The sequence below is a fragment of the Phyllobates terribilis genome, unplaced genomic scaffold (genome assembly GCF_046119375.1).
Source record: "Phyllobates terribilis strain yellow unplaced genomic scaffold, ASM4611937v1 Scaffold_9__5_contigs__length_417890890, whole genome shotgun sequence".
Lineage (NCBI taxonomy): Eukaryota > Metazoa > Chordata > Amphibia > Anura > Dendrobatidae > Phyllobates > Phyllobates terribilis.
The window spans coordinates 376,373,588-376,661,945 of NW_027362769.1; the positions used below are offsets into that span (position 1 = coordinate 376,373,588).

General features: G+C 43.8%; 2 protein-coding genes across 2 annotated transcripts; one reads left to right on the plus strand and one right to left on the minus strand.

Moving 5' to 3' along the window:
* Window positions 1–14,341: 14,341 nt before the first annotated feature.
* LMF1 (lipase maturation factor 1) lies at window positions 14,342–228,430 on the minus strand. The gene is made up of 11 exons (XM_073648433.1): window positions 228,134–228,430; window positions 219,820–220,129; window positions 203,123–203,133; window positions 186,523–186,671; window positions 139,051–139,116; window positions 62,849–63,016; window positions 36,726–36,909; window positions 30,647–30,800; window positions 25,284–25,467; window positions 18,907–19,019; window positions 14,342–15,574 (listed from the first exon to the last, which is right to left on the minus strand). Exons 1-11 carry the CDS (start codon window positions 228,327–228,329, stop codon window positions 15,388–15,390), a joined length of 1,722 nt encoding a protein of 573 aa, XP_073504534.1. The 5' UTR covers window positions 228,330–228,430; the 3' UTR covers window positions 14,342–15,387.
* Window positions 228,431–276,733: 48,303 nt separating this feature from the next.
* On the plus strand, window positions 276,734–285,785 carry SOX8 (SRY-box transcription factor 8). The gene is made up of 3 exons (XM_073648434.1): window positions 276,734–277,512; window positions 282,666–282,895; window positions 283,610–285,785. The coding sequence occupies exons 1-3, from the start codon at window positions 277,100–277,102 to the stop codon at window positions 284,335–284,337; spliced, it is 1,371 nt and encodes a 456-aa protein (XP_073504535.1). The 5' UTR covers window positions 276,734–277,099; the 3' UTR covers window positions 284,338–285,785.
* The last annotated feature ends 2,573 nt before the right edge of the window (window positions 285,786–288,358 follow it).

Below are 288,358 nucleotides of genomic sequence, written 5' to 3' on the forward strand. Positions count from 1 at the left end.
GCAACTACCTTCCCTTAAAGGGGGTGTGTCAGTAGGTCAAAAGTGGCCAGTTTTTGCTCTTATTTTATTCCCACCTCTCCCCTGAGTAATTCGTTTTTTTCTTTTTTTAAATCCGCCATGCGATTCCAGAGATACGGGCATTTTTATTTAGTGCGCATAATAAGCAGATTAAAGACACGCCCCTAGAGAATCCTGTAAGCCACGCCCACTGGATAAAGACCATAAGACTAAGCATATTCTGTGCACTAAATAAAAAGGACTATATCTCTGAAAGCGTTTGGCGGATTTAAAAAAAGAAAAAAATGGAACACTCAGGGGAGAGGAGCAAATAAAATATAAGCAAAAATGTAACACTTTTGACCTGGTGACAGATCCCCTTTAAGGAAAGATAGTTGTACTGAATTAGGCTTCATTGTCCTGAATTTTGGATACAAGCCTCTCCATTAATTTTCCATTGGACAGTTCTCCTAACTATCCCTTATCTACTATACTTCTTTAAAGGAGCTTTCAACTTAGAACCAATTAGGTTGTTTCACTGATGCTTAGCTTGAAGGGGTCACTGCACTTGATTTTGCAATAGCTGAAAGCGAGTGGCCACATACTGTAAAATATTAGATGTTAAGGGGTATAAATCAATCTATTCTGGCTGGGTGATTGAAATAGAGAAGCCAACTGGATAATGTCTGAGGGCCCAGTAATAAGCATATGTTGACCCTTGCAGGGTCACACGGTAGTCTCTAATGGAAGATCCATCCTTGTACCATTTTTTATGACTTCTTATTGGGCAGCACTTGTACAAATCAAGCAAAGGGGTTGTGTCAGGATAGACAATGTTGGAATCCATTACAAATATACCCCAAAATGGGCATCTCTGCCGGGTCATGGATTGGAGATTAGAATGTTTCATAATTGGGGACTCCAGTGTTGTTGCCATCTAGTACTTCTGACATTGGACACAGCAGCTGGTATTATAGGACTGAGGCAAATTTTTGTTCAAGGTCTGACTATTGTGACCCCTGCAAAGCACTAAAACAAATCGTCAGTGGGGCTCAGAAAGTGCCATGTTTGTCGTTGGCTCAGTTGGATATTTTTTGGGTTATTATAGTCAATGGTCCATCTTGTAGCTCTCAACACCACAAGGAAATTCAAGTGACATGGCGCTCATCCTAGTACAGCTGCCATTTCTACTGGTCACAGCGATTGAACCATCACCGCCTGGACATTCGTGGCATGTTCCACTAATGTCTATCCTAAGTTGACCTCTTTAAACTATGTAGCAAGAAGGAATAATCCCACCAATAACTGTTAGCCAAAAGCCAGAAACAGTAGACGCACCACCATATTGCTACCGATAGCCCTCAACATCTCCGCTAATTATCTCAGATCCCGTCTACTTTGTGATGGGATTATCATGAAGAATGTTAATCTATGAGGGCAGAAGCGATTTCAGATGTGAAGTCATCATCAGGGATAAGGAGGATTTCACAAACTCATGAAAAACAGACGTAAAGCAAAATCAGCCTCTTAAAAAAGGAAATCGTAGTAACTATGAAACAAAGCAGAATGTGTCGGGCCCGCAGTCGGTGTCAGTTTCGTGGCCTGGCTGCTATCCAGAGCTGGCACAGGCCGGTGTAATTAATACCCCGCAGCCATCATATGGGAGGATTGTGATTAATAGCAGGTACGAGCAGCCCACGTCACATGAGATTGTGGGTGACAGGTTAAGCCCGTCTTGTCCTCACCATTTTGTGTAACAAGTTCAGCTTCCAACTGGGCCAGGATTGTCCACACTCTGATGTTATCTACGGTTCTTTATGGATATGAAAGAAGCTGGAGAAAATGAGTACGGATAAAGCTCAGGATTCGAGAAAACTGTTATCATCATAAACCAGAAGTTCATTGACGAAATGAGACTGAATCTTGAACTGGAAGGACTGATGGCCCATCTTAAGTTGAATGAGATGTAGAAGAAGGACTGGTGGGCCATTTCCAGTTGAAAAAGATGTGGAAAGAAAACTGATGGCTTATCCTTTGTTGAAAGAGATGTAAAGGACGACTGGTGGAACATCTCCAGATGGAAAATTTGAAGAAGAAGAACTGGTGGCCCATCTCCAGATGAAAAAGATGTAGAAGAAGAACTGGTGGCCTATCCTCAGTTGGATGAGATGTAAAGGAGGGCTGGTGGCCCATCTTCAGATGGAAAATTTGTAGAAGAACTGGTGGCCCTTCTCCAGACTAAAGAGCGGTAGAAGTACTGGTGGTCCATATTCAGTTTGAAGAGGTGTAAAAAGGTGGACCATCAACAGTTGGGTAAGATAAAGAAGAACTGTTAGCCCTTTTCCATTTCAAAGAGATGTAAAAGGAGGACTGGTGGCCCATCTCTGGTTGCGTAAGATAAAGAAGGACTGGTGTCCCTTCTCCAGTTTAAAGATGTAGAAGAACTGGTGGCTGATCTCTATTTGGCTAAGATGTTGAAAAAGGACAAGAGGTGCCTTCACCAGCTGGGCAAGAAAAAGAAGAAATGGTAACCCAACTTCAAAAGAGAGAATTGTAATAGGCGGAATGTTGGACGATTTCTAGAGGAAAGAGTTGAAGAAGAACAATTAGTGGTTTATCTACGGTTGAAAGAGATGTAGAAGGAGCTCTATTGGTCCATATCCAGTACAGACATGTAGATGTAAGACTGGCAGTTCAATAACATGGAGAATAAGGACTTGTGGCCTATCTTCAGTTAAAAGAGATGTAGAATGATCGGTGGCCCATTTCCAGTTTTTGTGATGACGAATGACTGGTGGTCCATCTCCAGTTGGACGAAATCTAAAACCAAAAAATAGGGTGTACATAATGAGGATGAGGTCCTATGAAATAATCAAATTGACTTTCATCTCCTAATAATAGTTCATATCACTTCACAACTATTCCTGAACAAAAAAAAAAGTGTTTATCGTCTATTCCCCTAATTCTTGACATGACCCTTAAAACAATTTCTTCCTCCCGGATTTGCTAGCTTGCGTAGCTCATGAGGAAGGGAAGTTTGGAACAGGTACTGAGGAGTTCAACTAAGGCTGATGTAGAAAGAAAGAGATGTAGAAGAAGTACTGGTGGTCCATCTTCAGTTGGAAGAGGTGTAAAAGGACTTGTGGCCAATGTCCAGTTGAAAGAGATGGAGACGAAGTACTGGTGGTCCATCTTCAGTTGGAAAAGGTGTAAAAGCACTGGTGGACCATCTCCAGTTGAAAGAGGTGTAGAAGAAGGTTCCACCATATACTACTGTATTATCCAAAGTGGAGAAGTGGATCCTTGAAGCAAAATTAGTTAGTTGCTGGCTAATATGAGAGCAGAGTTGAGGGAATCTCCCTCTTCTTAATTCACCACTTTCAAGGGTCTAAGGGTAGCGTTTCAATTTGCACTTTCAAGAGTAAATTTTACCTGTATGTGATAACACAACCAGAACTTATGGTGTTCTCATTTATGAAATGGGGTTCCATAATCCCAAATATGTTTCCAGGGTGCAGTCATTAAATGTGGGTCATTGTAGTACACATGTCCTAGACTCGGTGCCCGGCGACTGCTTTACTACAACATCCAGGCATTGAATATGTTAATGAATGACACAAACAAAGACCCATTCTTCTCCCCCAAAGTCAAGACGCCTCCAGCTTAGACATCTGGTGATTACCCCTCAAAATGTTGAGTTACCAGGCTGGTAGTGCCAGGCTCAGGCAGATCCGGGCAGACGCTGCGCTCGCCCCATGACCAGGCGCAGGTGTCAGCCTAGAGATCATTCCTTCACAGTCGTACAGACTGTAAAGTATCTATCTATCATCCATGAGAAAGATAAGAGTTGGCTCTTTGTTCCCTCTTCCTAGAACCTCACAGAGCGGACACCTAGTGGGATGAGGGGGTGCAAAGGAAAGCTAAAGGGGGGGACCACAGAATTATCCGAGAACCCCCACCACCACCACGGGCTTGTGCTACAGATGCTGCACCCATTGTGGGATGGGGGTTACGCCACACGATCCATCCAGATGGAGAGGTGTAGGCAGAAGACAGACCCAAGATTACAGCGGAGGTTAAGGGTGTGTGGGAACAAATGCTCGCCGAGGCTGTGAATCTTTAACCCCTTCGCTGCTGGAGATCCCGGACCATGAAACATATTACTCAGAAGTGGTTTCAGCTGTAGCTGATCTACCCCCCTAATGACCCCGCTCCGAACACTGTAAGATCTGCAGCTGATAATACTGCAAAGAGGCGAAACGTACCGACGGTATGCTGCTAAAAAGGGACACGGGCAATGTTGTAGGGTGATTGGATTCATGACATTATATGCAGTATTAATGCCATAGACCACGTCTGCCATTATCTGATCATTCATCAGAAGGTAATAAGCAAGTGACAGCCCGATCATGTTGTCACTAGATAATGATCACTTGGACGTTATTTACAGGGTTTCTTTTTTTTGTGCATCAGGCACCTGTGTAACATCTATGTTTGTGGGTCCAGGGATGAGTTATATAGGTCAAGTGCAAAAATCTCATGAGTTCCCTGAGTGCCCCTCCACCTACCCTGAACATTGACGTAGCCTACAATGTCTGAAAATGGAAAAGAGGTATGACCACCCCCAGCTCACCACAGTGCCAACTACATGTGCTGCCATTAGGTGTCTCTGCCCCAGATGGAGCGCATGCCATAGAAAAGCTCCCATACAGCACCTGCAACAGAGATCCCCCAAGTGTGCCAACTAGTGATGCCCTCATTGAGTGCCTGCCACAGAGATGCCCCAAGTGTGCCAACTAGTGATGCCCTCATTGAGTGCCTGCCACAGTGATGACCCAAGTGTGCCAACTAGTGATGCCATCAGACAATGCCCGCCACAGTAATGCCCTCATAGGGCCAACTAGTGATGCCATCATACAATGCCTGCCACAGAGATGCCCCCAGTGTGCCAACTAGTGACGCCATAATACAGTGCCTGCCACAGTGATGACCCAAGTGTGCCAACAAGTGATCCCATCATACAGTGCCTGCCACAGAGATGCCCCCAGTGTGCCAACTAGTGATGCCATCAGACAGTGTCTGCCACAGAGATGCCCCCATAATGCTAACTTCATGTGCTGCCATAGTGTCTCAGCCTCAGATGGAGTGCCTGCCATAGAACATCTGCCACAGAGATGCCCCTATACAAAAGCTGCCAAAGAGCGTCTGCCATAGAGATACCCCCAGTGTTCCAGTTGCTGATGTTGCCGTACAGAATATAAGATTGAATGCCTGGCACAGAGATGCCCCGTTGTGCTAACCACAGATTTATGCCAAACAGATGCCCCCAGAGTGGGAACAAAAGATACCTCCCCATTTCTGTCCCAGATGCCTACAGTGTATTGTCCTCAGGTGCCCCCCTACAGTGTATTGTTCTCAGGTGCCCCCCTACAGTGCATCGTCCTCAGATGCCCCCCAACAGTGAATCGTCCTCAGATGCCCCCCAACAGTGAATCGTCTTCAGATGCCCCTCCAACAGTGTATCATCCTCAGATGCCCCCCCCAGTGTACCGTCCTCAGATGCACCCCAATGCATCAATTACCGTTGCCCCCAATTTAGTGTCTGAGCCTTAGATACCCCCTAGGGTGCCCTATTGTTAAAGCAATGTTGGAGGATCAGCGGAAGGGAGCCCAAGAGGTCTTTTGGCCAATGAGAAGACCACTATCATTGCTAATGAAGACCCCTGATAGCTGGGGGTTCTGCAGATTTGGCATTGGGGTGCTACTGGTTCTGCCATACAAAAACGCTGAAATTCCCCTTTAAATTGTTAATAATGGCAGTAAAATACGGAGAGGGCGGGGGTGGGGGGCGCCAATACTTTAACGCCAAGCTGTGCACAGTGTGAATCTGCGACCGGACCCCGCTACATCAAGTGTGAAGGGCTATAATGGACGTTGAGGGGGCAATTCAGGCACCGGCCCTGTGATGTTTCCCCCCAGATTTATGTGTTCACATAATTCACGGTGATGGTGCCATCACTTTGGTAAAGCAGCAGCGCAGCGCCTGAGGGAGCCGTCTTCTCCCCCGCGCTCAGTGCCGCTCTCCTGCCTCACCAGCGCCTCCACAGGTTTTTTTTTTTTCTTTTATAATTAAGATTTGATTTGTGACCTCGAAGTTAATGAGGTGACAGAAGTCTGAAGGATTTCTGGACTACTTCCAGCACTTTCTGGCACCAGGACCCCTCGCTTTAAACCGCCCCAAATGCTCATTTGTTCTTTACCGCACCCCAGGGAACCACACCAACCCCCCTCCCGTATAAACAGGAGGAACATGGTGGCTGGTACAACTCATCGGGCCGCTGTTTACTTAATATTAGCGCCATACGGTTGGCAACATTTCAGGGATGGGACAACGGCTGGTGGTTTATGGCTGTGCCAGGGAATGAGCCGGCTATACTGTCCGGCATGCTGGGAGTTGTAGTTGTACAACGGCTGGAAAAGCACAGGTTGAAGACTAATGCAGTAGAGGAACCAATTCCATAAAAACCTCTAAAAATGTAGCAATCTGCATTTGGTCAGTAATTAAAAAAAAAAAAAAAGTGAAAAATATTTTTCACGATATTTTAATATCGATATATATGGGAAAGGCTCATGGGTTCAGGAAACTTACCAGACATATTCCATCGATGTAAGTCCCTAAGAAGAGCTGTGTCACCTCTTTTACTCTTGCAACGTTCATGTAACATTTTTTTTGCTGATGAGAGTTGTAGTTTCACAATCACTGGGAAGCCACAAGTTTTGGAAACACTGTGGTAGAGATGTTAATCCTATTTAGACTGAAGTCCATTTAAAAAAAAAAAAAAAAATATATATATATATATATATATATATATATAATATGCATTTGAATTTAAAAAAAAGTGAAAAATATTTTTCACGATATTTTAATATCTTTACACATGGGCAAGGCTGATGGGTTTAGGAAACTTACCAAATATATTCCATCAATGTAAGTCCCTAAGAAGAGGCAAGAGGTCTCTTACTCTTGTGATGTTCATGCAGCTTTTCTTTTGCTGTGAGTTGTAGATTCGCTGGGAAGCCACAAGTACTGGAAGCACTGTGGTAGAGACGGTAATCCCATTTAGACTGATTTAAATTGGTCTGAAGGCCATTTATAATAAAAAAAAATATACCGTACATATTGGTTTGCATTTGGTCAGTAAAGAATTAAAAAAAAATGTGAAAAATATTTTTCACGATAATTTACATTTTTTTCTAAAAATGTGTGGGGGGAAAAAGGGTGCATCAATTATCAAATATATTCTATTAAATAAAGTTCTTGAGACCTTATGTTAAATCAGAAGAGGTGCGTGGTCTTTACACTATGCGATTTTGGGACCTTTTTTTTTGCCACAGGGCATGCTGGGAATTTTAGTTTCATAACTACTGATGAGCCAAAAGTTTGGGATCCCTGTGATAGAGAATTCAATCCAATATACACTTGATAGAGTCAGGACTTGACCAACAAATGATTAAAATATATATATATAATTTTTTTTTTTTTCATGATACTTGACTTTTTAAAAAAAAAAAAAAGCGGAGGGGAAAAAGAGTTGCAGGAAGCTTACCAAATATATTCCAGTTCCTGAGCCCTTCCGGTCAATAAAAAGAAGTGAGTGGTCTCACATATAGGTGCATCTCACAAAATTAGAATATCATCAAAAAGTTAATTTATTTCAGTTCTTCAATACAAAACGTGAAACTCCTATATTATATAGAGTCATTACACACAGAGGGGTCTATTATATAGAGTCATTACACACAGAGGGATCTATGATATAGAGTCATTACACACAGAGGGATCTATTATATAGAGTCATTACACACAGAGGGATCTATTATATAGAGTCATTACACACAGAGGGATCTATAATATAGAGTCATTACACACAGAGGGATCTATTATATAGAGTCATTACACACAGTGGGATCTATTATATAGAGTCATTACACACAGAGTGATCTATTATATAGAGTCATTACACACAGTGGGATCTATTATATAGAGTCATTACACACAGAGTGATCTATTATATAGAGTCATTACACACAGTGGGATCTATTATATAGAGTCATTACACACAGAGGGATCTATAATATAGAGTCATTACACACAGAGGGATCTATTATATAGAGTCATTACACACAGAGGGATCTATAATATAGAGTCATTACACACAGAGGGATCTATTATATAGAGTCATTACACACAGAGGGATCTATAATATAGAGTCATTACACACAGAGGGATCTATAATATAGAGTCATTACACACAGAGGGATCTATAATATAGAGTCATTACACACAGAGGGATCTATTATATAGAGTCATTACACACAGTGGGATCTATTATATAGAGTCATTACACACAGAGTGATCTATTTCACGTGTTATTTCTGTTAATGTTGATGATTATGGCTTACAGCCAATGAAGACACAGAAGTCATTATCTCAGTAAATTAGAATACTTTATAACAACAGCTTGAAAAATGTTTTTAAAATCCGAAATGTTGTCCTACTGAAATATATGTTCAGTAAATGCCCTCAATACTTGGTCGGGCTTCTTCTGCATCAATTACTGCATCAATGCGGCAATGTGGCATGGAGGGATCAGCCTGTGGCACTGCTGAGGGGTTATGGAAGCCCAGGTGGCTTTGATAGCCGCCTTCAGCTCGTCTGCATTGTTGGGTCTGCTGTCCCTCATCTTCCTCTTGACAATACCCCATAGATTCTCTATAATAGATTCTCTATGGGGTTAAGGTCAGGCGAGTTTGCTGCCAATCAAGCACAGTGATACTGTTGTGTGTAAACCAGGTATTGGTACTTTTGGCAGTGTGGACAGGGGCCAAGTCCTGCTGGAGAATGACATTTCCATCTCCAAAAAGCTTGTCGGCAGAGGGAAGCATGAAGTGCTGGAAAATGTCCTGGTAGACGGCGGCGCTGACTTTGGTCTTGATAAAACACAGTGGACCTCCACCAGCAGATGACATGGCTCCCCAAACCATCACTGATTGTGGAGACTTCACACTAGACCTCCAGCAGCTTGGATTGTGGCCTCTCCACTCTTCCTCCAGACTCTGGGACCTTGTGGAGTGCGTCAGTGACTGCCTTCTGGACATCTGTCACGTCAGCAGTCTTCCCCATGATTGTGGAGCCTACTGAAACAGACTAAGGGACCTTTTTAAATGCTTCGGAAGCCTTTGCAGGTGTTTTTTGTTAATTATTTTAATTTACTGAGATAATGACTTTTGTGTTTTCATTGGCTGTAAGCCATAATCAACATTAAAAAAAAAACGTTTTTCACAATAATTTATATTTCACTAAGAATGTGGGAAAAAAGGGGGTGAGGGAAACTTTCCGAATATATTCCATTCTGGAAAGTCCTGAGCCTTTATGGGCTATCAATAGAGGTGAGTGGTCTCATGTGCCACCTCTTTTACACAATGCGAATTTGGCAACTTTATTTTTTTTTTGGGGGGTAGGGTATGCTAGGAGTTTTAGTTTTATAACTGCTGGACAGCCACGATTGGGGACCACTGTAGTAGAGGAATTAATCCTATATAGACTGAGTTAAATTATCTGCACTTGGCCAATGATTTAAATATATATATATATATATATATATATATATATATATATATATATATATATATACAGTACAGACCAAAAGTTTGGACACACCTTCTCATTTAAAGATTTTTCTGTATTTTCATGACTATGAAAATTGTACATTCACACTGAAGGCATCAAAACTATGAATTAACACATGTGGAATTATATACTTAACAAAAAAGTGTGAAACAACTGAAAATATGTCTTATATTCTAGGTTCTTCAAAGTAGCCACCTTTTGCTTTGATGACTGCTTTGCACACTCTTGGCATTCTCTTGATGAGCTTCAAGAGGTAGTCACCGGAAATGGTTTTCACTTCACAGGTGTGCCCTGTCAGGTTTAATAAGTGGGATTTCTTGCCTTATAAATGGGGTTGGGACCATCAGTTGTGTTGTGCAGAAGTCTGGTGGCTACACAGCTGATAGTCCTACTGAATAGACTGTTAGAATTTGTATTATGGCAAGAAAAAAGCAGCTAAGTAAAGAAAAACGAGTGGCCATCATTACTTTAAGAAATGAAGGTCAGTCAGTCCAAAAAATTGGGCAAACTTTGAAAGTGTCCCCAAGTGCAGTTGTATAAACCATCAAGCGCTACAAAGAAACTGGCTCACATGAGGACGGCCCCAGGAAAGGAAGACCAAGAGTCACCTCTGCTTCTGAGGATAAGTTTATCAGAGTCACCAGCCTCAGAAATCGCAGGTTAACAGCAGCTCAGATTAGAGACCAGGTCAATGCCACACAGAGTTCTAGCAGCAGACACATCTCTACAACAACTGTTAAGAGGAGACTTTGTGCAGCAGGCCTTCATGGTAAAATAGCTGCCAGGAAACCACTGCTAAGGACAGGCAACAAGCAGAAGAGACTTGTTTGGGCTAAAGAACACAAGGAATGGACATTAGACCAGAGGAAATCTGTGCTTTGGTCTGATGAGTCCAAATTTGAGATCTTTGGTTCCAACCATCGTGTCTTTGTGCGACGCAGAAAAGGTGAACGGATGGACTCTACATGCCTGGTTCCCACCGTGAAGCATGGAGGAGGAGGTGTGATGGTGTGGGGGTGCTTTGCTGGTGACACTGTTGGGGATTTATTCAAAATTGAAGGCATACTGAACCAGCATGGCTATCCCAGCATCTTACAGCGGTATGCTATTCCATCTGGTTTGCGTTTAGTTGGACCATCATTTATTTTTCAACAGGACAATGACCCCAAACACACCTCCTGGCTGTGTAAGGGCTATTTGACCAAGAAGGAGAGTGATGGGGTGCTATGCCAGATGACCTGGCCTCCACAGTCACCAGACCTGAACCCAATCGAGATGGTTTGGGGTGAGCTGGAGCGCAGAGTGAAGGCAAAAGGGCCAACAAGTGCTAAGCATCTCTGGGAACTCCTTCAAGATTGTTGGAAGACCATTTCCGGTGACTACCTCTCGAAGCTCATCAAGAGAATGCCAAGAGTGTGCAAAGCAGTCATCAAAGCAAAAGGTGGCTACTTTGAAGAACCTAGAATATAAGACATATTTTCAGTTGTTTCACACTTTTTTGTTAAGTATATAATTCCACATGTATTAATTCATAGTTTTGATGCCTTCAGTGTGAATGTACAATTTTCATAGTCATGAAAATACAGAAAAATCTTTAAATGAGAAGGTGTGTCCAAACTCTTGGTCTGTACTGTATATATATATATATATATATATATATATATATATATATATATATATATATATATATATATATATATATATGTATGAAAAACATTTTTCACGATAATTTATATTTTACTAAGAATGTGGGGAAAAAATGGGGGTCAGGAAACTTTCCAAATACACTACCGTTCATAAGTTTGGGGTCACCCAGACAATTTTGTGTTTTTCATGAAAACTCATACTTTTATTTATCAAATGAGTTGCAAAATGATTTGAAAATATAGTCCAGACAAGGTTAGAAATAATTATTTTTATTTGAAAAAATAATTTTCTCCTTCAAAATTTGCTTTGGTCACAGAATGCTCCTTTGCAGCAATTCCAGCATTGCAGACTGTTGTCATTATAGCTGATAATTTGCTGAGGTCATCTTGAGAAATTTCCCCCCATGCTTCCTGAAGCCCCTCCCACAAGTTGGATTGGCTTGATGGGCACTTTTTGCGCACCATACGGTCAACCTGGTCCCACAACAGCTCAATGGGGTTGAGATCTGGTGACTGTGCTGGCCACTCCATTACAGATAGAATACCAGCTGCCGGCTTCTTCCCTAAATAGTTCATGCATAATTTGGAGGTGTGCTTTGGGTCATTGTCCTGTTGCAGGATGAAATTGGCTCCAATCAAGCGCTGTCCACAGGGTATGGCATGGCGTTGCAAAATGGAGTGATAGCCTTCCTTATTCAAAATGCCATTTACCTTGTACAAATCTCCCACTTTACCAGCACCAAAGCAACCCCAGACCATCACATTACCTCCACCATGCTTGACAGATGGCGTCAGGCACTCTTCCAGCATCTTTTCAGTTGTTCTGCGTCTCACAAATGTTCTTCTGTGTGATCCAAACACCACAAACTTTGATTCGTCTGTCCATAAAACTTTTTTCCAATCTTCCTCTGTCCAATGTCTGTGTTCTTTTGCCCCTATTAATCTTTTCCTTTTATTAGTCTCAGATATGGCTTTTTCTTTGCCACTTTGCCCTGAAGGCCAGCATCCCGGAGTCACCTCTTCACTGTAGAAGTTGACATTGGTGTTTTGCGTGTACTATTTGTAGCATCGGCGTCTCTGCCCCCAGCCAGGCAGAGAAGCCGTCCCTCTCACCTCCTCGCTCCCCGCGCTCCCTGCTCGGCGTCCTCCAGCGCTCCTCTTCCTGCTGCTGCCGGCACGCGCAGCTTCCCGGGCACTGGGCTTAGGGCGCGCGCCGTCCTAAGGAGTCCCAGGCCAATTGCCGGAGGACCTCCCATATATAAGGCACCTCCTCCAAAATGGAGGTGCCCGAGCAACAGTTGTCACACAGTATACTTACCTATGCTTCAGCCCTCAGGTCCCACTGCTAGCCTGACTAGTCCTGCCTGTTACCTGCCGTGCCTGCCAGCCCGCTTACCTGGAAGCACCTGCCTGTTACCTGCCGTGCCTGCCAGCCCGCTTACCTGGAAGCATCTGCCTGTTACCTGCCAGCCCGCTTACCTGTAAGCACCCGCCGTCACTTGCCGTGACCACCTGCCAGCCTACCCGGAGGCTCCTGCCGTCACTTGCCGTGACCACCTGCCAGCCTACCTAGAGACTCCTGCCGTCACTTGCCGTGTCTACCTGATTGCCTACCTGGAGGCTTCTGCTCGCCAGCCTGCCTGCTGTGCCCATCTGCAATTCCGGTCAGTCCCTGCCATCTGTACTGTGGGAGTCACCTGCTCCCTTACAAGGTCGTCCCCAGAGTAGCACCTGGTCCCTCTGCTCGGTCCCTCCCTGGTCACGGAGTCGTTAGCCGCCGTAAGACCAGGGTCAGTCCGAGTTGACACTTAGTTACGCCCCTCTGGGTCCCTCCTTGCACCGCAGCACAGAGGTTCCACCTCCTGGACCCATAACACTATTTAATGAAGCTGCCAGTTGAGGAGCTGTGAGGCGTCGATTTCTCAGACTAGAGCCTCTAATGTGCTTGTCTTGTTGCTCAGTTGTGCATCAGGGTCTCCCACTTCTCTTTCTACTCTGGTTAGTGCCTGTTTGTGCTCTCCTCTGAAGGGAGTAGTACACACCGTTGTAGGAAATCTTCAGTTTCTTGGCAATTTCTCACATGGAATAGCCTTCATTTCTAAGAACAAGAATAGATAGTCGAGTTTCACATGAAAGTTCTCTTTTTCTGGCCATTTTGAGAGTTTCATAGAACAAACAAATGTAATGCTCCAGATTCTCAACTAGCTCAAAGGAAGGTCAATTTTATAGCTTCTCAAATCAGCCAAAAAGTTCTCAGCTGGGCTAACATACTTGTGCAAGGGTTTTCTAAACATCCATTAGCCTTCTTACACAGCTAGCAAACACAATGTACCATTAAAACACTGGAGTTGGAAATGGGCCTCTATACACCTATGTAGATATTGCAATAAAAACAAGACGTTTGCAGCTAGAATAGTCATTTACCACATTAACAATGTATAGAGTGGATTTCTGATTCATTTAATGTTAGCTTCATTGAAAAAAAATGTGATTTTCTAGTAGTGTATATTCTATTAAGAAATATCCTGAGCCCTTTTGGGCAATAAGAAAAGGTGAGTGGTCTCACCTCTTTTACACTATGCTATTTGGCAACCTTTTTTTTGTTTGCATGCTGGGTGTTTTAGTTTCTGGAGAGCCACAAGTTGGGACCAGTATGATAGAGGAATGAATCCTATATAGACTGAGTTAAATTATCTGCACTTGGGCAATGGATTTAAAAAAAATATATGAAAAACGTTTTTCACGATGGTAAAATATAAATTATCGTGAAAAACGTTTTTCATGATAATTTATATTTTACTAAGAATTTGGGGAAAAAAGGGAGATGCAAGACAGACGGTAAGTCCTACGCATTTATGGGCCATCAGAAGAGGCGAGTGGACTCATGTCACCACTATTTGGCTTTGATAAAAGCTGATGCAAAATTAAAGGGGTATTTATTATAAAGAATCTATATGTGACCCAATTCGCACTGTGCAATTAAATCGCTCGCAATAATGAAAAATACTTCAAAGTTATCAAAATTTATTAATTTTGGTCAATTCTGCAAAAAATAAAAAATATAAAAGCAAATATTTCTGATTTTTTTTTACCAAGTCTGTGAGTTTGTAGAAAGTTGCATGGATCATTAAACCCCCGATAGATAAGAATGCGGCTAATGGACGGAATTCCAGGCCCGGAGGGTTTAGGGTTTTATGGTTTGCACAGAACAGAACAGCTGGGACGTGTTTTGTAGGGAATTCCCGCACATAGTACAATACCGCCAACGTTACTGAAAGCAGCAGGTTGCATTGGACTCTGTATGTGTGCGATGGCCGGGATCCAGACGTGGCTGTGCCGCAGCCGCTCCACTTCTGCATAGATACAGGAGAGACTGTGTATTTCACATACTTTAGAAAAAAAGTTAATATTAAAGGGGTTGTCCAGAATTAGTAAAAACATGGCTGCTTTCTTCCAAAGGTACGCCATCCCCATCTATCTGCTAATGCTTTTCAGATCCATAGGTCTAAAATGCAATACCACACCCAACCTGTGCACAGGTGAGGTGCTCATTTTAGAATTTTTTTTTCTGATTCTGGACAAATCCTTTATAACAAAAAAATAAAAATATTAATTTAAAGGATATTTTCATAGATGCACTATTATTTACGAGTCCAAAGAACATTTATGTATAAGTATAAATTTAGCGTCATTTTTCAAATAAATCACGAGAACTACATTTTTTTTTTAATGATAGTTTGTCCCTTTCAACCTTCCCTAAGCATGGGCGGAGCTTCCTTCTAATTGTATCTTTTAAAATTCACATGCAATACCATTTCTCACCAGTGTGTTGGTAAAGTCATCCTTTTCTATAGGCACCAATGCAACAGCGCCCCCAGCGTTAAGCTCCAAGTGAGATCAAACATTGCTCTGATTGTATATAGTGATTTCCTGAAATAAAAAGCATGTGTGCTTGTGTATAGGATTGGTCCTGTGCTATATAGCCCTTGTTGAGCAGCATTCATAAGACCTCTTATGAAGGGCCTTGCACGGCACTATAATAGGTATATACTCTTATTTTTGCTTGCTTGTTGTTGAAGGCAGAGGCCAAGATCGAGACTGGAAATATTTTTTGAGTCCTTGAAGATTGACAGGTGGGAAGTACGGGGCAATCCTCTTCCTTATCCACCACTTGCCCTCGGAGGCGTGTGTACCCCAGATGCGGGTGAATTTGTATCGGAAGTGCTCTCCTCTGATCCACCTGCAGGGGGCAGAAGAGAGAGAAATATGAACCCAGGTTGATTGCAGGACATGGTGTAAAACATGGGTGGGAGGGGTTATGGAAGACGACTACTGGGTACCACACTAATGCTAGGAAGGTTGTTTCCTCCTATCTTCTGTATGGCAGGGAAGGGTTTACCTCTGAAACCTAAGATTTATATTGTTCCAATGTATAAGAAATGAAGCTTTAATTAAAAATCAAATATTTTATGTCTGCAGCTCCTCCAATGCAGATCTATATGTTTCTATGGTAACAGACTACAAACAAACCTTTTGTAGTCTGATCCCAAGCCATACCCCTTTGCATCAGTTTCTAACTTTCTGCTAATCAATGATTGGAGAAGTTTACAAAGTTGTTTAATTTTTTTTATTTTAGATGAATTGTAGCAAAATTGGTTTCGAATGAGCCTCAATATTCATATGACCAACAGTCCTTAATTTGCTGGGACTGTTGAGAATTCTCAGAAACAATCTTGGCAAATTTGGGTCGGAAAAAAGTAGTGGCTTATATAAACCCCAACCAAAAATGGGTGTTTCTGTCTAATTTTGCCCATTCTTGAGGTAGTCCGGAAGGCGGGACTTAAATGTCCCTATTTTATCAATGGAGAGCAAGGAATCAGAAGTGGGGCAGTTGTAATGGCTTTCAAAAAGTATCTAGTCTAGAAAGCTGGGTCGCAATAAAGTGATGCTGAGTTACTCCCGAAGTGGCCAAAACTCAGTTTTAAAAAGGAAAATCCCTTTAAGGGAGACTTAACAGATCAAAAGTGGCCAGTTTTCCTCTAATATTATTCCTGCTCCTCCCCATAGAATTTAGTTTTTTATTTTTCTTAAATCCACCATACGGTTCCAGAGATATAGGCCTTTTTATCTAGTTCTAGCCTCACAGGGTCCTCGGGGGCGTGTCTTTTAGGCTGTTAAGCATAATTATCTTGTAAGCCACGCCTTCTTAGTAAAGACCACAAACCGTAGGACTGAAAAAAAAGGCCCATATCTCCAGATCCGTATCTCGGATTTAAAAAAAACAAAAACCGGAATACTCAGGGGAGCAGCGGGAATAAAACAAGAGCAAAAAAATGGACACTTTTGATCTGGTGACCGCTCCTCTTTAAAGTGAATTTGACGTTTTCAGCTCCGAAACAGTTAACGCGACGTACTCCATGTCGCCCAGTAGCAGCTGCGAGAGGGGAGGAGGGGGCTTTCATGGTCGTATCACATGAGTGGCCTGGTGTTATGAAATCTTCCAACTGTACGCGTTAAAAATTAGAAGCAATATTCGAGATTTCGGGAGGAGGAGGGGGGTAAATCTCACAGACAGCTGTAATTAGTTCCAGAGGGCAACAGCTGTCCCCCCGGCCGAACAGCTGAGAGGTTTTTGGAGGGAAAAACAGGAACTGTGTTTTCTGTCAAAATTAACGACCTGACAAAGGCGGCGAGGGTGGGGAATAAGCCGAAACATGAGTTTTATTATTCCATCCGTGCCTTTAATATACGTGATTTGCTGTTTTTTTGTTTTTTTATCTGGAGACTTCTTTGCAGGGTTTCCCTCCTAATTGTAAATCAAAGCGAGGACTTCGGCAGAGAGACATAAATTCATTAAAAGCCATAAAAGCCCTCTCACGGTTTTCAGCTCGGACCTGTTAGCCGCGGACATAAAGTCATCCCAGTGTGTAAAGTCTCCGGCAATTAATAGGCGGACTTTTTTTTAAGATTGGATCTCGCGTTTCACCGTAATTCCTCTGCGGCCGAGGTGAGATGTTTCGGCAATAGGAGCGCGTGTGCATATATCACCGGCGCTAATAAACCGTGTCAGGTCATAGGGACTGGGTAATTGGCGCATTAAATGGGGGGACACTGTGGGAGTTGGGATAAAGGAAAAAAAAGTTCTATATAATGCCGCTTTATAGTGAATTTTCCCCTTTAAATTGGTCCTTAAAGGGGATTTCTATTTTTCTTTAAATAATAAAAAAAGGGTCCGATTCATTAATTGCATTTGTTTATTTTTTGGGCATTTTTCATTTCCACCTTACCCTATTAATTAGTGCCTTTTTTGGAGTCTATTTTTTATGTGTTCACCTAATATTTATTTATTTTTTATGTTCGTCGTTTTGGGGCTTCTAGATGTTTGCGGCCGATTCATCAATTGCGACTTTTTTAAAAAGTTGCAAAACTTTTGCGCAAGTGTCATGGAGTGATTTTATGGACATCTGGAATTTTTGTGACACTTTAGCGTAACGTACGAGTATGAATAGTTTAAAAAAAAAAGGGTAAAAAGACAAAAAATAAAGAGCATTTTAAATTTTTGAGCAAAAATTCACGAACCGCTTGAGCCACTTTTCAGAATTAGGCGCACAAAAAAGTCAACGGATATCACAAGAGAAAAAAAAAGAAAACATCTAAAAAAAAAAAAGGAGGTGAACATATAAAATAAGAATAAGGAGTAAATAAAAAACGAGCAAGCAAATAAAAAAATCTAGAAAAAAAAGGTGCAAACGCAATAATGAATCGGACCATAAATTTTTTTGTGCCGAAAACCTGTCTTTCATGAATTGCATCATAATTATTATAAGATATCCAAAAAGAGGGCGTGATTTTTTTTAAAAAAGGGGTGTGGTCTGCTTTAAATGGGCGTGGTTTAGTGAGAAGGAGGCATGACCTAACAAGTACTAAAAAATGTCAAAATTGTGGCACAAAGTAAACCAACTAATAGGCGTTGTAAACTTACACTACACAGTATAAAAGGGCGTCAGAATTATCAAACAGCATGAACCACTTTGATAAATCTGTCCCATAAACACCCCTTTAAATAATGTTTTGCTCTGAGTCACCACTAGGGGGAGCTCACTGCCTAGGAGTAGCTTTAATGATGGGGCTGAATAAGTACCCACTACTGTAACCAGGACGTGCAGACTTTTCTGAGGTTGTCGGTGTTGGGAGTCTCAGCAGAGGAAGTCAGTAAGCTGGCTTTAAAAATTCTGCTAATTAAAGGCAGTTTTATTGCATTCTTTGCTTTGTGAACATTTTTCAAAAATCTTGAGCATCCCCTTTAATTTTTGATATGATTTTATTTTTTCTTCTAATTTTTACCTGCAATACCGCTTTTTACCACTGTGAGCAGCATATTCTTTTCAAACACTCCGCAACAGTTACATTACAGCAAAAGTTACATTTAGTGCTGCTGTCACTTTAAATTCAGAGTGGTGCTGCTATTGGGCACCACAGTCTGTAATGACAATAAGGACTTCCTATAAGGCGGGGTGACCCTTTATGATATAACATATTCAGAAAATGTTACCCTGCTGATAAGTAGGTTACCTGGGTGGTCCTTTTTCCTGGAAAGGGTTGAAAGCCAGGAGGGAGGTTGCTGTGGGGTCATTTGCTAGTAGCTTCCCTGCGAGATGTATTACCCATTCATTCTGTTCATAGGTCTGACATGAAAGAAACATGAGAGATACAGCAACGCCAAAAACACAAACAGCAAAAATACTGAAAAAAAACACCTGAAATATACATTTTTCCTAAATTAACTATATTGAGATTAAGACCGCATTCACACATTGTGTTTTTTTGTTTTTGTTGAGGCAAAAAAAAGTAACATGATCAAAACATGTGAAAGGAGCCTAATTTCCTGTAGTAAAGTGCAATACCAACCAATAGCCAGCAGGGTGCGCATTTACCAGCATTCACAGATTGATATGGTGGGAAGGCTGCAGAGAGTCACTGACATGATATGTTGAATATTGGTGGAAAGGCTGCAAAGAGTCACTGACACGATGTGTCGAATATTGGTGGAAATGCTGCAGAGAGTCACAGACACGATGTGTCGAATATTGGTGGAAATGCTGCAGAGAGTCACTGACATGATGTGTCGAATATTGGTGGAAAGGCTGCAGAGAGTCACTGACATGATGTGTCGAATATTGGTGGAAAGGCTGCAGAGAGTCACTGACACGATGTGTCGAATATTGGTGGAAAGGCTGCAGAGAGTCACTGACAGATGTGTCGAATATTGGTGGAAAGGCTGCAGAGAGTCACTGACACGATGTGTCGAATATTGGTGGAAAGGCTGCAGAGAGTCACTGACACGATGTGTCGAATATTGGTGGAAAGGCTGCAGAGAGTCACTGACACGATGTGTCGAATATTGGTGGAAATGCTGCAGAAAGCCACTGACACGATGTGTCGAATATTGGTGGAAATGCTGCAGAGAGTCACAGACACGATGTGTCGAATATTGGTGGAAATGCTGCAGAGAGTCACTGACATGATGTGTCGAATATTGGTGGAAAGGCTGCAGAGAGTCACTGACATGATGTGTTGAATATTGGTGGAAAGGCTGCAGAGAGTCACTGACATGATGTGTCGAATATTGGTGGAAAGGCTGCAGAGAGTCACTGACACTGTATATCTTATTCCAGAAAACTGCTGAAACACCTTGGAAAAAAAACAGTTGATGCATTATTTATGCCAAAGTTAATTAATTTTGGGCATCTACTATCAGGTTTCTTTATTTATTTCATCTACAGGTTGAGAATTTTTACTAGTATCCATGACGGGAAGGTTAGCCCTGCTATAGTTCACATGCCGCGATGGCTCGGTAGGATGTACAGCGTTCTGGCGGTGCAATTCGAGGGATACGAGGCACAGGCTGAAAACAGCAGATTATGGAGTGTGTGGAGTATAGGGAAACACCCGGATGGCACCATTACTATATTGCATTTCACGCCTATTTCCTCTCGTTTTCTCCTGCCATCTTATCCGGCTCTTTACATCATTCTCAGTTCTTTTTTTGCCCAGAGAATGAGACGTACAGGCCCCCGGGAGCCGTGGAAGGACTGGCAGGGTTTCCTCCCGCACTCGGGGTGAGTGACTCAGTGCCGCCATTCTGAGCCCGCTCCCAGTGGGCACGGGGAAGTGAGAGCCAGGTCTGCGGACCAGGAGACGTGTTTATAGCAGGAGTGGGTTCCCTTGCTGATTCATGGAGACACAGCCATGGACTGGATCTCGGTGCGGGACATGTGTCAGGGCGATGCCCACCGAGCCGCCGTTTGCTCCTCGGGTAGTTTACGACGTGACTCCAGCTTCTTGCTTTCCACACCAGTACTATGGGCAACGCCGCCTCGGACGGGCACTGCCAACTTCTACCCATGGATGCTGGCAGGGCAGCGCAATGAAATATTATTTCTGCCGCAAGATCGAGTCCCGGCACATTTAGTCGCTGACTACAAGCGTTAACCCCTTCCCCACCTGTACGTGCAGGAGGATTTGAGTTAAAGATGTTTAACGAACCGGTCAGTCCAAAATGCAAAAGTAACCAATACTGCAATTTTCAATATCATTTAAGGTCCTAACTTGCAGCCAAAATTGACTAAATACAAGTAAATGGGGGAAGACCTGCAGTACCGTTCACAGCCACTACATTTTGCGTGGCGCTGTGCCACTTCCTAGTGAGCTACTGGGGTCCCTTCAATCAGCCGATCAGTGATGGTGCAGGGGGTAAAAGTCTCAGCAATCTAAGATATTCGGGTAATAAAAATTTAATTGAAATGTAATTTTTATATAGATTTTATTTTTTAGATTCAGGTAACACAAAAATAAAAAGTGCTGGAAAAAACCCTTTAAGGGATGTACAATTTGGGGAGTAACTGTGGATCTTAATAAAATGTTGACCGACTGACGTAAAACGGGACCAAAAATTTCATTTAAAAAAAGAAAATTCTTTCTGGGGATCTAATTTTTGACTATTTTCAAGATCTTTGCTTGCTGTTAATGAACGAAAATATCAATATTTACAACCAGAACCTGATGATTTAGGCAAGTCCTTGTGCCCACCGCTGACTGGAGGACCCACCAACCTGGCTCCAGTTTCCATCGTCATCATCTGCTGCACATGTATGGTGGATGTGTTATACAGCTGTCCCCTGAGCTGGCTCTGATCACGGCAGTCAATGGTGACAGTGGCATTTAAGAGGTTGTAAATGGGGGATGACCCATCCAAGTGGCCTATGGCACTGTGCTGGTCCTACTGAAGTCCCCTATGTCTGCGACTGGGCTTCATAGAAGGTTGGTAATATTACAGTACACTGCAATACTACAGTATTACAGAGTATTGTACAAGTGAACGCAGGTTCAAGTCCCCTCAAGGGGACTCCTCAAAAAAAAAAATGTAAAAAACAAAATCATAAATATAATAAAAAAATATAAAACTAATAAAATGAACAGATTTAATATCGCCGTGCGCATTAATGACCAGTAAAAGTGGTGTCTTCACCATCCCAAAAAATTGAATAAAAAGAGATCAGAAAGTTGTAGGCATCACAAAAGGATAACAATAAAAACGACAGCTCGTCCCGAAGAAAACAAGTCCTCATACAACTCTATGGAGCCCAAAAAAAGGAAAGTTATGGCCCCTGGAAGGGCTAAAGGGCCCACATATACCCGGAGCCGGCTCTGACCCATCCAAATCTGACACTATTCACACCCGAGGACGTGCTTGTTACAACTGTGTCCAACGCAGACTATAATCGGCCTGTCTGGACTGAGACATCTGCACTATTACACTGGACTGACACACTGTAACAAACCCTTACTCTATGAATTTTGCAATTGAATTGCAGCAAGCAGAGATCTTAAAAATATAAAGATAAAAAGAATAAGAAAAAAGTTTTCTCCTATGTAGGCGCTAAGTTTACTTTCTAGGTCCGGCAGACGGACTCCATCATTGATGAGGATGTGTGTAAATCCCCACGCGATCGGTGCAGGATCCCTCCTCAGCGCCGGGGTGGTGCGGGCGCAGTCGGATCCTGCTGGCTTGTGTCAGGATGTGAGGTGTGAATTAGGATGGCAGAAGGCGAGACGGGGAACAAGACGGGGAACACTGCTGCATTGTTCAGAGCGCACGTTCCTGACTGGCAGCGGCAATCCCTGCCCCGTGCGCGACCGTCAGGCCTGGATCTGCAGCAGCAGGCGGCGGCACTCGACCTCTGGGGGGCCATCGCTCCCGAATCTGGTGGGGGAAACTTACCTCCATGATGTCTGCAATCTATGTCCATACAAGCCGCACTTTCTTAAAGGGGGTGTCCAAATACGCACAGTGTTGGCAGCATCGCTGTGACGGTGCCAACCAGTGACACATGCGGCCGCTGCATAAACGAGTAGCTTTGGCTAAATATTTTTCTTCCACACGCCCGGCCGTACCCGCCGCCATTAATCTAATACCCCTCTCACCCCCCCAGTATGTCTGCCTCCCTGGGGTGCCAGCTGCTCGCTGACTTTTCCACTGTAAACTCGAAACGCGCTGTTATTACTGGACCCTGCCCTGCATAGTAAACAGGAGCGACTCGCACTCGGCTGAGGGCGGCCTTTTAGAAAGTTTTATTTAACCCTTTCTCCAAATATTTCTACACTCGTCTAAAAATGTTATAAAGAGCATTTCCCCTTTAAATATGCTAATTATCTGCCCCTGGGAAACAATAATATGGCTGCCGATACAGCAATCAATGAGACACCATCCAAAATTTCCCTAGATACGTAGCGAGTCTAAGAAACCCCTTGACAACCCATATGGCAGATAAAATGGCATCTATTTTTAGTTGTCACCAAGCTTTATGCAAAAAAGACCCCCCCTCATATTAGAAGACTTGACTACAAGGACGGCCCATTAATTTAAATAATCACCATGTAATACTCCCCGCCGCCTGTGGTGGTGCTGTAGGAAAACTTCACACCTGCTGCCAGGTTCCATCACAGATCAAAGTGGATCCTTGAGAATCCAAATGTCAATGCACCTTGTGATCAGTGCGTTTTGTCAAAAGGGGACCAACCCTTAAAAATTAAAGAGGTTTTCCTACAATAGGCAGTAATGGTGCATTTTAAGCAGCCATGTTTTTTTTAAATTTTGGACATCCCCTTTAAAGAAGTATTGTGGATTTGCGTTTGCAGGAGTGTCGCCATTTTAAAGGTTAAATCCTTACCGATCTTAGAAAAAAAAAATTATTTCGGCACGCCCCTTTAAATATGTCTGTTTGTATCTGTGCATTGTCACCAGGGAATATACAGTGACTGAGGGTCTCTATATTATCCAGGGGCAGCACATCATCATCATCATCATATTAAAGGGGTATTCCCACCTCACAAACTAAGGGCATATTGTTTGGATGCACTAGCACATTTTGATTGGCGGAGATCCGACCTCAAGAGGGGGACATACATGCTGTGCCGCTGGACCATACCGGGGAAACCCCACAAGACCTGCCATATCCTGGGGACACCCCACAAGACCTGCCATATACAAGGGACACCCCACAAGACCTTCCGTATACAGGGAACACCCCACAAGACCTGCCATATACCGGGGACACCCCACAAGACCTGTCGTATACAGGGATCACCCCACAAGGCCTGCCGTATACCGTGGACACCCCACAAGACCTGCCATATACAGGGAACACCCCACAAGACCTGCCGTATACAGGGATCACCTCACAAGACCTGCCATATCCTGGGGACACCCCACAAGACCTGCCATATACTGGGGACACCTCACAAGACCTGTCGTATACAGGGATCACCGCACAAGACCTGCCGTATACCGGGGACACCCCACAAGACCTGCCATATCCTGGGGACACCCCACAAGACCTGCCATATACCGGGGACACCCCACAAGACCTTCCGTATACAGGGAACACCCCACAAGACCTGCCATATACCGGGGACACCCCACAAGACCTGTCGTATACAGGGAACACCCCACAAGACCTGCCATATACTGGGATCACCCCACAAGACCTGCCATATACAGGGAACACCCCACAAGACCTGCCATATACAGGGAACACCCCACAAGACCTGCCATATACCGGGGACACCCCACAAGACCTGTCGTATACAGGGAACACCCCACAAGACCTGCCATATACTGGGATCACCCCACAAGACCTGCCATATACAGGGAACACCCCACAAGACCTGCCATATACAGGGAACACCCCACAAGACCTGCCATATACTGGGATCACCCCACAAGACCTGCCGTATATCGGGAACACGCCACAAGACCTGCTGTATACCGGGAACACCCCACAAGACCTGTCGTATACCGGGAACACCCCACAAGACCTGTCGTATACCGGGAACACCCCACAAGACCTGTCGTATACCGGGAACACCCCACAAGACCTGCCGTATACAGGGAGCACCCCACAAGACCTGCTATATACAGGAAACACCCCACAAGACCTGCTATATACAGGAAACACCCCACAAGACCTGCTGTATACAGGAAACACCCCACAAGACCTGCCGTATACAGGGAACACCCCACAAGACCTGCCGTATACAGGGAACACCCCACAAGACCTGCTGTATACCGGGAACACCCCACAAGACCTGCCGTATACCGGGAACACCCCTCAAGACCTGCCGCATACCGGGAACACCCCACAAGACCTGTCGTATACAGGGAACAACCCACAAGACCTGTCGTATACCGGGAACACCCCACAAGACCTGCCGTATACCGAGAACACCCCACAAGACCAGCCGTATACCGAGAACACCCCACAAGACCCCACGGTTTTGAGATGCTCAGACCCCGTCGTCCAGCCATCACAATTCGTCCTTTGTCACAGTTGGTCACATTGTTGCTCATTCTTCCGCAGTGACAGGAGGAACAGTAGGAGGCATCTTACCTGGAAAGCAGCAAACCACATGAGCCAGTCCAGGCGGTAGTGATAGGGGGATATGACGCAGGGGCGGCGGGTTAAATTTCCCGGCTTGCAGTTAAACTCGTATTCCTCCCATACAGCTTTGGGGTCGTTGGGATCCAGACTGGACGTCCCCTGGATGATCACCTCCGTCCGCTCCTTGGTGACACTGAGAGAACGATATAACAAGAAAATATAATCGATGTCTCCTTTAAGTATAGGACTTATATCTTATGTTCATCATGAGCTTCCTGGTTCACCAGTACAGATCTACAAGGACGTAAGGTGGCTGAACAGCTTCCATCGAGGCTGCACGCGACTGATATCACCTGGTGGCTCGTCGTAAAATATGCAGTACTGATCAGGAGGCGATTAATATCACTGTTCATCCTGAGCATCCTTGTTCATGAGTGCAGCTCTACAACAAGGGCTTACACTTTTATAAGCCAATGAGGCTCCAGGTGGCTTCCATCACCATGTAGATCTCTGATATAGAGCCCCTCTACTGTCAGAATAAGAGAGAGACATTTGCTCATCCTGTACCTCCTGGTTCATGAGCACAAATACCTTTATAGGCACAATGTCTTTCACCAAAGACTCCAGGCAAGTGACATAGGCCTCATTTTAATGCCTATAAAAACACTCTCCACTATCAGGAAAAGACATAAAAGCTGTGTAGATGTGTACTCATGAATCAGGAGGTACAGGATGAGCAAAAGTATTATAGGCCTCATTTTATCAAAAGTGTCTGGCTTTGGTACCCATAGCAACCAATCACAGCACAGCTTTCATTTTACCAGCTCAGTTTTTGAAATGAAAGCTGTGCTGCGGTTGGTTGCTATGGGCAACAAAGCCTGACACTTGATAAAATGAGGCCTATAATACTTTTACTCATCCTGCGCCTCTTGGTTCATGAGTAAACATTTACAAAGCTTCTGCCTTTAAGTCAGAGCCCTAACTTATGTTACATGACATATGCAAAGGCAATCTTAAAGAGATTGACATTAATTCATCCTGAACTTCCTGGTTCACGAGCACGCACTTAATGACAGTATATACATACAGCAGGTGGAAAAAGGAGGCAAGTTTTAGGTCACCTGCTGGTAATACTCTGTGCTGATGTCACATCATTTTATATATATATATATATATATATATATATATATATATGTATATACACATTTATATATATTTTATACCCTTCGAGATAATTCGTCTGCTCCTAGGTGGTCCTTAAGAAGCGCAAACCTAAAAAATTATGCCAAAAAAGGCCATGGCAGGAAGGGTTAACGCTGGCACAGCCGTGGCACGGGGTCCCCGGGGCCCGTCTCCATTAAGGAATGGAACATTATTCGGGCGCCCTCCCCTTCCCCGGTTTATTAGATTGTGGGGGCCGCACGCTTCATATGTAGCAGTGCCGGGTGAGTTATGGCCGTGGCTGGCAGCCCAGCGGTAACAAACACTTTGTAAATCAGGGACACCAAATTAGTCATAAAAGTCGGTTCCTACTGTGCGACTTCAGGGCTGTCAGGTCCCACATACTCCTGGATTCATTACCGGCTGAAGGGCTTTCTTATTTTTTTTCCTTTATTGGTTTACACAGGCTGGAATTACCAGGGGTCTCGGGGCCGGCGTCGCCCTCGCGCCTGAAACCAGAAGCGAGCACCGGAGAGCGGAAGACAGGCCGTCCACGGAGGGTCCCGGGAGCCGCGGGGCGCCCAGACTTGGCAGCCGTACCCCATCTACAGCACTTAACCAATTCTGCAGAGAGGTCGCTCCATACGAGCAGCCGACTGACAACCTGCCATTGTTATAAAACACGGCTGCTTTTTTCAAAAAATACAGTCCCTCCCTGTCTTCAGTTAGCTGCAATATCGCATGCAACCTGTGGGCAGCTGTGGCGCTATTTTTGGAAGAAGGCGTCCATTTTTTTCTTCCTAATTTTGAGCAACTGTTAATTTTAAGACACCTGCTTTCAGTCAGTGAACGCAAACACTCTTCTATATATATATATATATAATACAAAAAAAAAATTTTTTGGGGTTTGTTTTTTTACTTTAAATTTTTTTATCTATATATATAATCGTCTTATCCCGTCTGTCTGTCTGTCTGTCTGTCCTGGAAATCCCGCGTCGCTCATTGGTCCGGCAGCGGCCAAAAAGATGGCGGCCGTTAGCGGCTCTTCTGCGGGACGGAGCTCAGCGGCGATGCAGCCAGGAGATGACCGGCGCGAGGCGCTTATCTCCTGACTGCTGGCGACGCTGACCTCCATGCGGCTAGGGTGTCAAGGGAGGACCGGGGAGCGGCGCTGCGGGTCGGGATACTTCTGCTGCGAGCAGCCGCTCATGTCCCGGGTTCTCGAAGCGGAAGTAGCCGCACAGGCAGCGGCACTAACATCCATGCGGAAGGGAGGACCGGGGAGCGGCGCTGCGGGTCGGGATACTTCTGCTGCGAACGCCCGCTCATGTCCCGGGTTCTCGCAGCGGAAGTAGCCGCACAGGCAGCGGCGCTCCCCGGTCCTCATCAATACGATTCCGCTCCCCGGTTCTCACAAATACGATTCGATGATTGGTCGCGATCTCTCGCCGTGACCAATCACTGATCATGGCCCAAAAGTTAAACACCGCTGTGCTGATTGGTCGCAGGCAGTGGCCGCGACCAATCACCGATTTGGGCGCCACATTTAAACACTGCTGTGATGATTGGTCGCGGACGCTGCCCGCGACCAATCACCGATTCGGGCGCCACATTTAAATAGCGCCCACGACCAATCACCGATCTTGCAGACACATTTAAACACCGCTGTGCTGATTGGTCGCGGACGCTATTTAAATGTGGCGCCCAAATCGGTAATTGGTCGCGGACAGCGTCGGCGACCAATCAGCACAGCGGTGTTTAAATGTCTCTGCAAGATCGGTGATTGGTCGCGGCCGCTATTTAAATGTGGCACACAAATCGGTGATTGGTCGCGATCTTCGCCTGCGACCAATCACTGATCTTGCCGCAAAAGTTAAACACCGCTGTGCTGATTGGTCGCGGACGCTATTTAAATGTGGCGCCCAAATCGGTGATTGGTCGCGGGCAGCGTCCGCGACCAATCAGCACAGTGGTGTTTAAATGTTGCGCCAAGATCGGTGATTGGTCGCGACAGCTATTTAAATGTGGCGCTCAAATCGGTGATTGGTCGCGGGCAGCGTCCGCGACCAATCAGCACAGCGGTGTTTAAATGTGGCGCCAAGATCGGTGATTGGTCACGGCCGATATTTAAATGTGGCGCCCAAATCGGTGATTGGTCGCGGGCAGCGCCCGCGACCAATCAGCGATTTTGAACACAAATGTCCGAACCTTAGTAACACCATGCGGCTACTGTCGGGAGATCAGCGGCTAGGGTATCAAGGGAGGACCGGGGAGCGGCGCAGCGGGTCGGGATACTTCTGCTGCGAGCGGCCGCTCATCTCCCAGCTGCTCGCAGCGGAAGTAGCCGTACAGGCATCGGCGCTGACATCCATGCAGAAGGGAAGACCGGGGAGCGGCGCTGCGGGTCGGGATACTTCTGCTGCGAGCAGTCGCTCATCTCCCGGCTTCTCGCAGCGGAAGTAGCCGCACAGGCAGCGGCGCTCCCCGGTCCTCACCAATACGATTCCGCTCCCCGGTCCTCACCAATACGATTCACTGATTGGTCGCAGTCTCCGCACCCGACCAATCAGTGATCTTGGCGCAAAATTTAAACACCGCTGTGCTGATTGGTCGCGGCCGCTGTCCGCGACCAATCACCGATTTGGGCGCCTCGTTTAAATAGCAGCCGCGACCAATTAGCGAGCTTGGCGCCAAATTTAAACAACGCTCTGCTGATTGGTCGCGGTCGGCCGCATACATATTCTAGAATACCCGATGCGTTAGAATCGGGCCACCATCTAGTATACTCATATATATATGAATATATGAGTACATAAAAAAATAAAGTAAAAAAATCTAAAAAAAATTATATTTTTTTACTTTCATTTTTCATATATTACAAAAATGAAAATAAATATATATAATTTTTTTAGTTATATTTTACTTACATTTTTTAATATACTCATATGTATATATGTGTGTGTCTGTGTGAATATATATATATATATATATATATATATATATATACACATATGAGTATATAAAAAAAATGTAAGTAAAAAATAACTAAAAATAAAATTATATGAGTATATAAAAATGAAAGTAAAAAAGCTAAAGAAAAATCCAATATTGCCACGTTCATAAAATTCCTAATAATAATTAATTTTATATTAATTTTAATTAATGATAATTAATTTTAAAACCTTTATAATAAACTCTGTATAAAAAAAGGAAATGTAAAAATTGCAGTTTTCGGGTCACTGCATTTCCCTAAACAATGGCATTAAAAAGCAATAAAAAAACGTTTTATCTACCCCAAAATGGTATCTTTAGTAACGTCCGCGGAAAAAAACAAGCTCCATGTAAAAAATAAAAAATGACGGATCTCAAAAAAGGCGACACATACCAATTTTTGGCAGAGGGACTTAGGGGCGAGGAGGGACGACATCTCCATTTATGGGGGGCCGGTCTTCTATACGTACCTGTAGGTTTTTGCGGCAGTGCTCGGCCGCCCCCTCCGCCGCGGGTATTAGCTACTTTCGACTGGAGATGATTTTATGGAGACGGATTTTGCCAGGAGCTGTTTGTCTTGGCCTCGCTCTCGCTCTGGACAAGCTCCGTCCTCTGGGCCCCGTACAAGACTCGGCCTCCGCCGTCCAAAAAAAAAATCCCCCGACATGTGTTTACCTTCCACTGCGGCCAGGAACACGAAATCCAGAATCAGATGAAAAAAGGAAAATACTGGGAAAAAAGTCTAGATTTTCCATCGTTTTCTAAAACGACGGAGGCCAAAATATCCTGAAGGGAGATGGGGAAAAAGTAATGTATGTATTGACAGTCCTTCACCCCCCCCCCTAAAATATTTGTGCAGCTCCCTTCATGTTTGACTATTATTGAAAATACAGCGCCACCCCTGATCACAGGCTGTGTGCAGTATTACAGCCCATTCATGTCATTACCAGACACCACCTGTTTTTGGAATCCCGGGCTTCCCTACATATGAATAGGTGGAGTGTAATACCTGGTTTCACCTGTAGTGGTCACTGCAGGAGAAGAGTGATCGCTGCAGGTGGGGCCATTACATCTCCCTTCCCAGAAGTGGTCACCCAGCTTTTCTAAGGTCCTGAATGGTTAATCAGTCCTGATACTGAACTGTTTGGGGGTCTGGAAAAGCAGGGTGGCAGCCCCCCTGGCTTGGATATCTGTGAGTGGGGGGGGGGGGGCGCTGGTACCTGCCGAAGGCTCCGTATGTGTTGACGATCCGCAGGGGGTTGAAGGAGGCGTTCATGACTTGCCGGGAGTTCACGAGGTTCAGGACCACCGGGACGCTCAGGTAGGCGATGAGGATGCCCAGAGAGATGTGAAGCACCTGGCGGATGTAGGACCCTGCGGAGGAGGTCATCACCATGAGACATTACACCTGCACCAACACACTGTAACAAACCACCAGCACAGGAGAGCGATCTGGGCAGCTGATGTGATGCTGATACACTGTAACAAACCCTCTGCTGTGAGAAGTTTCAGGTTTATATAATTTGCAGGGACGATCGGGTGCATCAGCCGCCCCTGCAGAAGGGGACATCACCCCACACCCGAGACCTTGTATACAATAGGACCTGTGTGATACGACACTAGTATTAGATGACCATGTATGGGGCGGTGAAGGAGCAGTATGTACTATTTTCATATGATATTTCCATTGTATGGCAGTGACAGCACAGTTTGGCGGTATTCTTTTTTTTCAATTATATTTGCAGTATATCGTGGTGACAGCACTGCATGGCGGTATTATTTTTCTATATTATGTTACGGTGACTGCACTGCATGGCGGTATTTTTTTCTATATATTTGCACTGCATGGCGGTATTTTTTTTTCTATATTATATTGCGTTGACAGCACTGCATGGCGGAATTTTTTTTTATATTGGCAGTATATCGCGGTGACAGCACTGCATGGCAGTTTTTTTAGATTATTTTTGCACTGTATGAGGATAATCGCACTGTATGGCAGTATTTCTTTTTTACATATTTGCACTGTTTTCCAGTCATCACACTATGGCGGTATTTTCTTATTTGCAGTGTATGCACAGTGCGGCAGTATATTTTTTATATTATGCTTGTAGTGTATAGCAGTGATGGCACTATATGGCGGTTTTTCTTTTCATATGATTGCAGTGTATGACAATATCCACATGTATTATATTCGGAGTATATAGCATTTACAGCACTGTAGGGCAGTATTTTTTTATGTAAGGCAGTCATGGGATACACCTGATAATCTGCCCCAGGGGGGCCGTAATGGTGGCCATTTTGGTCATTACATCATCACCCAAGTGTCTTTCCATTCCTGCTCGTGTCTATTTCTCAGGATGATACGAAACCGAGAAATGTCGACCACACATTTTACAGAACTATAACATGGATGTCTTGTTTTTTAATTCTGGGGAATCTGTGGTCATGGGAATGACCTATCCTAAAGACGGGATAATATTATAGTCCTGCATGGAGGGGGACACCTGTTCTATGGAACTTATTCCATGCCAGCAATCGCCAATAGAGGGAGATTTGTGAATTATTATTGAGTTCTATGGGAGCTGTATAAATCTGGATGCAGGGAGCTCCCCCTAGTGGTGGGTGCATAAATCTGTATGTAATGATCTCCCCCTAGTGGTGGGTGTATAAATCTGTATGTAATGAGCTCCCCCTAGTGGTGGGTGTATAAATCTGTATGTAATGAGCTCCCCACAGTGGTGGCTGTATAAATCTGGATGCAGGGAGCCCCCCCTAGTGGTGGCTGTATAAATCTGGATGCAAGGAGCCCCCCCTAGTGGTGGCTGTATAAATCTGGATGCAGTGAACTCCCCCTAGTGGTGGCTGTATAAATCTGGATGCAGGGAGCTCCCCCTAGTGGTGGCTGTATAAATCTGGATGCAGGGAGCTCTCCCTAGTGGTGGCTGTATAAATCTGGATGCAAGGAGCCCCCCCTAGTGGTGGCTGTATAAATCTGGATGCAAGGAGCCCCCCCTAGTGGTGGCTGTATAAATCTGGATGCAGGGAGCTCCCCCTAGTGGTGGCTGTATAAATCTGGATGCAGGGAGCTCCCCCTAGTGGTGGCTGTATAAATCTGGATGCAGGGAGCTCCCCCTAGTGGTGGCTGTATAAATCTGGATGCAGGGAGCTCCTCCTAGTGGTTTCTGTATAAATCTGGATGCAGGGAGCTCCCCCTAGTGGTTTCTGTATAAATCTGGATGCAGGGAGCTCCCCCTAGTGGTTTCTGTATAAATCTGGATGCAGGGAGCTCCCCCTAGTGGTTTCTGTATAAATCTGAATGCAGGGAGCTCCCCCTAGTGGTTTCTGTATAAATCTGAATGCAGGGAGCTCCCCCTAGTGGTGGCTGTATAAATCTGTATGTAGGGAGTTCCCCCTAGTGGTGGCTGTATAAATCTGGATGCAGGGAGCCCCCCCTAGTGGTGGCTGTATAATTCTGGATGCAAGGAGCCCCCCCTAGTGGTGGCTGTATAAATCTGGATGCAGAAAGCTCTCCCTAGTAGTCTGTATATACTGTAAATCTGGATGCAGGGAGCTCCCCCTAGTGGTGGCTGTATAAATCTGGATGCAGTGAACTCCCCCTAGTGGTGGCTGTATAAATCTGGATGCAGGGAGCTCTCCCTAGTGATGGCTGTATAAATCTGGATGCAAGGAGCCCCCCCTAGTGGTGGCTGTATAAATCTGGATGCAGGGAGCTCCCCCTAGTGGTGGCTGTATAAATCTGGATGCAGGGAGCCCCCCCTAGTGGTGGCTGTATAATTCTGGATGCAAGGAGCCCCCCCTAGTGGTGGCTGTATAAATCTGGATGCAGAAAGCTCTCCCTAGTAGTCTGTATATACTGTAAATCTGGATGCAGGGAGCTCCCCCTAGTGGTGGCTGTATAAATCTGGATGCAGTGAACTCCCCCTAGTGGTGGCTGTATAAATCTGGATGCAGGGAGCTCCCCCTAGTGGTGGCTGTATAAATATGGATGCAGGGAGCTCCTCCTAGTGGTTTCTGTATAAATCTGGATGCAGGGAGCTCCCCCTAGTGGTTTCTGTATAAATCTGAATGCAGGGAGCTCCCCCTAGTGGTTTCTGTATAAATCTGGATGCAGGGAGCTCCTCCTTAGTGGTGGCTGTATAAATCTGGATGCAGGGAGCTCCTCCTAGTGGTTTCTGTATAAATCTGGATGCAGGGAGCTCCCCCTAGTGGTGGCTGTATAAATCTGGATGCAAGGAGCCCCCCCTAGTGGTGGCTGTATAAATCTGGATGCAGGGAGCTCCCCCTATTGGTGGCTGTATAACTCTGGATGCAGGGAGCTCCCCCGAGTGGTGGCTGTATAAATCTGGATGCAGGGAGCTCCCCCTAGTGGTGGCTGTATAAATATGGATGCAGGGAGCTCACCCTAGTAGTGGCTGTATAAATCTGGATGCAGGGAGCTCCCCCTAGTGGTGGCTATATAAATATGGATGCAGGGAGCTCCTCCTAGTGGTTTCTGTATAAATCTGGATGCAGGGAGCTCCTCCTAGTGGTTTCTGTATAAATCTGAATGCAGGGAGCTCCCCCTAGTGGTTTCTGTATAAATCTGGATGCAGGGAGCTCCTCCTAGTGGTTTCTGTATAAATCTGAATGCAGGGAGCTCCCCCTAGTGGTTTCTGTATAAATCTGGATGCAGGGAGCTCCTCCTAGTGGTGGCTGTATAAATCTGGATGCAGGGAGCTCCTCCTAGTGGTTTCTGTATAAATCTGGATGCAGGGAGCTCCTCCTAGTGGTTTCTGTATAAATCTGGATGCAGGGAGCTCCTCCTAGTGGTTTCTGTATAAATCTGGATGCAGGGAGCTCCCCCTAGTGGTTTCTGTATAAATCTGGATGCAGGGAGCTCCCCCTAGTGGTTTCTGTATAAATCTGGATGCAGGGAGCTCCTCCTAGTGGTTTCTGTATAAATCTGAATGCAGGGAGCTCCCCCTAGTGGTTTCTGTATAAATCTGAATGCAGGGAGCTCCCCCTAGTGGTGGCTGTATAAATCTGTATGTAGGGAGTTCCCCCTAGTGGTGGCTGTATAAATCTGGATGCAGGGAGCCCCCCCTAGTGGTGGCTGTATAATTCTGGATGCAAGGAGCCCCCCCTAGTGGTGGCTGTATAAATCTGGATGCAGAAAGCTCTCCCTAGTAGTCTGTATATACTGTAAATCTGGATGCAGGGAGCTCCCCCTAGTGGTGGCTGTATAAATCTGGATGCAGTGAACTCCCCCTAGTGGTGGCTGTATAAATCTGGATGCAGGGAGCTCTCCCTAGTGGTGGCTGTATAAATCTGGATGCAAGGAGCCCCCCCTAGTGGTGGCTGTATAAATCTGGATGCAGGGAGCTCCCCCTAGTGGTGGCTGTATAAATCTGGATGCAGGGAGCTCCCCCTAGTGGTGGCTGTATAACTCTGGATGCAGGGAGCTCCCCCGAGTGGTGGCTGTATAAATCTGGATGCAGGGAGCTCCCCCTAGTGGTGGCTGTATAAATATGGATGCAGGGAGCTCACCCTAGTAGTGGCTGTATAAATCTGGATGCAGGGAGTTCCCCCTAGTGGTGGCTGTATAAATCTGGATGCAGGGAGCTCCCCCTAGTGGTGGCTGTATAAATATGGATGCAGGGAGCTCACCCTAGTAGTGGCTGTATAAATCTGGATGCAGGGAGTTCCCCCTAGTGGTGGCTGTATAAATCTGGATGCAGGGAGCTCCCCCTAGTGGTGGCTGTATAAATATGGATGCAGGGAGCTCCCCCTAGTGGTGGCTGTATAAATATGGATGCAGGGAGTTCCCCCTAGTGGTTTCTGTATAAATCTGGATGCAGGGAGCTCCTCCTAGTGGTTTCTGTATAAATCTGGATGCAGGGAGCTCCTCCTAGTGGTTTCTGTATAAATCTGGATGCAGGGAGCTCCTCCTAGTGGTTTCTGTATAAATCTGAATGCAGGGAGCTCCCCCTAGTGGTTTCTGTATAAATCTGGATGCAGGGAGCTCCTCCTAGTGGTGGCTGTATAAATCTGGATGCAGGGAGCTCCTCCTAGTGGTTTCTGTATAAATCTGGATGCAGGGAGCTCCCCCTAGTGGTGGCTGTATAAATCTGGATGCAGGGAGCTCCCCCTAGTGGTGGCTGTATAAATCTGGATGCAGGGAGCTCCCCCTAGTGGTGGCTGTATAAATCTGGATGCAGGGAGCTCCCCCTAGTGGTGGCTGTATAAATCTGGATGCAGGGAGCTCCCCCGAGTGGTGGCTGTATAAATATGGATGCAGGGAGCTCACCCTAGTGGTGGCTGTATAAATCTGGATGCAGGGAGCTCCCCCTAGTGGTGGCTGTATAAATCTGGATGCAGGGAGCTCCCCCGAGTGGTGGCTGTATAAATATGGATGCAGGGAGCTCCCCCTAGTGGTGGCTGTATAAATCTGGATGCAGGGAGCTCCCCCTAGTGGTGGCTGTATAAATCTGTATACAGTGAGCTCCCCCGAGTGGTGGCTGTATAAATATGGATGCAGGGAGCTCACCCTAGTAGTGGCTGTATAAATCTGGATGCAGGGAGCTCCCCCTAGTGGTGGCTGTATAAATCTGGATGCAGGGAGCTCCCCCTTGTGGTTTCTGTATAAATCTGGATGCAGGGAGCTCCTCCTAGTGGTGGCTGTATAAATCTGAATGCAGGGAGCTCCCCCTTGTGGTTTCTGTATAAATCTGGATGCAGGGAGCTCCTCCTAGTGGTGGCTGTATAAATCTGGATGCAGGGAGCTCCTCCTAGTGGTTTCTGTATAAATCTGGATGCAGGGAGCTCCTCCTAGTGGTTTCTGTATAAATCTGGATGCAGGGAGCTCCTCCTAGTGGTTTCTGTATAAATCTGGATGCAGGGAGCTCCTCCTAGTGGTGGCTGTATAAATCTGGATGCAGGGAGCTCCTCCTAGTGGTTTCTGTATAAATCTGAATGCAGGGAGCTCCCCCTAGTGGTTTCTGTATAAATCTGGATGCAGGGAGCTCCCCCTAGTGTTGACTGCAGGGAAATGTGAAGGGAATAAAGGTTACGCTATATCAGAAGAAATAAATCTAAAAATAAAGCTGTAGAACCCCTTTTAGATTCAGATATTACAATCTGGGTGAGGGTGGATGAGACCTTGGATTTTTTTATATATTTGTTTTTCACTGTCATCATTGGAGGCACCAACAGATATTATTGGATGGTTTCGATAACAAGAGGGTCCCCCCCCCCCCCCATAAGACCATTATTAGTGCACTGGTCCATTGCATGACTTACCGTAGCTCCTGGTTGGCCACTCTCCAGCTGACGTCTGACTCTGGATTTTGGACACTTGGTGTTTTGCTGAACCATCCTTGGCGCTGAACAGGAAGCGGAGGCTGGCATCATCAAAACAGGCAATACTTGGCACGATGGTCAGCCAGTTTAGGAAGCTGAGGTTACCACTGAGGATCAGTAGCACCTAGTAAAAGAGAGAAGAGAGCGGAGAGGTCTGTAGGCATGAAGAACGGAAAACCACTTGTTAAAGGGACTCGGCGGCATGCCTTCCATCCACGTAAGGGAAGACCAGGCAAGGAATGGCCGACCTCCACGCCATGGGACAAGATTAAAGGGTCGATGGGAAATACCATCTTCTTGCTTGTCTTTTAGGCTCCTATGTCTGAAGCCTTGAGGTCCCCTGTATTGAGGGACGCTAAGTGTTGGGTATATATCAGCCAAAGGAACATTGCGCGTCAAAGATGGTGAACTCAAGATGGTCATTGTGCACCCGGAGGAAGATGAAGAATTCTTCGAGACATGGGTCAACCTTACTATTTGAACGATGTGGGGCTCTAAAGTTTTTTTTTCCCCGAGCTGGCCGATCTCCACCACAGGATTCTTCCAGGGTGTTGGGAAAAATGGTGGATGAAGGACTCAAAGAAAATGTGGAAGAGAAAGATGAAATGTTGGGGAAAACAATGGATGGGCCATTTCTCCCGAACTCCCCATACATATGGACACTCTTTTTGGAAGAGTGTGCATATGTTTTGAATTGGAAAAGGAGAATAAGCTGCTGCCAGACTCCTCTGGCAGAAGCTTAGAATTCAATTTGTCTGATCCTTTTTAACATGCCTGAGCCTTTGATTCTCCGGCATAAGGGTTGAATAAAGATAGGTCAGGTGGTCCCGCCAAATTCGGCTGATGTTTTTCTATTGTGTATGGCCACCTTAAAGGGGTTGTCCCTTGAGAGATGGGAGGCGAGGCCAATGTGAAGTCTGACGTCTGAGTTAAGAGGCGCTGGATAACCCCCTTGAAGGCAGAGGAAACACGGGTCACGGTTCTGTCCAAAAAGGGAAAAAAAATTCCTTTATAGGGAGATATTAAGTGTTTGCAGCTGCCTACCTTGACATGGGGGGGCCTCACAACTCTTCTGCGCACCCTGGGTGCAACAAGTCAATGTCAATGTTCCTGATCCAATGATACTAGAAAGTTGCCGATGCGTTACCGTAAGGTACCGCCATTTTAAGTCGCCAATCAGCGCTGGAAAATACTTTTCCACTACATTTTCCATTGGATATGTTCACCGAAGCACCATCCCCCAGTAATGACGGGGTTAACACTAAAAGTGTTGACTGTTAAATCGGGTAATAAATAAAAGTGAGAAGAGGAAAAAAAAATAGTTTCTTGCTCATAAGATTAATCTTATTCCATCATTTGGGGCCAAAACAGAAAAATTCTTTGCAGAATGCCAGGGGCACTTGTGGGGCTTTCTTTTTTTGTTTTTTTTTTAATGGAGGGCTTTCCTGGCTGGGATATGTCAAAGTCACAGCCATTAATTTGACACGATGCTAGCTCTGGGCTGGGCAACGCACTTTTGGAATATCGGCTCCGGGGTCTGCTCCACGGCCAACAGAAGGGGGCTCAGCGGCTGATTCACGGGCTCCCACCCTACGAGTGGGTGGTGAGTTCTCTCAGCAGACACCTCGTAATTGCACCACAGTCCTTAACCCTTCTTGGGCAAAAAGTCACATATATAGGTATAAATTCATCTTTTTCACCTGCTCCTGGAGACATTGCTTATCTCGAGTACTCCATAAAAAAATCCCCCATTGTTCCAAAGTTAACCCCTATCCATAGGATTCGAAATAACTTACTGATTGCTGCGGTTCCGACCCCTCGAGAAAGGGACTTTGGATTCCAAAAAATCTGGGCTCCAAAGAGCCCCTTTTTTGAGTGGAGGTGCTGCTGGAAAAAGCAGAGTCCAACTTCAGGTGATCGCCGGAAATGTAGTCACAGCCGCACAGGCCAAGAACTTGAGGGTGGGAATGGGAAGCGAATCGATGTGCATTTCCCATTGATTGGCCGCGCATTCGCAGCTCCGCTCCATTGAAGACGGGACCCCCAGCAATCAGTAAGTTGTCCCTTACCCTATTGATTGGGGATAGCTTTTACCTCCTCTGAGACCTCTACCAATGCTGAGAATGAAGGACCCCCAGCCCTAGTGTAATGCTGTGCCCTCTTTTTTGGTTTTCCATGCACAGCCACGCTGCAGCTGTGCTGGGGCCCCAACTGCTGGGCCCCCCCAGAGATCCTAAATGTAAAAGTGACCTCAGGTCTGTGGACTCTTCATTCTCCGGAACCAGTGAAGACCCCACTCATCATAAAGTGGTGGTATATACTATCAATAAGACTATATGATGAGAAAACCCCTTTAAGAACTGGCTAATTAGTATAAATACTGCCTGGAAAAATCAATTAGCATAAGCGCAGAAATATGGCATTGAGGACGAATTTTATGGTCAAAGATGAAGATTGAAGAGCCTCCAAAAAAAGAATCAAGTTGAAAATCTTCTACCGTTTTGTGTCTACAGCTTCTACTGTATGCAGATTGATGTGTCTCCATGGTAACAGACTACAAACAAACCATTCGTGTAGTCTGATCCTGTAGTCGTCTTACAGCACCTAGTACCAGATTGGGAGGAGTTTGGATACTACCTTATTACAGTAGATATATGTTTCGCACACGTCGAGGAAGGTAGAGAAGGAAAAAGAACAGAAGTACCGTTGCTATATGTATTTATTTAAAGGAACATTCCCCCTAAAATTGATGCTAGGCCTAGAGAATGCCCTTAAGAGGGGTGGGGAGTATGAATTTGTGTGTCATTCTCTGTCTTCTCATGGCTGAATGATGGCTGACCTCCTTGTTCTGGACATACATGACCTGCCAGTGTTATACATGCGAAACGCGTTGATCTCGTACCCAAGCAATATGCGAAGCATAAGTATAATGACTTGTAAAGGGGGCCATCCACAAACAATGGAAACACTCACACTAGCAGGAGAGATTGTAAGGAGAGCTGCGTGCCGATTACAGAGAGTTTTGATAAATTATGTAACTGTTGTTATGTGATTTCTCTATTCTCTCCCGCTGAGGAAGAATGTAAAGCGACTCTGCCCATGAAAAAAAACAAACACTGATATATCCTTAGTATGGAGACTTTCCACAAAATCAGAAAAAAAAACAACCCAGTTGAATAGGAAGACTGTCACAAAAGTCACCCGGGATGAAGCATAACAAAGGGTGAAACCTCCTGTGCTCATGGTGACAAGTGATCGGTTTCCCTGCAGCACTCTCGCAGGAGATATGAGGTATTGCAGATCTCCTATTGAAATTAAAGGGTTGCCTAGAATATTTAGTTAAAAAAAAAAAAGCTAAAAGCAGACACGTAGTAAAACATTTTTTTTTAAAAATTAATCTTTTTGATGGGGATTAAAAAACTCCACTGGTCATTGCTTACTTCCGTGCAGTGATAACGTCACATACATGCCAGAACTTCCGCCGAGGGCAGCGGTCAGGAGATGTCATCGCTGTAAACACGCACCGATGGGGACCAGCAATAGAGTTGTGAGGCATTAAAGAAGCAGGTATTAGTTATTTTTACTTTTTCACCCGTTAGACATGTTTTTATTTAGCTATTTATTATTTAATTCCCCTTTAAATTCAAAGGGAGATGCAGATGTAATTCCTCACTCCTCCTGCGGGAGTGCTGTTGAGAAATTACACACTTGCTGCCAGGTTCCCCAATAGATTATAGGTGATGTACACTTATACAGAACTTTTCTTGCTGGCATATGCTCTAGCTTTTGCAGAAATTAAGACTTTCTTAATAGATTTTTGGAAAATAGGTTTTCTAATGTAAACAACCTCTTAGAAAATTCCCCACTATAAAAAAAAAAAAAACCCCAAACCCTTGACTCGGGCCCATATTGAGAGGTGAAGCCCTCCTTGCTAATGCCTTCGCCCTCCCCCCTCATAACACGGCATTTAATCATACACACTATAATGAATCGCTCGGACTCGTTAACGAGTGGTCCCCGTGCGGTGATTCCCGTCTCCAGACGATCGGCGATGGTGGAATATTGCTGACCAATTACCCCCATCATATTACAAGCACTTGCCCCTTCCAGGGGGGTAATGTCAGCTGAAATAGCAAGGGGAAAAATTCAATATGTTTCTCCATAAAAGCAAACAGAAGCCATAAAGCGGCCGCGGCGTACGAGCTGCTGAAACAATAACGCCCCTGATGGAAGACGTGCCGCTTCATTTCCAGACTGAGACCCCATAACGAGCATTTCCTCTCTCTGCTCATAGTCTAAACTGCTGCCATTAATGGGCCGGGGTAACATGGCGGGGTGCGAGCAATCAGCCGGGCAAGAGCTTGACATTTAATGCAACCTGACAATTATACAGGAGCAATATATCGGTATGGTTCTCATATGCATCATAAAAACTGGTGGCGGCACTGGTCACGGAGGACGCCTGGGCACTGGCGATATGGCCATGCTGTTATGGCTCATCCATAAAGAGATAGTACACATAAAGGTCAACTTATTGCAACTGGTAAGTGACCTATTTGCCTATTATAGGCAACACGGGGGCACCGAACCAGAGGGGCCATATACCGGCCGCCCCGAACCAGAGGGGCCATATACCAGGAATATCCAACAAAACCTGCCGTATACCGGAAACGGCCCACGAGACCTGCCGTATACCGGAAACGGCCCACGAGACCTGCCGTATACCGGAAACGGCCCACGAGACCTGCCGTATACCGGAAACGGCCCACGAGACCTGCCGTATACCGGAAACGGCCCACGAGACCTGCCGTATACCGGAAACGGCCCACGAGACCTGCCGTATACCGGAAACGGCCCACGAGACCTGCCGTATACCGGAAACGGCCCACGAGACCTGCCGTATACCGGAATTATCCACTACTAGTCAATGGTTTTGAAAAGGTGTTACCTAAAATGATAAAACATGGCCGCTTCCTTCTCACAGCGGCACAGGTTGTGGTATTGCAGCTCAGCCCCATTCACTTCAGTGGAGCCCCCTACAGTCTCTATTCCTTGCTAATGATGAGCGATACTTGGAGGCCCCCCCCCACCGTTCGACTGTCTTCCATCTTGAAACCTGGACTTGATTTCTATATCTGTTCCACAGACCATGGAGCGGTGTCGCCATAAATCCTGGTTGTGGGCAGAGGATGATGATAAATGACGTGACCGGTGAGACATCTTCAGAGAACGTCTCGGAGCCTCTTCTATGAGGTGAGATACGGGAGTCGTTGACGAGCTTTGATCTTGTAATTAGATACTGATCATCGAGCCCCGGACTGGACATTGTTCTACCGTCACGCTGCCGGCGCACATATCATTGATGTCGCCATCTTAAGGTGAGCCCAGATTTATGTTGGATCTCAGGAATGTGAAGAGTCAGACTTTAGCAGATATTTCTTATTTCTAAGCTATGTCTTCATCTTATAGGGGTTCTTCCCTTTGGACCATCCATAAACGTAAGAGGGGTCTCAAAAATGTGTCCCTCAGGGATTGGTTGTAATCTGGTGTAATGTGTTCAATCTCCCTGCACTGCCCCCAGAGGAGAAATAAAGTATTACACCATGTCCATTTAAATCAATGGGTTGTCTGAGTAATGCAGGTCCTTCAGAAGAAGAGACGCTCTTCGTAAGCCACTCTCCATACTGGCCAAAAAATGAGGATCCCCTCCAATTAAAGGGATTGTCCTCTACTCATGACTTATCCGTAGGATAGGTCATCGATATCACATCGGTGGGGGTCCTATATTTGTAACTCCCACCGATAAAGTGTTGGCTCCATTATGGATGGTCTTGATGATGTCCATGGTCAATCTGCGTCCATTTTCTGGTTACATCTTCTCCAGCTGCAAACTGGTAAATACTCCATGGGGATCTGAGCTCAGCGGCTCTGCCTGGGGTCCGACTCCTATGTGAATGGAGCACTACTACTCAGCATGTGCAACCACTTCCAGCTCTGCCTATAGGAGTGGTGGTCGCACATGCTCAGTACAGCCGCATTCACTTTGGACACTTTGAACCCCGTGTTTGGGGGTCTCTTCAGTTGGACACTATGATTATACACTCCGGTCGTAGGTGATAAATGTTTATGGGACACTATGGCATTAATGATATAACATGGAATATCCAGGGTCCCGAGGACTCAACGGTTCCTCAGCCCGAGGACTCGAGGGGTCTAGAGTGGGTGAAGGGTCTGCACCCAAGACGTGAAGGTGCTGGTACCCGCCCGGCTGTATTTATTAGGCGCAGCATTAATCGAAGTAATTGTGTAGGTGCTGCGAGGTTATAAAACCACGGCATGTCTAATGAGGGAGCACCTTACAGAGGAGAGCCGGGGTTTTAATCTAATAATGTCACTTTTATGGATTATGACTGGAGTTTTATGGAGTGTGCTATGAAATGCTGGGGATTCATTGCTCTCGGTGGATTAATTTGGAAAAAGCAGTTTTTCCTGGTTTTAGGCCCGAAAACAATTATTTTTCTGTGTATGTCCCTCTCAGTCACTGTACACAGGTCCCTCCACCGGGAAACAACAAATGACTGAATGTCGGCATCTTCATGTGTCCTCGGGAGGAGAAGGCAAAGACGTGATGAGAGGAGAACGGACGGCTGCTGGTCTGTGTGAGGAGGCTGGGGGTCAGACAAGAAGATGTCCTGGGAGGAGAAGACCCGACTGTCACCGGACATCTCCATCATCTACTGATGTACTGTGTATGTGGCATCTACAGACAGCAGAACATGGCAATGTGGTCTACATAGCACGGCCTATGTGGTGTATGGCATGGCAGGCAATGACCTGTACCGCGCGGCGGGCACGGACCTTACCTGTACCGCGCGGCGGGCACGGACCTTACCTGTACCGCGCGGCGGGCACGGACCTTACCTGTACCGCGCGGCGGGCACGGACCTTACCTGTACCGCGCGGCGGGCACGGACCTTACCTGTACCGCACATACTGACCTGTCCTGAGCAGACGGTACAGATCAGCTAGGGTCTAAACACATTTACGGCTGCAAGATCAGACCTGAGTAATTTCTTGAATAAATAGTCCTCCCAGCAGGTACACACCGTACACACCGCACCATCAGCTCCTGGATTGGATATAGTGATGTCATCACTCCTGGTGCAATGATGTCACTTAAAGGAATTGTCTCGAGGACACACGTTGTCCATACGCTCTTTATTAAAGTGCAACTTTTTGTACTTGGCAACGATTGCAAAAATCTTCTATTGTTTCCCGTCTGTGGCTGTGCTTAGTCCTTCCTGCGGCCACAGTGACTACAGCAAAGCTTGTGTAGACTGATTCTGCGGTCAGGACCCCCCATTTTCCACCTACGTCTTGCAGCCATATGATATTGGGGCAGATGGGGAGAGAATGACTGCAAGGTCAGACTACATAGCGTTTGTTTGTAGTCTGTTACCATGGAGATACAAAGGTTTGTAAATGAGCTGTTTGCAAAAAAATCTATCACTTTTTAAGTAATTATATTTTAAAATCATTTGAACAATAAAAAAAGGCTTTAACTTAAAGGGAGGTGTCTAGCATTGCCGGTTACCTTTTTAAAGGTGTATTTTTAGTAGAATGATAATATTTTTCCCATTGTAGTGGACGGTGTCCGGCACCATGGGAGCCATAACTCAATTACCGCCAGCATGGGTCCGGTTCCCTTCTGGGGGCACACTGATCAGTCCGGGGACTTCAGGGCTTTGCTTTGATACAGATGAAAGCCGGACCGATGCACACAGATACGTTTCAAAGTAAACTCGACACCCGCAGGTGCTCAGACACACAACCACAACCAGCTTATTCCTGAGTATTCATTTAGGTCCTGAACTTTTCTCGGCCGGGGGTGACAGATGTAACAGGTTTTTCTTAGCTCTTTAAACTCGCCCCCCATCCTGCAGCTAAGGCTAAAGGGATGTAACAATATAGGGGAAATCGGCGATGTACGGTATAGAACAATTTGGCAATAGGGGAAGCAATCAGCTGGCCAATTACAGTGTCTGTAACGTGTAAATGAGGAGAGGTTGTAGTGACAACTATTGGCCCATAACATAAATGTCCAATCTCTCCATTAAGGTAATGGAGGGAGAGCGACTGCAGGAAACTAGGGAGAGCGACTGCGGGGAACTAGGGAGAGCAACTGCAGAAAACTAGGGAGAGCGACTGCGGGGAGCCACTGTGGGGAGCTGGGGAGAGCGACTGCAGGGAGCTGGGGAGAGCCACTGCAGAGAAATAAGGAGACAAGCTGCAGGGAACTGGGAGAGCGACTGCAGGGATCTGGGAGAGCGACTGCAGGGATCTGGGAGAGCGACTGCAGGGATCTGGGAGAGCGACTGCAGGGAACTGGGAGAGCGACTGCAGGGAACTGGGAGAGCGACTGCAGGGAACTGGGAGAGCGACTGCAGGGAACTGGGAGAGCGACTGCAGGGAACTGGGAGAGCGACTGCAGGGAACTGGGAGAGCGACTGCAGGGAACTGGGAGAGCAGCTAGAGATATAGGGAGAAGAGCTGCAGGGAACCGGGGAGGGCAACTGCAGGGAACAATAGATGATGTCCCATAGAAATAATGTAGCCCACTTTATGTACTTTACACAATATTTTATGCTTAGAATCCTTTTTGCTGTCAATATGTCTGCTTGCTGTAAATTAAAAAGAGGAATTTTTGTTCACATCCTGAGGTTGAAAAGCAATACATAACTAATTACTCTCACAGCTGACAGCTTATACCCACTGCAGACAATCCTCTGTGAGCTAAATGCATAGGAAGCACAAGCCTGATAGTGCAACGTAGGCAGCACGGTGGCTCAGTGGTTAGCACTGTTCGGTGGCTCAGTGGTTAGCACTGCGGCCTTGCAGCGCTGGGGTCCTGGGTTCAAATCCCACCAAGGACAACATCTGCAAGGAGTTTGTATGTTCTCCCTGTGTTTGGGTGGGTTTCCTCCGGGTTCTCTGGTTTCCTCCCACACTCCAAAGACATACTGATAGGAATCTAGATTGTGAGCCCCTATGGGGACAGCCATGATAATGTCTGTAAATTGTCTGAATTGTAAAGCACTGCGGAAAATGTTGGCACTATATAAATAAAAATATTATTAAATAAAAAGATTATTATCAGCCAGGAGACATATTATACAATCGTATTGCGGGATACTGTTAGGCTCATTGGAAAGTCTGATGACGCTTGTACAGAAAGTCATTAGAGTTTGCCCTTCGTTTTATTTATGACCTACATGCAGGGACTGGCTGTACTGACGCGTTTCACTCTCGCTCCTCATATTTGTGTTTTTATTTGTAAAGCCAAACTTTATTCTTCCATTAGAGACCTGGATATTAGTTTAATCCGTACCCACATAGACGAACCCAAGAATAGCCCCCGGAACATTTCACACCTGCTCCACCAAGTGCGGCTCCAAGTAGAAAATATTTAACTTTTTCGTTTACAATTCAAGAAGAATTCTGTCCTGTCTAATAATTTCCAAGAAACCTCAGTCCCAGATCTTCTTTACAGAAATGTTACATTTAAAGGGAAAATCTTACACCAGGCCTAATATCGCTTCATGTATAAGATGGGGCTGTGTACATACATTACATTACTTATCCTGTATTATACCCCAGAGCTGCACTCACTATTCTGCTGGTGCAGTCTCTGTGTACATACATTACATTACTGATCCTGAGTTACATCCTGTATTATACTCGAGAGCTGCACTCACTATTTTGCTGGTGCAGTCACTGTGTACATACATTACAATACTGATCCTGAGTTACATCCAGTATTATACTCCAGAGCTGCACTCACTATTCTGCTGGTGCAGTCACTGTGTACACACATTACATTACTGATCCTGAGTTACATCCAGTATTATACTCCAGAGCTGCACTCACTATTCTGCTGGTGCAGTCACTGTGTACATACATTACAGTACTGATCCTGAGTTACATCGTGTATTCTACTCCAGAGCTGCACTCACTATTCTGCTGGTGCAGTCACTCTGTACATACATTACATTACTGATCCTGAGTTGCACTCACTATTCTGCTGGTGCAGTCACTGTGTACATAAATTACATTACTGATCCTGTACTGATCCTGAGTTACATCCTGTATTATACTCCAGAGCTGAACTCACTATTCTGCTGGTGCAGTCACTGTGTACATACATTACTGATCCTGTACTGATCCTAAGTTACATCCTGTATCATACTCCAGAGCTGCGCTCACTATTCTGCTGGTGCAGTCACTGTGTACATACATTACATTACTGATCTTGAGTTACAACCTGTCTTATACTCCAGAGCTGCACTCACTATTCTGCTGGTGCAGTCACTGTGTACATACATTACATTACTGATCCTCTACTGATCCTGAGTTACATCCTGTATTATATTCCAGAGCTGCATTCAGATTAAACCATGAGGGACTGAAGGGAGATTTCAGCTCTGAATCCCCTGAGTGCATCATACAGATGTTGTGGTGCAGCCTTATTACCCCGCTGTCTGGGGCAGACATAATACAAAATCCGCTGTGAATGATGAGGAGGAGACTGTCGTCTGATCCGAGCTGGAAACGAGCGCTGCTCTGCAGGGGAGGGTGACACAAAGGCCAGGAACCTCTCCTGTTTACTTCCCCTCCATCCATTACTGTCAGGCCCATCCCAGGCTCTATCCGCAGGTCAATATTATCCTTCCCACACGCTGATCTGTGAATTCAGCTCTGGCATTATGAGAACTACTACTCCCATCATGTGACTTCAGATGCCACAATTGTCTTTTACAGTTAACTTCAAAGATAACAGTAGCGTGCTGCTGTCAGGACATGTTGGGAGTTGTAGTAATGAATCCGGTGGAGAGCGATGTTTTATGCCTCTGGAAGCTTCTTATATACGTTCTAGTCTACTGAAGTGCAGAACTACAACTCCCAGAATGTGACCTGACATGTTCTGTGTTGACTATCCCTTTGTCAAGGATGTCAAACCTGTGTCTCTCCAGTGCCACAGCCTACATCTGTCATGGCATCCTCGTGTTTTATTAAAGGAGATGCTGAGAGTTGTAGCTTTGAAACAACTGGAAAGTCACAGGTTAGTCATGCTTAGAGGGAGCTACACATCTGCAAAGACTTATAGGGAGCTGTCCATGTGCGGTGACTTAAAGGGAGCTGCAGATCAACGATGACTTAGAGGGCTCTGCACATGCTCGGTGACTGAAAGGGAGCTGCACATACGTGGTAACTTTGAGGAAGCTCCGCATATGTGGAGACTAAAAGTTAGTTGCCCATGCACGGTGACTTAGTGGGGACTGGGCATGTGTGATATCTTAGAGGGAGCTGCACATGTGCAGAGACTTAGATGGATCTGCACATGCTCGGCGACTCAGAGGGAGCTGCACATGCTCGGTGACTGAAAGGGAGCTGCACATACGTGGTAACTTTGAGGAAGCTCCGCATGTGCGGTGACTAAAAGAGAATTGCCCATGCACGGTGACTTAGTGGGGACTGGGCATGTGTGGCATCTTAGAGGGAGCTGCACATATGCAGAGACTTAGAGGGAGCTGCACATGCGCAGTGACTAAAAGAAGCTGCACAATAACTCAGAGGGAGCTACACATGTTCAGAGGCTGAGGGAGTTGCCTATGTGCAGTGACTGAAAGGGAACTGCACATAGGCAGTAACTTCAAGGAAGCTGCGCATGTGTGGTGACTTAGTGGGAACTGGGCATGTGTGGCATCTTGGAGCTGCACATGTGCAGAGACTTAGATAGAGCTGAACATGCTCGGTGACTTAGAGGGAGCTGCACATGTGCAGTAACTTAAGGAGCTGCGCATGCACTGTGACTTAGAGGGAGCTGCGCATGCTCGGTCACTTAGAGGGAGCTGCACATACTCTGTGACTAAAAGGACCTGCACATGGACGGTAACTTAGTGAGCTGGGCATGAGCGGTGACTGGAGGGAGCTGCACATGCGCAGTGACTAAGAAGAAGCTGCACATGAGAGGTGACTGAGAGGGAGCTGCAAATGCGTGGTGACATCTCCATTGACAGGTGAAACTCGCATCTATTAGCCATTTGTCCTGTGGATATGCCATGATGCCATATGCCAAGGTGGGGCAGCTCCTTGTATACTTCCACTATACTATGTATATGCCCCAATGGTGGATACAGGAGGGGGGCGGCCATACCTGAACAATTACAGTGACTGTCAGTAAATAGAAATATCGCTGTGAGCGCCGAGGTCCTAGAAATGCTGCTGGACTGATAGAAAGTCCATTAAAAAGTTGCAGAGTTCTGGGAGCCGCGTTCCATCATTAGCGGACGTTGCCGCTGTGGGCCACTCGCTGCCAGCTGTCACTCGCTGTCAGCCAGGCCGGTGACAGGCCGCTGCCGAGGGTTAAGGAGCTCTGGAGTTAATGTAGACAGAGGTTAGTGGCCCCGGGGGACGGCCAGGACCAGATGTTGCGGGGTTGATGTTACTTGATCTCTAGAAGGAAGAGGATGTGTGTCCTCCAAGCCTCCTCCCCCGATGTGCAGTAATTGAGTGCAGCCGCTACATGTGGAACCGGCAGGTGCGGCCTCACCAGTGGACGTTACCTCCACAGTCCTGGGCAACCTCCCCAAGACACCGGGCCTCCTCCTCAGCTGCTTCATTGTAGTGGCTCCTAGTAATCAGATTAGCTTCTAATTACACATACTGAGATACAGGACGGGGGCTGGAAAAATAGCCTCTAGGACACCGTGGAGGTCAACGAGCCTCTGAGCACCATGGAGGCATCTCAGGCTCCGGCTGTCAGGATGAGACGCTTCCTCGGTGGGTTTCGCCCGACTGACAGAGGAAACAGGGATGGGACGGCACTGTGGAGAGTTCTGATAAAAGAAGCTCCAACGTGAACTACAACAAACGCATCAGGACAGCTCACCAGTCCCTATTAATCCCGTGACGACTGTCTTCTGAGGGTCCTCAGCACGCAGCGACGCGACGTCTTATAGCGCCACTATAGCAGAGGGGTGGGCAGTGCATCACTGGGACCCCCATGGAAACGGAGCTTAGCGCACTACTTCAAACTCAATTGGAGTGACACTTATCTGAGTTCGGACACCACTGGAGGGAGCACAGGAGCTTACTGTATGCAGTGAGCTCCCCCTGGTGGTGGCTGCAGGCAGTTCTCATTTTATAATTTCATTTATGTCTTTATATATGTATGAACACAGAAGGGTGAAACAGATAAACGTTTATATGAGCTATTGACTGCAAAGAAAGTGACTCCCTATCCTAAAACATAAGACTTACTTTATATATATATATATATATATATACACACACATATACACACACACATATACAAAGACATAAATTAAATGCTAAAATTAGAATTGCCTACAGCCACCACTAGGGGGAGCTCACTGCATACTGTATACAGGAAGCTCCTGTGCTCCCTCTAGTGGTGACTTCTGAAATGTAGATTCTCGCCTTTTATCTATAGGATGGGTGATGGGTGCCTTATGTCAATCGGTAGTAATGTTTAAGGATAGGGATTCACTTTCTTTGCGGTCAGTATCTCATATAAACTTTATCTGTTTCATCATATTGTGTTCATACATATATAAAGACAAAAATGAAATGCTAAAATCAGAACTGTCTACAGCCACCACCAGGGGGAACTCACGGCATACAGTAGTATACAGTATGCAGTGAGCTCCTCCTGGTGGTGGCTGTAGGCAGGCAGAGTTTTATCATTTATTATCTGTCAGCGTATACACACTCACATATATATACACAAACACACACACTGGTATGTGTATGTGTGTGTGTGTATATATATATATATATATATATATATATATATATATATATATTACAGTACAGACCAAAAGTTTGGACACACTTTCTCATTTAAAGATTTTTCTGTATTTTCATGACTATGAAAATTGTGTATTCACACTGAAGGCATCAAAACTATGAATTACCACATGTGGAATTATATACTTAACAAAAAAGTGTGAAACACCTGAAAATATGTCTTATATTCTAGGTTCTTCAAAGTAGCCACCTTTTGCTTTGATGACTGCTTTGCACACTCTTGGCATTCTCTTGATGAGCTTCAAGAGGTAGTCACCGGAAATGGTTTTCACTTCACAGGTGGGCCCTGTCAGGTTTAATAAGTGGGATTTCTTGCCTTATAAATGGGGTTGGGACCATCAGTTGTGTTGTGCAGAAGTCAGGTGGATACACAGCTGATAGTCCTACTGAATAGACTGTTAGCTGCTTTTTTTCTTGCCATAATACAAATTCTAAGTAAAGAAAAAAGAGTGGCCATCATTACTTTAAGAAATGAAGGTCAGTCAGTCCGAAAAATTGGGAAAACTTTGAAGGTGTCCCCAAGTGCAGTTACAAAAACCATCAAGCACTACAAAGAAACTGTCTCACATGAGGACCGCCCCAGGAAAGGAAGACCAAGAGTCACCTCTGCTTCTGAGGATAAGTTTATCCAAGTCACCAGCCTCAGAAATCGCAGGTTAACAGCAGCTCAGATTAGAGACCAGGTCAATGCCACACAGAGTTCTAGCAGCAGACACATCTCTACAACAACTGTTAAGAGGAGACTTTGTGCAGCAGGCCTTCATGGTAAAAGAGCTGCTAGGAAACCACTGCTAAGGACAGGCAACAAGCAGAAGAGACTTGTTTGGGCTAAAGAACACAAGGAATGGACATTAGACCAGTGGAAATCTGTGCTTTGGTCTGATGAGTCCAAATTTGAGATCTTTGGTTCCAACCACCGTGTCTTTGTGCGACGCAGAAAAGGTGAACGGATGGACTCTACATGCCTGGTTCCCACCGTGAAGCATGGAGGAGGAGGTGTGATGGTGTGGGGGGGCTTTGCTGGTGACACTGTTGGGGATTTATTCAAAATTGAAGGCATACTGAACCAGCATGGCTACCACAGCATCTTGCAGCAGCATGCTATTCCATCCGGTTTGCGTTTAGTTGGACCATCATTTATTTTTCAACAGGACAATGACCCCAAACACACCTCCAGGCTGTGTAAGGGCTATTTGACCAAGAAGGAGAGTGATGGGGTGCTACGCCAGATGACCTGGCCTCCACAGTCACCAGACCTGAACCCAATCGAGATGGTTTGGGGTGAGCTGGACTGCAGAGTGAAGGCAAAAGGGCCAACAAGTGCTAAGCATCTCTGGGAACTCCTTCAAGATTGTCGGAAGACCATTTCCGGTGACTACCTCTTGAAGCTCATCAAGAGAATGCCAAGAGTGTGCAAAGCAGTCATCAAAGCAAAAGGTGGCTACTTTCTAGAACCTAGAATATAAGACATATTTTCAGTTGTTTCACACTTTTTTGTTAAGCATATAATTCCACATGTGTTCATTCATAGTTTTGATGCCATAGTCATGAAAATACAGAAAAATCTTTAAATGAGAAGGTGTGTCCAAACTTTTGGTCTGTACTGTATATACTAAAGACATAAATTAAATGCTAAAATTAGAACTGCCTACAGCCACCACCAGGGGGAGCTCACTGCATAATGTATACAGTAGGCTCCTGTGCTCCCTCTAATGGTGACTTGTGAAATGCAGATTCTTGCCTTTTATCTACAGGATGGGTGATGGGTGCCTTATATTAATCAGCAGTAACTTTTATGTTTTAGGATTCACTTTCTTTACAACCAATATCGGTTTCACCCTACTGAACCCCCTTTAAGCACCTAGTGGTTCTGCGCTCAGGTAGTAAAAATCCCAGACTTGTATATTTTGTAGGATTATTCCCCCGCCTGAGCGATCATTAGGATCTATAATCTTCTCCATAAATTGCAGGCCATAACCGTTGTTACGAGCCGTGGGGCTGCGCTCCGCTCTGGGGGATGAATACTATTTTTTATGCATTTTTCACAGTAGCTGAGACTTTACAATTCTGCATGTTGACATGGGGGCTGCCTTAATTAGGTGGAGGGGGTGCAGGTTACACCCCTATATGGGGCGTGTGTCGTTAAATCCCGTGCCTGCCTGGCTGCGAGCAGTAGACTGTATGGGGGGCTTTGCCCTCGTATTCCCACAAGGGTTTCCCCTCCGAGGCCCCTCTCTCTCTCTCTCTCTCTCTCGCCGGCTGCTGTTTCTCAAACCTTGATGGGGGCTGCGGAGCGGACAGCCGCTAATGAAAAACAAATTGTTATATTACCTAGCAAAATAATTTGCAGGAAACGTGAATTAGCTGTGATGGCGGAAAAAAAAATTGTAGGAAGCGAGCGAGTTGTGGTGTGATTGGAGGAAGAGGCAGCTTTGGTAGTGAGCGGAGAAGACTTCTTGTATAGGGACCGTTCCTCTGCAACCCTGTTTTTAATGCTCCAATGAATCTACAAAAAAAAAAAAGTTGCAATTTTGACTAAAAAACCTTCTACCGTTTTGTGTCTACAGCTCTTAGGCAGATCTAGGTGTCTCCATGGCAACAGACTACAAACACTCCTGTGTAGTCTGATCTTGCATTTGTAGCCCTCCGCTGCTTCATGAGTGCACAGAAAGCTTAGAAATCTGTCCAAGCTCCTCATCAATATAAGAATAGTCAGGGTACGCCGAGCCGATCGATTCCTCATATAGATAGTGTGAAAATGGATTTCCCCTTTAAGGATCATTTCTTAAAGGGACAGTTTGTGTAACACCGATACACTGCCTTATGTCTAGAGTAGGGTCGGGAAGGGACGAAGCAAGACACAACAATGTATCAGACTACACAAGGCTTTGGAGTCTGTAGCCATGGATACACATAGCTCTGCATAGGAGCTGTATACATAAAATGGAATGACATTTCTACATCATATGAACTAAACCCTACAGCCATGTATAGTGAGTGGTGGGGTGATGCAGTGTGATGGTTACTGGGATGTAATAAATGCAGCGGACAGATCCCGGACTGAATTTTCACCCCGCTTTGGCGCACAAGTATTTATGGGCGCACATGCACACTTGGCTTACAGATATACACACATAAAGCGAGCTGCTCTGGCATCGCCCCCCGCCCCCCGGTGCCAAGTGCTTAAACCCTATTACCCCAGAGTCGGCACCTGGTCCCTTGGCAGCAGCGGCGGCAGCTGCGCGGACTGGAGACGACTCCGACTCTGTCACAGGGATAAAAGCCTAATGGGAGCCGGCTGGACCGACTTAACCATTTCACCGACTCGTCCCGGACCCCCGGCCTCCCACCTCCATCCTACTTATTGGCCTTTGCTTATATTTAAAGGGAGGATCCATTTTTACCTAATCTGACAATAGCCCCCAAATTTCTTAAAGGAATGAAAATTGATACATTGTATTAATTCTATTGCAGGGACCTTAGGGGTTGGAATATGATTGACCAATAAGAAAACCCCTGTGTCAAGCCCCGCCCACGCAGATCCACAGGTCTGATCCGGAGTGCTCCTTTAATAAAGTTCTCTATTTTATATACTTATATTCCGACCGTCCAATAATCCAGAATATTTCACCGCTGCGTTCCTTCCCAATTGCCCCATTTTTTTTATTTTTTTTTTAAGGGATCGTCCAACAAAATGGGTCACACTGTGGGAGGGTTCAAAAAAGTGAAAAGTGGGCGTTCCCAGGATATTTTGTGGGTGTTTTCTATCAGACCCGAGGGGGGGGGTTTAAAATATGTAAAACTGATTCTTACAGCTTATGTGCAAAATATTGCATCGTGCCGAATCATTGGACTGTCCAGTCCAATAATCCGGAATGATGTTGGTTTTACCTATTAAAAATCTCAAAATTTGCATCCAACAAACTTTTAACTCTGCTACACCTGCATATATTTTTCATACTGAGGGCAAAAATTAATTTTTGGGGTCAGTCTTTGGCCGGTGGAACATTTCGCTTCCAGAACGGTAGAATTTCCGGATTATTATAATATTCATATACAGATGTAGCAGAGCCGAGTTAGCAATTTCTCTTTTTTTGCTCCCGAGGAGTCAAAAGGACCTGCGCTATCACCGTACGGTGTGCTAACTGACAATCTCAGCTCTGCTATGCCAGACAAACTCCACTCTGCTACATCTGACAAACTCAACTCTGCTACACCTGCGTTTAGAGGGGTTGCAAATTATGAAATGTTCCTCCTGATTTTAATATATATATATATATAAAAAAATAAAAGGAGGAGGGTATATATAAAAAAAAATAAATCCCACAGTCGGACCCGCCACCGCGACTCCAATAACAATTATAAAAAGCGCCATAAAACGTGCATGAAATGTCAATGGAGATCTTCAAGCGTGCGTATTAAATGGCATATCAGCATTAAAGTTTACAGCTTCCTCTGCAGAACAGGAGTCTGTCCATAAAGCCCCGGCTGAATGTGGAGACTGTGTGTGAGAAAGAAGCAGGGTTTTGTTTGAGTGCCAGATCCCCCCTGCTTTACACTGCGCGCTCCTCGTGCGGACTCCTCGCCCCTCTGCTGGAATAAATAAGTCCGTAATTGTGAACCGTCAATAAAATAGCAATTAACTCGTGGTCGGAGCTGCGTAATTACAAGGTTTTATAGGAGCTTTCTAAATCCTTATGGCTCCTTGCACACTGACACTGTGCAGGTAACGTGCAGTGCACACAGTTGTCCACTAGAGGCCGCCATTCAATTCTGGAGGCGCTCTTTAAAGGGAAACAATCAGGTGGTGAGTGATCATAAAACGCCAACAATCCAGCCTATGGTACTCTTACAATAAAAACAAACAACGGGGCGGCACAGATTCATCCACCGTACACCCTTTTCCGCCAAACTCGGGTAGACTAACTCGCGTGTCCCCAAGACCTTTCCGCCTTTAAGGATTCTGTCTCCAGATAGGACTTCCATATAATAGTGGCAGAGAGTAGTTGGGCAACTCAAGGATTTGTACCAATGATGTTGCAGTGCCGAAAATGCGGTATAAAAGCACTGGATAGGAGAGTAGTCAGGCAATTTTAGGTTAGGTGATTGTGATGCAGAAGAGTCGAGTTTGCGTTTCAAAAGAGGTGGTCCAAAGTGTAGTCAGGAAATCCAAGATTTATTAACGGTGATGTAGCAGAGGTGAGTTTGTGGTAAGGAAGAGGTGGTCCGGCGTGTGGTCAGGAAATTCATCTTTTGGTAACGGTTATATAGCAGAATCGAGCTTGCGGTTCAGAAGTGGTGCTCTGAAGAGTAGTCAGGAAATCAAAGATTTAGTAACGGTGATGTAGCAGAGGTGAGTTTGCAGTAAGGAAGGGGTGGTCGAAAGTGTAGTCAGGAAATTCATGGTTTGGTAGCAGGGATATAGCATATTCGAGTTTGAGATGGACAGCACAGCATTCAGGCAATTTAAGGCTTGGTATTGGAGTTGGTGCAGACGTAAATCTGTGATACAAATGCGGTGGTCGGTAGTGCAGTCAGACCCTCCGGGACCCAGTAACGGTGATGTAGCAGAGCTGAGATGGTGGTATTGAGGCGGTGGTCAGGAAAATAGGCAATTAAAGTTTCGGGGACAAAGACCTAGAAGAGTCGAGTTTGCGTTACAAGAGAGGTGATTCAAAGTGTAATTAGGAAACTCACGGTTTTGTAACGGTGATGTAGCAGAGTCAAGTCTACGGTGTAAAAGCGGTGGTTCGGAGTGTAGTCAGGCGATTCAAGGTTTTGTAACAGTGATATACCAATGTCAAATATGTGATACAAAAGAGGTGATCAGGAGAGTAATCAGGCAATCCAGGGGTTTGTAACGGTGATGTAGCAGGGTTTGATTTGCGGTACGAAAGAGGCGACAAGGAGTCTAGTCAGCAAACTCATGGTTTGGTAGTAGTGATGTAGCAGAATCGAGTTTGCTATACAGAAGTGGTGGGCAGGAGAGTATTCTTGAAATTCATGGTTTGGTAACGGTGATGTAGCCGAACCGAGCTTGCGGTTCAGAAGTGGTGCTCAGAAGTGTAGTCAGGAAATCCAAGATTTAGTAACGGTGATGTAGCAGAGGTGAGTTTGTAGTAAGGAAGAGGTGGTCCGGAGTGTAGTTAGGAAATTCACGGTTTGGTAACGGTGATGTAGCAGAATCAAACCTGGGGTTCAGAAGTGTAGTCGGGCAATCCAAGATTAAGCAACGGTGATGTAGCAGAGGTGAGTTTGTAGTAAGGAAGAGGTGGTCCGCAGTGTAGTCAGGAAATTCACGGTTTGGTAACGGTGATGTAGCAGAACCGAGCTTGCGGTTCAGAAGTGGTGCTCAGAAGTGTAGTCAGGAAATCCAAGATTTAGTAACGGTGATGTAGCAGAGGTGAGTTTGTAGTAAGGAAGAGGTGGTCCGGAGTGTAGTTAGGAAATTCACGGTTTGGTAACGGTGATGTAGCAGAATCAAACCTGGGGTTCAGAAGTGTAGTCGGGCAATCCAAGATTAAGCAACGGTGATGTAGCAGAGGTGAGTTTGTAGTAAGGAAGAGGTGGTCCGCAGTGTAGTCAGGAAATTCACGGTTTGGTAACGGTGATGTAGCAGAACCGAGCTTGCGGTTCAGAAGTGGTGCTCAGAAGTGTAGTCAGGAAATCCAAGATTTAGTAACGGTGATGTAGCAGAGGTGAGTTTGTAGTAAGGAAGAGGTGGTCCGGAGTGTAGTCAGGAAATTCACGGTTTGGTAACGGTGATATAGCAGAACCGAGCTTGCGGTTCAGAAGTGGTGCTCAGAAGTGTAGTCAGGAAATCCAAGATTTAGTAACGGTGATGTAGCAGAGGTGAGTTTGTAGTAAGGAACAGGTGGTCCGGAGTGTAGTCACGAAATTCACGGTTTGGTAGCAGTGATATAGCCGAGTCGCGTTTGCGATGGACATCATAGTATTCAGGCAATTTAAGGCTCGGTTTTGGAGTTGGTGTAGACGTAAGTCTGTGATACAAATGGGGTGGTCGGTAGTGCAGTCAGACACTCCGGGACCCAGTAACGGTGATGTAGCAGAGCTGAGATGGTGGTATTGAGGTGGTGGTCAGGAAAATAGGCAATTCAAGGTTCGAGCATGGTGGTCCAGCAGAGACGAGTTTGCGATACAAGAGAGGTGAAGAAAAGTGTAGTCGGGAAACTCACGGTTTGGTAACGGTGATGTATGTAGCAGAGTCGAGTCTACGGTGTTAAAGCGGTGGTTGGGAGAGTAGTCAGGAGATTCAAGGTTTTGTAACAGTGATATACCAAAGTCAAGCATGTGATACAGAAGCGGTGATCAGGAGAATAATCAGGCAATCCAGGGGTTTGTAACGGTGATGTAGCAGAGTTTAATTTGCAGTACGAAAGAGGCGACAAGGAGTCTAGTCAGGAAACTCATGGTTTGGTAGTAGTGATGCAGCAGAGTCAAGTTTGCTATACAGAAGTAGTGGGCAGGAGAGTATTCAGGCAATTTAATGCTAGGTATTGGTGATTTTATGGTACAAAAGCTGTGGTCGAGAGGGTTGTCAGACAATCCAGGACTCTGTTATGATGACGTAACAGAGTTGAGTTGGTGGTCAGAAACGGTGGTGAGGAGCATTGATGGGTAATCCAGGATATGGTAACAGTGATGTAGCAGAGTTAAGTTTGTGGTACTGAGGTGGTGGTCAGGAGATTAGTCAGACAATTCATAGTTCGGTAAGAGTGATATAGCACAGTCGAGTTGGTGGTCAGACGAGTAGTAAGAAAATTAAATTTTTGGTAGCAGAGTTTAGTTTGTGGAAAAGAAGTAGTGATCAGGAGTGTTGTTGGGTAATCCAGGATTCGGTAACGGTGATGTAGCAGATTCGAGTTTGTGTAATATCTAAGTGGTGGTAAAAAGTGTAGGCAGACAATTAAAGTTTTGGTAAAAGTGTTGTAGCAGAGTTGAGTCTGCATTATAAAAGTGCTGGTCAGAAGAAAAATAGGGCAATCAGTAACCGTGATGTAGCAGAATCGAGTTGGTGGTCAGACGAGTAGACAATTTTTGGTAGCAGAGTTTAGTTTGTGGCAAAGAAGTGGTGGTCAGGAGTGTTGTTGGATAATCCAGGATACGGTAACAGTGATGTAGCAATGTTGGGTTTTTCGGTATAGAAGCGGTTATCAGGAGTGTAGTCAAGCAATCGGAGTTTTATTAAAAGTGAAGTAGCAGAGTTGAGTGTGTGGTACTTAAGCAAATGTCAGGAGAGTAATCAGGCAATCCAGGATTTGGTAAGGGTGATGTTGCAGATTCGAGTTTGTGTTACAAAGGGGTGGTAACACCTAGGAAGTTCAAGGTTTGGTTACAGTGATTACAAAAGGAGGAGCTCAAGAGCAAAAAAGATGATCTATAGGTCATTTGTAATATATAAATTTATAAATCTTTATTTAAGCAGGATCATTGAAGAGAGGTGAAAAAACAGACGTGTACATTTAAAAACAACACCAAATCGCGTGCCACGTGTGTATGGACCACATTATATAAATCAGGTTCTCGCATGAATAAAGAGCAGGGTAACTGGCACACCAAAGAAAGAGGAATCAGTGTTACCAATTCCACGGTATATATCAGTATATAAGCACATAATGTCTTACCAAATCAAGAAGGTGGCCTCAATAAGGTTCTGCACATGGGCATCCCGACGCGCGTTTCGGTGCTAGCCTTTTTCAAGGGATGCCGAAATGCGCGTCGGGACGCCCATGAGCAAGACCCTATTGGGGCCACCTTCTAGATTTGGTAAGACATTATGTGCTTATATACTGATATATACCGTAGAATTGGTAACACTGATTCCTCTTTCTTTAACAGTTACCCTGTTATTTATTCATGTGAGAACCTGATTTATATGATATGGGGTCCATACACACGTGGCACGCAATTTGGTGTTGTTTTTAAATGTACACGTCTGTTTTTTCACCTCTCTTCAATTATCCTGCTTAAATAAAGATTTATAATTTTATATATTACAAATGACCTATAGATCGTCGTTTTTGCTCTTGAGCTCCTCCTTTTGTAGTTATATAGTGATGACTGGTCTATATGTATAAGTCCAGGGCTGAACAATATGATGGATCTTGGTAATTTCAGCTATATGCTTCTTATATGGGTTACCATCATATGTGGCTGTAATATTGTGCCCTTATCTAACAGATATTCTTTGGTTACAGTGATGTAGCAGAGCTGTGTGTGCGGTATATGAGGTAATACTGGAGAATTGTCAGTGACAGTAATGGCTCACCCCCGATACTGCTGTCATATATAATCACAGCCCGGGTGGATCGGACCGTCAGCACGATTCTGGTCCGTCCACCGTACCGCCATATTGTAAATGTGAAGATGAGCCGGCGGTGTCCGGAGATTACACAGCAGCGGATTCTGACGCTCCATCACATTCCTGCCCGGACCCCAGAGACGAGGATATTTATGTTCCCACTTGGTAAACATAACTGAGGCTTTCCCTAATGAGTGGAGGCGGCTGCTGTGGTCAGTGGGGATGAAGGGAGCCAGTGTCAGGCCGGTGCTGGGAGGGCCGAAGCCCACCGGCCACCGCACAGGACAGGATGTCAGATTCCTTACTGTGAGCTATTTATAAAGAGCCGCACACAAGAGACTCCTTGTAGGGAGCCCAAATGTGGACCCCGCTAATGTATTGTCTCCCCCAAGGGGAAACCTGCCACTTATAGAGTAAACTGCGATATGGGAACACAGATAACGGTCAGGATTAAGAGTAGCAAGGGCCCCCCCCCTGGGCAGTTTAGAAAGCGCGGGCCGCCCCACACACACATGTCACATGATCCCCTGTGATAGATCATGTGATAGTTCACGTGAAATTAATTACACACAATATTAATAAATTAATTATAATATTTTTTTTTACATTAATTGTATGACTTAATATTGAGCACAATTAAGTATGCTGACAACCCCTATATACAGTATGAGACCCTACACACAATATGAGCATACACAGCGGGAGGCCGCACGTAGCCATCTATACACAGCGAGAGGTCGCACGTAGCCATCTATACACAGGGGGAGGCTGCACGTAGCCATCTATACACAGGGGGAGGCCGCACATAGCCATCTATACACAGCGGGAGGCCGCACGTAGCCATCTATACACAGCGGGAGGCCGCACGTAGCCATCTATACACAGCGGGAGGCCGCACGTAGCCATCTATACACAGCGGGAGGCCGCACGTAGCCATCTATACACAGCGGGAGGCCGCACGGTGCCATCTATACACAGCGGGAGGCCGCACGGTGCCATCTATACACAGCGGGAGGCCGCACGGTGCCATCTATACACAGCGGGAGGCCGCACGGTGCCATCTATACACAGCGGGAGGCCGCACATAGCCATCTATACACAGCGGGAGGCCGCATGGCGCCATCTATACACAGCGGGAGGCCGTACAGCGCCATCTATACACAGCAGGATATACACAGCAGGAGGCCGCACGTAGCCATATATACACAGCAGGAGGCCACATGGCGCCCCCCAGAGACAGCAGGAGGCCGCACGCAGTCACGCACACACAAACATATACAGACAAATACATACACGCATAAACACATTTGAAACACAAAAATACATATAAACAGACATCACACAATGATATCTGCACACACACACTCACTCACTGTCCCCCGTCGTCCAGCTCCTCTCTGGTGGTAAGTAGCAGTGCAGCGCGCACTGCGTGACGTCACCCTAGCAGACATGGCTGCGCACAGGGCCGTGTCTCCTAGCAGTGAAGCGGTCGGGCCAGCACAGGGAAGTTAACAGGTGCAGTGCTGGCCCGGCCGAAGAAGAAGCAGCGGCCGTGCGCCGCTGCTGGGGGAGCAGAACGGGGGCCCCCCGCCTCTGACTGCCGGTATGTGCCGCGGCGCTGCACATATTATAATGAGGGCAATCTGGCCATGGACCCCCCGGAGCCTCGGGCCCCCCGAAGCCCCAGGCGGTAGCCCAGATTGCCCTCATTTTGCCCTCATTATAATCCGCTTATGGGAACACCGACCGGAGAGCAGAGTCCATTCAGACAGCTGCCCCAAGAATATAACTAATATAATACTGCCCCCTATGTACAAGAATATAACTACTATAATACTGCTCCTATGTACAAGAATATAACTACTATAATACTGCCCCTATGTACAAGAATATAACTACTATAATACTGCCCCCTATGTACAGAATATAACTACTATAATACTGCCCCCTATGTACAAGAATATAACTACTATAATACTGCCCCATATGTACAAGAATATAACTACTATAATACTGCCCCTTAAGTACAAGAATATAACTACTATAATACTGCTCCTATGTACAAGAATATAACTACTATAATACCGCCCCCTATGTACAAGAATATAACTACTATAATACCGCCCCCTATGTACAGGAATATAACTACTATAATACCGCCCCCTATGTACAGGAATATAACTACTATAATACTGCCCCCTATGTAGAAGAATATAGCTACTATAACACTGCTCCCTATGTACAAGAATATAACTACTATAATACTGCCCCCTATGTACAAGAATATAACCACTATAATACTGCCCCCTATGTACAAGAATATAACTACTATAATACTGCCCCCTATGTACAGAATATAACTACTATAATACTGCCCCCTATGTACAAGAATATAACTACTATAATACTGCCCCCTATGTACAAGAATATAACTACTATAATACTGCCCCTATGTACAAGAATATAACTACTATAATACTGCCCCTATGTACAAGAATATAACTACTATAATACTGCCCCTATGTACAAGAATATAACTACTATAATACTGCTCCTATGTACAAGAATATAACTACTATAATACTGCCCCCTGTGTACAAGAATATAACTACTATAATACTGCCCCCTGTGTACAAGAATATAACTACTATAATACTGCCCCCTATGTACAAGAATATAACTACTATAATACTGCTCCCTATGTACAAGAATATAACTACTATAATACTGCTCCCTATGTACAAGAATATAACTACTATAATACTGCCCTCCTATGTACAAGAATATAACTACTATAATACTGCCCCCTATGTACAAGAATATAACTACTATAATACGGGTGTGACCTCACCTGGAAGAGGATTTGCAGGCCTCCATTGATAATACACAGGCGTCTTCCCATGAATATAAAAAACGGCACGACTAGTTCGATGAAATGATTGACTGAGGTTTCAAACTGGTGGAACCACACTGGGTTGCGGTGCATGAAATATGCCAACGGGTTTGGCACCGGCTGCGTCTGCAATGAGAGAAGACAAGGCATTAAATGAGAGTTGGCCGCCATGGCTGCCGCAGAGGTGATACGGGAGGTCGGCACACTGCGCTGGCGCTCGCTGCAGCCACTTCCATCTGTTTCAAGGACGGCACAATCTAGACCGGAGCTGCTGGGAAAGGGGTTACGTAAGGATGTGGGATTTACGGAGCTTCCCGGCTGAGAAGGCCTCGTGTAATTGAAGGAGACAAAACATCTTTAAATTATTTGTAGCTGAATTGTGGAAGGGTAAAGCAGGCGGGGGAGAAGCGTGTAGAGGGGCAGACCAGGCGCAGCGCAGAACGCGCAGCGCAGAACACTCAGCGGATCGGCTGCCATTTGCTCCTCTCTTCTTTTTCTCTAGAAATCAATCATTTTTTCATGAAAAAAAAAAAGTTCAGGTTTTTGTCAGAATCAGGAAACTTCAGGTATGATCACTAGACCACCAGGGACAACACAACGCTATGGAGAGAGCAGGGAGAAGACATCATTAAGGGGAAGGTGTAAAAAATGGGGCCCGCTGCTGTCTGGCTGCAGAGTTATGGCAAGCGGGCAGCGGGATCCTGACTGATCGCTGAGCATGGCCGATACTACCATACTGGATGACCTGGGATTACACAATGCCACTAGATGACCAGGGATGATACAATGCCACTAGATGACCAGGGATGATACAATGCCACTAGATGACCAGGGATGATACAGTGCCACTAGATGACCAGGGATGATACAATGCCACTAGATGACCAGGGATAATACAATGCCACTAGATGACCAGGGATGATACAGTGCCACTAGATGACCAGGGATGATACAATGCCACTAGATGACCAGGGATAATACAGTGCCACTAGATGACCAGGGATGATACAATGCCACTAGATGACCAGGGATGAAACAATGCCACTAGATGACCAGGGATGAAACAATGCCACTAGATGATCAGGCATAATACAATGCCACTAGATGACCAGGGATGATACAATGCCACTAGATGACCAGGGATTACACAATGCCACTAGATGACCAGGGATGATACGATGCCACTAGATGACCAGGGATGATACGATGCCACTAGATGACCAGGGATGATACGATGCAATTAGATGACGAGGGATGATACGATGCAACTAGATGACGAGGGATGATACGATGCCACTAGATGACCAGGGATGACACAATGCCACTAGATGACCAGGGATAATACAGTGCCACTAGATGACCAGGGATGAAACAATGCCACTAGATGATCAGGCATAATACAATGCCACTAGATGACCAGGGATGATACAATGCCACTAGATGACCAGGGATTACACAATGCCACTAGATGACCAGGGATGATACGATGCCACTAGATGACCAGGGATGATACGATGCCACTAGATGACCAGGGATGATACGATGCAACTAGATGACGAGGGATGATACGATGCAATTAGATGACGAGGGATGATACGATGCCATTAGATGACGAGGGATGATACGATGCCACTAGATGACCAGGGATTACACGATGCCACTAGATGACCAGGGATTACACGATGCCACTAGATGACCAGGGATGATACAATGCCACTAAATGACCAGGGATGATACAATGCCACTAGATGACCAGGGATTACACAATGCCACTAGATGACCAGGGATGATACAATGCCACTAGATGACCAGGGATGATACAATGCCACTAGATGATCATGAATTACATAATGCCACTATGTGACCAGGGTTTACAAAACAACCACTAAATGACCAGGGACAATTCACTGTCACTCAATGACAAGGAACTATACAAAGTCACAGGACGGTACAATGCTATTAGGTGACCAGGAATTACACAATGATATTGTATAACCATGGATTATACTATCCACCGGATAATCAGGGATAACACAATGCCACTGGATCACCAGGGTCTACACAACACCAGTGGATGACTGAGGACTCGGTCCTGCTATGACCCCCAGCTGCTTTAGGCCATACAGTGTATGCAGAATACATATAAAACCGAACCCACTGCGATCACTGCCCGGGCGATATAGCGAGTTATCAGACCAGTTCTGTCCGATCTTACAGAACATATCGCCTGTTGTTTGCTGGTCTCTTCAGAAACAAGCGACAATTAGCTTCTTACTAATCAAATGTAACCTCTGGGCCACCAGGGAAGATCATTTAGACACCAGTTCACCAGGACAGTATGGATACGACCGCTCAGGGATTACACGGACTAAATGGTGGGTATGAAAATTGGAGTTGTGAGCCCCCCACATCACGGATAAATGAAGATATAGAGCAGAGGCTGCTTATGAAGCATTGCTGGGAAGCCCCCTCCATGCCAGGGCACATACTGCTGGCGCTCCACACTGTGCATGGAGGGGGCTGCCCCGCTCCTCATCTCAATGCCAAATCTGCTATTGTTATTATTTTATGAGAAGAGCTGGAAAGCATCAGCTTCTCCGCAGATACACGGGGGGATAGATCCACACTCCCACCCTCCTCGCCCCGTGGAGTGGACGCTGCATCCCTCTATCCTTCCTCTGTCAGGAGAGAGGAGGATGGGTGTTAGAGGGGGCGCCAAGCTGGTGCCGGGTGGGAGAGAGAGGACACAGGGAGAGGCTGCGGTTTTGATATTTTTCCGGTTCAGCACAGTGCCTTCTCAGGGGAGAAGAAATGTTCCTTCTTTTTAACACTTGCATTACCATCACTGCCCCCCCACCCCCAAAAAAAGCCTATTACGCAGAACAACGCAGAACTGCTGGACAAGGAGGGGTTAACTGCGCCGCGTAATTTACTAGTAAATATTGTTTTCGAAAATGGAGAAGAAAGATCTCTGGCGTGTAAGGTCTTCATTAAAGTAGGGGGGTCCGAAGATCAAAATACAACCCCAAAGAAAACAGAGCCGGGGGGCGATCGCCGCTAATTCAGACCTACAAGAAGTGTAAATGCCGGGGTGATAGCGCTGGCACAACTCTGGCTTCATACACCCATAATTACCACCGGGGGTCTTGGGGGTCCATAGCCTGGGCCAAAAACACACATAATGTTAATATTTTGCTTTGCACACACCTATAATGTTTTACATCCAGGACCCCCGCCCCATATCAACGTCATAAAAGGGGGATCTCAAACTAAAGACCATTAGGTGGGGAATTGTATAACCAGTTGGAACTTCCTCTAAGCAGATTAATGGGGGTTTCAAAAGCTGGACCCCTCACAAACAGCTGATAAAAGTTGGGTTATCTACACAACAACTGAATTGTATTTAAAGGGTTTTTTTCTCGTCTTTATAAATGGATATTATCGGATAAACCTTGTAAAAACAAGCAATTTTGCAATTTACTGCTTCTTAAAATTTTCAACCGTTCTTGAGATATTAACACTTTTCTTTTGCTTACAGCTGGTTGCCTTGGAGACCCGACCGCCGCTGCTAGACAACAGAACACGCACATTACTTACAAACTATTTTCTATTGAGTTTTTAAGCTTTGTTTTGAACCTGGAGTGCTCCGTTACCTCCTAATCCCGGCCAGCTTCATCACAGAGGTTATAAGCTAGACCGCAGCGGTAGTCGGTTTCCTAGGCAACGAGAGATCAACAAAAGAAAAGTGTTAATATCTCAAGAACGGCTGCAAATTTTAATAAGCAGTAAATTGCAAAAGTGATTGTATTTACAAACTCAATCTTAAAATATCCATTTCTAAAGATGGGAATAATCCCTTTAAAGGGACAGTTCTATAGGTAACGTTTATCTCCAAGCCACGGGAGAGATGATACATGTATGACTGATGGGATCTGGCTGCTGTGACTGTCATCAATCCCAAAAATGTGGTTTCTAAAGTCTACTGTGTGAATGGAGCCATAGTGAGCATGTGCGACCACTGCTCTGTAGGAATGATGGTCGCACATGCTCAGTTCTGCTCAAAGGACTTTGATCCTTCTTGCTCTGGAAATCGATAGGAGTCTGAGCAGCCAAACCCACAGCAGCCTCATATTTAGCATCTATCCTGAGGATAATGGATAAATGTGGGTTTTATTGGACTAGTCACGTGGTATAAAGGAATCCTGCTCATGACATTGGAAAAGAAGGAGCTGATTTATCATTGCTTTTGCACTTTTTAGTAAAAATGTTTTTTTAATAGCGACTTTAATCTTTTATTTGCGCCCTATTCATTATTTATTTTGTGCCTTTTTAATGTTAATTTTATTTGGTGTCCTCTGTTTTATTTATTTGTTTGTTTGCTTTTCTGTTTTCAAAATATTGCAAAACTTTTGCTCAATTGTACTCCACTACATTAGTGTCTTCATTCTTTAGAATTTGAAGATTAATGTGCAACATTATAAAGCTTATTCAAAAGGATAGAGCGATTTTAATCCCTAAAAAGGCGAAGAAAAAAAAAGGCCAAATTTTGAGCAAATTCCTATTTTCTTTTCTGCCAGTTTCACACTACTTTTGCATAAAAAAAGTATAATACTTTATAAATAAATAGAAAAAGTAAGTATAAAAATTACCCAAGGGGTAATTATAAATTTGCAACCTGGGGTATTTTTTTTTTTTATTGTATTTTTTTTATTATTCATTTGCAACTTGTAAATAAAAATAAAGAAAAATAAAATAAATAAAATTGCTAATGATGAATTATTATGAAACATTTGATGACCACGCCCACATTGATAAATTTGTATCCGTTTTTTTTATATCTATTTTTTTATTATTATTTGTTTGCAACTTGTAAAGAAAAAAAAACTAAAAATTTAAAAAAAAAAAAAATCCTGTTAAATTAGTTGCAAATGATGAATTGATATGAAACATTTGATCACGAACAAAAAAGTAAAGAAGTAAAAAAAAGTGCAAAAAATAACGAATTAGGCAAAAATTAAAAAATTTAAAAAAATTGAAAAAATAAAAAAAGTGCTAAAACAATAAAAAGGCATAAATTCAATGATAAATTTGCCCCAAATGCATTTTGGAATTTATGTAAATTTTTTAAGGACTTTTCGACCAATTGGAAGAATTTGGCGCAAAAATCACCAGCGCACCAGGGGTCCCAGACTTGTTGAGCTCTATACTGCCACCTAGTGGAAATAAATGATTCGCCTGAAATTTACCCCATTTTCCTGGTATATCATTATTGGTATTATTATATTTTTGTAGATTTCTGATGCCGCTAAACTGGAGCTGCCGAACAGCGACGGATTCGCCATTTATGATCCTATAGGGCTTTATTGTACCGCTGCGGACATTGAGGGGTTAAGTGTTTATTGCAGAGGTTAATAGGGGAAGTAGTGCTCCAGAACAACATGTGTATCAGAGGTAGGAAGCCTGTAGAGCGGAGTGTAAGGAGGCTGAGGGCGCTCGCTGTGTGTGTGTTCCCAGCACAATGCCTTCCATATGTGCGGACAACCCCAGAAAAGGTGGACAACCCTATTCCCAGGTGAGAACCCCATAATGTCTCTCCCCGAGCTTTGGGATTACAGCCTGACCCGCAGGCCTCATGACTAAGTCCCACCTGCCTCCTGCACATGGAATATCAGCGGGGTTATGTTGACTCACATCATCATTAATGTTATCATTCTGCACATCACAATATTAACGAGCCGGGAGGCTGACCACACACTTCACATGAGCTAACCCCATAGTCATTACCGCTCTGCAGATTAGCACCGCTTATCTCACCCCCTGCCTAAATACAGCAGCCTCCCACAGAACAGGAGACCCTCAGCAGCAGAGGACGGGACCACGAATGCTGAGATAACGCCCAATACCCAGATATTTAATCTCAATTATGTACAGAGGAGACATTCGGCAAATCTGAACTGTGTTCTATCAAGCCTGACCCTGTACATGACTGCTATAATACTGCCCCTATGTACAGGAATATCTACTATATAATTGTCTTATCCCGTCTGACTGTCTGTTTCTTTCTGTCTGTCCTGGAAATCCCGCGTCGCTCATTGGTCCGGCAGCGGCCAATCAGCGCCGCGGGATTTCTGAGAAAAGATGACGGCCATTAGCGGCTCATCTGCGGGACGGAGCTCAGCGGCGATGCAGCCGGGAGATGAGCACCGCGAGGCGCTCATCTCTCGGCCGGTACCAGCAGAAGGACCCCGACCGCCGGACCCATCTGCGGGACGGAGATGCAGCCGGGAGATGACCGGCGCGAGGCGCTCATCTCCCGGCCTGTAGCAGCAGAAGGACCGCCGGCGTCGCTGACCTCCATGCGGAAGGGAGGACCAGGGAGCAGCGCTGCCAGTCGGGATACTTCTGCTGTGAGCGCCCGCTCATGTCCCGGGTTCTCGCTGCGGAAGTAGCCGCACAGGCAGCGCCGCTCCCCGGTCCTCACCAAGACGATTCGATGATTGGTCGCGGTCTTCGGACCCGACCAATCACTGATCTTACCGCAAAAGTTAAACACTACTGTGCTGATTGATCGCGGACCCTGCCCGCGACCAATCACCGATTTGGGCGCCAAATTTAAATATCGGCCGCGACCAATCACTGATCTTGGCTCCACATTTAAACACCGCTGTACTGATTGGCACAGCGGTGTTTAAATGTGGAGCCAAGATCGGTGATTGGTTGCGGCCGATATTTAAATTTAGCGCCCAAATTGGTGATTGGTCGCGGGCAGCGCCAGCGACCAATCAGCGATTTTTAACACAAATGTCCGGACCTTTGTAACACCATGTGGATACTGTGGGGACATCAGCGGCTAGGGAGTCAAGGGAGGACCGGGGAGCGGCGCTGCGGGTCGGGATACTTCTGCTGCGAGCGCCTTCTCATGTCCCGGGTTCTCGCAGCGGAAGTATCCGTACAGGCAGCGCCGCTGACCTCCATGCGGCTAGGGTGTGAAAGGAGGACCGGGGAGCGGCGCTGACATCCAATTGGTCGCGGACGCTATTTAAATGTGCCGCACAAATCGGTGACTGGTCGCGGTCTTGGCCCGCGACCAATCACTGATCTTGCCGCAAAGGTTAAACACTACTGTGCTGATTGGTCGCGGACCCTGCCCGCGACCAATCACCGATTTGGGCGGCAAATTTAAATATCGGCCGCGACCAATCACCGATCTTGGCTCCACATTTAAACACCGCTGTGCTGATTGGTCGCGGACGCTATTTAAATGTGGCGACAAAATCGGTGATTGGTCGCGCCCGGTGTCGGCGACCAATCAGCACAGCAGTGTTTAAATGTGGAGCCAAGATCGGTGATTGGTCGCGGCCGATATTTAAATTTGCTGCCCAAATCGGTGATTGGTCGCAGGCAGGGTCCGCGACCAATCAGCACAGTAGTGTGTTTAACTTTTGCGGTAAGATCAGTGATTGGTCGGGTCCGAAGACCGCGACCAATCATCGAATCGTCTTGGTGAGGACCGGGGAGCGGCGCTGCCTGTGCGGCTACTTCCGCAGCGAGAACCCGGGACATGAGCGGTCGCTCGCAGCAGAAGTATCCCGACCCGCAGCGCCGCTCCCCGGTCCTCCCTTCCGCATGGAGGTCAGCGACGCCGGCGGTCCTTCTGCTGCTACCGGCAGGGAGATGAGCGCCTCGCGCCGGTCATCTCCCGGCTGCATCTCCGTCCCGCAGATGGGTCCGGCGGTCGAGGTCCTTCTGCTGTTATCGGCCGGGAGATGAGCGCCTCGCGGCGCTCATCTCCCGGCTGCATCGCCGCTGAGCTCCGTCCCGCAGATGAGCCGCTAACGGCCGCCATCTTTTCTCAGAAATCCCGCGGCGCTGATTGGCCGCTGCCGGACCAATGAGCGACGCGGGATTTCCAGGACAGACAGACAGACAGACAGACAGACGGGATAAGACAATTATATAGTAGATAATACTACCCCCTATGTACAAGAATATAGCTACTATAATACTGCTCCCATGTACAAGAATATAGCTACTATAATACTGCTCCTATGTACAAGAATATAACTACTATAATACTACCCCCTATGTAAAAGAATATAACTACTATAATACTGCCCCCTATGTTCAAGAATATAACTACAATAATACTGCCCCCTATGTATAAGAATACACCTACTATAATACTGCCCCCTATGTTCAAGAATATAACTACTATGATACTGCCCCCTATGTACAAGAATACACCTACTATATTACAGCCCCCTATGTACAAGAATATAACTACTATAATACTACCCCCTATGTTCAAGAATATAACTACTATAATACTGCCCCCTATGAACAAGAATACACCTACTATAATACTGCCCCCTATGTACAAGAATATAACTACTATAATACTGCCCCTAATGTACAAGAATATAACTACTATAATACTGCCCCTATGTACAAGAATATAACTACTATAATACTGCCCCTATGTACAAGAATATAACTACTATAATACTGCCCCCTATGTACAAGAATATAACTACTATAATACTGCCCCCTATGTACAAGAATATAACTACTATAATACTACTCCTATGTACAAGAATATAACTACTGTAATACTTCCCCCTATGTACAAGAATATAACTACTATAATACTGCCCCTATGTACAAGAATATAATTACTATAATACTGCCCCTATGTACAAGAATATAACTACTATAATACTGCCCCCTATGTACAAGAATATAACTACTATAATACTGCCCCTATGCACAAGAATATAACTACTATAATACTGCCCCCTATGTACAAGAATATAACTACTATAATACTGCCCCTATGTATAAGAATATAATTACTATAATACTGCCTTCGATGTACAACAATATAACTAATGTAATACTGGCCCCTATGTACAGAATATAGCTACTATAATACTGCCCCCTGTGTACAAGAGTATAACTACTATAATACTGCTCCTATGTACAAGAATATAACTACTATTATACTGCCCCCTATGTACAAGAATACACCTACTATAATACTGCCCCCTATGTACAAGAATATAACTACTATAATACTGTTCCTATGTTCAAGAATATAACTACTATAATACTGCCCCCTATGTACAAGAATACACCTACTATAATACTGCCCCCTATGTACAAGAATATAACTACTATAATACTGCTCCTATGTACAAGAATATAACTACTATAATACTGCCCCTATGTACAAGAATATAACTACTATAATACTGCCCCCTATGTACAAGAATATAACTACTATAATACTGCCCCCTATGTACAAGAATATAATTACTATAATACTGCTCCTATGTACAAGAATATAACTACTATAATACTGCTCCTATGTACAAGAATATAACTACTATAATACTGCCCCCTATGTACAAGAATATATCTACTATAATACTGCCCCTATGTACAAGAATATAACTACTATAATACTACTCCTATGTACAAGAATATAACTACTGTAATACTTCCCCCTATGTACAAAAAAATAACTACTATAATACTGCCCCTATGTACAAGAATATAACTACTATAATACTGCCCCCTATGTACAAGAATATAACTACTATAATACTGCTCCTATGTACTAGAATATAGCTACTATAATACTGTCCCTTATGTACAGAATATAACTACTATAATACTGCTCCTATGTACAAGGATATAACTACTATAATACTGCCCCCTATGTACAGAATATAACTATTATAATACTGCCCCCTATGTACAAGAATATAACTACTATAATACTGCCCCCTATGTACAGAATATAACTACTATAATACTGCTCCTATGTACTAGAATATAGCTACTATAATACTGCCCCTTATGTACAGAATATAACTACTATAATACTGCTCCTATGTACAAGGATATAACTACTGTAATACTGCCCCCTATGTACAAGAATATAACTACTATAATACTGCCCCCTATGTACAAGAATATAACTACTATAATACTGCCCCCTATGTACAAGAATATAACTACTATAATACTGCCCCCTATGTACAGAATATAGCTACTATAATACTGCCCCCTATGTACAGAATATAACTACTATAATACTGCCCTCTATGTACAAGGATATAACTACTGTAATACTGCCCCCTATGTACAACAATATAACTACTATAATACTGTCTCCATGTACAAGAATATAACTACTATAATACTGTCTCCATGTACAAGAATATAACTACTTTAATACTGCCCCATGTACAAGAATATAACTACTATAATACTGCCCCTATGTACAAGAATATAACTACTATAATACTGCCCCTATGTACAAGAATATAACTACTATAATACTGCCCCTATGTACAAGAATATAAATACTATAATACTGCCCCTATGTACAAGAATATAACTACTATAATACTGCCCCTATGTACAAGAATATAACTACTATAATACTGCCCCTATGTACAAGAATATAACTACTATAATACTGCCCCTATGTACAAGAATATAACTACTATAATACTGCCCCTATGTACAAGAATATAACTACTATAATACTGCCTCCTATGTACAAGAATATAACTACTATAATACTGCTCCCTATGTACAAGAATATAACTACTATAATACTGCTCCCTATGTACAAGAATATAACTACTATAATACTACCCCCTATGTACAAGAATATAACTACTATAATACTGCCCCCTATGTACAAGAATATAACTACTATAATACTGCCCCTATGTACAAGAATATAACTACTATAATACTGCCTCCTATGTACAAGAATATAACTACTATAATACTGCCCCCTATGTACAAGAATATAACTACTATAACACTGTCCCCTATGTACAAGAATGTAACTACTATAATACTGCCCCTATGTTCAAGAATATAACTACTATAATGCTGCTCCTATGTACAAGAATATAACTACTATAATGCTGCTCCTATGTACAAGAATATAACTACTATAATGCTGCCCCTATGTACAAGAATATAACTACTATAATACTGCCCCTATGTACAAGAATAGAACTACTATAATACTACCCCCTATTTACAAGAATATAACTACTATAATACTACCACGCTCAGCAGACAGAGATCTTGAAATTGATGAGAAATTGAAATAATATGTATATTAGAAAGATGCAGAACTTTTCATTATAAGATGATTGCGCTTTTGTTCTATGTGTGGACAAGCCCTTTAAATCCCATCTTTTCAGTGTATAACCACATGTGCACCATTGTGCTGTATATGTGGTTGCGGCTCCCTGGAATACATATTGTAGGTTGCCCCTATGTCATGTCGGCCACTTTCGGAGCGGATTCCTTTTTCTTACATGTTCAGGAATGTCCTGGATCAGATACAAGGAGGAGACTCTCCTGACTCCGGATCGCAGGCGATGAGTGAGACCCGACATCTTCATTCTCATCAGACACAAACGTCTTCTGAGACGCGTTTGATTGGGGGCCAACAAAACCATAGACTGCTGGCAGATCACCGGTCACCACCGGCCCCCCGGCTAAATCCATATCAGATGGGGAAACTCTGATGCTCGTTACATACATCAAACAAGACCGTCAGAACAGGGAATGTGAGAGGCTGTCATATGGAACTTCCTTATAAAATAGTCTGACGTGTCAGTTTTTACTGTAATTCTGGAATTATATTCATGGATGAAAAGAATGGACAGATAAAATGACAGGTGGCCTCCTACAACAACGACTAAGATCAGAGATAACTCTGATCTTGTGTAGCATGTGGCTCCGCATTAGGAGAGGATAATATAGACTAATGTCTCAGTTTTTGCCGCAATTCTGGAATTATATTCATGGAAGGATGAAAACAATGGACAGACAGACTGAAAGTTGACCTCAAGCAGCAACATCCGAGATCAGAGATAACTCAGATCTTGGCTGATAACTCAGATCTCGGTTGTTAGATGCATCTGCATTGTTACGGGATAATATAAACTGATATGTCAGTTTTTACTGCAGTTCTGGAATTATATTCATGGAATGGTGAAAAGACTGGACAGTGCAATAAAAAATAGGGATTGACAGCCAGCCTTCTACATCAATGGCCGAGATCAGAGATAACTCAGATCTTCTTTGGCATGTGGATCCGCATTATGAAAGGATGATATAGACGGCAGTGTCAGTTTTTACTGCATTTCAGGAATTATATTCATGGAAGGATGAAAAGCATGAACAGATCGACTCACAGTCACAATCCTAAAACAACAGCTCAGATCAGAGATAACTCAGATCTTGGTTGTCAGATGCATATTCACAGGATAATATAGACGTGCGTGTCAGATTTTACTGCAATTCTGGAATTATATTCAAAGAAGGATTATAAGAATGGACAGATCGAATGACAGCCGGTCGCCTATAACAGACACAGAGATCAGAGATAACTCAGATCCTGTTTGATAACTCAAAATATTGGTTTCCATATGGATTTGCATTGTAATGATATAATGTAGATTGACGTGTCAGTTTTTACTGCAGTTCTGGAATTATATTCATGAAATGGTTATAAGACTGGACAGTGCAATAAAAAATAAAGATTGACAGCCGCCTCCTACAACAACAGCCGAGATCAGAGATAACTCAGATCTTGTGTAGCATGTGGATCTGGATTATCAGACGATAATATAGACTGTGTCAGTTTTTACCGCAATTCTGGAATTATATTCATGGAAGGATGAAAAGACAGAACAGATCTACTAACAGAATCCTACAACAACGACTGAGATCAGAGATAACTCAGATATTGGTTGTCATATGTAGACAGGTTAATATAGACTTGCATGTCAGATTTTACTGCAATTCTGGAATTATATTCATGGAAGGATGAAAAGGAATGGACAGATAGAATGACAGCCGACCTTCTAAAACAACGGCTGAGATCACTGTCATATGGATCTGCATTGTGACGGGATAATGTAGATTAGCGTGTCAGTTTTTACCGCAATTCTGAAATTATATTCATGGAAGGATGAACAAAGGCAGAGATCAGAGATGACTTTTCTATATATTTTCCGAGGTTGGAGACTGATATAATCCAGAATTGTTTTTAGGGGGGGGGGGGGTTCTGAATTGGTCGGACTTGGTTACACCCCATAAAACGCACGAAGCGCCAAAGTGTGGGGGCTTTGAAATCTCCCAGGCGGATGAGGCGGGATGTCTCCATGTTTTATAGCCTGGCTGCATCCGTCCTAATGAAGATCCTGGAGTAACGAAAAACAGAAATCCCACTATTTTTTGGATGATCCCCATCCTCCATCTGCAGATACCAGCTGTGCCGCAACCGCCAGGATTCACGTTACCCCAGCTCCGGCAAGGAAGATGTTAAAATAAAGTGTCTTATTGTATAGGGGGATATAGAAGTAAAGGTGCTGCAAGAGAGATTTGGGGGGGTGGGAGAAGGGGGTCTGGTACCCCACCCCAGCGCCCGTTCTGCTGTACGACTGGCACCAGTCTGAACCACAAGTGACCATTAAAATAAACATCCTCGGGCCGCGCTGACAGCCAGTCTGCAGGAGAAGTGATGGAGGAAGGGGGTAACGCCAAACCGTTGGCTATTAACCTGACTACTTGTAAGGAATCCTCCTCCAGCACCTCCTCGCCGGCCTCAATGAGGCCAGTGTCTGGTGTGAAGGCGTAGACTGACCCCCCCCCCCACCGAGGGTTGTGGCCTGTTTACCCCTCATCCATCCAACCGAGAGCCGTCAGCAGGTCAGAGTATGCAAATAGCACTATTAAAGGGAAGAGGGCGCTTTAAGAGCGTTAGAATTTTTTGATTCCTCCAAATATCTGCATATCTTCATGGCCCGAGACGATTTGGAGGTGTGATTCCATATAGCTTTGCGGCCCTTTAAATTTTACAATCTGAAGGCCCCTATGATGCTGTGATAAATTTATTGAAACATTGTTTCAATTTTTATTTAATAAATACTACGAGTGAAAATAATAAACTTTGTAATATATCTTATCAGAGAAATCGTCTTCTTTCTTGTCCTGAATTGATCTTTCACTTTTAATTAATGAGTATAGTCTGTATTCAATGAAGACATCTTCCCATTACTTAGGTAAGGAATGACAGTTGGTGCTTTTAAAATTCTACAGAAAAAGGAGGAGCTAATGGCAGGCATAGATATTCTACTGCAAGTTCTCCTAAAATGACCGTTACAAAGGGAGGAGCTAGAGGCAGACACAGAGATTCTGCTGCAAGTTCTCTTGAAAGGACAGTTACAGAGGGAGGAGCTAGAGGCAGACACAGACATTCTACTGCAAGTTCTCCTGAAATGACAGTTACAGAGGGAGGAGCTAGAGGTAGACACAGACATTCTACTGCAAGTTCTCCTGAAAGGACAGTTACAGAGGGAGGAGCTAGAGGCAGACACAGACATTCTGCTGCAAGTTCTCCTGAAATGACAGTTACAGAGAGCTGAGCTAGAGGTAGACACAGACATTCTACTGCAAGTTCTCTTAAAACAGTTACAGAGGGAGTATCTAGAGGCAGACACAGAGATTCTACTGCAAGTTCTCCTAAAATGACCGTTACAGAGGGAGGAGCTAGAGGCAGACACAGACATTCTACTGCAAGTTCTCCTGAAATGACAGTTACAGAGGGAGGAGCTAGAGGTAGACACAGACATTCTACTGCAAGTTCTCCTGAAAGGACAGTTACAGAGGGAGGAGCTAGAGGTAGACACAGACATTCTACTGCAAGTTCTCTTAAAACAGTTACAGAGGGAGTATCTAGAGGCAGACACAGAGATTCTACTGCAAGTTCTCCTAAAATGACCGTTACAGAGGGAGGAGCTAGAGGCAGACACAGACATTCTACTGCAAGTTCTCCTGAAATGACAGTTACAGAGGGAGGAGCTAGAGGTAGACACAGACATTCTACTGCAAGTTCTCCTGAAAGGACAGTTACAGAGGGAGGAGCTAGAGGCAGACACAGACATTCTGCTGCAAGTTCTCCTGAAATGACAGTTACAGAGAGCTGAGCTAGAGGTAGACACAGACATTCTACTGCAAGTTCTCTTAAAACAGTTACAGAGGGAGTATCTAGAGGCAGACACAGAGATTCTACTGCAAGTTCTCCTGAAATGACAGTTACAGAGGGAGGAGCTAGAGGCAGACACAGACATTCTACTGCAAGTTCTCCTGAAATGACAGTTATAGAGGGAGGAGCTAGAGGCAGACACAGAGATTCTACTGCAAGTGCTCCTGAAATGACAGTTACAGAGGGAGGAGCTAGAGGCAGACACAGACATTCTACTGCAAGTTCTCCTGAAATGAGTTACATTTTAAACTGTAACTGTCATTTCAGGAGAACTTGCAGTAAAATCTCTGCGTCTGCCTTTAGCTCCTCCCTCTGTAAGTGTTAGTTCAGAGGAACTTGTAGAATATATATGTCCCTTTGTAACTGTCATTTCTGGAGAACTTGCAGTAGAATGTCTGTCTGCCTCAAGTGTCCCCTCCCCTTTCCATAGAGTATTTAAAGCACCAACTGTAATCTCCTAGCTCGTTAATTGGACAATCTGTACTCACTGAAAACACATTTTACCCTTAAATTGAAAAATTTTGAAAGTGAAAGATCAGTCCTGTCGGAGAAAGAAGCGGATTTCTCTGATCTGAGCTGCAGTACCTGAGAACGGCCAATACGCGGTGTACGGAGCTGTGCTGTTTAAAGCTGATCGGTGGGAGTGCCAGGTGACAGAGCATCCTTATGGACAACCCCTTTAAGGTGCCTGCGACAAATTGCTTTTTTGACCACCAGGTGACCAAGAGCCCTGCCAGCAAGAAGAGTCCTGGCAATGATCCTGTTAACCCCTCCTGTGCTTCAGCGGACCAGCTTCACTGAACGCCTTGTCTATGTCAGATCTGGAATAAGTCCAGGAGAAAGGAGCGGTGGGTTTGGAGGGGCCGGGGTAGGGAAGGGGGGGGGGGGGTAGATATTCGGCATACAGTATATTTACAGTATATTTCCTTTAGAAATTCCATGTCAGAAATGTAACCTAACAAGTCCCAGACTGCAGGTTCAATAAATCACCCGGATCGGGTAACAGTAGGCAATGTCTGTGCGGCCGCAGGTAAAGCCGCACACAACAAAGTGCTTGTTCTCTATGGACGGGAACGGGGAGTTTATGGAGCTGGAACAGCACAGCGCCGTACATTATGTAGTGGCCGTTCTCGGGTATTGCAGCTCAGCTCTTATTAAAGTGAATGTGATCTGAGCTGCAGTACCTGAGAACGGCCACCACACGGTGTATGGAGCTGTTATTACACTCTCGCTGCCACCAGGCCAGAAAACAGATGATCGATGGGGTGCAGGGTGTCGGACCCCCACCAATCTGGTATAGATGACCTATCCTGAGGACCTGTGGTGGTCCCGAAGCCCTTGGTCAGGATGAGCAGCTGTTAAGCCACATGGACAGACGGCGATGGTGAAGCAGGAAGGTGACAGGTGTATCAGGGGAGTGGGCATCCTCAGCAGCTGAATTGCACTTGAGCTAATCCAGCGATATGGCTGAGTTGGGTCAGTGAGGTAGTAGAGCTGGGTTTGCAACAGAGTCCACAATATTGTGGAAATAACCCAGTGATATAGCACAGTTGGGTGTGCAGCAAATTCTTTGATTGCATGGCTGGCCCAGCAGTGTGACAAGAGTTGTCCTGCCAATGTTGAAGAGCTGGGTTTGAAGCAGAATCCACAATTGCATAGCTGACATGACATACAGAAGAGATAACCCAGCAATACAGGAGAGCTAGGTTTGCAACAGAGTCCTCTACTGCAGAGCAGGCACAGAAGTTTTGCAGAGTTGTCCCAGCAATGTAGCAGAGCTTGGTTTGAAATAGAGTCCACAATTGCAGTGCTAGTACAGCATAAAGCAGAGATGACCCAGCAATACAGTGGAGCTGGGTGTGCACTACAGTCCTATACTGAAGAGCTTGCACAGCTGTTTTGCAAAGTTGTCCCAGCAATGTAGCAAAGCTGGGTTTGAAACAGAATCCACAATTGCAGACCTGGTATGGCATACAGCAGAAATGACCCAGCAATACAGTAGAGCTGGGTGTGCCATAGAGCCCTCTACTGCAGAGCTGGCACAGCAGTTTTGTAGAGGTGATCCAAGCATATAGCAGAGCTGGGTTTGCAGCAGAATCCACAATTGAAGAACTGGCTTAACCAAGCAATACAGTAGAGCTAGGTTTGCAGCTGAGTTCTTTACTGTAAAGCTGGCACAGAAGTTTTACAGAATTGTCCCAGCAATGTAGCAGAGCTGCATTTGCAGCAGAATCCACAACTGGAGAACTGGCACAGAATCCAACAGTTAACCTGGCAATACAGCAGAGCTGGGTTTGCAGTTGAGTCCTCTAGTGCACAGCTGGCACAGCAGTTTTGTACAGGTGATCCAGGAATATAGCAGAGCTGGGTTTGCGCAGAAATCACTAATGCAGAGGTGGCACAGCAATTTTTCAGAGATGACTCAGCTATATAGCAGAGCTAGGTTTGCAGCTGAGTAAATCTAATAACGAAACCGGGATAAAGCTGCAAACGCCAACTACCCAACTTCTTAAACTTGGCACTGTGGACCCAGGAGAAGTAAGTAACATCATCTTTTCACAAACGTTTATACCCTCCATGAACCAGGAGGCTCTGTATGGACAGACAATGATAGAAAAGTGCTGAATTTCGGGTGATCTGTGACTGTATCTGCCTCCGGGAAATGCTTTTTTGAAGGTAATAATCAAGTTTTATGCAAATAGTACTAAAAAGTTCTACAATTTCTCCACATGCTTTGTGTTTCCTTTCCATTTCCATGGAGGCGATCGTCTGTATACTGCGACAAGCGACGACGTTGTCATGCCCCCTCCTCATTCTTCAACAGCAGGATGCCCGGGGATCTTGGACAGTGAGGGGTTAATAATCCTCATCATCATCGCCATTTAGCGAATGCCATAACAAACGTAAGAGAACCATATAAATGCGCCCCTGCCGCCCAGATGTTTTCCGCCTGTTTCCTACGTAGCGTAATGTATAGGTAGAGTTCTGCAATCTTCCTACAGAGGGCAGTGTTATGCAGCGCCCATCACTGCTGGCAGAGTATATGGACCAGTCATTATGTGAGTCCTGCAGCATCAGAGGATCCCCCCCATCATCCCCTGCCACCGTCCCTTTAATTACTCCTTGTGTTATTCCTGGAGATGTGCGTCACACCTTGGGGTGATGGAATATTACATCTACGGAAAGATGACGGATTCCGCCTTTGAGGGGTCTCCAATGACGCGAGACCCTCGCAGACAATAGTGGAGAGGGAGATCCCCGCAATGGTCGGGGTCAGAGGTCAAGACAAATTACCTGGAATCCCTGTCAGTTCCCTATATAGGAAAAAGTGTGTAGGGGGGGGGGATCATGAAATTATTCTTAAAGGGACAGTGACCATAAAAATATAAGACTTTCCAAGTTACATGGGACTATGAAAACCTGGCGGCTCCGGTCACATGACGCCGTTTCCATCAGATCATTAATGGCGCTGTCCGGATTACATTACTCGGGGAGACTAATGGGGGAGGGGGCGCTGGTCTTTAGAGAAGCCCCTCGTCCTCTCTGATTTTGGGGTGACGCTAACCCCTTCTATTATCGCAGCTTCTGCCTTGGAGACTTACTGGCAATGCACCATGGGAAGAAAGTATGCAAATTAGCTCGCCCCAAGAAAGAAGACAACTGTCCCAGTATACCCCAGCAATGTATCTAAGCCTAAGCTGTATCGCAGTGTATCTAAGCCTGTCATGTGTGATACTGTCTCAGTGTATCTAAACCAGTCATGTGTGATGCTGTCTTAGTGTATCTAAGCCTAAAATATATGATACTGTCTTAGTGTATCTAAGCCTGTAAAATGTGATACTTTCTCAGTGTATCTAAGCCTGTCATGTGTGATACTGTCTCAGTGTATCTAAGCCTAAAATATGTGATACTGTCTTAGTGTATCTAAGCCTGTAAAATGTGATACTTTCTCAGTGTATCTAAGCCTGTCATGTGTGATACTGTCTCAGTGTATCTAAGCCTAAAATATGTGATACTGTCTTAGTGTATCTAAGCCTATAAAATGTGATACTTTCTCAGTGTATCTAAGCCTGTAATGTGTGATACTGTATCAGTGTATCTAAGCCTGCAATGCGTGATACTGTCTCAGTGTATCTAAGCCTGTAATGTGCAATACTGTCTTAGTGTAGCTAAGCCTATCATATGTGATACTGTCTCAGTGTATCTAAGCTTATAATATGTGATACTGTCCTGTTGTATCTAAGCTTGTTATGTGTGATACTGTCTTAGTGTATCTAAGCCTGGCATATGTGATACTGTCTCAGTGTATCTAAGGCTGTAATGTGTGATACTGTCTCAGTGTATCTAAGCCTATCATATGTGATAATGTCTCAGTGTATCTAAGCCTATGTGATACTGTCTTGTATCTAAGCCTGTCATGTGTGATACTGTCTCAGTGTATCTAAGCCTATCATATGTGATAATGTCTCAGTGTATCTAAGCCTATGTGATACTGTCTTGTATCTAAGCCTGTAATGTGTGATACTGTCTGTGTATCTAAGTTTGCAATATGTGATTCTGTCTCATTGTATCTAAGCCTGTTGTGTGATACGGTCTCAATGTATCTAAGCCTTTTTCTGAAACAGTGTCACACATTTGAGGTTTAGATACAATGAGACAGTGCCACACATGATAAACTTAGATACAGCCCCAACAAACAGTATCCCAGGGCTCAGCAGCACCTGGTGGAGAATGCAGTAATTTCCTGGTTATTTGTATCACCTGTGATGGGTTTAGATAGAGACATCATAGGCTTAGATACATAGGATACCTAGACATCACACACTGGCTTACTACATGGTATCGCACATATTAGGTTTAGAAAGCAGTTTCACACGTCAGCTGAGATACATGGGCTGACTAGTCGGTATCACACATTAGCATCACACTTTGCAGGATTAGATACAGCAGCAAGCAGCAGTATCACACACGGTATTGACTTCCAGGGGTCTATGAGCCGGTCACTAATGGGTTAATCTGGATGGGGCTCTGCGATCCCTGGTGTCTGCTCCCAGATATTCTGCCACTCGGAGCCATCAGTATTAGTATTGGGGGGCTGCAGTCTGCGCCCCGCGTCCTCCTGCTGGGATACAGGACCTCAGCGCCCGTAAGGAGCGCGGCGCAGACTGGACGGAGTCTGAACAAGCCGGGGAGGGAGGACTGGGGAGAGGGGATGGAAAATGGAGAGCAAAGGAGGAAAAAATAAAGGGATGAAGCAGAGCTGAGACAGTCAGATGTAGCAGAGCTGAGACAGTCAGATGTAGCAGAGCTGAGAAGGTCAGATGTAGCAGGGCTGAGACGGTCAGACGTAGCAGAGCTGAGACGGTCAGATGTAGCAGAGCTGAGACGGTCAAAAGTAGCAGAGCTGAGACTGTCAAAAGTAGCAGAGCTGAGAAGGTCAGACGTAGCAGAACTGAAAAGGTCAGATGTAGCAGAGCTGAGACGGTCAAAAGTAGCAGAGCTGAGACGGTCAGACGTAGCAGAGCTGTGAGGATCACAGGTAGCAGAGCTGTGAGGATCACAGGTAGCAGAGCTGAGAAGGTCAGACGTAGCAGAGCTGAGAAGGTCAGACGTAGCAGAGCTGAGACGGTCAGACGTAGCAGAGCTGAGAAGGTCAGACGTAGCAGAGCTGAGACGGTCAGACGTAGCAGAGCTGAGACGGTCAGGCGTAGCAGAGCTGAGACGGTCGGACGTAGCAGAGCTGAGACGGTCGGACGTAGCAGAGCTGAGACGGTCGGACGTAGCAGAGCTGAGACGGACGTAGCAGAGCTGAGACGGTCAGACGTAGCAGAGCTGAGACGGTCAGACGTAGCAGAGCTTAGAAGGTCAGACGTAGCAGAGCTTAGAAGGTCAGACGTAGCAGAGCTTAGAAGGTCAGACGTAGCAGAGCTGAGAAGGTCAGACGTAGCAGGGCTGAGACGGTCAGACATAGCAGAGCTGAGAAGGTCAGATGTAGCAGAGCTGAGACGGTCAGACGTAGCAGAGCTGAGACGGTCATATGTAGCAGAGCTCAGACGGTCAGACGTAGCAGAGCTGTGAAGATCACAGGTAGCAGAGCTGAGACGGTCAGACGTAGCAGAGCTGAGACGGTCAGACGTAGCAGAGCTGAGACGGTCAGACGTAGCAGAGCTGAGACGGTCAGACGTAGCAGAGCTGAGACGGTCAGACGTAGCAGAGCTGAGACGGTCAGACGTAGCAGAGCTGAGACGGTCAGACGTAGCAGAGCTGAGACGGTCAGACGTAGCAGAGCTGAGACGGTCAGACGTAGCAGAGCTGAGACGGTCAGACGTAGCAGAGCTGAGACGGTCAGACGTAGCAGAGCTGAGACGGTCAGACGTAGCAGAGCTGAGACGGTCAGACGTAGCAGAGCTGAGACGGTCAGACGTAGCAGAGCTGAGACGGTCAGACGTAGCAGAGCTGAGACGGTCAGACGTAGCAGAGCTGAGACTGTCAGACGTAGCAGAGCTGAGACGGTCAGACGTAGCAGAACTGAAAAGGTCAGATGTAGCAGAGCTGAGACGGTCAAAAGTAGCAGAGCTGAGACGGTCAGACGTAGCAGAGCTGTGAGGATCACAGGTAGCAGAGCTGAGAAGGTCAGACGTAGCAGAGCTGAGACGGTCAGACGTAGCAGGGCTGAGACGGTCAGACGTAGCAGAGCTGAGACTGTCAGACGTAGCAGAGCTGAGACTGTCAGACGTAGCAGAGCTGAGACTGTCAGACGTAGCAGAGCTGAGACTGTCAGACGTAGCAGAGCTGAGACGGTCAGACGTAGCAGAGCTGAGACGGTCAGACGTAGCAGAGCTGAGAAGGTCAAACGTAGCAGGGCTGAGACGGTCAGACGTAGCAGAGCTGAGACGGTCAGACGTAGCAGAGCTGAGACGGTCAGACGTAGCAGAGCTGAGAAGGTCAGACGTAGCAGAGCTTAGAAGGTCAGACGTAGCAGAGCTGAGAAGGTCAGACGTAGCAGAGCTGAGAAGGTCAGACGTAGCAGAGCTGAGAAGGTCAGACGTAGCAGAGCTGAGACGGTCAGACGTAGCAGAGCTGAGACGGTCAGACGTAGCAGAGCTGAGACGGTCAGACGTAGCAGGGCTGAGACGGTCAGACGTAGCAGAGCTGAGACGGTCAGACGTAGCAGAGCTGAGAAGGTCAAACGTAGCAGGGCTGAGACGGTCAGACGTAGCAGGGCTGAGACGGTCAGACGTAGCAGAGCTTAGAAGGTCAGACGTAGCAGAGCTTAGAAGGTCAGACGTAGCAGAGCTTAGAAGGTCAGACGTAGCAGAGCTTAGAAGGTCAGACGTAGCAGAGCTTAGAAGGTCAGACGTAGCAGAGCCGAGACGGTCAGACGTAGCAGAGCCGAGACGGTCAGACGTAGCAGAGCTGAGACGGTCAACGGAGCAGAGCTGAGACGGTCAGACGTAGCAGAGCTGAGACGGTCAGACGTAGCAGAGCTGAGACGGTCAGACGTAGCAGAGCTGAGACGGTCAGACGTAGCAGAGCTGAGACGGTCAGACGTAGCAGAGCTTAGAAGGTCAGACGTAGCAGGGCTGAGACGGTCAGACGTAGCAGGGCTGAGACGGTCAGACGTAGCAGAGCTGAGACGGTCAGACGTAGCAGAGCTGAGACGGTCAGACGTAGCAGAGCTGAGACGGTCAGACGTAGCAGAGCTGAGAAGGTCAGACGTAGCAGAGCTGTGAAGGTCAGACGTAGCAGAGCTGAGAAGGTCAGACGTAGCAGAGCTGAGACGGTCAGACGTAGCAGAGCTGAGACGGTCAGACGTAGCAGAGCTTAGAAGATCAGACGTAGCAGAGATGAGATGGTCAGACGTAGCAGAGCTGTGAAGATCACAGGTAGTAGAGCTGAGAAGGTCAGACGTAGCAGAGCTGAGACGGTCAGACGTAGCAGAGCTGAGACGGTCAGACGTAGCAGAGCTGAGACTGTCAGACGTAGCAGAGCTGAGACTGTCAGACGTAGCAGAGCTGAGACTGTCAGACGTAGCAGAGCTGAGACTGTCAGACGTAGCAGAGCTGAGACTGTCAGACGTAGCAGAGCTGAGACTGTCAGACGTAGCAGAGCTGAGACGGTCAGACGTAGCAGAGCTGAGACGGTCAGACGTAGCAGAGCTGAGACGGTCAGACGTAGCAGAGCTGAGACGGTCAGACGTAGCAGAGCTGAGACGGTCAGACGTAGCAGAGCTGAGACGGTCAGACGTAGCAGAGCTGAGACGGTCAGACGTAGCAGAGCTGAGACGGTCAGACGTAGCAGAGCTGAGAAGGTCAAACGTAGCAGGGCTGAGACGGTCAGACGTAGCAGGGCTGAGACGGTCAGACGTAGCAGAGCTTAGAAGGTCAGACGTAGCAGAGCTTAGAAGGTCAGACGTAGCAGAGCTTAGAAGGTCAGACGTAGCAGAGCTTAGAAGGTCAGACGTAGCAGAGCTTAGAAGGTCAGACGTAGCAGAGCCGAGACGGTCAGACGTAGCAGAGCCGAGACGGTCAGACGTAGCAGAGCTGAGACGGTCAACGGAGCAGAGCTGAGACGGTCAGACGTAGCAGAGCTGAGACGGTCAGACGTAGCAGAGCTGAGACGGTCAGACGTAGCAGAGCTGAGACGGTCAGACGTAGCAGAGCTGAGACGGTCAGACGTAGCAGAGCTTAGAAGGTCAGACGTAGCAGGGCTGAGACGGTCAGACGTAGCAGGGCTGAGACGGTCAGACGTAGCAGAGCTGAGACGGTCAGACGTAGCAGAGCTGAGACGGTCAGACGTAGCAGAGCTGAGACGGTCAGACGTAGCAGAGCTGAGAAGGTCAGACGTAGCAGAGCTGAGAAGGTCAGACGTAGCAGAGCTGTGAAGGTCAGACGTAGCAGAGCTGAGAAGGTCAGACGTAGCAGAGCTGAGACGGTCAGACGTAGCAGAGCTGAGACGGTCAGACGTAGCAGAGCTTAGAAGATCAGACGTAGCAGAGATGAGATGGTCAGACGTAGCAGAGCTGTGAAGATCACAGGTAGTAGAGCTGAGAAGGTCAGACGTAGCAGAGCTGAGACGGTCAGACGTAGCAGAGCTGAGACGGTCAGACGTAGCAGAGCTGAGACTGTCAGACGTAGCAGAGCTGAGACTGTCAGACGTAGCAGAGCTGAGACTGTCAGACGTAGCAGAGCTGAGACTGTCAGACGTAGCAGAGCTGAGACTGTCAGACGTAGCAGAGCTGAGACTGTCAGACGTAGCAGAGCTGAGACGGTCAGACGTAGCAGAGCTGAGACGGTCAGACGTAGCAGAGCTGAGACGGTCAGACGTAGCAGAGCTGAGACGGTCAGACGTAGCAGAGCTGAGACGGTCAGACGTAGCAGAGCTGAGACGGTCAGACGTAGCAGAGCTGAGACGGTCAGACGTAGCAGAGCTGAGACGGTCAGACGTAGCAGAGCTGAGACGGTCAGACGTAGCAGGGCTGAGACGGTCAGACGTAGCAGGGCTGAGACGGTCAGACGTAGCAGGGCTGAGACGGTCAGACGTAGCAGAGCTCAGACGGTCAGACGTAGCAGAGCTCAGACGGTCATACGTAGCAGAGCTCAGACGGTCAGATGTAGCAGAGCTGAGACGGTCAACGGAGCAGAGCTGAGACGGTCAGACGTAGCAGAGCTGTGAAGATCACAGGTAGAGCTGAGAAGGTCAGATGTAGCAGAGCTGAGAAGGTCAGATGTAGCAGAGCTGAGACGGTCAGACGTAGCAGAGCTGAGACGGTCAGACGTAGCAGAGCTTAGAAGGTCAGACGTAGCAGAGCTGAGACGGTCAGACGTAGCAGAGCTGAGACGGTCAGACGTAGCAGAGCTGAGACGGTCAGACGTAGCAGAGCTGAGACGGTCAGACGTAGCAGAGCTGAGACGGTCAGATAGATGAGAAGGTCAGATCTAGCAGAACTGAGACGGTAAGATGTAGCAGAGCTCAGAAGATCAGATGTAGAAGAGATGAGATGGTCAGACGTAGCAGAGCTGAGAAGGTCAGACGTAGCAGAGCTGTGAAGATCACAGGTAGTAGAGCTGAGAAGGTCAGATGTAGCAGAGCTGAGAAAGGTCAGATGTAGCAGAGCTGAGACGGTCAGAGGTAGCAGGGCAGAGACGGTCAAATCAAATCTGTTAGATCAAATGTGATCTACCCAATTGCAAATGGACGAGCATGTGGATGTGAGGGGTCTGCCAATGTGACTGGACAGGACTATAATAACATAGGGGCAGCACGGTGGCTCCGTGGTTACTACTGCAGCCTTGCAGCGCTGGGGTCCTGGGTTCGAATCCCACCAAGGACAACATCTGCAAGGAGTTTGTATCTTCTCCCCGTGTTTCGTGGGTTTTTCCCTCCGGGTTCTCCGGTTTCCTCCCGCACTCCAAAGACTGATAGGGAATGTACATTGTGAGCCCCAATGGGGACAGCGATGATAATGTATGTAAAGCGCTGCGGAATATGTTGCCGCTATATAAAAATAAAGATTATTATTATTATTAATAACGCCCCGAGATGCTCAGGGAGTGCAGCGACCTCTACTGGCCACTCTGTCAGTCAGGGGCAATCAGCGCAGCGGCCGGCTGTGATAGTCGCACCTGCTTCTAACAAGTTCTACTTTCCTCATTGATAATAATAACATTTCTCTTCTCGGCTGAAGCTCAGTATATATATATATATATATTTATTAACGACCGTTCCCTGAGCTTCGGCCCGTGAGCGCACAGGAGGACAACGCATGGGTTATGGATGGCCTGATCCCCCGATATAGTGGCATATACCCCAATGATGATGTGCGATCCATCCTAGAAGTGTCCGTCCCGTCCAGCCGGTCTGGTAAATGAGATGAGGCAGTGAGGAGTGACCCCGGGCACAGCCATGTATCAGCCCATGTCTGAGGGTCAGCGCTGCGGGCTGTGGCGGGCATGTGAGGGGCGATCTGCAGGACACACAGCGCTCAGTGACGCCCTGCGGAGATATTGTATGAGCCTCACAGATGTAATTCCCACCTCCCCGGCGCAGCCTGCAGATACAAATTAGTGCCGACCTTCCCGGCTGGAGATGACCCCTCGTAGTAATCATTAAGCTGGGTTATAGGGTCCTGGGGGCGATCCTACAGACTAATGGGCACAGTGTCTCCTGCACAAGCCATGAACGACAAGATGTCAGTAATAATCTCAAGGTATGGCGACACAGTAAGGCTGGGGACGTATGGCGGCACAATATATATACTCGATGTAGTGGAGGAAAATTGTCACCATCGCCCCCATAACCGCGCCACTATAGGTTTCTCCGTCGCATGAATTCGTCACTCTGCCATGAGAAGGATTCGCCGCCATCTCCTACATCCGCAGGGTGATGTTATATTAGAATTACAAAGTCAACTTTCGCTGCCACAACCCCAAAAAAAAAAAACGCACTGCACTGCCCCTTATACTCTGCCCGGCCGGGACCCTCACTACCAGGACAATACTGCTGATATAATGGACCATGCTAACAGCAAGATAATACAAGACATGGGCGAGGAATCTGACGGTATAATGTACAGCCGAGACACCAAGAGATCGGATTCAAGAGGGTCACATGAACTAAGGAGAGTCAAGGCTGTCCAAACCAAAACACTGCATGAGAGTACTGCTCCTATGTACAAGAAAATAACTACTATAATACTGCTCCTATGTACAATAATATAACTACTATAATACTGCTCCTATGTACAAGAATATAACTACTATAATACTGCCCCCATGTACAAGAATATAACTACTATAATACTGCCTCCTATGTACAAGAATATAACTACTATAATACTGCCCCCTATGTACAAGAATATAACTACTATAATACTGCCCCCTATGTACAAGAATATAACTACTATAATACTGCCCCCATGTACAAGAATATAACTACTATAATACTGCTCCCTATGTACAAGAATATAACTACTATAATACTGCTCCTATGTACAAGAATATAACTACTATAATACTGCCCCCATGTACAAGAATATAACTACTATAATACTGCCCCCTATGTACAAGAATATAACTACTATAATACTGCACCCTATGTACAAGAATATAACTACTATAATACTGCCCCCATGTACAAGAATATAACTACTATAATACTGCCCCCATGTACAAGAATATAACTACTATAATACTGCCCCCTATGTACAAGAATATAACTACTATAATACTGCCCCTATGTACAAGAATATAACTACTATAATACTGCCCCTATGTACAAGAATATAACTACTATAATACTGCCCCCATGTACAAGAATATAACTACTATAATACTGCCCCCATGTACAAGAATATAACTACTATAATACTGCCCCCATGTACAAGAATATAACTACTATAATACTGCCCCTATGTACAAGAATATAACTACTATAATACTGCCCCCTATGTACAAGAATATAACTACTCCTATGTACAAGAATATAACTACTATAATACTGCCCCCTATGTACAAGAATATAACTACTATAAAACTGCTCCTATGTACAAGAATATAACTACTATAATACTGCCCCCATGTACAAGAATATAACTACTATAATACTGCCCCCATGTACAAGAATATAACTACTATAATACTGCCCCTATGTACAAGAATATAACTACTATAATACTGCCCCCATGTACAAGAATATAACTACTATAATACTGCCCCCTATGTACAAGAATATAACTACTATAATACTGCCCCCTATGTACAAGAATATAACTACTATAATACTGCCCCCTATGTACAAGAATATAAGGAGAGTCAAGGCTGTCCAAACCAAAACACTGCATGAGAGTACTGCTCCTATGTAAAAGAATATAACTACTATAATACTGCCCCCTATGTACAAGAATATAACTACTATAATACTGCCCCCTATGTACAAGAATATAACTACTATAATACTGCCCCTATGTACAAGAATATAACTACTATAATACTGCCCCTATGTACAAGAATATAACTACTATAATACTGCCCCTATGTACAAGAATATACCTACTATAATACTGCCCCCTATGTACAAGAATATAACTACTATAATACTGCCCCTATGTACAAGAATATAACTACTATAATACTGCTCCTATGTACAAGAATATAACTACCATAATACTGCCCCTATGTACAAGAATATAACTACTATAATACTGCTCCTATGTACAAGAATATAACTACTATAATATTGCTCCTATGAACAAGAATATAACTACTATAATACTGCCCCCTATGTACAAGAATATAACTACTATAATACTGCCCCTATGTACAAGAATATAACTACTATAATACTGCCCCCTATGTATAAGAATATAACAACTATAATACTGCTCCTATGTACAAGAATATAACTACTATAATACTGCCCCCTATGTACAAGAATATAACTACTATAATACTGCCCCTATGTACAAGAATATAGCTACTATAATACTGCCCCATATGTACAAGAATATAACTACTATAATACTGCTCCTATGTACAAGAATATAACTACTATAATACTGCCCCCTATGTACAAGAATATAACTACTATAATACTGCTCCTATGTACAAGAATATAACTAATATAATACTACTCCTATGTACAAGAATATAACTACTATAATACTGCCCCCTATGTACAAGAATATAACTACTATAATACTGCCCCTATGTACAAGAATATAGCTACTATAATACTGCCCCCTATGTACAAGAATATAACTACTATAATAATGCCCCTATGTACAAGAATATAACTACTATAATACTGCCCCTATGTACAAGACTATAACTACTATAATACTGCTCCTATGTACAAGAATATAAAAACTATAATACTGCCTCTATGTACAAGAATATAACTACTATAATACTGCCCCTATGTACAAGAATATAACTACTATAATACTGCTCCTATGTACAAGAATATAACTACTATAATACTGCCCCCTATGTACAAGAATATAACTACTATAATACTGCTCCTATGTACAAGAATATAACTACTATAATACTGCTCCTATGTACAAGAATATAACTACCATAATACTGCCCCTATGTACAAGAATATAACTACCATAATACTGCCCCCTATGTACAAGAATATAACTACTATAATACTGCCCCCATGTACAAGAATATAACTACTATAATACTGCCCCCATGTACAAGAATATAACTACTATAATACTGCCCCCATGTACAAGAATATAACTACTATAATACTGCCCCTATGTACAAGAATATAACTACTATAATACTGCCCCCTATGTACAAGAATATAACTACTCCTATGTACAAGAATATAACTACTATAATACTGCCCCCTATGTACAAGAATATAACTACTATAAAACTGCTCCTATGTACAAGAATATAACTACTATAATACTGCCCCCATGTACAAGAATATAACTACTATAATACTGCCCCTATGTACAAGAATATAACTACTATAATACTGCCCCTATGTACAAGAATATAACTACTATAATACTGCCCCCATGTACAAGAATATAACTACTATAATACTGCCCCCTATGTACAAGAATATAACTACTATAATACTGCCCCCTATGTACAAGAATATAACTACTATAATACTGCCCCCTATGTACAAGAATATAACTACTATAATACTGCTCCCTATGTACAAGAATATAACTACTATAATACTCCCCCCTATGTACAAGAATATAAGGAGAGTCAAGGCTGTCCAAACCAAAACACTGCATGAGAGTACTGCTCCTATGTACAAGAATATAACTACTATAATACTGCTCCCTATGTACAAGAATATAACTAATATAATACTGCCCCTATGTACAAGAATATAACTACTATAATACTGCCCCCTATGTACAAGAATATAACTACTATAATACTGCCCCCTATGTACAAGAATATAACTACTATAATACTGCCCCTATGTACAAGAATATAACTACTATAATACTGCCCCTATGTACAAGAATATAACTACTATAATACTGCCCCTATGTACAAGAATATACCTACTATAATACTGCCCCCTATGTACAAGAATACAACTACTATAATACTGCCCCTATGTACAAGAATATAACTACTATAATACTGCTCCTATGTACAAGAATATAACTACCATAATACTGCCCCTATGTACAAGAATATAACTACTATAATACTGCTCCTATGTACAAGAATATAACTACTAGAATACTGCTCCTATGACCAAGAATATAACTACTATAATACTGCCCCCTATGTACAAGAATATAACTACTATAATACTGCCCCTATGTACAAGAATATAACTACTATAATACTGCCCCCTATGTATAAGAATATAACAACTATAATACTGCTCCTATGTACAAGAATATAACTACTATAATACTGCCCCCTATGTACAAGAATATAACTACTATAATACTGCCCCTATGTACAAGAATATAGCTACTATAATACTGCCCCATATGTACAAGAATATAACTACTATAATACTGCTCCTATGTACAAGAATATAACTACTATAATACTGCCCCCTATGTACAAGAATATAACTACTATAATACTGCTCCTATGTACAAGAATATAACTAATATAATACTGCTCCTATGTACAAGAATATAACTACTATAATACTGCCCCCTATGTACAAGAATATAACTACTATAATACTGCCCCTATGTACAAGAATATAGCTACTATAATACTGCCCCCTATGTACAAGAATATAACTACTATAATAATGCCCCTATGTACAAGAATATAACTACTATAATACTGCCCCTATGTACAAGAATATAACTACTATAATACTGCTCCTATGTACAAGAATATAACTACTATAATACTGCCTCTATGTACAAGAATATAACTACTATAATACTGCCCCTATGTACAAGAATATAACTACTATAATACTGCCCCTATGTACAAGAATATAACTACTATAATACTGCCCCCTATGTACAAGAATATAACTACTATAATACTGCTCCTATGTACAAGAATATAACTACTATAATACTGCCCCTATGTACAAGAATATAACTACTATAATAATGCCCCTATGTACACGAATATAACTACTATAATACTGCCCCTATGTACAAGAATATAACTACTATAATACTGCTCCTATGTACAAGAATATAACTACTATAATACTGCCTCTATGTACAAGAATATAACTACTATAATACTGCCCCCTATAGTACAAGAATATAACTACTATAATAATGCCCCCTATGTACAGGAATATAACTACTATAATACTGCCCCCTATAGTACAAGAATATAACTACTATAATACTGCCCCTATGTACAAGAATATAACTACTATAATACTGCTCCTATGTACAAGAATATAACTGCTATAATACTGCCTCTATGTACAAGAATATAACTACTATAATACTGCCCCCTATAGTACAAGAATATAACTACTATAATACTGCCTCCTATGTACAAGAATATAACTACTATAATACTGCCCCTATGTACAAGAATATAACTACTATAATACTGCCCCTATGTACAAGAATATAGCTACTATAATACTGCCCCTATGTACAAGAATATAACTACTATAATACTGCCCCCTATGTACAAGAATATAACTACTATAATAATGCCCCTATGTACAAGAATATAACTACTATAATACTGCTCCTATGTACAAGAATATAACTACTATAATACTGCCCCTATGTACAAGAATATAACTACTATAATACTGCCCCCTATATACAAGAATATAACTACTATAATACTGCCCCCTATGTACAAGAATATAACTACTATAATACTGCTCCTATGTACAAGAATATAACTACTATAATACTGCCCCTATGTACAAGAATATAACTACTATAATACTGCCCTCTATGTACAAGAATATAACTACTATAATACTGCCCCCTATGTACAAGAATATAACTACTATAATACTAGCCCTATGTACAAGAATATAACTACTATAATACTGCCCCCTATGTACAAGAATATAACTACTATAATACTGCCCCTATGTACAAGAATATAGCTACTATAATACTGCCCCTATGTACAAGAATATAACTAATATAATACTGCTCCTATGTACAAGAATATAACTACTATAATACTGCCCCCTATGTACAAGAATATAACTACTATAATACTGCCCCTATGTACAAGAATATAGCTACTATAATACTGCCCCCTATGTACAAGAATATAACTACTATAATAATGCCCCTATGTACAAGAATATAACTACTATAATACTGCCCCTATGTACAAGAATATAACTACTATAATACTGCTCCTATGTACAAGAATATAACTACTATAATACTGCCTCTATGTACAAGAATATAACTACTATAATACTGCCCCTATGTACAAGAATATAACTACTATAATACTGCCCCTATGTACAAGAATATAACTACTATAATACTGCCCCCTATGTACAAGAATATAACTACTATAATACTGCTCCTATGTACAAGAATATAACTACTATAATACTGCCCCTATGTACAAGAATATAACTACTATAATAATGCCCCTATGTACAAGAATATAACTACTATAATACTGCCCCTATGTACAAGAATATAACTACTATAATACTGCTCCTATGTACAAGAATATAACTACTATAATACTGCCTCTATGTACAAGAATATAACTACTATAATACTGCCCCCTATAGTACAAGAATATAACTACTATAATAATGCCCCCTATGTACAGGAATATAACTACTATAATACTGCCCCCTATAGTACAAGAATATAACTACTATAATACTGCCCCTATGTACAAGAATATAACTACTATAATACTGCTCCTATGTACAAGAATATAACTGCTATAATACTGCCTCTATGTACAAGAATATAACTACTATAATACTGCCCCCTATAGTACAAGAATATAACTACTATAATACTGCCTCCTATGTACAAGAATATAACTACTATAATACTGCCCCTATGTACAAGAATATAACTACTATAATACTGCCCCTATGTACAAGAATATAGCTACTATAATACTGCCCCTATGTACAAGAATATAACTACTATAATACTGCCCCCTATGTACAAGAATATAACTACTATAATAATGCCCCTATGTACAAGAATATAACTACTATAATACTGCTCCTATGTACAAGAATATAACTACTATAATACTGCCCCTATGTACAAGAATATAACTACTATAATACTGCCCCCTATATACAAGAATATAACTACTATAATACTGCCCCCTATGTACAAGAATATAACTACTATAATACTGCTCCTATGTACAAGAATATAACTACTATAATACTGCCCCTATGTACAAGAATATAACTACTATAATACTGCCCTCTATGTACAAGAATATAACTACTATAATACTGCCCCCTATGTACAAGAATATAACTACTATAATACTAGCCCTATGTACAAGAATATAACTACTATAATACTGCCCCCTATGTACAAGAATATAACTACTATAATACTGCCCCTATGTACAAGAATATAGCTACTATAATACTGCCCCTATGTACAAGAATATAACTAATATAATACTGCTCCTATGTACAAGAATATAACTACTATAATACTGCCCCCTATGTACAAGAATATAACTACTATAATACTGCCCCTATGTACAAGAATATAGCTACTATAATACTGCCCCCTATGTACAAGAATATAACTACTATAATAATGCCCCTATGTACAAGAATATAACTACTATAATACTGCCCCTATGTACAAGAATATAACTACTATAATACTGCTCCTATGTACAAGAATATAACTACTATAATACTGCCTCTATGTACAAGAATATAACTACTATAATACTGCCCCTATGTACAAGAATATAACTACTATAATACTGCTCCTATGTACAAGAATATAACTACTATAATACTGCCCCCTATGTACAAGAATATAACTACTATAATACTGCTCCTATGTACAAGAATATAACTACTATAATACTGCCCCTATGTACAAGAATATAAATACTATAATAATGCCCCTATGTACAAGAATATAACTACTATAATAATGCCCCTATGTACAAGAATATAACTACTATAATACTGCCCCTATGTACAAGAATATAACTACTATAATACTGCTCCTATGTACAAGAATATAACTACTATAATACTGCCTCTATGTACAAGAATATAACTACTATAATACTGCCCCTATGTACAAGAATATAACTACTATAATACTGCTCCTATGTACAAGAATATAACTACTATAATACTGCCCCCTATGTACAAGAATATAACTACTATAATACTGCTCCTATGTACAAGAATATAACTACTATAATACTGCCCCCTATGTACAAGAATATAACTACTATAATACTGCCCCTATGTACAAGAATATAGCTACTATAATACTGCCCCATATGTACAAGAATATAACTACTATAATACTGCTCCTATGTACAAGAATATAACTACTATAATACTGCCCCCTATGTACAAGAATATAACTACTATAATACTGCTCCTATGTACAAGAATATAACTAATATAATACTGCTCCTATGTACAAGAATATAACTACTATAATACTGCCCCCTATGTACAAGAATATAACTACTATAATACTGCCCCAATGTACAAGAATATAGCTACTATAATACTGCCCCCTATGTACAAGAATATAACTACTATAATAATGCCCCTATGACAAGAATATAACTACTATAATACTGCCCCTATGTACAAGAATATAACTACTATAATACTGCTCCTATGTACAAGAATATAACTACTATAATACTGCCTCTATGTACAAGAATATAACTACTATAATACTGCCCCTATGTACAAGAATATAACTACTATAATACTGCTCCTATGTACAAGAATATAACTACTATAATACTGCCCCCTATGTACAAGAATATAACTACTATAATACTGCTCCTATGTACAAGAATATAACTACTATAATACTGCCCCTATGTACAAGAATATAACTACTATAATAATGCCCCTATGTACAAGAATATAACTACTATAATACTGCTCCTATGTACAAGAATATAACTACTATAATACTGCCTCTATGTACAAGAATATAACTACTATAATACTGCTCCTATGTACAAGAATATAACTACTATAATACTGCCTCTATGTACAAGAATATAACTACTATAATACTGCCCCCTATAGTACAAGAATATAACTACTATAATACTGCCCCTATGTACAAGAATATAACTACTATAATACTGCTCCTATGTACAAGAATATAACTACTATAATACTGCCTCTATGTACAAGAATATAACTACTATAATACTGCCCCCTATAGTACAAGAATATAACTACTATAATACTGCCCCTATGTACAAGAATATAACTACTATAATACTGCTCCTATGTACAAGAATATAACTACTATAATACTGCCTCTATGTACAAGAATATAACTACTATAATACTGCTCCTATGTACAAGAATATAACTACTATAATACTGCCTCTATGTACAAGAATATAACTACTATAATACTGCCCCCTATAGTACAAGAATATAACTACTATAATAATGCCCCTATGTACAAGAATATAACTACTATAATACTGCTCCTATGTACAAGAATATAACTACTATAATACTGCCTCTATGTACAAGAATATAACTACTATAATACTGCTCCTATGTACAAGAATATAACTACTATAATACTGCCTCTATGTACAAGAATATAACTACTATAATACTGCCCCCTATAGTACAAGAATATAACTACTATAATACTGCCCCTATGTACAAGAATATAACTACTATAATACTGCTCCTATGTACAAGAATATAACTACTATAATACTGCCTCTATGTACAAGAATATAACTACTATAATACTGCCCCCTATAGTACAAGAATATAACTACTATAATACTGCCTCCTATGTACAAGAATATAACTACTATAATACTGCCCCTATGTACAAGAATATAACTACTATAATACTGCCTCTATGTACAAGAATATAACTACTATAATACTGCCCCCTATAGTACAAGAATATAACTACTATAATACTGCCTCCTATGTACAAGAATATAACTACTATAATACTGCCCCTATGTACAAGAATATAACTACTATAATACTGCCCCCTATGTAGAAGAATATAACTACTATAATAATGCCCCTATGTACAAGAATATAACTACTATAATACTGCCCCCTATGTACAAGAATATAACTACTACAATACTACCCCCTATGTACAAGAATATAACTACTATAATACTGCTCCTATGTACAAGAATATAACTACTATAATACTGCCCCTATGTACAAGAATATAACTACTATAATACTGCCCCCTATATACAAGAATATAACTACTATAATACTGCCCCCTATGTACAAGAATATAGCTACTATAATACTGCCCCCTATGTACAAGAATATAACTAATATAATACTGCTCCTATGTACAAGAATATAACTACTATAATACTGCCCCCTATGTACAAGAATATAACTACTATAATACTGCCCCTATGTACAAGAATATAGCTACTATAATACTGCCCCCTATGTACAAGAATATAACTACTATAATAATGCCCCTATGTACAAGAATATAACTACTATAATACTGCCCCCTATGTACAAGAATATAACTACTATAATACTGCTCCTATGTACAAGAATATAACTACTATAATACTGCTCCTATGTACAAGAATATAACTACTATAATACTGCCTCTATGTACAAGAATATAACTACTATAATACTGCCCCTATGTACAAGAATATAACTACTATAATACTGCTCCTATGTACAAGAATATAACTACTATAATACTGCCCCCTATGTACAAGAATATAACTACTATAATACTGCTCCTATGTACAAGAATATAACTACTATAATACTGCCCCTATGTACAAGAATATAACTACTATAATAATGCCCCTATGTACAAGAATATAACTACTATAATACTGCCCCTATGTACAAGAATATAACTACTATAATACTGCTCCTATGTACAAGAATATAACTACTATAATACTGCCTCTATGTACAAGAATATAACTACTATAATACTGCCCCTATGTACAAGAATATAACTACTATAATACTGCTCCTATGTACAAGAATATAACTACTATAATACTGCCCCCTATGTACAAGAATATAACTACTATAATACTGCTCCTATGTACAAGAATATAACTACTATAATACTGCCCCCTATGTACAAGAATATAACTACTATAATACTGCCCCTATGTACAAGAATATAGCTACTATAATACTGCCCCATATGTACAAGAATATAACTACTATAATACTGCTCCTATGTACAAGAATATAACTACTATAATACTGCCTCTATGTACAAGAATATAACTACTATAATACTGCCCCTATGTACAAGAATATAACTACTATAATACTGCTCCTATGTACAAGAATATAACTACTATAATACTGCCCCCTATGTACAAGAATATAACTACTATAATACTGCTCCTATGTACAAGAATATAACTACTATAATACTGCCCCTATGTACAAGAATATAACTACTATAATAATGCCCCTATGTACAAGAATATAACTACTATAATACTGCCCCTATGTACAAGAATATAACTACTATAATACTGCTCCTATGTACAAGAATATAACTACTATAATACTGCCTCTATGTACAAGAATATAACTACTATAATACTGCCCCTATGTACAAGAATATAACTACTATAATACTGCTCCTATGTACAAGAATATAACTACTATAATACTGCTCCTATGTACAAGAATATAACTACTATAATACTGCCCCCTATGTACAAGAATATAACTACTATAATACTGCCCCTATGTACAAGAATATAGCTACTATAATACTGCCCCATATGTACAAGAATATAACTACTATAATACTGCTCCTATGTACAAGAATATAACTACTATAATACTGCCCCCTATGTACAAGAATATAACTACTATAATACTGCTCCTATGTACAAGAATATAACTAATATAATACTGCTCCTATGTACAAGAATATAACTACTATAATACTGCCCCCTATGTACAAGAATATAACTACTATAATACTGCCCCAATGTACAAGAATATAGCTACTATAATACTGCCCCCTATGTACAAGAATATAACTACTATAATAATGCCCCTATGTACAAGAATATAACTACTATAATACTGCCCCTATGTACAAGAATATAACTACTATAATACTGCTCCTATGTACAAGAATATAACTACTATAATACTGCCTCTATGTACAAGAATATAACTACTATAATACTGCCCCTATGTACAAGAATATAACTACTATAATACTGCTCCTATGTACAAGAATATAACTACTATAATACTGCCCCCTATGTACAAGAATATAACTACTATAATACTGCTCCTATGTACAAGAATATAACTACTATAATACTGCCCCTATGTACAAGAATATAACTACTATAATAATGCCCCTATGTACAAGAATATAACTACTATAATACTGCCCCTATGTACAAGAATATAACTACTATAATACTGCTCCTATGTACAAGAATATAACTACTATAATACTGCCTCTATGTACAAGAATATAACTACTATAATACTGCCCCCTATAGTACAAGAATATAACTACTATAATAATGCCCCCTATGTACAGGAATATAACTACTATAATACTGCCCCCTATAGTACAAGAATATAACTACTATAATACTGCCCCTATGTACAAGAATATAACTACTATAATACTGCTCCTATGTACAAGAATATAACTACTATAATACTGCCTCTATGTACAAGAATATAACTACTATAATACTGCCCCCTATAGTACAAGAATATAACTACTATAATACTGCGTCCTATGTACAAGAATATAACTACTATAATACTGCCCCTATGCACAAGAATATAACTACTATAATACTGCCCCTATGTACAAGAATATAACTACTATAATAATGCCCCTATGTACAAGAATATAACTACTATAATACTGCCTCTATGTACAAGAATATAACTACTATAATACTGCCCCCTATAGTACAAGAATATAACTACTATAATACTGCCTCCTATGTACAAGAATATAACTACTATAATACTGCCCCTATGTACAAGAATATAACTACTATAATACTGCCCCCTATGTAGAAGAATATAACTACTATAATAATGCCCCTATGTACAAGAATATAACTACTATAATACTGCCCCCTATGTACAAGAATATAACTACTACAATACTACCCCCTATGTACAAGAATATAACTACTATAATACTGCTCCTATGTACAAGAATATAACTACTATAATACTGCCCCTATGTACAAGAATATAACTACTATAATACTGCCCCCTATATACAAGAATATAACTACTATAATACTGCCCCCTATGTACAAGAATATAACTACTATAATACTGCTCCTATGTACAAGAATATAACTACTATAATACTGCCCCCTATGTACAAGAATATAACTACTATAATACTGCCCTCTATGTACAAGAATATAACTACTATAATACTGCCCCCTATGTACAAGAATATAACTACTATAATACTTCTCCTATGTACAAGAATATAACTACTATAATACTGCCCCCTATGTACAAGAATATAACTACTGTAATACTGCCCCTTTGTATAAGGATATAATGATATATTTTGGGATTGGGTGACACAGATGTGGTGTACACAGATTTCCGCCATCCTGTCCCCGCTATCTGGCTCTTCCTTAGTGACAGATCCTGTTGTTGGCTCCCCTATCAGGACACGGCTGACCTGTGGATGCAGTGAAGCAGTTAATGTCCCATGTAGGTTACTAGGTTCGGTGCCAGTTTTGGAGGGGAGCGTATAATATGTCAGCTTTTGTTTGCTACTGCTCAGAAAGTCCGAGCTATAAATTAAATTAGTGGGAGACAAAGGAGCCATTGTGCCTGCAGAGCTTTACGGTTCTCCGTATAATGGGGCTGCCAGGTGATTTCTTGGCTCAGATGAGGGGTCAGCCCCATGCACACGACTCTGCTGCACATGGACATATAGATAACTTTGCGTTTAACATTTTTTGGTGCCAGTAATACCACAAGAGGATGCAAATCAATGGTGCCAACTTCTTGTATGGCAGCAGTTGGACTCGCCTTCCCTCCGGGCACACAGCAGCACAATGGTCGACCCCACAACCAAATTACCAAGAAAAGTTTTGAACAATTTCTGGTTCTCATTTGGTTAATAATGGGTTCTCCCAACTTAGCAAGATATCATCGATCCACACGACAGGTGATAACTTGCTGGTCACTGGGGTCCACAAATGATCCTGAGAGCAGGGTCTGTCTAAAGGGAGCAGAGGTCCGGTATGTGCACCATGGCTCCGCATTGTCTCCAGTACTGTGACATCACTGTGTATATTACCCCTGTACTGTGACATCACTGTGTGTATTATCCCTGTACTGTGACATCACTGTGTATATTACCCCTGTACTGTGACATCACTGTGTGTATTATCTCTGTACTGTGACATCACTGTGTGTATTACCCCTGTACTGTGACATCACTATGTGTATTACCTCTTTACTGTGACATCACTGTGTGTGTTATCTCTGTACTGTGACATCACTGTGTGTATTATCCCTGTACTGTGACATCACTGTGTGTATTACCCCTGTACTGTGACATCACTGTGTGTATTATCTCTGTACTGTGACATCACTGTGTGTATTATCCCTGTACTGTGACATCACTGTGTGTATTACCTCTTTACTGTGACATCACTGTGTGTGTTATCTCTGTACTGTGACATCACTGTGTGTATTATCCCTGTACTGTGACATCACTGTGTGTATTATCCCTTTACTGTGACATCACTGTGTATATTATCTCTGTACTGTGACATTACTGTGTGTATTATCTCTGTACTGTGACATCACTGTGTGTATTATCCCTGTACTGTGACATCACTGTGTGTATTATCCCTGTACTGTGACATCACTGTGTATATTATCTCTGTACTGTGACATCACTGTGTGCATTATCCCTGTACTGTGACATCACTGTGTGTATTATCCCTGTACTGTGACATCACTGTGTGTATTATCCCTGTAATGTGACATCACTGTGTCTATTATCTCTGTACTGTGACATCACTGTGTGTATTATCCCTGTACTGTGACATCACAGTGTATTATCTCTGTACTGTGACATCACGGTGTGTATTACCCCTGTACTGTGACATCACAGTGTATTATCTCTGTACTGTGACATCACTGTGTGTATTATCCCTGTACTGTGACATCACTGAGTGTATTATCTCTATACTGTGACATCACTGTGTGTATTATCCCTGTACTGTGACATCCCTGTGTGTATTATCTCTGTACTGTGACATCACTGTGTGTAATATCTCTGTTCTGTGACATCACTGTGTTTATTATCCCTGTACTGAGACATCACTGTGTGTATTATCCATGTACTGTGACATCACTGTGTGTATTATCTCTGTACTGTGACATCACTGTTTATTATCCCTGTATTGTGACATCACTGTGTGTATTATCTCTGTACTGTGACATCACTGTGTGTTTTATCCCTGTACTGTGACATCACTGAGTGTATTATCTCTATACTGTGACATCACTGTGTGTATTATCCCTGTACTGTGACATCACGGTGTGTATTATCCCTTTACTGTGACATCACGGTGTGTATTATCCCTGTACTGTGACATCAAGGTTTGTATTATCCCTGTACTGTGACATCACGGTGTGTATTATCCCTTTACTGTGACATCACGGTGTGTATTATCCCTGTACTGTGACATCACTGCGTGTATTATCCCTGTACTGTGACATCACGGTGTGTATTATCCCTTTACTGTGACATCACTGTGTGTATTATCCCTGTACTGTAACATCACTGTGTGTATTATCCCTGTACTGTGACATCACTGTGTTTTATCCCTTTACTGTGAAATCACTGTGTGTATTATCCCTGTACTGTGACATCACTGTGTGCATTATCCCTGTACTGTGACATCACTGTGTGTATTATCTCTGTACTGTGACATCACTGTGTTTTATCCCTTTACTGTGACATCACGGTGTGTATTATCCCTGTACTGTGACATCACTGTGTATTGTCTCTGTACTGTGACATCACTGTGTGTTTTATCCCTTTACTGTGACATCACTGTGTATTATCTCTATACTGTGACATCACTGTGTGTATTATCTCTGTACTGTGACATCACTGTGTGTATTATCCCTGTACTGTGACATCACTGTGTGTATTATTCCTGTACTGTGACATCACTGTGTATTCTACCTGCACTGTGACATCACTGTGTGTATTATCCCTGTACTGTGACATCACTGTGTGTATTATCCCTGTACTGTGACATCACTGTGTGTATTATCCCTGTACTGTGACATCCCTGTGTGTATTATCCCTTTACTGTGACATCACTGTGTGTATTATCTCTGTCCTGTGACATCACTGTGTGTTTTATCCCTGTACTGTGACATCACTGAGTGTATTATCTCTATACTGTGACATCACTGTGTGTATTATCCCTGTACTGTTACATCACGGTGTGTATCATCCCTTTATTGTGACATCACTGTGTGTATCATCCCTGTACTGTGACATCACTGTGTGTATCATCCCTGTACTGTGACATCACGGTGTGTATTATTCCTGTACTGTGACATCACTGTGTATTATCTCTGTACTGTGACATCACTGTGTGTTTTATCCCTTTACTGAGGCATCACTGTGTATTATCCCTGTACTGTGACATCACTGTGTATTATCTCTGTACTGTGACATCACTGTGTGTTTTATCCCTTTACTGAGGCATCACTGTGTATTATCCCTGTACTGTGACATCACTGTGTGTATTATCCCTGTACTGTGACATCACTGTGTGTATTCTACCTGCACTGTGACATCACTGTGTGTATTAACCCTGTACTGTGACATCATTCTGTGTATTATCCCTGTACTGTGACATCACTGTGTGTATTATCCCTGTACTGTGACATCGCTGTGTGTATTATCCCTGTACTATGACATCGCTGTGTGTATTATCCCTGTACTGTGACATCACTGTGGTTATGCTCTCTGTACTGTGACATCACTGTGTGTATTATTCCTGTACTGTGACATCGCTGTGTGTATTATCCCTGTACTGTGACATCGCTGTGTGTATTATCCCTGTACTGTGACATCGCTGTGTGTATTATCCCTGTACTGTGACATCGCTTTGTGTATTATCCCTGTACTGTGTCATCGCTGTGTGTATTATCCCTGTACTGTGACATCGCTGTGTGTATTATCTCTGTACTGTGACAACACTGTGTGTATTATCTCTGTACTGTGACATCACTGTGTGTATGATCCCTGTACTGTGACATCACTGTGTGTATTATCCCTGTACTGTGACATCACTGTGTGTATTATCCCTGTACTGTGACATCACTGTGTGTATAATCCCTGTACTGTGACATCACTGTGTGTATTATCCCTGTACTGTGACATCACTGTGTGTATTATCCCTGTACTGTGACATCACTGTATTATCCCTATACTGTGACATCACTGTGTGTATTATCTCTGTACTGTGACATCACTGTGTATTATCTCTGCACTGTGACATCACTGTGTGTATTATTCCTGTACTGTGACATCACTGTGTATTATCTCTGTACTGTGACATCACTGTGTGTTTTATCCCTTTACTGAGGCATCACTGTGTATTATCCCTGTACTGTGACATCACTGTGTATTATCTCTGTACTGTGACATCACTGTGTGTTTTATCCCTTTACTGAGGCATCACTGTGTATTATCCCTGTACTGTGACATCACTGTGTCTATTATCTCTGTACTGTGACATCACTGTGTGTATTATCCCTGTACTGTGACATCACTGTATTATCCCTATACTGTGACATCACTGTGTGTATTATCTCTGTACTGTGACATCACTGTGTATTATCTCTGCACTGTGACATCACTGTGTGTATTATCACTGTACTGTGACATCACTGTGTGTATTATCTCTGTACTGTGACATCACTGTGTGTATTATCCCGCTACTGTGACATCACTGTGTGTATTATCTCTGTACTGTGACATCACTGTGTGTATTATCCCTGTACTGTGACATCACTGTGTATATTATCCCTGTACTGTGACATCACTGTGTATATTATACCTGTACTGTGACATCACTGTGTATATTATCCCTGTACTGTGACATCACTGTGTGTATTATCCCTGTACTGTGACATCACGGTGTGTATTATCCCTGTACTGTGACATCACTGTGTGTATTATCCCTGTACTGTGACATCACTGTGTGTATTATCCCTGTACTGTGACATCACTGTGTGTATTATCCCTGTACTGTGACATCACTGTGTGTATCATCTCTGTACTGTGACATCACTGTGTGCATCATCCCTGTACTGTGACATCACTGTGGTTATTCTCTCTTTACCGTGACATCGCTGTGTGTATTATCTCTGTACTGTGACATCACTGTGTGCATTATCCCTGTACTGTGACATCAGTGTGGTTATTCTCCCTGTACTGTGACTTCACTGTGTGTATTATTCCTGTACTGTGACATTGCTGTGTGTATTATCTCTGTACCGTGACATCGCTGTGTGTATTATCCCTGTACTGTGACATCACTGTGTGTATTATCCCTGTACTGTGACATCACTGTGGTTATTCTCTCTGTACTGTGACATCACTGTGTGTATTTTTCCTGTACTGTGACATCGCTGTGTGTATTATCCCTGTACTGTGACATAGCTGTGTGTATTATCCGTGTACTGTGACATCGCTGTGTGTATTATCCCTGTACTGTGACATCACTGTGTGTATTATCCCTGTACTGTGACATCACTGTGTGTATTATCCCTGTACTGTGACATCACTGTGGTTATGCTCTCTGTACTGTGACATCACTGTGTGTATTATTCCTGTACTGTGACATCGCTGTGTGTATTATCCCTGTACTGTGACATCGCTGTGTGTATTATCCCTGTACTGTGACATCACTGTGTGTATTATCCCTGTACTGTGACATCACTGTGTGTATTATCCCTGTACTGTGACATCACTGTGGTTATGCTCTCTGTACTGTCACATCACTGTGTGTATTATCCCTGTACTGTGACATCACTGTGTGTATTATCCCTGTACTGTGACATCACTGTGGTTATGCTCTCTGTACTGTGACATCACTGTGTGTATTATTCCTGTACTGTGACATCGCTGTGTGTATTATCCCTGTACTGTGACATCGCTGTGTGTATTATCCCTGTACTGTGACATCACTGTGTGTATTATCCCTGTACTGTGACATCACTGTGTGTATTATCCCTGTACTGTGACATCACTGTGGTTATGCTCTCTGTACTGTCACATCACTGTGTGTATTATTCCTGTACTGTGACATCGCTGTGTGTATTATCCCTGTACTGTGACATCGCTGTGTGTATTATCCCTGTACTGTGACATCGCTGTGTGTATTATCCCTGTACTGTGACATCGCTGTGTGTATTATCCCTGTACTGTGTCATCGCTGTGTGTATTATCCCTGTACTGTGACATCACTGTGTGTATTATCTCTGTACTGTGACAACACTGTGTGTATTATCTCTGTACAGTGACATCACTGTGTGTATTATCCCTGTCCTGTGACATCACTGTGTGTATGATCCCTGTACTGTGACATCACTGTGTGTATTATCCCTGTACTGTGACATCACTGTGTGTATTATCCCTGTACTGTGACATCACTGTGTGTATTATCCCTGTACTGTGACATCACTGTATTATCCCTATACTGTGACATCACTGTGTGTATTATCTCTGTACTGTGACATCACTGTGTATTATCTCTGCACTGTGACATCACTGTGTGTATTATCCCTGTACTGTGACATCACTGTGTGTATTATCTCTGTACTGTGACATCACTGTGTGTATTATCCCGGTACTGTGACATCACTGTGTGTATTATCTCTGTACTGTGACATCACTGTGTGTATTATCCCTGTACTGTGACATCACTGTGTATATTATCCCTGTACTGTGACATCACTGTGTATATTATACCTGTACTGTGACATCACTGTGTGTATTATCCCTGTACTGTGACATCACTGTGTGTATTATCCCTGTACTGTGACATCACGGTGTGTATTATCCCTATACTGTGACATCACTGTGTGTATTATCCCTGTACTGTGACATCACTGTGTGTATTATCCCTGTACTGTGACATCACTGTGTGTATAATCCCTGTACTGTGACATCACTGTGTGTATTATCCCTGTACTGTGACATCACTGTGTGTATTATCCCTGTACTGTGATATCACTGTATTATCCCTATACTGTGACATCACTGTGTGTATTATCTCTGTACTGTGACATCACTGTGTATTATCTCTGCACTGTGACATCACTGTGTGTATTATCCCTGTACTGTGACATCACTGTGTGTATTATCTCTGTACTGTGACATCACTGTGTGTATTATCCCGGTACTGTGACATCACTGTGTGTATTATCTCTGTACTGTGACATCACTGTGTGTATTATCCCTGTACTGTGACATCACTGTGTATATTATCCCTGTACTGTGACATCACTGTGTATATTATACCTGTACTGTGACATCACTGTGTATATTATCCCTGTACTGTGACATCACTGTGTGTATTATCCCTGTACTGTGACATCACGGTGTGTATTATCCCTATACTGTGACATCACTGTGTGTATTATCCCTGTACTGTGACATCACTGTGTGTATCATCTCTGTACTGTGACATCACTGTGTGCATCATCCCTGTACTGTGACATCACTGTGGTTATTCTCTCTTTACTGTGACATCGCTGTGTGTATTATCTCTGTACTGTGACATCACTGTGTGCATTATCCCTGTACTGTGACATCAGTGTGGTTATTCTCCCTGTACTGTGACTTCACTGTGTGTATTATTCCTGTACTGTGACATCGCTGTGTGTATTATCCCTGTACTGTGACATCACTGTGTGTATTATCCCTGTACTGTGACATCACTGTGTGTATTTTTCCTGTACTGTGACATCGCTGTGTGTATTATCCCTGTACTGTGACATCGCTGTGTGTATTATCCCTGTACTGTGACATCGCTGTGTGTATTATCCCTGTACTGTGACATCACTGTGTGTATTATCCCTGTACTGTGACATCACTGTGTGTATTATCCCTGTACTGTGACATCACTGTGTGTATTATCTCTGTACTGTGACATCGCTGTGTGTATTATCTCTGTACTGTGACAACACTGTGTGTATTATCTCTGTACTGTGACATCACTGTGTGTATTATCCCTGTACTGTGACATCACTGTGTGTATGATCCCTGTACTGTGACATCACTGTGTGTATTATCCCTGTACTGTGACATCACTGTGTGTATTATCCCTGTACTGTGACATCACTGTGTGTATAATCCCTGTACTGTGACATCACTGTGTGTATTATCCCTGTACTGTGACATCACTGTGTGTATTATCCCTGTACTGTGACATCACTGTGTGTATTATCTCTGTACTGTGACATCACTGTGTATTATCTCTGCACTGTGACATCACTGTGTGTATTATCCCTGTACTGTGACATCACTGTGTGTATTATCTCTGTACTGTGACATCACTGTGTGTATTATCCCGGTACTGTGACATCACTGTGTGTATTATCTCTGTACTGTGACATCACTGTGTGTATTATCCCTGTACTGTGACATCACTGTGTATATTATCCCTGTACTGTGACATCACTGTGTATATTATACCTGTACTGTGACATCACTGTGTGTATTATCCCTGTACTGTGACATCACTGTGTGTATTATCCCTGTACTGTGACATCACGGTGTGTATTATCCCTATACTGTGACATCACTGTGTGTATTATCCCTGTACTGTGACATCACTGTGTGTATTATCCCTGTACTGTGACATCACTGTGTGTATAATCCCTGTACTGTGACATCACTGTGTGTATTATCCCTGTACTGTGACATCACTGTGTGTATTATCCCTGTACTGTGACATCACTGTATTATCCCTATACTGTGACATCACTGTGTGTATTATCTCTGTACTGTGACATCACTGTGTATTATCTCTGCACTGTGACATCACTGTGTGTATTATCCCTGTACTGTGACATCACTGTGTGTATTATCTCTGTACTGTGACATCACTGTGTGTATTATCCCGGTACTGTGACATCACTGTGTGTATTATCTCTGTACTGTGACATCACTGTGTGTATTATCCCTGTACTGTGACATCACTGTGTATATTATCCCTGTACTGTGACATCACTGTGTATATTATACCTGTACTGTGACATCACTGTGTATATTATCCCTGTACTGTGACATCACTGTGTGTATTATCCCTGTACTGTGACATCACGGTGTGTATTATCCCTATACTGTGACATCACTGTGTGTATTATCCCTGTACTGTGACATCACTGTGTGTATCATCTCTGTACTGTGACATCACTGTGTGCATCATCCCTGTACTGTGACATCACTGTGGTTATTCTCTCTTTACTGTGACATCGCTGTGTGTATTATCTCTGTACTGTGACATCACTGTGTGCATTATCCCTGTACTGTGACATCAGTGTGGTTATTCTCCCTGTACTGTGACTTCACTGTGTGTATTATTCCTGTACTGTGACATTGCTGTGTGTATTATCTCTGTACTGTGACATCGCTGTGTGTATTATCCCTGTACTGTGACATCGCTGTGTGTATTATCCCTGTACTGTGACATCACTGTGGTTATTCTCTCTGTACTGTGACATCACTGTGTGTATTTTTCTTGTACTGTGACATCGCTGTGTGTATTATCCCTGTACTGTGACATCGCTGTGTGTATTATCCCTGTAATGTGACATCGCTGTGTGTATTATCCCTGTACTGTGACATCACTGTGTGTATTATCCCTGTACTGTGACATCACTGTGTGTATTATCCCTGTACTGTGACATCACTGTGGTTATGCTCTCTGTACTGTGACATCACTGTGTGTATTATTCCTGTACTGTGACATCGCTGTGTGTATTATCCCTGTACTGTGACATCGCTGTGTGTATTATCTCTGTACTGTGACATCACTGTGTGTATAATCCCTGTACTGTGACATCACTGTGTATATTATCCCTGTACTGTGACATCACTGTGTGTATTATCCCTGTACTGTGACATCACTGGGAGTATTATCCCTTTACTGTGACATCACTGTGTGTATTATCCCTGTACTGTGACATCACTGTGTATTATCTCTGCACTGTGACATCACTGTGTGTATTATCCCTGTACTGTGACATCACTGTGTATATTATACCTGTACTTTGACATCACTGTGTGTATTATCCCTGTACTGTGACATCACTGTGTGTATTATCTCTGTACTGTGACATCACTGTGTGTATTATTCCTGTACTGTGACATCGCTGTGTGTATTATCCCTGTACTGTGACATCACTGTGTGTATTATCCCTGTACTGTGACATCACTGTGTGTATTATCCCTGTACTGTGACATCACTGTGTGTATAATCCCTGTACTGTGACATCACTGTGTGTATTATCCCTGTACTGTGACATCACTGTGTGTATTATCCCTGTACTGTGACATCACTGTATTATCCCTATACTGTGACATCACTGTGTGTATTATCTCTGTACTGTGACATCACTGTGTATTATCTCTGCACTGTGACATCACTGTGTGTATTATCCCTGCACTGTGACATCACTGTGTGTATTATCTCTGTACTGTGACATCACTGTGTGTATTATCCCGGTACTGTGACATCACTGTGTGTATTATCTCTGTACTGTGACATCACTGTGTGTATTATCCCTGTACTGTGACATCACTGTGTATATTATCCCTGTACTGTGACATCACTGTGTATATTATACCTGTACTGTGACATCACTGTGTATATTAACCCTGTACTGTGACATCACTGTGTGTATTATCCCTGTACTGTGACATCACGGTGTGTATTATCCCTATACTGTGACATCACTGTGTGTATTATCCCTGTACTGTGACATCACTGTGTGTATTATCCCTGTACTGTGACATCACTGTGTGTATAATCCCTGTACTGTGACATCACTGTGTGTATTATCCCTGTACTGTGACATCACTGTGTGTATTATCCCTGTACTGTGACATCACTGTATTATCCCTATACTGTGACATCACTGTGTGTATTATCTCTGTACTGTGACATCACTGTGTATTATCTCTGTACTGTGACATCACTGTGTGTATTATCCCTGTACTGTGACATCACTGTGTATATTATCCCTGTACTGTGACATCACTGTGTATATTATCCCTGTACTGTGACATCACTGTGTGTATTATCCCTGTACTGTGACATCACGGTGTGTATTATCCCTATACTGTGACATCACTGTGTGTATTATCCCTGTACTGTGACATCACTGTGTGTATCATCTCTGTACTGTGACATCACTGTGTGCATCATCCCTGTACTGTGACATCACTGTGGTTATTCTCTCTTTACTGTGACATCGCTGTGTGGATTATCTCTGTACTGTGACATCACTGTGTGCATTATCCCTGTACTGTGACATCAGTGTGGTTATTCTCCCTGTACTGTGACTTCACTGTGTGTATTATTCCTGTACTGTGACATTGCTGTGTGTATTATCTCTGTACTGTGACATCGCTGTGTGTTTTATCCCTGTACTGTGACATCACTGTGTGTATTATCCCTGTACTGTGACATCACTGTGGTTATGCTCTCTGTACTGTGACATCACTGTGTGTATTATTCCTGTACTGTGACATCGCTGTGTGTATTATCCCTGTACTGTGACATCGCTGTGTGTATTATCTCTGTACTGTGACATCACTGTGTGTATTATCCCTGTACTGTGACATCACTGTGTGTATTATCCCTGTACTGTGACATCACTGTGTGTATTATCCCTGTACTGTCTCATCACTGTGTGTATAATCCCTGTACTGTGACATCACTGTGTATATTATACCTGTACTGTGACATCACTGTGTGTATTATCCCTGTACTGTGACATCACTGGGAGTATTATCCCTTTACTGTGACATCACTGTGTGTATTATCCCTGTACTGTGACCTCACTGTGTGTATTATCCCTGTACTGTGACATCACTGTGTATATTATACCTGTACTGTGACATCACTGTGTATATTATCCCTGTACTGTGACATCACTGTGTGTATTATCCCTGTACTGTGACATCACGGTGTGTATTATCCCTATACTGTGACATCACTGTGTGTATTATCCCTGTACTGTGACATCACTGTGTGTATCATCTCTGTACTGTGACATCACTGTGTGCATCATCCCTGTACTGTGACATCACTGTGGTTATTCTCTCTTTACTGTGACATCGCTGTGTGTATTATCTCTGTACTGTGACATCACTGTGTGCATTATCCCTGTACTGTGACATCAGTGTGGTTATTCTCCCTGTACTGTGACTTCACTGTGTGTATTATTCCTGTACTGTGACATTGCTGTGTGTATTATCTCTGTACTGTGACATCACTGTGTGTATTATCCCTGTACTGTGACATCACTGTGTGTATCATCTCTGTACTGTGACATCACTGTGTGCATCATCCCTGTACTGTGACATCACTGTGGTTATTCTCTCTTTACTGTGACATCGCTGTGTGTATTATCTCTGTACTGTGACATCACTGTGTGCATTATCCCTGTACTGTGACATCAGTGTGGTTATTCTCCCTGTACTGTGACTTCACTGTGTGTATTATTCCTGTACTGTGACATTGCTGTGTGTATTATCTCTGTACTGTGACATCGCTGTGTGTATTATCCCTGTACTGTGACATCACTGTGTGTATTATCCCTGTACTGTGACATCACTGTGGTTATTCTCTCTTTACTGTGACATCGCTGTGTGTATTATCCCTGTACTGTGACATCACTGTGTGTATTATCCCTGTACTGTGACATCACTGTGGTTATTCTCTCTGTACTGTGACATCACTGTGTGTATTTTTCCTGTACTGTGACATCGCTGTGTGTATTATCCCTGTACTGTGACATCGCTGTGTGTATTATCCCTGTACTGTGACATCGCTGTGTGTATTATCCCTGTACTGTGACATCACTGTGTGTATTATCCCTGTACTGTGACATCACTGTGTGTATTATCCCTGTACTGTGACATCACTGTGGTTATGCTCTCTGTACTGTGACATCACTGTGTGTATTATTCCTGTACTGTGACATCGCTGTGTGTATTATCCCTGTACTGTGACATCGCTGTGTGTATTATCTCTGTACTGTGACATCACTGTGTGTATTATCCCTGTACTGTGACATCACTGTGTGTATTATCCCTGTACTGTGACATCACTGTGTGTATTATCCCTGTACTGTCTCATCACTGTGTGTATAATCCCTGTACTGTGACATCACTGTGTATATTATACCTGTACTGTGACATCACTGTGTGTATTATCCCTGTACTGTGACATCACTGGGAGTATTATCCCTTTACTGTGACATCACTGTGTGTATTATCCCTGTACTGTGACCTCACTGTGTGTATTATCCCTGTACTGTGACATCACTGTGTATATTATACCTGTACTTTGACATCACTGTGTGTATTATCCCTGTACTGTGACATCACTGTGTGTATTATCTCTGTACTGTGACATCACTGTGTGTATTATTCCTGTACTGTGACATCGCTGTGTGTATTATCCCTGTACTGTGACATTACTGTGTGTATTATCTCTGTACTGTGACATCACTGTGTGTATTATTCCTGTACTGTGACATCGCTGTGTGTATTATCTCTGTACTGTGACATCACTGTGTGTATTATCTCTGTACTGTGACATCACTGTGTGTATTATTCCTGTACTGTGACATTGCTGTGTGTATTATCTCTGTACTGTGACATCGCTGTGTGTATTATCCCTGTACTGTGACATCCCTGTGTGTATTATCTCTGTACTGTGACATCACTGTGTATTATCCCTGTACTGTGACATCACTGTGTGTATTATTCCTGTACTGTGACATCGCTGTGTGTATTATCTCCGTACTGGGACATCACGGAGCATATTACACCTGGCCTGTGGGGGAATTTTAGCGCTCAGCCATTGCTCGGTGGATAGTTTATCACTTGTCTGGTTGGCACAACCTCTATAAATCAGGGTATAATAGACCAGTGTAATAAACGAATGCAGAAAAAAGGGAAAAGCTTTCTGTTTGTCTCTCGGGGAGACTTATTTGGCAAATAGAAGAACACAGGATGCAGATACACATAAGATAAAAGTTGGCCGAAGTGAAAAAGTCCTGGAAGATCTTCTGAACGAGTGATCCACCAGGTTGGAGAATTGAGGCTGACTAAAACTACTTCTGTTTGGCATCATCTGCCCAGTTTGGACCATCACTTGCCACTTTGCACAGTCACACCTTGAGAACTGATTTGATATGTATCAAATAATCGAGAAAAGGAAATCTGCAGCGAGGGTCTCCAGCCTTCGGAGTCGGATTCCGGGCCTGGAACTGGAGAAGGCGACTGTATCCTCACGGCTTAACCAGACTCTCAATGAGATAAAAACCAATTAGAAGCAGCGGGTGAAGAGCTGATTAAGTGGCTGCGAAGTGGGACTAGAAGGATTAACCCGATTAGTGGGAGAAATCCACAACACTGTGACATCGGCTACAGGCCGCGAGGAGTCGTCACAGCGTAAAGGACTAAGTGGTGACCACTAGGTGAGCGATGGCCGGGAAAATCCTGTAAGGGAGGACATTGTAACAAGGGAACTATATGGTGGGTCTATAATAAGGGCACTAAATGGTGAGCTCTGTAGCATGAGCACTATATGGTGGGCTCTGTAATAGGGGCACTATATGGTGGGCTCTGTAATAGGGGCACTATATGGTGGGTCTACAACAAGGGCACTAAATGGTGGGCTCTGTAGCATGAGCACTATATGGTGAGCTCCGTAATAGAGAACTATATGGTGGGCTCTGTAATAGAGGCACTATATGGTGGGCTCTGTAATAGGGCACTATATGGTCAGATCTGTAATAGGGCACTATATGGTGGGTCTACAAGGGCAGTAAATGGTGGGCTCTGTAGCATGAGCACTATATGCTGAGCTCTGTAATAGAGAACTATATGGTGGGCTCTGTAATAGGGCACTATATGGTCAGCTCTGTAATAGGGCACTATATGGTGGACTCTAACATGGGTACTACATGGTAGGTCTGTAATGGGGGCACTATATGGCGGGCTCTGTAATGGGGGTACTATATGGTGGGCTCTGTAATAGGGGCACTATATGGTGGGCTCTGTAATAGGGGCACTGTATGGTGAGCTCTGTAATAGGGCACTATATGGTGGGCTCTGTAATAGGGCACTATATGGTGGGCTCTGTATTAGGGGCACTAAATGGTGAGCTCTGTAATAGGGGCACTGTATGGTGGGTTCTGTAATAGGGGCACTGTATGGTGGGCTCTGTAATAAGGGCACTATATGGTGGGCTCTGTATTAGGGGCACTATATGGTAGGTTCTGTATTAGGGGCACTATATGGTGGGCTCTGTATTAGGGACACTATATGGTGAGCTCTGTAATGGGGGCACTATATGGTGGGCTCTGTAATGGGGGCTCTATATGGTGGGCTCTGTAACAGGGCACTATATGGTGAACTATGTAATGAAGGTACTATATGGTAGGCTCTGTATTAGGAGTATTATAAGGTGGGCTCTGTAACATGGGCACTGTATGGTGGGCTCTGTAATAGGGCACTATATGGTGAACTCTGTAATAGGGGCATTATATGGTGGGCTCTGTAATAGGGCACTATATGGTGAGCTCTGTAATGGAGGTACTATATGGTGGGCTCTGTATTAGGGGCACTATATGGTTGGCTCTGTAATAGGGCACTATATGGTGAGCTCTGTAATGGAGGTACCATATGGTGATCTCTGCATTAGGGGCACTATATGGTGGGCTTTGTAATAGGGGCACTGTATGGTGGGCTCTGTAATAGGGCACTATATGGTGAGCTCTGTAATGGAGGTACTATATGGTGGGCTCTGTATTAGGGGCACTATATGGTGGGCTCTGTAATAGGGCACTATATGGTGAGCTCTGTAATGGAGGTACCATATGGTGAGCTCTGCATTAGGGGCACTATATGGTGGGCTCTGTAATAGGGGCACTGTATGGTGGGCTCTATAATAGGGCAGTATATGGTGAGTTCTATAATGGAGGTACTATATGGTGGGCTCTGTATTAGGGGCACTATATGGTGGGCTCTGTAACATGGGCACTGTATTGTGAGATCTGTAATAGGGCACCATATGGTGAACTCTGCAATAGGGGCATTATATGGTGGGCTCTGTAATAGGGCACTATATGGTGGGCTCTGTAATAGGGGCACTGTATGGTGGGCTCTGTAATAGGGCACTATATGGTGAGTTCTGTAATGGAGGTACTATATGGTGGGCTCGTTAATGGAGGTAACTATATGGTGAGCTCTGTATTTGGGGCACTGTATGGTGGGCTCAGTAACATGGGCACTGTATGGTGGGCTCTGTAATGGAGGAATGGAGAATGGAGGTACTATATGGTGAGCTCCGTAATAGGGGCGCTATATGGTGCAATATGTAATGGAGGTACTATATGGTAGGCTCTGTTTTAGGGGCACTATATGGTAGGCTCTGTAATAGGGCACTATATGGTGAGCTCTGTAATGGAGGTACCATATGGTGAGCTCTGTATTAGGGGCACTATATGGTGGGCTCTGTAATAGGGGCACTGTATGGTGGGCTCTGTAATAGGGCACTATATGGTGGGCTCTGTAATGGAGGTAACTATATAGTGAGCTCTGTATTTGGGGCACTGTATGGTGGGCTCAGTAACATGGGCACTGTATGGTGGGCTCTGTAATGGAGGAATGGAGGTACTATATGGTGAGCTCTGTAATAGGGGCACTATATGGTGGGCTCTGTAATGAGGGCACTATATGGTGGGCTCTGTAATAGGACACTATATGGTGAGCTCTGTAATAGGGGCACTATATGGTGCGATATGTAATGGAGGTACTATATGGTGAGCTCTGTTTTAGGGGTACTATATGGTAGGCTCTGTAACATGGGCACTGTAAGGTGGGCTCTAATAGGGCACTATATGGTGAGCTCTGTAATGGGGGCACTATATGGCTGGCTCTGTAACATGGGCACTGTATGGTGGGCTCTATAAAATGGGCACTGTATAGTGTCTCTGTAACAGGGGCACTATATGGCTGCCTCTCTAAAGGGGGCACTATACGGCTGGCTCAGTAACGGGGGCACTATACGGCTGGCTCTGTAATGGGGGCTCTATATGGCAGGCTCTGTAATGGGGGACACTATATGGCAGGCTCTGTAACATGGACATTATAAGTCCAGCTCTGACACTCGCTGAACCTTTTTTTTTCTTCCATACACAGTGCCGCTCTTGTCTATGGCCGTTTCTGGTACTGCAGCTCATCCTTATTCTAGTGAACACCAGACCCAGTGAAGGATGGATGCCATTATCGATATATCACTCAGCCAGTGGGAACGTTGCTCATCTGATTACATAGGAGCAGGCAGCGGGGTCAGTGATGTTAATGGCAGCATGATGTTGTGAGCGCTGACATGTGAGCACATGTGGGGGATAAGTAACCCCCGGATGCCTTTACCCAATTAGTACTAGATAAGTGTGTACGGGGCGGACTGTGCACAATCATAGTGTAAAGTATTCCCGCCTGTCATTATAAAACTAAAAAAGTGTATGGGACTAAGCTGCAATACCACACACAACCTGTGATCAAGAGTGGCGCTGTTTCTTTTGAGAGAGCAGAGCTTTTTTTTTTTTTTTCTAACTCTGGAAAACCTTTTAATTTTAGTGATTTATGGTTGGGGATGATAAGAAAAAAAAAAAAAAGAACTTAGGGCAATTTTTTTAAATCCATTATTAAAAAATCAATGTAAGGACGCTTGTGATACGCGGCGCCCGGAACGGCAGACGGCAGCTCACGAGCGGCGACTGCCAGCGTAGGAAGATGGCCGGGCTGGTAGAAGCAGCTCCGTAAGCCTCACAGAGGGGAATGCAAGCTGCTAGGGGGCTGCAGATGGGAGCACAGCGGGGGGCGGACAGAAAATTAGTGGCAACAAAAGATCCCAAATCTTGTGGAATTTGCACTGACGTAATTAAAAAATAAAGCCCCCCCCGGGCGTCTGTTGTGTCAATTAACTGCTCGACAAGGCGCTGTCTCCGCACATCAGCGAGGGCCCTAATATCTCTTCCACCATGACAGTCCGAGGCTCCTGGCCATGGCTGCCGAATCCCTCCTGGAAGACCTAATTATGACCAAGGATGAAGTGGTCAACATATAGGAGATGATGATGACCCCATAATGAGGTTCACTTACTTACTCATTGATGACGTATAGACCGTAGAAGCCATCAGTATCCGATCGGTGACCGGTCACTCATACGACTCACTGGGCATCTGTGATTATAAATCAGAAGTGTGAGTGCTCAGCTCTTTCCTATATTTTTTGGGACTGATGACCACACTGATTTTTATATAGGATCTATAGGTCATAAAGACGTAACAGAATATAAGTGAGAGGCGTCGATGCTCGACCATCTCATCCGGTCAGGGGGTTCAACTGGTGACATCTTGCACCTTAAACTAGAGAGGGTTGAACCAAGATCACAACTTATTACCCATCCGCTCATAGTATGCAATCGCTGGGGGTCTGGCGAATAGGACTCCCATCTAAGGAAAATGCGGTAGAGCATGTGCCCATCGCTAAAGTCTTCACTTTCCAATCTGTCCTGAAGCAGCCAGGCACAGGTTTCGATCTAGCAGCTACAACGATACCTCCAACCTGTGCCAGTCATTGCACAGGTTACCCATCCGCCATACAATACAATGTAAACTTATCACGCTCCCATACAAAGCTGTCCACTGTGCAGCACTGCCCTATATCTTCTCCCTCAATCACGGTACACCACCCTACCCAAGCTTTCCACTCTGCTAATAATGTAAAGTCCCCCCCACCACACACTCTTGCCTAACTCTCCCCTCTCTCTGCCGAACATTCCTGTGTTCTCTATAATAGAGCCACTACTGGACATCACTTTTGGGGGCTTAGAAAAGGAACGTCAGTCCGAAATCGGACATGCCGGATCCTCATCTCCCCTCTAACAATCATCCATTGGGACCCCCGTACACATGAGACTGTAGACTGACGATATCCGTGGATTTGGCTGATGTTAGTCTAATGTGTATGGGGACCTTAAGACTAACATCCTCCACAATCCAAAACTCCCACTCTTTTCTCCATAACTTCTCTTGTGCTGCACCACTTCTTTGGAATTTGCTACCCCAGTCAATCAGGATTATTTCCAACTACCACAGTTTAGGTGTACCCAAATCACATCTTTTAGGCAGGCCTATCCTGACTTTTTTATTGCTGTTATTATCAGTATCCCCACAGTTCTTGTACCATAAAACATTTCCATATTGTTGCATACACAAATAATTGGTCCCGGGACATAATCCCTGCAGATTTGGTCCTAGTTTAGTTTGAGTTGGGGGTTCATGAGCTTTGTCTACATCAACAGTCAGTGCCAAGGGCGTACGTGGAAATCTGGAGACACCTGGCTGGAACTAAACAAACAACTGGGATCCCACAATCACAATGCAGAGACCTAATCAGGGTGACAGCGGGACTAACCGCTTAGATGCCGTGGTCGCTGTTCACTGTGGCATTTGAAGGAGTTATACTGATGCAAACAGAGGTGGCTCCAATCAAAGTCGTTAGTGGTGAGTGGTATGGAGCAAGCGCCTGCTGCATAGAAATCCCTATTTTTTCCAAAATCAGAGGCCTAATCAGAGTGACAGAGGGACTAACCGCTTAGAAGCCATGGTCGCTGTTCACTCTGGCATCTAAAGGAGTTAAACTGATGCAAGCGCTAATCAAAGACATTACCGGTGAGTGGCTTGAAGTAAGCGCCTGCTGCAATAGAAATCCTCCTTACTTTTTCTAAAATCATAGGCGTAATAAGGGTGACAGAGGGACTAACCGCTTAGATGCCGTGGTCGCTGTTCACTGTGGCATCTTAAGGAGTTAAACTGATGCAAACAGAGAGGGCTCCAATCAAATACATTACTGGTGAGTGGTATGGAGCAAGCGCCTGCTGCATAGAAATCCTCCTTATTTTTGCCCTGTATATTCGACGAAAATTTCAAGAAGGAAGATCATCTCACCGGCTCCATAGTACCCGAGTGGCCCAAGAATTCTGCTAGGTTTCTGTTACCAGATAGCAGTGCATTGTGGGAGCCGAGTTACAAAATCACATGTGAGAAAGAAGGGTGGAGCTAAATAATTGATTAGAAGCTGAGCAGAATTTTGAATGCAGCTCTGGCTGTGACAAAAAAAAAACCCTAAATCAGAGTGGTTCTATATGGACTAAATGCACAAGTTACATAACCACAATGCGCCATTTAGTAAATTTCGCCCGGCAAATTTTTAGTCGCCGCGTCTCCAATCAGCAAACAGTTGTGCGCTGGCTGCACCTGGGATCCATTAAGGATTCAGCGGACCATTATAAAGTTCTATAAAGCCGAGCATTGAATACAAACTCCAGACTCCGGGTAATAAGGTTTTGATGGCATGTTGACATTTATCTGCCAGCGTTCCTGCCTGCGCGCCCGTCCTGCACGGGAAGCCGCTTGTTAATTGCTTACATGCAGGTCTGAGGTTTTACTGCTTCGGGATTGTCTGACGAAAAAAAAAGAAAAAACTCCTTCCAGAAATCCGGATCAGACGTCCCGAGCCGCGCTCCAATCAGCCTCAATGAGTGCTAATCGGCACAATTTGTCTTTCACTTGCACTTCGGGGAAAGGTTATTATCCAGGAGTGATGACCGCGTAAAATGCCCAGGAGGCGCGCGTCGGCTTTCCCTTTTGTGCAGTTATATTTTACATTTAGATATGGAAAAAAAACAACTTTTTTTCCATATCTACTATTAAACTATTACTATTAAAAAAAAATCCTTTTGGCTATTCCATGCTGCCACTAGGGGGAGCTCACTGCATTCTGTATGACTGCTGAGTTCAGTGTATGCACTGTGCTCCCTCTAGTGGTGGCCGGAGGTGGCAATGATATTATCATTTAAAAGGAGTTGTCTGATTTTTATTTTTATTTTTAGATAAAATTATAAAACAATATATAATGACCCGATATACACTACCATTCAAAAGTTTGGGGTCACCCAGACAATTTTGTGTTTTCCATGAAAACTCAGACTTCTATGTATCAAATGAGTTGAACAATGATTCGAAAATATAGTCCAGACATTGACAAGGTTAGAAATAATGATTTTTATTAGAAAGAATAATTGTCTCCTTCAAAACTTTGCTTTCGTCACAGGATGCATTCTAGCTGATAATTTGCTGAGGTCATCTTGAGAAATTTCCCCCCATGCTTCCTGAAGCCCCTCGCACAAGTTGGATTGGCTTGATGGGCACATTTTGCGAACCATACGGTCAAGCTGCTCCCACAACAGCTCAATGGGGTTGAGATCTGGTGACTGCGCTGGCCACTCCATTACACATAGAATACCAGCTGCCTGCTTCTTCCCTAAATAGTTCATGTATAATTTGGAGGTGTGCTTTGGGTCATTGTCCTGTTGTAGGATGAAATTGGCTCCAATCAAGCACTGTCCACAGGGTATGGCATGGCGTTGCAAAATGGAGTGATAGCCTTCCTTATTCAAAATGCCATTTACCTTGTACAAATCTCCCACTTTACCAGCACCAAAGCAACCCCAGACCATCATATTACCTCCACCATGCTTGACAGATGGCGTCAGGCACTCTTCCAGCATATTTTCAGTTGTTCTGCATCTCACAAATGTTCTTCTGTGCGATCCAAACACCTCAAACTTTGATTCGTCTGTCCATAAAACTTTTTTCCAATCTTCCTCTGTCCAATGTCTGTGTTCTTTTGCACATATTAATCTTTTCCTTTTATTAGCCAGTCTCAGATATGGTTTTTTCTTTGCCCTGAAGGCCAGCATCCCGTAGCCGCCTCTTCACTGTAGACGTTGACACTGGCGTTTTGCGTGTACTATTTAATGAAGCTGCCAGTTGAGGAGCTGTGAGGCGTCGATTTCTCAAACTAGAGCCTCTAATGTCCTTGTCTTGTTGCTCAGTTGTGCAGCGCGGCCTCCCACTTCTCTTTCTACTCTGGTTAGAGCCTGTTTGTGCTCTCCTCTGAAGGGAGTTGTACACACCGTTGTAGGAAATCTTCTGTTTCTTGGCAATTTCTCGCATGGAATAGCCTTCATTTCTAAGAACAAGAATAGACTGTCGAGTTTCCCATGAAAGTTCTCTTTTTCTGGCCATTTTGAGTTTCATAGAACAAACAAATGTAATGCTCCAGATTCTCAACTAGCTCAAAGGAAGGTCAATTTTATAGCTTCTCAAATCAGCCAAACCGTTTTCAGCGGGGCTAACATACTTGTGCAAGGGTTTTCTAGGATTCTCTAAACATCCATTAGCTTCTTACACAGTTAAACACTGGAGTGGTGGTTGTTGGAAATGGGCCTCTATACACCTATGTAGATGTTGCAATAAAAACAAGACGTTTGCAGCTAGAATAGTCATTTACCACATTAACAATGTATAGAGTGTATTTCTGATTCATTTCATGTTAGCTTCATTGAAAATAAATGTGCTTTTCTTTCAAAAATAATGAAATTTCTAAATGACCCCAAACTTTTGAACGGTAGTGTATCCACCGCCGCCCCTCCAGGCTTCACTGGCTGTTCTCCAGTGAATACTTCACTGATCTTCCATTGCTGGGACCGGTGATTGGCTGCAGTGGTCACATGAGGGTAGGACAAAGGATGACCTAATAAAGGGCAGTGCTGTATCGGAACCAACCCATAAGGTACCCTTTATCTTTGGTTCTGAGTGGTCAGATCCTCACCAATCAGAAACTAACAGAGTTAAAGGGGTATTCTAGATGAGAAGGTTTATAACCAATTTTTACCCATCTACTGGATAGTTGATAGATCAGTGTGGGGGTCTGGGACCTCAACTGATCGCCAAAAGGAGGGGGGGGGGCAGAATCATGTGTTTTCATGGAGCAGGGGCGGAGCTTGAGCGCTACCGCTTCAGAAGTCAGCACTCGGTTACCCCTGGCAGTGACATCATCAGCAGTGCTCAAGCACCAGGTATTTAGGACCCCAGATCTGGTACCTAGTGGTAGTGGGGGTCCTAGCAGTCAGACCCCCATCAATCTAATACTTACCACCTATTAATTAGATAAGTGAAAATTAGTAGAAGCTCTTCACAACCCCTTTAATAGTGAAGAAACTTCTAGAAGTCTAGAAATACATGGCCAGTCTCTTTTTTTTTATTAAGAGCGCCACTCAGGGTTCAGGTTGAGTGTGGTATTACAGTTCAGCCCAATTCACATCAAAGGAGCTGCAATACCGCAATCAACCTGCAGACGGAAGGGGAGCTGTTCCAAATTCGATCTGTTTTTTTTTTTCCATGAATGTGTGATAATTAATAGTCAATGAACAATCTGGCAGCCGTGGCGGATTAACGGATTCTTGCCGTATACAGATGGCGCTGCCGACACCAGGATGCTAATATCCTTTTGCTGGGAGTCGGGTCTCGGCTGTATCTTGAGTAATTACAGTCTCTTAAGATGTTCGTCTTATTAACCACGGCGCAGTGTAACTCAGCATGCGCCTCCATTCCTGCCAGCAATTATGAGAAGACGGCTAATTAAGAACGAGGCTTTAATACGGCGGGGTTAACCCCTCAGCCGCTGGTTTGCAGACTTCAAGGCACTTTGAAGATATACAATAACAAAGGGATCTGTAATTTTAATTAAGTTCACCCAGATGGAGTTTATTTTCCAAGTAACGGAGCGCGGGACGGAGGGGGGGGGGATGGCGGGAGGCGACTGCTTTTCATGTTTGTGCAACCTTTTTTTTTTCCCCTGAAACGCGTTATTTGGGTTTAATAAAATACTGGTTTTGGGGTAATGGTCGTTACCAGCGGCTCACGCTCCATCTTCGTGTGTCGGAAGGTTAAGGGGCCCAAAGAAGAATAGGTATAAGGGCCACCAAACGTACCACCAAATCCCAGAAACTGGTGCGTTTTGGTCCCCAAACGTACCAATGTTCTGAAGCAGCCGGGGCTTTTTTCTCGGAGGTCACTTTTCTTTATTCCATCAAACCAATATAGTCTGCGAAAACTCACATGTAATAAAGGCATAGAGGAATATGAGTGACGGCGTGGGACCGCACCGACACCACTCGTTTCACAGTCCTCAGCCGATTCTCGCCCACAAAACTTTTCTTGGTCACGCCAATCTTTTAACATTTGTGGTTTATTTTCAGTCCTGACCCCCCAGGGGGAAGATAAGGTCAGACGTGACCCATGAAGATGACGTTTGGTGGAAGGTTTTGCATGTGTAGCTGTCCTGCGGGGCTTTTTGCGTATTTTCGGTTCTTATATGCAAACTCCTCCGCTCAGGTCGAGGCGACCGTGCGATTTGCATGATAAAGATTTGCATTCCAGGACTCGGCTTAGGGCAACAAAGGGGCTGATTTGACTATCTGACCGTCACCTGGAAGCCATAAGCCATCGCTGCTGCGGGAGGAGGACGAGGAGATAACAGGGCGCACGCTGCAGATGGCACTGACGGGAAAGTGGAGGAAAAGGTGGAGAACGCAGCCGCTGACGCACCGACACGGCGCACTTTATGGGGTTCGGATGCAATGTTAGGTCATGCTGGAGAGAGAAATGTGAAATACTTGTTATGTGCAGCTCCCCGGCATCAGAGTCAGATCATTCACATCCCAACTAGCACCGATGATGAGGACGGTGACACAGCTCCACTAGAGAGAGGATAGAGAGAAAAAGAGAGAGGAAGGGAGAGAAAGAGGGAGGGGAAGGGAGAGAGAGAGTAAGAGGAAGGGAGAGAGAGAGGAAGGGAGAGAGAGAGGGAGATGAAGGGAGAGGGAGAGGAAGGGAGAGAGAACAAGAGAGGGGAAGGGAGAGAAAGAGAGAGGGGAAGGGAGAGAGAAAGAGGGAGGGGAAGGGAGAGGGAGGGAGAGAGAGAGGAAGAGGAAGGGAGAGACAGAGGAAGAGGAAGGGAGAGAGAGAGGAAGAGGAAGGGAGAGAGAGAGGGAGTGGAAGGGAGAGAGAGAGAGTAAGAGGAAGGGAGAGAGAGAGGAAGAGGAAGGGAGAGAGAGAGGGAGATGAAGAGAGAGGAAGGGAGAGGGAGAGGAAGGGAGAGAGAACAAGAGAGGGGAAGGGAGAGAAAGAGAGAGGGGAAGGGAGAGGGAGTGGAAGGGAGAGAGAGAGAGAGGGAGATGAAGGGAGAGGAAGGGAGAGAGAACAAGAGAGGGGAAGGGAAAGAAAGAGAGAGGGGAAGGGAGAGAGAGAAAGAGAGGGGAAGGGAGAGAAAGAGGGAGGGGAAGGGAGGGAGAAAAAGAGGGAGGGAAGGGGAGAGAGAAAAAGAGAGGGGAAGGGAGAGAAAGAGAGAGGAAGGGAAATGGAGAGAGAGATGGAGAGAAAGGGAGAAAGAGAGGGGAAGGGAGAGAAAGAGGGGAAGGGAGAGAAAGAGGGAGGGGAAGGGAGAGAAAGAGGGAGGGGAAGGGAGAGGAAGGGAGAGAGAACAAGAGAGGGGAAGGGAGAGAAAGAGAGAGGGGAAGGGAGAGAAAGAGAGAGGGGAAGGGAGAGAAAGAGAGAGGGGAAGGGAGAGAAAGAGAGAGGGGAAGGGAGAGAGAGAGAGGGGAAGGGAGAGAGAGGGAGGGGAAGGGAGAGGGAGAGAGAGAGGAAGAGGAAGGGAGAGGAAGAGGAAGGGAGAGACAGAGGAAGAGGAAGGGAGAGACAGAGGAAGGGAGAGAGAGGGAGTGGAAGAGAGAGAGAGGGAGATGAAGGGAGAGGAAGGGAGAGAGAACAAGAGAGGGGAAGGGAAAGAAAGAGAGAGGGGAAGGGAGAGAGAGAAAGAGAGAGGGGAAGGGAGAGAAAGAGGGAGGGGAAGGGAGGGAGAGAAAGAGGGAGGGAAAGGGAGAGAGAAAAAGAGAGGGGAAGGGAGAGAAAGAGAGAGGAAAGGAAAGAGAGAGAGATGGAGAGAAAGGGAGAAAGAGAGGGGAAGGAAGAGAAAGAGGGAGGGGAAGGGAGAGAAAGAGGGAGGGGAAGGGAGAGAAAGAGGGAGGGGAAGGGAGAGAAAGAGGGAGGGGAAGGGAGAGGAAGGGGGAGGGAGGGAAAGAGAGAGAAAAAGAGAGAGGGGAGGGCAGAGAAAGAGGGAGGGGAAAAGAGAGAGGGGAAAGGAGAGTGAGAAAGAGGAAGAATAAAAAGAGATAGAGGCTAGGGAAAGAAAGAGAGGGGAAGATAGACAGAGGGGAAGGGAGAGAGGGAGAAAGAAAAAAAAGAGAAAGAGGATAGGGAGAGAGAAAGAGAGGGGAAGGGAGAGAAAGAGGGAGGGGAAGGGAGAGAAAGAGAGGGGAAGGGAAAGAGGGAAGGGAAGGGATAGAGAGAAAGAGGGGAAGGGAGAGAGAAAGAGAGGGGAAGGGAAGGGAGAGAGAGAAAGAGGAAGAAGAAAAAGTTAGAGGCTAGGGAGAGAAAGAGGGGAAGGGAGAGAGAGAGAAAGAAGAAGAAAGAGACTAGGAAAAAGAAGAAAAGAAAGAAGGAAAATAGAGAGGAAGAGAAAGAGGAGAAAAGACAGAAAGGAAGAGTGATAAAGAGAGAGGAAGGGAGAGAGGAAAGAGAGATAGAGAGAGTGGAAGGGAGAGAGAAAGAGGGAAAAGAGAAAGAGGCTAGGAAAAGAGGAAAAGAAAGATAAAGAAAAAGAGAGGAAGAAGAGAAAGGAAGAAGAGAAAGAGAGAGGGAAAGGGAGAGAGAGAGAGAAAGACAGAAGAAAACGGTGGGAGAAAGAAAAAGCGAAAAACAGGAAGAAAAAGGCTGGGGATAGAGAGGGATAAGAGAAAAGGAAAGAGAAGGAAAATACAGGAAAAAAGAGAGAGGAAGAGACAAAAGAGAAGAATGAAAAAGAGTGAGAAAGTGAGAGGAAGGAAGAGAGGGAGAAGAGGAAAAGAAAGAGAAGAAAAAAGAGTAAGATAGAGAGGGAAAGGGACTGAACGAAAAAATGAATAAGTGAAGAAGGAAGAGGGGAAGGGGAGAGAAAGGGAAAGAGAGAAAGACAGAGAGAGGAAGGGAGAGAGGGAGAAAAAAAGAAGAATAGAGAGACAGAGAGGGAAGGATAGAAAGAAAGAAAAATAAATGAATTAAGAAAGAGAGGAAGGGAGAGAGAAATAGAGTGAGAGTGAAAGAGAGAGGGAGAAAGAAAAAGATGAAGAGACAGACATGGAGAGAGAAGGCTAGAGAGAGAGGGAGACAGGAACAGAAAGAGAAGGAAAAAGAAAGAGAAGAAGAAACAGAAAGGAAGAGCGTGAAAGAAGGAAGAAGGGAGAGCGGAAGGGGGAGACAGAGAAAGAGGGAGTAAGAGGAGGAGAAAAAGTAAGGCAGAGAGAGAGAGAAAGCTACAAACAGAGGGCAGCAGAGTGGAAGAGAGAGAATAGGAGAAAGAAAGGAAAGGGAGAGAGACAGAAAGGAAGGGATAGAGATAGAGAGCTCTCAGTGGTTACTACTGCAGCCTTGCAGCGCTGGGGTCCTGGGTTCAAATGCCACCAAGGACGACATCTGCAAGGAGTTTGTATGTTCTCCCCACGTTTGTGTGGACTCCCTCTTGTTCTCTGGTTTCCTCCCACACTCCAAAGACTGATAGGGAATATAGATTGTGAGCCCCAATGGGGACAGTGATGATGCTTTTACAACGCTGCAGAATATGTTGGTGCTATATACAGTGGTGGCCAAAAGTATTGGCACCCCTGCAATTCTGTCAGATAATATTCAGTTTCTTCCTGAAAATGATTGCAATCACAAATTCTTTGGTATTATTCTCTTCATTTAATTTGTCTTCAATGAAAAAACACAAAAAGAATTGTCCTAAAGCCAAATTGGATATAATTCCACACCAAACCTAAAAAAGGGGGTGGACAAAAGTATTGGCACTGTTTGAGAAATCATGTGATGCTTCTCTAATTCGTGTAATTAACAGCACCTGTAACTTACCTGTGGCACCTAACAGGTGTTGGCAATAACTAAATCACACTTGCAGCCAGTTAACATGGATTAAAGTTGACTCAACCTCTGTCGTGTGTCCTTGTGTGTACCACATTGAGCATGGAGAAAAGAAAGAAGACCAAAGAACTGTCTGAGGACTTGAGAAACCAAATTGTGAGGAAGCATGAGCAATCTCAAGGCTACAAGTCCATCTCCAAAGACCTGAATGTTCCTGTGTCTTCCGTACGCAGTGTCATCAAGAAGTTTATAGCCCATGGCACTGTGGCTAACCTCCCTAGATGTGGACGGAAAAGAAAAATTGACGAGAGATTTCAACGCAAGATTGTGCGGATGGTGGATAAAGAACATCAACTAACATCCAAGCAAGTTCAAGCTGCCCTACAGTCCGAGGGTACAACAGTGTCAACCCGTACTATCCGTCGGCGTCTGAATGAAAAGGGACTGTATGGAAGGACACCCAGGAAGACCCCACTTCTTACCCCGAGACATAAAAAAGCCAGGCTGGAGTTTGCCAAAACCTACCTGAGAAAGCCTAAAACATTTTGGAAGAATGTTCTCTGGTCAGATGAGACAAAAGTAGAGCTTTTTGGGAAAAAGCATCAACATAGAGTGTACAGGAAAAAAAAAGAGGCATTCAAAGAAAAGAACATGGTCCCTACAGTCAAACATGGCGGAGGTTCCCTGATGTTTTGGGGTTGCTTTGCTGCCTCTGGCACTGGACTGCTTGACCGTGTGCATGGCATTATGAAGTCTGAAGACTACCAACAAATTTTGCAGCATAATGTAGGGACCAGTGTGAGAAAGCTGGGTCTCCCTCAGAGGTCATGGGTCTTCCAGCAGGACATTGACCCAAAACACACTTCCAAAAGCACTATAAAATGGTTTGAGAGAAAGCACTGGAGACTTCTAAGGTGGCCAGCAATGAGTCCAGACCTGAATCCCATAGAACACCTGTGGAGAGATCTCAAAATGGCAGTTTGGAGAAGGCACCCTTCAAATATCAGGGACCTGGAGCAGTTTGCCAAAGAAGAATGGTCTACAATTCCAGCAGAGCATTGTAAGAAACTCATTGATGGTTACCGGAAGCGGTTGTTCGCAGTTATTTTGGATAAAGGTTTTGCAACCAAGTATTAGGCTGAGGGTGCTAATACTTTTGTCTGGCCCATTTTTGGAGTTTTGTGTGAAATGATCAATGATTTGATTTTTGCTTCATTCTCTTTTGTGGTTTTTCCTTGCAAGCAAATTAAATGAAGAGAATAAGACCAAAGAATTAGTGATTGCAATCATTTTCAGGAAGAAACTGAGTATTATCTGACAGAATTGCAGGGGTGCCAATACTTTTGGCCACCACTGTGAGTACAATAAATAAAAGATAGATATTACACAGATCTCCTGACTTTCCTCTAACAGTAGATGACGATTAAGAAATTGAACCCTTGCGCTAATCTCAGACATCAGCAGACCGCGCTGCGGGCGCCGGGGGTGGATTGTGGGGGGGCCGCACGTTTCGCCATGACGGGAATACATTTTTCTTACCATTAAACACAAATTCCCCAGACTAAATTTCTACTGTTCTATTTATTTCCTCCTTTTTATACCTAAATTTGGGGAACTCCACTGGTCAGTGGTGAAGTCGCCATAAAACCAATGAAGTCTGCAATAGCCTGAAATCAAGGAGAGGAAACCGAGAGACGCTGATGGTCTCTGATGATGAGGACGGGCTTAAAGGGATCCTCCCTCCACTCCCGGCTACGGGATATGACTATATGAGGCCCGGTGACATTATAATCCGCCCTGTGGTCTCCGCTAAGTCCTGATTACACCCGACAGTCCTGTAAAGTCAGCACATTAATGTCGGCATCATCTCTCCATAGGATGAGCCCCCCACAGAGACACCAAGGACAGTACTATTCTGCTGGTGCCGTCACTATGTACATACATTACATTACTGATCCTGAGTTACATCCTGAATTATACTCCAGAGCTGCACTCACTATTCTGCTGGTGCAGTCACTGTGTACATACATTACATTACTGATCCTGTACTGATCCTGTACTGATCCTGAGTTACATCCTATATTATACTCCAGAGCTGCACTCATTATTCTGCTGGTGCAGTCACTGTGTACATACATTACATTACTGATCCTGTACTGATCCTGAGTTACATCCTGTATTATACTCCAGAGCTGCACTCACTATTCTGCTGGTGCAGTCACTGTGTACATACATTACATTACTGATCCTGAGCACAGCCCCAGGACGGGACCAGGGGTCCCTAACACACAACGAAATAGCAGATTTGTGACAGGTCATAAATTCCACACAGCAACAAATACAGATAGACGCAGCAGAGAGGAGAGAAGAGCAATGACATCTCTGCTGTGCACCAACAGCCAACATCATCCACACATAAAGGATGCACGCCGGGATCAAATACCTCATTCTCACACTCACAGTGTACATACATTACTGATCCTGAGTTACCTCCTGTATTATACTCCAGTGCTGCACTCACTATTCTGCTGTTGCAGTCACTGTGCACATACACTACATTACTGATCCTGAGTTACATCCTGTATTATACTCCAGAGCTGCACTCACTATTCTGCTGGTGCAGTCACTGTGCACATACACTACATTACTGATCCTGAGTTACATCCTGTATTATACTCCAGAGCTGCACTCACTATTCTGCTGGTGCAGTCACTGTGCACATACATTACATTACTGATCCTGAGTTACATCCTGTATTATACTCCAGAGCTGCACTCACTATTCTGCTGGTGCAGTCACTGCGCACATACATTACATTACTGATCCTGAGTTACATCCTGTATTATACTCCACAGCTGCACTCACTATTCTGCTGGTGCCGTCACTAAGTACATACATTACATTACTGATCCTGAGTTACATCCTGTATTATACTCCAGAGCTGCACTCACTATTCTGCTGGTGCCGTCACTATGTACATACATTACATTACTGATCCTGAGTTACATCCTGTATTATACTCCAGAGTTGCACTCACTATTCTGCTGGTGCAGTCACTGTGTACATACATTACATTACTGATCCTGTACTGATCCTGAGTTACATCCTATATTATACTCCAGAGCTGCACTCATTATTCTGCTGGTGCAGTCACTGTGTACATACATTACATTACTGATCCTGTACTGATCCTGAGTTACATCCTGTATTATACTGCAGAGCTGCACTCACTATTCTGCTGGTGCAGTCACTGTGTACATACATTACATTACTGATCCTGTACTGATCCTGAGTTACATCCTGTATTATACTCCAGAGCTGCACTCACTATTCTGCTGGTGCAGTCACTGTGTACATACATTACATTACTGATCCTGTACTGATCCTGAGTTACCTCCTGTATTATACTCCAGAGCTGCACTCACTATTCTGCTGGTGCAGTCACTGTGCACATACACTACATTACTGATCCTGAGTTACATCCTGTATTATACTCCAGAGCTGCACTCACTATTCTGCTGGTGCAGTCACTGTGCACATACACTACATTACTGATCCTGAGTTACATCCTGTATTATACTCCAGAGCTGCACTCACTATTCTGCTGGTGCAGTCACTGTGCACATACATTACATTACTGATCCTGAGTTACATCCTGTATTATACTCCAGAGCTGCACTCACTATTCTGCTGGTGCAGTCACTGTGCACATACATTACATTACTGATCCTGAGTTACATCCTGTATTATACTCCACAGCTGCACTCACTATTCTGCTGGTGCCGTCACTATGTACATACATTACATTACTGATCCTGAGTTACATCCTGTATTATACTCCAGAGCTGCACTCACTATTCTGCTGGTGCCGTCACTATGTACATACATTACATTACTGATCCTGAGTTACATCCTGTATTATACTCCAGAGCTGCACTCACTATTCTGCTGGTGCAGTCACTGTGTACATACATTACATTACTGATCCTGTACTGATCCTGAGTTACATCCTATATTATACTCCAGAGCTGCACTCATTATTCTGCTGGTGCAGTCACTGTGTACATACATTACATTACTGATCCTGTAATGATCCTGAGTTACATCCTGTATTATACTGCAGAGCTGCACTCACTATTCTGCTGGTGCAGTCACTGTGTACATACATTACATTACTGATCCTGAGTTACATAGTGTATTATACGCCAGAGCTGCACTCACTATTCTGCTGGTGCAGTCACTGTGTACATACATTACATTACTGATCCTGAGTTACATCCTGTATTATACTCCAGAGCTGCACTCACTATTCTGCTGGTGCAGTCACTGGGTACATACATTACATTACTGATCCTGTACTGATCCTGAGTTACATCCTGTATTATACTCCAGAGCTGCACTCACTATACTGCTGGTGCAGTCACTGTGTACATTCATTACATTACTGATCCTGAGTTACATCCTGTATTATACTCCAGAGCTGCGCTCACTATTCTGCTGGTGCGGTCACTGTGTACATACATTACATTACTGATCCTGAGTTACATCCTGTATTACACTCCAGAGCTGCACTCACTATTCTGCTGGTGCAGTCACTGGGTACATACATTACATTACTGATCCTGTACTGATCCTGAGTTACATCCTGTATTATACTCCAGAGCTGCACTCACTATACTGCTGGTGCAGTCACTGTGTACATTCATTACATTACTGATCCTGAGTTACATCCTGTATTATACTCCAGAGCTGCACTCACTATTCTGCTGGTGCAGTCACTGTGTACATACATTACATTACTGATCCTGTACTGATCCTGAGTTACATCCTGTATTATACTCCAGAGCTGCACTCACTATTCTGCTGGTGCAGTCACTGTGCACATACACTACATTACTGATCCTGAGTTACATCCTGTATTATACTCCAGAGCTGCACTCACTATTCTGCTGGTGCAGTCACTGTGCACATACATTACATTACTGATCCTGAGTTACATCCTGTATTATACTCCAGAGCTGCACTCACTATTCTGCTGGTGCAGTCACTGTGCACATACATTACATTACTGATCCTGAGTTACATCCTGTATTATACTCCACAGCTGCACTCACTATTCTGCTGGTGCCGTCACTATGTACATACATTACATTACTGATCCTGAGTTACATCCTGTATTATACTCCAGAGCTGCACTCACTATTCTGCTGGTGCCGTCACTATGTACATACATTACATTACTGATCCTGAGTTACATCCTGTATTATACTCCAGAGCTGCACTCACTATTCTGCTGGTGCAGTCACTGTGTACATACATTACATTACTGATCCTGTACTGATCCTGAGTTACATCCTATATTATACTCCAGAGCTGCACTCATTATTCTGCTGGTGCAGTCACTGTGTACAAACATTACATTACTGATCCTGTACTGATCCTGAGTTACATCCTGTATTATACTCCAGAGCTGCACTCACTATTCTGCTGGTGCAGTCACTGTGTACATACATTACATTACTGATCCTGAGTTATATCCTATATTATACTCCAGAGCTGCACTCACTATTCTGCTGGTGCAGTCACTGTGTACATACATTACATTACTGATCCTGAGTTACATAGTGTATTATACCCCAGAGCTGCACTCACTATTCAGCTGGTGCAGTCACTGTGTACATACATTACATTACTGATCCTGAGTTACATAGTGTATTATACTCCAGAGCTGCGCTCACTATTCTGCTGGTGCGGTCACTGTGTACATACATTACATTACTGATCCTGAGTTACATCCTGTATTATACTCCAGAGCTGCACTCACTATTCTGCTGGTGCAGTCACTGTGTACATACATTACATTACTGATCCTGTACTGATCCTGAGTTACATCCTGTATTATACTCCAGAGCTGCACTCACTATTCTGCTGGTGCAGTCACTGTGTACATACATTACATTACATTACTGATCCTGAGTTACCTCCTGTATTATACTCCAGAGCTGCACTCACTATTCTGCTGGTGCAGTCACTGTGCACATACACTACATTACTGATCCTGAGTTACATCCTGTATTATACTCCAGAGCTGCACTCACTATTCTGCTGGTGCAGTCACTGTGCACATACATTACATTACTGATCCTGAGTTACATCCTGTATTATACTCCAGAGCTGCACTCACTATTCTGCTGGTGCAGTCACTGTGCACATACATTACATTACTGATCCTGAGTTACATCCTGTATTATACTCCACAGCTGCACTCACTATTCTGCTGGTGCCGTCACTATGTACATACATTACATTACTGATCCTGAGTTACATCCTGTATTATACTCCAGAGCTGCACTCACTATTCTGCTGGTGCCGTCACTATGTACATACATTACATTACTGATCCTGAGTTACATCCTGTATTATACTCCAGAGCTGCACTCACTATTCTGCTGGTGCAGTCACTGTGTACATACATTACATTACTGATCCTGTACTGATCCTGTACTGATCCTGAGTTACATCCTATATTATACTCCAGAGCTGCACTCATTATTCTGCTGGTGCAGTCACTGTGTACATACATTACATTACTGATCCTGTACTGATCCTGAGTTACATCCTGTATTATACTCCAGAGCTGCACTCACTATTCTGCTGGTGCAGTCACTGTGTACATACATTACATTACTGATCCTGAGTTATATCCTATATTATACTCCAGAGCTGCACTCACTATTCTGCTGGTGCAGTCACTGTGTACATACATTACATTACTGATCCTGAGTTACATCCTGTATTATACTCCAGAGCTGCACTCACTATTCTGCTGGTGCAGTCACTGTGTACATACATTACATTACTGATCCTGAGTTACATAGTGTATTATACGCCAGAGCTGCACTCACTATTCTGCTGGTGCAGTCACTGTGTACATACATTACATTACTGATCCTGAGTTACATAGTGTATTATACTCCAGAGCTGCGCTCACTATTCTGCTGGTGCGGTCACTGTGTACATACATTACATTACTGATCCTGAGTTACATCCTGTATTATACTCCAGAGCTGCACTCACTATTCTGCTGGTGCAGTCACTGGGTACATACATTACATTACTGATCCTGTACTGATCCTGAGTTACATCCTGTATTATACTCCAGAGCTGCACTCACTATACTGCTGGTGCAGTCACTGTGTACATTCATTACATTACTGATCCTGAGTTACATCCTGTATTATACTCCAGAGCTGCACTCACTATTCTGCTGGTGCAGTCACTGTGTACATACATTACATTACTGATCCTGTACTGATCCTGAGTTACATCCTGTATTATACTCCAGAGCTGCACTCACTATTCTGCTGGTGCAGTCACTGTGCACATACACTACATTACTGATCCTGAGTTACATCCTGTATTATACTCCAGAGCTGCACTCACTATTCTGCTGGTGCAGTCACTGTGCACATACATTACATTACTGATCCTGAGTTACATCCTGTATTATACTCCAGAGCTGCACTCACTATTCTGCTGGTGCAGTCACTGTGCACATACATTACATTACTGATCCTGAGTTACATCCTGTATTATACTCCACAGCTGCACTCACTATTCTGCTGGTGCCGTCACTATGTACATACATTACATTACTGATCCTGAGTTACATCCTGTATTATACTCCAGAGCTGCACTCACTATTCTGCTGGTGCCGTCACTATGTACATACATTACATTACTGATCCTGAGTTACATCCTGTATTATACTCCAGAGCTGCACTCACTATTCTGCTGGTGCAGTCACTGTGTACATACATTACATTACTGATCCTGTACTGATCCTGTACTGATCCTGAGTTACATCCTATATTATACTCCAGAGCTGCACTCATTATTCTGCTGGTGCAGTCACTGTGTACATACATTACATTACTGATCCTGTACTGATCCTGAGTTACATCCTGTATTATACTCCAGAGCTGCACTCACTATTCTGCTGGTGCAGTCACTGTGTACATACATTACATTACTGATCCTGAGTTATATCCTATATTATACTCCAGAGCTGCACTCACTATTCTGCTGGTGCAGTCACTGTGTACATACATTACATTACTGATCCTGAGTTACATAGTGTATTATACCCCAGAGCTGCACTCACTATTCAGCTGGTGCAGTCACTGTGTACATACATTACATTACTGATCCTGAGTTACATAGTGTATTATACTCCAGAGCTGCGCTCACTATTCTGCTGGTGCGGTCACTGTGTACATACATTACATTACTGATCCTGAGTTACATCCTGTATTATACTCCAGAGCTGCACTCACTATTCTGCTGGTGCAGTCACTGTGTACATACATTACATTACTGATCCTGTACTGATCCTGAGTTACATCCTGTATTATACTCCAGAGCTGCACTCACTATTCTGCTGGTGCAGTCACTGTGTACATACATTACATTACTGATCCTGAGTTACATCCTGTATTATACCCCAGAGCTGCACTCACTATTCTGCTGGTGCAGTCACTGTGTACATACGTTACATTACTTATCCCGAGTTACATCCTGTATTATACTCCAGAGCTGCACTCACTATTCTGTTCCTGCACATTATACGGGGGGAGGGTCTTCGTGTACTGACCTCGTAGTGATAGCTCATGCAGGTCAGGTCTGTCCAGCACTTGTCTCCCCGGATTTTAATAAGACCCTGAAATCGAGAAAAAAAAATAAAGATCCAATTAAATGACAATGACATAACTATGGCGGCCGCACAGTGATCCTCCCGATCGCCACCTCCACTCCTGTGCCCCCAGTTACTTTCTGCCACCTTATGACACACTTTATTGTGCCGGATTCATAGCTGTGCAAAACTGACAAAAGCCGGGCGACAACTCATGATCCCATAGGTATGAAAGGCTCGGAGTAATACCTTCCTTCACATATGGGGTTAATGATGAAGATCTAAGAAGGAGCAGAGAAGACACCTGGGCGAGCCGCTGGGCAGGGGACATCTGCCTGCCCCACTCACTGCCTCGTTCTCTGCCCCGCTCTCTGCCTCGTTCTCTCCCTCAATCTCTGCCTCGTTCTCTCCCTCAATCTCTGCCTCGTTCTCTGCCCCGCTCTCTGCCTCGTTCTCTGCCCCGCTCTCTGCCTCGTTCTCTCCCTCAATCTCTGCCTCGTTCTCTGCCCCGCTCTCTGCCTCGTTCTCTGCCCCGCTCTCTGCCTCGTTCTCTGCCCCGCTCTCTGCCTCGTTCTCTCCCTCAATCTCTGCCTCGTTCTCTGCCCCGCTCTCTGCCTCGTTCTCTCCCTCAATCTCTGCCTCGTTCTCTGCCCCGCTCTCTGCCTCGTTCTCTCCCTCAATCTCTGCCTCGTTCTCTGCCCCGCTCTCTGCCTCGTTCTCTGCCCCGCTCTCTGCCTCATTCTCTGCCCTGCTCTCTGCCTTGTTCTCTCCCTCAATCTCTGCCTCGTTCTCTGCCCCGCTCTCTGCCTCGTTCTCTCCCTCAATCTCTGCCCTGCTCTCTGCCTCACTCCACTCTCAGCCTTGCTCTCTGCCTCACTCCACTCTCAGCCTTGCTCTCTGCCCCACTCACTGCCTTGTTCTCTGCCCCGCTCTCTGCCTCGTTCTCTGCCACGCTCTCTGCCTCGCTCCACTGTCAGCCTTGCTCTCTGCCCCGCTCTTTGTCCCGCTCTCTGACCCGCTCTACTCTCCGCCTCGCTCTCTGCCCCACTTTCTGCTTCGCTTTCTGCCCCACTCTCTGTCTCGCTCTTTGTCCCACTCTTTGCCTCGCTCTCTGCCTTGCTCTTTGCCCCACTCTCTGACCCGCTCCACTCTCAGCCTCACTCTCTGTCCTGCTTTCTGCCCCGCGCTCTGCCTTGCTTTTTCACCCGCTCTCTGCCTTATTCTGACCTGCTCTCCCTGGCTCTCTGTCCCGCTCTCTGACTCGCTCTCTGCCACGCTCCACTCTCTGCCCCACTTTCTGACCTGCTCTCTCCCTCGTTCTCTGCCACGCTCTCTGCCTCGCTCCACTGTCAGCCTTGCTCTCTGCCCCGCTCTTTGTCCCGCTCTCTGACCCGCTCTACTCTCCGCCTCGCTCTCTGCCCCACTTTCTGCTTCGCTTTCTGCCCCACTCTCTGTCTCGCTCTTTGTCCCACTCTTTGCCTCGCTCTCTGCCTTGCTCTTTGCCCCACTCTCTGACCCGCTCCACTCTCAGCCTCGCTCTCTGTCCTGCTTTCTGCCCCGCGCTCTGCCTTGCTTTTTCACCCGCTCTCTGCCTTATTCTGACCTGCTCTCCCTTGCTCTCTGTCCCGCTCTCTGACTCGCTCTCTGCCACGCTCCACTCTCTGAACCTGCTCGCTCCCTCGATCTCTGCCTCATTCTCTGCCCCGCTCTCTGCCTCGCTCTTTGTCCCGCTCCACTCTCTGGCCCGCTCTCTCCCTTGCTCTCTGCCCCGCTCTTTGTCCCGCTCTCTGGCCCGCTCTCTCCCTTGCTCTCTGACCCGGGCCAGGCCACTGTCTCCTTTCTTCTTTGATCTGAGCATAAAAAAACGATCAGCTGATTAAGATCAAACTTTCTGATGACGGACGGTCAGAAGGCGGCATCCAGGGGCGGCCACAGGCGGCCTGACACAATGCATGTCTTCACCTCTTCATCTGAGCGGCTGCACGGAGGAGCGGCGATCACTGAGCGCACGTTAATAATGAGATAATGAGACATCTCTGCTCATCACCGGGTGTCATCCCTCAGACAAGGCTCCTCTGTATCTCCAGCCGCAGCCAGGTGGCTTCAAAGTGGAATCTCCACCTTTTTGACCGCCGTCATGTTGCTTTTTAAGTCCAATTTTTCTGTGCCAGCTCATTTCTTAATTGATCTACATATACTGATCAGGATACAGAGCTCCAAATCTCCTGCTGTGGTCACACAGCTACAAGATACGCACAATTCTGCCACGACTAGAGGGAGCTCACCGCATATTATGTTATCATTGAGTTCAATGTAAACTCTGTATGCAATAAAGCTCCTCAGCTCCCCCTAGTGGTGTCTATATTAGAGATACTTTACTCTTTTATTACATATTGTGATCATATTGAAAGCCATAAAAGAAGCTCTCTGCTCTGGGTCCCTTGACAATAAGTTAATCATTAGATCATTAAGTGTCAATCAGCAAGCAATTGTGATCTTTAAGGAAACCTGGCAGTAAGTGTTCAGTTTCCCAGCAGCGCCCCCACAGGAGACATTAAGCATTACACAGCATCTATTGAAATTAATGAGTTGTCTGTGTAATGTAAGATATGTCCTAAAGAGCGAGAGAAACTCTTTGTAACAAGAAATGTGGATCCTGAAAGAAAACCCCCCCTATCCCTCTGTTCTGGACCACCCCCTTTAAAAGGTGTCAGAATGTACCACAAGGACTTAATTAATGGGGCTGTGACTGCTGGGATTCCAAAAGGCTACACCCGCGGGCTGCTGTTTGACCTATCGCCATACTTTACACTGCAGCTCTGCTTTTGTTTTAGATTGGCTGCTGAATATCCAGCTAAGAATTCAGTGTAGGAAAAGCATACTTCCATTAGATAGAAGGAAGTGGGGTATGTATACAAAGGCAAAATGACCCAATATGGCACAGATCTCCTTCATTTGGGAAGGAATGGCTGCCCGTTCAGGAGAGAGTCAACTTTTGTTAGTGGGGGTCATAAATGGGGGGGCATTGAAAAGAGTAGATGGGGAGCACTGAATAGAGTAGATGGGGGCATCGAGAAGAGTAGATGGGGACATTGAGTAGCGTAGATGGGAGCATCGAGTACAGTAGATGGGGGCATCGAGTACAGTAGATGGGGGGGCATTGAGTAGAGTAGATGGGGGGCATTGAGTAGAGTAGATGAGGGGCATTGAGTAGAGTAGATGAAGGGCATCGAGTAGATTAGAAGGGGCATTGAGTAGAGTAGATGAAGGGCATTGAGTAGAGTAGATGAAGGGAATTGAGTAGAGTAGATGGAGGGGCATTGAGTAGACTAGATGGAGGGCATTGAGTAGAGTAGATGGGGCACTGAGTAGACTAGATGGAGGGCATTGAGTAGAGTAGATGGGGGGCATTGAGTAGACTAGATGGAGGGCATTGAGAAGAGTAGATGGGGGCATTGAGAAGAGTAGATGGGGGCATTGAGTAGAGTATATGGGGGTCATTGAGTAGAGTAGATGGGGGCACTGAGAAGAGTAGATTGGGGGCATTGAGTAGAGTAGATGGGGCATTGAGTAGAGTAGATGGGGGGGCATTGAGTAGAGTAGATGGGGGCATTGAGTAGAGTAGATGAGGGGCATTGAGTAGAGTAGATGGGGGCATTGAGTAGAGTAGATGAAGGGCATTGAGTAGATTAGAAGGGGCATTGAGTAGAGTAGATGAAGGGCATTGAGTAGAGTAGATGGGGGGGCATTGAGTAGACTAGATGGACGGCATTGAGCAGAGTAGATTGGGAGCATTGAGTAGAGTACATGGGGGCATTGAGTAGAGCACATGGGGGCATTGAGTAGAGTAGCTAAGGGGCATTGAGTAGAGCAGATGGGGGGCATTGAGTAGAGTAGATGAGGGGCATTGAGTAGAGTAGATGAGGGGCATTGAGTAGAGTAGATGGGGGCATTGAGTAGAGTAGATGGAGGGCATTGAGTAGAGTAAATGGGGCACCGAGTAGACTAGATGGAGGGCATTGAGTAGAGTAGATGGGGGGCATTGAGTAGACTAGATGGAGGGCATTGAGTAGAGTAGAAGGGGGCAATGAGTAGAGTAGATGGGGCATTGAGAAGAGTAGATGGGGCAATGAGTAGAGTATATGGGGGTCATTGAGTAGAGTAGATGGGGCATTGAGTAGAGCAGATGGGGGCATTGACTAAAGTAGATGGGGGCCATAGAGTACTGTAGAGTAGATGTAGAGTAGATGGGGGCATTGAGTATAGTACATGGGGGCATTGAGTAGAGTACATGGAGGCATTGAGTAGAGTACATGGAGGCATTTAGAAGAGTAGATGGGGGCAATGAGTAGAGTATATGGGGGTCATTGAGTAGAGTAGATGGGGCATTGAGTAGAGTAGATGGGGCATTGAGTAGAGTAGATGGGGGCATTGAGTAGAGTAGATGGGGGGCATTGAGTAGAGTAGATGAGGGGCATTGAATAGAGTAGATTTGGGCACTGAGTAGAATAGATTTGGGCATTGAGTAAAGTAGATGGGGAGGCATTGAGTAGAATAGATGGAGGGCATTGAGTAGACTAGATGGAGGGCACTGAGTAGAGTAGATGGGGCATTGAGTAGACTAGATGGGGCATTGAGTAGACTAGATGGAGGGCACTGAGTAGACTAGATGGAGGGCACTGAGTAGAGTAGAAGGGGCATTGAGTAGAGTAGATTTGGGCATTGAGTAGAGTAGATGGGGGGCATTGAGTAGACTAGATGGAGGGCATTGAGTAGAGTACATGGGGGCAATGAGTAGCGTATATGGGGGTCATTGAGTAGAGTAGATGGGGGCACTGAGAAGAGTAGATTGGGGGCATTGAGTAGAGTAGATGGGGCATTGAGTAGAGCAGATGGGGGCATTGACTAAAGTAGATGGGGGCCATAGAGTACTGTAGAGTAGATGTAGAGTAGATGGGGGCATTGAGTATAGTACATGGGGGCATTGAGTAGAGTACATGGAGGCATTTAGAAGAGTAGATGGGGGCAATGAGTAGAGTATATGGGGGTCATTGAGTAGAGTAGATGGGGCATTGAGTAGAGTAGATGGGGGCATTGAGTAGAGTAGATGGGGGCATTGAGTAGAGTAGATGGGGGGCATTGAGTAGAGTAGATGGGGGGCATTGAATAGAGTAGATTTGGGCACTGAGTAGAGTAGATTTGGGCATTGAGTAAAGTAGATGGGGAGGCATTGAGTAGACTAGATGGAGGGCATTGAGTAGACTAGATGGAGGGCATTGAGTAGACTAGATGGAGGGCACTGAGTAGAGTAGATGGGGCATTGAGTAGACTAGATGGAGGGCATTGAGTAGACTAGATGGAGGGCACTGAGTAGAGTAGAAGGGGCATTGAGTAGAGTAGATTTGGGCATTGAGTAGAGTAGATGGGGGGCATTGAGTAGACTAGATAGAGGGCATTGAGTAGAGTAGATGGGGGCAATGAGTAGCGTATATGGGGGTCATTGAGTAGAGTAGATGGGGGCACTGAGAAGAGTAGATTGGGGGCATTGAGTAGAGTAGATGGGGCATTGAGTAGAGTAGATGGGGGCATTGAGTAGAGTAGATGAGGGGCATTGAGTAGAGTAGAGGGGGGCATTGAGTAGAGTAGATGAAGGGCATCGAGTAGATTAGAAGGGGCATTGAGTAGAGTAGATGAAGGGCATTGAGTAGAGTAGATGGGGGGGCATTGAGTAGACTAGATGGAGGGCATTGAGTAGAGTAGATGGGGCACTGAGTAGACTAGATGGAGGGCATTGAGTAGAGTAGATGGGGGGCATTGAGTAGACTAGATGGAGGGCATTGAGAAGAGTAGATGGGGGCATTGAGAAGAGTAGATGGGGGCATTGAGTAGAGTATATGGGGGTCATTGAGTAGAGTAGATGGGGGCACTGAGAAGAGTAGATTGGGGGCATTGAGTAGAGTAGATGGGGCATTGAGTAGAGTAGATGGGGGGGCATTGAGTAGAGTAGATGGGGGGCATTGAGTAGAGTAGATGAGGGGCATTGAGTAGAGTAGATGGGGGCATTGAGTAGAGTAGATGAAGGGCATTGAGTAGATTAGAAGGGGCATTGAGTAGAGTAGATGAAGGGCATTGAGTAGAGTAGATGGGGGGGCATTGAGTAGACTAGATGGAGGGCATTGAGTAGAGTAGATGGGGCTCTGAGTAGACTAGATGGAGGGCATTGAGTAGAGTAGATGGGGGGCATTGAGTAGACTAGATGGAGGGCATTGAGAAGAGTAGATGGGGGCATTGAGAAGAGTAGATGGGGGCATTGAGTAGAGTAGATGAAGGGCATTGAGTAGAGTAGATGGGGGGGCATTGAGTAGACTAGATGGACGGCATTGAGCAGAGTAGATTGGGAGCATTGAGTAGAGTACATGGGGGCATTGAGTAGAGCACATGGGGGCATTGAGTAGAGTAGCTAAGGGGCATTGAGTAGAGCAGATGGGGGGCATTGAGTAGAGTAGATGAGGGGCATTGAGTAGAGTAGATGAGGGGCATTGAGTAGAACATTAAGTACATCTCCTTACAGGCATGTTTCGCCCTTGCAGCCCTCATCAGTGCATACACTACAGCTGAATTACTTTCCCTGCTCTGAAGGCAAAGTTAGTTAATTCTGCTCATTCAGATATTCATTTCCATTGCCAGAATGGGCTGCAGTTGAATGTCCTGTAAGCTGTAGAACTGTACAATCATCCCCAGTAATTAGAGGCCGGTGAGGGACTCCGTCCAGCCAGTCGTGTTATGGCAGTAAATCACGCGCCCTGGCGGTATTGTCATTGGCAGCGATCTTCTCCAGTCTGCACTGCCCCGTCTTAGGCGCTGGCAATTTCCTTCAGCTTTAGATGCAAAAAAAGAGGAGGGGAGGCACTTAATTAATGCGGAGAAAAGAAATAGGAAGATAGAAAAAAAATGTTGGATATCCTTATTTCGGAGTTAACCATTTATATGCCGCTTTTAAAGAAAAAGTATGGGGTAGCATCAGGGTAACAATATGACTCCCACTTGAAATGTTAAGTAGTTTTTCAACCAATTATATTGCAGCTTTCATTTATGAAGGGGGTCTTAGAAGTTAGCAAAGAAAGAGCACAGCCATAGGAGAGAAGTGTGCTGATTTTGCAGGAGGCAGTGACCTGTCCATAATGGGTCAGTGGGCACAGGTTAGAAAGAGCAGGATTCTCTACAGAGAAAGTTGTGAAGTGGGCGAATATAGAACAACCTGAAGCCAATAAAATCTTGGCAATGATGTCAGCAGCAGAAGAGGAGTGTGCTGATCTTGAAGGAGGCAGTAACCTGTCCATCGTTTGTCACCAAGTACAAGTTAGGAAGGGCAGGATTCTCCACAGAGAAAGGAATTGTGAAGTGGGTGAGTATAGAGCAATTTGTAGCCAATCAAATGTTGGGAACGATGTCAGCAGCAGAAGAGGAGTGTGTTGGGTTTTGCAGGAGGCAGTGATCATGGGTCTGTGGGCATAGGTTAGAAAAAGCTAAATTCTTCACTGAGAAAAGAAGTAGCCAGATGTAGAATGCCATGTAGCTAATCCAGTCTCAGGAAAAAGAGCAGCAAAAGAGGAGTGTGCTGATCTTGCAGGAGGAAGTGACTTGTCCATTATGTGTCAGTGAGCACAAGTTAGAAAGAGAAGGATTCTCTCAAAGTATTTCAGCAAAAAAAGTTGTGAAGTGGGATAAACCAATAAGATCATGGTTATATTGTCAGCAGCAGAAGTGAAGTGTGCTGATCTTGCACGAGGCAGTAACCTATCTATCATGTGTCAGTGAGCACAATAGAAAGATTCTCTACAGAGTATTTCATCACAGAAGTTGTGATGTGGTATAAAACTATCTATAGCCAATAAGACCTTGGGTATTCTGTAAGCAGAAGATGAGTGTATTGTTCTTGCAGGAGAAAGTGACCCCTCCATCATCTGTCAGTGAGCAAAAGTTAAGAGAGAGGAGGATACGCCACAGAGTATTTCATAACAGACATTGTGGTGTGGTATAAAACTATCTGTAGCCAATAAGAAGTTGGGTATATTGTCAGCAGCAGAAGAGGAGTGTGTTGATCTTGCAGGAGGCAGTGTCCTTCATGTGTCAGTGAGCACAAGTTTAAAAAGCTAAATTCTCTACAGAATATTTCAGCAAAGAAGATGTGAAGTGGGATAAAACTATCCGTAGCCAATAAGACCTTAAGTACACTGTCAGCAGCAGGAGACGAGTGTGCTGTTCTTGTGGGAGACAGTGACCTGTCCAGTTCTACAAAGGGGAAAGATAGTGTTAAGACGTAAGGAAGGGAATGGAGTCATACAGAAGGGGAAAGGAGGACAGTATCCTCTTTCAGCACCACATGGGCTTATAGAGCCATAGAATGTCATCTGATCCTGCAACATTCAGCTGTCTCGGTCAACCATTCATTGTGTATGATGACAAGGGAGCAAGGGATCGGGCAGTTGGATTTCAACATGCCCCATCGAAATGTTCTCCAGTGAGATAAACTGCTGCCAGAAGTCGAACTGACATAAATATATACAAGTATATAAGAAGAGGAGACTGTATCCCAGCTCCCGAGATGTCCATGCCTCCGATTGGCGCATCGGCGTCAGCTCGTAAGAGGTTTCCAAGAAGCGGTCTCAAGGATGCCATCTCTACATAAATCAAGAGTCAATGAGATGAATGAAGGCCTCGCTAATTGGCTCCGGGTTAATTACCGCCCGTTGCAGCAGAAGAACAGCTGTTTTGGTACAGTAAGTCAGCTCCAAATTGCTGGGGTATGGCGTCAGCCATTTATTATAAACACGGCTTCTACCTCCACCCGAGGGACGGACGGACGCCGCGTGGAGGCTGTTTATAGAACACTGGATGCTTATGTGCAGCGGAGCAGGCGGCGGGAGGGAGCAGATACCGCGCTAATTGGAAAATAAAACCATGATTTTTTTTAAAGTTTTGCACTTTATTACGACTCCTAAAAAACAACAACCCAAAAACAAGATTTATTGCAACCATTTACCACCAATGACCACGTTCCCAGAGACGCCAGAGAGAAGTGCAGCAGGGATGAGGATGTCAAATGCAGCAGAGTTCATCAGATGTCGCCAAGTTGGATTTTCCAGATGTAACAGAGCTGAGTTTGTCTGATGCACTGGAATAGAATTTGCCTAGTTTGTCCCATGCAGTTCCATTGCACTCGTTAGATGTAGCAGAGCTTAGTTTGTCCGATGCACTGGAGCTGAGTTTGCCAAGTGCTGAGAGTTTGTCCCATGGAGCTCTGTTGCACTTGTTAGATGTAGCAGAGCCGAGTTTGTCCAATCCACTGAAGCAGAGTTTGCCAAGTGCTGCAGCAGAGTTTGTCCCGTGCGGTTTTGTTTCACTCGTTAGATGTAGCAGAGCTGAGTTTGTCTGATGCACTAGAGCTGAGTTTGCCAAGTACTGCAGCAAAGTTTGTCCCGTGCGGCTTTGTTTCACTTGTTAGATATAGTAGAGCCGAGTTTGTCCGGTGCACTGGAGCTGAGTTTGTCCCGTGCATCTCTATTGCACTCGTTAGATGTAGCAGAGCTGAGCTTGTCTGATGCACTGGAGTTGTTTGCCAAGTGTTGCAGCTGAGTTTGTCCCGTGCAGCTCTTTTGCACTTGTTAGATGCAGCAGAGCCGAGTTTGTCCGACGCACTGGAGTTGAGTTTGCCAACTTTTGCAGCCAAGCTTGTCTTGTGGGGCACTGTTGCACTCGTTGGATGTAGCAGAGCTGAGTTTATCAAATGCATCAGGGATGAACTTGACGCGTGTAGCAGAGCTGAGATGGTCATGCACAGCAGTGTATTTGTAGTTTTTCATATGACTACATCTCCATCCTGTATAGAACATGTTGGGAGTCGCAGTTCTGCAACAGTGTGTGACACTGTTTCCAAATTGTGCATCTCCTTCAGCGGCAAAATGACAACTCCCAATATGCCCTGAGCTAATATACTAACAGGGCGCTGTCAAAGGGTTAAACGACAAATTTAGCGCTGCTTCATCTGCATACAAAGAAGGTACTCTTTGTCGCCCCCTAGCTAAGCAATTTGCATGAAAGAGGAGGAGTGACACATCAGATCAGAGAATCTATGACTCATATATGGAATGTTGAGATTCCGAGTGGGCGGGGATAGAACAGCCTGTAGCCAATCAGATCACTGCAAGTCACACCCCGCCCCTGAGGAGCCTTTTCTTGCTCTCCCTGCTGCACTGATTGTATAATGCAGGGAAAAAAGTGACAGTTTCTGATCGCGTTTCTGGTTGTCACTTTCGGAGTTGTGCGGCTTTTCTCCATCAGTAGAATATGTATCTCACTGCAGCTCGCACACAGTCGTAGTCAGGAGTCAATCAATGACTGCAGGCAGCACACCGCGTCAGTTACCGCGTACAGCTGGGACGTGCAGGTCTGAGCAGGTTTATCTCTTGTTTGTCCAGCCGTGGATTATTGACCAACATCTCAGTTGCCGAGTGACGGCCATTGTCTGATATGACACACGATGGGCTTCCCTTCCGATGAAGCAGCAGCGTGCGCTCGCTAATGAATGATTATTCCGGATCGCTGCGTCTAGAGATGATGTAAGACTCAGCAAGAGTCCTGAAACCGTCCACAGGGGCAGAGACGTGCAGAGGCCGCTGATTATTTGTTTTCTCTTCTCAATTCACAGCAGTGCATTGTGGGATCAGTTACACTGTTAGCGCCTTTAGGTCATGTGACTGTCTGCATTGTCCAAAAAGGTGTAAAACGCTGGAAATTCAGGTCAAAGTGATGTCTTTTTTTTGTTACCGTACGGCACATTTAGGTATCATATGGCAGTATTACATAGATATCATACGGCAGTATTATGTACGTAGTATACGGCAGTATTATGTATGTAGTATATGGCAGTATTATGCGGTTATTATATGGCAGTATTACATAGATATCATACGGCAGTATTATGTACGTAGTATATGGCAGTATTACTTATGTACAATATGGCAGTATTATGGCAGTACTATATGGCAGTAATACGTAAGTAGTATATGGCAGTATTAAGTACAGTACAGACCAAAAGTTTGGACACACCTTCTCATTTAAAGATTTTTCTGTATTTTCATGAAAATTGTACATTCACACTGAAGGCATCAAAACTATGAATTAACACATGTGGAATTATATACTTAACAAAAAAGTGTGAAACAACTGAAAATATGTCTTATATTCTAGGTTCTTCAAAGTAGCCACCTTTTGCTTTGATGACTGCTTTGCACACTCTTGGCATTCTCTTGATGAGCTTCAAGAGGTAGTCACCGGAAATGGTCTTCCAACAATCTTGAAGGAGTTCCCAGAGATGCTTAGCACTTGTTGGCCCTCTTGCCTTCACTCTGCGGTCCAGCTCACCCCAAACCATCTCGATTGGGTTCAGGTCTGGTGACTGTGGAGGCCAGGTCATCTGGTGTAGCACCCATCACTCTCCTTCTTGGTCAAATAGCCCTTACACAGCCTGGAGGTGTTTGGGGTCATTGTCCTGTTGAAAAATAAATGATGGTCCAACTAAACGCAAACCGGATGGAATAGCATGCCGCTGCAAGATGCTGTGGTAGCCATGCTGGTTCAGTATGCCTTCAATTTTGAATAAATCCCCAACAGTGTCACCAGCAAAGCACCCCCACACCATCACACCTCCTCCTCCATGCTTCACGGTGGGAACCAGGCATGTAGAGTCCATCCGTTCACCTTTTCTGCGTCGCACAAAGACATGGTGGTTGGAACCAAAGATCTCAAATTTGGACTCATCAGACCAAAGCACAGATTTCCACTGGTCTAATGTCCATTCCTCGTGTTCTTTAGCCCAAACAAGTCTCTTCTGCTTGTTGCCTGTCCTTAGCAGTGGTTTCCTAGCAGCTATTTTACCATGAAGGCCTGCTGCACAAAGTCTGCTCTTAACAGTTGTTGTAGAGATGTGTCTGCTGCTAGAACTCTGTGTGGCATTGACCTGGTCTCTAATCTGAGCTGCTGTTAACCTGCGATTTCTGAGGCTGGTGACTCGGATAAACTTATCCTCAGAAGCAGAGGTGACTCTTGGTCTTCCTTTCCTGGGGCGGTCCTCATGTGAGCCAGTTTCTTTGTAGCGCTTGATGGTTTTTGCAACTGCACTTGGGGACACCTTCAAAGTTTTCCCAATTTTTAGCACTGACTGACCTTCGTTTCATAAAGTAATGATGGCCACTCGTTTTTCTTTACTTAGCTGCTTTTTTCTTGCCATAATACAAATTCTAACAGTCTATGCAGTAGGACTATCAGCTGTGTATCCACCTGACTTCTGCACAACACAACTGATGGTCTCAACCCCATTTATAAGGCAAGAAATCCCACTTATTAAACCTGACAGGGCACACCTGTGAAGTGAAAACCATTTCCGGTGACTACCTCTTGAAGCTCATCAAGAGAATGCCAAGAGTGTGCAAAGCAGTCATCAAAGCAAAAGGTGGTTACTTTGAAGAACCTAGAATATAAGACATATTTTCAGTTGTTTCACACTTTTTTGTTAAGTATATAATTCCACATGTGTTAATTCATAGTTTTGATGCCTTCAGTGTGAATGTACAATTTTCATAGTCATGAAAATACAGAAATATCTTTAAATGAGAAGGTGTGTCCAAACTTTTGGTCTGTACTGTATGTAGTATATGGCAGTATTATGCGGTTACTATATGGCAGTATTATGCCAGTACTATGTCAGTATTATGCTGGTAGTATATGACAGTATTATGCTGGTACTATATGGCAGTATTATGCTGGTACTATATGGCAGTAATATGTAGGTACTATATGGCAGAATTATGCTGGTACTATGTAGGTACTATATGGCATTATGTTGAAACCATATGGCAGTATTATGCTGGTACTATATGGAAGTATCATGTAGGTACTATATGGCAGTATTATGCTGGTACTATATGGAAGTATCATGTAGGTACTATATGGCAGTATTATGTTGGTACTATATGGCAGTATTATACCGGCAGTATTATGTAGGTACTATATGGCAGAATTATGACGGTACTATATGGCATATTATGTTGGTACGATATGGCAGTATTATGTAGGTACTATATGGCAGTATTAGGCTGGTACTATATGGTAGTATTATATAAGTACTATATGGCAGTATTATGACAATACTATTTGACAGTTTTTTGACAGTACTATATGGCAGTATTATGGAGGCACTATATGTACAGTGGTGGCCAAAAGTATTGGCACCCCTGCAATTGTGTCAGATAATACTCAGTTTCTTCCTGAAAATGATTGCAATCACAAATTCTTTGGCATTATTATATTCATTTAATTTGCTTGCAAGGAAAAAAACACAAAAGAGAATGAAGCAAAAATCAAATCATTGATCATTTCACACAAAACTCCAAAAAAGGGCCGGACAAAAGTATTGGCACCCTCAGCCTAATACTTGGTTGCACAACCTTTAGCCAAAATAACTGCGAACAACCGCTTCCGGTAACCATCAATGAGTTTCTTACAATGCTCTGCTGGAATTGTAGACCATTCTTCTTTGGCAAACTGCTCCAGGTCCCTGATATTTGAAGGCTGCCTTCTCCAAACTGCCATTTTGAGATCTCTCCACAGGTGTTCTATGGGATTCAGGTCTGGACTCATTGCTGGCCACCTTAGAAGTCTCCAGTGCTTTCTCTCAAACCATTTTATAGTGCTTTTGGAAGTGTGTTTTGGGTCATTGTCCTGCTGGAAGACCCATGACCTCTGAGGGAGACCCAGCTTTCTCACACTGAGCCCTACATTATGCTGCAAAATTTGTTGGTAGTCTTCAGACTTCATAATGCCATGCAAACGGTCAAGCAGTCCAGTGCCAGAGGCAGCAAAGCAACCCCAAAACATCAGGGAACCTCCGCCATGTTTCACTGTAGGGACCGTGTTCTTTTCTTTGAATGCCTCTTTTTTTTCCTGTACACTCTATGTTGATGCTTTTTCCCAAAAAGCTCTACTTTTGTCTCATCTGACCAGAGAACATTCTTCCAAAACGTTTTAGGCTTTCTCAGGTAAGTTTTGGCAAACTCCAGCCTGGCTTTTTTATGTCTCGGGGTAAGAAGTGGGGTCTTCCTGGGTATCCTACCATACAGTCCCTTTTCATTCAGACGCCGACGGATAGTACGGGTTGACACTGTTGTACCCTCGGACTGCAGGGCAGCTTGAACTTGCTTGGATGTTAGTTGATGTTCTTTATCCACCATCCGCACAATCTTGCATTGAAATCTCTCGTCAATTTTTCTTTTCCGTCCACAACTAGGGAGGTTAGCCACAGTGCCATGGGCTTTAAACTTCTTGATGACACTGCGCACGGAAGACACAGGAACATTCAGATATTTGAGATGGACTTGTAGCCTTGAGATTGCTCATGCTTCCTCACAATTTGGTTTCTCAAGTCCTCAGACAGTTCTTTGGTCTTCTTTCTTTTCTCCATGCTCAATGTGGTCACACAAGGACACACGACAGAGGTTGAGTCAACTTTAATCCATGTTAACTGGCTGCAAGTGTGATTTAGTTATTGCCATCACCTGTTAGGTGCCACAGGTAAGTTACAGGTGCTGTTAATTACACGAATTAGAGAAGCATCACATGATTTTTCAAAGGGTGCCAATACTTTTGTCCACCCCCTTTTTTAGGTTTGGTGTGGAATTATATCCAATTTGGCTTTGGGACAATTCTTTTTGTGTTTTTTTCATTGAAGACAAATTAAATGAAGAGAATAATACCAAAGAATTTGTGATTGCAATCATTTTCAGGAAGAAACTGAGTATTATCTGACAGAATTGCAGGGGTGCCAATAATTTTGGCCACCACTGTACATAGGTACCATATGGCAGGATTATGTCGGTACTATATTATGTGGCCACTGTACCTTTATTACACACAGCGATTTTGTTTTGGCGCTGGTATTTGGGTACTATATTGAAGTATTATACAGACATTACATGTCAGTTTTACCTGGTCACTGTCTGTTGCACTTTGAGCACTTACTAGTCACTGGCATTCGGGTACTATATGGCAGTATTATGTAGGCATTACAGGGCAGCATTAGTTGCGCGCTAATGTTTGTTGCACACTCAAGTGTTAATATTTGGCAATGTTTTGCGTGGTACAATATGGCGGTATTGTGCAGGCATGTAATAATCTTCTGCTTCTAAAATGCAAGTGAATGAGAAACTCTCCCACGGATAGCAGGGTCTGGAGGGGCAGCAGTGGGCAGGCGCAGTAGAGGGTGGTCCCACGGACCTGTCGTATCAGTGATAATGCTCTGATACAGAACACAGCTGCCGCTGATCTTTATCTCCATCTACTTGACAGCGGCACAAAAGTGGCTTTTACAAGCGGCCAAAACAGGACTTGTGTATTCTGGCTCCCGGTCCCTCAATGGTGTAAGATCTGTGGAAGGTCTTCAGATAAAGACCTAATATTAGGGACTATTGGTCGTTTTTTGGAAAGTGTCCAAAAATAAGGTTACCCAGCTTTCTTCAAGGGGAAGGTGTTGTCCCAAAAACAATATCTATCAATCGACATCATCAATGTATGAGCCCAAAGCCCCTGGGTGTCTGCAGAAGTACTGAGCATGTGCGACCACTCAGTGTCTATAGGAATGGTGGTCGCACATGCTCAGTACAGCTCCATTTCTTTAGACCCTTCTCCTTCACGATCCATGGAGTTTCCAGTGATCGTACATTTTGTCACCGATCCCTTGAATGTTGTTTGATGCTGAATTTTGTATCCAATTCCAGCTAAATTCTCTACTTTACCTATAATTCTAAAAAAAAACTTTTATCAGGTCGGGAAAGGGACTAATTTTAAAGGAACAGTCCCATCAGAATAACTGGTTTTCTAATCAAGAATCCAAATGTGATCGATCGTAATGGAGGAAAGCTTCATGTTATCCCAGCAGCGGCCACTACAGGGGAAGTTTGGCATTACACTCAGATGTATAATAGAGCATGTAATGAGTCCTCCAGTGGTTCTTCTTTCCATGATGTCCATAAAACCTTATACGCACAAACTGGTACTATTATATAGTTACAAGCAGAAGAATAGCCAGTATTAAATTGAGCAGAAACAGACAAGGGGCCGAGGTGCGGACCCCCCTTTTGGGTGCTGGACCTTTCTCATGAAATTTTCAAGATTGGCAAAAAAAAATTTCCCTGGGGAAGAAGTAAAATTAGATAAAGAACAGGAAACAGGTGCCCTAACTGGGTTAGGACCTTGACCCTTCCCCTCCTGAAGACCACAAAACTCAGTCCCTAACCCAATTTATGAAATATCTGCCGCCGAGCCTCTGGCACAGAGATTCCCACCAGGGAGGTCGACCCCCCCCGTCACCGTCAGGCCCTCACAAACTCCGACAATTACTTTCTGGAGAGGAGAACCTGGACTAAATTAAATTTTTAGAGTCATCCGACATTCCCAAGTCCGTCCGCCCTGATACAATTCTTCCCTCTAGACATCTCCAGACACAAACCACCTGTAACTAAAATCAACCCCCCTTCCCAAAAAAAGGAAAAATACATCAAAAATATTCCAATTTAATTCTTCTTCCGTCAAGATCTCAGCTTGCTGTCCATGAATGGAAATATTTTTGCTTGCATTCTGTGGATGATCAATTACTTTTAGCAGCTGAGGGTTTGGTACAATTATATCAGGTCTAGACAATGCTCTTTGAGCTTAAAATGTTTTGCAGTCCAGGTCGGATACATGAGGACGGCGGGATCGGAGCATGCTCATTTGTAAGTTACCCATTTATGGGAGACATCTATCAGCCCCAACTATTACCCTCCTGTATCCCCAAAAACCAACAGACCAATAAAAGGGGTCCTCCCACCATCATAACCTGCTGGCCTCTGGGGAGTATTCACTTAAAGGGGATCTGTCACTTCCAATCAAATGTAATTTTTTGACCTGGTGTAAATGCCGCTGTTCTCCTGAATCCGGCGCTGTATTTCTCTTCTTCCTGCGCTCCTCCGTTCCTGAGATATGGCTACTTTTTCCCTGTCTTGTTAACTGAGTGGGTGTGGTCTTTAAGAAGAAACACCCAGAGGAGCGTTCAAGACCACGCCCTCTTTGCTAACAAGATCAAATTTATATACAAGAATGAACGGGTCATATCTCAGGAATGCAGAGGAGCAGTAAAAAAAGAAAAACAGCGCCGGATTCAGGAGAACAGCGGCATTTACACCCGGTAAAACATTACTTGTTTATCGCAAGTGACAGACCCCCTTTAAATGAAGTTGACTTGTATGAGGAGGCGAAGAACAGCCCTGTGCAGGTCAGATATATTAATTTTGTGACATTTCAACCAGTTTTACGGAAAAATTCTGGTGAAAACTGATTGACGAATTGGAGGAACGTCATCAGAAGATTGAAAACATACAAAAATCTTAAATATTCAGTCTGTCGTATCCACTATAGGCAATCCCCTGCTCACTTTGGTCTAATGGTCTTCAACCCATGGCAGCAGCAAGGCCTGACAGGCATGCTGGGACTTGTAGTTTCATAATAGATTGAGAGATACATCCTTAATCTAGGATCTTCTCTCTAGAACCAATCAGTGCTCGGAGTACCTCCTTAAAGGGTTAGTCCCAATAATGGTTGTTCTATACACATATAATAGGGGATAAACTGGTGATCACTGGGGGTCCGATCGCTGGGACCTCCATCGATCCCAAGAACTGCGGCTCCATTCATTGTCCACGGGGCTGATGGAAAAAGACAAAGTCAAGGAATGAAGTGTGGGTCACCTTTGCTACTATCATGACAGGGTTACAGAACCCTGATCATGGAGGGTCCCTTTAGTTGGACCCCTAAGTTATCACCTATCCTATAGATAATGAATAACCCTTTAAATTACGAGTGTGGTGGTATTGGGCGCACCGCCATACTGGACACCCAGAATACCCTGCACCGGTCAAAGGCGAAGAGCGATGCCCCGCATTTTATACACTGCCTTTACTCGTGGCGCTGTCCCTTTAAAGAAAACTGGAAAATTTGCAAAAAATTATGGTGCAGGGGCAAAATGCGGGATAATTAAAATGTCAGTCGAGAGCTAATCCGACATGAGGGGCTGACGGGATTCCTCCACAAGCGGGGGACGACCATATTCTCCTGATCTATTGATTTCTTCTCCACAATGCAGATGTCAGATTTTCCACGGATTTTATTTTTTTCCTTTCTCGGCGGTGTCAAGGGAACAAAGCCGCCATTCAGCCCCTTCTTAGCCCAAAGTGAAGTTGGATGAGGAGGGGGCGAGATGGCACGGACAAGCCAATGGGGAGGGAGAACGCTGGAGAAGTTAGGTGACCCTCAGCTACGCCTGTAAAAATTCCATTGATAGAAGCTTGGGAAAGTGGCAGATACTGCCCCCGGCATCAGCACCGGGCAGCAGAGTGTCAGCTCCTCGGGCGCAGGCCAGGAAGATTTTCTAAATTCTTTTTCATTTTTAATCCCTCCATGTTATAAAGATTAAAAGCTTTGATGGGTCGTCTCCTGAAATTCCACAATCCAGGCAGATTTCTGTATCCTGACACCCTGATAATGACACTACGGGGAGAACGCCGCTGTCCCCCTTCCCGCAGCACCGGATCCAACAAGTACCAGTCCCAGTACTGCTAATCAGTGAGCCGAACGGCCCAGGCTATGGAAATGGCACCTGGGATAAGCATCTACAGCACATCGAACACGCCGCTGATCTAAGTGTGCATCCTGTATTATACTCCAGAGCTGCACTCACTATTCTGCTGGTGCAGTCACTGTGTACATATATTACATTACTGATCCAGAGTTACATCCTGTATTATACTCCAGAGCTGCACTCACTATTCTGCTGGTGGAGTCACTGTGTACATACATTACATTAGTGATCCTGTACTGATCCTGAGTTACATCCTGTATTATACTCCAGAGCTGCACTCACTATTCGAATGGCGCCGTCACTGTGTACATACATTACATTACTGATCCTGTTCTGATCCTGAGTTACATCCTGTATTATACTCCAGAGCTGCACTCACTATTCAGCTGGTGCAGTCACTGTGTACATACATTACATTACTGATCCGGAGTTACACCCTGTATTATACTCCAGAGCTGCACTCACTATTCTGCTGGTGGAGTCACTGTGTACATACATTACATTACTGATCTTGTACTGATCCTGAGTTACATCCTGTATTATACTCCAGAGCTGCACTCACTATTCTGCTGGTGCAGTCACTGTGTACATAAATTACATTACAGATCCTGAGTTATATCCAGTATTATACCCCAGAGCTGCACTCACTATTCTGCTGGTGTAGTCGCTGTGTACATACATTAAATTACTGATCCTGTTCTGATCCTGAGTTACATCCTGTATTATACTCCAGAGCTGCACTCACTATTCTGCTGGTGCAGTCACTGTGTACATACATTACATTACTGATCCTGTACTGATCCTGAGTTACATCCTGTATTATACAACAGAGCTGCACTCACTATTCTGCTGGTGGAGTCACTGTGTACATACATTACATTACTGATCTTGTACTGATCCTGAGTTACATCCTGTATTATACTCCAGAGCTGCACTCACTATTCTGCTGGTGCAGTCACTGTGTACATAAATTACATTACAGATCCTGAGTTATATCCAGTATTATACCCCAGAGCTGCACTCACTATTCTGCTGGTGCAGTCGCTGTGTACATACATTAAATTACTGATCCTGTTCTGATCCTGAGTTACATCCTGTATTATACTCCAGAGCTGCACTCATTATTCTGCTGGTGCAGTCACTGTGTACATACATTACATTACTGATCCGGAGTTACCTCCTGCATTATACTCCAGAGCAGCACTGACTATTCTGCTGGTGCAGTCACTGTGTACATACATTACATTACTGATCCTGTACTGATCCTGTACTGATCCTGAGTTACATCCTGTATTATACAACAGAGCTGCACTCACTATTCTGCTGGTGCAGTCACTGTGTACATACATTACATTACTGATCCTGTACTGATCCTGAGTTACATCCTGTATTATACTCCAGAGCTGCACTCACTATTCTGCTGGTGCAGTCACTGTGTACATGCATTACATTACTGATCCTGAGTTACATCCTGTATTATACCCCAGAGCTGCACTCACTATTCTGCTGGTGCAGTCACTGTGTACATACATTACATTACTGATCCTGTACTGATCCTGAGTTACATCCTGTATTATACTCCAGAGCTGCACTCACTATTCTGCTGGTGCAGTCACTGTGTACATACATTACATTACTGATCCTGAGTTACATCCTGTATTATACCCCAGAGCTGCACTCACTATTCTGCTTGTGCAGTCACTGTGTACATACATTACATTACTGATCCTGAGTTACATCCTGTATTATACTCCAGAGCTGCACTCACTATTCTGCTGCTGCGGTCACTGTGTACATACATTACATTACTGATCCTGAGTTACATCCTGTATTATACCCCAGAGCTGCACTCACTATTCTGCTGGTGCAGTCACTGTGTACATACACTACATTACTGATCCTGAGTTACATCCTGTATTATACTCCAGAGCTGCACTCACTATTCTGCTGGTGCAGTCACTGTGTACATACATTACAGTACTGATCCTGAGTTATATCATGTATTATACTCCAGAGCTGCACTCACTATTCTGCTGGTGCTGTCACTGTGTACACACATTACATTACTGATCCTGTTCTGATCCTGAGTTACATCCTGTATTATACTCCAGAGCTGCACTCACTATTCTGCTGGTGCAGTCACTGTGTACATACATTACATTACTGATCCTGAGTTATATCCTGTATTATACTCAAGAGCTGCACTCACTATTCTGCTGGTGCAGTCACTGTGTACATACATTACATTACTGATCCTGAGTTACATCCTGTATTATACTCCAGAGCTGCACTCACTATTCTGCTGGTGGATTCACTGTGTATATAGATTACATTACTGATCCTGTACTGATCCCGAGTTACATCCTGTATTATACTCCAGAGCTGCACTCACTATTCTGCTGGTGCAGTCACTGTGTACATACATTACATTACTGATCCTGAGTTATATCCTGTATTATACTCAAGAGCTGCACTCACTATTCTGCTGGTGCAGTCACTGTGTACATACATTACATTACTGATCCTGAGTTACATCCTGTATTATACTCCAGAGCTGCACTCACTATTCTGCTGGTGCAGTCACAGTGTACATACATTACATTACTGATCCTGTGTTACATCCTGTATTATACTCCAGAGCTGCACTCACTATTCTGCTGGTGCAGTCACTGTGTACATACATTACATTACTGATCCTGTGTTACATCCTGTATTATACTCCAGAGCTGCACTCACTATTCTGCTGGTGGAGTCACTGTGTACATACATTACATTACTTATCCTGTACTGATCCTGAGTTACATCCGGTATTATACTCCAGAGCTGCACTCACTATTCTGCTGGTGCAGTCACTGTGTACATACATTACATTACTGATCCTGAGTTACATCCAGTATTATACTCCAGAGCTGCACTCACTGTTCTGCTGGTGCAGTCACATGGACAGGTCTCCAGGAGGCAGTGAAGGTGTTAAGCACGATGTCGGTGGAGCCTCCCTTGCTTCTCGCTGTGTTTCGGACTCTTTGGTTCTCGATGTTTATTATTGTTGGAGGAACAAACATGGAGGAGATTACGTGAAGATCCCTGAACAGAGTGATCATTATTGTGATGGTGACGGCGGAGGAGCTGAGGTGCCAGCAGCGCGGCTCAGCTGGCGTCTAGGTGCTCTGATGCGTAACGTGGCGGCATGGATCCCCCCGACCTCCAATCCTCTTCATCTCTCTAAATGATCCAGCTCCGAATTATTAACCATTGATGTGCCGAAGCAGAAGACGAGAGGATATGATCTTAAAGGGATTCAGAAAATCTGCCCTATGAGCAGTGGGGGGTCCATGGCCTGAATGCAAAAATATTGTCACGGGACCCCCTTAAAGGGTCTCCATAGGGAAGGTGAAAACTTTCGCACCAAGGCGACCCTAAAAATGGGGCCATTAAATCATTGTCTACTTGACCCTTATTGAGAACATAAAGGAATTTTTTTTGGAAGCCCCAATGACCCCTTAAAGGGGAACAGCACCTGAATTTATAGTTTAAGAGAAGATACAAGAAGTAAAAAACTTTTTGAACCATGAAAACTTTAAAGCGTTACTGTGAGAAGAGCCAAAGGCAAAGTAAGGATTAGAGAAGGAGATGGGACCCTCAGAGGATAAAGTGTGTGTGTGAGGGGGGGGCGAGAGTGGGAAGAGGTCAGAGGTGGACATATTTTAGACTCCACTCCCCCCAATAAAAAAATTCCCATGAAGCCCCGATGCTTTGCAGAGCTGCCCTGTATGAATAATTAGGGGGCAGCAGAAGAAAGACGTCTTTCTTCGCTTCTTCCCCCTCTAATGTAATAAAGCTAATTAGTATGAGCGCTGCTGCATCTAGGGGCAGTGAGAAGATCAGCGGCCATGACACCAGGCGGGGGCCACAGCCTGGACGAGGCGGGGGCCACAGACTGGACGAGGACGGAGGAGGTCAGCCGGATCATAGCCGGGACAAGAGGACAGAAACTGAGGATCTACAGTTACCCAATACAGGATCAGTAATGTATGTACACAATGACTGCACCAGCAGAATAGTGAGTGCAGCTCTGGAGTATAATACAGGATGTAACTCAGGATCAGTAATGTAATGTATGTACACAGTGACTGCACCAGCAGAATAGTGAGTGCAGCTCTGGAGTATAATACAGGATGTAACTCAGGATCAGTAATGTAATGTATGTACACAGTGACTGCACCAGCAGAATAGTGAGTGCCGCTCTGGAGTATAATACAGGATGTAACTCAGGATCAGTAATGTAATGTATGTACATAGTGACTGCACCAGCAGAATAGTGAGTGCAGCTCTGGAGTATAATACAGGATGTAGCTCAGGATCAGTAATGTAATTTATGTACACAGTGACTGCACCAGCAGAATAGTGAGTGCAGCTCTGGAGTATAATACAGGATGTAACTCAGGATCAGTACAGGATCAGTAATGTAATGTATGTACACAGTGACTGCACCAGCAGAATAGTGAGTGCAGCTCTGGAGTATAATACAGGATGTAACTCAGGATCAGTAATGTAATGTATGTACACAGTGACTGCACCAGCAGAATAGTGAGTGCAGCTCTGGAGTATAATACAGGATGTAACTCAGGATCAGTAATGTAATGTATGTACACAGTGACTGCACCAGCAGAATAGTGAGTGCAGCTCTGGAGTATAATACAGGATGTAACTCAGGATCAGTAATGTAATGTATGTACACAGTGACTACACCAGCAGAATAGTGAGCGCAGCTCTGGAGTATAATACAGGATATAACTGAGGATCAGTAATGTAATGTATGTACACAGTGACTGCACCAGCAGAATAGTGAGTGCAGCTCTGGAGTATAATACAGGATGTAACTCAGGATCAGTACAGGATCAGTAATGTAATGTATGTACACAGTGACTACACCAGCAGAATAGTGAGCGCAGCTCTGGAGTATAATACAGGATATAACTGAGGATCAGTAATGTAATGTATGTACACAGTGACTGCACCAGCAGAATAGTGAGTGCAGCTCTGGAGTATAATACAGGATGTAACTCAGGATCAGTACAGGATCAGTAATGTAATGTATGTACACAGTGACTGCACCAGCAGAATAGTGAGTGCAGCTCTGGAGGATAATACAGGATGTAACTCAGGATCAGTAATGTAATGTATGTACACAGTGACTGCACCAGCAGTATAGTGAGTGCAGCTCTGGAGTATAATACAGGATGTAACTCAGGAACAGTAATGTAATGTATGTACACAGTGACTGCACCAGCAGAATAGTGAGTGCAGCTCTGGAGTATAATACAGGAGGTAACTCAGGATCAGTACAGGATCAGTAATGTAATGTATGTACACAGTGACAGCACCAGCAGAATAGTGAGTGCAGCTCTGGAGTATAATACAGGATGTAAATCAGGATCAGTAATGTAATGTATGTACACAGTGACTGCACCAGCAGAATAGTGAGTGCAGTTCTGGAGGATAATACAGGATGTAACTCAGGATCAGTAATGTAATGTATGTACACAGTGACTGCACCAGCAGAACAGTGAGTGCAGCTCTGGAGTATAATACAGGATGTAACTCAGGATCAGTACAGGATCAGTAATGTAATGTATGTACACAGTGACTGCACCAGCAGAATAGTGAGTGCCGCTCTGGAGGATAATACAGGATGTAACTCAGGATCAGTAATGTAATGTATGTACACAGTGACTGCACCAGCAGTATAGTGAGTGCAGCTCTGGAGTATAATACAGGATGTAACTCAGGAACAGTAATGTAATGTATGTACACAGTGACTGCACCAGCAGAATAGTGAGTGCAGCTCTGGAGTATAATACAGGAGGTAACTCAGGATCAGTACAGGATCAGTAATGTAATGTATGTACACAGTGACAGCACCAGCAGAATAGTGAGTGCAGCTCTGGAGTATAATACAGGATGTAAATCAGGATCAGTAATGTAATGTATGTACACAGTGACTGCACCAGCAGAATAGTGAGTGCAGTTCTGGAGGATAATACAGGATGTAACTCAGGATCAGTACAGGATCAGTAATGTAATGTATGTACACAGTGACAGCACCAGCAGAATAGTGAGTGCAGCTCTGGAGTATAATACAGGATGTAAATCAGGATCAGTAATGTAATGTATGTACACAGTGACTGCACCAGCAGAATAGTGAGCGCAGCTCTGGAGTATAATACAGGATGTAACTCAGGATCAGTAATGTGTGTACACAGTGACTGCACCAGCAGAATAGTGAGCGCAGCTCTGGAGTATAATACAGGATGTAACTCAGGATCAGTAATGTAATGTATGTACACAGTGACTGCACCAGCAGAATAGTGAGTGCAGCTCTGGAGTATAATACAGGAGGTAACTCAGGATCAGTACAGGATCAGTAATGTAATGTATGTACACAGTGACTGCACCAGCAGAATAGTGAGTGCAGCTCTGGAGTATAATACAGGATGTAACTCAGGATCAGTAATGTAATGTATGTACACAGTGACTGCACCAGCAGAATAGTGAGTGCAGCTCTGGAGGATAATACAGGATGTAACTCAGGAACAGTAATGTAATGTATGTACACAGTGACTGCACCAGCAGAATAGTGAGTGCAGCTCTGGAGTATAATACAGGAGGTAACTCAGGATCAGTACAGGATCAGTAATGTAATGTATGTACACAGTGACTGCATAAGCAGAATAGTGAGTGCAGCTCTGGAGTATAATACAGGATGTAACTCAGGATCAGTAATATAATGTATCTACACAGTGACTGCACAAGCAGAATAGTGAGTGCAGCTCTGGAGTATAATCCAGGATGTAACTCAGGATCAGTAATGTAATGTATGTACACAGTGACTGCACCAGCAGAATAGTGAGTGCAGCTCTGGAGTATAATACAGGATGTAACTCAGGATCAGTAATGTAATGTATGTGCACAGTGACTGCACCAGCAGAATAGTGAGTGCAGCTCTGGACTATAATACAGGATGTAACTCAGGATCAGTAATATAATGTATCTACACAGTGACTGCACAAGCAGAATAGTGAGTGCAGCTCTGGAGTATAATACAGGAGGTAACTCAGGATCAGTAATGTAATGTATGTACACAGTGACTGCACCAGCAGAATAGTGAGTGAAGCTCTGGAGTATAATACAGGATGTAACTCAGGATCAGTAATGTAATGTATGTGCACAGTGACTGCACCAGCAGAATAGTGAGTGCAGCTCTGGAGTATAATACAGGATGTAACTCAGGATCAGTAATGTAATGTATGTACACAGTGACTGCACCAGCAGAATAGTGAGTGAAGCTCTGGAGTATAATACAGGATGTAACTCAGGATCAGTAATATAATGTATCTACACAGTGACTGCACAAGCAGAATAGTGAGTGCAGCTGTGGAGTATAGTACGGGATGTAACTCAGGATCAGTAATGTAATGTATGTACATAGTGACTGCACCAACAGAATAGTGAGTGCAGCTCTGGAGTATAATACAGGAGGTGACTCGGGATCAGTACAGATCAGTCTTACACTGGGTCTCCTCGTTGCTCATTACCGGCTCATCCTTTAGATAAATATGTCCGGTTTCTCCTTGTACAACACTGATACGTTTCTCTTCCCTATGCTTTTCTCTGCTGTAATGAAGGGCTCGGACCCTGGCGTGTCATTGCTGGCACCGGCTGGAGATAAAAATGAGGAAATTCTTTTTGAAATGAGGACAGTTTTGCAAAAAATAATGCCTTTGGCCAAGTCACAGAAGGAAAAAAAAGAGCGAGAGAGAGAGAAAAACCACAGCAAATAAACCACAAGGAAATCAGATGGCGGCCGAGCCAATGAGATGGGCAGGGAGGCCGCGTCCGCTGCCAGCTACAGATAAGATTCAGAATGCGGTCTGAGGTTCACCATCACATCCTGTTATTTTTCATACTCTTTTCTGAGTTGGTTACGGTAAAATAAAAGAAGAAAATCTCCACTCGGACTTGACCCTTGCAGTGCCAGGCTGGAAGCAGCAAAGCCAAGATCCTGTGTGGAGGAAAATAGGCGGGGAATCGCCTAATTACCATTTTGTAAATGCAATTCTGCAGGCTTCAGAGCTGAAATCTCCCAGCATTATCTGTTTGTTCAGTGCCTGAGCAGAGCTCAATGTAGTGATTTGTATTCTAGGAAGTGTAGCTTAAACTCTAGTAATCAGGCAACAAGATTGCTGATGGTTTCCAGTTGAATTGTGAATGCAGCTCTGGATGTACCTCCGAACTAATAGGCAGCAGGGTGAGATAAAATGTTTACTGGAAAGCAGCAGAATGGGTGAGATAAAACGTTTACTGGAAAGCGGGAGAATGGGTGAGATAAAACGTTTACTGGAAAGCGGGAGAATGGGTGAGATAAAACGTTTACTGGAAAGCAGCAGAATGGGTGAGATAAAACGTTTACTGGAAAGCGGGAGAATGGGTGAGATAAAACGTTTACTGGAAAGCAGCAGAATAGAGGATGTTTACAGTAGTACTGTGCAGTGTAGCTTTAAATCCAGCACTAGACTGAGATTAAACTCTTATTCATCAGGAGCAGCTCTTTCTAGAAAGCAGCAGCACAGAGGATGGTATATAGCAGTATAGCTGTTGAGATGAGGGTTGAATGAAGTTCTTACTAGAAAGCAGCAGAATACAGGCTGCTTAAAGCAGTAGTGAGCAGTATAGCTGTGAATCCAGCACTGAGTTGAGATGAAGCTCTTACTAGAAAGCAGTAGAATACAGTCTGCTTACAGCAGTACTGAGCAGTATAGCTATGAGATGAAGCTCTTTCTAGAAAGCAGCAGCACATAGGTCATTATACAGCAGTACTGTGCAGTGTAAAACCAGCACTAGGGGGAGAAACTCTTACTCAAAAGCAGCAGCTCTTTCTAGAAAGCAGCAGCACAGAAAATGTTATGTAGCAGTACTGAGCAGTATAGCTGTGAATCAAGCACAGGGTTGAGATGAAGTTCTTACTAGAAAGCAGCAGAATAGAGATCATTATACAGCAGTACTGAGCATTATGACTGTGAATTTAGCACAACGGTGAGAATCAATTCTAAGTAGAAAGCAGCAGCAGAAAAGAGGATGCTATATAGCAGTACTGAGCAGACAAGTTGTGAATCCAGCACTGGGGTGAGATGATGCTCTTACTAGAAAGCAGCAGCAATATAAGGGTCATTAAGCAGCAGCACTGAACACTGTAGCTGTGAATCCAGCACCAGGGTAAGATGAAGCTCTTACTGGAAAGCAGCAGCAGCATAAAGATCATTAAGCTGAAGTACTGAGCAGTATAGATGTGAATCCAACGCCGGGGTGAGATAAAGCTCTTTCTGAAAAGCACTAGCACAGGGGTCATCCTACAGCTGTACTGTGCAGTGTAGCTGTAAATCCAGCACCAGGGTGAGAATAAACAGTTATTCAAAAGCAGCAGAATAGAGGATGTTATATAGCAGTAATGAGCAAGATGACAAGATGTGAATCCAGCACCAAGGTGAGATGAAGCTCTTACTAGAAAGCAGCAGCATAATGGCCATGAAGCAGCAGTATGAGCACTGTAGCTGTGACTCCAGCACCAGAGTGAGATGAAGCTCTTACTAGAAAGCAGCAGCATAAAGGTCATTAAGCAGCAGAATGAGCAGTGTAGCCATGAATTCAGCACCAGGGTAATACTAAAATTCTATTAGAAAGCAGAATAGAGGATGTTATTTAGCAGTATTGAGCAGTCAAGCTGGAAATTCAGCACTTGGGTTAGATGAAACTCTTACCAAAAAGCAGCAGCAGCATAGAGCATATTAAACAGAAGTACTAAACATCGCAACTGTGAATCCAGCTCTGAAGCTGCAGTTTGATGTACATTTCCTTGCCTGAGTGCTCCACACTCCTTCTTCCCTCTCCATAGACTATAATAGCCAGCTGTAATCTGACACCACAGTGATCTGTCAGTTCATCTTGCTTTCATGAAGACGCGCTGTCTTCTTCCAGAGTGGATGGCAAGTTTAGCAGGCAGGGGAGACGGGAAGAAGTGGTTGACATGTAGCAAGAAGTCAGGACTGAAAGGGCTCCTGATCACTCCACTGTGGGCTGTTCTGCAGCATCTTAGGCTTTTATTAGAAGACTACAACCCCCAGCATGCCCTACCAGCGGCATGTTGTTTTACAGTAATGATGTAATATACATAATGTAATCTTCTTGGTGCGGATACATGTGTTTAGGGAGCGGAGCGAGCACAGGGGGTTAATGCCGTGACATCAGGCCCCATAACTCACCCTGTTCCCTCCATTTCCTTGACAATTTGCAACCTGCTGCTCGCTCTGCTGCTGTCAATCAAGGCTGTGTCTCCTCACACCCGGTGCGGTGACCTGCTCACCCCTCGGTAAGCCCCGTGCCCTGTGCGGTGACTGCTGCGCCCGCTGCATCCTGTGCTTATCCCCCTGCTGCAGTCGCTTCTAACATATTTAACCATTTGTGATCTAATAATGGGGGGCATCAAATCTGGTTCCCCAATGCAGGCGACAGGAGCAATGCAGAATTTTGAAAATATTCCAAAAACTCACCAATTTTTTTCTTTTTTTAAATGAGTGATGACGTTATCAGCAGGGGGGCGAGGTCTGGAGGAGCTTAGCTCTAGATCTCTGCAACACCAGATATAATCATGAGTAAAGGCATAAAAGTCATAATTTTATTCAATAAGAATTACATATTAAAGTTTACATAATATTACATCAAAAAGAAGGGGTATAAAGTGCAAGGTGCCGGGTATTGTGAGGACACATGGTCGATTGGCCAAAAATATATCTCAGTATGGATATTAGTGGTGAGTGTGGGATATAATGTCATGGGAATCGCCACTTCTGATAACCTGCTTTATCCTATAAGAGCCCTAGTGGGCTAAAGTATAAGGGCGATCCCATATCACATATCTCCTGGTGAGTGTTACCCATGATTGAATTAGGGAAAGGAGACGAGTTGTAGAGGCCTCAGACCACTGTGACCATAGTAAGATTGCGTTGATGATAACAACATGCCCTGACGCGCGTTTCGCCTATCTTTCTCAAGAGGCGCATGTCAGCAAGCGCCAGAAGAACCTTCTTTAAATACGCCTATAAGTGGTCATGTGACCGTGAGTCAAGGAATAACCCACTGGAGGCAAGCGGCGCGTGCGCCTGGGACATGATGGCCTGGGCTCGTGGGGCGGGGCTCCAGGCGCACGTGGGGCCATGGTATCCAGGTTGATAATCCATCTGGCCTCTTTCTAGGCCAGAAGTTGCTTGGCATTTCCTCCCCGAGAGCCCAACTGTACCAAGTCTGTACCCAACTTCTGGCCCAGAAAGAGGCCAGATGGATTATCAACCTGGATACCCCGGCCCCGCGTGGCCTAAATGAAAATCTGTCATTTTCATCTTTTCTTTAACTTGTGGTTGTATTGTGGGCGCTCTCCTATAGTTCCCGCTCTGGATTTTTTAGATCCAGTTGCGGTGATGTTTTAGTTTGTTGTTCTTATTATATTTTATTAATTTTTTCCAATTTCCCTCACTTCCTTTATTTAGTGCCAATAATTCCAACGAGCTCTTCAGTGCCTGACCTGAGCCCAGAGTCTGGATTTGGGGTATGATTTGACTGTTCCCAGGAGATGATCTGGACATGCCTCCTTCCAGATATGCCTGATTATTACTGGACACTGCTGACTTTATAATGTATATCTCTATTGTTTTTTTGTTTGATTAGTGCACGCTTGATACTCATGTGGGTGTTCTATTGGTATCATTTTTTACCGTGTGTGGCGCTGATGCTCATGTACATCGTGCATGTGCGCGCACGCATCTGCACCATGCACTCCTCACCAATGACTGCCTGTGGGCATTATACTGGGGGCTGTCCCTATTAATCATTCTGCTCCTTCCCTGATTTTGGGATTTACAATTCTTCATGCCATTGACACCCCCCTCTGGAGGTTGTGCGCGTGCGCCGCGGTCCTCCGCTCCCCCATGCCCGGCCGTCTCTCTGTCCCCAGCGCGTTTCTGTGGGCGTGTCATTTGACGCGCTCGCAGGTGCGCGCCTGTGACATAACGGCCTGGGCTTGTGCAGCGGGGCTCCGGGCGCACGCGCCGCTTGCCTCCAGTGGGTTATTCCTTGACTCACGGTCACTTCACCACTTATAGGCGTTGTAAGGACACGGGGTCAGTGGGTGCTCTCGTCCGCTGGCCCCGCCGCCTTTAAAAAGACAACGTGGACCAGGGCTCATCCCCAACTGAACGCCCGAACCCCTCAACCGTGGGCGGAACACTACTCAGACAACACAGGGTGAGGGAATCACGATATTAAAGCTTTATTGGATCCCCAACAACTAACAGCATATAGCACATAACCAGCACAGCAGAAATTGTAACAGGCAACAGAGTCTCACCCTTCCGCTGGCTCACCAGGGTTTTAGATTCTTCGTACCTCAGATCTTCCAGGACTATTTACTCCAAACCAGTGGTCCCCTTCTTTTGGCAAGCACCCGCCCAGAAAGAAATAATGCCGGAGTTTGGAACTGAGACAGAACGGCAAAGTCTGTAACCAGGTGACCGAAATGTCCCAACCTGCGTTGCGTCCTAGGTGGTCGTTGTTCTCCCATTCGAATCCGAAGATCCTAAATTAGCTGCCTGTCTTCAAGCTAGTGCACCTGCAGCCGGGACCGACATCCCTAGGCTGAGGGCAGTAGACAAAATCTCCTGGTCAACTGAACAGTCCTCCTTATATACCCTCAGCCCTCATTGCAGGATACCGCGGACTTCACGATTGGTGGAATAAGACTGTCTTTTCATTGGCTGGATCTCAAGTCCCATATAACCATTTTTGCTCGTATTGTAGTCCAGGCAAGGGAGAGCCACATACTGATTGATATAGTCCTACAATGGAATGCTAGTAGGAGACATTCGGTTTGCAAGTTATGACATTAGAACAATGGTGGCTGAGGCAATTTACATAGAGTCAACAATCCACATGGTAATACAATGGCATTCTAATAGGATTAAATTCCTCTGACCTTATAGAAGAGAGATAATTGCATTACCTAGGTTAACATCACCAACATCAACAAGACTCTAGAAACAATGGGTATACAAAATAGTGTCCAGCTAGATTGTAAGAACTTAACCCATGAGTGACATATTACGAGAAATTGTCCGGATAAATAAGAAATCATCCTATATTGTATATAAAAGGGGTCCATTTCGTCACATTCCTCCCCCTTCTTATTTAGCCAGACATGATAGGCTTCCGATCATCCTTCTCCACCTGTCGGGACAGTCCATCCACATTTCCATGGTTCTTGCCCTGTTTATGTGAGATGGAGAAATTGTAGGATTGTAACGCCAGACTCCACCTAAGCAATCGCCCGTTGTCCCCAGCAGTGCGGTTTAGCCAACTTAATGGATTGTGGTCAGTGAGGACTGTAAATTCATTGCCATAGAGGTAGGGCTGCAATTTTTTTAGGGCCCAGACTATGGCCAGGCATTCCTTTTCTATGGTGGCGTAGGCCCTCTCTCGGTCCAACAGTTTCCGGGAGAGATAAGCTATCGGATGTTCCTCGCCATCAGCCCCCACTTGGCTAAGTACCGCTCCTAGTCCTGTGTCTGATGCATCGGTTTGGACAATGAACTTACGTCGGAAGTCAGGCGCAGTCAGAACTGGGCTCTGGGCTAGCCGGTCTTTCAACTGGAGGAACGCAGCTTCAGATTCTGGGGTCCAGATAAGGTTGCGGGCATATTTTTTGGTGGTGAGGTCGGTGAGCGGTTTTGCTACGGTGCTGTAATTGGGGATAAATTTTCTATAATAGTTTGCGGTGCCCAATAACGCGCTGACCTGTTTTTGGTTAACTGGGCGCGGCCACTGGGTAATTGCTTCTACTTTTGCTGGTTCTGGACGAATGCACTCACTTCCCACCCGATGTCCCAGGTATAACACCTCGGCCATCCCCATTTGGTATTTGTCAGGTCGGATGGTGAGCTGGGCTTTGGCTACCCTTTGCAGCACCTGGGACACGTGCTGAAGATGCTCTTCCCAGGTGTCGCTGAAGAAAGGGATGTCATCCAAATAGGCCTGGGCATACCCCTGACATCCCTCTAGTAAATGGTCCACCATCCTTTGGAAGGTAGCCGGGGCATTCTTCATCCCAAAAGGCATGCTGGTGAACTCATACAGGCCAAAAGGGGTTATGAAAGCTGATTTCTCTTGAGCCTCTCTTGTGAGTGGGATCTGCCAATATTCCTTGCTCAGATCGAGGGTGGATATAAACCGAGATCCCCCCAACTGATCTAGTAGTTCAGCCACCCGGGGCATGGGGTAGGCATCCGTAACTGTGATCTCATTGTGCCGTCTATAGTCCACACAGAAACGACTACTCTTGTCCTTTTTTGGCACCAGCACAACACTGGCAGCCCATGGGCTTTGGGAGGGGACTATGACTCCCATGTTTAACATGTCATCCGCCTCGGCCTTCATCATTGCCAACAGCGGTGGTGTCACTCGGTAGGCGGGTTGGCGTAGTGGAGTGGATACCCCTGTGTTGACATGATGCCAGACCAGAGGTGTTCGACCGGGCAAGGTCGTGAACAGGGATTCATATGGGCTGAGTACGTCTGATAACTGTTCCTTCTGTGATGGACACAGCTGTTCCCCCAGTGATACATCTTTTACCCCCATGTCCCTTTTGAAGTCCACTAATAGGTCTGGGATCTGGTCTATATCAGGGTCATCTAAATCGGGACAACAAACTGCTAAGTTGGTGACCTCTCTTTCCTCATAAGCTTTTAGCCTGTTAACATGGTAGGTACGCTCACGAACCCCTGCTCGGTCCAAGGCCACGGTGTAGTCCGTATTGCCACATTTCCTGGTAATGGTAAATGGACAAGCCCACATGGCTTGCAGCTTGTTTTTTCGTACCGGTACGAGTACTAGGACCTTCTGTCCACAGGCAAATTCTCGGAGTCGGGCAGAGCGGTCATAACATCGTTTTTGCCTTTCCTGAGCCACTTCTAAGTTCCCGTGGGCTAATGCCATGAGGTGCCTCATCCTTTCCCTAAATTTTTGAACATATAGGATGGGAACCTCTTCTGTGGGGAAGGTGCCCTCCCAACTTTCTCATACCAGCTCTAAGGGCCCCGTACTTTTCGGCGTACAGCAATTCGAAGGGGGAGAACCCGGTGGAGTCCTCCGGCACCTCCCGGTAAGCAAAAAGGAGCTGCAACAGGTTATTCACCCAGTCCCCTCCCTCGGCCTCTACATAACGGCTAATGAGCTGTTTCAGGGTTCCATTGAAGCGCTCACACAATCCATTCGTTTCAGGATGGTAGGGGGTTTTGCGCATGGGGCGGACTCCATGTTTCTCCCAGAGGGTCTGAATCAGTTCGCTTTGGAACTGTGGCCCCTGGTCAGTTAATACTTCCTGTGGAAACCCTACTCGGCTAAAGATGTCCAGTAAAGCTTGAGCCACATATTCTGCATCTATGGAAGTCAAGGCAGTGGCTTCTGGGTAGCAAAGTCTACCAGGGTGAGGATGAATCTTTTCCCCCTGCGGCTGGGGATGGCTAAGGGGCCTACTAAATCAATGGCAACTCACTGGAACGGCTCCCCTATCAAAGGCATGGGTTGGAGTGGGGCCCGACATGGGGCTCCGCCCATACGTTGACACACTGGACAAGAGGCTCTGTAGTTCTTCACTTCCTGAGTGACCCTTGGCCAAAAAAAACTACGCAACAGGCGGGCCCTGGTCTTTTTGGTCCCCATGTGCCCAGCTGCGGGAACATCATGAACTAAGTGCAGTAGTTGGGGTCGGTATTGCTGGGGTACCACAAGCTGATGTACACGGGTTCAAGGTCTTTCTGGGCAGGATGCGGGTTTTTCCCGATATAAAAGGTCTCTTTCCCATCTATACATCTCCCCCTGATTTCCTCCCCCAGGTTCGGCAGCCGCACTACGGATACTCTCTAGGGTGTGGTCTGTCAGTTGGGCTTCCCTGAACTCCTTACAATCTATCTCCCTCCAGTCAATGGCCACAGTTTGGTTTGAGGTACTCACATTTGTTGGCTCAGAAGAGGAGGCTGAAGACTGTGGGGGCGGGTTATCCTCGGATGGGTTGGTAGAAAGATCTGCACATGGTTGATTCTTGGCTTGGCTGCGGGTGATGGCAGTGACGAACTGGCTGGCTAATCCTTGTCCTAGGTTGTTTCCCAAAAGGACAGGGGTTGAGAGGCCACCCATAAGCCCCACTTCAACCTCTCCCTGGTCAGTTCCCCAGTCCAACTGCACTCGTGCCACAGGGTGTTTGATCGCTGGCCCCCAGCAAGGGAGATGGTCACTTGGCGGCCTGGCAAATGATGTTCGGCCGGAACAATATCTGGGCTAACCAGGGTGATTGACGATCCAGTGTCTCGAAGTCCCTGAGCCGGTATTCCACCAACCTTGACCGTCTGTATGTGGCGATTGAGGTTGGCTGGGGTACGGTGTCCGGCCTGCCACAAGGTGTGGATCGGGTAAATCACTTCCTCAGCTGCTGGTGTTTCTTGGGGGTAGTATCCTCCAGGTCTCGCTGGTTCATCTCTGCATATGTTGACTGGTTGAGCTGGGAGACGGGCTCCAGGCATGGGGCCCCGGTTTTAAAGACACTCTTTGGCCATGTGTCCAAGGCGCCCACAAATATAACAGCGTCGTGGGTTAGGCAAATCACGGGCCCTGTTGGTAAGCCTTTGCCCTGTTGGGGCTTCTGTGGCATAGTGAGTCCAGCACGGGAGTCTGGAGGTCGCTGGGATCCATGGTTGAGGAACCTCCTGGGATCGGTGGGTCTATTGGGTCTCCAGCTGGGTCAGTTGGCTGTAAATTCGTCAGCCAATCGGGCTGCATGCTCGGGGATGTCGGGCTTCCGGTCCGCCACCCATTCTCGTATTTCCGGGTCCATCTTTTCCATAAGCTGTTCGAGTACTGTCATGTCCCGGGGGGCAGCAGCAGAGTGGGTAGCCCGACCATCGAGCCAGCGGTTACAGTGTCGTCGGAGCTGACTGCCAAATTCGACGTAGGAGACACCCTGGCGAGGCATAGTCTGGAATTTAATGCTATATCTCTCAGGGGTTATGGCAAAAATGGTCAACAGATTGTCCTTAATAATTCCATAGACCAAGCAATCCTGAGGCCCAAGCGATCAGACAGCCTCCTGGGCCCGACCAGGCAAACTTGTCTACAGGTATCTGGGCCACTCAGCTGTGGGCACCCTGTGCATACTCATCATCACCTCAAAGTTTTGCAAGTGTTCATCAATCTCCGTGCTGGATTCATTCATCACTGGTACGTCACTGTAGCGAAGTTGAATTCCTTGGTGGCGGTCTATTGTGGAGGTGGGCGCTGGTGGTAAGGAAATTGGAGATCCAAGCACTGCTTGTAAAACACCAGGCCCCAAACTTCAGGCCCCAAGGCAGCCAACCATTCCTTGGCTTGTTCTGCTGGGGATTGGGTGGTTTCCAGATTGTCACGGGACCCAGGATGAGACACATGGTGGACATCCTCGGGTACAACGTCGATGGGGTCCTCATCGTCCTCCACCTCATTCTGGATCTCCCAATGGACCAATTTCTGGATCAAAGCCGCCCGAGTGTCAGCGCTCCTGTATTCAACATTTTGTCTCTGGCACATATCCTGTAGCATCCATTTACTGCTGCGGTCGTATCTCCTCTCCGGCCCTTGTCCCATGGCTGAGCTGGTGGGGTTGGACATGGCAGTGTCCGAAACCTGAATGCCTCACCTATGGCTTGCTGGGTATGCTTATATGCCTCCCTGGTTGTTGAGCCCCTGGACGGTGTCCACGAACACCAGTCCCCTGCAGCTCTCCTGGATAAACCAGGCTGAGTAGTGTCCCACCGCTGCCACCAATTGTAAGGACACGGGGTCAGTGGGTGCTCTCGTCCGCTGGCCCCGCCGCCTTTAGAAAGACAACGTGGACCAGGGCTCATCCCCAACTGAACGCCCGAACCCCTCAACCGTGGGCGGAACACTACTCAGACAACACAGGGTGAGGGAATCACGATATTAAAGCTTTATTGGATCGCCAACAACTAACAGCATATAGCACATAACCAGCACAGCACAAATTGTAACAGGCAACAGAGTCTCACCCTTCCGCTGGCTCACCAGGGTTTTAGATTCTTCGTATCTCAGATCTTCCAGGACTATTTACTCCAAACCAGTGGTCCCCTTCTTTTGGCAAGCACCCGCCCAGAAAGAAATAATGCCGGAGTTTGGAACTGAGACAGAACGGCAAAGTCTGTAACCAGGTGACCGAAATGTCCCAACCTGGGTTGCGTCCTAGGTGGTCGTTGTTCTCTCATTCGAATCCGAAGATCCTAAATTAGCTGCCTGTCTTCAAGCTAGTGCACCTGCAGTCGGGACCGACATCCCTAGGCTGAGGGCAGTAGACAAAATCTCCTGGTCAACTGAACAGTCCTCCTGATATACTGATTGATATAGTCCTACAATGGAATGCTAGTAGGAGACATTCAGTTTGCAAGTTATGACATTAGAACAATGGTGGCTGAGGCAATTTACATAAAGTCAACAATCCACATGGTAATACAATGGCATTCTAATAGGATTAAATTCCTCTGACCTTACAGAAGAGAGATAATTGCATTACCTAGGTTAACATCACCAACATCAACAAGACTCTAGAAACAGCTAGATTGTAAGAACTTAACCCATGAGTGGCATATTACTAGTTTGCCACAAAATACCAAATTATCCGGATAAATAAGAAATCATCCTATGTTGTATATAAAAGGGGTCCATTTCGTCACAGGCGTATTTAAAGAAGGTCCTTCTGGCACTTGCTGACATGCGCCTCTTGAGAAAGATAGGCGAAATGCGCGTCCGGGCGTGTTGTTATCATCACTGCAATCTTACTATGGTCACAGTGGTCTGAGGCCTCTACAACTCGTCTCCTTTCCCTAATTCAATCATGGGTAACACTCACCAGGAGATATGTGATATGGGATCGCCCGTATACTTTAGCCTACTAGGGCTCTTATAGGATAAAGCAGCTTATCAGAAGTGGCGAATCCCATGACATTATATCCCACACTCACCACTAATATCCATACTGAGATATATTTTTGGCCCATCGCCCATGTGCCCTAACAATACCCGGCTCCTTGCACTTTATACCCCTTCTTTTTGATGTAATATTATGTAAACTTTGATATGTAATTCTTATTGAATAAAATTATGACTTTTAGGCCTTTATACTCATGTTTTCTCCTGTTTCAACGTCTTTATCGTTTGAGTAGGCAACAATTGGTCCATGGTCTGGCAACTTCGACCAGATACCATGGTCTGTTTAGCTACATAAGGTGGGCCATCGTTTGTTCACCAGATATGATCAGGAGAAATTTCCACTCGAGACCCCCAGTATCCCCCCACCGGGACGACGTTCTCGACTCATCAGTCCAGTTGTGAGATCTATCGGATTCTGGGAAATCTGGGTGATATTTGATATGTGTATTATGAGGTTCTGCAACAGCTGAGGTTTGTATGATGAGGTTCTGCAGCAGCTGAGGTGTATATGATGAGGTTCTGCAGCAGCTGAGGTGTATGATGAGCTTCTGCAGCAGCTGAGGTGTATGATGAGCTTCTGCAGCAGCTGAGGTGTATGATGAGCTTCTGCAGCAGCTGAGGTGTATGATGAGCTTCTGCAGCAGCTGAGGTGTGTATTATGAGGTTCTGCAGCAGCTGAGGTGTGTATTATGAGGTTCCGCAGCAGCTGAGGTGTGTATTATGATGTTCTGCAGCAGCTGAGGTGTATTATGATGTTCTGCAGCGGCTGAGGTGTGTATTATGATGTTCTGCAGCAGCTGAGGAATGTATTATGAGGTTCTCCAGCATCTAAGGTGTATTATGAGGTTCTGCAGCAACTGAGGTGTATTATGAGGTTCTCCAGCACCTCAGGTGTATTATGAGGTTCTCCAGCAGCTGATGTGTGTATTATGAGGTTCTGCAGCAGCTGAGGTGTGTATTATGAAGTTCTGCAGCAGCTGAGGTGTATTATGGGGTTCTGCAGCAGCTGAGGTGTATTATGAGGTTCTGCAGCAGCTGAGGTGTATTATGAGGATCTCCAGCAGCTGAGGTGTATTATGAGGTTCTCCAGCAGCTGAGGTGTATTATGAGGTTCTGCAGCAGTTGAGGTGTGTATTATGAGGTTCTGCAGCAGCTGAGGTGTGTATTATGAGGTTCTGCAGCAGCTGAGGGGTATATTAGGAGGTTCTGCAGCAGCTGAGGTGTGTATTATGAGGTTCTGCAGCAGCTGAGGTGTATTAGGAGGTTTTGTAGCAGATGAAGTGTATGATGAGGTTCTGCAGCAGCTGAGGTGTGTATTATGAGGTTCTGCAGCAGCTGAGGTGCATTAGGAGGTTTTGCAGCAGCTGAGATGTATGATGAGGTTCTGAAGCAGTTGAGGTGTATTATGAAGTTCTGCAGCAGCTGAGGTGTGTATGATGAGGTTCTGCAGCAGCTGAGGTGTGTATGATGAGGTTGTAACCCCCCTCTCCTGTGATTTTCACCCCATCATGTAACGCTTCCACTTGCCATTTCCTGGGGGCGGCCTATGCTGGTCAGGGGGGCAGATCTCGGGGTCCATGTGTCGACCCTTCAGCTGGCTCTGGGCACAAATCATAAAACATCCCCCCCTCGGCCCCCCAGACAGGTGCGCTCCAGCCTGGAAGGAAACGTAACTTTCACGCATGAGGCAGACTTTACAGCGCCTGTCAGGATCATTATCCCCTCGGAGAAGGAAACATACAAGTGTTCGGGCTCATGGTGACAGCGCGCCCATCAATCACGGGCCGCTAATCGCGGGGATTATGCTGCCTGTTAATGCTCTTCCCATCCCTCGCTCATCACACAAACCTGTCATCGGGAGCTCGTGTAACCAACCACGCTGACTAGTGCGAAACAGAACTAACAGACATGTCCCCTTTAAAAAATAATAGCTGCCGATGCCACTCCCTCAGAGGTTGTCACCAGGCTTTTCTAAAGTCCTGAATGGCAAAAATGTCTTCCCAGTGTGCCGCCAAACAAGAAATGTCTTCCCAGTGTGCCGCCAAACCAAAAATGTCTTCCCAGTGTGCCGCCAAACCAAAAATGTCTTCCCAGTGTCCCGCCAAACCCAAAATGTCTTCCCAGTGTCCTGCCAAACCCAAAATGTCTTCCCAGTGTCCTGCCAAACCCAAAATGTCTTCCCAGTGTCCTGCCAAACCCAAAATGTCTTCCCAGTGTGCCGCCAAACTGGCAGAACTGTAGCCACAAATACTATGAGGCCCCTGAAGACAGGAACCCCATGGAAAATCTAAAGCCTTCCATCATTATTTAGCTCTGTGTATTATGTGGAGACTATATGGCGGTATTATATGGGCTCTACAAGGGAGTATTAACCCAATGTTGCACATTTGGCTACCATATGGCGGTATTATGTGGGTTCTTTTAGAGGGTATTGCTTTAATACAGCATATTATGTGAGCACTATACGACAGTATTACGTGGGCTCTATAATATGGTATTATTCGAATACCATCTGGTGACAATACTTTAGCTCTTAAGGGGGGCATGATTAAAAAACAGCATATTACTTGGGTACCAAATGGTGGTATTACATTTTCAGGGGTATTATTTGAACACTGTATATTATTTGAGAACCGTATGGCAGTATTACGTTGGCTCTACAGGAAATTTATTTGAATACTACACATTTTTTGGGTACTACATGGTTTAAGAAAGTATTATTCAAACACTGCTTATTATTTGGGCACTGTATGTCAGTATTATGTAGGATATTTAAGGGGCTATTAATATTTGAACACTGTATATTATTTGAGTACAATATAGTGGTATTACTACTACTCTTAACGGGATATTAATTAAATATGGCATATTATTTGGGCACTATATAGCAGTATTCTATATAAGGAAGTATTAATTGAATACTGCTTATTCTTCTGGCAGTATAGGGTGGTATTGCGTGGATCCTTTAGGAAAATATTATTTGACTACTGTATATTATTTGAGCACTATATGGTGGTATTAAAGGAGACCTGTCATCGGGCCAAAATTATCCCGATTTTGTCTTATTTTATTCCCACTGCTCTCCTGAGTATTTCATTTTTCATTTTTAAAAATCCGCCATATGGTTCCAGAGAAATGGACCTTTTTATTTAGTCCTACTTTTTATGGTCTTTAGGGTCAGTGCTCACTTAGGAATTATGCAGAGCAGCCTAAAGACACACTCCGGAGGTTCCTCTGAGACATTCCTCAAAAGTTCCTCTGAGTCACGACCCCTGAGGTTCCACTGAGTCACGACCCCTGAGGTTCCTCTGAGTCACGACCCCTGAGGTTCCTCTGAGTCACGACCCCCAAGGTTCCTCTGAGTCATGACCCCCGAGGTTCCTCTGAGTCACGACCCCCGAGGTTCCTCTGAGACATTCCTCAAAAGTTCTTCTGAGTCACGACCCCGAGGTTCCTCTGAGACATTCCTCAAAAGTTCTTCTGAGTCACGACCCCCGAGGTTCCTCTGAGACATTACTCAAAAGTTCCTCTGAGACACGACCCCCGAGGTTCCTCTGAGACATTCCTCAAAAGTTCTTCTGAGTCACGACCCCCGAGGTTCCTCTGAGACATTCCTCAAAAGTTCCTCTGAGACAAGACCCTCCGAGGTTCCACTGAGACACGACCCTCCGAGGTTCCTCTGAGACACGACCCTCCGAGGTTCCTCTGAGACATTCCTCAAAAGTTCTTCTGAGTCACGACCCTCGAGGTTCCTCTGAGACATTCCTCAAAAGTTCCTCTGAGACACCACCCCCCGAGGTTCCTCTGAGACACCACCCCCGAGGTTCCTGAGACACCACCCCCCGAGGTTCCTCTGAGACATTCCTCAAAAGTTCCTGAGTCACGACCCCCGAGGATCCTCTGAGACACAACTATTCGAGGTTCCTCTCAGACATTCATCAAAAGTTCCCGTGAGACACGACCCCCGAGGTTCCTCTGAGACATTCCTCAAAAGTTCCTCTGAGACATTCCTCAAAAGTTCCTCTGAGACATTCCTCAAAAGTTCCTCTGAGACATGTCCCCCGATTTTCCTCAGAGACACGATCCCCGAAGTTCCTGAGACATTCCTCAAAAGTTCCTCTGAGACACGACCCCCGAGGTTCCTCTGAGACATTCATCAAAAGTTCCTGAGACATGACCCCTGAGGTTCCTCAGAGACATGACCCCCGAGGTTCCTCTGAGACACGACCCCCGAGGTTCCTCTGAGACACGACTCCCGAGGTTCCTCTGAGACACGACTCCCGAGGTTCCTCTGAGACACGACTCCCGAGGTTCCTCTGAGACACGACCCCCGAGGTTCCTGAGACATTCCTCAAAAGTTCCTGAGACACGACCCCTGAGGTTCCTCTGAGACACAACCCCCGAGGTTCCTCTGAGACATTCCTCAAAAGTTCCTCTGAGACACGACCCCCGAGGTTCCTCTGAGACATTCCTCAAAAGTTCCTCTGAGTCACGACCCCTGAGGTTCCACTGAGTCACGACCCCTGAGGTTCCTCTGAGTCACGACCCCTGAGGTTCCTCTGAGTCACGACCCCCAAGGTTCCTCTGAGTCATGACCCCCGAGGTTCCTCTGAGTCACGACCCCCGAGGTTCCTCTGAGACATTCCTCAAAAGTTCTTCTGAGTCACGACCCCGAGGTTCCTCTGAGACATTCCTCAAAAGTTCTTCTGAGTCACGACCCCCGAGGTTCCTCTGAGACATTACTCAAAAGTTCCTCTGAGACACGACCCCCGAGGTTCCTCTGAGACATTCCTCAAAAGTTCTTCTGAGTCACGACCCCCGAGGTTCCTCTGAGACATTCCTCAAAAGTTCCTCTGAGACAAGACCCTCCGAGGTTCCACTGAGACACGACCCTCCGAGGTTCCTCTGAGACACGACCCTCCGAGGTTCCTCTGAGACATTCCTCAAAAGTTCTTCTGAGTCACGACCCTCGAGGTTCCTCTGAGACATTCCTCAAAAGTTCCTCTGAGACACCACCCCCCGAGGTTCCTCTGAGACACCACCCCCGAGGTTCCTGAGACACCACCCCCCGAGGTTCCTCTGAGACATTCCTCAAAAGTTCCTGAGTCACGACCCCCGAGGATCCTCTGAGACACAACTATTCGAGGTTCCTCTCAGACATTCATCAAAAGTTCCCGTGAGACACGACCCCCGAGGTTCCTCTGAGACATTCCTCAAAAGTTCCTCTGAGACATTCCTCAAAAGTTCCTCTGAGACATTCCTCAAAAGTTCCTCTGAGACATGTCCCCCGATTTTCCTCAGAGACACGATCCCCGAAGTTTCTGAGACATTCCTCAAAAGTTCCTCTGAGACACGACCCTCCGAGGTTCCTCTGAGACATTCCTCAAAAGTTCTTCTGAGTCACGACCCTCGAGGTTCCTCTGAGACATTCCTCAAAAGTTCCTCTGAGACACCACCCCCCGAGGTTCCTCTGAGACACCACCCCCGAGGTTCCTGAGACACCACCCCCCGAGGTTCCTCTGAGACATTCCTCAAAAGTTCCTGAGTCACGACCCCCGAGGATCCTCTGAGACACAACTATTCGAGGTTCCTCTCAGACATTCATCAAAAGTTCCCGTGAGACACGACCCCCGAGGTTCCTCTGAGACATTCCTCAAAAGTTCCTCTGAGACATTCCTCAAAAGTTCCTCTGAGACATTCCTCAAAAGTTCCTCTGAGACATGTCCCCCGATTTTCCTCAGAGACACGATCCCCGAAGTTCCTGAGACATTCCTCAAAAGTTCCTCTGAGACACGACCCCCGAGGTTCCTCTGAGACATTCATCAAAAGTTCCTGAGACATGACCCCTGAGGTTCCTCAGAGACATGACCCCCGAGGTTCCTCTGAGACACGACCCCCGAGGTTCCTCTGAGACACGACTCCCGAGGTTCCTCTGAGACACGACTCCCGAGGTTCCTCTGAGACACGACTCCCGAGGTTCCTCTGAGACACGACCCCCGAGGTTCCTGAGACATTCCTCAAAAGTTCCTGAGACACGACCCCTGAGGTTCCTCTGAGACACAACCCCCGAGGTTCCTCTGAGACATTCCTCAAAAGTTCCTCTGAGACACGACCCCCGAGGTTCCTCTGAGACATTCCTCAAAAGTTCCTCTGAGTCACGACCCCTGAGGTTCCACTGAGTCACGACCCCTGAGGTTCCTCTGAGTCACGACCCCTGAGGTTCCTCTGAGTCACGACCCCCAAGGTTCCTCTGAGTCATGACCCCCGAGGTTCCTCTGAGTCACGACCCCCGAGGTTCCTCTGAGACATTCCTCAAAAGTTCTTCTGAGTCACGACCCCGAGGTTCCTCTGAGACATTCCTCAAAAGTTCTTCTGAGTCACGACCCCCGAGGTTCCTCTGAGACATTACTCAAAAGTTCCTCTGAGACACGACCCCCGAGGTTCCTCTGAGACATTCCTCAAAAGTTCTTCTGAGTCACGACCCCCGAGGTTCCTCTGAGACATTCCTCAAAAGTTCCTCTGAGACAAGACCCTCCGAGGTTCCACTGAGACACGACCCTCCGAGGTTCCTCTGAGACACGACCCTCCGAGGTTCCTCTGAGACATTCCTCAAAAGTTCTTCTGAGTCACGACCCTCGAGGTTCCTCTGAGACATTCCTCAAAAGTTCCTCTGAGACACCACCCCCCGAGGTTCCTCTGAGACACCACCCCCGAGGTTCCTGAGACACCACCCCCCGAGGTTCCTCTGAGACATTCCTCAAAAGTTCCTGAGTCACGACCCCCGAGGATCCTCTGAGACACAACTATTCGAGGTTCCTCTCAGACATTCATCAAAAGTTCCCGTGAGACACGACCCCCGAGGTTCCTCTGAGACATTCCTCAAAAGTTCCTCTGAGACATTCCTCAAAAGTTCCTCTGAGACATTCCTCAAAAGTTCCTCTGAGACATGTCCCCCGATTTTCCTCAGAGACACGATCCCCGAAGTTTCTGAGACATTCCTCAAAAGTTCCTCTGAGACACGACCCCCGAGGTTCCTCTGAGACATTCATCAAAAGTTCCTGAGACATGACCCCTGAGGTTCCTCAGAGACATGACCCCCGAGGTTCCTCTGAGACACGACCCCCGAGGTTCCTCTGAGACACGACTCCCGAGGTTCCTCTGAGACACGACTCCCGAGGTTCCTCTGAGACACGACTCCCGAGGTTCCTCTGAGACACGACCCCCGAGGTTCCTGAGACATTCCTCAAAAGTTCCTGAGACACGACCCCTGAGGTTCCTCTGAGACACAACCCCCGAGGTTCCTCTGAGACATTCCTCAAAAGTTCCTCTGAGACACGACCCCCGAGGTTCCTCTGAGACATTCCTCAAAAGTTCCTCTGAGACATTCCTCAAAAGTTCCTCTGAGACATTCCTCAAAAGTTCCTCTGAGACACGTCCCCCGAGGTTCCTCAGAGACATGACCCCCGAGGTTCCTCCGAGACATTCCTCAAAAGTTCCTCTGAGACACGACCCCCGAGGTTGCTCTGAGACACGAACCCCAAGGTTCTTCTGAGACATTCCTCAAAAGTTCCTCTGAGACATGTCTCCCGAGGTTCCTCTGAGACACGACCCCCGAGGTTCCTCTGACACACGACCCCCGAGGTTCCTCTGAGACATTCCTCAAAAGTTCCTCTGAGACACGACCCCCGAGGTTGCTCTGAGACACGAACCCCAAGGTTCCTCTGAGACACGACCCCCGAGGTTGCTCTGAGACACGAACCCCAAGGTTCCTCTGAGACACGACCCCCAAGGTTCCTCTGAGACACGACCCCCGAGGTTCCTCTGAGACACGACCCCAGAGGTTCCTCTGAGACACGACCCCAGAGGTTCCTCTGAGACACAACCCCAGAGGTTTCCATGAGACACAACCCTAGAGGTTCCTGTGAGACACGTCCTGTGGCAAAAACTAGAAAAATTAACAGCAAATAAAAAGGCCCGCATCTCTGGAACCGTATGGCGGATTTTTAAAAAGCAAAAATAACAGAAAACTCAGGAGAGAAAGGAGAATAAAACAAGAGCAAAAACTGGTCACTGTAGACCAAGTGAAAGAACCAACATAAAAAGGACCTAAGTGAGTACTGAATACTGTATATTATATGGACACTATATGGTGGCATTATGCTTATAATAGTAAGTTTTCTCCCTAACGCACATTATTTGGCACCATGTGGCGGTATCAAGGTGGGTTCTATAAGAAAGTACTATTCGACTACTGCATAGTAATTGGTATTATGTAGGATGTCAATATATGGCAGTTTAATTTCAGCACTATTTGGCACTATTATATGGGTTGCATTGCAGTATTATGTGGGAACGGTATGGAAGATTTTCAGACATTGTATGTCGCTATTATTGGGAAACGGGTTAGAGATTTTGGCCACTGAAAGGCGGCAGTGTAACATGGGCACTTTGTGGCAGTATTATTTATATATCAGCATTATTCAGGTGTTGGAAGGGGATGATATTTGTAGGGCAATATTTGGGTACACGTCACAGATGGAAAAAAAAACAATATATACACGATGGTACACAAATACAGAGTGCTCTGTAGGGGCGCAGCTTATTAAGGGTTACTGGGGGTCTCCTTTCGGGAGACGAGCTGTCAATCACGGTCCTAGGGGCACTGGTGGGCCCTTTGTTCTGCGCGGAGCCGTGTGTTTGCATTGCGATCCCTGCTTCTCTTTAAAGCCACATGTTACAACCTTTGCTTGTGCACCTATAGAAAAGCTGTAGGATCACACATCTGTGCGCCCTGATAGCGGAGCAGCAGAGCGAGATAACGCCCCAGGCCCGAGCCAAGGAAAGCAGCCGAGGACAAACCCCCAGTATTCCACCGCTTCATTATGTGAGAGGGTAATCTCCTCTTATCTTGTGAGAACACGTAGGGGACAACATGTGGGATTACTAGACATTGCCATACGGGGCCAAGTGCGGAGGCTGGCCTCGTGCCAAGTGCGGGCACAATGGCCGCTCATGTGCTCCTGCAGGGTCTCATGTCAGATGAACCCCAATACGAATCATCACCCAGAATCCCTGGGATTTCTTGCTTTGGTTTCTTCATCTTTAAGAGGTTTTTACCCATTAAGAGTGAGAAGATTACCCCGATGCCAGATTAGTGGGTCGCACAGGTTCATATTTTTCCTTCCACCCCGTTGCCCCCCGATGTACAACATATAGTCCCGTTGTAAATACTGCGCCCCCACCGGGAGCTCCATGGCCGAGCAGCTGCATGCAGCCGTACATCACCAAGCACAATGCTGAGCGACGGATGGAGTGGTGTAAAGCCGCCACCACTGGACTCTGGAGGAGACGTGTTCTGTGCAGTGACGGATCACACTTCTCTATCTGCGTCTGATAGAGGGGTCTGGGTTTGGTGATTCCAGGAGGACGTTACCCCCTGACTGCATTGTGCCGCTGTACAGATGGTGGAGGAGGATAATGCTCTGGGCTGTTATCAGGGGGCGGCCTTGGACTCTTAGCTCTTAATATTCAGCACAAGACATTGTGGACAATTGTAGCTTCCGGCCAGTGCAACTTACCGCTCCCAGCATGATCCTGAAGATGAGCCAGCGATGGGCCCAGATGACGATGCCCGATGGAGGGGTACGATCTGGAACTCGGGCCAAAGACCAAAGTGGGCACAGGAAGATCCCCAGAAATCCTGTCTCCAGCAGCTGAGACTCCCAACCTGCAGAGAGAAGATAAGAAGATGCCATAAGACCTCACTGTAGGAAGGCTGCCCGGCGAGGATGTGGCAGGCCACGTGCTGCCCGTTAACGCTCGGTTCGCTCTAAAAGGATCATTCACAGACAGGATGTGAAAAATCCCAATAATTATCACTTCATTACTGATAACGCTCCAGAGTGATCCCGGACAATGCGGGCGATTGTGAGCGGGTCACAATCTTATCTGATCATTACATGCTTGATGTGAGGCGAGATTGCAAAATAGATTTACAACCGGACTGAATTAAAGGGGCGACGGCCTCGTACAGTCCTGGAGAGCAGCCGATACTACAACTCCCTGAGACTAATATGAGGACACTGTGCAGTAGACGCAATTCGATACGAGGGCACTGCGGCGGGCACGATAGGAGGGCACTGCGGCGGGCACGATACGAGGGCACTGCGGCGGGCACGATACGAGGGCACTGCGGCGGGCACGATACGAGGGCACTGCGGCGGCCACGATATGAGGGCACTGCGGCGGGCACGATACGAGGGCACTGCGGCGGGCACGATACGAGGGCACTGCGGCGGGCACGATACGAAGGCACTGCAGTGGGCACGATACGAGGGCACTGCGGTGTGCGGAAGAGATTACTATAGAATTACTCTGAAAGCTCAGGCTAGAATAACAATAGGGAATAGTATCAGATATCACCATGGCGGCACTATTATGAAGGCATTGTACAGACCCTTCAATAACTAGAGGGGTCTAGCATTCTGCCGTTCTCTGTTATCAGCCAGGTACCGGTCTGACACACAGAGGATGTCTATGCCGGAAGGATTTTTATTATGACACTGATCTTCTAATATGCAAACAGAGGATTTGCATTTTGGATTCTAGGAAAGTCGATAAGAAACGCAGCTGCTTTGAAAGGCAAAATACCCCCGGAATATAACGGTGAGCGGAGGCCAGAGCCTCACCTGGAGACGTTTCCCCTGGACTACACCTCCCATCTGACGCTGGAGGATGATGGGGATTTGCATAATAAATGTCATCTGTGCTGTCATCAGTGTGGAGTATCTGACAAGCTCAGCTCTGCTACATCTTTACCTATTAGCCATCACTGCCACTGCCCATTCCCTACATTCGGGAAGAACGGACGGACCGGAGTTTGATGGTGTGGACCAGTTGAGTCACCAGTGTACTGGGTTTCCCACCATAACCAGTTAGGAGCCGCGCTCCCCTGCGGCCGTGGCTGCGGACGGCTCGGAGCTGTTGACCCACCTGCTCCTATGTGCAGCAGTAGCCAGGAGGCCGTAGCCCTGGCAGCTGCACGGAGAGGCACAAAGGGCCCTATTGTCAGTGCCGGACCCAGGCAAAAGGGAGATATAAATAAGAGGCTCCCCCAGTGCTGGATGGTGCTGCACGTCCCTGTCACCCCCCAATCTAACATTAACCCCCTCTCTGCCGTACTGCCGAGCCTTTCATCCGCAGGGGGGCTTTTCCTTTGATCTGCCCCCTATAATATCAGGCACCCTGAGGGAACAATGGAGACATGGAGACACCGTCCCATCCAGGGTTCTGTTCTAGATTCTAGAAAAGCCAGGGGACGCTTAATTATTGGTCTCCATGCGCGGTAAAATGTACGAAAACATTGAATATAGAAATTATTTTTATGCTACACAAATCGGCCAACTCATGAGAGCCCACCAGCCATGACAAGGCGACCCTTTCTCTGATTGGACCCTAAAGCTAACATTTATCACACATGTCTCTCACGGGTCAAAAACCTACAGCCTTAGGCTGATTGGAGGATCTCAGCCAAAAATGGAGGAAGTCATCACCTTGTTGTGGCCGGTGGGCGCACACAAACTAGTCAGTTTGCACATTATATTCCTCATTTCTATAACTACAGTCAATATAGCAGTGATACGGTATTAATCAATGTTTGCACCCATCTTGGAGCATACAGGGGCTGCTGCACTCTTTGGTTTGTATATCATACAGTTGCACCTGTTCACACTTGCTGGTCAGTTTTTTGTACTAATGGACCCCGGTATCATCGCTGGAGCCTCCGTTATCATCCAGGATTTCTCTACATTTCTGATTATCTAGAAGAATATATTTGAGGAGCAAAAACTTTTCCAAGGTGAAAAAAAACCCTTTTCTCAGCTGCCTCCCCTCCCGGTGCCAGGGGAATAGATCCTCGGATTCGTGTTGGGGCGGATGATTCAGGGAGAGGTTTTATCTCATTAATTACCCTTCTAATGGATCCCCGTGCCGCTCCCCTCCTCAGTTCTGATGAAGGCGTCTGTCACTTTGACAGATCGCTATCGGTGTAATGAGCTTGTCAGTGAGGCAGAGAGGCTGCGACAGGGAGGAAGCGAGGTGCGACCTGCAGACCCTGAACCGCCACCCTCCTGTGCAATCATCTGCGGGGCGAGGGCATAAGCCAGCCCCAATAATGCGCAGGGGTCCGCACTAAGAGCAACCACTGACACTAAGGGTACAGGATAATGACACCGACGCTCGGGGTACAGGATAATGACACCGACGCTCGGGGTACAGGATAATGACACCGACGCTCGGGGTACAGGATAATGACACCGACGCTCGGGGTACAGGATAATGACACCGACACTCGGGGTACAGGATAATGACACCGACACTCGGGGTACAGGATAATGACACCGACACTCGGGGTACAGGATAATGACGCCGACGCTCGGGGTACAGGATAATGACGCTGACACTCGGGGTACAGGATAATGACGCCGACGCTCGGGGTACAGGATAATGACACCGACGCTCGGGGTACAGGATACTGACACTCGGGGTACAGGATAATGACGCCGACGCTCGGGGTACAGGATAATGACACTCGGGGTACAGGATAATGACACCGACACTCGGGGTACAGGATAATGACACCGACACTCGGGGTACAGGATAATGACACCGACACTCGGGGTACAGGATAATGACACCGACACTCGGGGTACAGGATAATGACACCGACACTCGGGGTACAGGATAATGACACTGACACTCGGGGTACAGGATAATGACACCGACACTCGGGGTACAGGATAATGACACCGACACTCGGGGTACAGGATAATGACACTGACACTCGGGATACAGGATAATGACACTGAGACTTGGGGTACAGGATAATGACACTGACACTTGGGATACAGGATAATGACACTGACACTCGGGGTACAGGATAATGACACTGACACTTGGGGTACAGGATAATGACACCGACACTCGGGGTACAGGATAATGACACCGACGCTCGGGGTACAGGACAATGACACCGACGCTCGGGGTACAGGATAATGACACTGACACTTGGGGTACAGGATAATGACACTGACACTCGGGATACAGGATAATGACACTGACACTTGGGGTACAGGATAATGACACTGACACTCGGGATACAGGATAATGACACTGACACTCGGGGTACAGGATAATGACACTGACACTCGGGGTACAGGGTAATGACACTGACACTCGGGGTACAGGATAATGACACTGACACTCGGGGTACAGGATAATGACACCGACGCTCGGGGTACAGGATAATGACGCCGACGCTCGGGGTACAGGATAATGACGCCGACGCTCGGGGTACAGGATAATGACGCTGACACTCGGGGTACAGGATAATGACGCCGACGCTCGGGGTACAGGATAATGACACCGACGCTCGGGGTACAGGATACTGACACTCGGGGTACAGGATAATGACGCCGACGCTCGGGGTACAGGATAATGACACTCGGGGTACAGGATAATAACACTGACACTCGGGGTACAGGATAATGACACTCGGGGTACAGGATAATGACGCTGACACTTGGGGTACAGGATAATGACGCTGATACTTGGGGTACAGGATAATAACACTGACACTCGGGGTACAGGATAATGACACTGATACTCGGGGTACAGGATAATGACGCCGACACTCGGGGTACAGGATAATTACGCTGACACTCGGGGTACAGGATAATGACACTTGGGGTACAGGATAATGACACTGACTCAGGGTACAGGATAATGACACTGACTCAGGGGGTACAGGATAATGACACTTGGGGTACAGGATAATGACACTGACACTTGGGGTACAGGATAATGACGCTGACACTTGGGGTACAGGATAATAACACTGATACTCGGGGTACAGGATAATGACGCCGACACTCGGGGTACAGGGTAATGACACTGACTCAGGGTACAGGATAATGACACTGACACAGGGGGTACAGGATAATGACACTTGGGGTACAGGATAATGACACTGACACTCGGGGTACAGGATAATGACACTGTAACTCGGGGTACAGGATAATGACACTGACACTCGGGGTACACTGTAATGACGCTGACACTTGGGGTCCAGGCTAATGTCACTGATAATTATGGATGACAGAGAAGACTTGGTGTCTATATTCATCCCTCTCACAGGTGTGGGGTGTTGGGGCAGGTGTCTACGCTCAGAGGTTTATTGGAGGGAAATAGGACTTATGGACGGAAGATATTGCTCGGCTGAAAGCGGTCTGGACACCACCTTCCCGAAGAACCTGTCGTCAGCGCTCAGAGACAGTAGGACACATGTCGCTGCCGCGGCTGGGAGCTGTCACATATCACAGGTGTCACAGCAGCTTGTAAAGCCATTAGAGAACTGACACTACGACCGCCCTAAACCAACACTCACCCTACACTACTAAGAACCGAGTATCTGAGAACCTGTCCAGCAATATCTTATATTCAGAAATCCTGCACAGTCCAGAAAGAAGCGTGGACTACTATCTGAATCAGTCAGGGGATGCTGGGAGTTATAGTTCTGCGGGTTGGAAATCACTGGTATAGATCATATCAGTGTTGGAAAGCCTATTCACACATTTTGGGTGATGTTCCTTTAAAGGCCAAAATACATTTGATTTTTTTTTAAATGTCTCTTTAACTTTTAAACTTTTTTTTTTTTGCTTTTTATGACTTTTCCCCGACTCCAAAGACAATGTCAAAGATGTTCTTTCGCCTCTTCCATCATTTTTCAGCCTGTGGCTTTAAAGCGCACCTGTGTGTAGGAGGGTAGAGGTAGCGGCACTGCCCGTTCATTGTAGAGGCAAATAAAAGGAGGCCGACTTCAGAGGAATAAAGACCCCCATATCAATGGCAGAGGCAAATCTGTGGGCGTTCAATGCGGGGAAAGCCTTCACCCTGCACAAAGAGCGCTTCAAGAGACGACGGCTCAATATCATTTACCCAGAGGAAATGTGCGCCACATCAAAATTCCCACCATGTGCAGATGTCAGCCCCTCCTGAGGAAAACACTAACAATACGGGATATTGATGGCAGGATATAGTACCCACTATGACAGTTTTTTTTCTCTTGTTTACCTACAGGCATGTATTTAAGCCTAAAAATTATTCATGTATTTAGGCCCAAAAATTATTCATGTATTTAGGCCCAAAAATTATTCATGTATTTAAGCTTAAAAATTATTCATGTATTTAAGCCCAAAAATTATTCATGTATTTAGGCCCAAAAATTATTCATGTATTTAGGCCCATAAAGGCCCAAAATTATTCATGTATTTAAGCCCAAAAATTATTCATGTATTTAGGCCCAAAAATGTTTCATGTATTTAGGCCTAAAAATATTCATGTGCTGCAGGGATCCGCTGGTTTATGTATGAGTTATACATACTCCCGGCCGGTGGGCATGGCCTCACTCCATACACTTGTATTGAGCAAGGCCGCACCCCGTCTGTTGATGTGACCGGCCAGTGGGCGTGGCCAACTAGAGGGTGCGGCCTCGCTCTATATAAGTGTATGGAAGCGAGGCGACGCCTGCTGGCCGGGAGTATATAAAACTCATACATACCCTCCAGTCCTGGGTCAGAAAGCGGCGAATCCCAGCAGCGCACAGTGTATGCACTCCGGGGATTCATAAGTCTACAATCCTACAGAGTGACTGAAGACTTATCGATTTGGCCTGGACAACCCTTTTAAGGTGAATGCCCGCTTTAAGGACAAGTAATTTATTAAGGCGGATGCCACTTTGGATTAGCCGTATTGAATGGATGTGATCCGAGTGTGGATCTGTGGCATAACAAGCTACTCCTCCCCAGCGGAAATCTCAGGGTCTGCTTTGGATTTCTACTACATATATTTTCCTGCAAATCTACATCAGGATTTCATATCAAGTTTCCTTGGTGTGAGGGCCTATTTAAAGGGGACCTGCCACTTACCATACACATGTAATCTTATTTCCTGGTGTAAATGCCGCTGTTCTCCTGAATCCGACGATGTTTTTCTTTTGTTCCTGCTCCTCTCTACTCCTGAGATATGGCCCCTTCTTCCCTGTATATAAATCTAGTCTTATTATCTAAGTGGGCGTGGTCATAAATACCGCCCACAGGGAGGAGTTGATGACCTCACCCACTTGGCTAACAAGACAAATTTTATATGCACAACAGAAGGGGCAATATCTCAGGAACAGAGAGGCGTAGAAAGACAAGAAAAACAGCGCCGGATCCAGGAGAACAGCGGCATTTACACCAGGTAAAAAAATGTACATATTTATGGGAAGTGACAGATCCCCTCTAAGTAACAGCAGTCATTTTTAGTGCTATAGTCACACAGAAAATCACACCCCTGCTCTTTCCTCCCCCGGCACGGATATGATTAAGAAAAAAAAAAAAAAAGATTTAAAATGGCAGAAATTATGAGGGTTATTACATTAAAGCCTTGAAATCTCCGTCAATGAAGTAGCAAAACGACCAATCCGCATTACTTCAGCCTGACAACCGGAGTCCGGCAGCTGTAATGTTTTGCATATTCTTCTCCACGGCCTTATTAAAAAGGGGGGAGGTGGTGGAGAGGAAGTGACCCCAGTGACCGGCTCACCCTCCGCACTGACCCCTCGGCCAATTCTGCTTTTGTCATGGTACTTTTTTTTAAAGTTCCAGTTGCCGCGGCAACCAAACTTCCTTCTTGCAGATGGCTTAAATCCATACAGGTGCCACGGGGCCAGGCTGAAAGAAAAATGCCGTGGTAATGGCCTCGCTCAGCCTAATGGAGCTGCAATGGAGAAGAACATGCTTCCCTTCAGCGGAAATTGGGCCTAGCAACACGGGGCCATTTAGTCTTGATATATTCAGAATATTTAGCATATTCTCCGCTTCGGGGCATGGCAAATTAACATTTCTCAGTACTCGGAGTTCCTGCTCTTGAAATGCAGAGCAGCTTTCTGAAGTTAGACGTTAACCTCGAGTTGGACGAGCCATGAAGGCACGGGGCCAGTTTCACACTATGGATCTTGACGATCCTGAGAGTAATGCTACACGTGCCAAGAGCCGGAGAGGAAAGGGGGGGCACATATTTATTAAAAAGAAGACTTTATTTTATCCTAATTTCTTACATACACATTTTAAAAAAATTATTAATATTTGTCCGTAGAGCTTAGGTTAAAAAAAAAAAAGGGGGTCCATCATTTAGGACCTATCACCTATTTACTGTTAATCCTGGAGGACCTAACATGACCATTCGTGACATGGATAGTCTACTGAATGTAATGGGAAGACCCGATTAAAAAATTCTCACCTAATAAAGGGGGATCCCACTTTCAGGGTTAGTTATCTATTAGCCAGCGCGGCCACCATATAATGTTGCTCCTTCTGGAGGACCTGGCGTGAATTAATCTAATAAAGGGGGTCCTATATTCAGGACTTGGTCATCTTTCCTAAGGAGGTACTGCAGGGAAACTGAACACTTGTACTCTAGTTAGGACCCCGTTAGGAAATTCTGATCTAATTAAGGGTTAGTGAGCTAGATTTCATCTCAGGACCTTCATCTATAAGCCATAAGGGAGTCTCGCTTATTCTGGAGGACCTAACTTGACCAAGGGTTACAAGACCTGCCAATAAAGTTTAATGAAGCATGTAATGCTTCATCTCCCCTCTGGAGGTGCTGTAGGAAAACTGAGTTACTGCTCTCTAATTAAGACCCTTTTAGAAAAATATGATTTAATAAAAAAGAGGAGTTGCACAATCAGGACGTTCATCTATCACCAAAGTAACAATAATGAGCGTCATTCATTCTGGAGGACCAGGCAGGACCATAAATCTACAGTCCATTGAGTTAATTATGTAATGCCTTATTCCCTCTGTGGGGGCACTGCAGGGAAATTAAACTCTTGCTCTCCAATTAAGACACTGTAAGGAAATTAAGATCTAATGAAGGTGGGGTCCTACATTCAGGATTTTCATCTATTAGCCAAATTTCCTACAAAGAGTGTCACTCCTTCTGAAGGACCAGTCATGTCCTATTCTCATATGGTGGGGCCCACATTTAGGACCTTCATCTATTAGCTAAATTACCTACCAAGAGCGTCACTCCTTCTGAAGAACCTACCATGTCCTACAAAGTGAGGTCCCACATTCAGGACCTTCATGTATTAGCCAAATTGCCTACAAAAAGTGTCACACCTTCAGAAGAACCTACCATGTCCTATAAAGTGGTGGCCCACATTCAGGACCTTCATGTATTAGCCAAATTTAGCCAAATTACCTACCAAGAGTGTCACTCCTTCTGAAGAACCTAACATGTCCTACAAAAAAAAGGGGTCCCACATTCAGAACCTTCATGTATTAGCCAAATTTCCTACAAAAAGTGTCACTCCTTCTGAAGAACTTACCATGTCTTATAAAGAGGGGACCCACATTCAGGACCTTCATCCATTACCAAATTCACTACAAAAAGTGTCACTCCTTCTGAAGAATCTATCATGCCCTATAAAGTGGTGGCCTACATTCAGGACCTTCATGTATTAGCCAAATTACCTACAAAGAGTGTCCCTCCTTCTCTGAAGAACCTACCATGTCCTATAAAATGGGGTCCCACATTCAGGACCTTCATGTATTAGCCTAATTGCCTACAAAAAGTGTCACCTTCAGAAGAACCTACCATGTCCTATAAAGTGTGGGCCCACATTCAGGACCTTCATCTATTAGCCAAATTGCCTACAAAGAATGTCACTCCTTCTGAAGGACCAGTCATGTCCTGTTCTCAAAGTGTGGGCCCACATCACATTTAGGACCTTTATCTATTATCCAGAGCAGCTACAAAGAGTAGCCCTCATTCTGGAGGACCTTGCATGGTCATGCCTGACATGAACATCCCATTGATTTCCAGAGTAACCATGCAATACTTCATCTCCCCTGTGGGGGAGCTGTAGGGAAACTGAATACTTGCTCTCTAGTTCCTCCGCAGATTGCTGGGTGCAATGAACGGCTGCAGTGTTACATATTGAAGCTTATTTGTCTTCCAGGGTCTAGAACAGCAGAGTAATAAACCCTATAGGACCCACAATGGTTTATAGATGACGTTTTATGTTCTTATTTACAGGATTTTATAAATTTTAATTTAAAAGAATATGGAGGGGAGAACATTTTTACAACGTTCTGCCTCCAGAACACGTCTCGTGCCCCCCGCTCCCCATCTTGTTCATATTATTGTAGACCATGAACGGGGCCGTACGTTCCAGAGCTCTCCCAGTTATCCCATTTACCATTACATCAGAATCCAGTAATACACCGCAATGCGGTTAGATCACCTTATCCCAATCAGTTGGGAGCAGGGGAAATAGCCACAAGCGGGGTCCGACTAGCGGAAATGAGTGGCTTGGTGTTTTCCATGGTCGGATCTGCTTCTCGCTACCCCCCCTTAGGCCTTTAGCCGTGCACATGCCTCTAATCACTGGTTATAAATTACTGCAATCTTATTTTACGTGGAGTCTGACCAGGTCAGCAGACAGGCTAATGAGAGACACATAAATCCGAGATGTAGTGCGAGGGGAACGTAGCCGAGGGATCGGGGGGCTCGTCTGATCTCCCCCAAAACACTGCTCCGCGTCACGCAGGCCCGGATTAGGGAACTCCGATCATTATGGGCCTATTTTATACATGGGTTTTATTTTGTTAGGGTCTTTTATGATGGATGGGATTAACAGATACAAGTTGCCAGTTTTTTTTTTCTGTTTTTTGTTGTTTTTGTTTTTTTTTTTTTAATCTAAACCGACCACACAAAAACCAAAACAACAACAAAAGTTAAATAATAATAATACAACAAATAAAATAATAAAATAATATAATAAACAATACAAATAAAATAGTAATAATAATAATAGAATAAAATAAAAATAATAAAAACAGCAATATAACAATAGAAATAACAAATGATAAAATAATAACAATAAATACAAATAAAAATAGAATAAAATAAAAAACAAATAAAATAAAGAATACAAATAAAATAAATACAAATAAAATAGTAATAATAATAATAGAATAAAATAAAATAAAAACAACAATATAACAATAGAAATAACAATAAAATAATAACAATAAATAATAAAAAATACAAATTAAATCGTAATAGAATAAAATAATAAAATAAACAAATAAACAATACAAATAAAATAATACAAATAAAATCGTAATAGAATAAAATAAAACAATAACAATAAATAATAATAAATAATACAAATAAAGTAGTAATAATAGAATAAAATAATGAAAAACAAACAATACAAATAAAATAATAAAATAACAACAATAAAATAACAATTATAATAAAATAGAAAAATAAAATAAAAATAATCATAACTACTACTAATAATAATAACAAAAACAACAATAATAATAATAATAAAGAAAAAATAAATAAAAAAAATCTAAATACTGATTTAAGAGGGGTTGGCTGGACCTGGAGTTGTTGGGGGTCCATTAATGATAGAGTCACTTAGTTTGGGATTTGCAATCCACTCTATAAAGTTATTCACTGGCTGAATAGTTGCCAAAACTATTAACCCTTTTTCATTCCCTTGGTGGGTAATTTTCTGGGGTCTGCCATGGTCAACCCCTATCCTTATGCCCTATTAGGATGTTAAAAGGTGTCCCCACGTGAGTCCCCCTTTTCTAGTGGAAAGCCACATCTCTGGACCACTGACGTCCATATTTTCCGCTAACTTCAATGGACTTCATCTGGCTACACAACAACAGGTTTTCCATGTTTCTGTCCAAATTAGGCTGAATATTAACCCCCCAGGACAATCCAGTCTATGAAGACCCAACCCTGTGTTGTAGTCGGACATTGCAACCACAGCTTTATAATAAGACTTTATAATAAGAAATCTCTAGCAAGAAAACCCTCCAAAAACCGACCTAAAAAAAGGATAATATAAAAGATCTGGAAGTCGAAGAAAAACTATAAATGTCCCTAAAGTAACTAATCAAAAAAATGTCAAAGGGTCGTACAAGATAACGAAAACATGTCCGCTTCCTTCCAAAAACACCAACACTTCTGCCCAAAAATTGTGAGTGGTGATTCAGCCCCTTCTTTATTGAAGTCAATGGCGCTGAACTGCAATAGCAAACACAACCTGTAGATAAGTGTGGCGCTCTTTTTCGAAGCCATGTTTTTCTTTATTCTAAAAAAAAAAAAAAATGGACCTCGAGTCAAAAAATTGTATAAGTGTTGATGGCGCTGGCCAATGTTACACTCGTGTGCCTTTAACACGACACAATGTGCTCAACGCGAATACTCGGCGTACAGACGGTTTATATTGTAGGAAGCACGGAGAACCGCCATCCACATGGCATGGCTGCCAGGACCTGGTTGTGGAGTGGAGTTTGTCTGGAATAGTTTAAGGGGAACATGGGGAGGGAGGGGGGAGATGTTTCTGCTACAACTAGGGAAATCTCCAACCTCACTTACTTTTCGCTAATTGCTTCCTTCAGGCGGACTGCTTCAGTGCACTAATGGGTTTTAATAAAAACATCCAATTGGACCAGTAAACCCCTCATTAAGCTGTTCTGAGAGCATGAATTTAAGAGAGGGGAGGGCAAGAGGTCACCGGGAATATGTAAGTCACCCATTCTGGTGAGTGGTATAGAACGGATTGAAAACACTGGAAAGCAAGTGTCTATGTTCAGGATATTTAGCAATTAAAGCTGGCCATAGTCATTAGATAGCTGTTCTGCCGAAAGCTATCAGCCCCGACATTGGGCTTGGCCAAAACTGCATGGGAGATGAGCGTCTTCCAGACAGACAATACCAAAAAAATCCAATGTAACCCATCTTGGTTCACCTTAGCTCATGAAGGACCATCTTGAACCTCCCATTGTCCCACCAAAATCACCAAGCTCTCTTTGGCCAGCATAAGACATTCTCCATAGACAACCAGAAAAGGACCTTTTGTGTGGCGAGCTATGTGTAAAAACATGATCAAACCTAAAAATTAATCCTAAGAGATGAAACCACCACTTTCGATCAGTTTCCATTAGTTGACCTACGGTGCCTGATGAAAGTGAACTGCTGTGGTAGCTTAAGGAAAAGAGGTTATGTCTGTCTTCAAAAATAATCATCCATCTTTAGCCTTCAAGTCGAAGATCAGGTCCATGGTCAGAGATAAAAAAAAAAATACACAAATGCTGCCTGAATGTAGAAATATTCTTTAAAAGAGTACATGGAGAGCCCAAATGTTGAGTTATGGTTAGCTGGTAGGTTCAAGTAGAGGATCATCTTCTTATCATCTGTAGGGTCAAAGTGAAACAGTCTTTATAAAAGGTCACATCACTAGCAGGTCATTCTTCTCCATGTTTTTTGATGATGGAGACCTGTTTTTTGACCACTGGTCTACAAACATCAAGGATTAACACAAAGTCACAGATAGAAACCACTGGTTTACAAACATCAACGATTAACACAAGGTCACAGATAGAAAAAAATAAAATAAATGCAACCCAAGTCAACTATTTATTTAGGTTTAAAAGAAGAGTGAACATAAGGGAGAATACACCACTTATCGATCAATTGACACATCCAAGAACAAAAAGTTAGTCAATGGTTCTCTTTATTAAGAAGTTTGCAGAGAAAGAGAACTAGAAAGAGAACTGTTGACACAAAAGTAGACATCGGTCAACTACGATTGAACTTCAAGTCCAAATATAAGCCTATGGTCACAGAAGGAAATACATAAATCCAACCTTATTCAACAATTTACCTACATTCTAAGTGATGACAGAAGAGAATCCAACACAACTAGATAAACTGACATCTCCAAGGACAAAAATTGGCCAATGGTTCCCCTATACGACTGAATCTGCTTAGAAAGTAAAGTGCCAGCTTAAAGTAGACGTGCTCGCTTTCACAAACGATCATCCACCATCAGCCTTTAAGGCCAAGAACAGGTTTATAGTTACAACCAAAGAAAAGATAAAAATCCAACATGTTACCTAGATTTTAACCGAAGATCGAGGAGAATCCAACGCCTATCAATCAGTTAACATTCTCAAGAATGAAATGTTGGCCAATGGTTTCCTCAGCAAACAAGTTTGTCTACAAAATGAACGGTCACCACAACTTAAACATTCCCCTTTTTACAAATGATCATCCATCATTGGTCAGTCCAGAAACAAGTCAATGCTCACAGAAGAAAATGTAAAAAAAAGAGACCTGACTTTGTTGAGATTTAAGTCATTTAAGAAAATCCAAAACTTGGATATTAGTTGACATCTCCAAGAACACAACGTTGATCAATGGTTCCATAAACAAACAAGTTTGTCTAGAAAGTGAATGATTACCAAAAAGTTTACATGTCCCTTTTCACAAATAATCATCGACCATCAGCCTTCAAGTCCAAAATCAGGTCTATTGTCACAGATGTAAAAAAAAGATGTAAATCCAACATTTCATCTACAAAAGATGAAGGAGGAGAATCCAAAGTTTTGATGATCAATTAACACTTCCAAAAACAACAATCGGCCTTCCAGCTCAGGAACAAGCCTATGGTCATAGATGAAAAAGTCACAAATTCAACCAGACTTTATCAAGATTTAAAGGATGAGAGAGTAGAAGCCAACGCCTGTCGAATAGTTGACATCTTCAAAGGACCACAGTTGGAGAATGGTTCAATAAACAAACAAGTTTTTCTAGAAGGTGAACAGTCACTACAAAGTAGACATATCAGTCTTCACAAATAATCTTTGGCCTTCAAGTCCAAGATCAGGTCCATGGTCACAGGTGAAAATAAACACAGCTCCAAACTCACTCAACCTTCTATCTAGAGTTTAGAGATGATAGAAGAGAAACCAACGTTTGTCGATCAACTGACATTACCAAAAAAAAAGTTGAACAATGTCTCTCTATGAAAACAAGATTGCCAGGAAAATGAAGTGCCATCAAAAAGTAGCCACACTACCTGAACAAATGATTGTCCATCCATCCATCCAACAGCCCAAGAACAGGCCAATGATGAAAAGGTTGTTAATGTGGAGATACCTTATAAAACGATCACGATACTGAGTTATGGGTAGCTGGAAGAGTAGAAGACCAGCCATCATCTTATCAGTAGGGTTCGAATAAAACAAGACCCTAGATCTATGAGTCTTTACAAATATACAAGGTCATAATACTGATGAGGACCTTTCTTCTCAGTCTTTTTCGATGATGGAGACTTGTTTGGCTCATGGTGTATACATGAGACAGGAAAAACCGATATTCAAATTGGGTTAAGAAAAGAAAGAAATAAGATTTCAAAAGCCCGTCTTCCCGCGGAGAACAGGAAGGGACACGGCTTACAAAGCTAAGACTTAGAATTTTTTTTTTCAAAGCATTGTTCTTTGAAGTCTTCATCAACCAGTTCCCAAACCTCAGAGAGACAGAAGGAATCCTTCCCCGAGATAAAGCCGAACGCATCATGAGAAGACTTGTTGTTCCAAGTAAATCATAACGCAAATAATATTGTGGTTTTCCTGTGTTTTGCCCATGCCAAGACGGATTTACATCTTATTCATCTCGATCTTGAGGAACATCTTATCCAAGGACAAGAAAAACAGGGGTCCCACTGGTTATAAAGAGTGTGGGGAGATGAAGGAAACGGGTGTCCGTGTAGGCTCCAGGGTGACAAGACACTATGCATTGTTTAGGAACAGGAAATGGAAAGCAGGTGAAGGAGAACGCGGATCAGAAGGCAGTAGATGTGTTCGGCCAAGGAAGATTTGCTGAAGTCTTCACATTGCACGTCCCGAGAAGAAGTGTCGATGAGATAAATGATTGGAAGACTATTTGTTAAAACGGCAGACAGTTAAAATTCTTCAATCAAAATGCTCCATACAGTAAAATTTAGTAAGAAATACACTTCTACAAAAAGGCTGCCTTCAGGAAGTCAAGAGACCAGTTAAAGGGGTTTTCAGGAACTTGTTCAATGGTTTATCTTCAATGTCAATGGTTTATCTTCATAACCATATCGGTGAGGGGCCAGACTCCCAGCATCCTCGACAATCAGCTGATTGAAAAGTCCATAGTCATCCTACAATAACCATGCTCCCTTCGTTGCTTATTGGGCACAGCGCCGTTCATTCAGTAGTGGACCTATTAAGAGAGACTGAGCTTTGACCAAGTGGGATTGAGCTTCGGACCATAAAGCTGGGAAACAATAATGGGACAGTGGTGCTCCTTGGCAGGATTACTCAACCTATACCTCTGATGGACGTTGCTGTATATTCATACGTCACCCATAGGTTTCCTTGTTAAAAAAAAAAAAAGCCATATACTGAACAGTACAGCTTTTATATGTACCAACTCTCAAGAACGTTGAGGAACCCTGCTCTAGAACGGTGGTCCTCCATAAGAATGTCTACGGAACGACTGCTAACTGGAGTTATTCTGGCAGGTAGAACCAAAGGATTGGTCCCTGCTTATTTCAGACGTTTAGTGGCCCTTTTGTACCAGGAATACTTTAAAATTGGCCATCGATGTCACCCAGATTTCCCGACACACAAGAACAAAACAATGAAATAGCTGATTTCTAGTGTTCACAAAGGACAATATGCAGCAAAGTAAATTCGAGGAGGTCCCCCGGTCACTTCCACATCCAGCAGACGCCTAATCCTTGCGCTGAGGAAACAACAGTTCCACATTTCAACATCTGATTATAACTTTTCGAGGAGCCTTGAAAACTTCTGCTTCTTGTTTATAGATTTACTGAAAGACGGCAAGTTTTGGGATGAGAGAAAAAGCACCTACGTGTCGCAAGATCCTGAATATCTCGTTGTTTCAAATCTGCTTACTAGAAAAGAAAAATCGCCATCACGCAACTCTAAAGGAAAGAAATAACGTTTCAACCAACTCTGACCCAAGTGAGGACAATGAACATGCGTCCCTGAGTCAAGTCCAGGGTCTACAGCTCCATCTTCAGATATCAGTTTTCTACTTACGTCGTTGGAGAGAGCCCCTTTACCCCTTTTACATACGGGCTCGTCATGGTCATATTTGGTCAAGGCCCCAATTGCAGTGGAGACGTCACCAGTCCCATACATCATCTTTCCCAGTATACAGCGATAGTAAAAACCAATGGTCAAACTCCTCAGGGGTTTCACTTACCAAAAGAGTACCTGAAAAAGAAGTGAGCAGGGCTTTAGAGGAGCGTCATATAACAATTATAGAGCTTATATAAGGGTGGACAGCTTAATAATACTGGTCTGGACAGTGGTTATGTCTGCAAACAAAACTGGAACATTCTCTAGTGTGAAGAGCTGAAGCCCCACCCATGAGCAACAAGGAGGCGGCCTAATACCAGACCTGCCCCCGAGGAGCTGTTCTACATACAACACTGGACATTCCAGCACCAATTCTATAGACAATCAACACAATTTGGGACAATTTATGAAACTTGGCTCGGTTGCCCAATTGAGATTGAAAAAAACATTGTTTACTACCAATGTTGGATTTTCTTCTGCCCGTGAAGCCGTCAGTGCTTACAATCGGCTGGAAAAAAAAATCCAACATCCTCAATTTTTGGTTTGGATTATAACAATTATCGGATGTTTCACTGAAACAGTCAACGATTGTCCCATATGGTCGAAATTGGCCAACTTTTATCTTTCGTATATGGGGGCCTCTATCTGATAAAACCCCAATAATCTCGTACCCCAGTTAGGGACTTAATCCCACAACATCACACAATCCTGCTAATGTAATAAAAACTCTGTAATCCCATAGAACCCCTTTAACCCTTTACAATCTCCTTAATCTTCTACAGCGCCCTTAATTTCTTATACCCCTTTTAATCTTATATTATCACTTTCATATAACCTCCTTAATCTCATAGACCCTCCTTAAGGCCCTTATACCAATTAGACTAATGTAGGCTGAACCCGCCGAAATCAGTAGGATCAGCCCACAGTTTAATGTATATGGGGGTCTCCCAATTCTTTCCCCTATAGATCATGCTGGGTGAGAGAAGGATCCGGCACTTCTGACCGCTTTCTATTGTGTATTGTGGGCTTTAATCTCACACAGCCTCCTCGATCAGGACCACTAATCAAATATTTTTTTTTTTACCCGGTGTAAATACCGCTGTTCTCCTGAATCCGGGGTTGTTTTTCTCGTCTTCCAGCTCCTCTCCGTTCCTGAGATATGGCCCCTTCTTCCCTGTATATAAATGTGGTCTTTTTAGCCAAGTGGGCCTGGCACTTATGAACACACTTGAAAAGAAGAGTGGAGAACCACACCCACTTGGTCAAAATGAGCAGATTTATATATTTCCGTATCTCAGGAACGGAGAGGCGCAGGAAGAAAAGAAAAACATCGCCGGATTCAGGAGAACGGCGGCATTTACACCAAGTAAAAAAATAATAATACCTCGTTAAGGCTTGTAACAGGTCCCCTTTAATCTCATACAACCTCCTTTTTGAAATTCCATGCCGATATGTCACTAATGATTGAAGAAAAATGAGACACATGTCAGTGTTTAAGGGAGGGGGGTGTTATTAATTAGTGAGTGCACCCTGGAAGGTCCCACTTCAGAGGACAGTCCGTGAACCATATCTCTCCGTCCTTAAGAAACTGCAATTCAGCTTTCCAAGACAGACTTATTAGAGGAAGCCCCGGAGACGGGGGAGCCGGCATTAGCAGTGGGCACAGGATGCTGCAGGGATGCTCTAGCTGTTTATAATGAAATGAATCTTTGAAATCCAATCCCCTCCCCCGAGTGCAAGAACTCAAACCGATCCAGACAGCGCCCGGCGCACAATGATTGTTTAGGTCTGCTCTTTAAATAAGCAAAAGAGAGAAAAAGACAAAAAAAAAAAAAAAAAAGAAGAAAAAAAGTTTCTCTTTTTCAGGAGGACACTTCCTGCGCAGTAATGTGCTGCTTCTCTGTACATCGTACGCAGCGCGAAAGCTAAACGAGAAATTCATCTTGACGGGATCAATAATGAAACGTAAAAGAACGTAAAAGAGAGAACAATCCCTCTATAATGGGAAGTCCTGACACTGACATCCATATAATGTGTAACTAAGTCAGATCTAATATATATGGATAGGCAGGCAGATATGAGAGATTAGGTAAAGAATATATTATATATACAGTATATATATTTTACATAATCTCCCATATCTGCCTACATATCCAATTATGTATCTCATATCTAATCTCAAATCTGTCTACCTACCCATCCATCTGATCAGTCTACCTATCCAACCATCTCATGTCTGTCTACTTATCCATTTATCTATGTAATATCTATTCTCACATCGGTCTACCTATCCATCCATCTCATATCTGTCTACCTATTCACTTATCTATTGAATATCTAATCTCTAATCTATCTCACTATCCATCCAACTGATCTACCTATCCATCCATCTCATGTCTGTCTACCTATCCATCCATCTCATGTCTGTCTACCTATCCATCCATCTCATGTCTGTCTACCTATCCATTTATCTATGTAATATCTATTCTCATATCTGTCTACCTATCCACCCATCTCATATCTGTCTGCCTATACATTTATTCATTTCATATATAATCTGTAATCTATCCATCCAACTGATCTGTCTACCTATCCATCCATCTCATGTCTGTCTACCTATCCATCCATCTCATGTCTGTCTACCTATCCATCCATCTCATGTCTGTCTACCTATCCATCCATCTCATGTTTGTCTACCTATCCATCCATCTCATGTTTGTCTACCTATCCATTTATATATCTCATATCAAATCTCGAATCTGTCTATCTACCCATCCAGCTGATCTGTCTACCTATCCATCCATCTCATGTCTGTCTACCTATCCATTTATCTATATAATATCTATTCTCACATCAGTCTACCTATCCATACATCTCATATCTGTCTACCAATCCACTTATCTATCTCATATCTAATCTCTAATCTGTCTATCTTTCCATCCAACTGATCTGTCTACCTATCCATATATCTCATGTCTGTCTACCTATCCATCCATCTCATATCTGTCTACCTATCTATCATTCTCTTATCTAGCATCTAATATCTATTCGTCTCACTCTTAGCCAATACCCATCCACCTTTCAATTTAAAATCTGTCATTCATTTATCAACCTATCCATCTCTCCATCCATCCTTTCTATCACACATACACCCGCCGCTCAGCCTCTCTCTGGACAATCCTCAGACATCCTGGATGACTTGTGAACACTTCTAGAAGGACGCGATTTCCTGCACTTAGGAGTTTATAGCTGAAATGTTTTGTTAATTGCAGGGAACGTTCTTTATATCTATATTACGTGACCCATACGCTTTTATTATTACAGACAATCATCCCGGGGCAGAATACCGTAAAGTCCGCCGCTCAGACAAATCACAGGGTCTGCGCCTTTATAGGACGATCTGCTCTACGACTTCCCGCTAATCACTGTTATTATCCAAATCACTCCGACACATTAAAGTGTCTGCGAAAGTCAGCGCTTTACGGGGAGTAACGGGGGCCAATTATTGAGGGAGGCTCGACATCTAACGGAGGAAAGCGGATAAGGGACTTGTAAAGCTAAATTCCAATAGTCTGGCACAAAAACGTAGAAATCCACTCTATAAAAATGTGTTTCCGTGACCCTAAAAGATGCGTGAGCTTTACAGCCTCAACCTGGCACTGTGCACACAAAGCTCTTGTAACACTGTGCGAAAAACCTAATTCCTTGATGACGATCTGCAAAATCCGAGCTCCAGGGACAAGAACTGCTGCTTTAATAATAACCCAATCCCGGTGGGTGTTTGAGGGTCTCCTGGCACGGGGGGCCGTGGAGAATCGACCATACTGGGTACGGTAATTATAGGATAATGCTGCAGGTACAGCGGAGGCTCAGTACAAGGAAAACAATCCAGAATTCTGTAGAGCGCGCCCCAGACTCGTCTGCGAACCTAATGTCTGTATCAGACAGCGCTGACTCGATCGTGGGGTCTCGCCCGGGCCGAAATGTGTGTGGTGCGAGCAGCGTCAATCTCAGACAGCTGTTTCCCGTTGCTGCCAAGGCCCGGGCAGACTCAACGTGGTTTTAAGAAGGGGGAAGGAAGCGAACACAGAATGGTAGTAAATGAAACTTGTCTGGTTTCTGGATTCACTTTATTGTGGGTTGTGGAACTCTGAGATCTGGGACACTCATTTCTGCAATTACAAGAGTCGGGATTAACCCCTCACTTGCTTAAGCTGGAGAGCAGTCACTAAGAGCGTCTTCCTCTCCTTGGAGGACCTGTCCGATCCTGCATTAAGCACATAACTCATTGATTTGATTGGACGCTGTGCAATACCTCATTTCACCAGTGGTTGTGCTGCAGAGCGAAACTCAACACTTACAAATCAGATCTCCGAAGCGATCACAACTGATCACTGGAGGTACAGCATGGGGTAAAGGACTTTAAATGACCCTACTTTTAATGACGCAGCCAATTTTTGGTTTTGTTCCTTCCCTTCTTCCAAGAGTCATAATTTCCATCCCCATAGAGTTATGAAAACTTTTTCTTTTCTTTTTTTTTTTTTTTTTGGGGGGGGGGTGAGTAGTAATATTGAATGACACAGTTCATTTTACCATATAATGTGCTGAAAAAAAAGTGAAACAAAATACCAAGTGGGATGAAATGGTGAAAAAAAGAAGACACGATTCCACCATTGTTTTTTTTAGGTTTGTTTGTTTTTTTTTGTGGGGTTTATTGTGCAGTAAATTTGACCTGGCAATGTGATTCTCCAGGTCTGTACAAGTATAGTAAGTTCAAATGATAAAAAAAAACAACTATTATTTCAGTGGCTTAAAATAAAAAATTCAGAACTTTGATGATGAAAAAAAATTGGTTTGAGTTTCCTTTTTCCGAGACACGTAACTTTTTTATTTTTTTTGTTGTTGGCGCTGTGAAGCGGGGGGGGGGGGTGTTCTTTTGCATTTAGAGCTGTAGTATTTAATGTTATCATTTTGGGGCACATAAGACATCTGGATTGCTTATTATTGCATTTTTTTGTTGAAAAAAAGCTATTTTGTTGTTTTGCTTTTTTTTATGTCTGTACTATAACTAATGCCACTAGAGTGTGATCATTCACTCTAAATTCATGAGTAAAATCTGTAAATTCTATATTGAGAAAACACAATTTTTTCCTATTGCTAAGATAGGAGATGACAGTTGGTGCTCATAAAGTTCTATGGAGGGAGGAGCTAGAGGCAGACACAGACATTCTACTGCAAGTTCTCCTGAAATGACAGTTACAGAGGGAGGAGCTAGAGGCAGACACAGACATTCTACTGTAAGTTCTCTTGAAATGACCGTTACAAAGGGAGGAGCTAGAGGCAGACACAGACATTCTACTGCAAGTTCTCTTGAAATGACCGTTACAAAGGGAGGAGCTAGAGGCAGACACAGACATTCTATTGGAAGTTCTCCTGAAATGACAGTTACAGAGGGAGGAGCTAGAGGCAGACACAGACATTCTACTGCAAGTTCTCTTGAAATGACCGTTACAGAGGGAGGAGCTAGAGGCAGACACAGATATTCTGCTGCAAGTTCTCCTGAAATGACCGTTACAGAGGGAGGAGCTAGAGGCAGACATATACATTCTATTGGAAGTTCTCCTGAAATGACAGTTACAGAGGGAGGGGCTAGAGGCAGACACAGACATTCTACTGCAAGTTCTCCTGAAATGACCGCTACAGAGGGAGGAGCTAGAGGCAGACACAGACATTCTACTGCAAGTTCTCCTGAAATGACCGTTACAGAGGGAGGAGCTAGAGGCAGACATATACATTCTATTGGAAGTTCTCCTGAAATGACAGTTACAGAGGGAGGGGCTAGAGGCAGACACAGACATTCTACTGCAAGTTCTCCTGAAATGACCGCTACAGAGGGAGGAGCTAGAGGCAGACACAGACATTCTACTGCAAGTTCTCCTGAAATGACCGTTACAGAGGGAGGAGCTAGAGGCAGACACAGACATTCTACTGCAAGTTCTCCTGAAATGACCGTTACAGAGGGAGGAGCTAGAGGCAGACATATACATTCTATTGGAAGTTCTCCTGAAATGACAGTTACAGAGGGAGGGGCTAGAGGCAGACACAGACATTCTACTGCAAGTTCTCCTGAAATGACAGTTACAGAGGGAGGAGCTAGAGGCAGACACATTTAAATAACAGTTACACATTTAAACATTTTATTTATTTTTTGATCTATAGATTTAAACTGTAACTGTCATTTCAGGAGAACTTGCAGTAGAATGTCTCTGTCTGCCTCTAGCTCCTCCCCCTCTCCATAGAACTTTATGAGCACCAACTGTCATCTCCTATCTTATTAATGGGAAAATCTGTATTCACTGAAGACACATTATACCCATGGAATTGAGAATATTGAGAATGAAACATCAATTCAAGATATGTTACAAAGTTTATTATTTTCACATGTACTAATCAATGACAGAAAAAAATGACTGCTACTCTTTAAGTAATCTGATACAAATGGGTAGCTATGGAAAGGCTGCCTGACAGCCCCATAGATTCGATTCTGGTTGTTAGGCTGTTTATTTCTTAGCAACCAAACTGTCACATAAGACATGAAAAGCAGCTTGACTGTAGTCTTGCCATGCTATCCACGATTGTTTTACCACTCAGATTTTTCTAAATGTAAGCAATTAAGATGATCAATGATCTTTATCTGACTTAAAGGGATTGTCTACCTTTGGGGATTTTTTTTAAATAAATGTATGTATTTTGTGTCAAAAATAATTTTGCAATTAGGTTTCATTAAAAAAATGTTGCATTGTTTAAGTTCTCTAGTCACTGTGTTATCTACTGCTGGCTGCAGAATGAGTTAACTGAGTCTCGGTCAGTGAGCATGTTCTGACCAGAAAGGTTTTTCTGAGCTCCTCTCAGCTGATTTATGACCACATAATGTGCAGGGAAACAAAGCCAAAGGATGCAAAATTTTTAATGAAATCCAATTGCAAAAATGTTTTTTTTAGCCCCAAAGATATGCAATTAAGTAAAAAAAAAAATGTCTCAAAAGGTGAACAATCCCTTTAAAGGGGTTACTCCAATATTCATACACGGATATCAGATACAGCTCGTAAAAAAATGCACTTTTACAATATTCTGCTTATTATAATTTGCAGCCGTTCTTGGGATAGTAACACTTTTCTTTTGTTGCCAGCTCGTTGCCTAGGAGACCGACCACCGCTGCTGTCTTGTGGGTAAGCACTGCACTGAAGCTGGCCGGGATTAGGCGGTAACAGTGCGCTCCAGCTTCCAAAGAGCGCTTACAAGGTCAACAGAAAAGAGCTTTTAAGCACTGTGCATGTCGTCTAGCAGCGGTGGTCGGTCTTCAAGGCAACAAGCTGTAAAACAAAAAAGTGTTAATATCTCAAGAAGGACTAAATATTTTAACATGCAGTAAATAGCAAAATTGCTTGTATTTACAAGAACTATCTGACAATACCCCATTTACGAAGATGGTGAAAACCCCTTTAAATTATCATATATAATCTAGTCCTAATCTTACCAGTCTCTACAGTCACAATATCCATATTCAGCTGAAATCTGACATCACTATTTCGGCAGGACCGGAGGAGCGCTCCTCCCAACTTTCCAAGTGGTCCAGAATGATCTTACATAACCAATAAATGACTTTTTAAGAAGTGGCCCATGATTGACACAGAAGTGATGATCCCGATGTCAGAGGACTGGATGAGAAAAACATAAAAAAAAAACCTTTCCCATACAAGGAAGAGAAATGTAAAGTGAATTATCTCATTAAATCCAAGTCACCGCCAGGATCTTTGGCCTATTTCTCCAGGACACTGCGAGGCGGACTGGTGCCTGATTTGGTTATCTCTATGAATGGCCCTCGGCCACCGATTTTCATTGTGGAAATTGGCTTTTGTCAAGTTATGTAAGGGCCAGATTAAAAGATGTGAAGGCAAGCAGTGCTTCTTCATTCGTTCTACCCCCCTGGGGAAGAGGAAGATTGTGCTGATTCTGGAAATCCACAAACATTGGGATACATTACAGAGCTCAGTTGTCTGACTGCGGGAAGAAGATTTAAAGGGATCTGTCATATTCATGAGCTGATGACCCGTGAGATATGCAGCCTGACAACCTTATATATGGGTGCCGTAATTAAGCAACGTATATCTAGTAATCAGGTCTGAGAAGACCCAGCTAATTTATTCGGCAGAACCTCGAGGCCACACTCGTTCCTGTCACGGACCTCGAGGCCACCCTCGTTCCTGTCACGGGCCTCGAGGCCACACTCGTTCCTGTCACGGGCCTCGAGGCCACACTCGTTCCTGTCACGGGCCTCGAGGCCACCCTCGTTCCTTTCACGGACCTCGAGACCAACCTCGTTCCTTTCACGGACCTCGAGGCCACCCTCGTTCCTTTCACGGACCTCGAGGCCACCCTCGTTCCTTTCACGGACCTCGAGGCCACCCTCGTTCCTTTCACGGACCTCGAGGCCACCCTCGTTCCTTTCACGGACCTTGAGGTTATTCTTGATTCTTGTTCTTTTCATTGACCTTTGAGTCATTATAAAAGGTTACTAGATTATCAAACATTAATCACAAGGAGAATATTCTGTGGGGTCATCAAGGGACTGTGAATGACCAGATATGTCTGTCACAGCAATGAGAATGACCTGAAGGTGCAATGGGAAATATCCCCAAAGTTATGAAGGTCCATCAAAGGGAAAAATAACAACATTAAGGTCAGTCAAGGCAATGAGAATGATTTCAAGATCAATCAAGGAAATGATAATGACCTTGAAGATCCACCAAAAAAATGTGAATGACCTGAAGAAAACGAAAATGGACTGAAAGGTAATGAAAATGACCTGATGGTCCATCGAAAGAATGAGAATATGCAATAGGACCATTAATTGCAGGAGAATGACCTGAAGGTCCATAAAAAGCATGAGAAGAGAATAAAAATGAGCTGAAGGTCTATCAAAAGAATGAGACTGGCTCGAAGGTCCACTAGCAGAATGAAAATTACTTGAAGGTACATAAAAAGAAGAAAAATGATCTGAAAGTTCATCAAAGCATGAGAATGGCCTTAAAGTCCATACAGGGAATGTGAATGACCGGAAGAATCATAATGACAATGAACTGAAGGCTCCGCAAGGGAATAAAAATGACTTGATTGTCTATAAAGTACATGAAAATGACCTGAAGATTCACCAGGAAAATGAGAGTAACCTGAAGGTCCACGAAAACAACGAGATTGACAAGTAGGTTCACAAAAAGAACGAGAACGACCCACAGGACCACAAAAACAATGAGAAAGACAAGCCTGTCCACGAAAAGAACGAGAATTGCTCAAAGGTCAGTGAAAAAAACGAGAATGGCCTCAAGGTCCATGAAAAGCATGAGAGTCAATCAAAAGTCTGAGACTGGCCTGAAAGTCCATCAAAAGCATGAGCATGACCCAAAAGTTCATCAGGGAAATAAGAATGACCTGAAGGTCCACCAAAAGAAAACAAATAGCCTGAAGGTCCATCAAAAGCATGAAAATGACCTGAAGATTCACCAGGAAAATGAGAGTAACCTGAAGGTTCATCAAAGAAATGAGAATAGCCTGACGGTCCCTCAAAAGAATAAGAATGACCTGAAGGTCCATCAAAAGAGTGACAATGCCCTGACTGTTCATCTATACCTTTAGAAAGAGCTGAAGGTCTATCAAAAGCAAGAAAATAAAGGTGGAAGAAGAATGTCCAACAAGGAAATTAAATTGATCAGAAGATCCATGAAAGAAAAAATGGTAGTGAAGTAAAGGTTCATCAAGGGAATAAAAATTACGTGAAGGTCCATTCTAGTGAATGAGAATGACCTCAAGGTTCATCATGGGAATGAGAAGGACCTGGGCGGTAATCAAGGGAATGGGTGGAGAGCAGAGGCAATCTTCTCAGCATTCCAGTTTACTGGCATGATCCCCAATGAATAAATATATTAGCAGGGATTTATAATATAGACATATGGATTCCTTTTCGATCTATAGGCTTCGGGTCATCATGGCAAGTTGTACCCTTCAGCTGCTGCAACAATGCCGTTGGCACCGTCTCGCCAGCATTCTGGAAGGAAGAAGGGACGTGTGAGTTTGGCTTTGAAACTGATCCCCTCGTCTCTCACCGGTGACACAGGAAGTTTCCCCAATGCTTCTTCCTCTGCAGGAAGGATGACCCCCTATGAGCCCTGTACATTGACTTTTAAAAGTCTCGCGGATAATCTGCTTCCCTTTTTGTCTTCTATCCTCAAGTCTGTGAAAAACATGAATTAAAACAAAGGCGACTCTGTTCCCCGGGCCAAACAGAAGGGACAGATAAAAGGAGGTAGGAATGGGCAATTAACCGAGCATCGAGGGTGCCGAGCGCTCCTTCTGCAGCCGATCTATGATGTGCATCCTGGAAATACGCACGTGCTCCATGGATATGTATGATCTGGGAATATGTGACCGTAGGGTGCGAGGAGAAATTAAGTATGGTCATTTTTTTGCACTGGTGAACCAGAGAGCTCAGGATGAACTCAGGATCCAACCCCAAAGATCCTGAGAAGGAAGGAGCCGCAGAGCTGATTTAGCTCTACCCTGCACAGTGGTGCCAAAACTTTTACAAACCCGTATTAACCAATCGTCTTGCACCAGTCTCCTCGCCATAAATCAAGGCCAATCCCTGATGGGCGGCTAAGGACGAGTGCACATTCTGCCAGTAAACAGAAGCTAAAAAACATCTCACCTGTGACCGGCCGAGCGTGCCCAGGTACAAGCAATGGTGCCAGCGCTCAGGTGAGCAGTATCGGTAATCAGGGACCTTGCCGGGGAGCAGGTGCGGGCAGTGACGGATCAGTCAGCAGCTACGGGGAGCGGTAGCTGCTCTCCATAACACAGGAGCGCAGCCTGATAAAGCTGCCCATCATGTGTGTCACAGTGCGTGCACAATCATAATGCACCTTCCTCCTCGCTGACCCATGGCCGCAGTGTAATGAAAGGTACAAGTACGCACCAGTGAGCTCCAGCAATGAGGCGTCTTCTGCTGCGATTCCTTCTGAGCATAAAAAAGAAACTAATATGCTGTTTGATGTAAGACTTGTCACAATGGGCCCGAGCTCCAGTGCTGTCTGGGAATCTGGCCCACTGGTAGGATGGAGTGACAGCTGCGTATGGGGCGAAGTGCAACTAATACTCCCTCCAGGTGCAGCCACATACCAGGGGGACTCTTAAAGGGGCTGTGCAGTTACTTACAAAATATTAAATTAGTCATCCTGTATTACACTCCAGAGCTGCACTCACTATTCTGCTGGTGCAGTCACTGTGTACATACATTACATTACTGATCCTGAGTTACATCCTGTATTATACTCCAGAGCTGCACTCACTATTCTGCTGGTGGAGTCACTGTGTACATACATTACATTACTGATCCTGTAATGATCCTGAGTTACATCCTGTATTATACTGCAGAGCTGCACTCACTATTCTGCTGGTGCAGTCACTGTGTACATACATTACATTACTGATCCTGTACTGATCCTGAGTTACATCCTGTATTATACTCCAGAGCTGCACTCACTATTCTGCTGGTGCAGTCACTGTGTACATACATTACATTACTGATCCTGAGTTACATCCTACATTATACTCCAGAGCTGCACTCACTATTCTGCTTGTGCAGTCACTGTGTACATACATTACATTACTTATCCTGTACTGATCCTGAGTTACCTCCTGTATTATACTCCAGAGCTGCACTCACTATTCTGCTGGTGCAGTCACTGTGTACATACATTTCATTACTGATTCTGAGTTACATCCTGTATTATACTCTAGAGCTGCACTCACTATTCTGCTGGTGCAGTCACTGTGTACATACATTACACTACTGATTCTGAGTTACAACCTGTATTATACTCCAGAGCTGCACTCACTATTCTGCTGGTGCAGTCACTGTGTACATACATTACATTACTGATCCTGAGTTACATCCTACATTATACTCCAGAGCTGCACTCACTATTCTGCTGGTGCAGTCACTGTGTACATACATTACATTACTGATTCTGAGTTACATCCTGTATTATACTCCAGAGCTGCACTCACTATTCTGCTTGTGAAGTCACTGTGTACATACATTACATTACTTATCCTGTAATGATCCTGAGTTACATCCTGCATTATACTCCAGAGCTGCACTCACTATTCTGCTTGTGAAGTCACTGTGTACATACATTACATTACTGATCCTGAGTTACATCCTGTATTATACTCCAGAGCTGCACTCACTGTTCTGCTGGTGCAGTCACTGTGTCCATACATTACATTACTGATCCAGTACCGATCCTGAGTTACATCCTGTATTATACTCCAGAGCTGCACTCACTGTTCTGCTGGCGCAATCACTGTGTACATACATTACATTACTGATCCTGTACTGATCCTGAGTTACATCATGTATTATACTCCAGAGCTGCACTCACTATTCTGCTGGTGCAGTCACTGTGTACATACATTACTGATCCTGTACTGATCCTGAGTTACATCCTGTATTATACTCCAGAGCTGCACTCGCTGTTCTGCGGTGCAATCACTGTGTACATACTGTACATTACATTACTGAACCTGAGTTACATCCTGTATTATACTCCAGAGCCGCACTCATTATTCTGCTGGTGCAGTCACTGTGTACATACATTACATTACTGATCCTGAGTTACATCCTGTATTATACTCCAGAGCTGCACTCACTATTCTGCTGGTGTAGTCACTGTGCACATACATTACATTACTGATCCTGAGTTACATCCTGTATTATACTCCAGAGCTGCACTCACTATTCTGCTGGTGCAGTCACTGTGTACATACATTACATTACTTATCCTGTAATGATCCTGAGTTACATCCTGTATTATACTCCAGAGCTGCACTCACTATTCAGCTGGTGCAGTCACTGTGTGCATACATTACATTACTGGTCCTGAGTTACATCCTGTATTACACCCCAGAGCTGCACTCACTATTCTGCTGGTGCAGTCACTGTGTGCATACATTACATTACTGGTCCTGAGTTACATCCTGTATTATACTCCAGAGCTGCACTCACTATTCTGCTGGAGCAGTCACTGTGTACATACATTACATTACTGATCCTGAGTTACATCCTGTGTTATACCCCAGAGCTGCACTCACTATTCTGCTGGTGCAGTCACTGTGTACATACATTACATTACTGATCCTGAGTTACATCCTGTATTATACTCCAGAGCTGCACTCACTATTCTGCTGGTGCAGTCACTGTGTACATACATTACATTACTGATCCTGTACTGATCCTGAGTTATATCCTGTATTATACCCCAGAGCTGCACTCACTATTCTGCTGGTGCAGTCACTGTGTACATACATTACATTACTGATCCTGAGTTACATCCTGTGTTATACCCCAGAGCTGCACTCACTATTCTGCTGGTGCAGTCACTGTGTACATACATTACATTACTGATCCTGTACTGATCCTGAGTTATATCCTGTATTATACCCCAGAGCTGCACTCACTATTCTGCTGGAGCAGTCACTGTGTACATACATTTCATTACTGATTCTGAGTTACATCCTGTATTATACTCCAGAGCTGCACTCACTATTCTGCTGGTGCAGTCACTGTGTACATACATTACACTACTGATTCTGAGTTACAACCTGTATTATACTCCAGAGCTGCACTCACTATTCTGCTGGTGCAGTCACTGTGTACATACATTACATTACTGATCCTGAGTTACATCCTACATTATACTCCAGAGCTGCACTCACTATTCTGCTGGTACAGTCACTGTGTACATACATTACATTACTGATTCTGAGTTACATCCTGTATTATACTCCAGAGCTGCACTCACTATTCTGCTTGTGAAGTCACTGTGTACATACATTACATTACTTATCCTGTAATGATCCTGAGTTACATCCTGCATTATACTCCAGAGCTGCACTCACTATTCTGCTTGTGAAGTCACTGTGTACATACATTACATTACTGATCCTGAGTTACATCCTGTATTATACTCCAGAGCTGCACTCACTGTTCTGCTGGTGCAGTCACTGTGTCCATACATTACATTACTGATCCAGTACCGATCCTGAGTTACATCCTGTATTATACTCCAGAGCTGCACTCACTGTTCTGCTGGCGCAATCACTGTGTACATACATTACATTACTGATCCTGTACTGATCCTGAGTTACATCATGTATTATACTCCAGAGCTGCACTCACTATTCTGCTGGTGCAGTCACTGTGTACATACATTACTGATCCTGTACTGATCCTGAGTTACATCCTGTATTATACTCCAGAGCTGCACTCGCTGTTCTGCTGGTGCAATCACTGTGTACATACTGTACATTACATTACTGAACCTGAGTTACATCCTGTATTATACTCCAGAGCCGCACTCATTATTCTGCTGGTGCAGTCACTGTGTGCATACATTACATTACTGATCCTGAGTTACATCCTGTATTATACTCCAGAGCTGCACTCACTATTCTGCTGGTGTAGTCACTGTGCACATACATTACATTACTGATCCTGAGTTACATCCTGTATTATACTCCAGAGCTGCACTCACTATTCTGCTGGTGCAGTCACTGTGTACATACATTACATTACTTATCCTGTAATGATCCTGAGTTACATCCTGCATTATACTCCAGAGCTGCACTCACTATTCAGCTGGTGCAGTCACTGTGTGCATACATTACATTACTGGTCCTGAGTTACATCCTGTATTACACCCCAGAGCTGCACTCACTATTCTGCTGGTGCAGTCACTGTGTGCATACATTACATTACTGGTCCTGAGTTACATCCTGTATTATACTCCAGAGCTGCACTCACTATTCTGCTGGAGCAGTCACTGTGTACATACATTACATTACTGATCCTGAGTTACATCCTGTGTTATACCCCAGAGCTGCACTCACTATTCTGCTGGTGCAGTCACTGTGTACATACATTACATTACTGATCCTGAGTTACATCCTGTATTATACCCCAGAGCTGCACTCACTATTCTGCTGGTGCAGTCACAGTGTACATACATTACATTACTGATCCTGAGTTACATCCTGTATTATACTCCAGAGCTGCACTCACTATTCTGCTGGTGCAGTCACTGTGTACATACATTACATTACTGATCCTGTACTGATACTGAGTTATATCCTGTATTATACCCCAGAGCTGCACTCACTATTCTGCTGGTGCAGTCACTGTGTACATACATTACATTACATTACTGATCCTGAGTTACATCCTGTATTATACTCCAGAGCTGCACTCACTATTCTGCTGGTGCAGTCACTGTGTACATACATTACATTACTGATCCTGTACTGATCCTGAGTTATATCCTGTATTATACCCCAGAGCTGCACTCACTATTCTGCTGGTGCAGTCACTGTGTACATACATTACATTACTGATCCTGAGTTACATCCTGTGTTATACCCCAGAGCTGCACTCACTATTCTGCTGGTGCAGTCACTGTGTACATACATTACATTACTGATCCTGTACTGATCCTGAGTTATATCCTGTATTATACCCCAGAGCTGCACTCACTATTCTGCTGGAGCAGTCACTGTGTACATACATTACATTACTGATCCTGAGTTACATCCTGTGTTATACCCCAGAGCTGCACTCACTATTCTGCTGGTGCAGTCACTGTGTACATACATTACATTACTGATCCTGAGTTACATCCTGTATTATACCCCAGAGCTGCACTCACTATTCTGCTGGTGCAGTCACAGTGTACATACATTACATTACTGATCCTGAGTTACATCCTGTATTATACTCCAGAGCTGCACTCACTATTCTGCTGGTGCAGTCACTGTGTACATACATTACATTACTGATCCTGTACTGATCCTGAGTTATATCCTGTATTATACCCCAGAGCTGCACTCACTATTCTGCTGGTGCAGTCACTGTGTACATACATTACATTACATTACTGATCCTGAGTTACATCCTGTATTATACTCCAGAGCTGCACTCACTATTCTGCTGGTGCAGTCACTGTGTACATACATTACATTACTGATCCTGTACTGATCCTGAGTTATATCCTGTATTATACCCCAGAGCTGCACTCACTATTCTGCTGGTGCAGTCACTGTGTACATACATTACATTACTGATCCTGAGTTACCTCCTGTATTATACTCCAGAGCTGCACTCACTATTCTGCTGGTGCAGTCACTGTGTACATACATTACATTACTGATCCTGAGTTACATCCTGTATTATACTCCAGAGCTGCACTCACTATTCTGCTGGTGCAGTCACTGTGTACATACATTACATTACTGATCCTGTACTGATCCTGAGTTATATCCTGTATTATACCCCAGAGCTGCACTCACTATTCTGCTGGTGCAGTCACTGTGTACATACATTACATTACATTACTGATCCTGAGTTACATCCTGTATTATACTCCAGAGCTGCACTCACTATTCTGCTGGTGCAGTCACTGTGTACATACATTACATTACTGATCCTGTACTGATCCTGAGTTACATCCTGTATTATACTCCAGAGCTGCACTCACTATTCTGCTAGTGCAGTCACTGTGTGCATATATTACATTACTGATCCTGAGTTACAGCCTGTATTATACTCCAGAGCTGCACTCACTGTTCTGCTGGTGTAAGCTCTCTCATTCTCAGCAGACCCATGATGTGCTTTAACCTCTCCACAGGGGTGGACTAGCCCAGGGCACTCACCATAGTTGTCCCACACTCACTATAGAGTGGTACAGGACCCACAGTGCCCCCATCAGGATCATGTTGGCGCATCCAGTTATCACAATGAAGGCGGACACTACAAGGCCCAGCAGAGCAATGTTATCCAGGTGGGCATCCATGGTGGACCAGTCCAGTAGCCAGAGGACGGTGGGCGCGTGGCTGATGGCTTCCATGCCAATCGTGCCTTTGCAGTGCTGCTTGATGTTTTCTAGGTGCTGCCTGCATGGCAGTAACCCCCGATCCCCGATCAGCTGCTTGTTTTGGTGAAAAGCCACGAGGAAAGCCACGACTACGAGAGAGGAAGAGACACGAGTAAGTGGGGGGGTCGATACATGGAAAGAAATGCTGCAGCAATACATTACTTCTGTCTGCTCTCAACTAGTGTCAGTCTTCACTGCAATCCTAGCATTTTATTCAGACCTGACTAATATAGCCGTGCATAAGGATTAGGGGTCTGGTCTAGAGTCCAGTTAATATCAGGGGTACGGTCTGGGGGCCTGAGTCATTTTAGAGGACTATTTTGAAGTCCAATCCATTTTAGATCTGTCATAGGGTTCTAAATTTTATTTTAGGGGTACGGTCTGGGGGCTGAATTAATTTTATGGGCTTGGTATGGAGTCTGACTGAGATTGGGGGGGTGCTAATTTAAGGTCTTTATGAAATCAGTGGTGTAACTGCATTTCGAGCACTAGGGTCCTATCAGGGGTCAGAATTATTTTAGGGGACTGGTCTGGGGTCTGAATCATTTTTAGGAGCTTGGAATGCGGTCTAACTGAGATTAGAGGGGCAGATCTAGGGTCTGTAGGAGTTTAATTGTCTTGTTCTGTGGTGTTACTGCATTTGGAGGCCTAAGTAATTTGGGGGTCTGAACTAATTTTAGGGGTCTGAATTCATCTTAGGGGTGTGGTCTGGTTTCATCTTAGGGGTGTGGTCCGGGGGGGGTTTGAATTCATCTTAGGGGTGTAGTCCGGGGGGGGGGGTCTGAATTCATCTTAGGGGTTTGGTCCGGGGGGGGGTCTGAATTCATACTGTGGGTGTGGTCCGGGGGGGGGGGGTCTGAATTCATCTTAGGGGTGTGGTCTGGGGAGTCTGAATTCATCTTAGGGGTCTGGTCTGGGGTCTGAATTCATTTTAAGGGTCTGGTCTGGGGTCTGACAGATTTGGAGAGGGTCTTTATGAGTTGAATAGCCTGGATCTGTGCTATAAATGAATTTGGGGGCAGAGGTGAGGGGATCTTTACTAAAACCTCCTCAGCACCCCTGTCCTATAATGTAGCATAGTAAAGCCGCAGCCAGTGCCCCCACCCCGGAGCGCAGACTTGCCCCCCGGAGACCTTTATCCCAATCTGTCCGTGTGGTCAAAAACATTCGCCCCTGTCCTAAAAATATCAGCAGGTCCTTGCAGAAGGTGGAGGCGCTCGTCCATGACCCGGCATGGGGGAGTCATAAAAAAGTGCCAGCGCCTCCCTCCGCCAATAAAGCCACTTTCATTGCAGCAGACGAACATTATCTGCCCCGTAAACGCGGCCGCCGCGGCCAAGCGGAAGCGCTGTTCCTGCGCAGTCTGTCTGAGGGATTTAATTACAGCCGTGAGCCTGGGACCGGAGCCTGTAAGAGAGCGCAGCTCTGATCGGCTGCATTAACTCTTTTTTTTTTTGCATTTTTTTGTGCCCGGCGAAGTCCCAATACCCAAGTCCTGTCGCCGTGACATACAGAAGTCCACATTTTCCCCCTGGTTTCTGCTCAGTTATGGCTGCAATATACAGAGGGGCTTCTGGGATATAACAAACGTTAGCAAAAGACGAAGACAAAAAAATACATTTTCTGAGAACGACCGACATCACCCAGAACACGAGCAGAAGGCAGCGAGGAGCAGAGCGGCCATCGCCTCAAGATCAATCCTAAAGCTGCAAGGAGGATTCAGAGAAGAATCTGACGATTGCACAACAGGATCATGTGCCGGGACTGCACGGGGTAACCCTGCGGAGGAACAGGACCCTACATGGGACAGTATGTGGCCCTAAAGCCGGAGGGACCACACTGACCTCCCGGGACAGCTGAGTGTGCCCAACCCACAGCAGATCCATACAGAGGCCGAGCAGTCTCACAGCGTGCCTATCAGTCCCACACAGTGCCCAAACACCAGCCCTAAAGGGCCAAACAGTCCCGCAGGGTGGCCAAACAACAGTCCTGGAGAAAGACCAAACACCAGCCCTAAAGGGCCAAACAGTACCACAGGGTGCCCAAACAACAGTCCCGGAGAAGGACCAAACAGTCCCACAGGGTGCCCAAACAACAGTCCCAGAGAAGTCCCAAACACCAGCCTTAAGGGGCCCAAACAGTCCGACAGGGTGCCCAAACAACAGTCCCAGAGAAGGACCAAACACCAGCCCTAAAGGGGCCAAACAGTCCCACAGGGTACCAAAACAACAGTCCCAGAGAAGGGCCAAACAGTCCCACAGGGTGCCCAAAGAACAGTCCCAGAGAAGGACCAAACACCAGCCCTAAAGGGGCCAAACAGTCCCGGAGAAGGACCCAACATCAGCCCTAAAGGGGCATAATAGTCCCACAGTGTGCCCAAACAACAGTCCCAGAGAAGGACCAAACACCAGCCCTTAAAGGGCCAAACAGTCCCACAGGGCGCCCAAAAAAAAGTCCCAAAGAGTGCCTCAATTGTCCCATAGAAGGCCCAAACTACAGCCTCACAAAATGCCCAAACCACAGCCCCACACGGTGACCAAACGTCAGTCCCAGAAAAAGATCAAACAACAGCCCCACAGGGTGGCCAAACAACAGTCCCATAAAGGGGCCAAAGAGTCCCAGGGAGTGCCTAAACTGTCCCATAGAAGGCCCAAATGACAGCCACATGGGGCCCAAACGACCGTCCCACAGGGCGCCCATACTGTTGTTTTGCACTGTATTGGGCAGCTGAGTACCCAGATACAGCCACTGAACATTCAAAAATAGTCAAAATGGTAAAGCAACAGTCCTGGAGAACACCCCAATAGTCCTACAGAGGGCCCAAAGGTCCTTTAGAGGGTGCAAACAACAGTCCCAAAGAATGCAGAACAACGGTCCCATAATATGCCTTACTGCGTGTTATGGAGCAATACACGGTGCCAGGATCTCTGTACATGGGTTCGGATAAACCGGCTTTGTGGAAAATGTGGAGTGACCCGACCTCTGGACGCTGACGGTGACACATTTTGGAGTCGGGGTAAAAGAACTGACACTTCTCACCCCATCTTGGTATCTGGGGCGGATCGCTGGTACTGGGCCCCCCAACGTCCTTTATAACCTGGATCCTCGCATCAACTTATTCTTCATTGTGCTTCACCTAATTTCACCTGTGATTCATTTACGCCTCCGACATCGGAAAACAAAATACAAAAAAACCTAAATCTTGATGATCCCATAATAACAGTAAATCCAAGGAACCCGGGAACCCCCTATACACCCGGGAGATCATCCGGCACTGAGTGCTGAACATGGACACAGCAGACCGAAGTGTGTCCATGGTGATACTCTACAAATCGAGGCCCGGGCAGCCTGCTGCCCAGCAGGGATCGAAGGTAGGATAACAACAGGATCTACACTGGGTGGAGACGTAGGGAGCTGTATACACAAAACGGGAGATTTTTTTTTTTTACTTTTATTTGGAAAGTTGCTTCACTTTGCAGCATCAGTCTGTCCGAACGTGCACCGAATGCCACCCAGACGCAACAACACTCTCCCCGCTAATCACCGGCGGAAGACAGAGGCCTCCGATAGACGTCGATGTAAATCCTATAATATTTTTTTTTTTAAGCTCCAACTTTAATTATGAACATGAACATTCACCAAAATATAATTTTCCATGGTTATTTCAACGAAATTTCTGAAGAGCTGCGTGAAACCACAGCCAATTAAGAGCGCAGGGAGGAGGAGGGGAGCGGGGCCAATTTTAGGAGGAGAGTGGTATATTTCACGCACACAGATCAGCGGGACTGACGGGAGCACAAGAGTCCGATGTCTGCTCTGTTATAAGGATGTAATGATCGCGGCGCAGACACGGCTGACGCCTTCTAGGGATTTTTAAGTAAAACTTCGTATAGTTCCATTAATACAGGATCCATACTACACAAGGTTTCCTAGAAGATTTTCCACAATCATACAATTGTCAAACGTGTGACAATAAGAGGGGACGTCAAAGCTTTGGCGTCCCCAAACCCAAAAGTAAAAAATGTATCCAAAAATTGAAAATAAATCCAAAAATAAGATTCTATTCTAATTTAATTTTCCTCATATCTCTTGTTCTTAGATTCTGAGTGGCAGCTAACTTCATCAGCCATGGTGGCTGTCACGGGCTGTTTTTTCCGTCACCTGGACATCCAAATCGATTTTCCTCTCTCAACCCTTCCTGGCAGTCTAGACGTCCCCCTCTCCTGTACCACCAAGTTCCCAGTGTGGACTCCTCTGGCGGCAGCTTTTCAACTAAAGGACTGGGCATGTTGAAATCCAACATGCCCGATCTTTCTTTCTTTCTCAGAACATTGGAGGAAAATTGATTAAACGACCCCCACCTAAATCAGGACATTTATACAGGAACCCTAAAGGATTTTTTTGGGACTTAAAGAGTGATGTCTTGTCCTTAGGATTTGCACCGATCACGTGATTGAAGGAGGCAGGAAGTGGCACAGCGCCATACATTGTGTAGTGGTCGAGAATGGTATTGCAAGCTCTCTGCTATTCACGGACCTATACTGCTTCCGAAGCGCCGTAGTACCTTGGGGGTACCAGGAGGCAATCCTCCACTTTTAGGGTATGTCATAGTAATACGAGACAGGAATACCTCAACAAACGTGGTAAAAACCTTTTAGCTAATGGAGACTGGTGCAAATCACCGTCCGATTCTCACATAATGGCCTGATTGCTTTTTAAAATGGTCATTTTTGGACCCCTTTCTGCACCCCCCCAGCTCCCATCTCAAGCTGTTCTCAGCTGGAGCAGCTGGGGTGGAACATTAGCTTTTTTCGTCGCAGGGAGAATATCTGATTTTCCGCCACATTTCTAACACAAGCTCTCAGGAGAGAGGAGGGATGGCGCAAATTCCTCTCCTCAGTAGTGAAGGAGCTGCACACATGAGCAGTCCTCCGGGTGCACGCCCAGGACACAAGTCACACAAGTACAGCTGTCCCACCGCGCCGGGTGCAAGATGTGCCGCAAAAAGTCAATTAGTGACAATTTGGAAGGAAAATTGCCAAAATATTAGCGCCCTTAACAAAATCTGCTGTCTGTCTTGGAGCTGCAAAAATCCATGTGTGCTTGATGCAGATTCTGATGCGGATTTTAGCGCGGATTTTACTCTAAAGAGTGAAAAATCTGCACAAAGGATTGTGCCTCTGTAGGACCTGGCGATCACAAGATCGCTGTTCTCTGCCAACATAGCAGAGCTGCTGGGTCTTACCACACCCTGATCATCTCTGCCAGTGACGCCCTGGCAAGGTAGGGTTTTTCTTTTTTTCCCTGTAACTGGGGCTCCTATGGATTCCTCAGTTACAGTGGGGAACAATGAAAAAAAATAAAATAAATGGTCCCCAGAAATTTTTTTTCAATTCCTTAGAGAATAAATTATGAAAAATATAAAACATATGCAGAAAAAAAAATAAATGTATTCTACATATAGAATACATTTTTATTACATACATGTATAAAACAAAAACTAAGACAATTTTTTTAAATATATATACAGTATATATATATTGCAAAGAAAAATTATATAGAATGATACAGTAATTTACATGTACAAAACAGAGCGAAAAAAAATATTACAATCTGTTCTGTTTAAAACAAAAGCCTCAAATGGACGCAACAATGAAAAAAAAATATATATATAGCTGCTGAAAAGAAAAAGAGGCCAAAAAAATAAAGGATAAAAAATAAAAATTGGCATTAAGGGGTTTAACTTTTACAGCAGCTCAACGAGAATTAGCAACATTTCTTCCATTGTAAAGTCCAGGCTTAAGTCTGCAGTGACAAAAATCAGTGGCAAAATCTCCATCTGTAATCAGTAACTCGTGCTGATCCTGGGGCGGTTTTTGGAACAGATTTGCATCCTAAAAAAAAATTTTGCAACAAATTTTTGATGCCCGCATTTACCCTTGGACAGATTTTACCCATAGTATTTTTATATGGATTTTGGAGCAGATTCTGCTATGAAAAACTGCTTCAAATACTTACCTCTGCATTTGAGGGAATATAAGGCCACGGTACACATGGTCAGGTTTTTTTTTTCTATGTGGAAAAATAAGCAACATGTTGATTCTTCAGGTGTTTCTGCTTGAAAAAAATAACCACTTCGAATCTGAATCCACTGAAGCAGATTTCGGAGCGGTTTTTTACCCAGATTTGCTGCATAAACTTTTGTATGTGTATTTTACCCACAAATCAAATAATATAAAGACAGGTGCATGTGCAGAATGATTTGCTCTTCTCACTATTGTCCCCGTACAATGTGAATAATTCCCTAGGACGGGGCATCGGGCCAGGAATGCATCATGTGAGGTCGGTTTGCTTACGACATTTTGCCCAGTTTAAGGTTCCTAATTCAAGACAGCGTCCGGAATCATAGGGGGGGGATCGAGAGGGGCATCTGCCAAGTAAACATCCCCGCGCGGAGCTGGCGGGGTTATCAGGAATGTTCCAGTGCAATCACGGCCTCCGCCAGGAGATGTAGCGCTCGTGCGCTCGGCAGGTCCCTCATGTGAAATCGCTATAGCAAAAGTGGTTTTCATTAAACACAAACGTGACCCTGAGCGAATCCACAACCGAAGGCTGAAAATCCAGAGAGCGGGATCGTCCGTCACTTCTCATATATGTGCTGCACCCATTTCAGGAAAGAGGAGACCGAGTATCCAAAATGTGAGCAATAAACCAAGAACAATGTAAAGAGCCGAACAACTAATACAAGAGGTTTCTCCAAATTCTACACAAAGGACTTTTACATACTCCTGCAGTCTCCGAATTACTCACCCCTGCATGACAAGCATCTGTAGTGTGCCTGGAGGAGAAGAATGAAGAACACGCTGAAAAGAGCACCCTGAATACAGTGATACACGACAATGGCTTGGTGATGCCTACAGTAAAGGATGGCGGGGGCTCGGTGATGCTTACAGTAAAGGATGAAGGGGGTTCGGTGATGCCTACAGTAAAGGATGGAGGGGGCTCGGTGATGCCTACAGTAAAGGATGGAGGGGGCTCGGTGATGCCTACAGTAAAGGATGGAGGAGCCTCAGTGATGCCTACAGTAAAGCATGGCAGGGGCTTGGTGATAGTGATACCTACAGTAAAGGATGGTGGGGGCTCGGTGATGGCTACAGTAAAGGATGGCGGGAGCTCAGTGATGATTATAGTAAGTGATGGCGGGGGCTCGGTGATGCCTACAGTAAAGTATGGCAGGAGTCCGGTGATGCCTACAGTAAAGGATGGCGGTGGCTCGGTGATGCCTTCAGTAAAGGATGGCGGGGACTCGGTGATTCATTCAGTAAAGGATGGCGGGGACTCGGTGATGCCTACAGTAAAGGACTGCGGTGGCTCGGTGATACCTACAGTAAAGGATTGGGGGGGCTCGTTGATGCCTACAGTAAAGGATGGCGGGGGCTCGGTGATGCTTACAATAAAGAATGGTGGGGGCTCAGTGATGCCTACAGTAAAGGATGGTGGGGCTCAGTGATGCCTACAGTAAAGGATGGTTGGGGGTGCTCGGTGATGCCTACAGTAAAGGATAGCGAGGGGCTTGGTGATGCCTACAGTAATGGATGGTGGGGGCTTGGTGATGCCTACAGTAAAGGATGGTGGGGGCTCAGTGATGCTTATAGTAAAGGATGACAGGGGCTCAGCGAAGCCTACAGTAAAGGATGACAGGGGCTCAGCAATGCCTACAGTAAAGGATGGCGGGGCTCGGTGATCCCTGCAGTAAAGGATGGCGGGAGTTTGGTGATGCCTACAGTAACGGATGGTGGGGCTCGGTGATCCCTACAGTAAAGGATGGCGGGAGTTTGGTGATGCCTACAGTAACGGATGGTGGGGCTCGGTGATCCCTACAGTAAAGGATGGCGGGAGTTTGGTGATGCCTACAGTAAATAATGTTAGAAGTTAGAAGTCCGGTGATGCCTTAAGTAAAGGATAGCAGGGGCTCAGTGAAGCGTGTAGGGGGTCAGTGATGATTTTTATATATATATATATATATATATATATATATATATATATATATATAAAACACACACACTAGTATACAGTGCACTAGATACACTCACAGTATATGGCCGCCACAGCTCTCAGCAGCACTATTCTAGTCAGCCAGTATGTGCCGGGTAGCAGAGATTCCCTGTGCCTGCCCTGCCGCTTCTCCTCCGGCTCCTTCCTTTCCTCGGCCGCCTCTTCTTTTCCCTTCCTTCTCCTCAGCCTAGATTCGCCGCTGGGCGCCGCCATCTTGTGGCTCACACTGCGCATGTATCACCTGTCCTTATTCTCTGGGCAGCAGAGCGGAGCCCTCAGTGTCCGGCAGGACGGACACAGGGCGGGAGGGGAGACTGCTCGTCCCCAGTGTACCGGTATATTACTCCCGGGAGGAGGGGGTATATAGTGAGAGACCCCGGGATAATATCCAGTCAGTGTGTGGTCGCTCACTGGAGCAGTGTCGTCCTGTCACTTGTATCCGACACATATCGCATCATCGTGGCTCCATTTCCCCTTCAGCAGATCTAAGCTATTTATGAATCGGGTTTTTTTTTGCATTATCTTAAGGGAATATGTGACTTTCCTCAAAAAAAAGTTAAAATTAAACAGCATTTTTGACTCATGAACCGCCTGCGCCATGTACATAATTTTGATGCAGAACAACAACAAAAATCACCATTAAACAAAAGGGAAAAGACATCTCTCCCCCCTAAATTATGCATCGGGGCCAATATTTTTGCCTTTAACTCTTTTTTTTTTTTTTTTGCAAGTTGTTTTAGCACAAGAAAATCACGTTCCGTTAAGTTGCAAAAATGCACTAAAAAAACCAAAATAATCCAGGTGTTCATAAACCCACTCTGGGGCGAGGACTGGAGCACATTTGTGCCAAATTTTGTGACTTTTTTAAAAAGTTGCAATTGATGAATCAGCCGAAAACTTCTGTAAAAAGAAAAAAAATTGGCATAAATGGAGAATATACAAAAAGGAGGCGAAAAGAAGAAAAGGTGCAGATAAAAGGCTCCAGTGTAATAATGCGCCTTTGTATTTGGGGGATTGGCGCAGTCGCCAGGGATTAGTGGCCACGACTTTTGAGGATGGGGCAAACCAAGGATCACTCCAGCCCCTTGTGTTATATTGATGGCCCTTATACATTAGGTGGGCACACATCACACCGAAATTGGCATCACCTGCCACTAAATAATGCCATCCTTGGACCTGCAGGAAAACACGGAGTCGCCCCGTCGGAGCCGTACTTCCAGTAATCCACCGCAGCCCCCCGGCCCGGGTTCTCGCTGTGCCCGCTCAGTCATGGTCAATCGAGTGAGTCCTCTCCATGGAACAATGTGCCTCATTTTCTCGTCCAGCGCTCTGCAAAAAATAAGTGATGTCATCCAGGGTGCGCCCAGCGTACCATCAAGGTGGTTGAGCTGGAGCCAGCAGCGGTGATGAGAGGCCTTTGTTTACTCCTTTCTATCACAATTTATATTGTTTCCATTGGGACCTTGTGGAATAAACTCTGTGTGCAATAAACCCAATGGTGATTCCTTGGGTGTGCATGTATAAAGCGCCCTACCGCCTCTGCCCGCTGTATGTGCCCATGGTGGTACCTCGTGTGGCCCCCACCAAACGGTACGAATAACCACAAGGTATAGCTCCTATGAGCACCATGTACTATGATGCCCAAATAACTGTCATACATTGTAATTGTGCCGTACAGTGCTCAAGTACTGCTATAAAGTGCTCATGTACCGCCACATGGTGCTCAATTACTACTATAAAGTGCTTAAGTACCGCCATACAGAGCTAAAGTACTGCCTTCAATGGAATTGTGCCATACAATGCTCACATACAGCCATATAGTGCCCAAGTACTGCAATACAGTGTTCAAATACTGCCATAAGGTGCTCAAGTACTGCCATACAGTGGCTACATACTGCCATACAGTGCTCAAGTATTACTATACAGTGCTCAAGTACTGCCATAAAATGCTAAAATACTGCCATACAGTTCTCAAATATTGCAATATAGTGCTCAAGTACTGTCATACTTTCCTCAAGTATTGCCATACAGTGCTCAAATACTACTATAAAGTGCTCAAGTACTGCCATACAATGTTCAAGTACCGCCATACAGTGCTCAAGTACTGCCATACAGTGCTCAAATACTACTATAAAGTGCTCAAGTACTTCCATAAAGTGCTCAAGCACTACCGTACAGTGCTTAAGTGCTGCCATACAGTAATCCAATAACAGCTCCATAGATAAAGTCGTCTAATATTACTGATTTTCAGAGCCTACATAACACGACTATACAAATAATATTAAGATACACGATGGGCACAGGTCTTGGGTGCCAGGTCTTCAATGGCGCCCCCTACAACATGAATTGGTTATACAGGTGGCGCCCCCATATGGCTGCATTGCTACAAGCCTGAGCTTTCCTTGCCCGCACAGCGGAGAGGTCGAGATTGTGCCACGGGGGTCATCAATCTGCTTTCCTGCAATGATAGACACGGCGTCTGTGGTCATATCCGAGTGCTATAACATAAGCATGGGCCACCATGGAGGTCGGGGTGTGAGAACAGTGAGGTGCGGGGGACGCGGTGACTGGATCGTGCTGGGATCATTGTGTGACCGGCGGGATTTAGTCTCTGCTGCTGCCTCTGTTTCTGTTGTTTGGCTTAAGCGGTGATGTCACATTTACGGTGCTGCAGGCGATCACTGAGCCACTACAATAGGGCACTACATGAGGAGTATCGCTACACGCCAGTACCCCACTATAGAATATCGGGGCACTTTGCAGTTAGGAGTACCGCCTGTATACTGTACATCGTCCTCTGCTATACGTGACCTTGTTGTCCCCGCATCAGACTCTTCTCCGGTGTTGTAAGACTAATGATTTATAAATGGCCTATTGTTGCTCCGCACTTTTCCCATCAATACTGGAGGTAACACTGCAAAAACAGCGTGAAAACCACCGGCGGCTCAGAAGATGAGGGTGTCTGCCCAGAGCGTCCACAGGGTGTCTGCCCAGGGCGTCCGCAGGGCATCCGCAGGAAGTCCGCAGGGTGTCTGCCCAGAGCGTCCGCAGGGTGTCTGCCCAGGGCGTCCGCAAGGCATCCGCAGGAAGTCCGCAGGGTGTCCGCAGGGTGTCTGCCCAGAGCGTCCGCAAGGTGTCTGCCCAGGGTGTCCGTAGGGCATCCGCAGGAAGTCCGCAGGGTGTCTGCCCAGGGTGTCCGTAGGGCATCCGCAGGAAGTCCGCAGGGTGTCTGCCCAAGCATACGCAGGGTGTCCGCAGGGTGTCCACAGGGTGTCTGCCAAGAGCGTCCACAGGGTGTCCGCAGGGAGTCTGCAGAGTCTCTGCCCAGAGTGTCCGCAGGGTGTCTGCCCAGAGCGTCCACAGGGTGTCTGCCCAGAGGCTCCGAAGGGTGTCTGCCCAGAGCCTCCGCAGGGTGTCTGCCCAGAGCCTCCGCAGGGTATCTGCCCAGAGCCTCCGCAGGGTGTCTGCCCAGAGCCTCCGCAGGGTGTCTGCCCAGAGCCTCTGCAGGGTGTCTGCCCAGAGCGTCCACAGGGTGTCTGCCCAGAGCCTCCGCAGGGTGTCTGCCCAGAGCCTCCGCAGGGTGTCTGCCCAGAGCCTCCGCAGGGTGTCTGCCCAGAGCCTCTGCAGGGTGTCTGCCCAGAGCGTCCACAGGGTGTCTGCCCAGAGCCTCCGCAGGGTGTCTGCCCAGAGCCTCCGCAGGGTGAGCTTTGTACATGGCAGATCGGAGATCCCAGCTTTGGTCGGAAGATCTGCTCCCAAGGTCCGGGAAGAACCTCACAAGGTGAGTGCACCAGATATTCATCTGCAGTCCATTGGCAGATCCATAAATTGCAAAGACCCGTCACACGTGGTGAGATGGTGTAGGACTTTCCAATTGATTTGTAGCCATGTTTGCCGCCTTATGTTGCCTATGTGAGGGGCTGTAATCCCCCCTAGAAACAAGTATTCCAGAGGGACAATATGGTATCTGGCTGAGCATGGCATGGGGTCCTGAGGGGTGTGGGATTTGTATGGTGGCACAGGGGCCATTATGATGTGGCACCAATGGCCTGGGAATCCAAAGTCCGCACCCCATAAATACTGACCAAACCAAAAGGAAGCCGCGCTTTCTCTAGTACTTTCCGAAATGCATTGGTTGGGTTGTATCATTTAGGCCCCCTCCTGGCACTGTTATTTGGTATTTGGGCACGGTATGATGGTCACATTCATGTTTAATTGTACATCAAGTGCTATAGTTATAAAAGAACATCTATAGATAGGGGTCCGGCTGCCAAGACCCTCACTAATCTAAAAAAGGGACTTGTGTGAAAGGAGAGGTACTGAGCATGTGCGACCATCCATCAGTGAATGGAGCAGTGGTCGCACATGCTCACTATTGCTCCATCTACAGAGGGGTCTTTGGACCCCCTATTCTTCATGTCGGTGGTCAGACCCATAAATTTATCACCTATACTGTGGATAGGGCATATATGTTGTTTATGGGACAACCCCTTTAAGAGGAACCAATAAGAATGAAGACTGATATTAACAGTAGATCCCATCAGAATCCTGAGATCCAAACCTGTGGATCATGTAATGTGTGTGTGTCTGATGGCTGGAAAAAAAGGAAAGATCAGACATATTGAATGTCAACATGCCTGATCCTTTTGTTCTCACAGGAGATAACATGTTTGGTAGCCCCTAATATTAATATCACAGCCATGCTTACTTAGCCCACCCCAATATGGACCGCGGCCATCAGTATGAACCACTGACGGCCGAAAGAGCCAAAGTCTGTCTTTATTCTGAGCCTATCTGTGTGCAGTGCAGCACATTATGGAGCTCTGTCTCTTTAACTCCCCGGTCAAAACCCCAGAAGCCTCAAAAGAGAGAGAAACCGCAGTCAATGTAGCTGTGACCTGAGTCCTGAACCTCAGCGACATACAGGGAAATGTCCCACGGGAAGAGCCCAGACGTGCAGCTGCTGCAGGGACTCCGCCGTCTCCCCCTCCACACTACAAGTCACAGCAGAACATGTGCAATAATAAATAATAATATGTTATTCCTTATCATTGGCCATCACATGCCATATTCAGGGGGCGGCTCCCCCTACAGGGGGGCTCTAGTTTTCCTAAATAAAACAAATTAATAAAATAAGTTTAGCAACTTTTTCGAATTCTCTGCAAGTAAATGTCTCTCCAGATCAGGACACACAGCGGTTTAATGTCAGTGAATTGGAGCTGGTCTGGTTCACACAAAAAGCACCAAACCCGCGGTGCAGACAATGCTCTGTGAGCTAAAGAGATCCATCAATGGCAACTGTGCAAATCTGTCTGCTGCTTTGTTACAATGTATCAGTCTGGAAATGTCACAGAGCAAAATCCACAACGGATACAACTGTATCTGAGCTTCTGAGAGCAGGAATAGGGATGGAGGGAGTAATGGATGGAAAGGAGGGATATCAGTCACTGACAGCAAGATAGATAGATAATAGATGGATAATAGATAATAGATGATAGATAATAGATAGATAATTGATAGATAATAGATAGATGATAGATAGATGATAGATAATAGATGATAGATAATAGATATATATATAGATAGATGATAGATGGATAATAGATAGATAATAGATAGATAATAGATGATAGATAGATAATAGATAGATGATAGATAGATAGATAATAGATGATAGATAGATGATAGATAGATAATAGATAGATAGATAGATAATAGATGATATATAGATAATAGATAGATAATAGATAGATGATAGATGGATAATAGATAGATAGATAGATAATAGATAGATAATAGATAGATAGATAATAGATAGATAGATAGATGATAGATAATAGATAGATAATAGATGATAGATCATAGATAGATGATAGATAGATAATAGACAGATAGATAATAGATAGATAATAGATAGATGATAGATAGATAATAGATATATAATAGATAATCGATAGATGATAGATAATAGATAGATGATAAATAACAGATAGATAATAGATAGATGGATAGATGATAGATAGATGATAGATAATAAATAGATAATAGATAGATAATAGATAGATAGATAATAGATAGATAATAGATAGATGATAGATAGATAATAGATAGATGATAGATAATCGATAGATAATAGATAGATAATAGATAGATAATAGATAGAAAATAGATAATAGATAATCGATAGATAATAGATAGATAATAGATAGATAATCGATAGATGATAGATGATAGATAGATAATAGATAAATCGATAGATGATAGATAGATAATAGATAATATATAGATAATAGATACAGTAGATAATAGATAGATAACAGATAGATGATAGATAGATAATAGATAATATATAGACAATAGATAGATGATAGATAGATAATAGATAATATATAGATAATAGATACAGTAGATAATAGATAGATAACAGATAGATGATAGATAGATAGTAGATAGATATGAGGTGGATGGGAATGCAGTAGGACTCAGTGCAGAATACAAGGAGTCACAGAAACACAGGACAATTGTCAGATTTGCTTTATAATTTGCAGCATTTTACACTTTTACAAAACGGATCAACAAATTTACCATCACTTATTACAACAAAAAGCAATCATGTCCAGATTATATCGAGGGGCTACCTCATGTGCTCCATAATTACTGAATTTGCTGCCTTGTTCTCCAGTGTCTGATCCCCCTATCTTGTTATTCCCTCCATTGCATTAGTTTTGTTCACAGCAAGACGTCACCTCGGTCCGGTATAAAACATTCACTCATTAAACATTTCACCTTTTACTTTAGTAGTTTTTGTTTTTTTGGTTTTTTACTATTTTAAGGCAGATATTGGGGTGACCCAGGGTCAGCAGCTTAGAGGGAGACACTGCTGTCTTCTAAGGACAATAGATGGTATTTGATGTCTTCCTAGTGAATGACATCCCCCAGCCTGGAGAACTCGGAATCATGGCCCCTTTTTGCTCATTGATTGCATAGCTCCTGAATATAGGATCCGACCAGAGGAAGTTAAGCACCGGATGGTCATTGGACAAGAAGAAGGTGGCTGTCGTCCCCCTTATCCCCGAGCCCCTATGACCCTATGAGTGCAATATGTCTGCCCCATGTAGGAAGCCAGTATATAGCCAACATGAGTAGTGGCCCCTTCTCCGTGGGCCCCATAGCAGCTTCATGGGCCTTATGCTAATTAGTGTATTAAGGCGGGTCCAAAGAAGGATCCGCCCATGAGCAAGTTCACCATGTACCGCTCAGTGAACAAGAAGGAAGCCCCAATCCCTGCAATAGGCGACCCCCCCATTTTATTTCTGCCGGATTTTATGCCCCCAGACCCACACGTCAGCGCTGTCTCTGTGCCGCCACATAGTGCGTCCTCCCCACAAGCATTTACATATTTAAATAAACAGTTTAAGGGAACGGTAAACAATCCCATAGTTTGTACATTTTGTGGATTTCTGTGTGTTTTAAGAGTTACCCAACAAAATCTGGAAAGAAAACGCACTAAATAGAATTTTCTTTTTAATTGCTTGCAGCTTTGTGTAATTATGGGCTCAGCTGTAATTGAAATCAAATGCGTCCAACATTTCTGGAAGGGACATTACTGTTACTGTACAGTAAGGGGGCCCTCGCATGTTACCCCACCATGTACTACACCCGAAATATCAGCGAGGAGCCGCAGACAAAACCGAAGGCAGCACTGATCTAATACTAGCAACGATAGATAATAGATAGATAGATAATAGAAATAGATAGATATTGGATAGTAGATAGAAGGATAGATAGGTAATAGATATAGATAGATGGATAGATAGATAGATAGAACAGATAGATAGATAAATAGATATATGATAGATAGATAGAAGGAAAGATAAATAGATAGATAGATAGATAGATAGATAGACAGAAGTTACAGGGTACAGTAATGGGACCAAACTTACCCCACTCACTCCAATAGATAGATAAATATATAGGAGTTACAGGGTACAGTAATGGGGACCAAACTTACCCCACTTACTCTGATAGAAAGATAGGAGATAGATAGACAGAAGGAGAGATAGATGGATAGATATATAGATAGATAGATAGGAGATAGATAGATGATAGATAGATATATAGATAGAGAGATAGATGTATAGATATGTAAAAAGAAAGCGCAGAAGCACTCCATTATGGCCAAGATACATAAAGACAATAAAAAAATTTGATCTAAACTGTGTTATTACTCAGTAAGCTTTACTTACAAAAAATGGAGGTTCTTAGCGCATAAATTGGCCAATTCATGTGTGCCCATCAACCGCTGCAAGGTGACCTTCCATCTGATGGGTACTACTCTGCCTACATGCCTCTCTTGTGCTACTAGCCTACAACTTTGGACAAAACATGTCACTTCTGGGCTAAAACACCTACAATTTAAATGGGCTGGTAGAATAGAATATACATCACCTGCTGGTTAAATGGGACAGCAGGTGATGTATATTCTGTTCTACTAGCCCATTTAAATTGTAGGTGTGTTAGCCCAGTAATGACATATTTTGTCCAAAGTTGTAGGCTTGTAGCCCAAGAGAGGCATGTAGGCAGAGTAGTACCCATCAGACGGGAATTCACCTTGCAGCGGTTGATGGGCACACATGAATTGGCCAATTTATGCGCTAAGAACCTCCATTTTTTGTAAGTAAAGCTTACTGAGTAATAACACAGTTTAGATCAAATGTTTTTATTGTCTTTATGTATCTTGGCCATAATGGAGTGCTGCTGCGCTTTCTTTTCACATGTACTGTGCAGTTTCTGCAGCTAGCACCTGTTCACACTTAGGATGTGCTGGTCAGTTTTCTTATTACATAGATGTATAGATAGATACATAGATCGATTGAAGGATAGATTGAAGGAGAGGAAAATGGATAGATAGATGGATAGATAGATAGATAGGAGTTACAGGGTACAGTAATGAGGACGAAACTTACCCCATTCACTCCAATAGTACAGTAAGGAGGCCCCCGCATGTTACCCCACCATGTACTACACCTGAAACATCAGTGAGGAGCCGCAGACAGAACCGAACACAGCACTGAAAGTTACAGGGTACAGTAATGGGGACCAAACTTACCCCACTCACTCCAATAGATCGATAAATAGATAGGAGTTACAAGGTACCGTAATGGGGACCAAACTTACCCCACTTACTCCGATAGATACATAGGAGATAGATCGACAGACAGAAGGAGAGATAGATGTATAGATAATAGATAGATAGGAGATAGATAGATATATAGATAGAGAGATAGATATATAGATAGATAGAATGATAGATTGAAGGAGAGGTAAATGGATAGATAGGAGTTACAAGGTACAGTAATTGGGACCAAACTTACCCCATTCACTCCAAGAGATAGATAGAAGGAGAGATAGATGGATAGATACATAGATAGATAGATAGACAGATAGATAGATAATGGATAGTTATAGATATTGTGCATATTTGTGGTGGCCTCGTTCCTTGCAGTATGTGGTGCTGCTATCATCATACATTAGGTACAGGACCATATACCATTCCCCCTGCATCCCCCATGTAATACACAGGAAGATCGTGCACCATTCTGGCTCCATGTGACCCCGCTGATAGGGACTGACTATCCTGTAAATCCGGAATCTCCTCATTCCCACAATAGTGACAGTGACACAGCGCAGATTCCGTCTGATTTTCACAGGATTGATCTCCGCAGGTGTCTCCCTCTTCTGCCTCAAAATTTAACCAGACCGCTCAATAAATCCAGGGATTTTTCTCATGACTTGTTCTGTGCAATCAATAGATACAGCCATGTGTTTTCAAACACGGATCAATCTCCAGGAGGAAGAAAAGAAACCACATTACCATCCCCCTTACTATCTAGGATTTCTTGTGACAACTTGTGACCTATGTGATCTGACTGACAGCTCTGAATCCCCTGCATAGACCATGATAACCTTCTCACTGAGTGCAGCCACTACTAGGCGGAGCCCACTGCATACAGTTTTATTATTGAGTTCAATGTATAAATTGTATGCAGTTACCTCCAAAGCTCCCTCTAGTGGTAACTGCAGGTAAATAGTACAGGCCCACTGTCATTTGGTCTTTAGGATTAATGAATAGTGTTGAGCGATACCTTCCGATATCGGGAAATATCAGATCGGATTGGATCGGACCGATACCGAAAAAGTATCGGATATCGCCGATTCCGATACCGGAAACCAATGCAAGTCAATGGGACATAAATATCGGAATTAAAATAAACCCTTTCTTTCCTTGTAGGTTATTTCTACATGAAGGAAAACAACTAAGAATAATGTAGAATGTATTGGGGGAGGTGGGGGAGACAATAAAGGCATAGAGGTTTAGCCCAGTCAAATGGAATAGCAGGAATTACTATTTTTTATTATGTTCTGAGTTACGGAAATATTAACTATGTTAAGTATTTTTATATTTTGTCAGATATTTATGTTTCACTACTTCCATGCTCTTCACCTTCTTTTTTACTTCTCCCACACTTTCTCCTTCATCATCCTCAGCATCTTTTTCATCCACTTCTTCTTCACCTTCTTCTTCTTCACCTTCTTCGTATTATTCTTTTTTTTACATTCTTCATATTCTACTTCTTCATCTTCTTCATATTCTTCTTCTTCATCATATTCTTATTTGTGACAGGCATTCCTGTAGTTGTTATCTATAAAAGGTTGGACATTACACCTTTCGTTCTGCCCGTCACAAAAGATTTACAACAGGATTTGTCCGCGTTCAGTTTGGCCTGCAGCAGCAGGTCTTTTCCAGGGGCACCACGAGGAGGAACGGACTCACCCCCATACACTGCTTAGTCATCTTCTGCTTATAATTTAGATATTATCTTTTGCTCTGATTTTTAGTCTTATGCTTAATGTTCTTCCGCTTTTTGTTCTGCAGCTTCTTGTATTTCTGCTTCTTGGTTTTCTGTCTCTTGTTCTTCTGTATCTTGGTGCTTGTCTTCTCTTCTTTGTCTTCTTGGTCAACTTCTTCAGGGTCATCTTCTTGGTCTTCTTCGGGGTGGTCTTCAGGGTCGTCGTCTTCGGGGGTCCTCGTCTTCGGGGTCCTCGTCTTCTTCGGGTTGGTCTTCTGGGTCCTCGTCTTCGGGGTCCTCGTCTTCTTCGGGGTGGTCTTCAGGGTCCTCGTCTTCTTCGGGGTGGTCTTCAGGGTCCTCGTCTTCTTCGGGGTGGTCTTCAGGGTCCTCGTCTTCAGGGTCATTGTCTTCGGGGTCCTCGTCTTCTTAGGGTTGGTCTTCAGGGTCCTCGTCTTCAGGGTCCTCGTCAGGGAGATCCAGAGTGATTACCAAGAACCATTTCAAAAAGCTTGAACTTGGAAATGTAGCAGAAGGTACAAGAAAGCTGAGGAACTACCGAGGACCAGCTGACGGTACTGGAACCCGGATGGGTAGCAGAAGGTACAAGAGCCAATGGAACTACCGAGGACCAGCTGATGTTACTGGAACTCGGTTACTAAGCAGGAGGTACCTGTGCCAGAAAGCACTACCAAGGACCAGCAGACGTTGGTGGAACTTGGATACCGAGAAGGAGGCACCTAATCCAAAGGCACTGCCGAGAACCAGCTGACGGTACTGGAACCCGGATGGGTAGCAGAAGGTACCCATGTAAAAAAAAGTTCAAGGCCGCGAGCCGGCCGCAGTTACCAAAACCCACAGTCCTACAGGGGGTGCTTGTCCTATTGGCACTATGGAACCAGCCTTCATTGCCAGATCCCGCAGCTCACATAGGAGTCACTTAAACTGCAGGCACCATAGAGTCGGCTAACCCGACCGCAACACGACAGGACAACGCATTGGAGGCAAAGTGACGTTGACACTACCCGGAAACAGCTGGCATGCTGGAACCAGGCTGGGCAGGAGGGAGTACCCGTGCCAAAGACACTGCCGAGAACCAGCTGACGGTACTGGAACCCGGATGGGTAGCAGAAGATACAAGAGCAAATGGAACTACCGAGGACCAGCTGACGGTACTGGAACCCGGATGGGTAGCAGAAGGTACAAGAGCCAATGGAACTACCGAGGACCAGCTGATGTTACTGGAACTCGGTTACTAAGCAGGAGGTACCTGTGCCAGAAAGCACTACCAAGGACCAGCAGACGTTGGTGGAACTTGGATACCGAGAAGGAGGCACCTAATCCAAAGGCACTGCCGAGAACCAGCTGACGGTACTGGAACCCGGATGGGTAGCAGAAGGTACCCATGTAAAAAAAAGTTCAAGGCCGCGAGCCGGCCGCAGTTACCAAAACCCACAGTCCTACAGGGGGTGCTTGTCCTATTGGCACTATGGAACCAGCCTTCATTGCCAGATCCCGCAGCCCACATAGGAGTCACCTAAACTGCAGGCACCATAGAGTCGGCTAACCCGACCGCAACACGACAGGACAACGCATTGGAGGCAAAGTGACGTTGACACTACCCGGAAACAGCTGGCGTGCTGGAACCAGGCTGGGCAGGAGGGAGTACCCGTGCCAAAGACACTGCCGAGAACCAGCTGACGGTACTGGAACCCGGATGGGTAGCAGAAGATACAAGAGCAAATGGAACTACCGAGGACCAGCTGACGGTACTGGAACCCGGATGGGTAGCAGAAGGTACAAGAGCCAATGGAACTGCCGAGAACCAGCTGGCGGTGCTGGAGCCCAGGGTAAATACTAAAAACAGAGGAGCCAGAGGTGTATTTGGAGGAGGTTTTAAATCCGTAGTACAGTGGATGTGGACAAAGCAGGAGAATTTGCCGGACACACAGCTGGGGATCAGCTGACGTTACTGAACCCCAATAACACTGGAGCAAGCGTTGACTGTGCAGACGGCACTTCTGAGCAGCAACTAGCGGTATTGGAGCCCAGGGTAAATACTAAAAACGGAGGAGCCAGAGGTGTAATTGGAGCAAGTTTTAAATAAGTAGCACAGTGAATATGGACAGAGCAGGAGAAATTGCCGTGAACACAGCAGGGGAACAGCTGACGTTACCGAACCCCAATAACACCGCAGCAAGTGTTGACTGTGCAGACGGCACTTCCGAGCGCCAACTGGCGGTGCTGGAGCCCAGGGATAAGAATGAAAACAGAGGAGCCAGAGGTGTAATTGGAGCAACTTTAAAATGTGTAGTACAGTGGATGTGGACAAAGCAGGAGAAATTGCCGTCCGTACAGCAGGGGAACAGCTGACGTTACCGAACCCCAATAACACGGCAGCAAGTGTTGACTGTGCAGACAGCACTTCCGAGCGCCAACTGGCGGTGCTGGAGCCCAGGGATAAGAATAAAAATAGAGAGGAGCCAGAGGTGTAATTGGAGCAAGTTTTAAATAAGTAGCACAGTGAATATGGACAGAGCAGGAGAAATTGCCGTGAACACAGCAGGGGAACAGCTGACGTTACCGAACCCCAATAACACCGCAGCAAGTGTTGACTGTGCAGACGGCACTTCCGAGCGCCAACTGGCGGTGTTGGAGCTCAGGGATAATACTGAAAACAGAGGAGCCAGAGGTGTATTTGGAGGAGGTTTTAAATCAGTAGTACAGTGGATGTGGACAGAGCAGGAGAAATTGCCGTCCGCACAGCAGGGGAACAGCTGACGTTACTGAACCCCAATAACACGGCAGCAAGTGTTGACTGTGCAGACGGCACTTCCGAGCGCCAACTGGCGGTGTTGGAGCTCAGGGATTACAGTTCAGGTGGTAGAAACATGAACAGAACAGGAGACCTGGATACTGTTGCCAACCAATTATTTATTCTGGAAGAGGACTGGCAAATTCATGAGAGATCCAGGCCTTGTTCATTTTGAGAAAAGTAAGCCGGTCAACGTTATCGGAGGATAGTCGCATGCGACGGTCTGTTAGTACACCACCTGCGGCACTAAAGACGCGTTCCGATAATACACTAGCAGCAGGGCAAGCCAGCACCTCCAATGCATACTGACTAAGCTCTGGCCATGTATCCAGCTTACAGACCCAAAACTTGAAGGGAGAAGAGCCGTCTGGGAGTACACTAAGAGGGCAAGACATGTAGTCTGTCACCATCTGACGGAAACGTTGCCTCCTGCTGACTGGAGCCGTCTGTGATGGTGTAGACATTTGTGGCGGCGGGGACACAAAACTTTGCCACATTTCGGCCATACTGGTCTTGCCTTGTGCTGAGGCGCTGCTTCTGCTCCCTCTTTGTGCAGAGCTTCCTCCACTGCCTCGACGCACTGAGCTGCTTTGTAAAGCACTAGCAGCACTCCTCTCGGTTGGAATGGAGAACATGATGGAATGCACCAGTGCGTCTTGGTACTCCCGCATTTTACGCTCCCGGTTCAACGGTGTTATGAGGCTTTGTAAGTTGTCCCGGTAGCGAGGATCTAGGAGGGTGGACACCCAATAATCAGCCGTGTTGAGAATGTGGGCGATGCGGCGGTCGTTTCTCAGGCACTGCAGCATGAAATCAACCATGTGCTGCAGACTGCCAACTGGCCAAGAAACGCTGTCCCCTGCTTGAGGCGTGATCTCTGCCTGCTCTGCATCACCCCACCCTCGCTCTAGATACTGACTACTAGAGCATTGTGTACCTCCCTCCTCTGGACAGATGTCTTCCTCATCCATTGACTCCTCCTCATCCTCCTCACAAAGTGTCCCCTGCCTAGGCCTTTGTGAGGAACCACGTTGCGCAGACTGTAGAGAAGCAGATGGCATTTGTGACTCCTCATCCTCCACCTCTTCCAAAACCTCGTCCCTTAGTGCTTGCAGTGTTTTTTCAAGCAGGCAGATAAGGGGGATAGTCATGCTGACTAGTGCATCATCTGCACTCGCCATCCGCGTGGAATAATCGAAGGCACGCAAAACGTGGCAAATGTCCTTCATAGAGGCCCACTCAGTGGTGGTGAAGTGTGAACGGCGCGCACTGCGACTTGTTTGCGCCTGCTGCAGCTGGTACTCCATTACTGCTGCCTGCTGCTCACACAACCTCTCCAACATATGTAACGTTGAATTCCACCTGGTGGGTAGGTCACATATGATGCGATGTTCCGGAAGACATAATCGGCGCTGCAGAGCTGCAATGCGTGATCTTGCATTGCTGGAACGCCGCAAGTGAGCGCACTCTATGCGGACCTTGTGAAGCAGTGCATTAAGATCCGGATAGTCCCTCAAAAAACTCTGCACGACCAAGTTGAGCACATGTGCCAGACATGGGATGTGAGTGAGGTTGCCTAGGCCCAGAGCTGCCACCAGATTTCGGCCATTGTCACACACTACCATGCCTGGCTGGAGATTCGCTGGCACAAACCACACGTCACTCTGCTGCTTGATGGCATTCCAGAGCTCCTGCGCTGTGTGGCTTCGATTCCCCAAAGAAATTAATTTTAATACGGCCTGTTGACGTTTGGCCACGGCTGTGCTCATATCGGTCATCATAACAGGTAACCGTTCACGGGTCGATGTGGAGGTAGACCGTGACGGCTCCTGCAGCGCTGATTCAGAGGAACTGGAGTATGAGGAGGAGTCAATGTGTACAGACTGGATTCCTGCAATCCTTGGAGTTGGCAGAACACGTACAGCGCCACTCTCAAGATCTGTACCTGGCTCCACAACATTTACCCAATGGGCAGTGAGGGAAAGGTATCGTCCCTGTCCATGCTTACTGGTCCACGCATCAGTGGTCAGGTGGACCTTGCTACTGACGGCGTTTTGTAGCGCATGTTTAATTTTTCCCTCCACATGATGTTGCAGGGCAGGGACGGCTTGCCTGCTGAAATAAAAGCGGCTGGGCACGTTGTATTGTGGGACTGCCAATGCCATAAAGTTACGGAATGTGTCAGTCTCCACCAGCCTGAATGATAGCATTTCAAGGGCCAGTAGTTTAGCAATGCCAGCATTCAGAGCCTGTGCTCGGGGGTGGTTTGCCGAGTATGGGCGCCTTTTCTCCCATGCCTGTGCTAACGATGGCTGTAGACTGGCCTGGGAGTGTGAGGATGACTGGGAAAGTGGTGCTGTGGGTGGAATTACACTGTGTCTCTGTACAACAGTGCCAGAGATTCTTCCATGGCGATCCTGTGAGGAAGCCGAACCAGCTGTGTGTGAGCTGGAGGAAGAGGCTACAACACGAGCTGAAGAGGTGGTAGGTGGCGCTGTAGGTTGGCCTAGGTCTTCAGTGTGTTTGTGTAACTCCACCACGTGCTTGGTCCGCACATGTTTCCACATATTTGTGGTATTGAGGTTGCTGACACTTTTCCCTCTTTTCACCTTCTGATTACACAGCTTGCATTTGACAAAGCAAATGTCATCTGCAACTGTGTCAAAAAAGGACCAGGCACTGCAAGTCTTGGGAGCGCCCGCTTTGGATTTTGGAAGAGCCATGCTCCTAATGGGTGCCGAAGTGGAGGCTACAGGCAACCAAGTCTGCCCCCTCCCTCTCCCTCCTTTTTGGGCCGTTCGGGGAATCTCTTCCTCAGAGCTGCTCCCACCACCTTCCTGTCCCTCACGCCATGATGGGTCAAGGACCTCATCATCTACACCACCCTCTTCAAACAACTGCTTCTCCTGGGTAGTCTCGACAGCACAGTACGCACCAGAAAGTGGCACCTGAGTCTCATCATCAGATGCGTACTGAGGTGTGCTGCTGACCATAGGCACTGGCCCACCCGCCTCTTCAGATTCAGAGAGACAAAACGGTTGCGCATCACTGCATACTACCTCTTCTTCAAATTCTCGAATTCTGCTTGGCTGGCCCCCTCTTTCCAAGCCAAGAGATTCAGAGAACAGAAGTAGAGATGGCTCCTGTCCAGGGCTCTCTGACTGCCTGGGCAATTTGGCAGGTGGTGATGAGACAGATGGGTGCTCTTCAGTGCTCAGGACCTGAGAGGATCTGGAACTAATTGAAGTCGATGCGTTAGCTGCCATCCATCCGACAACGGTTTCAATTTGGTCCTCGCGCAGCAGTGGGGTACGGCTAGCTCCTACAAAGCTGCACATAAAGGACTGTTCCCTGGTAAAACTGGGGGATGCTGAGTCACTGGTGCCCGCAGCAGGCACAGAATCCCCACGTCCTCTCCCTGCAGGCACAGAATCCTCACGTCCTCTCCCTGCAGAAACTCCACGCCCACGCCCACGCCCACGACCACATGCCTTACTCCCTGCCTTCTTCATCTTGGTAGACTGATAAAGATAGGCAGAAAAGTACTAAGGGCTTAGTGTGCTTATTCCTGAACAGCTGCTAACAGGTATAAGAAACACTAATTTTATAAAGTGTGGACTAGACTTTAATATGAGCTAATGTGGCCTACACAACTGTAAAGTGGAGTGTTTGGTGAACTTTATTTAGGTTTTTTTTTGTCACAAAAAGACACTGGATGTGCCTAAAGATGTAATAACGATAGTATCACAAACTTTTTGTAGCTATTACAATGTAGGAAGGTAACCTACAATGCAATAGATGAGGCTGCAAAAAATAGGCTAATACTAATCTGGCTGGGGCTGCAGGGCCCAATGCTGCAGAAAGGCTCCTCTAACTACTCCTATATAGTGTGTTTGGAATCAATTTAGCTGAATACGGATGGAACCACCACACTAATAGGAGATATCAGGAAAAATTATGAATTGGCAATAAAGGACAATGTATGAGGCAGTGACACACACTGAGTGCACTACAACCAGACGGGGTTGAAGCACACACTACAGGGTGAGCTGCACTCACACACCAGACCTTGCAGACAGCGGTGAACAGTACAGATGCAGAGCACTGTGCACTAGCGCTGCAAGACGGAAAAAAATTTCTCTATCTACTCCTATATAGTGTGTTTGGAACCAATTTAGCTGAATACAGATGGAACCACCACACTAATAGGAGATATCAGGAAAAATTATGAATTGGCAAAAAAGGACAATGTATGAGGCAGTGACACACACTGAGTGCACTACAACCAGACTTGGCTGAAGCACATGACGCGCCCCCTGGGCCAGTGTTGTTTGGGGGATACCCGGAGCCGGATCAGATGGGGGTTGTAGTCTCCGAGTGGCGGTGACCCGGTCCGTGCCCAGGGTGTCAAGCTCAGTGTGTGGCAGTCCTACAGATGTTACTGGATGTTCTTTAGTGTCGACTACGCCACCCGTTGATTTGCGGTCACTACGGCCGCCGCTGCAGCAGGGTCCGCTGAGGCTGGTGGTGTGTGTGCAGCTTCGGGTAGTATAACCCCCAACGGGAGGGGTATAGCCTCAGGGGGTCAGTTGCAGAGGATGGTGGTTGTGGAGGTGCAGTGAGGATGGTAATGAAACTCAGAGTCGGGCTGTGCAGTTCAGGGTTTTTACTTACTGCTTTTGTGTTGGTCACTCCGGCCTTGAGTGACCACCCGAGCCGTGCTGCGTCCACCAGGTCCTGGACTCGGCCAACCCCCAGGTGATTCTGGAGCGTGTTCCTGAGCTCCCTTTCTGACTTGTCCTTCTCTCTGGCCTTCCCCACCAGGGATCCACCTAAGTCCGGCTCCCTCGGGCCTCTTGTTGGTAAAACCCTTGTCTCTGGGTTCCCTGACCCTATACTTGGTTTGCCTTCCGGGTGGATTTAGTGGGTGGTCGTGGCAGATCCTGCCCACGACCTCCGGTCTCTGGCTAAGGATTAGTGCCCTCCACCAGCTTGGGATCCGGTACCCTTGTGCCAACTCTTCACCCTCTGGTCTAATTTTGGGTTCTTGGAGTTCCCTCTCTGGGTCCTTCTTTTTCTCCTCTCTCTCTCTCTTGGCCTTGGAGCTGGCTGTTGACTTTCAGACCAAACCTCTACAAAAGACCCTGTTCTAAGATGGTTCCCACCTTATATACTCCCTCTATGTGTGAGCTCAGGTGACCAGCACCCAATGAGCTCCTAGCATTACCCAGACTGCTCCCCCTATCTGCCCCTACACTACTGGGATGTTCCACCCCCCCTCCCACTCCAGCCAGGGACAGACACTGTCGTACCTGCACATTTCTCTAGTGGGAGTACCATTGGTCTGTCCCCCGGAAATGGGATGTATGTAGTGCATGCAGCCTACTGAGCTCAGTTCCACACTCCATCCTTACCCGGGAGTGGAATATCACACCTCTGGCTGAGGTGCAATACCCCTGTAGCAGCCGAATCCTCAGGGTGCTACACACATACTACAGGGTGAGCTGCACTCACACACACAGACCTTGCAGACAGCGGTGAACAGCACAGGGAACTGTGCACTAGCACTGCAAGGCACAGTGATTTAGAAAGTAGCTTGGGTAAAGCAGAATAGACCAAATAGGTAGCTAAAACTGTCCCTCAGAACAACAGCGTCCTATCCCTAACTGAATTCACAGCAGAGTGAGCTCAAAATGGCGGTGGTGGCTTTTATAGTGCATCATGACATCATTTCAGCAGCCAATCACAGCCATGCCATTAGTTAAGATGCCTACATGCCTAACAGGATGTGCCCACACTTCTTAGGATCCTCATTGGCTGAATAAAATGAAAATGTCTCATTGCATTATGGGAACTTCCGATTCCGGTATACGATATTGCAAAAGTATCGGAATTAAGTATCGGAATTCCGATACCGCGAATATCGGCCGATACCCGATATTTCAGTATCGGAATGCTCAACACTATTAATGAATTGATCATCGGAAAAACACAAAATTCAGCGACTACACAGTAAACTGGAGATTGTTAAGAATATTCTTAAAACATAAAGACGTCTTGTTTTATTTATTTTTCATTAATATTTAATAAGAAGTAAGCAACATATTTCCAATATTGATCTTGGCTTCAAAGTTTGCTTCCTTACTGATAAATAATCTCAGTGACGACTTCCCTGTGCTGACTTCAAGGTAAGAATTTTGGCACAATATAAATCAGGGGGTGTTTATGTAGAAGCAGGAAATAATCTACACCTTCTGTAAGCTCATTACCCTTATAACATGTCAGTATCAGATATGAGCGAAATACAATGGCTGGAAAATAGAGAAGAGGGAATTGATTACTACCACCCTACAATGTATATGTATATGTTCTTTGCCCTCTATGTACAAGAATAAAACTACTATAATACTGCCCCCTATGTACAAAAATATAACTACTATAATACTGCCCCTATGTACAAGAATATAACTACTATAATACCGCCCCCTATATACAAGAATATAACTACTATAATACTTCCCCCTATGTACAAGAATATAACTACTATAATACTGCCCTCTATGTACAAGAATAAAACTACTATAATACTGCCCCCTATGTACAAGAATATAACTACTATAATACTGCCCCTATGTACAAGAATATAACTACTATAATACCGCCCCCTATATACAAGAATATAACTACTATAATACTGCCCCTATGTACAAGAATATAACTACTATAATACTGCTCCTATGTACAAGAATATAACTACTATAATACTGCCCCTATGTACAAGAATATAACTACTATAATACTGCCCCTATGTACAAGAATATAACTACTATAATACCGCCCCCTATATACAAGAATATAACTACTATAATACTGCCCCCTATGTACAAGAATATAACTACTATAATATCGCCCCCTATATACAAGAATATAACTACTATAATACTGCTCCTATGTACAAGAATATATCTACTATAATACTACCCCTATGTACAAGAATATAACTACTATAATACCGCCCCATATATACAAGAATATAACTACTATAATACTGCCCCCTATGTACAAGAATATAACTACTATAATACTGCCCCTATGTACAAGAATATAACTACTATAACACTGCCCCTATGTACAAGAATATAACTACTATAATACTGCCCCTATGTACAAGAATATAACTACTATAATACTGCTCCTATGTACAAGAATATAACTACTATAATACTGCCTCCTATGTACAAGAATATAACTATTATAATACTACCCCCTATATACAAGAATATAACTACTATAATACTGCCCCCTATGTACAAGAACATAACTACTATAATACTGCCCCCTATGTGCAAGAATATAACTACTATAATACTGCCCCTATGTACAAGAATATAGCCACTATAATACTGCCCCTATGTACAAGAATATAACTACTATAATACTGCCCTCTATGTACAAGAATATAACTACTATAATACTGCTCCTATGTAAAAGAATATAACTACTATAATACTGCCCCCTATGTACAAGAATATATCTACTATAATACTGCCTCCTATATACAAGAATATAACTATTATAATACTACCCCCTATATACTAGAATATAACTACTATAATACTGCCCCCTATGTACAAGAATATAACTACTATAATACTGCCCCCTATGTGCAAGAATATAACTACTATAATACTGCCCCTATGTACAAGAATATAACCACTATAATACTGCCCACTATGTACAGGAAGATAACTACTATAATACTCCTCCTATGTACTAGAATATAACTACTACTAGATGGTGGCCCGATTCTAACGCATCGGGTATTCTAGAATATGTATGCGGCCGACCGGGCGCAATCAGCAGAACGTTGGTTAAATTTGGCGCCAAAATCGCTGATTGGTCGCGGCCGGCAACCGCGACTAATCAGCAAAACGGTGTTTAAATTTGGCGGCAATATCGGTGATTGGTCACAGGTGGCGGCCGCGACCAATCAGCGAACTGTGTTAGTGAGGACCGGAGAGCTTGTTTAAATTTGGCGATAAAATCGACCAATCAGCAGAGCGTTGTTTAAATTTGCCGGCAATCGCGCTGATTGATCTCGGCCGGCCGGCGGCCGGGACCAATGAGCAGAGCGGTGTTTAAATTTGGCGCCAAAATCGCTGATTGGTAGCGGTCGCCGGCAGCCGCGACCAATCAGCAGAGCGTTGTTTAAGTTTGGCGCCAATCTCGCTGATTGGTCGCGGCTGGCAACCGTGACCAATCAGCACAGCGGTGTTTACATTTGGCGCCAATCTCGCTGATTGGTCGCGGCTGGCAACCGTGACCAATCAGCACAGCGGTGTTTACATTTGGCGCCAATCTCGCTGATTGGTCGCGGTCGGCCGGCGGCCGCGACCAATCAGCAGAGCGGCGTTTAAATGTGCCGCCCATGTCGCTGATTGGTCGCAGCCGGCCACCGCGACCAATGAACAGAGCGGCGTTTAAATTTGCCGGCCATCTCGCTGATTGGTCGCGGTCAGCCACCGCGACCAATCAGCAGAGCGGCGTTTAAATTTGCAGCCTATATCGCTGATTGGTCGCGGTCGCCTGCCGCGATTAATCAGCAGAGCAGCGTTTAAATTTGCTGCCGATATCGCTGATTGGTCGCAGTGGCCGGCCGCGATTAATCAGCAGAGCAGCGTTTAAATTTGCCGGACATCTCGCTGATTGGTCGCAGTGGCCGGCCGCGATTAATCAGCAGAGCAGCGTTTAAATTTGCCGCCCATCTCGCTGATTGGTCGCGGCCGGCCATCGCGACCAATCAGCAGAGCGGCGTTTAAATTTGCCGCACATCTCGCTGATTGGTCGCGGCCGGCCACCGCGACCAATCAGCAGAGCAGCGTTTAAATTTGCCGCCCATCTCGCTGATTGGTCGCGATCGGCCGGCCACCGCGACCAATCAGCAGAGCGGCGTTTAAATTTGCCGCCCATCTCGCTCATTGGTCGCGGTGACGGCCGCGATTAATCAGCAGAGCGGCGTTTAAATTTGCCGGCCATCTCGCTGATTGGTCACGGCCGGCCACCGCGACCAATCAGCAGAGCGGCGTTTAAATTTGCTGCCCATCTCGCTCATTGGTCGCGGCCGGCCACCGCGACCAATCAGCAGAGCGGCGTTTAAATTTGCCGCCCATCTCGCTGATTGGTAGCGGTCGGCCGGCCTCCGCGACCAATCAGTGTCGTATTAGTGTGGGCCCGGGAGCGGCGCTGCTTGTGCGGCTCCGTATTAGCGAGGACCGGGGAGCGGCGCTGACTGTGCGGCTCCTTCTGCTGCGAGAAGCCCGAAGATGAGCGGCTGCTCACAGGAGAAGCATCCCGACCGGCGGTGCCGCTCCCCGATCCTCCGTTCACACTTGCTGTCGGGAGATCAGCGGGCCAAGCTGCTGATCTTCCGACGTTAGCCGCATGGAGGTCAGCGGCGCCGGTCGGGGTAGTTGTGCTGCTAGCGCCGCTCATCTCCCGGCTGCTTCGCCGCTGACCTCCGTCCGCCAGATAAGCCGCTAACGGCCGCCATCTTTTTTCAGAAATCCCGCGGCGCTGATTGGCCGCTGCCAGACCAATGAGCGACGCGGGATATCCAGGACAGACAGAAAGACAGACAGACAGATAGACAGACAGACAGATAGACAGACGGGATAAGACAATTATATAGTAGATAATACTGCCCCTATGTACAAGAATATAACTACTATAATACTGCTCCTATGTACAAGAATATAACTACTATAATACTGCTCCTATGTACAAGAATATAACTACTATAATACTGCTCCTATGTACAAGAATATAACTACTATAATACTGCTCCTATGTACTAGAATATAACTACTATAATACTGCCCCTATGTACAAGAATATAACTACTATAATACTGCTCCTATGTACAAGAATATAACTACTATAATACTGCTCCTATGTACAAGAATATAACTACTATAATACTGCCCCTATGTACAAGAATATAACTACTATAATACTGACCCCTATGTACAAGAATATAACTACTATAATTCTGCTCCTATGTACAAGAATATAACTACTATAATTCTGCTCCTATGTACAAGAATATAACTACTATAAAACTGCTCCTATATACAAGAATATAACTACTATAATACTGCCCCCTATGTACAAGAATATAACTACTATAATACTGCCCCCTATGTACAAGAATATAACTACTATAATACTGCTCCTATGTACAAGAATATAACTACAATAATACTGCTCCTATGTACTAGAATATAACTACTATAATACTGCCCCCTATGTACAAGAATATAACTACTATAATACTGCTCCTATGTACAAGAATATGACTACTATAATACTGCTCCTATGTACAAGAATATAACTACTATAATACTGCCCCCTATGTACAAGAATATAACTACTATAATACTGCCACCTATATACAAGAATATAACTACTATAATACTGCTCCTATGTACAAGAATATAACTACTATAATCCTGCCCCCTATATACAAGAATATAACTACTATAATACTGCCCCTATATACAAGAATATAACTACTATACTCCTGCCCTCTATATACAAGAATATAACGACTATAATACTGCCCCCTATATACAAGAATATAACTACTATAATACTGCCCCTATGTACAAGAATATAACTACTATAATACTGCCCCTATGTACAAGAATATAACTTCCATAATACTGCCCCTATGTACAAGAATATACCTACTAAAATACTGTCCCTATGTACAACAATATAACTACTATAATACTGCCCCCTATGTACAAGAATATAACTACTATAATACTGCCTCCTATGTACAGGAATATAACTACTATAATACTGCCCCTATGTACAAGAATATACCTACTAAAATACTGTCCCTATGTACAACAATATAACTACTATAATACTGCCCCCTATGTACAAGAATATAACTACTATAATACTGCCTCCTATGTACAGAAATATAACTACTATAATACTGCCCCTATGTACAAGAATATAACTACTATAATACTGCCCCCTATGTACAAGAATATAACTACTATAATTCTGCTCCTATGTACAAGAATATAACTACTATTAAACTGCTCCTATATACAAGAATATAACTACTATAATACTGCCCCCTATGTACAAGAATATAACTACTATAATACTGCCCCTATGTACAAGAATATAACTACTATAATACAGCTCCTATGTACAAGAATATAACTACTATAATACTGCTCCTATGTACTAGAATATAACTATTATAATACTGCCCCCTATGTACAAGAATATAACTACTATAATACTGCTCCTATGTACAAGAATATAGCTACTATAATACTGCTCCTATGTACAAGAATATAACTACTATAATACTGCTCCTATGTACAAGAATATAACCACTATAATACTGCTCCTATGTACAAGAATATAACTACTATAATACTGCTCCTATGTACAAGAATATAACTACTATAATACTGCTCCTATATACAAGAATATAACTACTATAATACTGCTCTTATGTACAAGAATATAACTACTATAATACTGCTCCCTATGTACAAGAATATAACTACTATAATACTGCTCCTATATACAAGAATATAACTACTATAATACTGCTCCTATGTACAAGAATATAACTACTATAATACTGCTCCCTATGTACAAGAATATAACTACTATAATACTGCCCCTATGTACAAGAATATAACTACTATAATACTGCTCCTATGTACAAGAATATAACTACTATAATACTGCCCCTATGTACAAGAATATAACTACTATAATACTGCCCCTATGTACAAGAATATAACTACTATAATACCGCCCCTATATACAAGAATATAACTACTATAATACTGCCCCCTATGTACAAGAATATAACTACTATAATATCGCCCCCTATATACAAGAATATAACTACTATAATACTGCTCCTATGTACAAGAATATATCTACTATAATACTACCCCTATGTACAAGAATATAACTACTATAATACCGCCCCATATATACAAGAATATAACTACTATAATACTGCCCCCTATGTACAAGAATATAACTACTATAATACTGCCCCTATGTACAAGAATATAACTACTATAACACTGCCCCTATGTACAAGAATATAACTACTATAATACTGCCCCTATGTACAAGAATATAACTACTATAATACTGCTCCTATGTACAAGAATATAACTACTATAATACTGCCTCCTATGTACAAGAATATAACTATTATAATACTACCCCCTATATACAAAAATATAACTACTATAATACTGCCCCCTATGTACAAGAACATAACTACTATAATACTGCCCCCTATGTGCAAGAATATAACTACTATAATACTGCCCCTATGTACAAGAATATAGCCACTATAATACTGCCCCTATGTACAAGAATATAACTACTATAATACTGCCCTCTATGTACAAGAATATAACTACTATAATACTGCTCCTATGTAAAAGAATATAACTACTATAATACTGCCCCCTATGTACAAGAATATATCTACTATAATACTGCCTCCTATATACAAGAATATAACTATTATAATACTACCCCCTATATACTAGAATATAACTACTATAATACTGCCCCCTATGTACAAGAATATAACTACTATAATACTGCCCCCTATGTGCAAGAATATAACTACTATAATACTGCCCCTATGTACAAGAATATAACCACTATAATACTGCCCACTATGTACAGGAAGATAACTACTATAATACTCCTCCTATGTACTAGAATATAACTACTACTAGATGGTGGCCCGATTCTAACGCATCGGGTATTCTAGAATATGTATGCGGCCGACCGGGCGCAATCAGCAGAACGTTGGTTAAATTTGGCGCCAAAATCGCTGATTGGTCGCGGCCGGCAACCGCGACTAATCAGCAAAACGGTGTTTAAATTTGGCGGCAATATCGGTGATTGGTCACAGGTGGCGGCCGCGACCAATCAGCGAACTGTGTTAGTGAGGACCGGAGAGCTTGTTTAAATTTGGCGATAAAATCGACCAATCAGCAGAGCGTTGTTTAAATTTGCCGGCAATCGCGCTGATTGATCTCGGCCGGCCGGCGGCCGGGACCAATGAGCAGAGCGGTGTTTAAATTTGGCGCCAAAATCGCTGATTGGTAGCGGTCGCCGGCAGCCGCGACCAATCAGCAGAGCGTTGTTTAAGTTTGGCGCCAATCTCGCTGATTGGTCGCGGCTGGCAACCGTGACCAATCAGCACAGCGGTGTTTACATTTGGCGCCAATCTCGCTGATTGGTCGCGGCTGGCAACCGTGACCAATCAGCACAGCGGTGTTTACATTTGGCGCCAATCTCGCTGATTGGTCGCGGTCGGCCGGCGGCCGCGACCAATCAGCAGAGCGGCGTTTAAATGTGCCGCCCATGTCGCTGATTGGTCGCAGCCGGCCACCGCGACCAATGAACAGAGCGGCGTTTAAATTTGCCGGCCATCTCGCTGATTGGTCGCGGTCAGCCACCGCGACCAATCAGCAGAGCGGCGTTTAAATTTGCAGCCTATATCGCTGATTGGTCGCGGTCGCCTGCCGCGATTAATCAGCAGAGCAGCGTTTAAATTTGCTGCCGATATCGCTGATTGGTCGCAGTGGCCGGCCGCGATTAATCAGCAGAGCAGCGTTTAAATTTGCCGGACATCTCGCTGATTGGTCGCAGTGGCCGGCCGCGATTAATCAGCAGAGCAGCGTTTAAATTTGCCGCCCATCTCGCTGATTGGTCGCGGCCGGCCATCGCGACCAATCAGCAGAGCGGCGTTTAAATTTGCCGCACATCTCGCTGATTGGTCGCGGCCGGCCACCGCGACCAATCAGCAGAGCAGCGTTTAAATTTGCCGCCCATCTCGCTGATTGGTCGCGATCGGCCGGCCACCGCGACCAATCAGCAGAGCGGCGTTTAAATTTGCCGCCCATCTCGCTCATTGGTCGCGGTGACGGCCGCGATTAATCAGCAGAGCGGCGTTTAAATTTGCCGGCCATCTCGCTGATTGGTCACGGCCGGCCACCGCGACCAATCAGCAGAGCGGCGTTTAAATTTGCTGCCCATCTCGCTCATTGGTCGCGGCCGGCCACCGCGACCAATCAGCAGAGCGGCGTTTAAATTTGCCGCCCATCTCGCTGATTGGTAGCGGTCGGCCGGCCTCCGCGACCAATCAGTGTCGTATTAGTGTGGGCCCGGGAGCGGCGCTGCTTGTGCGGCTCCGTATTAGCGAGGACCGGGGAGCGGCGCTGACTGTGCGGCTCCTTCTGCTGCGAGAAGCCCGAAGACGAGCGGCTGCTCACAGGAGAAGCATCCCGACCGGCGGTGCCGCTCCCCGATCCTCCGTTCACACTTGCTGTCGGGAGATCAGCGGGCCAAGCTGCTGATCTTCCGACGTTAGCCGCATGGAGGTCAGCGGCGCCGGTCGGGGTAGTTGTGCTGCTAGCGCCGCTCATCTCCCGGCTGCTTCGCCGCTGACCTCCGTCCGCCAGATAAGCCGCTAACGGCCGCCATCTTTTTTCAGAAATCCCGCGGCGCTGATTGGCCGCTGCCAGACCAATGAGCGACGCGGGATATCCAGGACAGACAGACAGACAGAAAGACAGACAGACAGATAGACAGACAGACAGATAGACAGACGGGATAAGACAATTATATAGTAGATAATACTGCCCCTATGTACAAGAATATAACTACTATAATACTGCTCCTATGTACAAGAATATAACTACTATAATACTGCTCCTATGTACAAGAATATAACTACTATAATACTGCTCCTATGTACAAGAATATAACTACTATAATACTGCTCCTATGTACAAGAATATAACTACTATAATACTGCCCCTATGTACAAGAATATAACTACTATAATACTGACCCCTATGTACAAGAATATAACTACTATAATTCTGCTCCTATGTACAAGAATATAACTACTATAATTCTGCTCCTATGTACAAGAATATAACTACTATAAAACTGCTCCTATATACAAGAATATAACTACTATAATACTGCCCCCTATGTACAAGAATATAACTACTATAATACTGCCCCCTATGTACAAGAATATAACTACTATAATACTGCTCCTATGTACAAGAATATAACTACTATAATACTGCTCCTATGTACAAGAATATAACTACAATAATACTGCTCCTATGTACTAGAATATAACTACTATAATACTGCCCCCTATGTACAAGAATATAACTACTATAATACTGCTCCTATGTACAAGAATATGACTACTATAATACTGCTCCTATGTACAAGAATATAACTACTATAATACTGCCCCCTATGTACAAGAATATAACTACTATAATACTGCCACCTATATACAAGAATATAACTACTATAATACTGCTCCTATGTACAAGAATATAACTACTATAATCCTGCCCCCTATATACAAGAATATAACTACTATAATACTGCCCCTATATACAAGAATATAACTACTATACTCCTGCCCTCTATATACAAGAATATAACTACTATAATACTGCCCCCTATATACAAGAATATAACTACTATAATACTGCCCCTATGTACAAGAATATAACTACTATAATACTGCCCCTATGTACAAGAATATAACTTCCATAATACTGCCCCTATGTACAAGAATATACCTACTAAAATACTGTCCCTATGTACAACAATATAACTACTATAATACTGCCCCCTATGTACAAGAATATAACTACTATAATACTGCCTCCTATGTACAGGAATATAACTACTATAATACTGCCCCTATGTACAAGAATATACCTACTAAAATACTGTCCCTATGTACAATAATATAACTACTATAATACTGCCCCCTATGTACAAGAATATAACTACTATAATACTGCCTCCTATGTACAGAAATATAACTACTATAATACTGCCCCTATGTACAAGAATATAACTACTATAATACTGCCCCCTATGTACAAGAATATTACTACTATAATTCTGCTCCTATGTACAAGAATATAACTACTATTAAACTGCTCCTATATACAAGAATATGACTACTATAATACTGCCCCCTATGTACAAGAATATAACTACTATAATACTGCCCCTATGTACAAGAATATAACTACTATAATACAGCTCCTATGTACAAGAATATAACTACTATAATACTGCTCCTATGTACTAGAATATAACTATTATAATACTGCCCCCTATGTACAAGAATATAACTACTATAATACTGCTCCTATGTACAAGAATATAGCTACTATAATACTGCTCCTATGTACAAGAATATAACTACTATAATACTGCTCCTATGTACAAGAATATAACCACTATAATACTGCTCCTATGTACAAGAATATAACTACTATAATACTGCTCCTATGTACAAGAATATAACTACTATAATACTGCTCCTATATACAAGAATATAACTACTATAATACTGCTCTTATGTACAAGAATATAACTACTATAATACTGCTCCCTATGTACAAGAATATAATTACTATAATACTGCTCCTATATACAAGAATATAACTACTATAATACTGCTCCTATGTACAAGAATATAACTACTATAATACTGCTCCCTATGTACAAGAATATAACTACTATAATACTGCTCCTATATACAAGAATATAACTACTATATTACTGCCCCTATGTACAAGAATATAACTACTATAATACTGCCCCTATGTACAAGAATATAACTACTATAATACTGCTACTATGTACAAGAATATAACTACTATAATACTGCTCCTATGTACAAGAATATAACTACTATAATACTGCTCCCTATGTACAAGAATATAACTACTATAATACTGCTCCTATATACAAGAATATAACTACTATAATACTGCCCCTATGTACAAGAATATAACTACTATAATACTGCCCCTATGTACAAGAATATAACTTCCATAATACTGCCCCTATGTACAAGAATATACCTACTATAAAACTGTCCCTATGTACAACAATATAACTACTATAATACTGCCCCCTATGTACAAGAATATAACTACTATAATACTGCCTCCTATGTACAAGAATATAACTACTATAATACTGCTCCTATGTACAAGAATATAGCTACTATAATACTGCTCCTATGTACAAGAATATAACTACTATAATACTGCTCCTATGTACAAGAATATAACCACTATAATACTGCTCCTATGTACAAGAATATAACTACTATAATACTGCTCCTATGTACAAGAATATAACTACTATAATACTGCTCCTATATACAAGAATATAACTACTATAATACTGCTCCTATGTACAAGAATATAACTACTATAATACTGCTCCCTATGTACAAGAATATAACTACTATAATACTGCTCCTATATACAAGAATATAACTACTATAATACTGCTCCTATGTACAAGAATATAACTACTATAATACTGCTCCCTATGTACAAGAATATAACTACTATAATACTGCTCCTATATACAAGAATATAACTACTATAATACTGCCCCTATGTACAAGAATATAACTACTATAATACTGCCCCTATGTACAAGAATATAACTTCCATAATACTGCCCCTATGTGCAAGAATATACCTACTATAATACTGTCCCTATGTACAACAATATAACTACGATAATACTGCCCCCTATGTACAAGAATATAACTACTATAATACTGCCTCCTATGTACAGGAATATAACTACTATAATACTGCCCCTATGTACAAGAATATAACTACTATAATACTGCCCCCTATGTACAAGAATATAACTGCTATAATACTGCTCCTATGTACAAGAATATAACTACTATAATACTGCTCTTATGTAGTAGAATATAACTACTATAATACTGCCCCTATGTACAAGAATATAACTACTATAATACTGCCCCCTATGTACAAGAATATTACTACTATAATTCTGCTCCTATGTACAAGAATATAACTACTATTAAACTGCTCCTATATACAAGAATATGACTACTATAATACTGCCCCCTATGTACAAGAATATAACTACTATAATACTGCCCCTATGTACAAGAATATAACTACTATAATACAGCTCCTATGTACAAGAATATAACTACTATAATACTGCTCCTATGTACTAGAATATAACTATTATAATACTGCCCCCTATGTACAAGAATATAACTACTATAATACTGCTCCTATGTACAAGAATATAGCTACTATAATACTGCTCCTATGTACAAGAATATAACTACTATAATACTGCTCCTATGTACAAGAATATAACCACTATAATACTGCTCCTATGTACAAGAATATAACTACTATAATACTGCTCCTATGTACAAGAATATAACTACTATAATACTGCTCCTATATACAAGAATATAACTACTATAATACTGCTCTTATGTACAAGAATATAACTACTATAATACTGCTCCCTATGTACAAGAATATAATTACTATAATACTGCTCCTATATACAAGAATATAACTACTATAATACTGCTCCTATGTACAAGAATATAACTACTATAATACTGCTCCCTATGTACAAGAATATAACTACTATAATACTGCTCCTATATACAAGAATATAACTACTATATTACTGCCCCTATGTACAAGAATATAACTACTATAATACTGCCCCTATGTACAAGAATATAACTACTATAATACTGCTACTATGTACAAGAATATAACTACTATAATACTGCTCCTATGTACAAGAATATAACTACTATAATACTGCTCCCTATGTACAAGAATATAACTACTATAATACTGCTCCTATATACAAGAATATAACTACTATAATACTGCCCCTATGTACAAGAATATAACTACTATAATACTGCCCCTATGTACAAGAATATAACTTCCATAATACTGCCCCTATGTACAAGAATATACCTACTATAAAACTGTCCCTATGTACAACAATATAACTACTATAATACTGCCCCCTATGTACAAGAATATAACTACTATAATACTGCCTCCTATGTACAAGAATATAACTACTATAATACTGCTCCTATGTACAAGAATATAGCTACTATAATACTGCTCCTATGTACAAGAATATAACTACTATAATACTGCTCCTATGTACAAGAATATAACCACTATAATACTGCTCCTATGTACAAGAATATAACTACTATAATACTGCTCCTATGTACAAGAATATAACTACTATAATACTGCTCCTATATACAAGAATATAACTACTATAATACTGCTCCTATGTACAAGAATATAACTACTATAATACTGCTCCCTATGTACAAGAATATAACTACTATAATACTGCTCCTATATACAAGAATATAACTACTATAATACTGCTCCTATGTACAAGAATATAACTACTATAATACTGCTCCCTATGTACAAGAATATAACTACTATAATACTGCTCCTATATACAAGAATATAACTACTATAATACTGCCCCTATGTACAAGAATATAACTACTATAATACTGCCCCTATGTACAAGAATATAACTTCCATAATACTGCCCCTATGTGCAAGAATATACCTACTATAATACTGTCCCTATGTACAACAATATAACTACGATAATACTGCCCCCTATGTACAAGAATATAACTACTATAATACTGCCTCCTATGTACAGGAATATAACTACTATAATACTGCCCCTATGTACAAGAATATAACTACTATAATACTGCCCCCTATGTACAAGAATATAACTGCTATAATACTGCTCCTATGTACAAGAATATAACTACTATAATACTGCTCTTATGTAGTAGAATATAACTACTATAATACTGCCCCCTATGTACAAGAATATAACTACTATAATTCTGCTGCTATGTACAAGAATATAACTACAGTACTATAATACTGACCCCTATGTACAAGAATATAACTACTATAATACTGCCACTATGTACTAGAATATAACTACTATAATACTGCCCCCTATGTACAAGAATATAACTACTATAATACTGCCCCTATGTACAAGAATATAACTACAGTACTATAATACTGACCCCTATGTACAAGAATATAACTACAGTACTATAATACTGCTCCCTATGTACAAGAATATAACTACTCTAATTCTGCTCCTATGTACAAGAATATAACTACTATAAAACTGCTCCTATATACAAGAATATCACTACTATAATACTGCCCCCTATGTACAAGAATATAACTACTATAATACTGCCCCCTATGTACAAGAATATAACTACTATAATACAGCTCCTAAGTACAAGAATATAACTACTATAATACTGCTCCTATGTACTAGAGTATAACTACTATAATACTGCCCCCTATGTACAAGAATATAACTACTATAATACTGCTCCTATGTACAGGAATATAGCTACTATAATACTGCTCCTATGTACAAGAATATAACTACTATAATACTGCTCCTATATACAAGAATATAACTACTATAATACTGCTCCTATGTACAAGAATATAACTACTATAATACTGCTCCCTATGTACAAGAATATAACTACTATAATACTGCTCCTATGTACAGGAATATAGCTACTATAATACTGCCCCTATGTACAAGAATATAACTTCCATAATACTGCCCCTATGTACAAGAATATACCTACTATAAAACTGTCCCTATGTACAACAATATAACTACTATAATACTGCCCCCTATGTACAAGAATATAACTACTATAATACTGCCTCCTATGTACAAGAATATAACTACTATAATACTGCTCCTATGTACAAGAATATAGCTACTATAATACTGCTCCTATGTACAAGAATATAACTACTATAATACTGCTCCTATGTACAAGAATATAACCACTATAATACTGCTCCTATGTACAAGAATATAACTACTATAATACTGCTCCTATGTACAAGAATATAACTACTATAATACTGCTCCTATATACAAGAATATAACTACTATAATACTGCTCCTATGTACAAGAATATAACTACTATAATACTGCTCCCTATGTACAAGAATATAACTACTATAATACTGCTCCTATATACAAGAATATAACTACTATAATACTGCTCCTATGTACAAGAATATAACTACTATAATACTGCTCCCTATGTACAAGAATATAACTACTATAATACTGCTCCTATATACAAGAATATAACTACTATAATACTGCCCCTATGTACAAGAATATAACTACTATAATACTGCCCCTATGTACAAGAATATAACTTCCATAATACTGCCCCTATGTGCAAGAATATACCTACTATAATACTGTCCCTATGTACAACAATATAACTACGATAATACTGCCCCCTATGTACAAGAATATAACTACTATAATACTGCCTCCTATGTACAGGAATATAACTACTATAATACTGCCCCTATGTACAAGAATATAACTACTATAATACTGCCCCCTATGTACAAGAATATAACTGCTATAATACTGCTCCTATGTACAAGAATATAACTACTATAATACTGCTCTTATGTAGTAGAATATAACTACTATAATACTGCCCCCTATGTACAAGAATATAACTACTATAATTCTGCTGCTATGTACAAGAATATAACTACAGTACTATAATACTGACCCCTATGTACAAGAATATAACTACTATAATACTGCCCCTATGTACTAGAATATAACTACTATAATACTGCCCCCTATGTACAAGAATATAACTACTATAATACTGCCCCTATGTACAAGAATATAACTACAGTACTATAATACTGACCCCTATGTACAAGAATATAACTACAGTACTATAATACTGCTCCCTATGTACAAGAATATAACTACTCTAATTCTGCTCCTATGTACAAGAATATAACTACTATAAAACTGCTCCTATATACAAGAATATCACTACTATAATACTGCCCCCTATGTACAAGAATATAACTACTATAATACTGCCCCCTATGTACAAGAATATAACTACTATAATACAGCTCCTAAGTACAAGAATATAACTACTATAATACTGCTCCTATGTACTAGAGTATAACTACTATAATACTGCCCCCTATGTACAAGAATATAACTACTATAATACTGCTCCTATGTACAGGAATATAGCTACTATAATACTGCTCCTATGTACAAGAATATAACTACTATAATACTGCTCCTATATACAAGAATATAACTACTATAATACTGCTCCTATGTACAAGAATATAACTACTATAATACTGCTCCCTATGTACAAGAATATAACTACTATAATACTGCTCCTATGTACAGGAATATAGCTACTATAATACTGCTCCTATGTACAAGAATATAACTACTATAATACTGCTCCTATATACAAGAATATAACTACTATAATACTGCTCCTATGTACAAGAATATCACTACTATAATACTGCCGCCTATGTACAAGAATATAACTACTATAATACTGCTCCCTATGTACAAGAATTTAACTACTATAATACTGCTCCTATGTACAAGAATATAACTACTATAATACTGCTCCTATGTATAAGAATATAACTACTATAATACTGCCCCTATGTACAAGAATATAACTACTATAATACTGCTCCTATGTATAAGAATATAACTACTATAATACTGCTCCTATGTACAAGAATATAACTACTATAATACTGCCCCCTATATACAAGAATACAACTACTATAATACTTCCCCTATGTACAGGAATATAACCACTATAATACTGCCCCTATGTACAAGAATATAACTACTATAATACTGCCCCCTATGTACAGGAATATAACTACTATATTACTGCCCCCTATGTACAAGAATATATCTACTATAATAATGCCCCCTATGTACAGGAATATAACTACTATAATACTGCTCCTGTGTACAAGAATATATCTACTATAATACTGCCCCCTATGTACAAGAATATAACTGCTATAATACTGCTTCTATGTACAAGAATATAACTACTATAATACTGCTCCCTATGTACAAGAATATAACTACTATAATACTGCTTCCTATGTATAAGAATATAACTACTATAATACTGCCCCTATGTACAAGAATATAACTACTATAATACTGCCCACTATGTACAAGAATATAACTACTATAATACTGCTCCCTATGTACAAGAATATAACTACTATAATACTGCCCCTATGTACAAGAATATAACTACTATAATACTGCCCACTATGTACAAGAATATAACTACTATAATACTGCTCCCTATGTACAAGAATATAACTACTATAATACTGCCCACTATGTACAAGAATATAACTACTATAATACTGCTCCCTATGTACAAGAATATAACTACTATAATACTGCCCCCTATGTACAAGAATATAACTACTATAATACTGCTCCCTATGTACAAGAATATAACTACTATAATACTGCTCCTATGTACAAGAATATAACTACTATAATACTGCTCCCTATGTACAAGAATATAACTACTATAATACTGCCCCTATGTACAAGAATATAACTACTATAATACTGCCTGTACGGTAAGACCTGATGCATGGGAGAATTTCCATATCTCGCTGTGTTCGTCTTGTACGGTCAGTAAGAACCTCGTGTAGAGACTACTATAATACTGCTCCCTATGTATAAGAATATAACTACTATAATACTGCCCCCTATGTACAAGAATATAACTACTATAATACTGCCCACTATGTACAAGAATATAACTACTATAATACTGCTCCCTATGTACAAGAATATAACTACTATAATACTGCCCCTATGTACAAGAATATAACTACTATAATACTGCCCACTATGTACAAGAATATAACTACTATATTACTGCCCCCTATGTACAAGAATATATCTACTATAATACTGCCCCCTATGTACAGGAATATAACTACTATAATACTGCTCCTGTGTACAAGAATATATCTACTATAATACTGCCCCCTATGTACAAGAATATAACTACTATAATACTGCCCCTATGTACAAGAATATAACTACTATAATACTGCCCACTATGTACAAGAATATAACTACTATATTACTGCCCCCTATGTACAAGAATATATCTACTATAATACTGCCCCCTATGTACAGGAATATAACTACTATAATACTGCTCCTGTGTACAAGAATATATCTACTATAATACTGCCCCCTATGTACAAGAATATAACTGCTATAATACTGCTCCTATGTATAAGAATATAACTACTATAATACTGCTCCTATGTACAAGAATATAACTACTATAATACTGCCCCCTATATACAAGAATACAACTACTATAATACTTCCCCTATGTACAGGAATATAACCACTATAATACTGCCCCTATGTACAAGAATATAACTACTATAATACTGCCCCCTATGTACAGGAATATAACTACTATATTACTGCCCCCTATGTACAAGAATATATCTACTATAATACTGCCCCCTATGTACAGGAATATAACTACTATAATACTGCTCCTGTGTACAAGAATATATCTACTATAATACTGCCCCCTATGTACAAGAATATAACTGCTATAATACTGCTTCTATGTACAAGAATATAACTACTATAATACTGCTCCCTATGTACAAGAATATAACTACTATAATACTGCTTCCTATGTATAAGAATATAACTACTATAATACTGCCCCTATGTACAAGAATATAACTACTATAATACTGCCCACTATGTACAAGAATATAACTACTATAATACTGCTCCCTATGTACAAGAATATAACTACTATAATACTGCCCCTATGTACAAGAATATAACTACTATAATACTGCCCACTATGTACAAGAATATAACTACTATAATACTGCTCCCTATGTACAAGAATATAACTACTATAATACTGCCCACTATGTACAAGAATATAACTACTATAATACTGCTCCCTATGTACAAGAATATAACTACTATAATACTGCCCCCTATGTACAAGAATATACCTACTATAATACTGCTCCCTATGTACAAGAATATAACTACTATAATACTGCTCCTATGTACAAGAATATAACTACTATAATACTGCTCCCTATGTACAAGAATATAACTACTATAATACTGCCCCTATGTACAAGAATATAACTACTATAATACTGCCTGTACGGTAAGACCTGATGCATGGGAGAATTTCCATATCTCGCTGTGTTCGTCTTGTACGGTCAGTAAGAACCTCGTGTAGAGACTACTATAATACTGCTCCCTATGTATAAGAATATAACTACTATAATACTGCCCCCTATGTACAAGAATATAACTACTATAATACTGCCCACTATGTACAAGAATATAACTACTATAATACTGCTCCCTATGTACAAGAATATAACTACTATAATACTGCCCCTATGTACAAGAATATAACTACTATAATACTGCCCACTATGTACAAGAATATAACTACTATAATACTGCTCCCTATGTACAAGAATATAATTACTATAATACTGCCCACTATGTACAAGAATATAACTACTATAATACTGCTCCCTATGTACAAGAATATAACTACCATAATACTGCCCCCTATGTACAAGAATATAACTACTATAATACTGCTCCCCTATGTACAAGAATATAACTACTATAATACTGCTCCTATGTACAAGAATATAGCTACTATAATACTGCTCCCCTATGTACAAGAATATAACTACTATAATACTGCTCCTATGTACAAGAATTTAACTACTATAATACTGCTCCCTATGTACAAGAATATAACTACTATAATACTGCCCCTATGTACAAGAATATAACTACTATAATACTGCCCCCTATGTACAGGAATATAACTACTATACTACTGCTCCTATGTACAAGAATATAACTACTATAATACTGCCTGTACGGTAAGACCTGATGCATGGAAGAATTTCCATATCTCGCTGTGTTCGTCTTGTACGGTCAGGAAGAACCTCGTGTAGAGACTTACAAGGTATCAGGGCGTCTTAAAATGGTTGTTAACAAATAATGAGCAGACTGTATAGCAGGGGAAGCTGCAGGAGTCAGACTGGTAGGAGCGCCTGCAGGCTATTAGATCTGGTATTAGGAGTTAATGTTCGGGCCAATATGTTTCTGTTTTAATAAAAGACAAGGAAAACACAAAATGAATTTTTAAGTGTTTTGGCCATTTTCCCAACTTGTAGCACAGTGAGACTCGTTCCCATGCTTCTGCGGAGATTTGGAGAGAACAGATTTTGGGAGCGCGGTGCATAAAACCTTCTGGCTCCTAGTCGAGTCCCTTTGCCTTAAGCTGCGTTATAATGGGTTGGGTTCATACTTTTAGGATTTCAGGGTTCTCTTCTGTTAGAGCGGATATAAAGAATTGTCCCTCGCAGGGGAGGACCCTGCTATAAATATATCGTCAATAGAATGGTGTAATACTTCATCTGTCCAGCGGTGTCACTGCAGGAAAATTGAACACTTGCTTCTTCTACTGATCTCCGTCGATCACTGTGATTAGCTTATTTTCTATAGAAAATACCATTCACTGCTGACCTCTTATAACTTTACGACCGTAATAAATGAGCCATGGGGTCTCTGAAGCCCACCACAACGGGGTCTCCACCCTTATTCAGAGCGGCTACCTTGTTTTTCACAGGTACATATTGTCTGTTTGTCTTACATATGACTGTTGGGAGTTGCCCATTTAATTTTGTGGATGTCATATTTAGCGCCCCCCAGTCTGCCGCAGGGGAAATGGAGTATTACACGTAGACTTTTCCATTTCCTCCATAATAGGATCAATTCTACATTAGTGGCTCTACGCTCTGGATAAGGTATGGCGCCCGAATACCAAAAGGGGGGCTTTTGTGTAGAGGAACCTCTCAAGCATAAGGGTCCTGCTGCAATTGCACCCCCTCCGCCCCTTTAAGTTATTCTCTAGCCTCATGGTAGCTATCAGATCTGGTTATGGAATTGCTTTATAAGCATTTTTCCTAGTTTTAATGGTAGTGGAAGCAATTAAGTTAATGATACCCTGCAGGCCTTTGTATCCTGCTGATATCGCCTGCAGGGCAGCGGCGGGGTACAGGAATTCATTACCATGGTAAGAGTCCCCTCTGTTCCTAATGTGATTGATTCCCTGGCCATACAAGGCAATCGCTTATATGACAACTCCCGAATATGACATTTAAAGGGGCCGCACATCCGAATGAATCACATTCATTTACGGGACGAGGGTTCATGGTTTTCATCAAAATTTGGACAATTTTCGACATGAATCCCGAAGATTTTAGGAAATCCGCCCGGATCTTTCCAGAACGCAAATGTTTCTGTCTGACCGAGAAATGTTTACGGCAGGAAGAAAAATGTTGCGTATGGGGGATAAACAAGGCTGATCACAGGGGGAACCGAGCTGATTAGGGTCTGAACTTCACGTAAACACCGACCCTGCCGGCTTTACCGGGATTCCTGTGACCGGAACGTCGTGACCAAGGCTTAACCCTGTGTGGGCCAGGCGGGTGCCCGCTCACCCAGCGCTTTCCTTGGCAGAGACCTGGCCCCTGTATGGGATATTGTGTTCTCTGTGGTGGGATTTGGAGATCTGCCACTAACACCCTTATTACAGGGGAATGAAACACTTCAGGCCGCAAAACCACATCAGAAGCCGGACCTGGATGTAATCTACCATTACCACTGTGCGCTAAATCCCCGGACGTAACGTATTATAGCGGGGGTACGGCGGGAACGAGTGGTGCAGCGGTGGTCCCCTGTCTGTGTCCTAACCACTGGAGCATGTGCACCTTCACTCAGGGGCATCACCAATCTGCCATTGTTATGGCGGTATTTTTATACACACTATATGGCAGCTTTATTTTTTGCTACAGTCTATTGTTATTTAGACATCGTAAAAGGTATTTCGCAGTAGTGTATAGCGGTATTATTTAGGCACTGAATAGCCGTGTTTTTACAGGGAACATATGGCAGCTTTATGTTGCACTATATGGTACTATGGTTTAGATATTGTAAAAGGTGTTACGTAGTAGAAGCAGTGGTGTATGGCGGTATTATTTAGGCCCTAAATGGAGTTTTTTTTACATGGAATATTTGGCAGCTTTATGTTTTCCTATATGGTACTACTGTTTGGATATTGTAAAAGGTATTACATAGTAGTAGTAGTTGTGTATGGCAGTATTATTTAGGCACTGCATGGTAGTATTATTTATGCAATATATGGTAATATATATTTCTTTTTTGTGTACTATATGAAGGTATTACTGTAGAAGTGTATGGCGGTATTATTTTAGGCACTGAATGGTAGTTTTATATTGACACTTAATGGTAGCTTTATTTGTATTATATAGGTAATACAGTATAAGGCATTGTTATCTGGCACTATATATTACTATTGTTTCATTACTGTATGGGGTAGTGTATAGCAGTGTTATTTGTGCACTGGATGGCAGTATTATATAGGAAATATTGTATAAGGCAGGGTTATTTGACACTATATATTATTATTTCATTACTGTATGGTGTAGTATATAGCAGTATTATTTGTGCACTGGATGGCAGTATTAGTTGATATAGCATAAGGCAGTGTTATCTGGCACTATATATTACTCTTATTTCATTACTGTATGGAGGTAGTGTATGGCGGTGTTATTTGGGCACTGAATGGTAGTTTTATTTTGGCACTTAATGGTAGTTTTATTTGTGCACTGTATAGCAGTAATATATAGGTAATATAGTATAAGGCAGTGTTATCTGGCATTATATATTACTATTATTTCATTACTGTATGGGGTAGTGTATAGCTGTATTATTTGTGCACTGGATGGCAGTATTAGTTGATATAGTATAAGGCAGTGTTATCTGCCACTATATATTACTACTATTTCATTACTGTATGGGGTCGTGTATAGCAGTATTATTTGTGCACTGGATGGCAGTATTAGTTGATATAGTATAAGGCAGGGTTATCTGACACTATATATTACTATTATTTCATTACTGTATGGGGTAGTGTATAGCAGTATTATTTGTGCACTGGATGGCAGTATTAGTTGATATAGTATAAGGCAGTGTTATCTGCCACTATATATTACTACTATTTCATTACTGTATGGGGTCGTGTATAGCAGTATTATTTGTGCACTGGATGGCAGTATTATATAGGTAATATAGTATAAGGCAGTGTTATCTGGCACTATATATTACTACTATTTCATTACTGTATGGAAGTTGTATACGGCAGTATTATTTGGGTACTGAGAAGTAGTTTTATTTTGCCACATACTGGTGGGATTTTTATCTAATATAGTATACGGTACTGCTACATTGCACTGAATGGTACTATTATATGACTAATGTAAGGAGGTATAATTTAGGATTGTACATTAGGGTTCTGAATAATAGTATTATTTGAGCACAGGATATTGAGTTTTTAGGAAATATACTATATAGCTGTGTTATGTGGCACTGTATGGAACTATTAAATGACTACTATAAAGAGGTATTACATTGGTAGTGTATGGTGGTATTATTTGGGCAGTAAATGTTAAGTTTTATTTGCCATAAAATAGTGGTATTATTTAGGCAATATAGTATATGACAATATTACGTAAGCACTATATGGTTGTGTTATTTATATGGAGTATTAGTTAAACATTACATTTCAGTATGACTTGGGCAGTGAATGATAGAGTTGTGTGTGCACTGTATGAAAGTACTATTTGGCATTGTAGTGCAGTATTTTAGTATATAAACATAGGGAGGGAACTTTTTGGACAACAGGCCCCTTATGCCAGTCCTCCAGGACAGAGTTACTCTTCAGAGCTCTTATTATAAATAATACCGCCACACACGCTTTACTTCACCTTAAAGCAAAACACGACAAGATCTAGTTCTGCTCTGTCCATTTTCTATTCTCCAGCATGCAGTAAGGGGTTAAACATCTCCATTCCCTGTCAGTGAAAAACATATTACAATGCTCCTCTGACAAAGTGATCTCAGAGCCAGGGGAAGCCTGGAGTCCTGCAGCAGCAAATGAAGTAGCTGCTCCTATTGAAATGGTAGACTGCCCCCAGTGGTCAAAGTGAGAATTGCATTTTTTAAAATTGTTAATTTTGGAATAATTAGTATATTTTAAAGTGAACACTAATTTAAAAGGATTTTTGGACACTTTGGGTTGTTTTAGGAGTTTTTTGTGCCATTTTCTGTGCTGCAGACGATTCTACTAAAAACTATATTGCATAATTCTCAGTATCTGACCTCCCCCTTTTACATCATGATGAAGTCTCACTCATGAGTAGTCACTACCTGCCACTATATCAGCCCTCAACCTCTCCTGAAATATTCTGTGCTGCTGCGAACCCTCTTTCCTGTGATCTCGCACTTCTCTCCCCTCCACACGTGGCTTCATGCGTGTCGCAGGGCAGCCCTACTGTGTCTAACATGTCACCGGATAGGTCACTGCTTTGAACTTATTTCTGAAATACTCTGTGCTGCTGTGGCACTTTGCTTCTTTCAGATTACGACAGTCTGCTCCCATACTGCCCCGACCTTCCCATCATAATCACATGAGTGGACAAGTCACTGCCTCCTACAAATGAATCCCACTCATCCTCCGCTGCTGTCATCGTTATAAGCAACAGATTCTGAACTGATTACCCTCACGTATAATTTAAAGAGACACACACCGACAAAACGGACAGATGGTGGCATTAAAGCAGGTCCTTATAATCTAGAGAATCCCTTTAAGAAATAGTCTACGCACAGCGTTACTATGTAAGTATCAGCCAGAGATAAGGAAAGTTTTAATCCGTCTCTGCTTTGCAGGATATATTAGGGAATTGCCTTTCGAGCCAGTGCCCAAATATCAGGACTTTAGCTCCTGCAGCTAATGGGAGAGACTCTGGTAATATTGAGGGATTGCTATTTGAGCAATTGTCTCATAGAGTGTAGAAAGTAACTCCCCAGCCAGAGCTCAGCTGCCAGGACACACTGGGAGTTGCAGTGTCAGGATGGACCTCAGTGTGTGCCCGTCCACCCCACAGCTGTCTGTTCCCTGCGTCCTGTTGTTCCCAGGGTCGCCCCAATAAACCCACTAATCATCAATGCTATTATTAGGGTGTTGTTCTTGTCCCTTTTACAACCTGTTTCGGCCGTCCGCGCTCGCACCTGTCCTGCCCAGTGCACCGGCCAGCAGGGCTCCAGCCTCTATAACATGGGCTTTGTATTATTCTACCAGGGGCCCCTGACATAAGGGGCCACTAACACCTCCTTCTGTTACAGACACATTATTGGACTGCAAAGGGCCCAGATATTGTTGGGTCCATACTACCTGGTGCAAAACTACAACTCTCAGCATGCCCAACACCCCCCCCGCACCCACGCCTCATTAAACATGATGGATTTAGCAGCAAAGGGTTAATCCCCCCATGAAAAGGGGGAGGAGGGAATAGAAGGTTCTGATGACGCAACATTCTATCCAGGAGCCGCAGTTACATTGTGTCACATCACAACATGGCAGCGACATTTCTCGCACGTCCGGGCGACATTAGCTGGCGGATAGTGTCACCTATTACTGCAACTACAATAATATTATCCTGAGAGTCACACACAAGCTTCCAGCCATGTCGCCTGCCTACACCGGAGCCTCTTCATCTCAGTCCTCTAATGCTGCTATACTGTGCTCGTCCTGCCACTGTTATCAGTATACAGTAATAATATGCTGCTAATACTCCTGAGGGGCAGAATCACATCACTACTGCTCCTATTACTACCTCTGATGATCTATACTGGAACCACTAGTATTAATACTATTACTTCCATATCTAATACGGTATTATTACTGTAACTGGTAATACTATTACTACAAGTAATAATAATAGTGCTACTGCTAAAACTATCACTACTACTACTGGTATTACTACACTTTCTGCTAATAATAATGTTCACACTAATAAAACTGTTGCTACTAATACTATTGCTCTTAGTAGTAATACTAATATTGCTCATGTGAGTACTACTAATATTACCAATACTATTACTGTCACTGCTAATACTACAAGTATTAGTAATAATAGTGCTACTGCTAATGCTATCAGTAATGCTGATTCTACTACAATTTCTGCTAATAATAATGTTCACACTACTGAAACTGTTTCTACTATTGCAATTAGTAATAATACTAATATTGCTCCTGATACTACTATTAGTACTAATATTACCCATACTACTACTATTAATGCTAGTAGTGTTCATACTACTATGTCTGTTGCTACTAATGCTATCACTATCAGTACTCGTAATAATGCTAATAGTAACACCAATAATATTACTACTAATCATACCAATACTACTTATAGTAATAACACTAATAATGCCTCTGCTAGTACTAACCCTTTTTGTACTGTTATATTCCTAATAAAACCAGTACTAATATTACTAATTCTATTGGTAATAATGCTCATACTAATACTACTACGATCCATATTATTCAGCTTCTAGTACTACTTCTACTAATAATGATCATAATGGTGTTACTACTACTTCAACTACTAATATTTGTACTATTACTACCATTGTTATTGTTCAGGTACTTCAACTACTGCAATTATTAATAATAATAACAATTTTAACAGTATTACTATTACTCCTTATCATACTATTATCCTTCATACTCTCTTACTACTATTCGTTCTATTAGTGATAATACTAATAATGTGACTGCTAGTACTAATACTAGTTGTACTACTAATTATATTCCTATATACAGCTAGTACTGTTACTAGTATTATTAATACTAATGCTCACACTACCACCATCAATATTGTACTGCTAATACTACTACAATTATTAATAATAATGATCAGAATAGTATTACTACTACTAACCCTAACCCTACGGCTACTACTAATACTACTACTAACCCTAACACTAACCCTAACCCTACGGCTGCTATCAGTACTACTATTACTAACCCTACAGCTACTATCAATACTACTACTACTATCCCTAACTCTAACCCTAGCCCTAACACTACAGCTACTACCAATGCTACTACTAACCCTAACCCTACCGCTACTACCAATACTACTACTAATCCTAACCCTAACCCTAGGGCTACTATCAGTACTACTATTACAAACCCTACAGCTACTACCAATACTACTAATAACCCTAACCCTAACTCTAACCCTAGCCCTAACCCTACAGCTACTACCAATGCTACTACTAACCCTAACACCAACCCTACAGCTTCTACCAATACTACTACTAACCCTAACACTAACCCTAATCCTATGGTTACTACCAATTCTACTACTAACCCTAACACTAACCATATGGCTACTACCAAAACTACTACTACTAACCCTAACACTAACCCTACGGCTACTACCAATACTACTACTAACCCTAACCCTACCCTTACGGCAACTACCAATACTACTATTACTAACCCTAACCCTATGGCTACTACCAATACTAGTACTAATCCTAACCCTAGTCCTAATCCAAACCCTAACCCTAGCCCTAACCCTACAGCTACTACCAATGCTACTACTAACCCTAACACTAACCCTACCGCTAAGGCTACTACTAATACTACTACTAACCCTATGGCTACTACCAGTACTACTACTAACCCTAACCCTAGCCCTAATCCTAACCCTATCCTTAACTCTAACCCTACAGCTACTACCAATATTCCTACTAACCCTACCACTAACCCTAATCCTATGGCTACTACCAATTCTACTACTAATAGTGATAATGCCAATGCTTAGGCTAATGCTAATTGCAGTACTAATTATATTACTACTAATATCACACAAATCATTGCTGCTATTAATGCGCCTCCTCCTACTACTACTACTACACTCAATATTATGCAGCTAAAAATACTACAACTTCCATTAATGATCAGAATAGTATTAATACTGCTGGTAATAATAATAATACTTCTACTCCTGCTCATAATAATTCTAATATTACAACTACTACATAACAATAATTATACTATTATTATTACCACTATGTATCGCTAAACCCCCAATAAAGGGGCTTCTCAGTAATTGTCCCTACACAAGATGCTAGGGTGTGATGCCATAAAGACCCCCACCCGCTGGATCTCCGCAAGGAAAAGCAGCTCCAGAAACTATCACATTTGCACCTTTTTTGTCTTTTTTTTTTATATTTTTCACCTTTTTATTTGCGCCTTTTTTATTTATCTATTTTCTACGTGTTTGCCTGTTTTTTGTTTTTCTATTATATTCGCCATTGTTGACTAGATTTTTGCTTTTCAGCTATTTCCAGCCGCAACTTTTTTTTTTTTTTTTAAAAAGTTGCAAAACTTTTGTGCGAAACTCCTCTAAGTCTTACCCTGGAATGATTTGACGTACGTCTATATAATTATTGGTGGAAACTTTTGCGACATTTTAGCGGGACGTGTGACTTTTTGGAACTACAAAGTTTCCAAACTTTTTTTTTTAAAGTTCAACTACTTTTTAAAGTTTTTAGTTCTTTTAGGGGATTTGAACCTGCGATCTTTTGACCACTTGTAATATATACTCCGACATTGCACTATATAGGAAATTTAAAGAGCAAATTTTGAAGAACAGTCGTCGAATAACACCAAAAAAAGAGTGACTTTAAAATGAAGACAAATGATGAAATCGGTGCCCAAGGAGTGATGACAAATTCAGCTCTGCTACGTCTGCGCACGAAACATACAAACATGCATGCGTTTCTGCGCTCATTCATCGTCTGTCACCGTGCTGGATATTTTACAAGCCGCCTTTAACCCTTTGTTTTCTGGTGTACAATGGGTTAACAGGTGTCCTCCTCCTCCTCCTCCCCCTCCACCTCCTCCTGCTAATCACAACACACAAGCAGATACTACACGTGGGAAAGCGGTGCAAAGGGAAAGTGGCATTCTCCTTTAAGAGTGCTGGTCTTGCCCTGCTCCTTGGCAGAAGCCAATGAGGCGCAGTGGGTGGAGAGCAGCGCTCCCCTACTTATTGCAGGGCAGGCAGAGCAGAGCAGAGCAGCAGAGGGTGCAGAGCAGAGCAGCAGAGGGTACAGGGCAGGCAGCAGAGGGTACAGGGCAGGCAGCGCTGGATTTGGGTTGTGGCTGCTCCTTTGGAAATGTCTTTGCTCCTTCGTAGCCACTGAGTGCAATAAGTGGTCTCCAGAAGGGTATCCATGCCCAATCTGTGCCCACTACCATCACGCCTGCCAGCCTAGATTTAGGGGGCTGGATTGCGTTGACCGAGCCGCGGACTATCTATCCCTTAGGACCAGATTGGCGCAAACCCCCACAAAAAAATTTGCGTCTTATTTTTCTTTTTTGCAACCTCCATCTCCCGGCTCCCAGATGTTGAACATGAGCTCTGAGCAGGACCAGGCTCCCGAAGCGCCCTGCAGCCCGGCGGGCACCGCCAGCTCCATGTCCCACGTTTCCGACTCCGACTCGGACTCTCCGTTGTCCCCGGCTGGATCCGACTCCAACAGACCCGGGGGCATTAACAAGAATGACCCCGAGGGGCCCATGGATGAGCGGTTCCCAGCTTGTATCCGGGAGGCAGTGTCCCAGGTGCTGAAAGGGTATGACTGGAGCTTGGTGCCCATGCCAGTCCGGGGATCTGGATCCCTCAAAGCCAAACCCCACGTCAAGAGACCGATGAATGCGTTTATGGTTTGGGCACAGGCGGCTCGAAGGAAGTTGGCAGACCAGTACCCGCATCTCCACAATGCAGAGCTCAGCAAGACCCTTGGCAAACTCTGGCGGTGAGTACCATCCCCTTCTCCTACCAATGACGGGCATGGTGCATTTTGCCATATTGATCATTGCTGCATCCTTGGTATTGATTGATATCACCGATCACTATAAACATATCGGTCACAGAAAATCTTCATTGCTCGCAACAATTAGGGCAAATTGGCGCATTTATGGCCATCCGGTGCCATCTGTGCCAACATGTGTTCACTTCATAACGTGGTGCCAACCTCGCATGTGAACAAAGTGGCTGGGTATATGGGACTAAACCAAACCATAGACGACGGGCGTGCCATATTTGATAGGGGCAAACAACGCTGTTTGCCATATTTTTCTTGTATAGCGCCAACATATTGCGCAGCGCAGTAACCTGTCGATGGCATCAGGGACCGTACAGCTATTGCAATATATTTATTTTTTTCCTATTTGCTACTTATCAAATAATGGGCTGAAGTAGAAGGCTGGTGTGCGGTGCCAATTGCGGCGCCCAGTGCGGTGCCAGCCTCCCTTGTGAATGTCCCGGGGTCGGGTTTACAGATGGTGAGCGCTCGGTTCCAATGCCGCTCTTTGGGATTAATCCGGTGCAAAAATATTATTGACAGTATATGTGATGATCAGTGGGGCATTTTATTATGGCCATTGTGTGGTTAATATCTTGTATATGACCAATATTTCCACTTCATCGAATTATAGAATGTTAGAATCATAGAATGTTGGAGTTGGAAGGGACCTCCAGGGTCATAGTGTCCAACACCCTGCTCACTTGTCTATGTTCAGTCCTACAAGGGTTAAGTCCGAAGAATATGCACGGAGAAGAACAGCGGCCAAGAGCCATATGGACTCTGTGAGGTGTAATATGTGGAGACTATGACTTTCCCTATAGATAAAGTCTGGCCGTGGCTCCATGCGTCTGCAGCCTGGCCACCGCTCAGGGTGGGACAAGGCTGCTGCTGTATGATGGGGGTCCCTTGCGTTATTTTTTTTTAGCGAGATGCACATGCCACAGGGTTCTACTATGGCTGAATTTTAGTGCTTCTATTATTTTGACTAAAATCTAAAATGCAGCATGGTCATAACTGGCCCAATATAAAAAAATACAAAAAGAAAAATTGCAGCAGTTTAGACCTTCCTGTATCTAAATACCTAGAATGACTTACTGAAGCCCCCATTGGAGCAAATGGCTCGTTAGCCTCCAGTTATTTTGTTACCACTCTCCCTCCCCCGGCTTCTCAGTATATATATATATATATATATATATATATATATATATATATATATATATATATATATATATATATATATATATATATATATATATATATATATATATATATATATATATATATATATATATATATATATATATATATATATATATATGAACATTGTCCTTGTGACTCCTCCATATAAATTATCTCCCTGCACCTTGTGCCCCCTCCATATAAATGATTCCCCTGCTCCTTATGCCCCCTCCATATAAATGATCCCCCTGCACCTTGTGCCCCCTCCATATAAATGATCCCCCTGCACCTTGTGCCCCCTCCATATAAATTATCTCCCTGCACCTTGTGCCCCCTCCATATAAATGATTCCCCTGCTCCTTATGCCCCCTCCATATAAATGATTCCCCTGCTCCTTATGCCCCCTCCATATAAATGATCTCCCTGCTCCTTGTGCCCCCTCCATATAAATGATCTCCCTGCTCCTTGTGCCCCCTCCATATAAATGATCCCGCTGCTCCTTATGCCCCCTCCATATAAATGATCCCCCTGCTCCTTGTGCCCCCTCCATATAAATGATCCCCCTGCTCCTTATGCCCCCTCCATATAAATGATCCCCCTGCTCCTTGTGCCCCCTCCATATAAATGATCCCCCTGCTCCTTATGCCCCCTCCATATAAATGATCTCCCTGCACCTTGTGCCCCCTCCATATAAATGATCCCGCTGCTCCTTATGCCCCCTCCATATAAATGATCCCCCTGCTCCTTGTGCCCCCTCCATATAAATGATCCCCCTGCTCCTTATGCCCCCTCCATATAAATGATTCCCCTGCTCCTTATGCCCCCTCCATATAAATGATTCCCCTGCTCCTTATGCCCCCTCCATATAAATGATCTCCCTGCTCCTTGTGCCCCCTCCATATAAATGATCCCGCTGCTCCTTATGCCCCCTCCATATAAATGATCCCCCTGCTCCTTGTGCCCCCTCCATATAAATGATCCCGCTGCTCCTTATGCCCCCTCCATATAAATGATTCCCCTGCTCCTTATGCCCCCTCCATATAAATGATCCCCCTGCTCCTTGTGCCCCCTCCATATAAATGATCCCGCTGCTCCTTATGCCCCCTCCATATAAATGATCCCGCTGCTCCTTATGCCCCCTCCATATAAATGATCCCCCTGCTCCTTGTGCCCCCTCCATATAAATGATCCCCCTGCTCCTTATGCCCCCTCCATATAAATGATTCCCCTGCTCCTTATGCCCCCTCCATATAAATGATTCCCCTGCTCCTTATGCCCCCTCCATATAAATGATCCCCCTGCTCCTTGTGCCCCCTCCATATAAATGATCCCGCTGCTCCTTATGCCCCCTCCATATAAATGATCCCCCTGCTCCTTATGCCCCCTCCATATAAATGATCCCGCTGCTCCTTATGCCCCCTCCATATAAATGATCCCCCTGCTCCTTGTGCCCTCCGTATAAATGATCCCCCTGCTCCTTGTGCCCCCTCCATATTAATGATCCCCCTGCTCCTTGCGCCCCCTCCATATTAATGATCCCGCTGCTCCTTATGCCCCCTCCATATAAATGATCCCCCTGCTCCTTGTGCCCTCCGTATAAATGATCCCCCTGCTCCTTGTGCCCCCTCCATATTAATGATCCCCCTGCTCCTTGCGCCCCCTCCATATTAATGATCCCCCTGCTCCTTGTGCCCCCTCCATATTAATGATCCCCCTGCTCCTTGTGCCCCCCATATAAAGGATCCGCCATGTTTAATATTCCATTTCCTTACTTTACTTAGTTCTGACCTAATAACGTCTGGAATGTTAACCCTTCTAGTGCCAGTTATCTCCACGTCATGAATCCTGAAAATACATTTCCTGATTATTTTCTAATCATTGTTTTCATAAATCATCAATATTAATAATAATAATAATAATAATAATAATATTACAAGACCCACGTTTTGATTATTTCAGATATTATTAATGTTGTGTATATAGAATGGGCTGGAGGGCAGTGGAGAAAAGGGGCATAGAAGACCCCTGTCTCTCCTTCACTCGCTCTTCTGTTGATACTCCAGTCCCATCTAGAGCTGCACTCACTCTTCTGTTCATACTCCAGTCACATCTAGAGCTGCAGTTGCTATTTTGTCAATGCTCCAGTAGCATCTAGAGCTGCACTCGCTGTTTTGTTCATACTCCAGTAGCATCTAGAGCTGCACTCGATGTTTTGTTCATACTCCAGTTGCATCTAGAGCTGCACTCGCTGTTTTGTTCATACTCCAGTTGCATCTAGAGCTGCACTCCCTCTTCTGTTCATAGTCCAGTCCCACCCAGCACTGCATTCACTTTTTTCATACTCCAGTCACATCTAGAGCTGAAGTTGCTATTTTGTCAATGCTCCAGTAGCATCTAGAGCTGCACTCGCTGTTTTGTTCATACTCCAGTAGCATCTAGAGCTGCACTCGCTGTTTTGTTCATACTCCAGTAGCATCTAGAGCTGCACTCACTGTTTTGTTCATACTCCAGTAGCATCCAGAGCTGCACTCGCTGTTTTGTTCATACTCCTGTTGCATCCAGAGCTGCACTCGCTGTTTTGTTCATACTCCTGTTGCATCTAGAGCTGCACTTGCTCTTCTGTTCATACTCCAGTCGCATCTAGAGCTGTAGTTACTATATATACGCTAGGTGTGTGATAGAAGAGCCCATGTTTAGTGTCAGAGTCCTTTGTTCTAAATTAAAATGCAAAAAAAAAATAATAATGATAATTTAAGAGTAATGTGTAACACTAGAGGAAAAAATATTAAATGAGTAAGTAATGATAAAAAAATAATCATTTAAACAAATATGTAATATTAATAGTATAATGGTAATAAGAATGGCATGTAATACTATAAAAAACAAATTATATTTCATATTAAAAAAGTTTAATATGTAGCAAATGTTATTAAGTTTTAACAATAATATAATAATCAGTGCAATAATGTCAATTGAATTTCTGAGATGTAAAAAAAAGTGCTGCAGTAAGGAAAGAGTTAACCTCTGCTGGAAAAAAAAAAACTCCTCTGCATTTCCTTACCTTCCTTCCAAGGGATCCAAAATAAATATTTAGTGACTGTGCCCATCAGGGGTATCACTGGAGTTATAGAAAACTTTTTTTTTCTTTCTTTTTTTAGTATAGTTTTTATTGCACCCCCCCCCCCCCAAAAAAAAAAGAAGAAATCTCGTATCCATGAAGACTAGATTTTTATTTTTTTTTAAAGCCACGTTGGGAAAAGCAGGATTAAAATTCAGAGCAGAAAAAAACAAAAACTCAGAGACAAAAACAATGACTTGATCCCAAAGGCAAAACCACAAAATATTTTCCTGTCTGCTTTTAAGATGGAGCGTTACTGAGTGAAGCTACGAAATGAAACGTTCTGGGGCTGTCGAAGGAATTAGAAATGTTAATATTTAATAAAGTTTGGGAAAATTGGCCATAAATTTATCAAATTATTATTATTTTTTTGATATATAAATACAAATTATTTGCTCTTTTGTTGCCAATGACTTACAAAAATTCTCTTACCCTAATTTGAGAAATGGTGAACTCCACCAACTCAATTAGTAATAGGTTGGTTAGAACCCATATTGTGCTACCTTATTTTTGGAGGAGGTGGATTTACTTTTTTGAACTGTTATAGAAACCAGTAAGTAAATGGTCAGCAACTGTTAAAAAAAACAGTAAGTAAGTGGTCAACAACTGTTGCGAAACCACAACTCCCGGAATGCCCCGACAGCCTCAGGCTAATAGAGCGAGCTAGGAGTTGTATTTTCCCAGCAGTTGGAGACCCACCGATTGATGATCACAGGTCTACATACTAGAGCGCCTATAGGCACCAGGTACACCTACAATATATATTTGGCCTCCAACTAACAGTCCTCTTTATTTCTCTCTATAGTCTACTGAGCGAAAGCGAAAAACGTCCCTTCGTAGAGGAGGCCGAGAGGCTCCGAGTGCAACACAAGAAAGATCACCCAGATTATAAATATCAACCGCGCAGGAGGAAGAGCGTCAAAGCCGGACAAAGCGACTCTGATTCTGGGGCCGAACTGGGTCACCACCCTGGTTCCCAAATGTACAAGTCCGACTCTGGCATAGGAGATGGTCATCTTCATGGAGAGCATGCAGGTAATGAAGTTTCATCAGACAGATAGAAAGTCTGTTTATTATCCTGCACTGCCCCCGCAGGTGAAATGAAGAATTACAGTTTCATTGTAAATGGTCTGTCTGTATATGTGCCAGGTCATCCAGTGGGAAAGACTAATAAATGAGGTTCTTGAATGGAGGACTTCCCCCTACCTTGTCCTTTTTAGAGTGTTTTTCTAAACCAGAACCCCTTTAAGGTCAATGTGCTCCTCATGAATCCAGAATTTCATGTACTTGATGTTGGAGCAACATTGTGGCTCGCTATAATAATCAGATAATGACGTTTTGGCTATTTTTGACCTTTAGTTTTGATATTTTTTTAGTGTTCAGCTTCTCTAAGGTTCAGTTGATTTCCTGTAAAAATGAGAAACTTGGAGCCAGAAGCTATTAGTTGTCTAGAATATCAATTTTTTTTTATTTTTTTTAGCTCAGCCACAAACCCAGGAGGCAAAAGTTTCCAGAAACAGATTCTCTGGATGCGTCTAAGATTTCTTTCTTAAAGCATGAAGTTAATTTTATACACATAAGATGGGCAAAAAGATACTGCGTGAATCGATAAACTTTTATTTTTGGAGGTAGACATCCTGTTTTTGGAAGAGTTCTAGAAAATTTCCCTAGATAAATCTTGCTACATTGTAATAAAGGATACAATATATGATCATGGAATAACAATGTTGTCTTCTCTTGTTTGTCTAGGTCAAAATCATGGACCTCCAACTCCACCAACCACCCCCAAAACTGACTTACACCATGGTGGGAAACAAGAACTGAAACATGAAGGACGGAGGTTGATGGACAATGGACGTCAGAACATTGACTTCAGTAACGTGGACATTAACGAGTTGAGCAGTGAGGTCATCAACAACATTGAGACATTCGATGTCCATGAATTCGACCAGTACTTGCCTCTTAATGGCCATGGGGCTCTTTCAGCCGACCATGGGCAGAATCCTACTGGACCGCCTTACGCCGCGCCGTATGCACACTCAGCCGGAACCTCACAAGCGCCTGTTTGGTCCCATAAAAGTTCTTCAAATTCAACCTCGTCTTCCGAATCTGGTCAGCAAAGACCTCACATCAAGACAGAGCAGCTGAGTCCTAGTCATTACAGTGACCAATCTCATGGATCTCCTACTCATTCTGACTACACCTCCTACAGTTCCCAGGCTTGTGCCACCACGGTGTCTACTTCCACGATACCCAGTCCTTTCCCCAGCTCTCAGTGTGACTACACAGACCTCCCAAGCTCCAACTACTACAACCCTTACACAAGTTACCCCTCCAGTTTGTACCAGTACCCTTACTTCCATTCCTCTCGGCGCCCTTACGCCACCCCTATCCTCAACAGCTTGTCCATTCCTCCGTCCCACAGTCCCAACTCTAACTGGGATCAGCCTGTCTACACAACCCTAACTAGGCCTTAAAGGAACTTTCTATATCTTCAAACTGAGGACTCAATGCCATAGATATGTCTGGTTGTCAGGAAGTCTTCCAAGACATGTGCACTATAGACAGAATGTACAGGTAGGAGGCGCTGTTCCAGTTGTTATATAAGTGCCTGCTGAAAAAAAACACACAAAAAACTCAAAATAAAATGAGAATATCTCAAGCTAAGAGCATTTCCGTCTGACTTTTCTAGAGAATTTTTTAAATAATTTTTGACTCCGAAATGACCTACCATGAAGGATGGACCAGATATTTTTCCCACGAGGACTGGGCACAATTCTAAAAGTTTTGATGTTTACCAGAATATGAGATACAGACCAAGCGATATGACCAATTCACCTATTTCGTGAAGCGCTGGGGTAGAGGGCCAATCTGCAGTCTTCTCCGGACCTAACGCAATAGAATTTTCCCAAAACATGAGTATATATATAAAAAAAAAACTTTTTGGGAAATTTGCCACATGGGCCAAAAAAAAAATACTGATTTTTATTTTCTCAGTCATTTCATTGTGTCTCAGGCTTGGACTACATATTGTCTTTCGGTGAAATTTTAGGCAAAATGTTTGGTTGTAATTACCTTTTTTTTTAATGTCCTTATAGTTTTTTTTTTGTTTTTTTTTAAGATCTGTTAAATATATATATATATATATAAATATATTTATGTGCCATATATTATAAGTGATTTATTCATTAAAATAAAAACTGTAGAACAGGGAGAAAATATAATATGGGGAAGAAAATTGGTAATTTTTCATTCTTTTCGGGGAAAAAGTGGAAAAAAAATAAAGCCTTAACTTTAATCTTGGATTTGTCAGACCAGCAAATGTATAATAGAATAGTAAATGAATACTTCTGGTTGCATAATTTTTTTTCACAAAAAAAAATTATCAAATTTTAAATTATTTATTAACTCCAACCAATATATTTTGAGAATTCTTCCGTTTCATCAGTTGATTACCAGGGACCAGATTCTTCTCACCTAAGCTAAGACACTAAAAACCTCTCCCGTTATTTTATTGTAATTTTTTTTTTTTTTAACTTAGTTTATGACTAATATTATTTTTGGGCTATTTTATTGTTCCTTTTCATTGTATGCTGAGCATATAATAATTTCTATTTTATGGTAACTTGTGCCTTTTTTTTTAAGAAATGAGAAAAGAAAACTTTGTAAATTCAAAAAAAAAAAATCTACAAATTATTTTTGTCCTACTTTTCTTACTTTTTTTTCTAAAAAAAATGTCTTTGGATCAGATTTTTTTTTTCTCTGCATTTAAGTGAAATTCTGCCAAATTCTATTTTTCTGTTCGTGTGAACGATTCCATTCGTATGTACGTTACTGATTTATTTTTTTTGTTGTTTTTCATTAAGCAAAGCTAACTTTTGTATATGCTTTCTTCGAGAAAAATTAAAATGGCTTTTTATTAAAACTGACTCTGTCTTCATGTCTTAAATATAAAAAAAAATTACATTTTTAATTTTTTTGGTTAAAAATGGCGGGTTAAACATTGAGCCAAACTCATTTCTATTAGGAAGTTATGCTACATTATGTTTTGTTGGATCTGTGTGTGTTTTTTAAAATATTCATTTCTTGGAAAAAGTTAGACCGGATTTTTTTTTTTTAAACAATTTAATTATTTTTATTTTTAAATTTTTTTTACATTTTTCAAAAATAGAAATTTATTTTGGCTCATTTTTTGACCCAACACTTTTTTGGAGGGAGGGGAGGGGGGGCAAACATTGAGCCAAATATAATTTCTGTTTCTGAAAAAAAAATTATATTTGGCTCAATGTTTGTCCCCCCCTCCCAAAAAAAAGAAAAAATAATAAATAAAAACGGGGTTGAGCCAAATTAATTTACATTTTTGAAAAATTAAACATTTAATAAAAAAAAAAAACAAATTATATTTGTCTCAATTTTTGAAAAATTGAAAAAAAAAAGTAACTTTTTTAATTTTTCAAAAAAAGAAGCAAAATTAATTTGGCTCAATCTTTGACTCAACCCCTTTTTTTTTTATTGTTTATTATTATTTTTTGAGGAGGCAAACATTTAGCCCAAAAAAATTTCTATTTTTGAAAAATTAAAAAAAAAATAGAAAATAATAAAAAAAAAAAAAAAAAAAATCAGATTTGTCATTTTGGGCTGATTCTTAATTTAGATACATATCCATGAAACCAAGACAGTCTGGGACCAGCCCAGTCTGAATTAAGTCTACGTAAATGTGGAAAGTATTTGTCAGGTTGCTTTATTTACCAAAGATGTGGCACAAAATACAGCTTAAAAAAAATCGCGTGCCTCGTCTCCAGATTATTTGCTTTGGGATAGAGATGTTTGAATTGTGATTTTAATATGGCAGACAGAGTTTGCTTTATTGAGTACACATTTTATATAAAAAGACACATATATCTGAATGAGGGGAAAAGAAAATGGAAAAATAAAATGAAATAAACAAAACATTTTGGTAAATATACCAAAAAAAATTCTAAGAAATTTTACCATGAAAGTTTTAGTAAAAAAAGTTGTAAAAATGTACCCCACTTTTGTGATTGAATGAGTCCTAGGAGAAGAAGATGGGGGGGAAGGGGGAACGTTGAAGTCAAGTAGAATCTACAAATTTAATTGAAAAAAGTTTTCCAAAGTTTTCCAAACTTTTAACTTCTGAATAATGGGCTGTTAAAAATAAAAAAAAACTACAAGAAACTTAATTTGACGGTTTGATAACTCAATCTATGACTTGTATTACCAGAGATACAACCACTCGGGGAATATTAGCTGTAAGAAGATATCACTTCAGTTTTGGTCTGAAATTCAGTGACTGTAAAATTATTTTAGAATGTGTGTTATTGGGTCATTTCGGCCGGATGTAAATTTTGGCGCTGAAATCTGTGTCTATTCAGGGACTTGATAAAAAGATGATATTATAACTAGTCATGACTGTTCACCCTAATAACTTTTTTTTCTTTTAATTTTAAAAAGATATATATATTAAACACAAATTTGAAAATAAGATTATTTTAAATAAATAAAAGTATTATAGTAGTTATATTCTTGTACATAGGGGGCAGTATTATAGTAGTTATATTCTTGTACATGGGGCAGTATTATAGTAGTTATATTCTTGTACATAGGGAGCAGTATTATAGTAGTTATATTCTTGTATATAGGGGCAGTATTATAGTAGTTATATTCTTATACATAGGGGGCAGTATTATAGTAGTTATATTCTTGTACATAGGGGCAGTATTATAGTAGTTATATTCATATACATAGGGGGCAGTATTATAGTAGTTATATTCTTGTATATAGGGGCAGTATTATAGTAGTTATATTCTTATACATAGGGGGCAGTATTATAGTAGTTATATTCTTGTACATAGGGGACAGTATTATAGTAGTTATATTCTTGTACATAGGGGGCAGTATTATAGTAGTTATATTCTTGTACATAGGGGGCAGTATTATAGTAGTTATATTCTTGTACATAGGGGGCAGTATTATAGTAGTTATATTCTTGTACATAGGAGCGGTATTATGGTAGTTATATTCTTGTACATAGGAGCAGTATTATAGTAGTTATATTCTTGTACATATGAGCAGTATTATAGTAGTTATATTCTTGTACATAGGGGGCAGTATTATAGTAGCTATATTCTTGTACATAGGGGCAGTATTATAGTAGTTATATTCTTGTACATAGGGGCAGTATTATAGTAGTTATAGTCTTGTACATATGGGGCAGTATTATAGTAGTTATATTCTTGTACATAGGGGCAGTATTATAGCAGTTATATTCTTGTACATAGGGGCAGTATTATAGTAGTTATATTCTTGTATATAGGGGCAGTATTATAGTAGTTATATTCTTATACATAGGGGGCAGTATTATAGTAGTTATATTCTTGTACATAGGGGACAGTATTATAGTAGTTATATTCTTGTACATAGGGGGCAGTATTATAGTAGTTATATTCTTGTACATAGGGGGCAGTATTATAGTAGTTA

Excerpts from the sequence above, each read along its gene's own strand:
- LMF1 (XM_073648433.1), bottom strand. The coding sequence starts at position 228,329 with ATGCGCAGTGTGAGCCACAAGATGGCGGCGCCCAGCGGCGAATCTAGG. Across the intron at positions 25,468-30,646 it reads ACATACGGAGCCTTCGGCAG|TGTCACCAAGGAGCGGACGG; the intron begins GTACCAGCGCCC and ends TCGTTCTCTCAG. Across the intron at positions 15,575-18,906 it reads CAGGAAAAAGGACCACCCAG|GTGGATCAGAGGAGAGCACT; the intron begins GTAACCTACTTA and ends TGCCCCCTGCAG.
- SOX8 (XM_073648434.1), top strand. The coding sequence starts at position 277,100 with ATGTTGAACATGAGCTCTGAGCAGGACCAGGCTCCCGAAGCGCCCTGC. Across the intron at positions 277,513-282,665 it reads ACCCTTGGCAAACTCTGGCG|TCTACTGAGCGAAAGCGAAA; the intron begins GTGAGTACCATC and ends TTCTCTCTATAG. Across the intron at positions 282,896-283,609 it reads TCTTCATGGAGAGCATGCAG|GTCAAAATCATGGACCTCCA; the intron begins GTAATGAAGTTT and ends TTGTTTGTCTAG.